At 32.9% G+C, this 284,834-nt stretch overlaps 18 protein-coding genes and 1 pseudogene across 30 annotated transcripts; 13 read left to right on the top strand and 6 right to left on the bottom strand.

Moving 5' to 3' along the window:
- Nucleotides 1-1,850: 1,850 nt before the first annotated feature.
- Nucleotides 1,851-2,548, bottom strand: LOC128160899 (uncharacterized; annotated as a pseudogene).
- Nucleotides 2,549-9,082: 6,534 nt separating this feature from the next.
- On the top strand, nt 9,083-13,450 carry LOC128161753 (uncharacterized). Its single transcript, XM_052825144.1, has 2 exons — nt 9,083-9,164; nt 9,529-13,450. The coding sequence occupies exon 2, from the start codon at nt 9,536-9,538 to the stop codon at nt 11,198-11,200; it is 1,665 nt and encodes a 554-aa protein (XP_052681104.1). The 5' UTR covers nt 9,083-9,164; nt 9,529-9,535; the 3' UTR covers nt 11,201-13,450.
- A 709-nt stretch (nt 13,451-14,159) lies between these two features.
- On the bottom strand, nt 14,160-23,389 carry LOC128160552 (uncharacterized). 2 transcript variants are annotated; one of them, XM_052823891.1, is made up of 2 exons: nt 23,231-23,389; nt 14,160-15,062 (listed from the first exon to the last, which is right to left on the bottom strand). In XM_052823891.1, exons 1-2 carry the CDS (start codon nt 23,241-23,243, stop codon nt 14,656-14,658), a joined length of 420 nt encoding a protein of 139 aa, XP_052679851.1. In that variant the 5' UTR covers nt 23,244-23,389; the 3' UTR covers nt 14,160-14,655. The 2 variants fall into 2 exon arrangements, with proteins under 2 accessions (XP_052679851.1, XP_052679849.1); XM_052823889.1 differs by lacking the exon at nt 23,231-23,389 and adding an exon at nt 21,356-21,622.
- Nucleotides 23,390-26,876: 3,487 nt separating this feature from the next.
- LOC128161261 (serine/threonine-protein kinase PRP4 homolog) lies at nt 26,877-31,225 on the top strand. The gene is made up of 9 exons (XM_052824514.1): nt 26,877-27,016; nt 27,273-27,468; nt 27,627-27,743; nt 27,842-27,895; nt 28,008-28,985; nt 29,107-29,276; nt 30,150-30,214; nt 30,343-30,437; nt 30,932-31,225. Exons 2-9 carry the CDS (start codon nt 27,273-27,275, stop codon nt 31,048-31,050), a joined length of 1,794 nt encoding a protein of 597 aa, XP_052680474.1. The 5' UTR covers nt 26,877-27,016; the 3' UTR covers nt 31,051-31,225.
- A 1,658-nt stretch (nt 31,226-32,883) lies between these two features.
- On the top strand, nt 32,884-48,812 carry LOC128160379 (acetoacetyl-CoA synthetase-like). Its single transcript, XM_052823689.1, has 19 exons — nt 32,884-32,997; nt 33,218-33,340; nt 34,185-34,288; nt 34,936-35,053; nt 35,950-36,069; nt 37,290-37,387; nt 37,850-37,964; nt 38,970-39,048; nt 39,137-39,278; nt 39,932-40,012; nt 40,568-40,692; nt 41,486-41,550; nt 41,900-42,022; nt 44,204-44,317; nt 44,897-45,022; nt 45,527-45,596; nt 46,053-46,111; nt 46,563-46,768; nt 47,534-48,812. Exons 2-19 carry the CDS (start codon nt 33,226-33,228, stop codon nt 47,669-47,671), a joined length of 1,998 nt encoding a protein of 665 aa, XP_052679649.1. The 5' UTR covers nt 32,884-32,997; nt 33,218-33,225; the 3' UTR covers nt 47,672-48,812.
- Nucleotides 48,813-56,159: 7,347 nt separating this feature from the next.
- Nucleotides 56,160-61,718, bottom strand: LOC128160898 (uncharacterized). Its single transcript, XM_052824195.1, has 5 exons — nt 61,702-61,718; nt 61,086-61,199; nt 60,881-60,959; nt 60,284-60,547; nt 56,160-57,585 (listed from the first exon to the last, which is right to left on the bottom strand). Exons 1-5 carry the CDS (start codon nt 61,716-61,718, stop codon nt 57,298-57,300), a joined length of 762 nt encoding a protein of 253 aa, XP_052680155.1. The 3' UTR covers nt 56,160-57,297.
- A 2,487-nt stretch (nt 61,719-64,205) lies between these two features.
- LOC128160208 (uncharacterized) lies at nt 64,206-108,864 on the bottom strand. Of its 2 annotated transcripts, none has more exons than XM_052823494.1 (4): nt 108,783-108,864; nt 105,161-106,278; nt 104,830-104,991; nt 64,206-66,111 (listed from the first exon to the last, which is right to left on the bottom strand). In XM_052823494.1, the coding sequence occupies exons 2-4, from the start codon at nt 106,272-106,274 to the stop codon at nt 64,754-64,756; spliced, it is 2,634 nt and encodes an 877-aa protein (XP_052679454.1). In that variant the 5' UTR covers nt 106,275-106,278; nt 108,783-108,864; the 3' UTR covers nt 64,206-64,753. The 2 variants fall into 2 exon arrangements, with proteins under 2 accessions (XP_052679454.1, XP_052679453.1); XM_052823493.1 differs by having other exon boundaries at nt 108,803-108,847.
- LOC128160211 (nucleolar protein dao-5-like) lies at nt 86,304-234,758 on the bottom strand. The gene is made up of 8 exons (XM_052823500.1): nt 234,754-234,758; nt 88,692-88,839; nt 88,383-88,484; nt 88,130-88,216; nt 87,867-87,947; nt 87,614-87,700; nt 87,352-87,432; nt 86,304-87,185 (listed from the first exon to the last, which is right to left on the bottom strand). Exons 2-8 carry the CDS (start codon nt 88,824-88,826, stop codon nt 86,853-86,855), a joined length of 906 nt encoding a protein of 301 aa, XP_052679460.1. The 5' UTR covers nt 88,827-88,839; nt 234,754-234,758; the 3' UTR covers nt 86,304-86,852.
- On the top strand, nt 117,405-123,383 carry LOC128160218 (uncharacterized). Of its 4 annotated transcripts, none has more exons than XM_052823513.1 (9): nt 117,405-117,473; nt 117,876-117,930; nt 118,132-118,200; nt 118,409-118,531; nt 119,388-119,459; nt 120,321-120,392; nt 120,524-120,632; nt 120,961-121,045; nt 122,468-123,383. In XM_052823513.1, the coding sequence occupies exons 2-9, from the start codon at nt 117,924-117,926 to the stop codon at nt 122,591-122,593; spliced, it is 663 nt and encodes a 220-aa protein (XP_052679473.1). In that variant the 5' UTR covers nt 117,405-117,473; nt 117,876-117,923; the 3' UTR covers nt 122,594-123,383. The 4 variants fall into 4 exon arrangements, with proteins under 4 accessions (XP_052679473.1, XP_052679471.1, XP_052679474.1 ...); XM_052823511.1 differs by having other exon boundaries at nt 118,409-118,546; nt 122,468-123,298; XM_052823512.1 differs by having other exon boundaries at nt 117,447-117,469; nt 118,409-118,546; nt 122,468-123,298.
- Nucleotides 124,978-128,413, top strand: LOC128160220 (uncharacterized). Its single transcript, XM_052823517.1, has 4 exons — nt 124,978-125,257; nt 126,654-126,756; nt 127,053-127,215; nt 127,556-128,413. Exons 1-4 carry the CDS (start codon nt 125,209-125,211, stop codon nt 127,748-127,750), a joined length of 510 nt encoding a protein of 169 aa, XP_052679477.1. The 5' UTR covers nt 124,978-125,208; the 3' UTR covers nt 127,751-128,413.
- Nucleotides 131,476-137,982, top strand: LOC128160219 (uncharacterized). The gene is made up of 6 exons (XM_052823516.1): nt 131,476-131,607; nt 131,938-131,991; nt 132,084-132,197; nt 133,365-133,470; nt 133,955-134,042; nt 136,424-137,982. Exons 1-6 carry the CDS (start codon nt 131,586-131,588, stop codon nt 136,556-136,558), a joined length of 519 nt encoding a protein of 172 aa, XP_052679476.1. The 5' UTR covers nt 131,476-131,585; the 3' UTR covers nt 136,559-137,982.
- Nucleotides 139,083-147,322, top strand: LOC128160217 (uncharacterized). 2 transcript variants are annotated; one of them, XR_008240256.1, is made up of 8 exons: nt 139,083-139,559; nt 139,753-139,813; nt 140,332-140,388; nt 142,829-142,876; nt 143,142-143,250; nt 144,801-144,891; nt 144,995-145,520; nt 145,734-147,322. XR_008240256.1 is itself a non-coding variant. In XM_052823509.1 (7 exons), exons 2-7 carry the CDS (start codon nt 139,789-139,791, stop codon nt 145,466-145,468), a joined length of 804 nt encoding a protein of 267 aa, XP_052679469.1. In that variant the 5' UTR covers nt 139,088-139,559; nt 139,753-139,788; the 3' UTR covers nt 145,469-147,320. The 2 variants fall into 2 exon arrangements, 1 of the variants encoding a protein (XP_052679469.1); XM_052823509.1 differs by having other exon boundaries at nt 139,088-139,559; nt 144,995-147,320.
- On the top strand, nt 148,753-183,940 carry LOC128160209 (protein tyrosine phosphatase domain-containing protein 1-like). Of its 3 annotated transcripts, none has more exons than XM_052823496.1 (15): nt 148,753-148,909; nt 154,090-154,188; nt 168,114-168,279; nt 168,564-168,644; nt 169,844-169,959; nt 173,038-173,059; nt 174,073-174,179; nt 174,670-174,757; nt 175,317-175,406; nt 176,029-176,064; nt 177,688-177,787; nt 178,054-178,635; nt 180,767-180,868; nt 181,564-181,647; nt 182,248-183,940. In XM_052823496.1, the coding sequence occupies exons 2-15, from the start codon at nt 154,107-154,109 to the stop codon at nt 182,536-182,538; spliced, it is 1,947 nt and encodes a 648-aa protein (XP_052679456.1). In that variant the 5' UTR covers nt 148,753-148,909; nt 154,090-154,106; the 3' UTR covers nt 182,539-183,940. The 3 variants fall into 3 exon arrangements, with proteins under 3 accessions (XP_052679456.1, XP_052679455.1, XP_052679458.1); XM_052823495.1 differs by lacking the exon at nt 148,753-148,909 and adding an exon at nt 152,007-152,020; XM_052823498.1 differs by lacking the exons at nt 148,753-148,909; nt 176,029-176,064 and adding an exon at nt 152,007-152,020.
- On the bottom strand, nt 157,749-167,314 carry LOC128160210 (uncharacterized). Its single transcript, XM_052823499.1, has 8 exons — nt 167,194-167,314; nt 164,572-164,724; nt 163,614-163,745; nt 163,039-163,350; nt 162,064-162,240; nt 160,696-161,104; nt 160,036-160,199; nt 157,749-159,862 (listed from the first exon to the last, which is right to left on the bottom strand). Exons 1-8 carry the CDS (start codon nt 167,252-167,254, stop codon nt 159,480-159,482), a joined length of 1,791 nt encoding a protein of 596 aa, XP_052679459.1. The 5' UTR covers nt 167,255-167,314; the 3' UTR covers nt 157,749-159,479.
- On the top strand, nt 194,779-199,013 carry LOC128160213 (sulfotransferase 1B1-like). Its single transcript, XM_052823502.1, has 6 exons — nt 194,779-194,914; nt 196,386-196,593; nt 196,937-197,254; nt 197,659-197,762; nt 198,081-198,264; nt 198,649-199,013. Exons 2-6 carry the CDS (start codon nt 196,419-196,421, stop codon nt 198,750-198,752), a joined length of 885 nt encoding a protein of 294 aa, XP_052679462.1. The 5' UTR covers nt 194,779-194,914; nt 196,386-196,418; the 3' UTR covers nt 198,753-199,013.
- On the top strand, nt 202,995-207,252 carry LOC128160214 (sulfotransferase 1B1-like). Its single transcript, XM_052823503.1, has 6 exons — nt 202,995-203,072; nt 204,555-204,762; nt 205,198-205,515; nt 205,907-206,010; nt 206,312-206,495; nt 206,880-207,252. The coding sequence occupies exons 2-6, from the start codon at nt 204,588-204,590 to the stop codon at nt 206,981-206,983; spliced, it is 885 nt and encodes a 294-aa protein (XP_052679463.1). The 5' UTR covers nt 202,995-203,072; nt 204,555-204,587; the 3' UTR covers nt 206,984-207,252.
- Nucleotides 212,302-216,389, top strand: LOC128160212 (sulfotransferase 1B1-like). The gene is made up of 6 exons (XM_052823501.1): nt 212,302-212,434; nt 213,734-213,941; nt 214,341-214,658; nt 215,038-215,141; nt 215,461-215,644; nt 216,024-216,389. The coding sequence occupies exons 2-6, from the start codon at nt 213,767-213,769 to the stop codon at nt 216,125-216,127; spliced, it is 885 nt and encodes a 294-aa protein (XP_052679461.1). The 5' UTR covers nt 212,302-212,434; nt 213,734-213,766; the 3' UTR covers nt 216,128-216,389.
- On the top strand, nt 219,416-226,864 carry LOC128160215 (sulfotransferase 1B1-like). Of its 5 annotated transcripts, none has more exons than XM_052823506.1 (6): nt 219,416-219,714; nt 223,934-224,143; nt 224,477-224,794; nt 225,190-225,293; nt 225,497-225,680; nt 226,384-226,864. In XM_052823506.1, exons 2-6 carry the CDS (start codon nt 223,969-223,971, stop codon nt 226,485-226,487), a joined length of 885 nt encoding a protein of 294 aa, XP_052679466.1. In that variant the 5' UTR covers nt 219,416-219,714; nt 223,934-223,968; the 3' UTR covers nt 226,488-226,864. The 5 variants fall into 5 exon arrangements, with proteins under 5 accessions (XP_052679466.1, XP_052679464.1, XP_052679468.1 ...); XM_052823504.1 differs by lacking the exon at nt 219,416-219,714 and adding an exon at nt 219,773-219,925; XM_052823508.1 differs by lacking the exon at nt 219,416-219,714 and adding an exon at nt 220,295-220,356.
- A 12,791-nt stretch (nt 234,759-247,549) lies between the features above and the next one.
- Nucleotides 247,550-259,851, top strand: LOC128160478 (cysteine-rich venom protein VAR11-like). The gene is made up of 8 exons (XM_052823809.1): nt 247,550-247,685; nt 247,806-248,027; nt 248,132-248,232; nt 248,325-248,410; nt 256,429-256,461; nt 257,944-258,045; nt 259,156-259,278; nt 259,595-259,851. The coding sequence occupies exons 1-8, from the start codon at nt 247,596-247,598 to the stop codon at nt 259,642-259,644; spliced, it is 807 nt and encodes a 268-aa protein (XP_052679769.1). The 5' UTR covers nt 247,550-247,595; the 3' UTR covers nt 259,645-259,851.
- Nucleotides 259,852-284,834: the final 24,983 nt, after the last annotated feature.

The following is a 284,834-nucleotide window of genomic DNA, read 5'->3' as shown; positions in this document are numbered from 1 at the left end:
TTAACAAAATTTACACGATTATCTTAGTAAAGATCAGCAGAGTTTAGTCTATTATTACATGTATTTTAAGGTTTATTTCTGAATCATGTTTTAACAATATTCGTTGTTTTAATAAAGTCTCTGTGGTAGATCCTTCGAGTGTAAACGCGTTTAAAATAGATAACTCTTACAGATAGGGGGCTGTATGGTCAACAAATTTGAAACCGTCAAATCTTTCTACAATTTCAAGATATGAAACGTTAAGCTATATTCTAGAATTTACTGAAGAAAAAAATCCATATGCATGCATTATTATTTTTGGGGTATTTTCTTATATTTTGATATATAGCTCTTCTTTTAACCGAGATCAATTCAGCCTAAAAATGGACACGACCATCGGGCCCTCTTAATTTCTTTTAATCTCTTTTTTCGTTTGCTTGTCAAGAGTTTTTGGATCCCCCCAACTTTCAAAAACGATGAGCAGGAACTATGTGTATGGCAGCTTATACCCTTTAATGCATGGTGCTCGGTTTAAAACAAACTAAGTAATAAAAAAAAATACATAGCCATCCACAAAGGCAAGCGTCCTAGTATTTTTACAAAAATTGGAAAATCGGGCATTTAACAAGTTGGTTTTTATCTCATGAAAAAGTCAGTCCTTGTCGCGGGAGGAAATCCCCTCAAACATTGGGAAAATCATTCTTATATTTTCTTATATTTTGATATATAGCTCTTCTTTTAACCGAGATCAATTCAGCCAAAAAATGGACACGACCATCGGGCCCTCTTAATTTCTTTTAATCTCTTTTTTCGTTTGCTTGTCAAGAGTTTTTGGATCCCCCCAACTTTCAAAAACGATGAGCAGGAACTATGTGTATGGCAGCTTATACCCTTTAATGCATGGTGCTCGGTTTAAAACAAACTAAGTAATAAAAAAAAATACATAGCCATCCACAAAGGCAAGAGAGTCGTGTGCTTGAAAATCAAGCACGGGATCACTCTCCTCTCGAAACAACTCAAGCGTCCTAGTATTTTTACAAAAATTGGAAAATCGGGCATTTGACAAGTTGGTTTTTATCTCATGAAAAAGTCAGTCCTTGTCGCGGGAGGAAATCCCCTCAAACATTGGGAAAATCAGAAATTATTTTGCTTAATTCAGCTATGTTTTGGCGTAAAACTTCGGGGATATACTGAGTACTGATGCGACACCTTCATGTACTCAAATATTCACGACACTGTTTAACGGATTTTTGTAATGAAAATTAATTTTTAGACATTAAACATCAATTTTATTTAAAGATGTCAATTCAGAAAATTAAAAGTATTTAAATGAAATGGCCTTGATCCTTATGATTAGCTGCTGTTTGACATTTAACAGGAAAGAGTTCTTCTATACATGTAAAGATGCCCTTTTCCACCGGAGAGTAGTTCCAATACAACACAGTTCAAATGAATTACCATTTGTACAGAGATAGATTTAATTTATGCACTATGGAGAAAAAAAAAACAACAACTGGCTAGGCCATTGAACAATATTTGAAGAAGGTAGATTAATACGAATCATTATTTGTGAGATAATAAATTAACATAAGTATTATTTTTTAATATACACAGTAAGTGGATTTGTAAACAAAATTTTCATGTAAAGATACAAAAAGTATATTCGTTTTGAATTGAAGAAAAGTATGACCTTTCTTGACTTCGTAACGTTTCAAAGTACAACAGGTTAAAAAATCGCTACAATGTATCTTTATCAAAACCCTGCAGTCATTGTGTGGGAACTAAAGAGACAAAACATTCTTTGGCAATATATCTCACGGTTTGGTATATCATTTCAAAGTACGGTATTTATAGGGGGATATTGTGATCTTTCAGGATGAGTCGATATTCCTGATCATTCTGTTCTCTTCAAAAGCGTCTGCCGTCAGTCCTGCGTTTTCGCCATGTTTTTTTCGGTAATCACAGAAGCCATTTCAGATTTCACCATTTCCGTGACTGCGCACGCAGGCTCTTTTACTTTTTCGCGCTCTTTGATCTTGGGGTGCATGTCTTTTCAAGAATCCTTCCACGTGAGTAGAATTTTCTGTGTGGTGTCAATCCGGGTTCTGTCGCTGACGTCACTGTATCCGTCTTCTGATACGGTATTTGCAATGTTGACAATGGTGGTGTTTGGAACATTGAGGTATATTCCAAGCATCAACACTATGTTTGTCCAGAGCGCCCAACTCTCGTGAGAGAACCGCAAGACTGGTGTCTTTGAGCACTGCAGCCTCCTTTTTCAAAGCCGAGGTTGATGATGTTGTAAAAGTGAAAGCAAACTTTAAATAATTAAAAATATTAAAACTAACTTTAAAAGAGTATAATATAAAAAAAAGTATTTCACTTGCAGCTAGGACAACTCTGGTTAAAAACTTAAACAACGTTTAATTGTATGTTGACATTAATTCCTACATGCACCAATAAATGATTGGGTCAAAGTGCTTATTAATAACTAATTCTTGAAAAGCTTACACTGTTGTGATGTCGAATTTTGCGCTTTGTCTAGCTTTTGTGGTGATTTTTTCCCCATTTCCAAATTGTTTCTGTACTTTCCACACAAATTTTTAATACACGCTCCAAAAAAAATTAAATTAATTTTCCACAAAGATATAGAGAAATGGTATTTGTAGCTACACGTCTTCCACGTATGGTTTCAAGTCCCATGCAAATTTAACATAACAGGAATAAAATCGAAGCAGACCCCAAATATCCCAACGATAAGATCATGCATTTCAGTGCACAGTTAAAAGATAATATTTCACCCTTCCACGTCTTTGTTCCATGGCCGTTATCGATTATTGATTGGGTTTTGCCTACTGTTGGTTTACAACCTATTGATGACACTTGTCTTCTGGGTATCATGTACAGAAATAAAGGATATATCTATTAAAGTACAGCTCATGTCTTCAAAGAGGACAACGCAAAATTTTCATTTAACTGCTGGTAATCTAGATTTTCTTAGAAAACACGTACGATTCCAATTTAAATTATTTTATCGTGTACTTATTTAATTACTCAAAACACTTATTTTAATCAATTGTAATCCTAAAAAAAATAAAATCAAATGTTAAAAAGTACGTGATCAAGATTTGATGATTGGGGGGGGGGGAGAACGGGGGTAAACGGACAGATAATTATTTCTCCGGATCATTTTCGCACGATACGATGTGGTTCATATGTGGACAGGATATTATTTCAGGTTCCTTCCTTCGATTTCCCCTTTCCTTTGACTAGGGATTTGAAATACAACAAATTTTGTATTTTTCTGTATTTGCACGCTCATACATGTATAAGCAAGGTAAAAGTTGAACGTACATATACACACAGACCATGACGTGATGATTGTAGTGTTTTCTACTATATTTACATTTTCCAGTGTCTTGTTCTGTGATAACACGACGTATTGATTTTGTACTATATTAAACCCCTAACTTCAAACTGGGGCACCAGCAGGGTGTGCTTATTTATATTTAAATATGTAATTGTACAATGGCTTTAAATTATATAAATTTAAGTAATAAGGAATCTATGAATATTATGAGGTGATGATTTTGGTAGGGGTGTGAACAAATCTATCGCCTCATAATACTCAAAGAATGATTCCTTATTCCTTATTTATTGGCTGTGACCGTGCTAATGACTGTTTAATACTGATTGTCCCTGTTCGCAGAGGACGTAACTCCGCAAGGTGCTGGGTGTGTCGAAGTCGGTGGTGTGTGTTTGTTACACCTGAGTTATTGATTTTAGCTGTATACTTTACCATACCTTTATCAAATTTATAAAAATCATTGTTGTTAAATTTTTGAATATTACGTGTCCAGAGAGAGAGAGAGAGAGAGAGAGAGAGAGAGAGAGAGAGAGAGAGAGAGAGAGAGAGGGGAGGGGTTGTCTCCCTTTCTTTACCCTTCATCGATTGAGAGTAGTGAAATGTTGTTTTAATATAAACATATGTTTTTTTAATGCATGTGTATTTAATTAATCTATATAAAAGGGCAATTTCATTCTTAACTGTAATCTTATAAGAAAGTATGAATACTTTCAGAAAAGACAGAGTTAAAAAAGTTTGGCTATGTGAGTTGAGAACCATAATGTATTTTTTTGTAAAACATGATGTAGCAATAATTTCTAAAGAAAATATTAAAAGCTTAAGAAAAAAAGGATTGATTTATTTTACTTTTTATCAAATTAACTTTCAAACAGTTTGTAGATTGTCACTGGTTTTGCAAATAAAGAATAACAAAAAGAACACATATTTTAACTGCTACTTTTTCGATAAAATTCAAACTGTATACACGAAAATAGACTGGTCGAATTCCAATGTCTTACAAACAGCTGTGTCTTGGCGATTTCAAGACGGGACGAAATTGTTTGCCATTGCAAGTGTAAAAGACTGGTGAAAATAACCTTGCATACTGTAGTGCATATGGCCATCAAGCAATAATGAATTTGGCTTGATATTGCAGACTGTTTTTTTAGCTCAATTGTGTGCATGTTTCTTTATCTCAATTGTGTGCAAGACGCACTAACAGCAAGCAGCTTTGGACAGTTCTCTTCATATTCATTCTTTATTCAGAACCTCTGAGACAATTTTGCTTTACAAAACTTGACCCAATGATTGAGTGTAGAATTGTTTTTTTTTTTCAAACGGAGAGATTACGTCCTCAGGAGATCGTTTGTCAGAGAAAATGTTGGTTTCTTGAAAATGTTATATCCAGAGCTATACATACATGTACACACTTAAATTCAAACAATGACATCCTGCTTTAGTTTTCTATAAAAGATCGCAAATAAAAATTTGTGTGAGCATGTTGAGTATGAGAAGATAAGAAGATAGAGATGATATGAATTATATTTACATAATCCAGTGTCTTTGCCTGTGATAACACTACATATCGCTTTTGTACTATATAACACATAATACAAATGACGCCAAATCGAGGCGTCAGCGGGATGTGCTGATTTATATTTAAATATTTAACCGTACGATGGCTTAAAATTGTATAAATATAAGTAATAAGGAATCATTCTTTGAATATTATGAGATGATAATTTCGGTCGGGGTATGATAAAATCTATCATAAAGCCCTTCGGGCTTTATTGGATTGGATCACACCCCGACCGAAATTATCACCTCATAATACTCAAAGAATGATTCCTTATTCCTTATATAGAACCCATCTGCTGTTTAATAAACAAAGACTGAATTATCTATGAAATCGACGTACCTTTTTATTTATCGACACATAATTTCATGGATCAACGATTACCCATAACAAATGCGTTCAAATACTGGATATCAGAAATGTAATCTATCAATGTTCAGAAGTTGACAATATTTTGAAATCATGCATGCATAAAGTAACTGTTCTTTATATTTATAAAGTGACTAGACATGTAGGTCCAACAGGCCGGGTGCAAATTATTTAATTCTCATATATTTTGTGTTACAAATGTCATATGCACAATGTCACACTATAAAAAAAAACAATTACCTAGTACTTACTTACGTATTGAATTTTTTATTCGATATAGCTGGATTTATAAAGATACCGTTTGGTTTGGGTTTTATATTGGTTTGTGTGTCATAGGTGAGCATTATGTACCTTGGATTCCTTGATTTTACGTGTCTAAACTTTTGTCTTATCACAGAAACATGGTTCCTGTAAGATTGATTTGCAAACATGGTTTTTATCATGTAGTAAATGTTTACTGTAAATTCCTAATTTAACGCGAGGAATTTATATCTGCGTGAAATCGCGAGAAGCACCGATCGCAGATATAAAAATCTCGCCCTTATTTTCTGAGAGTTGGAAACTATAAAAACTATGGATAAACGTTCCGCGTTCGCAATTTCATATTATCGCGTTTTGATACAAAACAGCAGAATCGCTGAATTAACTACTCACGTAATATAAGGAATTTACAGTATATCTTTTTGCTAATTCAAATCAATATGTTTTCATGTCTTAATAATTAAAACAACTACACAGAAGGGTTTCTTATTCTGTTTAACCCCCCCCCCCCCCTCCGTTATAATATATGATAACACATATACATATAGTTTGAATTCTTAGATGTCTTGAAAGCCTTTTTTTCTTTGTTTTCTTTTTCAAATATTCAGTAAGGAAAGCAAAGTATTCCCATTTTGTTGAGGGAAAGGGAAACTGGTAGCAAGAAGAGAGGGACAAAAGGAAGGTTCATTAATATATCAAAATAACACTTTTAAATTACCCTTTACCCGTAACTCACCCCATTTCAGTTTATTCATGATTTTCGATAAAGTGTATCCCAAGAATGAACACCTATCTTCAATGTGTATTTAAACTCATCTTCCCAAGTCAAGTGTTTCTGATCTGCACCGCTCTACATAAACTAGTTTATGTAAAACGGTGTGGATTATAAACTCAAAACTTGATAAGATGGTTTAAACTTTGGTTTGAATCTCTGAATGTGTCATGTATTGTGAATCAATAAATGGTTCCATGTTATATGGTGTTCCGATGGGGCCACTTCGACCTTCGCACTTTCGCCTTTAGGTCGAGGTACGAGAGTGCGAAGTTGCGACGGCGAAAGTGCGAGAGTGCGACGGCGAAGGAGCGAAAGTGCGAAGATGCGACGGCGAAGCGCGAAGTTGCGACGGCGAGAGTGCGAAGTTGCGACGGCGAAGAAGCAATACTAATATCGCACTCTCGCCTTCGCAACTTCGCATTCTCGCCTTCGCATCTTCGCGCTTTCGCCTTCGCCTTTTTATAATTATGGAGCTCTCTATCGTTTAAAGACAATTTTAGCTGTAAAAAAGGACATCTGACATATTTTGGAGATTTTATTATATATAATTAATAAAATTAAATTTTCCGGGGGGATGAGATCCGGACCTTCTCTCTTCCTTTACTGCATGTGTGAAGTTATTAGTATTGAATTTTCCGGGGGGGGGGGGGGGGGGGACCCCCTCTCCACCTCTAGATCCATACACCAGCAAGGAGTGTCGCATAATGAAATTAGAGTGTTACTGTGTTTGATCTACGGTAAACAGACAACTGGTAAGTGACAGGAGTCTGGAAGTGCATATGTATACATTATGGCGGACCTTACATTTTATATGGAGTATATAACGATTAGGCATAGCCAGCACTGGTAAACATAAATGTCACATATACACATTAAAATATTCATAAACATTCATAGTAAGCACAATGGCTTAGCGCATGCGTACCAATGATATCATGGATTAATCGGAAAACCTTTGCGAGTACGGTGCCTGCATCAAATTCTATGTAATAGACCGAGACTTTCTGAATGCTATCAAAAAAGGCGAAGGCGAAAGTGCGAAAGTGCGAAGGCGAGAGTGCGAAGTTGCGAAGGCGAGGGAGCGATAGTAGTATCGCTCCTTCGCCTTCGCACCTTCGCGCTTTCGCCTTCGCATCTTCGCGCTTCGCCGTCGCATCTTCGCACTTTCGCTCCTTCGCCGTCGCACTCTCGCACTTTCGCCTTCGCAACTTCGCACTCTCGCATCTTCGACCTAAAGGCGAAAGTGCGAAGGTCGAAGTGGCCCCATCGGAACACCATAATGTCATCATGTTAATCTCTTACGAAGTTAATATCGTGGAACATCGCATCAAATATTAAGTTAAAAGACATGATAAACCGTATATCATCTATGCCAATGCCCAAATGCCTTTTGAATATGTTTATTCATGATAGTTAAATGTTATTAATGTAAAATAAAGAAGACAATCCTGCAAAGCATTATTTTTTATTCTTATTTCATATGATCTTAAATATTTTAAAATTTGTTATTTCGAAGAGAAAAGGTGCTGAGTTGTGTTTTTTTAAATCATTGTGATCATGCGATTGATGACAGACTTGCTCATTTACATTGTGATACCAGCATTTGAACAGAATGCAACAGTATTGAACCATTTTTTCCAGTTGTACACGTGTATTTGGATTTGGTTTGGTGTGTTTTATTTTTAGAAAAATCAGACAAACTATTGATTTAAGGCGTGTAGTAATGAAAATACCCGTAATAATTTAAGCCAAGATACTCCGAAATATATGACATGTTCTTGGCTTTGTTAACGTTTTTGATATATTACTTGTCAGGAAAAACATTAGAATCATTAAAAATGACAGGAAAACGTCAGATTTTTCGGACTAGAACCAAGACTGTCCCACTATCGTTAAATTGGATATACTTAAAAAGAATAACATTTAATGAAAATTAATGAATTAATGTGTTGATGGCTTATATGAATGAAACTTTTTTGTTAATCTTATTTAAAAAATACATGTACATGTATTATCTAATACTTTAATATGGTATTGAATTTTACAAAATTTACAAAATGTAACTTGTTAAAAAAAACTGATTAATGAAGAATGTGTGAGTTGTATAAAAATCATAATGTGTCATTAAGCTGTCCCTTTATGAATTGCAATTAATAGATATGTTTTACTTTACGTAAGCTGTATCTGTTTACCTCTTATCACTCCACATATTCATTACAGATATAGGATTAAAGGGGCATGGTCAAAATTTTGGTCAAAAATATATTTTCCGATTTAAATGTGTATGATGCTGGCTGAAATCCGAGACAATGAATTTACTCTTGTTATTTTCCTCTTTTAATTTTAATTCGAATGGATATTGAATTCCTTCTGGCCGAAAAACTTAAGCATTAAACGATAAAAAATATCCAATCTGGTTGCAACTGGGGGGAGGGGGTTCAAACAAACTGCCATTCTCACAATGTGAGGGGCCTTATGTCCCACGGTCACAGTCCTTGTGGACACAGGACCCCTGGCGTTGTGAGGGTACATGCGCGGATCTAGAGTTGGATTCATGGGGGTCCGAACCCCCTGTAAAATTCAAACTTCTCTAAATAACATTATAATATTACCAAAAATATGCCTTGGACCCCCCCCCCCCCCCCAGCAAACTCAAATAACCCCCCCCCCCCCCGAAAAAAAATTCTGGATCCGCGCATAGGGTGACTACAAACTGCTAGCGATGAACGGGAAGTAACTCTGACAATTTTGTTTTCATTTTTGATCAGGTGGTCGCATTCAGAACAGGATCAGTCATGTTTCGGGCACGCTTACCAGACAGTTAGATCTATATTGCCTACTTTTTTTGTTTAAGCAAGGTTTGTAATCTAACTATTATTGCATATTCACTTAATCAACTCGTAAGCTGCTAGCTATGATGATTAAGACATAACTTTACATTACATTAGAAATTAATGTATTTTCGTTTTGAAAAACTAGCTACATGTATATCATTTTGATTTATTATATTATAAACTTATATAAATTTATAAAGGCAGTCAGTTTTAAAACGTGTCCGGATAAAAAAGAAAAATAAGCTGAAGGTGGTGTTTTAGGTTAATTAAAAAATATTATTTTACATACATTTTACAAACTACATCTTTACTCTGACTATAGAATTATGTATAAAATCTATCTTTATCATTGAACCAACAATCATGTCTTAATTATTTTCTATCATAGAACAACCATGGATCCTCATTCTTCTGCCCAGGATGTGCACCGATGTGACCTTTGTGAAACCGCCATAGTACACAGCTACTGTGATTTTTGCCATGTCAACCTCTGCAAGCCCTGTGTAGTAGATCACATCTCAGATGGGTATGACAAACATAAAATTGTTTCTTTCCAGGAACGAAGATCAACCCTCATTTATCCAAAATGCAAAACGCACCCACACAAAATTTGTGAATTTCATTGCAAGGATTGTAACAACATTTTTGTTTGTTCTTCCTGCATGGCATCTGAACAACACAAAGGACATAACTTTGTAGAAGTTACAGAAATTTACAAGACAATGAAAGACAATATAAAAAAAGACACAAAAGAGTTAGAAAATCATATTTCTCCTACATATGAAGAAATTGCACTTGACTTAGAAAATGAACTGGCCAACCTGGATGGAGGATATGAAAAACATACTACAACAATTTCAAAACAAGGAGAGCAATGGCACAGAGAAATCGACATTGTCATCAACAAAATGAAAACCGAAATTAACGAGATAAAAGTGAAGCACAGATACATTTTAAAGAAACACTTGAATGAAATCAAACAGACACAGTCTCTCATAAAACAAACAATACAAGCCCTACGGAAAATCGAGAAATCCACTGAAGTATCTTCAACTATTGAATACAGGTCTAAGGTCAGAGAGTTCAGCAAGCTTCCACCCAAGGTTAAGGTTACAATGCCAAAATTCATTCCAAAACCAATAGACCATGAGAAGCTGTTTATTTTGTTTGGACAGATTACCCCATTACCAACTGCAACAGAGGAAAATATCATGTCACCGAACCAACCTAACACTTCAGTCAGAGAACTACTGGATGAACCAGAGATTGTTGCCACAATACAGACTGGGTATGAAAAATTACGCAGTGTTACCTGTCTAAATGATGGTAGTATATGGACGAGTGGAAGGACCAATGATATCAAATGCTTCAACAGTAAAGGTTCACTCCTCCAGACAATCAAAACAAGATCAGAAGAATGGCCTAATGATATAGCTGTAGACAGTGATGGGGATCTACTGTACTGTGATTGGACAGATCGGACAGTGAACATAGTAAAGAATGGACAGACAGAAGAGTTGATCACATTATTAGAGTGGACGCCTATTAATCTCTGTGTCACCTCTACAGGTGATCTCCTGGTTACCATGTACAGTAATGATAAAACTCAATCCAAAGTTGTCCGTTATTTGAGATCTACAGAGAAACAAACAATTCAATTCGATGGTGATGGTAAACCTCTGTACTCAGGGAATGGTAGAATTAAATACATCACTGAGAACAGAAACCATGACGTCTGTGTAGCTGACTTTGGAGTTGGTGCAGTAGTGGTGGTTAATCAGGACGGGAAACTCAGATGGAGGTACACTGGTTATCCCTCAGTTACTAAGAACAAACTATTTAAACCCATTGGTATCACAACAGACAGCCAGAGTCATATCCTGACAACAGACAGTGACAACCATTGTATCCACATTCTTGATCAGAATGGACAGTTTCTCCGTTACATTGATAACTGTGATCTGAAGAATCTTACTGGTTTATGTGTGGACAATAATGACAAGCTGTTTGTGTGTGAGTACTACAAAGGCAATGTAAAGAAAATCAAATCTCTAAAGTAGACATCATCAATGTGATGTACATCAAACTCTCTGTACAATTTCATCCTTGGAATTTTATATAAAATATATTTGAACTATAGTTTTCTTATACTGGTGAATTCATTAATTCTATTAATTTAACAGATAAATAAATAATAACTTGATTTTTTATAAAAAAACACCTCTAATTTTCAACCAAGATTTGAAGAGGGGGCTTTTAAATTTTGTTTGCATGCACAATACAGCTACACATGTATTGTATCTTATCAAATAAACTGATAAGTGGCATGTCAATTATCAGGATAGAAAAGATTTCAGACAAAAAAAAAGTAAGGGCTTAAACTGACATGGACCATCTACCAGCTATTGTGTTAATAGAACATATATAAAACATGTGAATTTGTTTTATGTACCAGAAAATCATTGCTGTGTATATTACCAGCAGATGCTATCTTAATATGTAATTTACAACATTTGTCTAAATGTGTCAACTGGTTGTAGGAAGACTCTTTGCTGTATTTTAACTCTTATTTGTCTTTACAGAATATTTGAGACAAAATGAACATGTGTTTTTGTTTAATATTGCAGTAGGTATCATACATGTAATAAAATAATTTTGAAAAGAAAAACCAATATGCCTATATAGTCACCTGGGTATCATAAATCCTTTAGACTGACCTGTCAAAGGGGCTCATATTTGCATTTAATCTGCATTTTAGAATCTTAGACCTAATCTAAATATAATGTTTGAAAATCACATACAGAATTTGTGAGGAGCGGCAAGGATCATAAACCCTTAATTTGCTAGCGAAGATGGGGCCAAGATCACATCCCAGTAACTAAGTATTAATATTTTGATTTTCTAAATTGAATGGTACTATCCTCGGCTTGAATAATGTTTTATGAGTTTATATCATTAATTAAAAAAATTTGTCCTTGACCTTTCTGGCCTTAAAAAATACTCAAGATCAAAGGCCATTGCTTTTTAGATGACAATTGGAGTTATGTCTTTAAGACAAAGGGTTAACAAAATTTACACGATTATCTTAGTAAAGATCAGCAGAGTTTAGTCTATTATAACATGTATTTTGAGGATTATTTCTGAATCATGTTTTAACAATATTCGTAGTTTTAATAAATTCCCTTTGGAAGATCCTTCGAGTGTAAACGCGCTAAATCTCGATAATTCTTACAAGTATCATAACGGAAATTCTATAGAAATTGGTTAAAGTACATGCGTTGAATAGATAACGTATGTTTATTTATGTTCATGGAGAAATGTGTTAATAAGTCCAGTGATGAGCCTGTCGACGCCGGGTCAGAAATCTAAATAAAACGCTAATACTGACCACGGTGCGTCAAATCATTAGTATGCACTTGATCGCATTTACTTATTAGGAGGAGAATGTTGTAGCGCAGTGTTCGTGCGTATAAAATGGGGATGCGGGAAACACAGTTCTTCAGTAGTCATCTAGAAGCTGTCTTTCTGCCTCCTCTTTTTATACAGGTATAAGATAAATTATAACGCTTGCGCGCATTCTCAAAAGTAAATTAATACATATAGATTCAGATGGTTCAAATAGTATTTTATTTTCAGAGATTTTTTTGTGATGAATATTAATGTTGATAAATTTAATTGTAATTAATAGTGATATTTATTGTTAAAATGTCATATTAAATTAATAAAAGTGTAGTCATCTGGAAGCTGTCTTTCTGCCTCCTCTTTTATACAGACTGGGACACGGGCTACTCCCCATGTAGAGGAGGAGACATTCCGGAAACATCTTGGCTAGGGCACACGCCAGGTGTTGGCATGTTGGAACACAGATCTCGAGGATCTAAAAAAATTAAATATTATATCACTCCATATAATCCCTATGAAATAGTGCTGGAGGCGTTATGATATAGTGGTGGAATCCGGGTTCCAACTTGTCCTAGCGACACCACGGAAGAGCCATCAACGACCTAACGAACACAATTGGGCCAAAAACGTAAAGCAACACCGCCTCCACAGCATTGTCTGATCATTAACAACTTTGATACCATCAAATCTTTCTACAATTTCAAGATATGAATCGTTAAGCTATATTCTAGAATTTACTGAAGAAAACAATCCATATGCATGTACTCTTATTTAAATTCGGGTATTTTCTTATATTTTGATATAGAGCTCTTCTTTTAAACGAAATCAATTCAGCCTAAAAATGGACACGACCATCGGGCCCTCTTAATTTCTTTTCATCTCTTTTTTGTTTTGCTTGTCAAGAGATTTGGTCGTGCCCCCCCCCCCCCCCCCCCCCACTTTGAAAAACGATGAGCACGCACAATGTGCATGGCAGCTAATATCTTTTAATGAATGGTGCTCGGTTTAAAACAATCTTCTGGGAATTCCCTCTTAACAATTAAGTAACAAAAAAAGATACATAGCCATCCACAAAGGCAAGAGAGTTATTTGCTTGAAAATCAAGCACAGGCTTTTTCACTCTCTTAGCCATCCACAAAGGCAAGAGAGTTGTGTGCTTAAAAATCAAGCACGGGCTTTTTCACTCTTCCCCTGAAACAACTCAAGCGTCCTTGTATTTTTTTTTTACAAAAATTGGAAAATCAGGCATTTATCTCATAAAAAAGTCAGTCCTTGTCGCGGGAGGAAATCCCCTAAAACATTGGGAAAATCGGAAATTATTTTGCTTAATTCAACTGTTTTGGCGTAAAACTTCGGGGATATACTGATTACTGGTGCAAGCGCCATGTACTCTATATAGTCACAACATTGCTTAATGGATTTTTGTAATGAAAATTAATTTTTTGACCTTTAACATCAATTTCTTTTTAAAAGATGTCAATTTAGAAAATTAAAAGTATTTAAATGAAATGACCTTGATCCTTATGATTAGCTGCTGTTTGACATTCAACAGGCAAGAGTTCTTCCACACATGAAATGATGTCCTTTTCCTCCAGATTAAGTTCCAATACAACATAATTCATGTGAATTACCCTCTGTACAGAGGTAGATTTAATATACTAGTATGCACTATGGAGAAAAAAACAACTGGCTAAGCCATTGAACAATATTTGAAGAAAGTAGATTAATACAAATCATTATTTGTGAGATATAATAAATCAACATAAGTATTATCATCAAATATATACAAAAAGGGGATTTGTATGCAAAACTCTCATGTAAAGATACGTAATTATTTTTTAATTGAAAAAAGTATGATCTTTCTTGACTTCGTAACGTTTTCAAAGTACATCAGGTTAAAAAATCGCTATCTTTATCAAAACCTGCGGTCATTGTGTCGGAACTATAAAGAGACGAAACATTCTTTGGCTATATATCACACGGTTTTGGTATATCATTTCAAAGCACGGTATTTAAAGGGGGATATTGTGATCTTTCAGGATGAGTCGATATTCCTGAGAATTCTGTTCTCTTCAAAATTGTTTTCAAAGATCTATGTATAAGTTAATGAAATTCACGAGGTAAGGCCGGTAAAAGCGTCTGCCGTCAGTTCTGCGTTTTCGCCATGTTTTTCGGTAATCACAGAAGCCATTTCCGATTTCCCCATTTCCGTGACTGCGCGCGCAAGCTCTTTTACTTTTTCGCGCTCTTTAATCTTGGGGCGCATGTCTTTCCAAGAATCCTTCCACGTGAGTAGAATTTTCTGTGTGGTGTCAATCCTGGTTCTGTCGCTGACGTCACTGTATCCGTCATCTGATGCGGCATTTGCGATGTTGACAATGGTGGTGTTTGGAACATTGAGGTACATTCCAAGCATCAGACCACTATGTTTGTCCAGAGCGCCCAACTCTCGCGAGAGAACCGCAAGACTGGTGTCTTTGAGCACTGCAGCCTCCTTTTTCAAAGCTGAGGTTGATGATGCTGTAAAAGTAAAAGTAAACTTTAAATAATTGAATAAAACTAACTTTAAAAGTGTTTCCCCCAGAAACCCACATTGGCGTTCAATAGGCCGGAAGAGCACATGGTTACCATCTAATGTTAATCAATTTACGAAATTTCAAAGCTAGCCCAAAGTATGCACATTTTTATTCAAAATGCGAAAGAGTACAATATGAAAAAGTCATCCACTTTCAGCTTGGACAGCTCTGATAAAATACTTAAAACAGCTTTTAACTGTATGTTGACTTTCCTATAACATGCACCAATGAACGGTTGGGTCACATGTTGCAGAAATTACAAGTATAACTAGAGCAGAGCTCGTGGCAAAGCCACGAGTAGGTCTTCCGTTGTTGCTGCGGGTTGAAAATATATGTGATATGGTGTCAAACGATTATAATGACTAAACTTTCAGTTCTGCTTTTGTTATAAAAACGTGTTTTAATTGAAAGCCTGTATATAAAACGTGTTTTAAAAAAGAAAGGAAGAAACTGTTTTAGGAAAACTATTTGTCGAACACAGTTTGTGTAATCGTTTCAAAAATTCTTTAAAACATGAGATGTTTAATGGCGAGTTAAATTTTCAAAGGGTAGCAAGCATTGTTTTTATATATATGATACGAGTAGACTTGGACATTCAAAATAATATATAATCAGCGAGAAAAAAAAGATCAGCGGGAGAATTTATGCAAAAGCGACCATCTAAATTTTACACGTGCTGTTTCATAGAGACACCGCTATGTAACGTGAATTAAATAACCTTATTAACAGAAATGAATATTACTTCTCTTGACGATGTAATAATGTGCAAAATCCTTATTTTTATGTCAGTGGGTTGACTAATTTAATTGAAAAAAACTTCAATTGCGCTTGCGTAAATTGGAATTCTGGGAAGGAATTAGACAGCCCGTGTTAGATAAATTCGAAGAAGTTATGAAACTGGTCAGTTTCTAGATCAAACTGTGCATTGATGTATTAATAGACTATCATGAGTATCGTCAGTAGCCACGGTCCGGAATCCGTATATGCAGTCATACACTGTATGTACATCGATACACCTTTACCTCCTCACCTACAGCCATACAAATGAGGGTGCAACCTTCATATACACATGCATAGTATTATAGTTCTGGAAACTATTTATCTTGTATTCTAATATATTGGGTATTCATTGTTCACCTAAAATTAGTATTCCACTGGCTGTAGCTAACCTTGTAAGTAAATGAAGTTGCATTACAACTTCATAGTACACAACTTCAATTAAAAGGGTTTTTTTTTTTATCAATTTTCATACAATAAGCAATAAATAAAATCCCCAATAACGCACTTAAGTGTAACTTTGTGAAGCGCATATATTTTTGGGAGGCAAATATGTCGCTATATTATAGTCTGCAAGTCAAGTGAACTATCATGGTCTTTTAAAGAAATAAGAAGTCTGCTGCATTTGCAGTACTTTGATGATTTCTATGGCGATCGACTGCATTGCATAATGTAGTCGTATTTCCCAAGAACAAAATTTCCTGTGACTTCGAACTTTTAATTATTATATATTATGAATTGTTCTGTTCATAACTATAGAAGTTTAGCGTGTTCAACAGGTTAATTTATTAGCCACATTCCAGGCACGTAGCATCAGGGGGGGGGGGCGAGGCCCCCACCCAATTTTTTCTTGCTTCAACAAATTTTTTAAACTTTACATATAAAAAAATGAATTATAATGGAGTTGGCGCCCCCCCCCCCCCCTGTTTTGGAAGTAAGTAAAAAGTTGATATGAAAATAAGGAAATGAAGAGTCAAATTGAAGTTATCTGTCCCCCCCCCCCCCTCCCAGGGATTAGGAATTTCATGATTTGGAGGGTAAAAAATTTTGGTAGAGAAGAATTTTTTTTTTTGGAAGTATATCCCCCCCTCCCCCACGGATTAGGATTTTGAAGATTTTTGGAAACTTTAAATTCCCTTTTTTTTTTTTTTTTTTTTTTAAATTTTGCTTGTCAAGATTTTTTGGATGGGTCTGGCCCCCCACCACTTTCAAAAACGATGCTACGTGCCTGCATTCTCAGGTTACGATTTCACATCTTCAATGTGAAGATGATTGACTTCAAATAAAAGTCTAATTGTTTATAAAAGCACCCTTCCAACTGTTACTCAATTACATATGTTCTGAGTTGTGTGCACTAAAGCGACACAAGATTGTCGGTCGCACGTGGCGTTTGAATTAACACAGACTGACCGAATAAACAAACGGGTGGGAAAGTAAAAACACGTTGAATAGAAAATGTTACACATAAGAAGAAGTCACCAAAAATGATTTTCGACAGATCTGGATATCTTTTCGCCAATTTAAAAAAAATCCAGCGCGAGTACTTGTCAGCGGGGCGGGAGGAGGGGGGGGGGGCGCAGCAATGAGTTCGCTTCCACACTGAAACGAACAACCATGTATAAGAAAAACTACAGAGTGATTAATATGTGACCGATAGAATCTAATCTTAAGTTGTTTAAAACTCATGTGAATATTCTTTAAAATAATCAAATGCCTCAATTCAGGAAAATTGAGGACATTCTTTTATCGTGCTAGCACCTACCGCAAACATGTAACATAGAACTTTGATATAATTTGATTTGATTTTTAAACTACTTTGTACGCTATCGTATAATTAAATCAATGCTTAATCAACTGTTCAAGTAAAATAAATTTATCTTTTCATCTTAAACCTATATAACAGTTGAAAACATAATTAAATATAGTTCTGTCCGTGCAAAATATGAAACATGAACGCGTGATAAGGTACATGTAGAAGAACACGAGCCGACCACGGATCACTTGTTCACTAGCGCTGGATCTCCTCGGTCATGTGCGAGGGATAATCATCATTAAATATTTGTGGGGGGGGGGGATTTAAATTTTTTTAGATATACAAACCAACCATTAATTTATGTCTGACGATGTTTCCGATTTGGAGTAATATCGTTCATTAATATTCATTTACAGTCAAATGTTTAATTAAATAAATACAAGATGGACAAACTTTTATAACATAAAATTAAAACAGTTCTTGTATTTACGGCTATATAAACTCAAACACGTTCATATTCATCTAAGTGTGCGTCGCGGTGTGCGAATCTTGTGTATTAGATAACCGCTTACCGCTAGGTAGTGCAGCCGTGGCTGATCTCCTCGGCCGTGGACGAAGGATAGATTACGTTAAGGTACAACGCACAGACACGCACAGCTAAGAACCAAGGAAGATTTGAAAAGTTTGCAGTATAATGACCATATTCTATCAAATAGAAGTTCTTTTTTTTTAACTTAAAACCCACAATTGATCTATGTCTGATATTGCTTTAGATTGAGAATGACATTGTTTTTATTAATTAACTGAACAATTTCTTAATTGATACCCAATCGTTTAGTCCACAAACTTTTATATGTAATCAAAACTAAAACAATTCTTGAGTTCGCGGCTAAATAAACTCATATATGAGAGACACAACTCTCGTGTATTAGATAACCGCTGACCGCTAGGTAGCCCAGCCGCAACCATGGTGACCGATTTTCTCGGCCGCGGGCGAGGGAGAGTTTCGTTAACTTGGCCAAATTGCCGCGAGTACTGGTCAATGCGTATTACTATTTACCCTCATATTATGCAATACCCGAACACAAAAACAGTTTTATGAGCTCAATAAAGTCACAAACAACATTTTTTGCAGCGACGGCCATATCGAAAAATTTACCGTTTTAGAGTTATTAAGCAAAGACTTCTAAGGGATCTAGACCCCTCATTTTAGGGGCTAGCCCCTTTTTGATGGTATCAAATGAAAGCTCGTAATATTCTGCACAACTTTTGTTCTATATGTGTCTAGAAAAAAATTACAACTAAAAAGTTATTGAGCAAAGATATAAGCAAAATTTTACATTTTTTGAAACACAAATTTCGATGTAAGTTTTTAAGAAGTATACGTGGGTTAATCAAACATGTAAAACTAGGAGGACAACGTTCAAGGTGTCTACATTAAAGATTTATAAATTAAAAGTACTTGCTATGGATCAACTCGGAGCCTTTGCAGGTACACGAGACCCACTAAAAAAATATTCAAAGGGGAATAACTCAAAACCGGAAGAAGCGATTTCACAATATTTTGTGCTATAGTAAGCTATTGTCATTTCCAATAAACCCTGAAAATTTGAATAAAATCTGATGACAAACAAGCGAGATATTACAGTTTAAAGAAACGTCTAGAAGAAAAAGAAGAAGAACTAGAGCAAAGCTCGTTGCAAAGCAACGAGTGGGTCTTCCGGTAATGTCGAAAGTAAAGCTAGAAGTTCCTGTAAAAAGCAGAGTTCTTAAACTAACATAAGAAACTAAGACGAAAAAAAATCGAATTATTCTTGGTACGAATTAACAAAATCAGAATGATTCCAAGTACGAATTAACAAAGCTTATCGATTTCAAGAACGACTTAGCAAATACAAATCCGAATGTGTAAAAGTACGATTCAACAATTATCGAATAATTTTAGGTACGAATTAATTTAAGTCTGAACATAAAACTATTTTCTTAACCAAGTATGTGGAATCAAAATGTCCGGGAAAATCAATTTTTAAACCCCTATATCTCTGTATTGCATCGTCCGATTTTAGAACGGATTTCAGTTTTGAATTATGAATAATAAGCTCTTATTTTCTGTTATTATGATTAATAACATATTATCGCAAAAAAAGTTATTATGAAAAGTCATCGTAGCCCCTTTGGCCCCTTATTTGAGGGGTCACTCATTTTTTCCTGATATCAAATGAAAGGTCTTGTAAATATAAACATATTTTGTTCTACATGTATTTACGAATTGTTGACCGTTCTAGAGATATCCGAACAATTGTGTTTTAGGGGCCGACCCTTAAACTCCTTACCAGGGCCACCAACATAAATGTTTTAGATACCATGTCGTTAAGAACATTATTTTAAGCATTTTTTGTTCTATAATGCTTATCAAAATATTTCCCCTTTTCTAGATATTAATGATCAAACTTTTGGACATATGGCCCCTTGAAAACCCTAACTACGTATCATATGACATATGTATGGTACCGTATAGATAAACAGATGTACAATGAACATTTTTGGTTCTATAATTGATAACAAATTATTTTTCAGTTAAGAGTTATTATAAAAAGAATTTACAGTCCTCTTGGCCCCTTATTTGAGGGGCCAGCCCCTTTTTCTTGATATCAAATAAAAGGTCTTGTAAATATACACGCATTTTGTTCAACAAGTGTTCAGAAATTGTTGACCGTTCTAAAGATATCTGAACAAATGTGTTTTAGGGGCCGACCCTTAAAATCCTTACTGGGACCACCAACAAAAATTTTTTAGGAAGCATATTGTTAAGAACATTATTTTAAGCATTTTTTGTTCTATAATGCTTATCAAAACATTTCTCCTTTTCTAGATATTTAAGATCAAAATTTCGGACTTTTGGCCCCTTAAAGCCCCTAATGACGTAACATATGACTTAGACATGGTACTGTTTAGATAAACAGATGTACAATGAACATTTTTGGTTCTATAATTGATAACAAATTATTTTTCAGTAAAGAGTTATTGCAAAAATACTTTAGAGCCCTTTTGGCCCCTAATTTGAGGGGCCAGCCCCTTTTTTCTGAAATCAAACGAAAGATCTAATTAATCTAAACAACTTTTGTATTACATGTCTTAACAAAATATTTACACATTAAAAGCTAGGGCCGAAAATGTGCGAAAATTTCATGAAAAAAATTGGTGCCAATTTTCGAGCTAGGGCGAGCTTCGCCGCCTTGCGCATTTTTCAAAATATAAAATAAATAGGATCATCTACAAACATTCATCTACTATCCCTGAAAGTTTCATATTTCTATCGCAATTAGTTTTTGAGAAGTTACGTGGACAAAATGGTCCTTAAAATTTTACTAAATCCTCAAAATCTCAAACCGGAAGTGACGTCATCAGCCAGAAATTTTGTAATATCAAGTACGTTTGATGCTTAATATGTCCTGTAAATTGCATGCAAATCGGTTGAGTAGTTCACGAGAAATAGCGTTCGAAAAAAGTCAGAAAAAAAATAAAAAATAAAATAATAATAAGGAAAAGAAACAATAGAATAACAAGAGGGTCTTCCGTCGGAAACGGAAGACCCTAAAAATAATAATGAAGAATTTCCAACAGAATCAGTACAAGGTCTTCCGTTGGAAACGGAAGACCTTAATAACTAATTCTTGTTAGCCAGTATTGTACTTCGAAAAACTTACACTGTTGCGATGCCGAATTTTGCGCTTTGTCTAGCTTTTGTGGCGATTTTTTCCCCATTTCCAAATTGTTTCAGTACTTTCCACACAAATTTTAAATACACGTTCCGAAATAAAAACTTAAATAAATTTTCCAAAAGATATAGAGAAATTGCCGTTTGTAGCTACACGTCTTCCACGTATGGTTTCAAATCACAGACAAACTTAGCTAGAACATAACAAGAATAAAATCGAAGCAGACCCCAAATATCCCCACGACTAGATCTGTATGCTTTCAGTGCACAATTAATAGATAATATTTCACCCCTTCCACGTCTTTGTTCACCATGGACATTATCGATTGGTTGATTGGCTTTTGCCTACTGTCGGGGTACAGCCCATTAATGACACTTGTCTGCTGGGTGTCATGCACAGAAATAAAGGATATATATCAATTAAAGTACAGCCCATGTCTTCAAAAGAGGGACACACAAAAATTTCATTTAACTGCTGATAATCTAGATTTTCTGAAAAGAGACACGTACGATTCCAATTTAAATTATTTTATCGTGTATTTATTCGATCAGCCAAAGCACTTTCTCTAATCAATTGTAATCCTACAAAACCAAAAAAAAAAAAATGTTGGAAAAAAGAACGCGATCATGGTTTGGTGGATGGGGGAAAAGGGGGTAAACGGACAGGTAATTATTTCTTCAAAGTTATTACCATATTATAGGATAACACATTGCAAATAACTAGTACATGTAACTATATTTTTGTATCATTGCTTCTTTGATACCGTGTTTTTGATAATTAAAGATTAACCCTTAAACCTTTATAGTATACAATACTGACAGGGATCTATTCTCTCATTTGGTAAAGACGTAAATTTCAGAAACGATCAACAATGATCACAATCAATTTGCAAAGCATTTATGTCCCTTTGTAATATAAGGTACCCGGTATCTTGAAAGTCCTACATCTTTGACCATGTGTCAACGCCTCTCTCTCTCTCTCTCTCTCTCTCTCTCTCTCTCTCTCTCTCGTTTATTTTTATGTTGTAAACCCACAATGTTCTGGTCTTAAAAACCTTGTATCAATTAACGCTACCCTCCACCACGCCATATATCCGACTGATTCGTATGTCATGCCCCTTCCTCCTTCATCCCGCTTTTCCTTTATTAACCAACTTATTCAAATTTAAAATTGTTACATATCTTTAGACTTATCACTTTACAAATACAGTCACATCTGTCCTTCTCCCCATTAAGACCCCTCCCCCCCCGTCAAGAATCCGTCCTGTCCCTCATCACGATCACAACCCCCCACCCTCCCAAAAAAGACCACAATATGGGTGTACCATATATTCGTACATACACTGTATATACATGCATGCTTGTATTAAAACTGAAACGACGAGGTTATATTTTGCCAGATAATCGTTTGGTTTAGCAAGATTAAAAGGTAATTCCATTGAATAATTCATTGATTTCTTAGCACAACAAGATTTAACGCTGGCGCATGCATCGATTGTAGACCTAAATATAGCCTGGGGTATTGAATACAGCGCTATAGCGTTGAACCCGAAACTGTTCTTGAAAGTACATTGTATATTTTATAAATATGACAACAGTATAGAGATACTTAAATATGCATCACCTCTGTTCCCTATCTACTGAAAACTTGTGATATGGAGTAGAATCGTCAGTATTTGGTAATGAATTCAATGAAATACACAGTGTTATCGATAGGGATCTTGAATTTAAGATTATTGTAAACAAATTCAGACACGTACGTATAATCGACCATCTGTTTGAATCAGATAGCGTTCAAAACACCGGTAAATTAATTAGTTGATTTATTAATTAATAAAGCATAATCGATGAGTGTTTGACTTACCGTCATCCGACATATTGTCTTGACTATTCGTGCCCTTTTATTGTGTTTTTTAAAATCCCGAGAGAATTATAACGCTCGGCGGAACTCTCCAATGTAAACAAATCTCATAGCAACCAACTGACACCTCGTACCTTTAATACCCAGCCGTCAAAACTCAAGGCTAAGACACGAATGCTTCCGTTTTTAAATCTCTCTCTCTCTCTCTCTCTCTCTCTCTCTCTCTCTCTCTCCGTTTTTTAAGAATTGAATTATAATTTTAAAATTTTAATGATAAATACTTTCGATCGATGTTTTATGGATTTATGCTTTCATGATATAATTATGATATATATTGATATCAATACCCAGCAGGCATACGACGTTGTACCAACGTTGAAAATACGTTGATCATGGTTGACGACGTTGATCAACCAAAATACAACGTTGTGCGACGTTGAAGAAAAAGACGTTATCAACATGACAAATTTTCAACGTTAGTTAGACGTCAGATATTCTGACCAATATCGACCAAATTTCTCATACATATATTTATAAAATTGTATTTTTCATAATTTCGTGTAATTATTGAATTCTGTAATTTGTGGGCATAAAAAGTGAAAAAACATCATCAGTGATGGCAAAAAATCGCACATGTAAAGAATTTACATGTATGCGGAAAGCGCGCGATAGGCATTGATCTTGTAACCCCCCCCCCCCAAATATCTACACAGCTTGAAATGATTTAAGTTACTTTATGAATCATTTATATATATAGTGTTAATGAATAAAACTGTTGATAGTGAAATAAATTCAGTTATGGCGAAAGTTAGCGCATGTAAACAAATTATGCGGCAAGGTGCGCGATAGCCATTGATCTATTGCACATCCTCCATATCTGCTCAGCTTGAAAGCGCATGCTGGCCAGACAAGTATTAATTACTGGCGCGAACAAATTACCGCGCCAACTGAAACAAAGAACCAGTGTCCAGCTGGGGATAAGATATCCTAGCTGGGAAGCCATTTTGAACGCCATTCCAAACTTGAGACCGTGAGGAGCAGCATTTATAAATTCTACATCGACCTTTAATACAAGGACATTTTGGATTTCATCCTCTAAAATAGTAAAGTAAGTGTTTCTTTCAATTATATAATGCATGTTGTATAATGTTTTTATTTTTTTCCAAGCTAGAAAAAAATGCTTAACCGCATGGCGCGTGTTTTTGAATTCACCACTAACGAACAGAGAATGCATGTAAAAATTGATCGATCTCTAACTTACATTAGTCTAATAATATCAAAGTATTGTTAGCCTTGAAAATGTCTTTAAGTTTTTGGTGTTTTTTGTGGTGTTTTTATTTTTATTTTTCACCACTAACGTTAGTAATGTTATGTACGATAGTTCACACGTATCACGAATGACTCTTTGGACGAGTTAACTAAGAGAATTTCCGATTTACGTACAAGTTAACAGAAGAGTGAAACTATAAATAGAATTGGGATTTTATTGTTGTCGTTGATCTTTGGTCTCCAACATAACGATGCAAGTTTTAATACTCAATAAGTGTACCCAGGCAACTGATCGAAGCCGTTTTGTAATACAGTATATAGAAAGTAATAATCTTATCTTTTACCTTCGATGGTCTTTAAAGGAAAACAATAAATCCTTTAACACTAACAGTCCATATTCAATTCACAGTATTGAAGACAGTACTTTAGGCCTAGTATATAAGTATTTATATTTGTAATGATTATGATGTTAATATTAACTCAAAGTGATGATATTATTTATAATGGTTAATCAATACAAACAATAGAAACAAAAACTAGCTGCACGTGCATGTATTTTTTTGTTCTATTTAAGACATGGCCTATCTCAGAAACTGGAGACGGTACAATACATTTGTTCATGCGCTTGCACAATCAAGCAGCAGTGAAAATGATGTTGAAAATCAACTGCAGGCAGTTGGGGGCCAGCAGACAACTCCTGAAAGGTACACCTCCTCTGTGCAGTCAGATTCTGGGGAAGATCAGCAACAGCAGCACATTAATGAACCAGCAGATTATGACAGTGATTCTTCCATGTCCGTTGTTTTAACAAGTGATGAAGATAATGAAAATGAGCCTGAGGAATGTTTACCATCACAAATTGCAGAATGGGCTACAAAGTTTAAATGCACTAGATCATGCATTAATCATATACTTGAAATTTTTAGAAAGCAAGGCCACAGAGTACCAAAAGATGCACGTACTTTACTTCAGACACCTCAAAGTATTGATATCATTAGAAAATGTGGTGGCAATTATTATTATTTTGGGCTGCTATCAGGACTTACAAAAACTGTGTCATTACATCCAAATCATTTTGAAGATGAAAACTCAATTAAACTTTCATTTAACATCGATGGAGTACCATTATTTAAGTCTTCCTCGGTACAATTTTGGCCAATCCTATGCAGTGTCAATAGTTTTGAACCATTTATTGTTGCTTTGTTCTGTGGAACAAAGAAACCAGACTCAGTTGAGGAGTATTTGCTGGACTTTGTTGAAGAACTTTGTAATGTTGAAAATACTGGGTTTCAATTGAATGATAAACATTTTGCTGTGATCATTGACTCATTTATTTGTGATGCTCCTGCAAGGTCATTTTTGAAATGTACTAAAGGACACAATGCATACTTTGGATGCGATAGATGCACAATTAAAGGTGTATGGCGTGGACGTGTTGTTTTTGAACAACCAGACGGCATGAATATGCCGGAAAAGAGAACTAAAGAAGATTTCAATGAATTGCAGTATACTGATTATCAATTAAAGAGGTCACCTTTAGTTGATATTGGTATCGATTGTATCAAATCGTTTCCGCTTGATTATATGCATCTTGTGTGTCTTGGTGTGATGAAAAGAATTTTGATGTTTTTAAAATCAGGACCACGAGAGTGCAAGCTATCCCATCTGCAAATAGAATTACTTTCGGACAAACTTGTTGCTCTGAATGGGAAAATGCCTCGAGAATTCGCAAGACAGCCACGTTCGCTTGAGGTTCTCGATCGATGGAAGGCAACAGAGTACAGGCAATGCATTCTATACACTGGCCCACTTATTTTCCGCAACATAATGCATGACCAAATGTATCAACATTTCCTAGCTCTAACGGTTGCCATGTCAATATTACTTGACTCCAGAGATGCTTCTAGGAATCACTACCTGAATTATGCAAAAGAATTGCTTGAATACTTTGTCAAGAAAGCACCCCAGATATACGGAGAGACATTTACTACCTACAACATTCACTCTCTTGTACACATAAGTGATGATGTTAAAAATTATGGTGTTTCACTAAATGAACTAAGTGCCTTTAGATTTGAAAACTATCTTCAAAAGTTAAAGAAATTTGTGAAGAAAGCACAAAATCCTATTGCTCAAGTTGCTAAACGGTTGTTTGAACTGGAAAGAACTACTGTCAAACCATGGATGAATGTTTCAACAACCTATCTTTCCACAAAAAGAAAAGACAGTTGTTTACTTTTAAAAGATCAGTCGTTTGCATTTTTGCAAGAAAAAAGAGAAAATGGAGAATTGATATGCAAAGTTGTTTCACAACAGAGACTGGAAAATTTATTTATTAATCCATGTGAATCGAAATTAATAAATGTTGCCGTTGTGAAAAACACAACATTGCAGAGGCATGGACGGGAAAAAATAATCAGAAAGCATGACATAGATAGAAAAGTTGCATGTTTGCCTTATGATGGGAAATATGTGCTGTTTCCTTTGCTGCATGGAATTGAAAGGCAATATTAGGATAAGGTTGGTTTTTAGCACTATCAAGTATTGTAAAGAGAGATATATATTGCTAAATTAGTTCTACCGGTAATTGTAATTTCTTTAATACTGAATTGGTGACTTTATAATAAAATATATGTCAGATAATAATTTTTTTTTAAACATTACAACTCAAAGAACTCTTTTCTTGTGACATTGATGACAAAAAACAAACTATGTTATTTATTGAAAAACATAATATGTTTAAGCATTTTGCTTAATTTTGATTTTTTAAATTAAGATGGACAAGAAGTGGGTAAGAGCTGTGTGGAGAGAGGATGAAAAAGAGATGGAGCTTGCCATACCCAGTGTATGGGTTGAAGGAAATCGCATAAGATGGCCAAATACATCAAATGCAAAATCTGCACTCAAAGAATGCAAGAAACCTGCTGACAAATGGCTTTCATTTGATCTGATAAAGATCAAGTTTTCATCAGGTAACTTCTTAATTTATTGATAAGAAACCGAGTAATTTATGTTTGAAGATGTAAAAAATGTAGGGAAGTCAACAAAGTTAACAAAGAATTTTTTGTATACATTTCTCATCAAGTCAATTGTACCTTCTCTTCATGCATTGTTTTTCTTTTAAATAAAGACGACTATCGAGAATGTGAGGACTATGATGAGACGACAGCGGTGGAATCTGAGTGTGACTCAGAACCAGTAATGAAAAGGAAACCAAAAAAGAAGGTCATGAGTGACTTTATTATGGGTGAGCTTGCAATTTATCTACAAACTTGAAGATTCTTTTATTTGTTATTTACTTTGATATTTTGATTAATGAAATATATATAAATTTTGTTTAATTAGATTCTGCTGAAGACAATTCATCAATAAAAACGCAGAAGAAGTTACCTGTAGCAGGTTAGATATTGTTATGCAAATATATATCCAGATATAAAAGAGGACAATTTATTATGGTAATTCCTTATTTTTTTTGGAGCATTTTCCAACAATTTGATATATTATACTTCAGCACCAGTTATGCCGCCAAAACCACCCCAAAAAATCTCTTCTAAAAAAAACCAAGACCAGTCATCACTTCAGTCGTCCAGGTCTCGATCACCTTCATCTTCTACTAGAGATGAAATGGAAACCAGACGTAGCAGGTCTATTACACCAAGCAAGTCCTGGGCTAGTTCAAACAGTCGGGAGAGCTCGATGAATAGGTCGATGTCACCAAGAAGTCCCATTCGCTCAACACAAAGGTCCAGAATTTCAACATCCAGAAGTCCAATTCGCTCAACACAGAGGTCCAGAATTTCAACATCCAGAAGTCCAATTCGCTCAACACAAAGGTCCAGAATTTCAACATCCAGAAGTCCAATTCGCTCAACACAAAGGCCCAGAATTTCAACATCCAGAAGTCCAATTCGCTCAACACAAAGGCCCAGAATTTCAACATCCAGAAGTCCAATTCGCTCAACACAAAGGCCCAGAATTTCAACATCCAGAAGTCCAATTCGCTCAACACAAAGGTCCAGAATTTCAACATCCAGAAGTCCAATTCGCTCAACACAAAGGCCCAGAATTTCAACATCCAGAAGTCCAATTCGCTCAACACAAAGGCCCAGAATTTCAACACCCAGAAGTCCAATTCGCTCAACACAAAGGCCAAGAATTTCAACATCCAGAAGTCCAATTCGCTCAACACAAAGGTCACGAATCTCAAGGTCCAGGAGTCCTGTTCACTCTTTGAACAGCTCAAGATTTTCAAGATCAAAAAGCAGAGACAGGCATCACAATAGGTCAAGGCACTCTATGTCACAAAGCAGTGAAAGGTCAACCCTGAGAAGAGAAAGCCCAAAAAGACTTAACAAAGGATCTGAACATTCCAGGAGCTATGATAGGCCTTGTAGCAGGTTAAGTGTAGAGAGCACCCCAACACTTCCATCTCTTTCTAAGCGAAAGCAGCATCAGTCCTCAACAGACTCCTTTCCCATGACCGAAGAAAGTGAGTACAGTTAGATGCGTTACAAATTTTCAATTCAAGGGACCTTTTATGAGACTAGAATTTTTGCTTATGATGCCTTGGGTGTTAAATGTTTAATACTTAGTTATATTCTGTTTCACAGGATTTCAGAGAAGAGTCCTCTACCTTCTTGTTGAAATAAGAGACCGTCTTAAGAGTCCAGTAACAACAGCTTCAAATACAGAAGACGTTGATCTTGTTACCATAGACTCAGAAGAAGGATTTGAAGCCTTAGACAGAAGACTTGAAAACAAAGACTTTAAAGCCAGCTTTGTAAGTAATTGAAAATAGATGTAAATTGTCATGTTTCGTGTAGAATTATGTTGTATTTTTATATACATACTATACATAATGGGCCTGCCTTATGTGCCACCGGGCAAGAAGAGGTTAGGTGAGGTGAGGTGAATATACATAAACTCTAAATTCTTGATCAAATGAGGGGAATTATTCTTCAAGTTAAATCACAAGAAGTAACCCTCAAAGATTTTCTCTAACAGTCAGGAATTATTACAAAAAAAATTAAACCTTTGGTGCTGGACTCAGGTTTTTTATTCTCTTGATATGACACAAAATGACTGAAATGCAGAATTAAAATTAGAAATTGTGTATAGAATGAATATAATGTTCTCCTTTATTATACATTTGAGCATTGAATCATTATTTTATGAAAGATATTGTATCATAACAATAGCGGTGTGTGCATACAAATTTTCATAAATAACTAATGCGCATTATAAAATTTGTATGCACACACCGCTGCAGTTATGAGACTATATCTTTCAAAAAATAATGATTTAAAGCTTATATTTACATTTTTCTAACTTCTTGCTTTGTCTGCAAATGTGATTTATATGTCAAAATTTCTATTTTATTCTAAGGATAAATTCAAATTAATGGAATGGCCATTGTAACAGCCACAAGCGTGAACTTTGATTCTCGCTTGTGACGTTGCATTTTACAGCGTTCAAAGTTTGCTATGTCACGGTTAAACTCGTCATTTTAACCTTTGAGTTCCGTTTGTGTGTTACGGTCTTATTACTTCAGTATCTTTTCACACACTTTACATGCAAAAAATATTTGGAATGTAAATTTATATATTGCAGTAACACTACAAAGTATGAATGAAAATGAACAATTGCATTTCAGAAATTCTTGCTTCAAAAGATTGGAGGTACAGATGGTACTGACCACATGAAGAAAGCAATGTTAAGGTAAATAAAGAATGATGTTACTGAATAATTAAAGATCATTTATTGAAAAAATCAATGTATGACATTGTATTCAGAGTGATATGAAATACTAAGTATTTGAAGTATGACATATTTCAATTTATTTTCAGAACTATGACAAACTCGTACATGGCTGGTCTAAACATGAAGGGAAAACGGGGAAAGAAAGCTTTTGGTTCCTCCCAACTCTACCTCCTTATAAAAGGTAAAATGTTTTCTGATTTTTACTACTGTCAAATTTCTCATTTGTAGTACATGTAGATTGAAACAATTAAAACATAATTTGATTAGTTGGTGCAGACGCAGAGTACTGTAGATTCCTCATTTTTCATGATTACTTCATTTTGCGATTCAATTATTTAATGCATCAAATTGCTAGAACACATAATTTTTATCATATATATTCATTTACACCTGCCAAAAATTAATAGGGAGATCATAAAATCCGCGAGATGTGCTTTTGGCAATTTTACATGGATATTAATTCCTTGTGTTTAATTAGGAATCTACAGTATACATCTATTTAAAAATGGTGTGTTATCTTTATGGCAATCTTATTGAAATTAGATCCCGTGATCTGCAAGGAAAAAGCCACTGGAGCAGATCAAAGGATCCAATTTTGGTTGAATTGTCTTTATGTAAAGAAAAAAATATATACAGAGGAACATATATTATAAAGCACCTTTATGTCTGTTTCAGAAACTGTATTGACATCTCATACACAGTATACAGAATCAAAATTCAATGAAGATTTGGCTAAATTCCTAAAATATGCCCCGGAGCGTGTGGGAGGAGGTGGAAGAAGGAGAAGAGATTGACTGTTTTTCACGTTCACTTGACCAGAACTAATGATTTTACTCTTTTTCATCTTCTTAAACTAATGTTTTTGTGAAAAGCTGGCTACAGATGTGAGCTAGGTTATCCATCAGTGATTTTAAGTGATACTTTCAATTTATTTAACTGTTTCTCTCTTGAATAAATTGATTAATGATATTTATTCTGGTGTCATGTTGTTCATAAAATAATTTGAGGCAAAATGATTCACTGCAATTAGCGAAAAAAAATCAGTGTTCAAGGTCAAACAGTTGTAGCATTTCAACCAAATATCAACTAAATTTAAACGTTGTAACAACGTCAGAAGACGTTAAATCAACGTTGAAACAACGTCAGATATCAACGTTGAATCAACGTCAAAATTTCAACGTCCATTCAACTTTCATATTCAACCAAAATTCAACGTCATTTCAACGTTGAGGCATGACGTTGTTTCAACGTTGAATCAACGTTGAAATGCCTGCTGGGTACATGTATATGAACGCCAATGATGTAGAAGGCTAGAAAAGTTGAAAAATCATGTTGTGTAAGAAAAAGAGAATAAATGGCAGATGCATATTTATTTTTTTCCATAATATTTCCTTCATATTTGTGCGTAAGGAGGGTGTTTGAAAGAAAGACGAAAATACAACAAAAGAAACAGCAAGGGCGATTCTCTGCCTGCAACGTGATTTCTTGGATAGTGTTCGACCCCCCCCCCCCTCCCGAAAATTATCAAACTATATTCAAACTAACTGATTTACCAAAACTAGTATTGGACCCCCCCCCCCCCCACACCCCCCCCCCCCCCCCCCCAAAAAAAAAACACAACCCAAAACAAAACAAAAACATATGGCCACAATATTTGCTTTAAAATATTTTTTATTGTTTATGGCCGTCTAAAATATGAATGTCGAGTTATATGAAAGTTCTGACATAGCTCACAATTCGATTCATATTCTAGCTCTATTTTAAAAAAACCCAACCTCACATCTGTACAAAATTATTATTCATTTATTTAATTATGCATACTGTATATTCTTTTACTGTTAGTTTAAGTTAGAAAAGTATTAAAAGTACCTCTACCTACCTAAAAGTTCACATACCCACCACTTTATAAAGTTTACTAAAATGGGCTTCTCCTCCTGAAACACCTACATAATTAATATTTTTTCGGAGCTGTATGTATGTTACACAGAACAGATTAAAAAATACATGTACATCTTTTCTCATAAAACCCCCCCAGACAAATACATAAACAAAACAATTATATTAACACTTGTAAACAACCCCTTGGGGTGTAATTAGGCGAGGGTTAATTAATACTCTAGCTGCTCTTTTGAAAAAATGAAAAATTATACCGCGCAAAAATAATTATTAATAAGAACAACCCAGAAGAACATGTTCTGGAACAAAAAAAAATTCAGTCTTCGTGCCTTATTTTTTTCATGGATAAGTTAAACAAATATGGCGAGAGAGATTGAAAAGATGTATTCGTACTTTAATTTTGTATTTTACATTACAATGCAAAAAGATGAATTGCTGTTTTGAAGTAAACTTATAATTAAGAATATTTTTAGGCCTACTGTAAACTTATATGGAGCCATTTAATTAAAATGTTCTTTTTGTTTCAAAGATATCGCACTATTGTACATTTAGACAACACCTTTAATTTTTTTTTTCATATACATGTGTGTTGTGTATGAGAACCAGTTTTGAAAGTTTACATCAAAACAAACAAACATCAAAAAAAAACCCCAAAAAACTTATTCATTTTCTGATATCAGATATTCGAATTATTGATATCAAAAAATCATTTTCTGCTATCAGAAAATACCGATGTTGCTAAAAAGTGGAAAGTCGGATCATTTTTGTTTCCTGGTTTTACCGCCTGCCGCAGGTGTGTCTCAAACCACGTAGTTTTGGCCAATCAGAAGACACCAGTGTATAAGGTGAGTCTTTCATGTCAGATACCAAAGTTAAACACAGATTAAAGACGGCATTTTAGGTCAATTTTTGTTTAATGTATATTATATTTATCACACCGTTGTTTCAAATAGACCGTCTTTGTTAAAATTCTACTGGTTTTATGTATTTTTTTCAAAGTGAAAGTAGCGTTTGTTATATACCGGAAGTAGCATAAATTGTCACGTTGATTGTTTTGATAAACAGAGGAAGTTATGGACGCTGCTGTAGATGGAATTCCTCCGATTATGTGGGAACCCGATAGGTCGATGTCCACTAAAATGGACGAACTCAGGGTTAGGATCAACGAGAAATACAACGTAGATCTACGTAAGTGCAATTTATTTCGAATTTCCTCTGCGTTTTACCGGCTTTTTACTGCACTTGTGTTACATGTACATACAATGTACGTTTACCTACGTTCGTTATGAACGCAGAAGCTGCTGCTGACTGCTCATGTACTGTAAAATTGCCATCGTGTATATATGTATCTTTATATATACAGTGGCATTTTCAATTTAGTTATACTTTAATAATGCTCCTCAAATTTCCTCTAAATTATCTATTGACAGCTAAATTTACTCTGTCCCAAGTATATATGTTGTAGAGGAGCAGAGTTAATCGTAAACCCTTGGCTAGCGAAGATGTTATGCAGCAGATTTCTTACATTATTTGTTATTCATAAATATCTCATAACACCTTAGGGTTTAAATGATGGTCATTCAATACAATTCCTTTGAAATGTCCCCTATAGCTTGTCAGATTTCAATATAACATGGCTAAAAATAAAAAGTCTATGGAAATTTAGCATTGCAACGGACAGTTTTCTGAGTGAAAAATGATATTGTGTCAATGAAAAAACCTTGATATATTCCCTTTCATCAATTTCAAATCTACTTCTTTCAAAAGTTTGTGTATTTTTATTAGTCCAAATGTACTGCATAAATAACTTGGGAACAACAATATAGTATGTTTTTAGCTCACCTGAGCTGAAGGTCAATTGTATTCGATTTTCAATTAACAATAGAAAACCAAAAGCAACAGACAATAGTAAAAAAAAACCCAATTAACTTTATGACTTGCTTTTGTCAAAATAATTAGAGATAATTTCAACATTAGACATAATCTTGACAAGAATGATAGTAAATGACATGCTACGTGTATATGTTGACAGAGACCTACAGACAGTTTCACCAATGGTCCTGTGAGAACTACGATCAGTTTTGGGAGGAAGTGTGGCATTTCACTGATGTTATTCACTCACAGCCCTTCTCAGAGGTATGTTATGGGGAACCTATATATTAAAACATTAAAAAAATTTTGCAGGTGTCACTAGTACTGAGTCACTACAGCATTAAATTTTGCTATATGTATTCTTACCAAAAATACACAGCTTTAGATACAGTCAGATAACACATTTTTCGTATCATAAAAAAAATAAATTTTACCCCAGGCCAGTAACATGCAGAAATGTCTCAAATTCAAAGGGGAATAGGGGAATTATTTTGCATCAGCCATGTTTTGACATGAGAAATACTAGTACTGTTGTGACACCTGAAATTGCTTTGATGCAAAGGTATGTTGACCAAAGTTCCCAAGAGTCATCATTCGGATTACATTAAATTCATTCAACAGACCAAATAGCAAATCTTCATGGAAAAAATTCATCACTTTTATCTATGATTTGAAGATGGATTAGTTTGGAAAAAAAATTTCTGTTTTGAATTTAATGATATGTATGCATATATATTAGATATTTTAAATTAATTCTAAGAGAAGAATATTAATCAAATATTTGTTTTTCTCTGAAATCTTACTGGTATATATATATTGATAAACAGAGATAAAGTCCATAGACATTTTAAATGTGCTTTAATAAAGTTATAATCTTTAAATCAGCATTCTATTCTTTATTGTTTATTTAGGTGATTGATAAATCCAAAGGAATTTCTGAAATTCCAACATGGTTTAGAGGGAGTCGGTTAAACTTTGCCGAAAACCTCCTGCGTTACAACGATGATAGAGTGGCAGTGTACTCTACCGGTGGGCATTTTAAATTTTAATTCCATGCATTGAAAAATGTTTTGAAAAATGTCTGACATGTGGATAAGATATATATGTGTGTAACATTTATTACATACAGTTATACATGTACTACTGTAGATATAGGGAAACTTACGTGAAATTTATAAAACTTTATAAAAAAAAAATGTAAAACTGTCACATTTTAGAAAATTATGCTCAGCTGCGCCCATCTGTCCAGCTTGTAATCACTTTTTTGGGGAATATTTTCTTTCTCCTTAATTTGCTCATACTTCCCCTACAAAGTACCTTTGGGTAAAGGGTGCGCAGTGACCTTGAACCATGTCTCTAGGTCAAAGGTTAAGGTCATAGCAGACCCATGTGTAACATTCTTGAAATGCCTGTATCATATACTCTCTCCGTTTGGCCCAATACTGCTCATACCTCATACTCCAGCTACAGAATTAACTTTGGTTAGGAAAATGCAGTGTATACCTGGAGTTTGACAATATTTTCCCAGGTTTGTGGGGGGCAAACGATTTTTAATGAGTGGTGGTTGTTATTAATACATATTCATTGACTTGTCCCTTAGAAGGAGGAATGAACCATTTAGATTGTCTGTTAGATAAATTTGTCATTGGGTACATGTATTTGACAAGGTCTATATTTAAAGATACATCAGATTTTACCGATGGGGTATTATGTTTTATTTGATCACTTTTCAACCTGATGGCATATGTAAAAAATTTAATCACTGAAACTCTCAAATGATATTTAACAATGTGCCAATTCGAATAGATGCATATATACTTATAACAAGTTGCATGGGAACTTCATTTTTTGTATTGCTAATCATCATATTTTTCTGAGTTGTATAAAAAGAGATGTCATTTTATGCTTTCTTTCTCTCTGAATAGGTGAGGGACTTGGGATCAAAGGCATACAAAAGAAAACGTTCAAGGAACTCAGATCTGCCGTGGCTCGATATGCAGCGGCCATGAGGAAGATGGGAATTAAATCTGGAGACAGAGTCGTAGGTACGCAGCATCAGTTGTACAGGAGTTATAGTTTGTTAAAATCATAACGTCCATTTTCCTACATTTAATTTATGATTGTATATTTTAGAATGATATATATTGATTATGCATAAAAAATTATTCACAATTCAATTAGAATTCCAATAATTAGGTCTAATTAAATTTATAAAAGGCCTAGGCTTATTACCGGTAGTACAGAAAACTAAAAACAGATCTAGATAGACAACAATTTTTAATGGCGAATACACTGGCGATATTTAAACTTGTTTGATGCAAGAAATAGTGTTAAGAGAGGATAAATATTTCAATACATGGGGGGGGGGGGATTAAGAATAAGGTATTTCTGATGCAGTAAATTTAGTATACACTCATTCAATTTGCATAACACGCTATATCGACAGTCACTACTCCCGTGGTATCAAGAATCACGGCTTGAAAAAATGTGGTACAATTTTGGTCCTATGTATAACACGCACCCCCCACTTTTGATCAAATTTTGGCTGAAAAAAAGTGCGTGTTATACACGCGACATTACGGTATATATATATGGTTTGAGCCTAAAATGGCCCCCTGAAATCAACATTGTCATTTTACTGTAATTCTTTGTTTTATTTGTAAAAATATACATTTGAAGTTTTTTTTTTAATTTTTATTTTTATTTTAGTGCCCACAATTTAAAAATATGACATCATAAAGTTTACTTTTTCCCGCCATTTTCGCATTTTTAGCATAAAACAGCTTGTTTTGAAGCAGTTTCTCTTTAAGGAAACATTGAGCGACTGCTTGAACAAACAAAATATTTTCAACAATTCTTGTTCAAAAAGTCGCTCTATATCTCCCATTCGAAAAAGATGAGAAAAAATGTCAATTTTTACTGATTTTCATTGAGTTATAAAAATATCGTCACTTCACAGTGAGTGCATACAAATCAAATAAATAGGTGAAAAACATACTTTATATCAACTCTTTTATAAAATAACACAACAAATTAATGTATCCGAATCACTTAAATAAAAGCGAATTATGGGGGCCAAATTTGACTAATATCATATATAGTTCTTTGTTAAGTTCTTCAATATATGTAATGTAATTTGTAATTTTGCTATTGATTCCATTTTTTAAACATAAATTCTCTTGATATTTTTTGAAAAAAAAAAAAAATTATGACTGGAGGATGTGCACTACTTTCAGGTTTTTAATTGTTTTTTTTAATCTTTCAGGGTACATACCGAACTGCTGTGAGGCATTGGAGGCCATGTTAGCTGCATCCTCTATAGGGGCCGTGTGGAGCTCCACCTCCCCAGACTTTGGGGTGCAGGTTTGTGGGTGACTTTGACAATTTTTGGTTTTTATTGGGCTTGCATGATCTTGTATAAAAGAAAAACTCTAGTCAAAATCTTTAACATCTTCTACTAGAATGTAAATTTATAAATGTGAGCCAGACAACGAATGCAAATAAGAGAGAAATATGATGAAAGAAAAATTTTCAAATAATATTTTTATTGCATTTTCAGCCTACATCTGAAATAAAACCCTTTTAAAACTAACATTTTATTGCCTTCTTCTTCATGTTAATTCATAAAAGTACCTCTGACAATGAAGAAGTAATGGAAAAGAGTTAAAATAGAGGCAAAAATTATTAAGTATATTATTAACAAATTATGATATATTTTTTGCATGTCTTACGAGTATCTTTATAAATATTTTTTAGACATAAAAATCTATGCATAACTTGTAAATTTATGGTCATTAATAAAATACACATATTAATTCTTGACAGGGTGTACTAGACAGATTCTCTCAGATAAAACCAAAGCTGATATTCAGTATTAATGCAGTGTGGTACAATGGCAAAGTTCATTCTCATCTAGAGAAACTGGAGCAGGTGGTGCGAGGTATGTTGACGATCTGGAACAGGTAGTTATTGGTATGTAGATTACCTGGTATAATAACTGGTAGGCACAGGTATAATAATGATTATCTGGAATCTGTAATTTGGATGTGTTGATTATCTTGAACACCTGTGCTACAGTACTGTTATAGCGAACACGCTTATAATGAATTGATGCTTACATCAAAGTGATTTTCATTCCCTGTGACTGTATTACATGTTGTAAACTTGACGGATATAACAAATTAAATTACGCTTATAACGAAGCAAAATCGCCAGTCCCTGGCATTTGATTATAAGCATGTTTTACTGTACTAGGTATCTAAAGGTTAATATATGTTGACTATCAGGAACAGATAATTTAGGTGTGAAAATTTTCTGGAACAGATAGTTCTGTTTTGTTGATTATCTGGAACAGGTTGGTTGGATGTATTGATTATCGTGAACCTTAAGATGGGGTGTGTTGATTATCTAAGACAGTATGTTAAGTTAGTTGACCAAGGGTATTGGGTAGGCAGAAGTGATTAGATGTCCACAACAGGTAGACTGTTATGTGTTGATTATTTGGATCAGGTGCAGAAAGTTAGAGATGTTGATCATATCTGATCATTAGATACATGTATTGGCCTCATTTGAGTGTTCATTTTGTTTGGCAGCAACTAAAATTCAGTAACTTGTTGATAGCAAATATCTTCAAAATAGGATATATATATATTATCCTGAACTCAGACAATAGCCACTGTTAGATGTGTAAGAAATATGGGTATAGTTATATTGACTGTCTTTAGCCATGTTTTGTTTGATAGTGGAATATGTTTCAAGAATTAATGGAATTGTAACACTTTCAGCTGAAATGTGTGAATGCTAGAATGAAGTAACAAAATGCAAAATGAAATGGAAATATAGATATTTTTTACCACAGTATGTTAAATATTTTTACCTGGTATGTCGTTGTAAAAACTTTGTAAAAATGATACCTAATTTGAATGTTTGCAATATTTTGTTCCAGGTTTACCTGATATTGAGAAGGTGGTTGTCTTACGGTTTGTCCCTGATGCTTCATGTGATATCTCATCCATTTCTAACAGGTTTGACATAAACTATTTGTTTCATTGTAATACATTAATTTTATGTACGGGTCCACAATTGTTTTACCCTTCATTCTTTAATTTGTAGCTGTATGCTTGAAGACTTCCTGCCCCCTACTGAGCAGGAGGCGGAGCTGTATTTTGAACAAGTCCCATTCAATCATCCCCTGTTCATCATGTACTCCTCTGGCACCACAGGCGCCCCCAAATGTATGGTCCATTCTGTGGGGGTAAGTATTAACTGTAGTTGCTGGTTAAAAAAAGCCCTTTATACTGAATTTGAAGCTCGGCCTCTTCTAGAGTGAGGCTTGAAAATTTGCTTTGGTGCTATAAAATGAAGAGAAACTTCACTTTTGAAATTCAAAAGAGTGATACAGAATGTATAATCAATGTACAAACACAGTAGCACTCATGCTATTTTGATGGAAGGTCAAGTTTACATGTACATTTGATCTCATTACACTTGGAGTTTGTAAAAAAGACTCCATTGTGATCATATTAAAGTTATAACCATAGTAAAAAGATTCTTTAATATTTTATTCAAGTTTTCATGTTTTTATATAGTTGTCAAAGTGCTAGAAGCTCTTCAACAGAATAAATGCCTAAAACCAATATATTGGAGACTGTACACCTTCTGAACTATATCAGATTTCATCATATCAATTTTACAGCTATTTCTTGAATACACAGCCCTAATCAAAGGGAAAAAAAGTTTTTTTGATAGGATTGGAAAAATGGATCAAATTTAAAGCTTTTATGATATTAAAGTGATGATTATGAGGAATTGATGATCATGATTGTCATGATCATGATTATCAATGATGATCATGATTTCAACCTGATCATGCAAACTATAAACCTTATTTATGTAAATCATTTGTAGGGTACCCTGCTGAAGCACTTAGAAGAACATGTCATCCAAAGTAACATGGGACGAGAAGATGTTTTCTTCTACTACACTACAGTAAGTAGCAGTTCTTGTAAGCAATTTTGGGGAATGGATTTAACGTACAGTCAAACTTCGTTATCTCAAACTAGACAGGAATGGTTGAAAACTTCAAGATATCCAAGTATTCGAGATATCAAGAGTAAAATACTTAAAGTTTAAGTGTTTTGGACTAAAAAATCACTTCGACATATCCATTGTATTTGAGATATCGGTGTTCAAGATACCAAAGTTCAACTGTATATTTCATAATTAAATATTCTCAATTTCTTTAGTTTATGTTATGCTTGTCATGGATATTGGATGCATTTTGTAAATAAAAGATTTGATTTGTTTCGTAAATGGATATTTTATAAATAAAATTTCTCTGAGCCTGTATATTTGATGCTAGTCATCATGAAAATTCTATGTGTTACAGGGTCTTTCTTGTAATTGAAAGATTGATTTGATGTTTTGGCAAAGAAGGGTTAAGTAGATTTTCTTCAAAAGAAAATTATGCATAGTATTTCTAGAGGATTAAGTACTGCAAGTTTGAAAACAACAACAAAACCTTACTAAATTGTACTTTGACAGGTTGGTTGGATGATGTGGAACTGGCTAGTCTCAGGGCTGGCCGTTGGAGCAGCCATTGTTCTGTACGATGGATCCCCTCTGATCCCCCATGCTAACCATCTGTGGGACCTGGTGGATGAACTCGGGTAAACTCTTTATTTCTCTTCAAGTTTTGTCTTAAATATTCTCCACCCTTTAAATTGAAACACAATTTTAATTATGTGTAAAAAGGTATTTAATTTTTTTATGCAGTTTAACATTTTTTTTTGAAGAGGGATGAACATTTTTGGGATGTTGTTATGGATGAGGGCACAGCTTTTTAAAGATATGCACTAATTAGTATATGATTATTTTGAAGCATGAATTGGTCATAGGTTCATTTTGCATTGAATGGTACATTTATAAAATTCTAAATAACAAATAATAAAATCCTAGAAAGACTTGGTCTCAGGACTTGCAGATCAAAATCTAATGCATCGACTGAGCGATCATGCCATATCCAGACCCGTTTTGTTATACAACCAGACGACATTGCCGCAAGTAATATTTGCGATGACAAGGCCCCCGTAAAAATTTCTCGCACGCTAATAAAAGTTGGATTACAGTATATAAGAGTTACTTTTAAAAAAAATTATTTAGAAATAAGATGCATGTTTATGATAAAATGTAGGTGTACCATGCCTTTTTTGCAGGTTTTGAAATTTCATCACTTGAAACTTAATTACTAACACTCACAGAAATTTTAAATATTTCTTTTAAATTGTGCAAAATAAGGCAAAAAAAGGTTAAGTACATTTTAAGAAAGATTTTAAGAATTTTTTGTTTTTGTATTTTTCAAAAATGCTATTTAAATACTAATTGGAATTATTTTTTTTATAATTAATATAAGTCCTCTTTCCTTGTAATATGGTGTTAAATGTATTAAATCTTTATATTCAGGATCACTTTGTTTGGGACCAGTGCCAAATGGCTGGCTGTGATGGAGGATAGAGGACTCAAACCAGGTAAGTTTTCTACAGGTTGTCAAACAAACTGATGTAGGGTACATATTTGTTTATTCCATTATAGGGTTGTTTTGTTTAGATCAATGAATGTGTACTGTAGATTCCTTTTTTTATGCGAGTGCTTAATTCAGCGATACAACCGTTTAACATTAAATCACGAAAAGATAAAATTGCAAATGCTGAACTATTATCCTAGTTTAATGTAGTTTACATTTGTCCGGAAAAAAAAGTGAGATATTAAAATTCATCAGACGTGTTTCTCGCGATTTTACTCAGATATTAATTCCTTGCCTTTAATTAGGAATCTACAGTATGCAGTTTTTGATAAAGAAACTATAATATCTCGTAGGAAAGACCCACAAGCTGAAGACCCTGAAGATGATCATGTCCACCGGATCCCCGCTGAAGCCGCAGAGTTACGACTACGTCTACAGGGATATCAAGAAAGACCTCCTGCTCGCCTCCATATCTGGTACGGATCACTTCCCTTTCTCTCTCTCCAAAATCTCTTTTCGTACCCTTTTCTGACAAGATAGGACTATAATATTACTATTGCCATCCAAAATTCAAAATATCTTTTGGATGGTAATAGAGGTATTGTTAAAAAAATTATATAAGGAATAAGGAATCATTCTGAGTATTATGAGGTGATAATTTCAGTCGGGGCGTGATCAAATCCAATAAAGCTCGAAGGATTTTATGAGTGATTTGATCACGCCACGACCTAAATTATCACCTCATAATATTCAAAGAATGATTCCTTATTACTTATATTTATATAATTTTAAGCCATCGTCTGATTAAATATTTAAATATGAATAAGCAAACCCTGCTAACGCCTCAATTTGGCCACAGGGGCATCGTATCCGCGCTACACTCTATGACATATATATAATAATACACAAGGGAAGAATCGAAAGTAGGACACGATTTGTAAACAATGTCAAAAACAACTTACTTCACAAAAGTTACGCAAATCCTCGCACACAATGTTGCAAATGTTGTCAAAAAACACGTTCACACTCAAATATTCCTAATAAACTCGGTAAAAAGCGTTTTTATCCCATTAAAACCGCTGTCTGCTGCAGAAACCCAATCTCTTCGCCCAAGAAAAGATAACTCTGTACTTTCTCTCTCTATATGTTCAGTAATGATAGTAGAAATTTCGGCAGTAAACTGTGTAAAATGTCTGGGGAAATTTTCGTCGTATATGTTACTACCGTAAGCATAATAAGTTAACATGCGTTCCAATATATTTGGCATGTACTTTAATTAGCGTAATTTAAAAAACAAATTAATATATTTCCTATCATTTAATCTTTTGTAGAAACGTAAATATACTAGGCTAGTAATTTGATATTGACAATTAAAACAATGCTGAAATTCTTAGGCAACGACAATTAATTTTGAAGGTTTAAATTGGAATAATTGCAAAGACAAAAAATGAATTATGAGTATTTTAATTATTGAATAAAAAAATAATATAATTTTTTTTTTATGTGAACACCAACGTAGTTTTCCATTAACATTTTAGAGAAGAAAAAAATATTTAAAATTTCCCCAGACATTTTACAGTTTACCGCCGAAATTTCTACTATCATTACTGAACATATAGATAATAGAGAGAGAAAGTACAGAGTTATCTTTTCTTGGGCGAAGAGATTGGGTTTCTGCAGCAGACAGCGGTTTTAATGGGATAAAAACGCTTTTTACCGAGTTTATTAGGAATATTTGAGTGTGAACGTGTTTTTTGACAACATTTGCAACAATGTGTGCGAGGATTTGCGTAACTTTTGTGAAGTAAGTTGTTTTTTGACATTGTTTACAATTCGTGTCCTACTTTCGATTCTTCCCTTGTGTATTATTATATATATGTCATAGAGTGTAGAGCGGATACGATGCCCCTGTGATTTGGCGTCATTTGTATTATGAGTTATATAGTACAAAATCGATACGTAGTGTTATCACAGGCAAAGACACTGGATAATGTAAATATATCAAAATAACTACAAACTTTCATAAAAAAGAAACATACACATGAAGGATGGCAATGATATGTTTTTGGTTTGTCATTATAATCTATAAACAACAACTGTTAAAATTCAATAGTTGCTAGTAAGTTAAAAAAACCTAAGTTTACTTATTAGTTTAAATATGCTTAGAGATTTTGTCAATTGTCTTTTTTATTTTGATTTCTCCAAGATTTCTGGCATGATGTTTGCATCTTGTCCTCTCTTTGTTTTCTTCAACAGTCCAAGTTTTTTAAGCATACAAGATATAGTCTTCAAAAGCCACAGGTCAAGTGTATATAGGTCATGAAAGTTCAAGGTCATTAATTAACGTTCAGGTCAAATTGATGGCAAGAGTTAGACTGGCTACAATTGAAAGGGACACTACTCTCTATCATTGTATTTATCAAACTTATCATGTTTGTTTTGTTTTGTAAATTCTGAATATGTTTTAGATTATTAGCTGTTTATATAGTAGCTCAGTTGCTATATAGACAATGATTTGCATGGTTATATATTTTGTACCTGTACAGGTGTCACTGCCATCGTTCTTAACATTTTTTTTTATAGCTGTTGATAGAATTTCTGATGCTATATTTATATAAACAGTGAATTGTGTGTTAACCTTTTTTGTACCTGTACAGGTGGCACTGACATCATTGCCTGCTTCATGGGACAGAACTGGACGGTCCCAGTACACCGGGGGGAGGTTCAAGGCTTCACCCTGGGCTGTGACATGCAAAGCTGGAACGAGGAGGGTCAGTAGTCAGTACTTGTCTTTGTGTGAAATACATGTATAAAATGCAAGTACATGTAAAGAGTTGCTGAAAATTTTTTTTACATAATGTATATATATGATAGTGAAGAATGATGGTATGTAACATTATAACAATCTATGTACATGGAGGGAATAATGACTGGTATTTTATCGAAATACATCTACATGCAAGTGAAATATGGCATTATCAAATAATAATGCAAACGCACTACATTTGGCTGTGTATTCTATTTCGCACTTTTGGCAGAATGTACTGGCTTTTGCTAAATCAAGTACATCGCTAAATACCATACTTATATGTATGGCAATAGTCACTTCAGGAATACACTAATTAAAATTCTAGTCAACTTGTTCAAAAACTAATTTCCACCAGATATCGTATATGCCAAATTCAATACATTTACAGTATATATACATGTTCACGCATGCAAGTGCCAATAAAGAAGTCTTTTTAAGTCTACTTTTCTGCAACAGGTTTTCCTCAGATATTTTTTCACTGGATTTTCCATGTAAGTGTGTTGAGAATTCACCTGTATAAGTTTACCTTTTTCTACAACAGGTAAACCCGTGTATGGGGAGCCAGGTGAACTAGTCTGCCTGAAACCCTTCCCCTCCATGCCTGTCAACTTCTGGAACGACCCCCAGGGTGAAAAATACACCAATGCTTACTTCTCCATGTACCCAGGCAAGTCTCTGATTAGTCTATGCATGTAGGTCACCAAGTCTCTGATTAGTCTAGGTCACCAAGTTGACTGCTATGTGATCGGTGAACATATCATATGTGAACAAATGTTAAAATGATCTAGATTGTATTCTCTGCTACTGTGGTTTCATCAATATTCGTTGAAAACCAATTTTTGTGTATTTTGTTGTTTAGTTAACGTTGATCCACGAAATTAAATGTTCACTGAAGTGCAATTTCTATTAACATTTTGTATTGATAGGGTCATTGGCCACGAATTTACGTATCCTTGAAACTGTTAATTTCACTCTATCCACGAAAATTGATGCCCTTGAATACTAATGAAACCACAGTAATCAATTAAACTGTACCACAAAGAGGAGAAATGTAATCTTGATAAATGTAAATTCTGTCGGAAAAATTATGTTGAATCGCAGAATTATGTAGTCACGTAAAATAAGGAATTTACAGTAATCCCATTTTTGTGATCTTCAATTTATTCTGTAGGTGTGTGGGCCCATGGCGATTACTGCTCTATTAATCCAAGGACTGGAGGGATCACAATGCTGGGAAGAAGGTAAGAAACCCTCCCCCCCCCCAAAAAAAAAAACCAAGTGTTCTCCTGTAATTTCTAGATCATCATAACTTTTATGAGTACTAAGAAGGTGAAAAAGTTGCGGAATTAAATTTATTTTTTTACTTTAGTTTTATTATTTTTACACATACATGTATAGTAGTTGGGTTTTATTTCATGGCTCACCCACCAGTATAAGTTAATCAGATATAAGACTAACATTTGTTTAGTAGATTAGTTTATGAAAGGTAGACACCCAATGAGATCAATGAATATTAATTCCCAACTGAAGAAGATATAATTCTATGCAATATTTTCAACCTTGAAAGAATTTTAGAAGCCAATGATAACCATTTTAAAGACATGCAATATTAAAGATCTAATTCTTCATTATAATAACCAGTGTGTTTTGCATATTCAGATTTAAAGAACTTATTTGTCATGTAATTTTCATTTTAGTGATGGTGTTTTAAATCCAAATGGAGTACGATTTGGGAGTGCAGAAATATATAATGTTGGTAAGAACATTATGATTAGCTTCATTTTCCAATTGCTTTTGGTTATTGAGCTCTGAAAAATTGATATTTTACTCAAGTCATATACTGAAAACTCAACAATATTTGAATAATGAATTGATGCATACAAGTACATTCTGTTTTGTCAGACAAATGACAGTCAAGACATTATTACCTTTTAAAATGTCTTCTCTAGAGTTCAGAACATACTTACCTAAATCTGAAAATAAAAATTCAGTAAATCGATTAGTTTCTTTTCCTGCTTTGCTAACAAAAGTCTCTGCATAAAAATCGTCAGCAAAAATTTTGTCTTATAGTATTAAAGTGTGAAGAGTTTGAGAGTTTTTTTAAATATTCCAATAAAATATTATCTTGTTCACACCTTAATTAAAGCCACGATCCTTCAAAAAATTATCATGGTTTGTCATTCAACCCTTACCCCTATTCTTTCCAGTGGAATCGTATAAGGAAATCCAGGATAGTGTGTGTGTGGCTCAGAGGAAGGCAGATAACTCCGAGGAGAGAGTCATCCTGTTCCTGAAGATGGCGCCAGGGGCAGAGTTCACCCAGGAACTGGTCAAAAACTTAAAGGTCGCCATCAGGAGTCTTCTGTCGGCCAGACACGTGCCTGAGGTCATCCTCCCCATCAAAGACATTCCAGTAAGTGTGCTCACTCCCCCTCTTTAAACTGTCACAGTTTACTGAACAGTCAGCCAACCATGATAAAAAGAAATTAATAAACCTTGATGGTTGGTTGGGTCCCTGTTTCCCAGATTTCCAGTTGGTGTTGTGTTTATTTTCATGAGTAACTTTTTTTGCTCATAGTTCCAAGACAGCCCTTAATTGTTTTAAAGAAATGAACATTGAAATTTTAAACAAAGGTAAATATGTGAAGTTAATTGCCATCACTTGTTGCATTTTGTACTGAGATGAAGATATTCAGATCGGGTGTAAAACAGCAAATGGACAGTCAGTATCTAAAGCTGAATTTGACTCAATATTACCGGTATATTGAAATTATGTATCTAACAACACAAGCCTCTGATGATCTCAGTGTCTGTCTGTCTGTCTGTCTGTCTGTGTCTCTCTCTCTCACACATTTGATTTCATGCAATTGTACATGTAAAGTTTTGTCTACATGGACAGTCTAGCTTGTCTATGACACCTTAATCAGTTCGAATCATATACTAATGGAAAACAGTGTTGAAAAATGATATCATTATTAAATGCATGTGCATGTATGAACTGTGATAGTAAATCAATCTATATGCTTAGAAAATAAATCACAAAAAAATTGCATTAATGTGAAGAAAATCACCCAAAAGACCAAACATTTTGATTAGGTAAGTATGTAACTATTCTTGCATGTAACTTCATGTTATTATTCAAATTAAAAAAAGAATTTTTCCAATCAATTTATTTCAGTACACTATAAGTGGCAAGAAAGTTGAGGTGGCAGTAAGGCGAGCCATCCAGGGGCAGAAAGTAGTCCAGCTAGGGGCCCTAGCCAATCCAGCCAGCCTTGACCTTTACTACAACATTCCCGAACTGAAGCAGTATTAGAGCATCTGATTGGATACCATGCAAGAGCAATTACCATTGGATGGTCATTATGTCATCTACTAATTCTTCATTTGCATGAAGATTTACATAAACTGGGGGGATTTTTATTTCACTGTGATGTGATATTTTTCTTATGGTTATCATGTATTAGTATTTATGATTTATTAGTTCATGATTTTAATCATGTAAATTTATTATTTTGGAGTCTATTTATTTCGATCATTATGGAAATTTTAAATTTCCAAAATGATCAAAATAAATTAAAAGTGTTCTAATTATAAGACTGTAGGTTTATATATATATGAGGCTGTGTTGGAACAAGTTCCTGAATATTACTCTGTGCACCATTAATAGTTGGTATTATTCTTTGTATACATGTACTAACAACATTCTCCTGTGTTTTAATGATAATCAACTATAACATCGTTACATACATAAGAATTTGTATATGTATATACATTAACTAATTTACATGGAATTACTTACATGTTATAAATTGTAGAAGAAAATACTCCTGTGAAATGTCATGTGCAACATAACTAACTTAAGTAGGCTAACATGTCTGGTATATTTACATATACAGTATATTATATGGATTTTATTCTCATTTATGTATGTACGTGTGCATGCATGTGAATGTTACACACCTACATGACTCAGCAAAAGACTGATATTAACTGATACTCCTATCTCTGAAAACAACAACAATTTTGATGAAATCAATACATATCAATTAATTATTATTGCATTTATATTTATGTTTTTGTTATATGTCAGTATTTTTTTTTTTTTAATTTTCATTTTTATTTGTTTTTATTTGTTCTTTATTTGACTTTTGACTTCGGTAGAGAAACTACAAAGAAGGTCATAATTGTGTGTTTATAGAAATATAGTCCACCAGCCATTATACTTATAATATAATGGAAAAATGTCTCCCTTGGTAACAGTGTATGCTACATGTACATGTATATTGATTGATAAGCTATATATATTGATGCTTATATAGCAACACTAAAAAAATTATTCCGTTTGAAATTCAAAGCTATAATTGTTAGACATTTTACATATGACATTTTCATGACATTGTATTAAAATGCATGGATGCATAATAAAACAAAATCCTAAGGCTTATATCCTATAATTTTCGTTCGTGAATTTATTAGTAAGAAAGGATGACTGCAGTTAGCGCCGGGTTTTGGGTCTTTTTTGGTTGCTTCTGTTGCGTTTATTTCTTAAACTACATGTAATATCACTTTTGTTTATTTTATTAAAGAGTCTTGTCAATTTCCAACAGAAATTAAGATTTTAGACTGTGATACATTAACCTCTTCTAAATTTCGAAAAAAAAGCGAATTTTTGCTTGTCTGCCCTTGATCGAACATAAGATTGATATTAATATGCATGAGAGGTGGAGCTGACTATCAGAAATTCAGAATCATACTAAAATAAGACTAGCATGAATAACAATGCCATGTACAAATACTATGTGATCACTCGTTCACATTAGCCCTTTTTATTCTTTAAGGTACAATTATACTATTTACTATGGTTTCAACAAAAAGACCACGACTCATATAAGTACAGAATACTTTAAATCAATGATTGACAACTGAACGTGTTGGAAAACATTGTCCTAGTTAGCACATAACATGATACCTTATACGTCACGTGACAGAAATTTGTATTCACCAGATGTGAGAAATCACGTGGTGAATTATGATATTCAACATGTATCAATCCTTGGTTACAGAGAAAGCGAAAGTAAGAAAAAGCAGATTACTGTCAAACGGAGAACAATAGACAAAATATGCGCTGATTATGTACGAGTGAAGTCAGTATAAAAGTGGGCGTCCTCATTATCGTATTGAGATTCAAGAAATCGTGATGACCCCAGCCTATAAAAACAAATGCGTACTTGGCACAAGTAACAGCATACTTTTATTTAACGCAATTACGCAAAGTTGCAGTATGGATGTTGACCATTTCTGCAATTAAAAGAAAAAAATCTTTTAGTTGTTTATTTTCTCGTAAATATCGCATTTCCTGAAGTGCAGTAATCCTTTAAAATTTCCAGAAGAGGTCCACCCCCTCCTCTTCTTCAGATCCGCTCAAAATTGTTAGGTGGAGTTGTTCAAAGTTCAAGTTTTCCTTATTGACTATACCTTTCACATCAGAATGAACAAAATCATGAAAAATTTTAATAAATGATCAGTGCTCAAACATGCACAACTTCCTTTCTTCTCGAGGAAGGAAATGGATTGAAAACTCTGCTGTAATGTATGCAAATGACTCTTGGTTTTGGAGATTAAATTTGATCAATGGCTAATGTAAACCTGAAAGAAAATTCATCGCTAATAAAATGCAAAATGAATTTTGTTTGGGGATATTTTTAAATGATTCTAATTTGTTGTATGCTTAAAAAGAAAGATTAAAATCAGAATCTTTAATGAGCATGCATTACACGTAGACTAACTTAGTACATGTGTGTAGAATTTAAAACACTGATGTACTAGCTCAATGTTGTTTTTGATATCAAATTTTGACACATAAATCATGAACTTGACACAACTTGAGACGAAATTAACGCTCACTTTTTTTTCAACAAAAAAAATTCTCCAATTTAAGTACCATATAGAGCATTGCATTACATCCTCTTAAAATTAGAGCATTGCATTACATCCTCTTAAAATTGAAAACATTGAAATTCGCAAGGAAGCATGTACTGGTAAATGACATAGCTTCAACAGGGCTCCATGCTCTATTGCATTGCACCGTTAATGTGTACATAGACTACTCGGCGATGTATTTATACATAATTTCCGCAAATTATTACCTGTTTGTTGTAATTAGTATGACAATAAGGGGAGAGTTCTAGCTTACTCTCAAGAGACAAGGAAATCAAATCCAATATTACTTAATATACGCAGATATTTGAACGTGTTTTGATAATTATCTCTCGCAGTAAAATGACCTAGAGTGCCCATCAAAGACTATTTTTTTTAAAACTAATTTTATAGCCCTTATTATAAGGCGGAACTTCCTTTTGATACGTCGGGTATCTCTGGGATAGATTATCATGTCCTCGAGTTTGATGTTCCGGTCTGATCCGGGTTTTGTCTGTCAATTTTCAAACTATCTCCCTACTACATGTGTATAAGAAAAACCCACTTGCCGTATGTATATAAGATCTTTCTTAATATATGGTCAGGTGGAATGGCAAGGTCAGCAGGAAGGGTCAAGGTCATTAATAGAGGTCCAAGTTCAAATTTTCTTTAATCGGACTGGCGACCTAGTGTTTCTCATACACATTTCCCAAAAAAGTTTAACAAAATTTTTTTGATCCACATACAAATTGACATTGCAACTTTATATAAGCATCTTTTATTGCTCACAATTTTGAGTAAAAGACAGCGGTGATTGATAAATATTATACTACAAATTTGAGGATTTTTTGTGAAATATTTTTGAAAAATCTGTTTGCTTAAGTGTTTTATAGTCAAACATTTTACTGTCATGAAAGTGGTATCCGTTTTTCGAGCAGATGATGGAGAACCCGGAAAGTTGACATACTGGCTGGCGTTCACGATAAGGAAAAACTACAATTTCGAAGCAATTTTAAGAAAATTTAAACTAGATAGGTTTAAGGAAATTAAAAAATAAATATCAAAAATAGTATTTCCTATCCATTATTATTTGAATTCTTTTTTATCAAAATAATAATTTTTTTTGGGGGGGGGGTTGGGGTTGGGGGGTTGGACAGAGATATTTGTCCATCAAAATGGAATATATAAAACAATCAACGGGCACCTAAATCAGCAAAGATTACCAGATTTCTACGTTATTAGTGGTGTATGTGATTTTAATATATATATATATATATATATATATATATATATATATATATATATATATATATATATATATATATATATATATATATATATATATTTATATATATATATATATATATATATATATATATATATATATATATATATATATATATATATATATATATATATCTTCTGGTGACATTATCAGCAAGTCTGTGAAGATTTTTAATTATTTTTATCTCTGATGCGGAATTTCCGTATTTAAAATGATATTTCCTTTTCCTCGCGAAAATGTCCATTTCTCACGGAAATCTGTGGTTCCCTTAAAATAAAACACCAGAAAACAACATCAAATTATATTTAAAAAAAACCCCAATAAATCTGAAAAACCTTGAGTAAATAAAATGTATCCTTGATATTTCTATCTTCGCAATTATTTATGAAAAAAGTATTTTTACAATGATTATATTTTCAAGTTACACTTTTACCCATGGTTGAATTGAAAGAAGAAGTTTAGTTGAAAATGGTCTAATGAGATGGCAACGTCGATAGAGAGAGAGAGAGAGAGAGAGAGAGAGAGAGAGAGAGAGAGAGAGAGAGAGGTTTTTCCTAACGCAATAAAAGGACTTCAAAATTTTAAAAACATTTCTCTATATGATGCAATATATTCTACATGTATAATATAAATTGATTTGATTGTACATTGTAAATTGAGTGGCAAGATTACTAGTAATTTTGATGTGGGAGAATGCATTGAGTGCTATAAGTAATTTTGAATCGTTTTATAGCCTTATTATTAAATTAAAAAAAAAAACCCTCCACCTGTTATGCCTTATAACGTATTAAGAATTTTCAAATTTTAATTTTTGTTTCGTGTGTGCTTATGCATGCAGCGTATACTTAATGGTTCTATTTTTGGATTTCACAATTTTATGTGCTGACCTAGAATAGGTCGAAGAATAACTCTTAGAACCATTTTAACAAGGCATTGGACTTTCGGTAGGACTATCTATTTCTTGCGTCAAAACAAGTTAAAAATGAGAGTGGCTTCAAGCGAAATACACAACGATTGCGTAGTCTTAGCTCAAAAGCCAGATAAATCTTGTTGATTTCAAAGAGCTAAGGCTGAATGGCCAGCAATGAAATAGACAGACCTACGTCACATTGCTGTTTGACACCACTACCCAAAGTTCAATCTCTTGTTAAAATGGTTCTATAAGGTATAGGAAGAAATGTTCATTGAATTTTGACGATGAAAATATTATTTTGATTTAAGCACTGGACAAACTTATTAAAAGATCATGTCATTAAATATAATGTTACAAAATAAAAAATGGATCGATCTTGCACTCTTTTTTATTCAAATTTGTTTAGAAACGAAATAAGTTATAAATCTAATCAACAATATTGAAGATACAAAAATATTATAAACCCTTACTTGACTTGACTGAAACATATTCCTGTTCGCTCTTCAGGGAGCATTGACCCGCAAATTTCAACCTTTAGTTTAATCCTAAATATAGATTTCTATTTGTATATAACTAAACATGATAGAAAACATCTAAATTAAAAAGGAATACTGTAAACGTACTACATTTGGCTGTGTATTCTATATATTTAGCGCTTTCGGCGGAATTCGGCTTCTGCTAAATCAAGTACATCGCTAAATGTCATCATGCATACATGTATAAGAATGGTCACATTCAGGAAAACACTAATTCAAATCCACGCCAACTTGTTCAAAAACTAATTTCTGCCAAATACTAGTATCGTACACGCCAATTATAATACATTTACAGTTCATTGATAAATTTTCGTAAAATCGCAGGTAACATTACTGTTGAAAAAAAATCTACAACAATTAAGTAAACAGACGTTTAAAAGACATGTTGAATATCGAAATAGGTAAACACGATGAGACATGTTGAATATCGAAATAGGTAAACACGATGAGATTTGCAATGATAAATAGATTAGAACCATTTTAACAAGAGCTTGGACTTTTGGTAGTTGTGTCAAACAGCACTGTGACGTAGGTCTGTCTATTTCATTGTCAGCCACTCAGCCATGGCTCTCTGAAATCAACAAGATTTGTCTGGCTTTTGAGATAAGACTACGCAATCGGTGCATATTTTGCTTGAAACTGCGTCATTTTCAACTTGTTTTGACGCAAGAAATAGATAGCTACGTCCTACTGAAATTCAAGGTCTTGTTAAAATGGTTCTATCATTATGCATGCATGCCCTACAGCTAGCGCTGGTATTATGCTATAACTTTCATGAAATTGTAAACGAATGCTCATTGGAAAAGAAATTAAATGAAATGGTACTTTTTTCACATTTTTTTTCCCTCAAATTAATTCATTTTTTTTAGGCATTAATGATGTTGTCTTGCTGTAATTGTTGAATTTACTGGGTGGGAGTAAATACAGTTGTAAATTTTGTGTTTACTGCTACCGTGTAAATTCCACATTAATTTTACAATACGACCATCTGAACGATTAGGAGTTACCACAGTTTTATGTTAAAAACATATTGATGTTTGATAATCTGTTTAACGAGGCCGAGTACAGAACGAGTACGCACGCTTTCGCGCAGCGTTTCATTTGTATTGTGACGTCATCTTTTTGCTTGTTTGACGCCATGGCGTGATAGTTTTATCTGCAGATATTCATCGAAATTTATTGAAAATGGCTCGTTTAATGCGTAAAATTAATGTTATATTGTGGAATAAACATCACTGTTTCGAAGTATAAGCTATATTTGGGCTCGGGTCGAAAACGTGAAGAGGGTTCAGCAGGCCAAACCCTCTGTCACGTTTTCTTAACCCGCCTAAATATAGCTTAATTCATATATTTCAAGACAGTAACCATGTATTTTATATTAATGACCCTTAATATGTGATGTTATATATTTTTTTATTACTTAAATATGTCTGAAGGCTTTAATAATACTATAAAGATCACCTTTTCCGCCTTTGTCAAATAAAAAATAGCCATTATCTGACAAATCTGGGAAATTGGGCATACAAAAATCAACTTTGATAAGACCCCTGGAACAAACCAGGAGGTAAAAGGTTTTTTTTATTTGACCATTTGATGCCTTTTAGCAATAGCTTTAATATGTAGAACAGAAAAAGAAATCCCTAGGGCAGAAGTTTAAAAAAATGTGCAAAATTGATACATTTAAAGCGAAATCCCATAGGGTCCTATGTTAAAGATTAACAAACTTTGAGATGACCCCCTACACAAACGGTGTGGTAAATGTCTTATTTTTTAATCTTAAAACAATAATTATATCAGTAGAAATTCAGGTAAAAAATTTCATTAAAAAATCTAGGGCAGAACTAATTAGACCCGGCCTCGTTAATTTAGTCTTTTTCAATCGATGTGCACCAGAAAATAAAGAAATATTGTACTCATTGAAAGAATATCTGCGTTGTTAATTCCTGTTAATTAAATCGATTAGATCGATTTCTCTTAATTAATTAAATAAGAGTATTTACGCGAAAGTAAAGATTATATCTAAATGTGAATCTGATTAAGGCGATGCTTTGGTGCAAAGTGCTTATCGATGAACACGCAACAACTCATTAACAAAAACTCTTACAAATCTGGACAAGTACTTCGTTGATTTTGAGCATTTTTGTGAATATAAAGATTAAATATACTTTGATCAAAGAAAACATTTTACTCTTTCTATTTACACCTGTCTTTTAATTATTTTATCAATTTTCCAAAAAAATTACGTAAATTATTATTATTGTTGGGCTTAAATGTTGCACATAAAAAACCCCCAAATTTTCCATAAATGTGAAGGTTACTATGGTAACGTCAGTTCCTTTGAGGGCTTGGGTCAGTCCATATAAGTCCGTGAGGTCTAATTTCAAAATAATAATTCACTAAAAGTTAACAGAAAAAGTACAAAGAAACATCAAAGTACGATGAAAAATTACTATATCCACGTTTGGGAGAAGTATATAGGAATCACCTTGTCCGTCCGTCTGTCCTTATGTCAGTGCAATCGATCGTGTTTGGTTCATGTCTTTCTTCAAGAGGAACACTGGAATTTGTTACATGTTTTACTTCATACAAAGATTGGGCAAGTTCAAGGTTACTGAAAGGAAAAGTGCGTAATTCGTGTCCGGTTCACATCTTTCTGTATTAGAAACATTGATATTGACTCGAGGATGCGTCATGAAATTGGCCTAGAGTTAGTAGCTGTGCCAATTTAAGGCCATTGTTAAAAAAATTTCCTATATAAGCCATACTAGTACATTGTACATGTATATTGTCATGGAAATGATTAGAAGCTAAAAGGTTGCTTTTGAACTATAAATATGTCCTGACCTTATCATTCATTTCTGTAAGTTCAAGATTTCTATAAGAAAAAAAGGTACATCCATCTCTAATAGAGAAATACTTGATTTATTTTCTTACCGGGGGGGGGGGGGGGGGGGGGGTATCATTTGTGAGCTTGCTCACAGTACAACTAGTATGATTTTAAATTAGTTGTCATTTATAAAGCTAACATTTCAGCTATCGATTTTGTTATGGAACAGAGGGAAAAATTACTAGTGGATATAAATAGAAAACTATAACAGCAAACACTTTATGGGTGAAACGTTTTATAATAGATATCATTAGAAACTGCAATTTCAATTTCAACCCTTCTTAACAAAATCAAAACAAACATTATATTAAGGTTTGTTTAAACCAACAAATAAAAAAACTGAATTTATATGATTTTTTTTTTAGTTCTAGTGAAAAGTTCTATTTATAATTTTAGACTTCATGTGTTATTACCAGGCATAAATGTCAAAGTTCCGTGTAGAGATAAGAGCAAATTAAAATAATTCTGCATGTAAATTAAGTTTTGTTGCACGCTGACATAAAAAGGTCAAACAAACGCCCATGCAGTGTTCTGTTGTGATTTATTGATAACATATGATTATTAAACAAATTATGCATGTACTCTGTGACTTTTTGTTTTAATAAGAAAGACAACATTGACTAAGCTGACTAGAGTAAAGTAGTAAAAATCAATACTGCACATACATGATTCAAAAAAAACATAAAAAGGAGGAAATAACAATGAAATACAATAATTTAATGTAAAACCATTTCAGATTATTTATATTTTTAGCATTAGTTAATTATATACAGTGGATAGCTTTTATAGCTGGGTCAAATGTAGTATTAGATTATATTCAGTACACAATTACACGATAACTTAACACAAATCTTCCGTATCTCGTCACATTTTTTCAACTTTCCTCTTATTACTCATCAACAAGCTCGAAACTTCCACTCTGACCAATAACTGGTGCGATGGAAATTATTTTCAACATTTTCGTCAAATTGAACATAAAACTACAGAACAACTTTTACACTCTTGTTTATACACCACTGACACCAAATAAGAGACCAACTTCTTCAAACACTCTCTGTTTTCTTTGTTTCATTATACAAGAAGCTAAGTGTTGTTGTTTTTTTTCAAGAAAGAAAAAAATATAAGCAACCATTATCTTGCTATATAAATGATAATATTTCTCCGTGGCTTATATTTTCATGCATATTTTGCCTCTCAAAATCAAAACTTTTGCCTCTTATATATTGTGGCTTATATTTTCATGCATATTTTACCTCTCAAAATCAAAACTTTTGCTTCTTATATATTGTGGCTTATATTTTCATGCATATTTTGCCTCTCAAAATGTCTCCATTAAATCAATGGTATTTCGGTGTTGTTCCATGTCAATAACAAATTGAATTTAATCTCATGGCGTTCGTATCTAACAGAAAGTTTTGTCCAGCACGAAGTACTCCCCATTGGCTGATGCCTCGGTCATTACGTAGGACGTATTGCTTGATACCACTTCAATGGCATCACTTTGTTGTTGTGACTGATCTGGGTCACTATTTTTGCTCGATATGCTAGCATTTTTGCTTGTTTTCTTTTTCAATCCCTTTTTGCTGTTTGACTTCTTCTGGTCATTTTCTTTATCAGATGCCTTGGCTTTCGTTGTGTCTTTCGAAGTTGGTAGAGTTGCTGATCGGGAAATCTCGTGGTCTTCAGTTTTCTTTTAGAATAACAATAAAATCTTGTTAACAATCTAATTTCACATTAAAATACATGTTATACATAGAATTCTTTTTTTAGAAGATACGATAGCAGTAGCATTATGGTAGAAATAGTAGTAACAGTATGAGAAGTTGCTGTTGTCAGAAATGTCGAAATCATGATTGTTGTTTTTTTTTTAGGTCGCTTTTGCTTGAATTGTAAGAGCAATTGTGATAATAACCGAGATAATTGTTGATGTTATTAAAGGGGCATGGTCACGATTTTGGTCCAAAATTATTTTTCGATTTTTATGTTTACAATGCTTCAGTAAGGCATTTTTAATAGGCAACCAAAATTTGAGTGTAATTTGTTTAGTTATAAACGAGTTACAGAGCTTACAATTATTCGCTATGTAAAAAAGCTTTTGAATCCATTTTGAATGTTGAAGTGAAAATTCCAGTTTTAGTCCTCAAATGAATCGGTTTATTGTTAGGAACTGTTTATTTATGCTTAAAATGAATAAAAAGATAAACAAATCAGCTTGAAAAAGATTTTTTTATTGGTACATTGAATCTATGTAAACAAAAACAGGGCACGAGCCTTGTTTACATGAAGAAGAATTGTGAGCCCTGTATCTTGCTTAAAACTCATCGACTGGCACCCAAATTTTATTTGATCATCAGATATGCAATCTTAAAGCATTGTAAATAATGAAAAAATAAAAATAAAATTTGACAAAAATCATGACCATGCCCCTTTAATGTGTTAGTAATAGAATTCAGCTGTAGGATCAATTTTTGACGTTATATAAGTATAATAGTTGATGTTGTACATGTTAGAGCTTGTGAAGTAGGTGAATTACATGTAGTGATGGTTGTTGTAGTGATTCATGGAGTACTGGTTGTTTTTGTATTTGTGGTATAGTAGTTATTGTAGTTGAATATGTAAAAGTGGCTGGTGTAAAGGCATATACATTTATAATTAGTACTGGTACATGTATACATGTATGTGGCTGATGTAGTACTATGAGTAGTAGTGGTTGGTGAACATATATTGTTGTAATCGTTTTTGTGGAGGTATGTGGGGTAGTGGTTGCTATAGTGGTATATGTTGTAGTGATGAAGGTGTAGTATATGAAGTAGTGGTTGTTGCATTGGTAAATGTTGTAGTGGTAGTGGTTGTATTGGTAAATGTTGTAGTGGTAGTGGTTGTATTGGTAAATGTTGAAGTGGTTTTTGTATTGGTAAATGTTGAAGTGATTGTTGTACTGAAAATGTTGTAGTGGTTGTTGTATTGGTAAATGTTGTAGTGGTAGTGGTTGTATTGGTAAATGTTGTAGTGGTAGTGGTTGTATTGGTAAATGTTTAGTGGTAGTGGTTGTATTGGTAAATGTTGTAGTGGTTGTATTGGTAAATGTTGTAGTGGTAGTGGTTGTATTGGTAAATGTTGTAGTGGTAGTGGTTGTATTGGTAAATGTTTAGTGGTAGTGGTTGTATTGGTAAATGTTGTAGTGGTAGTGGTTGTATTGGTAAATGTTGTAGTGGTAGTGGTTGTTGTATTGGTAAATGTTGTAGTGGTTGTTGTAGTGATGAAGGTGTAGTATATATGTATGTAGTAGTGGTTTTTCTATTGGTAAATGTTGTAGTGATTATTGTAGTGATATATGGAGTAGTGATTGCATATAAAGGTATCTTTAGAAGTGGTATGTAGTGTTTACATGTAGCAGTATTTGAATATGTATATGTATCTATGGTAGTTGTAGTGGTATACAATGTATGTATTAGTGCCTATTTTAGTGATGCATGTTGAAGTGGTTGTTGTAGTGGTATATATAGTAGTGGTTGTGTATATATAGGTATTTGTAGTGGTATGTAATGTCGTACATGCAGTAGTGGTTAGTGTATAGGTACACATATCTATGGTAGTGGTACATGTATATGTATTAGTGGTTATTTTGGTGGTAAATGTTGTAGTGGTTGTAATGGTACATGATGTAGTTGTTTTTAATGTGAAAGTAACATGTACTTGTGGATCTTGTGGATGTTGTAGTGTTAAACGTAGTATTGGTTGGTGTATTGATAGATTTAAAGTTAAATGTTTCTTTAGTTCACGTTGCAATGATTTCTTTTATTCTTCATTTTGTACACGTTGTATTAATGTTGTTGTAATAAATTGAGAAGAGGTCGAATAAAGTCCTGTTTATAATAAAATCGTTGCCAAAAGAAACTATCGTGCAATTCCATGTTAATGTAATGTAAATGTAATTTGATGAGTGCTAGCAACAACGGTATATATACACACAATGCATCTTTTGTGTTGATCGAGTGAATTTAAACAGTAATTTGATTTGACATGGTACATTTGTAACAGATAAAAGACTGACATAGTAAGTAACTTGTGGATTTGTAAAGAAATAAAGCTAACAAAGATAATTTGCTTCCTTTATAAAAGTTAAACTTTCATTTGGATGGTATCGCACTAGTTACACCATGTTTACATGACCGTGAAAAAAAGTTTCAGATAACAGGGAAAGTGAAAAAAAATAGCTGATTGTATTGTAAAGATCAAAATGTACTTTATATCTAGACATTTTGTAACGCATTGTACTATATAATTTGATGAATCCAAATGGTGGACATATCTTGAAGGGGAAATTAAGCAACAAATAAATTAACTGAAAAATTTGTTAATGCAAGCAGTGTACATTAACTAGGTACCTTTTCAATGTCTACAAAGTCTTCGAACTCTTGCGATCTTCTGGCCACTATTTTGGACGAATTTTCGTGCAGACTGGCGATTTTCTGGATCATCTCCGTGGGAAGTCCCGGTTTCTTGGTAACTTTCTTCAAACTGACTGCGTAGACAGCGTCACCGCCCGGGATTTCGTCGCTCACCGGCCTGTCCACAATCCCCCCACTTTTATCCTCGGATATGACAACATTCTGGTAATTTTCATCCTCTTGCAATGATTCCACTGCGTTCTAAAAATAAATTTTGTTTGTTTATAAATAACTTAAATAATAGTTTGAGGATGGTTACAGTTTTCAATATTAGTACCCGATAATCCCAATTTTACACTATTTAGCCCCATCTTTATGTAATTTACAAGAGCGGCTATCTGTAATTTTTTTTTAGATTCTATCATTAACGAGTATAATTTACAAAAATACCGAAAAACTAGCAGAGCACTGCTTTTTGAGTACTTTGGTTGTCAGGTTATATAAAATTTTAAAATGTTGGCAACTTTGAAATTCCTTGAGATACCGGAAGTAGATAATATTGGCCTTGGACTTTTTTGAGTATAGTAATCTTACCGGATCAATATAAAAGTCGGCTTCGTAGCTTTGATTTGAAACAGCTCTAGTCTTTTTAAAGGATCGCATTTTTTTAAGGCTGAAAAAAAAATCATACGTTCAGATATTCATGTACAAGTGTGATCATATACATGTAATACCTAGATTTATACCAACCGAATTAAATAAGTAAATTTAGAAATTTGAAGAAATATGAATCACCAACATGAATATTTTGATCCGCTCCCATTTTCCGTGGAGAATCAGCAATGTGAGGAGTATTCCAACGATTATACCGGCGAACACGGAGCCAACGGTACAGTCTGCAACACAAGGACAACTCAACTCATATATATAAGTGGTCACACACAACAAACACTCACTCCTCTGACCCAATTGTTATCACGAGGGAGGGGCAAAGGTGGTGGGTATGCAATTGCGGGTGTAATTGCATATTCTGAAACAACACCGGCGAATTGCTTCAAATACAATTTTTTTTTGAGAGGCAAAGTTAAGATAACCTTTTTTTTTTTTACCCCTCCCCCCAATCTTACATGTACACGTACGAAGGTTGTGAAGGATTTTAGTGAAAATTGACATACATATACATTTAACAGATCCAGACAAATAATTGTACAAAGTATTATTTACAAATATTGGATATTTTGTTTCCGAATGTATATTAACAAAAAACTGGTCGGAGTACTCGGCGCAGACATAAACTCGGAGATGATAAGAAAACTAATAGACTTCTATATACTTTCAAAGTGTTGATAGATCTACAATAAAAGATAAAAGAAATTGAATTACATATGCTCATTTTCCTTTTTATTGTAACTTGCCCAGCTGCAAGATTCATTTGTGTTACAATAGAAATATATGTACAGAGATAGTGCAAGTACATATATATCTACTAAGCCAACGAAATCCGATTACGATGGCAAATTGAATTTTCATGATGTCAAGGCTGCGCAGCAAATCTGTGACAAATAGGTTAAAGCCTCGGGAAAAAACAGACTATACAACAAATTCGGATCAAAGCTTAATTTTTTTGGGGAGGGGAGGGGGTTGACGGATTTTTGTAACTAGAATGAAAACATAGGGATTAGATACATGTAGCCGTTTGTAATATATATATATATAAACACTTGATCCTCAGTTTCCCGAATAACAAAATTCATTGCAAAATGTAACATTTAAGTTTGACCCGTTTTTGTGCCTTTTACTGACTTGAACAAATTAAAATATACACTTTGTAAGGAAACATTTATTGACATTTCTAGTGGTATGATATTAAGACGAACTTTTTTACCCAGCCTAGCATATCCTCTTTTCTTGGTCTTCAAATAAACAAAACTAAACACTTATACCAATGTATATTAATAATTTGGCTGAGTGGTTATGAAGAGAAGTATGTGAAAGTAAAAAGTTTTCAGTGATGACACTGACTTCAGATAACGCACAATGTTTTTTTTTTTTTGAGATAGATAAGCATCAAATGACCGAAACACAAAAGATAGATACTAGTAACTGGTTCTAAAAGTAACTTGTTTGTTAATAACTACATTGTTTATAAAATGCAATTGAGAGAGAGAGAGAGAGAGAGAGGGAGGTAGGTTACAGTCTTGTATTACCACTATGATTATGATACTCGTCTACTAATCTACACGCACGCAAAAGATTTAGCCCCACCCCACAACAATCATACGAAAAGCAACCAGCTAACAATTCAAAAAAACAAAACATTTGCATGAATCAGATTATAAAATATTTTAAAAAGATTACCTTTTGATCCACACTCCGTATTGTTCATTGTCATTTTAAAAAAAAATTGACTTTTGTTTTGGTAAATTTAGAAAACGCGTTATTTTATAAAAAAATGATAAAACATCACAATCGTAGCACTACACGAGTTTATGAATTTCAAACAAGAAACGCAAACCACGAGGAAATATTGTTGATAAAACAAGGAAATGCAGTTGTAAATGTCACTGAGGACGTGTGTACATGTAGTGCCTCATGATGCGTTGTTACGTGTACGACACTTCAGTATCATTATGATAATTTTAATTATTGTGTACACAGCTGTTTTTTTCCCATTTTGTACTAATTATTTCAATTTCAAAACAAATATATACAACTTTGTTTATTTTTCTTCTTTTTTAATTTGAAGGAAGGGGTATATATGAAACCAGGGTACTTACTCTTCTTTGCTATGTACATGTAAAACTTCAATGAAATAAGAGAGATTTTTGGTTCTCTGTAGGGAAATTAATGTATTATTTTTAATTTGTCCATTTACTCCTCCGTTTGTCTGTCTGTCCGTTCGACCACTTCTTTTAATTTATACATGAAGCAAAAATATGTGTTCTTGTAAATCGAAGTCAAGGTCTGGTGTTAATTAAGACTATGCCAGATTATCAGTTTTTGATAAAGATTGAAAATTAAATAGCTTTTTAAAAAGAAATTTTTATACAAACACAGCGTTTATATCGAATTAAATTCAACTGACTGTAACACTTACTTGATATGTTATGTTCGTCGAGAAGGAAAAGAACCACTACTCGTAAAGCATTTAAAACACATACGTTCCCAGTCGTATGAATTTCATTTTTCACATCTTCTACGTTGGTGTTTTTAAAATAAAGTTTAAATAAAGAATGATTCTGAATTGGTGCTATATCTTGTGGTGCGTTATCCATTAAAAAAAAGACTTTGTTGCTTGTTTGCGAACTGATTTTATTTAGACTTGTTTGTTTTAGTTAAGTCATACCTCTAACTTTCCGTTTACTTAAAAATGTATATAATGCATATAAAAAGAAGACAAGGTTTTTGAATGATGACGAAGAAAGGAAACTTACTCCTAGTGTGATATATACGTATATCCTGTACATCTGTTAACTGCTACGAACCGTGTAGGCAATGGTTAATTACTAGTATATACAAATAATTATTTATGCAGTCTTTTGGAAACTTTTGCCAATGTAAATAATTGTCATCATAAGTTGGACTTATACGTAGACGTAGTCACTTGTAGTATTTGGGGGCAAAACATTTTTAACTCAGTCACATTTAAACCTTCATTAGTGCCTCTTTATTTGATTGTCAGGCGACAGATAAATATTAAAAATGTGTTAGTTATGGGTACATGTGAAAAAAAAAATAAGTGGGTTTTGAAAATAAAACCAACTATTTATTTCAAGGGCATGGATATTGGGAACGTTGTGAAATGTCAATTATTAATATGGACATTTTTAAACACTACTTGTATAACATTTATCTTTCTTAAGTATTACATGATTGGATTAATTACCTGTTCTACTTTGGAACCGATCACGGCTTTAGTTTTTATTTGAACTATATATATCAGAGTACAGTAAATTTGTGAGATTTTGAAGAGAAAAATATCAATTTGTTATTACTATTCCTCACTTAATCTGTATCATAATTTATATTTTTTTAGTACGGTATTCATGTGTTTGAATGTTAATCCCAGTAAATAAATTTGTTTATTTATTTAATCTTCGTACTTGTAAAAATGACTGCTCTTTGACATTTACTATTTGTTAAAAATCATTTATCTTTGATTAGCATCATATAGAAGTAAACTGTAGGAATTAACATTCCATATCTGACTATACCATGCACACTGTCTTATGTACAAATATCAATTTTCCAAAGAAATATCAATACAGTTGTAATAAATCTCAATCTACAAGACATGACGTTAATAACATTTTAAAAACACGTAAATCGATGACATTTTTTGTATCGAGTCTTCAAAATGAAACAGCTTTATATCCGTCAACCAATCTGATTTTTAACGTGATCACTGTGCAATTCAGATCAAACAGAAGTCCCGAATCAAAAAAATCACCGTGAAACCACAAACAGTTATTGTCCTCGTCGTGCAAAAAGTCTACGACCAATAAAGTTACATATTTTTGAAAAAGCATCAGGTTCCATTTGAGGGTCGGTCTCACGACAGTACCAGAGGTAAATGATGATACAAAACACTATTCCTAGAATAGAGAAATACTTTCGACGAATTGGAATAAATGACATCACTTGGTTTACATAACGGAAAATGTTGTAGAGGAACCACGTGAGAATATCGAATTCGTCCCTGTCTGCCAAACGTACCTTCACACTGTCCTCCGATGACAACATCACCCATCGTAAAATTGGGGTGCCGCGTTCAAAAATGTAACCGTTTTCTACCACTATCTCGCACAATCCGAATAAAAAAGATGCTGATTTCTTTTTCCGATTTACTATGATTGTTATTGAATGCCAAGAGTTGGGTTCCATAGGTGCAACATAAAAATCTGCATTATGTACCATTATACAAAATGACGTGTATGTTCTAAATCCGAGAACTCTACAGACCGAATAGGTAAATAATGTGACGTTGTAATGAGCCGAGGGGAGAAACTGGGAATTGGTCAGGACTACTGAAAAGACTTCAGCAGTAGTTGGTGAATCGACTCGAAAATTTAAAACATAGACACACTTCGTCTCGCAGTTCAACATCATAATGTCTTGAACGAGATTGTTCTCAACCCCCTTCTTGGAGGATAATGAAATGTTTTGGTTTGAAATTGTTTTGTTATTAGTGGTTATATACAAATTTGGATATAAGGTTGATTTATTAAATGCCACATTGCCACTTATTGACTTGACCGTTACGTTAGCTTCGTTTGCGCTACATATCTTTACAAACCCTCGTTTAGTATTTCCTTTAATTGCTCCTGTCTCATCCAACCTTTCGCCATTCTTTATTTCTGTTTTCAAGGCAATTGTTCTATTGGAATGTAGTTTGATATAAAACATGTATGATTCTTGACCATCAGCAGCTATAGTTTTAGAGTGTACAAGTTTACCATCTGAATTAACTAACGCAATTTCTCTTTCTGCGTTCAAAACTTTCAAACTCCATCCATAAAAAGCAGAAGTAAGGGGTCCCTCTAAGTTTTGTCTTTCTATTGCGCCATTGGAAATTCCAAACTCAAATAAAATCAATCCAGGAGAATATCGTCTGATTCCAGATACATCTATCTGAATAGAATACGAATCCCCTTGCCGATACAAGAAAGTTGAATTTGTGAAAACTCCCCTAAATATATATGGACTGATTAAGTTCCCACAAGTCTGCCTTGTGTTTTTAATTGGTATATTAGAAACGATTCGTTCATCTGCAGAATAGCATGTGTAAAAAGACCATTGGTTTTTACGAAGTGTAAGATAAGTACCTACAAAAGACAAAATGAAATTAAATACTGTAGATCCCTTATTTTACGCGAGTACTTAAATCCGCGATCTAACTGTTTTTCATCAAATCGCGAGAATATTAAATCGCGAGCGCCGAGATTTCATCATTATTTATTATGGTTTACATGCATCCGGAAGATAAAGGCGAGGTTTTAAAATCCGCGAGATGTAACAGTGCGACATTTAAGTCCGGACATGACAAAGTCCGGGCTTTTAGCTACCATTTCCGTTGGACATAGCTTACTTTTGTTTATATATCTTGGTGGGACATTTTACTTTGATCCTATCATGTCAGCATGAATGTACACATTGCTCTAGTTTTCTTGTAATTGTCTCTCAAATATCAAAATCCCATGGGATTTTGGTGGGATTTTTCATCCCATCTCAAACCCCACCAAAATCCCATGGGAGAAAAAGTATTGTGGGATAAATTGTCCCATGTGGGAGAAAAAATCCCATCGTTCATAAAAGATGGGATTAATTCTCCCATATAGGACAAAAAATCCCACATAATAAAGAAAATAGGATATATCCCATGATTTTTCACATAGGATAAATTTTCCCATATATCACAGATATCTTTCTCATGATTTCTCATAATAAATTATTTTCTTTTGTTATTTCACCTTAATTTGCACATAACATTAAACTCTGTCTCATGGCAATTGATTGGATCAACAACTGTACAGACATTTCATATTTTCATCTGATATTAATCTTTTAAAGACATGTGAGATTGTATTGTGTTGATTTTTCAAAATACTGTAGGTGCATGTTTGCTATAAAATGCAGATTCTAATCCTAAATAAATAGTTATTTGGTTCTTCATTTTTAATCCATCTAATTAGACTTTCTTGTTATCTATTTCTTAGGAACTGTCTTCCCACAAATGTTTATTTAAAAATAAAATTTGGTGTTATGACTAGTCATAACACCAAATTTTATTTTTAAAGAAACATTTGTGGGAAGACAGAACTAATAATTTCATTACATATTATATAGCTCTTTCTGGTAATTACCATAGGCGCTTCCCACCTAAAATCAGTGTATTAAAAATCCATCCGAAAAGAGATGAAGATTTCGCACAATGATGTATAGATAGTGAGCGTCTAACAGGTGCAGTTCTTTACCTCAGCAGATAAGAATGACCATTGTAAATGTTGCTGTGCAGTACTAATGCAACGCTAAAAAAATACCTTATGCAGATTGTAAACAACGAAATTTTTACCCAATGATGACGTTTTTTTCATATCTAATGCTCATAAACTTCTCATATTTCTCATGTAAGCTAGCACGCACTAACTTCAACGCACTAACTCCGTTCTAAATATGCTTATCGACTAGTTTTTCGATCCCGACGGGAAAATATCCCTCGGTAAATAGGCGCAAGGCGCCTAAACTAGGACTTGTGACAATTAGGTGACCCCGGATTCCTGAGGGTGGGGGTCCTGCCCGGGGGTGACCGGTCTCAGAACCTTCAATAATTATGCCGTTCTTGGCGCCACGGCCCCCTGAATAATCGTTATAATAACTATATTATCATATTATATAGGGACATAAACAAGGCGCAGGGCGCCTAAACTAGGACTTGTGACAATTAGGTGACCCCGGATTCCTGAGGGTGGGGGTCCTGCCCGGGGGTGACCGGTCTCAGAACCTTCAATAATTATGCCGTTCTTGGCGCCACGGCCCCCTGAATAATCGTTATAATAACTATATTATCATATTATATAGGGACATAAACAAGGCGCAGGGCGCCTAAACTAGGACTTGTGACAATTAGGTGACCCCGGATTCCTGAGGGTGGGGGTCCTGCCCGGGGGTGACCGGTCTCAGAACCTTCAATAATTATGCCGTTCTTGGCGCCACGGCCCCCTGAATAATCGTTATAATAACTATATTATCATATTATATAGGGACATAAACAAGGCGCAGGGCGCCTAAACTAGGACTTGTGACAATTAGGTGACCCCGGATTCCTGAGGGTGGGGGTCCTGCCCGGGGGTGACCGGTCTCAGAACCTTCAATAATTATGCCGTTCTTGGCGCCACGGCCCCCTGAATAATCGTTATAATAACTATATTATCATATTATATAGGGACATAAACAAGGCGCAGGGCGCCTAAACTAGGACTTGTGACAATTAGGTGACCCCGGATTCCTGAGGGTGGGGGTCCTGCCCGGGGGTGACCGGTCTCAGAACCTTCAATAATTATGCCGTTCTTGGCGCCACGGCCCCCTGAATAATCGTTATAATAACTATATTATCATATTATATAGGGACATAAACAAGGCGCAGGGCGCCTAAACTAGGACTTGTGACAATTAGGTGACCCCGGATTCCTGAGGGTGGGGGTCCTGCCCGGGGGTGACCGGTCTCAGAACCTTCAATAATTATGCCGTTCTTGGCGCCACGGCCCCCTGAATAATCGTTATAATAACTATATTATCATATTATATAGGGACATAAACAAGGCGCAGGGCGCCTAAACTAGGACTTGTGACAATTAGGTGACCCCGGATTCCTGAGGGTGGGGGTCCTGCCCGGGGGTGACCGCTCTCAGAACCTTCAATAATTATGCCGTTCTTGGCGCCACGGCCCCCTGAATAATCGTTATAATTACTATATTATCATATTATATAGGGACATAAACAAGGCGCAGGGCGCCTAAACTAGGACTTGTGACAATTAGGTGACCCCGGATTCCTGAGGGTGGGGGTCCTGCCCGGGGGTGACCGCTCTCAGAACCTTCAATAATTATGCCGTTCTTGGCGCCACGGCCCCCTGAATAATCGTTATAATAACTATATTATCATATTATATAGGGACATAAACAAGGCGCAGGGCGCCTAAACTAGGACTTGTGACAATTAGGTGACCCCGGATTCCTGAGGGTGGGGGTCCTGCCCGGGGGTGACCGCTCTCAGAACCTTCAATAATTATGCCGTTCTTGGCGCCACGGCCCCCTGAATAATCGTTATAATTACTATATTATCATATTATATAGGGACATAAACAAGGCGCAGGGCGCCTAAACTAGGACTTGTGACAATTAGGTGACCCCGGATTCCTGAGGGTGGGGGTCCTGCCCGGGGGTGACCGCTCTCAGAACCTTCAATAATTATGCCGTTCTTGGCGCCACGGCCCCCTGAATAATCGTTATAATTACTATATTATCATATTATATAGGGACATAAACAAGGCGCAGGGCGCCTAAACTAGGACTTGTGACAATTAGGTGACCCCGGATTCCTGAGGGTGGGGGTCCTGCCCGGGGGTGACCGCTCTCAGAACCTTCAATAATTATGCCGTTCTTGGCGCCACGGCCCCCTGAATAATCGTTATAATTACTATATTATCATATTATATAGGGACATAAACAAGGCGCAGGGCGCCTAAACTAGGACTTGTGACAATTAGGTGACCCCGGATTCCTGAGGGTGGGGGTCCTGCCCGGGGGTGACCGCTCTCAGAACCTTCAATAATTATGCCGTTCTTGGCGCCACGGCCCCCTGAATAATCGTTATAATTACTATATTATCATATTATATAGGGACATAAACAAGGCGCAGGGCGCCTAAACTAGGACTTGTGACAATTAGGTGACCCCGGATTCCTGAGGGTGGGGGTCCTGCCCGGGGGTGACCGGTCTCAGAACCTTCAATAATTATGCCGTTCTTGGCGCCACGGCCCCCTGAATAATCGTTATAATAACTATGTTATCATATTATATAGGGACATAAACAAGGCGCAGGGCGCCTAAACTAGGACTTGTGACAATTAGGTGACCCCGGATTCCTGAGGGTGGGGGTCCTGCCCGGGGGTGACCGCTCTCAGAACCTTCAATAATTATGCCGTTCTTGGCGCCACGGCCCCCTGAATAATCGTTATAATAACTATATTATCATATTATATAGGGACATAAACAAGGCGCAGGGCGCCTAAACTAGGACTTGTGACAATTAGGTGACCCCGGATTCCTGAGGGTGGGGGTCCTGCCCGGGGGTGACCGCTCTCAGAACCTTCAATAATTATGCCGTTCTTGGCGCCACGGCCCCCTGAATAATCGTTATAATTACTATATTATCATATTATATAGGGACATAAACAAGGCGCAGGGCGCCTAAACTAGGACTTGTGACAATTAGGTGACCCCGGATTCCTGAGGGTGGGGGTCCTGCCCGGGGGTGACCGCTCTCAGAACCTTCAATAATTATGCCGTTCTTGGCGCCACGGCCCCCTGAATAATCGTTATAATTACTATATTATCATATTATATAGGGACATAAACAAGGCGCAGGGCGCCTAAACTAGGACTTGTGACAATTAGGTGACCCCGGATTCCTGAGGGTGGGGGTCCTGCCCGGGGGTGACCGCTCTCAGAACCTTCAATAATTATGCCGTTCTTGGCGCCACGGCCCCCTGAATAATCGTTATAATTACTATATTATCATATTATATAGGGACATAAACAAGGCGCAGGGCGCCTAAACTAGGACTTGTGACAATTAGGTGACCCCGGATTCCTGAGGGTGGGGGTCCTGCCCGGGGGTGACCGCTCTCAGAACCTTCAATAATTATGCCGTTCTTGGCGCCACGGCCCCCTGAATAATCGTTATAATTACTATATTATCATATTATATAGGGACATAAACAAGGCGCAGGGCGCCTAAACTAGGACTTGTGACAATTAGGTGACCCCGGATTCCTGAGGGTGGGGGTCCTGCCCGGGGGTGACCGCTCTCAGAACCTTCAATAATTATGCCGTTCTTGGCGCCACGGCCCCCTGAATAATCGTTATAATTACTATATTATCATATTATATAGGGACATAAACAAGGCGCAGGGCGCCTAAACTAGGACTTGTGACAATTAGGTGACCCCGGATTCCTGAGGGTGGGGGTCCTGCCCGGGGGTGACCGCTCTCAGAACCTTCAATAATTATGCCGTTCTTGGCGCCACGGCCCCCTGAATAATCGTTATAATTACTATATTATCATATTATATAGGGACATAAACAAGGCGCAGGGCGCCTAAACTAGGACTTGTGACAATTAGGTGACCCCGGATTCCTGAGGGTGGGGGTCCTGCCCGGGGGTGACCGCTCTCAGAACCTTCAATAATTATGCCGTTCTTGGCGCCACGGCCCCCTGAATAATCGTTATAATTACTATATTATCATATTATATAGGGACATAAACAAGGCGCAGGGCGCCTAAACTAGGACTTGTGACAATTAGGTGACCCCGGATTCCTGAGGGTGGGGGTCCTGCCCGGGGGTGACCGCTCTCAGAACCTTCAATAATTATGCCGTTCTTGGCGCCACGGCCCCCTGAATAATCGTTATAATTACTATATTATCATATTATATAGGGACATAAACAAGGCGCAGGGCGCCTAAACTAGGACTTGTGACAATTAGGTGACCCCGGATTCCTGAGGGTGGGGGTCCTGCCCGGGGGTGACCGCTCTCAGAACCTTCAATAATTATGCCGTTCTTGGCGCCACGGCCCCCTGAATAATCGTTATAATTACTATATTATCATATTATATAGGGACATAAACAAGGCGCAGGGCGCCTAAACTAGGACTTGTGACAATTAGGTGACCCCGGATTCCTGAGGGTGGGGGTCCTGCCCGGGGGTGACCGCTCTCAGAACCTTCAATAATTATGCCGTTCTTGGCGCCACGGCCCCCTGAATAATCGTTATAATTACTATATTATCATATTATATAGGGACATAAACAAGGCGCAGGGCGCCTAAACTAGGACTTGTGACAATTAGGTGACCCCGGATTCCTGAGGGTGGGGGTCCTGCCCGGGGGTGACCGCTCTCAGAACCTTCAATAATTATGCCGTTCTTGGCGCCACGGCCCCCTGAATAATCGTTATAATAACTATATTATCATATTATATAGGGACATAAACAAGGCGCAGGGCGCCTAAACTAGGACTTGTGACAATTAGGTGACCCCGGATTCCTGAGGGTGGGGGTCCTGCCCGGGGGTGACCGGTCTCAGAACCTTCAATAATTATGCCGTTCTTGGCGCCACGGCCCCCTGAATAATCGTTATAATTACTATATTATCATATTATATAGGGACATAAACAAGGCGCAGGGCGCCTAAACTAGGACTTGTGACAATTAGGTGACCCCGGATTCCTGAGGGTGGGGGTCCTGCCCGGGGGTGACCGCTCTCAGAACCTTCAATAATTATGCCGTTCTTGGCGCCACGGCCCCCTGAATAATCGTTATAATTACTATATTATCATATTATATAGGGACATAAACAAGGCGCAGGGCGCCTAAACTAGGACTTGTGACAATTAGGTGACCCCGGATTCCTGAGGGTGGGGGTCCTGCCCGGGGGTGACCGCTCTCAGAACCTTCAATAATTATGCCGTTCTTGGCGCCACGGCCCCCTGAATAATCGTTATAATTACTATATTATCATATTATATAGGGACATAAACAAGGCGCAGGGCGCCTAAACTAGGACTTGTGACAATTAGGTGACCCCGGATTCCTGAGGGTGGGGGTCCTGCCCGGGGGTGACCGCTCTCAGAACCTTCAATAATTATGCCGTTCTTGGCGCCACGGCCCCCTGAATAATCGTTATAATAACTATATTATCATATTATATAGGGACATAAACAAGGCGCAGGGCGCCTAAACTAGGACTTGTGACAATTAGGTGACCCCGGATTCCTGAGGGTGGGGGTCCTGCCCGGGGGTGACCGGTCTCAGAACCTTCAATAATTATGCCGTTCTTGGCGCCACGGCCCCCTGAATAATCGTTATAATAACTATATTATCATATTATATAGGGACATAAACAAGGCGCAGGGCGCCTAAACTAGGACTTGTGACAATTAGGTGACCCCGGATTCCTGAGGGTGGGGGTCCTGCCCGGGGGTGACCGCTCTCAGAACCTTCAATAATTATGCCGTTCTTGGCGCCACGGCCCCCTGAATAATCGTTATAATTACTATATTATCATATTATATAGGGACATAAACAAGGCGCAGGGCGCCTAAACTAGGACTTGTGACAATTAGGTGACCCCGGATTCCTGAGGGTGGGGGTCCTGCCCGGGGGTGACCGCTCTCAGAACCTTCAATAATTATGCCGTTCTTGGCGCCACGGCCCCCTGAATAATCGTTATAATTACTATATTATCATATTATATAGGGACATAAACAAGGCGCAGGGCGCCTAAACTAGGACTTGTGACAATTAGGTGACCCCGGATTCCTGAGGGTGGGGGTCCTGCCCGGGGGTGACCGCTCTCAGAACCTTCAATAATTATGCCGTTCTTGGCGCCACGGCCCCCTGAATAATCGTTATAATTACTATATTATCATATTATATAGGGACATAAACAAGGCGCAGGGCGCCTAAACTAGGACTTGTGACAATTAGGTGACCCCGGATTCCTGAGGGTGGGGGTCCTGCCCGGGGGTGACCGCTCTCAGAACCTTCAATAATTATGCCGTTCTTGGCGCCACGGCCCCCTGAATAATCGTTATAATTACTATATTATCATATTATATAGGGACATAAACAAGGCGCAGGGCGCCTAAACTAGGACTTGTGACAATTAGGTGACCCCGGATTCCTGAGGGTGGGGGTCCTGCCCGGGGGTGACCGCTCTCAGAACCTTCAATAATTATGCCGTTCTTGGCGCCACGGCCCCCTGAATAATCGTTATAATTACTATATTATCATATTATATAGGGACATAAACAAGGCGCAGGGCGCCTAAACTAGGACTTGTGACAATTAGGTGACCCCGGATTCCTGAGGGTGGGGGTCCTGCCCGGGGGTGACCGGTCTCAGAACCTTCAATAATTATGCCGTTCTTGGCGCCACGGCCCCCTGAATAATCGTTATAATTACTATATTATCATATTATATAGGGACATAAACAAGGCGCAGGGCGCCTAAACTAGGACTTGTGACAATTAGGTGACCCCGGATTCCTGAGGGTGGGGGTCCTGCCCGGGGGTGACCGGTCTCAGAACCTTCAATAATTATGCCGTTCTTGGCGCCACGGCCCCCTGAATAATCGTTATAATTACTATATTATCATATTATATAGGGACATAAACAAGGCGCAGGGCGCCTAAACTAGAACTTGTGACAATTAGGTGATCCCGGATTCCTGAGGGTGGGGGTCCTGCCCGGGGGTGACCGGTCTCAGAACCTTCAATAATTATGCCGTTCTTGGCGCCACGGCCCCCTGAATAATCGTTATAATAACTATATTATCATATTATATAGGGACATAAACAAGGCGCAGGGCGCCTAAACTAGGACTTGTGACAATTAGGTGACCCCGGATTCCTGAGGGTGGGGGTCCTGCCCGGGGGTGACCGCTCTCAGAACCTTCAATAATTATGCCGTTCTTGGCGCCACGGCCCCCTGAATAATCGTTATAATTACTATATTATCATATTATATAGGGACATAAACAAGGCGCAGGGCGCCTAAACTAGGACTTGTGACAATTAGGTGACCCCGGATTCCTGAGGGTGGGGGTCCTGCCCGGGGGTGACCGCTCTCAGAACCTTCAATAATTATGCCGTTCTTGGCGCCACGGCCCCCTGAATAATCGTTATAATTACTATATTATCATATTATATAGGGACATAAACAAGGCGCAGGGCGCCTAAACTAGGACTTGTGACAATTAGGTGACCCCGGATTCCTGAGGGTGGGGGTCCTGCCCGGGGGTGACCGGTCTCAGAACCTTCAATAATTATGCCGTTCTTGGCGCCACGGCCCCCTGAATAATCGTTATAATTACTATATTATCATATTATATAGGGACATAAACAAGGCGCAGGGCGCCTAAACTAGGACTTGTGACAATTAGGTGACCCCGGATTCCTGAGGGTGGGGGTCCTGCCCGGGGGTGACCGGTCTCAGAACCTTCAATAATTATGCCGTTCTTGGCGCCACGGCCCCCTGAATAATCGTTATAATTACTATATTATCATATTATATAGGGACATAAACAAGGCGCAGGGCGCCTAAACTAGGACTTGTGACAATTAGGTGACCCCGGATTCCTGAGGGTGGGGGTCCTGCCCGGGGGTGACCGCTCTCAGAACCTTCAATAATTATGCCGTTCTTGGCGCCACGGCCCCCTGAATAATCGTTATAATAACTATATTATCATATTATATAGGGACATAAACAAGGCGCAGGGCGCCTAAACTAAGACTTGTGACAATTAGGTGACCCCGGATTCCTGAGGGTGGGGGTCCTGCCCGGGGGTGACCGCTCTCAGAACCTTCAATAATTATGCCGTTCTTGGCGCCACGGCCCCCTGAATAATCGTTATAATTACTATATTATCATATTATATAGGGACATAAACAAGGCGCAGGGCGCCTAAACTAGGACTTGTGACAATTAGGTGACCCCGGATTCCTGAGGGTGGGGGTCCTGCCCGGGGGTGACCGCTCTCAGAACCTTCAATAATTATGCCGTTCTTGGCGCCACGGCCCCCTGAATAATCGTTATAATTACTATATTATCATATTATATAGGGACATAAACAAGGCGCAGGGCGCCTAAACTAGGACTTGTGACAATTAGGTGACCCCGGATTCCTGAGGGTGGGGGTCCTGCCCGGGGGTGACCGCTCTCAGAACCTTCAATAATTATGCCGTTCTTGGCGCCACGGCCCCCTGAATAATCGTTATAATTACTATATTATCATATTATATAGGGACATAAACAAGGCGCAGGGCGCCTAAACTAGGACTTGTGACAATTAGGTGACCCCGGATTCCTGAGGGTGGGGGTCCTGCCCGGGGGTGACCGCTCTCAGAACCTTCAATAATTATGCCGTTCTTGGCGCCACGGCCCCCTGAATAATCGTTATAATTACTATATTATCATATTATATAGGGACATAAACAAGGCGCAGGGCGCCTAAACTAGGACTTGTGACAATTAGGTGACCCCGGATTCCTGAGGGTGGGGGTCCTGCCCGGGGGTGACCGCTCTCAGAACCTTCAATAATTATGCCGTTCTTGGCGCCACGGCCCCCTGAATAATCGTTATAATTACTATATTATCATATTATATAGGGACATAAACAAGGCGCAGGGCGCCTAAACTAGAACTTGTGACAATTAGGTGATCCCGGATTCCTGAGGGTGGGGGTCCTGCCCGGGGGTGACCGGTCTCAGAACCTTCAATAATTATGCCGTTCTTGGCGCCACGGCCCCCTGAATAATCGTTATAATAACTATGTTATCATATTATATAGGGACATAAACAAGGCGCAGGGCGCCTAAACTAGGACTTGTGACAATTAGGTGACCCCGGATTCCTGAGGGTGGGGGTCCTGCCCGGGGGTGACCGCTCTCAGAACCTTCAATAATTATGCCGTTCTTGGCGCCACGGCCCCCTGAATAATCGTTATAATTACTATATTATCATATTATATAGGGACATAAACAAGGCGCAGGGCGCCTAAACTAGGACTTGTGACAATTAGGTGACCCCGGATTCCTGAGGGTGGGGGTCCTGCCCGGGGGTGACCGCTCTCAGAACCTTCAATAATTATGCCGTTCTTGGCGCCACGGCCCCCTGAATAATCGTTATAATTACTATATTATCATATTATATAGGGACATAAACAAGGCGCAGGGCGCCTAAACTAGGACTTGTGACAATTAGGTGACCCCGGATTCCTGAGGGTGGGGGTCCTGCCCGGGGGTGACCGGTCTCAGAACCTTCAATAATTATGCCGTTCTTGGCGCCACGGCCCCCTGAATAATCGTTATAATTACTATATTATCATATTATATAGGGACATAAACAAGGCGCAGGGCGCCTAAACTAGGACTTGTGACAATTAGGTGACCCCGGATTCCTGAGGGTGGGGGTCCTGCCCGGGGGTGACCGGTCTCAGAACCTTCAATAATTATGCCGTTCTTGGCGCCACGGCCCCCTGAATAATCGTTATAATTACTATATTATCATATTATATAGGGACATAAACAAGGCGCAGGGCGCCTAAACTAGAACTTGTGACAATTAGGTGATCCCGGATTCCTGAGGGTGGGGGTCCTGCCCGGGGGTGACCGGTCTCAGAACCTTCAATAATTATGCCGTTCTTGGCGCCACGGCCCCCTGAATAATCGTTATAATAACTATATTATCATATTATATAGGGACATAAACAAGGCGCAGGGCGCCTAAACTAGGACTTGTGACAATTAGGTGACCCCGGATTCCTGAGGGTGGGGGTCCTGCCCGGGGGTGACCGCTCTCAGAACCTTCAATAATTATGCCGTTCTTGGCGCCACGGCCCCCTGAATAATCGTTATAATTACTATATTATCATATTATATAGGGACATAAACAAGGCGCAGGGCGCCTAAACTAGGACTTGTGACAATTAGGTGACCCCGGATTCCTGAGGGTGGGGGTCCTGCCCGGGGGTGACCGCTCTCAGAACCTTCAATAATTATGCCGTTCTTGGCGCCACGGCCCCCTGAATAATCGTTATAATTACTATATTATCATATTATATAGGGACATAAACAAGGCGCAGGGCGCCTAAACTAGGACTTGTGACAATTAGGTGACCCCGGATTCCTGAGGGTGGGGGTCCTGCCCGGGGGTGACCGGTCTCAGAACCTTCAATAATTATGCCGTTCTTGGCGCCACGGCCCCCTGAATAATCGTTATAATTACTATATTATCATATTATATAGGGACATAAACAAGGCGCAGGGCGCCTAAACTAGGACTTGTGACAATTAGGTGACCCCGGATTCCTGAGGGTGGGGGTCCTGCCCGGGGGTGACCGGTCTCAGAACCTTCAATAATTATGCCGTTCTTGGCGCCACGGCCCCCTGAATAATCGTTATAATTACTATATTATCATATTATATAGGGACATAAACAAGGCGCAGGGCGCCTAAACTAGGACTTGTGACAATTAGGTGACCCCGGATTCCTGAGGGTGGGGGTCCTGCCCGGGGGTGACCGCTCTCAGAACCTTCAATAATTATGCCGTTCTTGGCGCCACGGCCCCCTGAATAATCGTTATAATAACTATATTATCATATTATATAGGGACATAAACAAGGCGCAGGGCGCCTAAACTAAGACTTGTGACAATTAGGTGACCCCGGATTCCTGAGGGTGGGGGTCCTGCCCGGGGGTGACCGCTCTCAGAACCTTCAATAATTATGCCGTTCTTGGCGCCACGGCCCCCTGAATAATCGTTATAATTACTATATTATCATATTATATAGGGACATAAACAAGGCGCAGGGCGCCTAAACTAGGACTTGTGACAATTAGGTGACCCCGGATTCCTGAGGGTGGGGGTCCTGCCCGGGGGTGACCGCTCTCAGAACCTTCAATAATTATGCCGTTCTTGGCGCCACGGCCCCCTGAATAATCGTTATAATTACTATATTATCATATTATATAGGGACATAAACAAGGCGCAGGGCGCCTAAACTAGGACTTGTGACAATTAGGTGACCCCGGATTCCTGAGGGTGGGGGTCCTGCCCGGGGGTGACCGCTCTCAGAACCTTCAATAATTATGCCGTTCTTGGCGCCACGGCCCCTGAATAATCGTTATAATTACTATATTATCATATTATATAGGGACATAAACAAGGCGCAGGGCGCCTAAACTAGGACTTGTGACAATTAGGTGACCCCGGATTCCTGAGGGTGGGGGTCCTGCCCGGGGGTGACCGCTCTCAGAACCTTCAATAATTATGCCGTTCTTGGCGCCACGGCCCCCTGAATAATCGTTATAATTACTATATTATCATATTATATAGGGACATAAACAAGGCGCAGGGCGCCTAAACTAGGACTTGTGACAATTAGGTGACCCCGGATTCCTGAGGGTGGGGGTCCTGCCCGGGGGTGACCGCTCTCAGAACCTTCAATAATTATGCCGTTCTTGGCGCCACGGCCCCCTGAATAATCGTTATAATTACTATATTATCATATTATATAGGGACATAAACAAGGCGCAGGGCGCCTAAACTAGGACTTGTGACAATTAGGTGACCCCGGATTCCTGAGGGTGGGGGTCCTGCCCGGGGGTGACCGCTCTCAGAACCTTCAATAATTATGCCGTTCTTGGCGCCACGGCCCCTGAATAATCGTTATAATTACTATATTATCATATTATATAGGGACATAAACAAGGCGCAGGGCGCCTAAACTAGGACTTGTGACAATTAGGTGACCCCGGATTCCTGAGGGTGGGGGTCCTGCCCGGGGGTGACCGCTCTCAGAACCTTCAATAATTATGCCGTTCTTGGCGCCACGGCCCCCTGAATAATCGTTATAATTACTATATTATCATATTATATAGGGACATAAACAAGGCGCAGGGCGCCTAAACTAGGACTTGTGACAATTAGGTGACCCCGGATTCCTGAGGGTGGGGGTCCTGCCCGGGGGTGACCGCTCTCAGAACCTTCAATAATTATGCCGTTCTTGGCGCCACGGCCCCTGAATAATCGTTATAATTACTATATTATCATATTATATAGGGACATAAACAAGGCGCAGGGCGCCTAAACTAGGACTTGTGACAATTAGGTGACCCCGGATTCCTGAGGGTGGGGGTCCTGCCCGGGGGTGACCGCTCTCAGAACCTTCAATAATTATGCCGTTCTTGGCGCCACGGCCCCCTGAATAATCGTTATAATAACTATATCATTTATAAATACCAGGGTTCACGTCAAAACATGGCTGACGAAAAATAATCCCAGAGTTATTCCATTTACATCGGGTTATTTGCCGATGGCAGGGACTGAATTTTTTATGAGATAAAACTCAACACGTTAGAAGTCTGAGAGTCTGATACATTCTTAGTTTTTAGAAAAAAAAATCAAGATCACTAGAGGACGGTGTGGGGGAGGGGGTGGTAGTGAAAAGGCCCTGACTTGATTTCAAATTTGAAGGTGTGTGTGTTTCTTGCTACCAATGTTTTATTTATACAATGTAATTTTATTTGATAAACTGTTTACGGGAATATTTCAAAAACTTTGTTTTGATTTTACATGCAAATAAAGTTTTAAATATTTGGTAAAATTTTATATTTCATGCACTACAATATTTAATATTGTAGTGCTACCTCCAATCAAACTGTTTTATCCTTAACACTTATGATGTCTGTATATGAGATCATAACTTAAGTTATTTTTCATCTTTATGACAGAATCGTTTGTTAATTAGATGGTCATTTTATTTTTGGAAAGATTGTAAGCGCATATATATTTTCCTTTTGTGTGGTGTGAAATGGCTCGTTATCAAACACTGGTTGTAGGGTCATTCGAGTAGTCAGAAGGATCAATTCCATTCAATTCTTTATGTCTTTAAGCATTACAGCTTATCAGAGCAATACATGTGTGTATATATATATATATATATATATATATATATATATATATATATATATATATATATATATATATATATATATATATATATATATATATATATATATATATGTCCAAATAAAATAAAGGACATACAGATTTTGTCAATGCATAAACATGATGACCTTTGCTCATCTCATTCCTCTCATTCACTTACACGCACACGTACACCCTCTCATGCATTAAAAATAAATGGTTAAGGTAAGGTTGTATATTAGAAAATAAAGGAAGACACATTAAAGAACATGTAGAACTGAGGGGGGGGGGGGGGGGGGGTGTTATTAGTATACTCACAAAACAGACATCTTTGAATTGCATAACTTTTTTGTGGAGCTGTGTTAAAAATGCTTCCTTTTTTTTTTACTAATAAAGAGACGTTAAATGTTAATCAATTTCTGGTATATTTAACTTGTTGTAAGAGCTACAAATTCACAGAAGAAAACAAATTGGCTTGTTGTAATGCATTGCTCTTCTACATGTAAGCTTTCAACAAGTTAAATCATACGGCAATCAGTTGCTTAAAATAGAAATATCCCTTTCAAAGTTTATATAAATTATTACGATTGAATCAGAATCCATTCGTTTATACATACAGTTGCAACTCCATACACCTAGGAAAAGTTCCTTTTTTTCCCCCAAATAATTTGCGTATGAAATACATTTATAAAAAACACGTGAAAAAGAGTTCATGGGAAATATAAAGAACATGTATGCACGTACATAAGTTTATACGTAAATCCGGCAATAACATCCGAGTATAAATCTGCAGGCAAAACTCATCAATGGCACTTAGCGGGATTCAAACCAGGGATGCACTCGGTCTGTTCAAAAGTCAAAACATGACCCACTCGGCCATTGAGAGAGATAACTGACGTTGCAAATTTTCGATATTGTTTCCTTTTGATAAAAATATTAACGAACTATAGCTTATGAAATACACGGAAAACCTGTAACACTTAATTTGTATCTTTAAAAAAAATATTTTTTTCTTTTCCAAATAGGCCCAAATAGGCCCCGTGGCACTGAACGTAGATATTCAAATAGGCCCAAATAGGCCCTGTGGCACATAAGTGGTTAAAATAAAAGAAATTAACAACACGATATATAAAACGTAAGCGCTTTCATTACATATACATATATATATATCCAAAATGTGCAGTCCTTGGTATAGGTAAATATAATTTAAATGAAAGTCGATGAAAACACGTTTTCAATCACTCTTTAACCACTTCTGTGCCACAGGGCCGATTTTGGGCCTATCACACAGTTGTCCAGAGTGCCACGGGGCCGATTTTAGGCCGATTTTAACTTTACACTTTTTCCATATGATTTATTAAATATACGTCAATAAATATAAAAGCATCGTATGTTATTATGAACAATAAAGTATCCAATTGTAATTTATTGACATATTAATTTATTATTTTGATTTTTAAAAGAGATTTATTGCGCTAGAATTAACGGATTTCTTGATACATAGTTACACAAACTAAGATCTTTTTATCTGCCATCAAAATTTGCATAATTATTATATCAATTGTTGAAATAAAAGTTAATGTGTTTTTTTTTATTGCTAAACATTACACTAAAACAGCATATGTTCATGTGCATTAATTTTATTAATTCATCGTAATTAACATATTGTTGCATAATTTTGTTCCGATTGTTTGTTTCTCAATAACTTCAAAAATTCAAGCAACAGATAATATTATTGCCCTAAATTATTTTTAAAATGTTTACGCAATGCATGCATGTATATTATTTTCGAAACATATAATTCTTAAAAATAATATCAACACTGAAAAGAATGACATAAATGACTTCCATAACGCGGTATTTTGTTATAACGTCATTTTACGTAAATGACGTCATAATAACACGTGCGTTCTGCCTTGCGCCGTACAAGATGGCTGGAGTGTGGTTCCGTGTATTGCCGCCTGAACCGGTGCAAAATAAGCCATTCACTGGGAACCCAGGGCCAAAGAACATGCCGGCGAGAAATGCATCTCCGTTGGAATATTTTCTTTTATTCTTCAACCTAAACCTAATACGAGAAGCTGTGCGTCAAACTGATAGGTATCGTATCCCATAATTTTTATAAATGATTTGGTATTGCATGATGTAAGACTGTACAGGTCATATACTTCGTGTACAAAATTGTATAGGGCGTATACTTTGTGTGCATAATTTCGTGTATACATTGGACCATATATAACCGATGATACATTGTGTATACTTAGTGTAAACGGTCTATACGCTTTGTACATTGGGTATACGTCGTGCAAACGGCCTGTACAGGGCGTATACTTTGTGTACAAAATTGTCTAGGGCGTATACTTTGTATACCCAATGTACAAAGCGTATAGACCGTTTACACTAAGTATACACAATGTATCATCGGTTATATATGGTCCAATGTATACACCAAATTGTGCACACAAAGTATACGCCCTGTACAGGCCGTTTACACCACGTATACCCAATGTACAAAGCGTATAGACCGTTTACACCAAGTGTACACAATGTAAAAAGCGTATAGACCATTTACACCAAGTATACACAATGTGTACATATATAACCGATGATACATTGTGTATACTTGGTGTACACGACCTATACGCTTGGTACATTAGGCATACGCCCTGTACAGGACGTATACTTAATGTAAAAAGCGTATAGACCATTTACACCAAGTATACACAATGTACAAAGCGTATAGACCGTTTACACCAAGTATACACAATGTATCATCGGTTATACATGGTCCAATGTATACACCAAATTGTGCACACAAAGTATACGCCCTGTACAGGCAGTTTACACCACGTATACCCAATGTACAAAGCGTATAGACCATTTACACCAAGTGTACACAATGTACAAAGCGTATAGACCGTTTACACCAAGTATACACAATGTACAAAGCGTATAGACAGTTTACACCAAGTATACACAATGTATCATCGGTTATATATGGTCCAATGTATACACCAAATTTGTGCACGAAGTATACGTCCTATACAGGGCGTATGCCCAACGTACCAAGCGTACAGGCCGTGTACATCAAGTATACACAATGTATCATCGGTTATATATGGTCCAATGTATACACGAAATTGTGCACACAAAGTATACGCCCTGTACAGGCCGTTTGCACGACGTATACCCAATGTACAAAGCGTATAGACCGTTTACACTAAGTATTCACAATATATCATCGGAAAAATTTACAGTAGCTTGTCAGCTTTTATGTCAGATTTAAACAAAATGTATCAATTTGAATTTTGCTAGAATGTTAAATGTTGACACCAACTTGAAAATAACTGGCTTGCCATGAACATCTATGGAAAACCCTGACCATTGTTGTTTGTCAATCTTCTCATGTGAGAGCAAAGATGATCAAAGATACATCCAGCTTCAACAACTATATTGCTGTAGGATATATGGCATTCAGATAATATTCAGAATATTGTTCCGTCAGTCCTGTTGTGACAATCAATGAAAACATTCGATTTCAAATTTTGTGTAAATATTGAAGCTTGTAGAATTTTGCTAGATTTCAGTACTCATCTGCTTTTCGGATGAGGTGGGTAATACAATACACCATCTTGTTACAATTGTAATGACCAGATCATTGGGTATATTTGACCAAAATTTTCTGCATGAGTGGCTTTGTCTCTGCTGTATATTTGGATATTAGAAAGAGAACTTTGTAATACAAGGTTTAAATTGTATTTTGGTCACATTGACCTAGATTTACCTAGGTGGTCATTTCATCTATGCTTCAAAACTAAAAGAGGTAATTTTAGTTCACCTGATGTCTGCATGCAGTTAAGAAGAGAGCAAGCTTCAGATGTTGGCTGTGACCTACATTTCATAGTTTAGCGAATTATTAAGGGAGAATGGGTCAAGGCAATTTCTCAATTAACTGAACAAGTTGAACACCGAGTATTGGTGCCTCTAGGGATGCTGAGCAGGATGCAGGCTTTAGATACTGACTCTTGACCTACTTTTCACAGTTGATCAACTTTGATAGGAGGAATGGTTAAAGTCTATTTCTGGTATATAACTATATTGTTACATGAGATATGAACTACATGTATAAGATAAACTTGGATACAAGTTGTTTAAGCGAAAAGCGTAGTTCAAAGTGATCTAGTTTGACCTAGATGCTGATATACCACCCCTGATACATTCATATAACAATTTAACCATGTTTGATGATCCTACAATGTAAAGTTGTTAAGATATTAACTTGTAACATGAAAGTGGACACAGATGATGGGGGACGCTAATAGTTCTGGTGAACTAAAATTGTTAATAAGCTAGGCGACTCTGAACAACAAGGTGAAATCTGTAATCTTTAGATTATCTATGTTTTAATGGCAAGTTCACTTTGTTACCACTAAAGTCACCAACTTGATACAAATATTACTCAGTGGTACATAATTTTAGATGTATCCTATATTTTTACGGTTCGCTGACTTTGGGACTTTGTCAGAGCTAACAGATGACAGAGATTGAAATTGGCATGCTTCATATCACATCCACATGCAATTAGGAAGAATGCATGCTTCAGAGTTTGGCTGTGACCTACATTTCACATTTGAGGGACTCATTTAGGAAGAATGGTTTAAGTCCATTTCAATTACTGACAACTATATTGGTACCACCAGAAACATATAATAAAGAAATGGAGCTGTCGTCCACGACTGCAAACCCCCTCGCCCATTAACCTAAAATTTAACCTAAGTAGTAAGTAGCTCAGCGTAAAATGTAGGTCAAGTGGACCTAATTTTGGTACCAACATTTTTTTTTTCAAAGTATAAAAACTCATAAGATTATAATTGATCAGTATCTTAACTTTTTAATGTGGATACTTGTATATAGTTTGTAGCAGTAACTTACAAAATCTCAAATCAGTGGACCTACATTTTGGTACCGATATTAGTTACTACCCAAGATGTATCCACTGACCAAATATCATCCTGTAGTTACTGGAATATGCACCTTAACCGAAACTTTAAGTCGCTCAAGCGCAAATTGTAGGTCAAGGTGATCTAATTTGGGTTTGGATGTTGGTTACTGCTCAAGATGTATCCACTGACCAAATCCCTCTACCACTTGTAGTTGCCGAGATATGCACCTTAACCGAAACTTTAACCTAAGTTGCTCAAGCATAAAATGTAAGTCAAAGTGACCTAATTTCAGTACAGATGTTGGTTACTACCCAAGATGTATCGACTGACCAAATATCATCCCTCTACCACTTGTAGTTGCCGAGATATGCACCTTAACCAAAACTTTAATCTGACTATTACTTAAGTACGCATGTACGTACTAACGAACGAACCAAACGCTATATACCCTCTCTAACTCCGTTGGGCTCGTTGATAATAACCAATACCTAAGTTTTAATGGCAAGTTCACCTTGTTACTACAAAAGTCACCAACTGATACAATTATATGTAACGACCTCCCAAAGTTTCATAAAGATTCATTAAGGCATATAAAAGTTATGGACCAGACAGGAAAACTGCACAGACGGACAGACGGACAGACAAAGTGATTCCTATATACCCCCCCCCCCCAAACGTTTTGGGTGAATTTCCAAAGTTGATTCAACAACTTATTTAAACTTTGGGGGGGAGGGGGAGATGAGCTAAAACTGTGGTGGTGTGATTTCCAGGTCCTCCTCACCAAATGATACTACATTATTGATATAGTCATTTCTCTCTATGTGTTTTATTAAGGCTTGTGCGCTAGCTAAAGGTCGAGGATTACAAGTGCACTTGGTATATCTTACAAAGTATTGGCCTAAAAACAATATTTGATTGAGTGCACACTTTTATTCTTCAACCCACATAGTTCTACAGTTTGACTCTCATACAAAATATACAGTAGTAAGAGATATTCTTCAACCCACATAGTTCTACAGTTTGACTCTCATACAAAATATACAGTAGTAAGAGATATTATTGCCAAGATACTTGCGAAACAGTAGAAACAAAGTAACTGGATATATCAAAATATAAGGACAAACAGCATTTACAAATAACATAGAATGCCAAAACATGTATTTATATGAAGTGCAATTGCAGCGTCAACAAGTTTCTGGGAAATCAAGATATATGGTTACTATAGGTAGAGCATACAAAATATAGTTGAACCCACTAGACAAGGGTGAATTTCCAAATTTGAATTTGGGGTGAATTTCCAAAGTTGATTCAACAACTTATTTAAACTTGGGGGGGGGGGGGGGGAGGTGAGCTAAAACTGTGGTGGTGTGAATTCCAGGTCCTCCTCACCAAATGATACCACATTATTGATATAGTGATTTCTCTCTATGTGTTTTATTAAGGCTTGTGCGCTAGTCAAAGGTCGATGATTACAAGAGCACTTGCACAGCACACCTGGATATTCTGTAAACATGCTTTTCAACCAGGTCCTCCAGGAACAGTCCAATAAATTTTTATTGCCAAATTTGCCGTCAGCACCTCTCCTCTGGTCCTTATTCCCTTTTGTTTTGTTCCCTTCTTCAATTTTTGCAGCAAGCAAGTCGATGTACCCGTCGAAACTCAATTTGTGGCTTTTCTGGGCTGCCTGCAAAAAAACATCTCCATTAGTCGAATGTTCAATAATCAAATATCCAAACACACTACTGATGATACACTGCGTTCTGGGCCGGTAAGGCCAACAAAAATAAATGTTGGTGTTATTAAAGGTTTCATAGCAACAAACAACCAAACAAATTAGGTTGGGTTTTTACCTTTCGTTTCTTCCTGGCCGAGTCCTTGGAGGAGGAGGCTGCGGGGGATTCCTTGGAGGCTGCGGCGGCTGCCTTGGCTGCCTGCAAAAAAACATCTCCATTAGTCGAATGTTCTAACATTACAAGAATTATACATGAACATTACAAAAATTATACAAGTGTATAGGCCGTGTACACCAAGTATACACAATGTATCATCGGTTATATATTGTCCAATGTATACACGAAATTGTGCACACAACAAATTAGGTTGGGTTCTTACCGTTCCTTTCTCAGAGGGTTGCCTGCCTGCCGAGTCCTCGGAGGAGGAGGATGCTGCGGGGGGTTCGAGTTCAGGGCTATTGGCCACCTGCAAAAAAACATCTCCATTAGTCGAATGTTCAATAATCAAATATCCAAACACACTACTGATGATACACTGCGTTCTGGGCCGGTAAGGCCAACAAAAATAAATGTTGGTGTTATTAAAGGTTTCATAGCAACAAACAACCAAACAAATTAGGTTGGGTTCTTACCTTTCGTTTCTTCCTGGCCGGTTCCTTGGAGGAGGAGGATGCGGGGGATTCCTTGGAGGCTGCGGCGGCTGCCTTGGCTGCCTGCAAAAAAAACATCTCCATTAGTCGAATGTTCTAACATTACAAGAATTATACATGAACATTACAAAAATTATACAAGTGTATAGGCCGTGTACACCAAGTATACACAATGTATCATCGGTTATATATTGTCCAATGTATACACGAAATTGCGCACACAACAAATTAGGTTGGGTTCTTACCGTTCCTTTCTCAGAGGGTTGCCTGCCTGCCGAGTCCTCGGAGGAGGAGGATGCTGCGGGGGGTTCGAGTTCAGGGCTATTGGCCACCTGCAAAAAAACATCTCCATTAGTCGAATGTTCAATAATCAAATATCCAAACACACTACTGATGATACACTGCGTTCTGGGCCGGTAAGGCCAACAAAAATAAATGTTGGTGTTATTAAAGGTTTCATAGCAACAAACAACCAAACAAATTAGGTTGAGTTCTTACCTTTCGTTTCTTCCTGGCCGAGTCCTTGGAGGAGGAGGCTGCGGGGGATTCCTTGGAGGCTGCGGGGGATTCCTTGGAGGCTGCGGCGGCTGCCTTGGCTGCCTGCAAAAAAACACCTCCATTAGTCGAATGTTCTAACATTACAAGAATTATACATGAACATTACAAAAATTATACATGACCGAAGCTTGAAAAAATAGGACCAAGGGCCCAGCGCTTACCGGCAACCGGGCAAAGAATTTTTTTCCAAAACAGACATTTTAGACATACATTCTAAAACATTTCACCAATATATAGGTTTTGACGTACCCGAAAGGCGGTCTTCTTCCCACTTTTCCAAGACTTTGTTGCTGTACGGGGGAGTTCAGCCACAGTGCCCAGCTGGCACACTATTGTTTCTGATAGTGTCGGAAATAACCCCACCCGTACATGGCCATCAGGCATAATGGCGACGACCTGCAAATGAAATGAAAAATTTAACCAACGTACATCACCGGTGTAGATCTATTCATTTCCACATGTATCAGGGCTGTTTTACAGTATTTGCACACAAGGTGTCTCACAGAGCCTCGAAAATGAAGTTATTTTTATGTCCATTTTGCATGTTGATATCATTACATCGACTATTACGCATCACAAAATCCGTTTCAATTTGGAAAAAGCCTTCATTTACCTAAAAATGGCACCTATCAAAGCAAGTGATATTGAAAATATATATAAAATATATGTAAAAATGTCAATACCATGAAAACTCTAATAAAAGTTTAATTGTTGGTGTATAATACCACTCAACATGCTCAAATTACTATACCCACGCATATCATAGAAGAAAAAACCTAAAATTCAGCATTATATTTAAAATTATGCAATTTTTTTTTTTGTCTTTATACTGACATTTTTTTTTTTCTGTTCAGCTGAAACTACATGTCTAAAATACCTAGCTATATAGATAAATGATCAGTTCTTTCAAGTCACAGAACCACATGTATGTCCTGTTTGCCATGCAGACTATTTTGTTCACTATTCATTCTACATAGGGGCTGTTTCAAAAAAAATGACCCCAACATTATTACCATACCCTATTACAAATCATGATGATAAATACTAAGTATTAGATAATTAAAAAATGTATCCCACCTGTGACTATAATCGTACAAATTTTCGTGATGATATCTTTGATAATAAAAAAATGCCGGCAAAAAATAGGGCCAAAAATGTCAGGAGTGTAACACTTTTAGTGTGACATTTTGAAAGAAGCAAGTGCTTCAAAGAGCTGTCTTTAAAAAAAAATAATGATGTCTAATATAAAATGATGGGTTTGTTGAAAACCTGTGTATATGCACTAAATTTTCTCATATGAAGTAATACATATTTTGTAATTACAATGGTAAAATAAGGTCTGTCAAATTTCCTAATGAGGGAAAAAAATGAAAAGGAAAAAACTTAATTCTTAATTTTAAATGATGATAATTCAAAGTTCCGAAAGATTTTGGACATTTTAATATTTCTTATACTTTACCACAATATTCTAGATCAAATTAAAAGTATTTGTAGATATCTGTGACATGTTTCTGGTGCACTTGATCTCATAGAACCACACCTGCTGATGTAGGTCAGGAGTGTAACATTTAAGTTTGCAATGTCATATTTTTGAAACACTGTTAGTAATTGTCATAATTATTGTTTTAAATTGACCAGCAGGTGCAGCAGTTACTATGAGATGCAAACATGACTGCCTAAATTTGATTAGTCCTTTTTTATGGCCTTGAAATAGGTGTCAGGAGTGTAACACTAAAATTCTGTGAAATGCTAGGTTTTCCACTTTTAGTTTCTGTCAACTTACAGGATAGGATCTGATCATTAGTGTTTATTTGAGGCATTGTAACACAATTCTGATACTTTCACAACAGTTTTATATAGTGTAATTGTTTTAAATGTCCTTTTAGTATTTATCGCACTTATTTTTAATATTCAAACACTGTATCAAAAGCAAATAATATATTCCAATCTTTAAATTTGACCTTATTGAAAATTGTTGAGCAAATTAAGTGTAAAAAATCTCTTCCAGTTAAGTTTAGAATTTTTTTAAACTAAATAAAAACTTTATCATTAAAGAATGGATAAATGTTACACTCCTGACATAATTTTCATTCATTATGCCATCACATGCCATCCTCCGCGTCAAAGTCTTCTATCACTTCAGATAAGGTCAGATTAATGGTTAAAGTTATTTTCATACAGAAAATTTTTATTTTGCCAATTTATCGTAATATATAGGGGGTTCTAATCCCGTATCACGTTAAGTTCTTTTGACAATTCCCATGTTAGGTGTACCAGTTCATGATTTCCCGCTTCCCAAATTTTGGTTCATTTTCTGTACATAAAAATTGCATGAGACATGTAACAATATGCACAAAGTTGATAATCTAAAAAAATACAAGTTTTTGAGACAATAATGATTGTTACATACGAAAGCCTGCTATCAAAATTTTAAGGAAAAAATATTTTTCAATTTCTTGCTTAAGAACATTAATATTTTCCCAAATTCCCAAATCAATTTTGAGTTATTCCCAAATCCTTGTCTAATAAATTTTTGTTTTCTCGACAAACAATTAGCGACATCCCAGATAAAAAAAACCCCACTCAATCCCATGTCCTGCTTAGATCCCATTGAGACCTACTATATATGTAATCACACCCCCCTTTTTCCCTTTTTTTTTAATAAGCAATTTACTCTGAGTGTGGTCATATTTCAATAGCTAATCCTTTATTGGATTGAAAAATAGCTGATACCAATCTTTAGTGAACCTCAAATCAATCCTTAACTCAGGTGATGAAAAGAAGTAGCTGGACATTTAAATCTAAGGGCTATCAGTTTTTTTTACCTATAGACAAATCTCAAGTAAAAAATAAAAGGCTACGCTGAGCGCAGCAGATACGACCGCAGCATGTCGACCACTGAAATTCGAACAAGTGTAATATGAAGTGAATGTGGACACAGTAAAGAGGTTGACACAATAATTAGATGGACACGATAAAGAACTTGACACAGAGGCACACAGAATCTGCTGACTCCCAACTAAAAGCTTGCATCTAGAGGAATACATAAGATGAATGTAAAGATACAAATCATGAATACTACTGAAGCGCAATTATATAAGCAACAAAATAAAAGAAACCCCATTAAAATTCAATAAAAAATAAACATTTGGCAACTATATTTGCGAAAAACACCCAAAGTGGCCCTTTTTGGTATTTTTTTCTGAAATGGGTGAGGCCATAAATTCCTTATTTCTTATACAGCTTCGTTTTATGCCATGGTACATTGTGTGAAAATTTCATGTTGATCCCTCCACTAAAACAAAAGTTATTCCACAAAAACGAATGTGCACGGACGACGACGACTGCGCCATACCATAATTTTTGCGGTCGTATAAAAATCAGTAGTCACCTGTACAGCTGGAGATTTAAATGTCCAAGTACTAATGAAGTTAGAGTTGACAACAGCTTTTATTAGGATAGATTCAGGCAACTTTTAAATTTGATAGTGGAAAAGGTTTTAAATCATAATGACCACAGTAGATCCACCTTAAGGTTCCTCCACACCCCGTGACTTTTCCAATTTCCTTTACAATTTTAACGAAAACCGGAAGTTTCGTTTTGGCTGCGAACTAAATAATATAGGGCTGAAAATATGGTACCAATTTATGCAAAATACGATTATCTATAAATGCATATCAAGGACGACCAAATAGACGTCCTAATTTTTTTGGAAAAAAATATTTATGAAAATGAAAAATAAAGAATTATAACGATTATAAAAAAATATTTATGAAAATGAAAAATAAAGAATTATAACGATTATTCAGGGCGCCGTGGCGCCAAGAACGGCATAATTATTTAAGGTTCTGAGACCAGTCACCCCCGGACAGGACCCCCACCCTCAGGAATCCGGGGTCACCTAATTGTCACAAGTCCTAGTTTAGGCGCCCTGCGCCTTGTTTATGTCCCTATATAATATGATAATATAGTTATTATAACGATTATTCAGGGGGCCGTGGCGCCAAGAACGGCATAATTATTGAAGGTTCTGAGAGCGGTCACCCCCGGGCAGGACCCCCACCCTCAGGAATCCGGGGTCACCTAATTGTCACAAGTCCTAGTTTAGGCGCCCTGCGCCTTGTTTATGTCCCTATATAATATGATAATATAGTTATTATAACGATTATTCAGGGGGCCGTGGCGCCAAGAACGGCATAATTATTGAAGGTTCTGAGACCGGTCATCCCCGGGCAGGACCCCCACCCTCAGGAATCCGGGGTCACCTAATTGTCACAAGTCCTAGTTTAGGCGCCCTGCGCCTTGTTTATGTCCCTATATAATATGATAATATAGTAATTATAACGATTATTCAGGGGGCCGTGGCGCCAAGAACGGCATAATTATTGAAGGTTCTGAGAGCGGTCACCCCCGGGCAGGACCCCCACCCTCAGGAATCCGGGGTCACCTAATTGTCACAAGTCCTAGTTTAGGCGCCCTGCGCCTTGTTTATGTCCCTATATAATATGATAATATAGTAATTATAACGATTATTCAGGGGGCCGTGGCGCCAAGAACGGCATAATTATTGAAGGTTCTGAGACCGGTCACCCCCGGGCAGGACCCCCACCCTCAGGAATCCGGGGTCACCTAATTGTCACAAGTCCTAGTTTAGGCGCCCTGCGCCTTGTTTATGTCCCTATATAATATGATAATATAGTTATTATAACGATTATTCAGGGGGCCGTGGCGCCAAGAACGGCATAATTATTGAAGGTTCTGAGACCGGTCACCCCCGGGCAGGACCCCCACCCTCAGGAATCCGGGGTCACCTAATTGTCACAAGTCCTAGTTTAGGCGCCCTGCGCCTTGTTTATGTCCCTATATAATATGATAATATAGTTATTATAACGATTATTCAGGGGGCCGTGGCGCCAAGAACGGCATAATTATTGAAGGTTCTGAGACCGGTCACCCCCGGGCAGGACCCCCACCCTCAGGAATCCGGGGTCACCTAATTGTCACAAGTCCTAGTTTAGGCGCCCTGCGCCTTGTTTATGTCCCTATATAATATGATAATATAGTTATTATAACGATTATTCAGGGGGCCGTGGCGCCAAGAACGGCATAATTATTGAAGGTTCTGAGACCGGTCACCCCCGGGCAGGACCCCCACCCTCAGGAATCCGGGGTCACCTAATTGTCACAAGTCTTAGTTTAGGCGCCCTGCGCCTTGTTTATGTCCCTATATAATATGTTAATATAGTTATTATAACGATTATTCAGGGGGCCGTGGCGCCAAGAACGGCATAATTATTGAAGGTTCTGAGAGCGGTCACCCCCGGGCAGGACCCCCACCCTCAGGAATCCGGGGTCACCTAATTGTCACAAGTCCTAGTTTAGGCGCCCTGCGCCTTGTTTATGTCCCTATATAATATGATAATATAGTTATTATAACGATTATTCAGGGGGCCGTGGCGCCAAGAACGGCATAATTATTGAAGGTTCTGAGAGCGGTCACCCCCGGGCAGGACCCCCACCCTCAGGAATCCGGGGTCACCTAATTGTCACAAGTCCTAGTTTAGGCGCCTTGCGCCTATTTACCGAGGGATATTTTCCCGTCGGGATCGAAAAACTAGTCGATAAGCATATTTAGAACGGAGTTAGTGCGTTGAAGTTAGTGCGTGCTAGCTTGACTTTGGTCATTTCTCAATGTTCCCAGTTTCCATCTTGGAGTGTAATAATTATGTTGAATTGCGAACCCGATTGTTAAATACACCCCCCCCCCCTCCCTCCCCCTTTTAAAAGAATTCGGAATACTAGGACAATCTCATATCATGTTTCATGGAGTCAGGTGCACAGAACAAGAACCACATCGTCAATAACGGCGATTGTCTACGCCGCATTGTTACCCATTGTACGGATTTGTTTTGATACATGTAAGAAGGTAACAAGACTTCAAACTGTCGCTAAGTTTAATCAATTTCACAAACGCTATTTCTATTGGTTGGTTGCACCGAGCTCAGCTTGAGCGAGTTTCTGTACTTGTGTACATTACCTGCATACGTGTAAGTAACAGTATATCAAATAAGTGTATTTTAAAAATACATGCACATACATAGTACAGAAGATCAAAGGTGGCAATGTTGCATACATCAACCCGTTAATTGCCAGACTGTCACCTTGATTAAAATTCTTATTCCTCGGTGGTTCGTTTTATATATACATGTAATTATATCCCCGACTGTTTAAGACTTGTTACCTGTAATTAAATCCGAGATGTACGGTTCTAGGATAACACAAAAGTGAAATTTTTGTTTCAAATTCAATTAACGGGTTACAATATTATTTCCCTATAAAAGAAATTATATATGAATTAACCATTAACCATTTACCAAATGTTTCATTTTATTTTTTGAAATCTCTCTCTCTCTCTCTCTCTCTCTCTCTCTCTCTCTCTCTCTCTCTCTCCTCATTATTTGCTTGCTTAAGTACTGCTTTAAAGTACACCAGGGACAAACGGTATCTAGACTACCTACATGTAAAGTGCGGTCAATTTTTGATATGATGGAGATCTATATGTGAAAACATCCTGAAAATTTAACTGCGGTCGCATGAGTACTTTTCGAGATATTTGGGGGAAACCCGATTTCACACCTTCAGAACGATTTTTAATCAAGCCGATTTGGCGCGGGATGAACTGTGGCGTCACTGGGTCAACTACTAATATGAGAAACAAGAATATCGTATGAAAACTGTTTGTTTTCTTGCATTGCATTTTCTATATATGAACATTTTTTTTTTTTATCGACCCTGAATGACTAAATATACTGTTGTTTGAGTTTAAACCCATATTTTATTGAACAAAAATGCCGAATTTGGAAACTTGTTAACGTTTGCTTCATGAATTTAGTCAAATGTGTGGCACATTTTGCAGCACATGTGTATCCTATGTAGCAAATTGACAATCAATCAAGGCACTGTTGTTATAAGAAATATTTTTTGAAATATTTTTTTGTAAAAGGTAACGTGGGGGGGGGGGTCTATTCCTCGTATGAGACATAAAATTCAGGCATGTAGCATCGGGGGGGGGGGGGGAGCTTGCATTTACCATGTTTACATATAAAAAATTGAATTATCATGGAGCCTCCCCCCCCCCCCCCCCCACACTTTTTGGGGGAGTATGTAAGTATGAATTAAGGAAATTTAGAGTGAAATCGAAGTTACAGATATATACCGTGCCAGCTCCCCCCCCCCCCCCCCCCCCCCCCCCCACGAATAAGGATATTTAAGATTTCAATTTCCCCTTTATTTTTTATTTTTTTGCTTGCTTGTCAAGATTTTTTGGATGAGTCTGAGATGTAATTTCAGGCAGGTAGCTTCCTTTTTGAATTGTGGGGGGGGGGGGGGGGCAATCAAAAACGATGCTACCTGCCCGATATTACATCAATATTGCCCGATTATTCATTTTAATATTGATTTCGGACTATTAACAATCAAAATAGCATGCACATTTTAACAAACAATCGAGGGATTATTAATGGATCAAGGCGAAATTTAAGTCCAAGATGGCCGCATGATGAAGTTTGTCTCGTAACTTCTTTGAAAATACGATAATGGAATTTTATTTAACACTTATTTACATCCTTTGTCAAGATATGTTAAAGTTTCTTTCAGTTTTAATAATGATTCGGTGTTAGTATAACAATTTAATTTAAGCTATTTGGAGTTAAATTGCTGACTATAGCGCTCGGAAGAAAGGTGTTCTTTATTGGACAAGAAATTAAGACCAGGGACGTAATTACTTCCGAAATTATTACTTCATTATTACTTGATTGCATTTTTTAAACAAGGTTTAAATTGCTGAATTGTGAGTTTTGTCATTTTTTAAATGATAAGATAAGTAACAATTAAGGCATATTTTGAACATTAGTTTCTTTTTGATAGTCTCATGCATGATTCTTTAACCACTGATTGACGGACTATACCCGTGTATTAGCTAATGAATGCTTATTTTACACAGTCTAATTTAATTTATGTTTTAGCTGATAATAATTGAGTAGCTAATTATACACAAATCAATTTACCAGTCTAGAGGTGTGAAACCTCCTCTTTGTTCTCCAGACTCGTGTACCATGTGTATACATACCCCAGACACACACGTGTCTGGAGCAGTAGCTTCGTTAGTTTACCGGTGACATCGTCTCGGGTCATTCGTGTTGGAAGGGAGATTATGTAAACAGCAACTGAATAATGAACATCAATCTGTCCATGCAAGCATTTAAGATATCGTAATCATCGGTAAAAAAGGCGACGAGAATATCCAAAATCCCTAAAAAGAAACTTGATTGTGCCAAAATAATTACGGATACAAATTTCTAAATCTACAATACTTAAAATAACTAGATACGTCAAAACATCAGAGCTCTATCAATTTTTTGTAATTTTTTACTGCAAAATGGTATTTATTTTGTAAAGCTTTTTAAGGTAATTCCCTTCCTGTTGATCTCGTAACCTCTTTTCCGCATGTTGAATAAGCAAATTAATCAAATAATGTTAAATATGTCGCCTTAACTATAATTATATTATGTAAGTAGAACAAATAATTTTCAATAACATCAAACTGATAGCATTCATGCCGTAAATACTCCATTCTTTATTTGTGATGCTGAATTAGTAAATATATTATTCACCAATTCCTATATATTTGCTTTGTATATCTGTTTGTATTTTTTGTATTCATGTCGTTTTGTATGTACATGTATATCGAGAAGGTCATTGTGTACACATCACAAGTCAATCAAAAGTCAGTGGATTTTGTCTAGATTTTTGTTTTCTCTCAACTTGATTAGCTAGTGATTAATTTTGCTCTAAATTATAAAGTATTAATTATGAAGAAATTTTGGGGAAAAATCAGCGCCGCGAACGTGATTTGATCCCACGCTGGTACAATAGTGATATTTACACCGCCCTCCGCGCAGCCACTGCGCCACTCCCGCTTTTGTTGTGAAGGCTTTTATTTTAAATATATGGTAAGGCTATCTTATTAAAAAGGAAATAAACTGAAATTCGAAGCTAATTTTTTCTTCGGAATAATATATTCTTAAAAATATAGAGTATTTCACCCCTTGTTATGATTCTTTATTCAAAACTTGAATAATTACATTTCGATGTTTTATAGTACATGTACTACCAGGGACATTTATGTATATATATGTATCACCGGTGCTATGGACACGGAATGCACCGATCCAGCTTTTTTTCCTTAGGGAGGGGGGGGGGGGGTTCGGAGTGACAATTTAGTTTGCCAGGGGGTCAGAGGCATATTTTCGATATTTCTTTATGTATATTTAAATTTTCAAGGGGGTCCGTCCTGTCAATGATACGCGTTTTGTCACTGCCGGTTTAGATTTACTTTTGATACTCAGCTTAGCATTAGCTTTGAAATTCATGATCATTTATACGTTCTAATTAGAAACCAATGATATTTTTTCATTATAGCCGAAGCACTTGTTCATGTCTTGAAAATGATGCTCAAAATCACGCATGTATTGCATTTAACTTGGATTTACACGAAATAATTTAATTGAATGATCAGCCCAAGTTTGTGGGATCCCGTTTAATACAGGTTAAGAAGCCCGATAATTAACAGTGTTTTAAAACTTACGCACACTTGTATTGATTGGCAAAATGTGAATATAATAATCTTCGTTTCGGGATAGCATTGTAACGGGATTAGCAAAACCAGGCACGTTGGTGTCTCAATGGCAAAACAACTACCATTTACTTAAAATGATATATGTCGCATTGATCCACGTAAATATCTTATGCCAAAAACTATCTGATTAATTAATTAAATAATTCATTAATATTGCTAGTAACGATTAAAGTTAACAAAATTGGTTAATAATGTTTACATTCACTTAATAAAAACTGTGTTTGTTTCGTGGAGACGGAAGACCTTAATGATAAGACAGTGTTCGGTGAAAACTTTCTCGCTTCTGAACTTCCAGTAAAAAAAAAATAAGAACCTTAAAAATGGATGAAAAACACTCCAAAATTAATCTAAAGATTCACAATTCACTCCTTGTATGTGCCAAATTTCCATTTTATCATGCAACTTGATAAACTGGTTCACAGTTTCCAAAACTCGGAAGTGGAGTGAAGACAAACGAGGGGAATAATTTTGTTATCATGAGCAGTAAGTACATGTTTGTTCTTATTTATTTTCTTCACCCAATTTTAGCCCCAAGCGAGTTCACCTGTGTCACGTGTTTCTGTTCAATCTGGTTTCTGCTCGCACGTGTCTTACACGTGTATATCTCCATTCTTTGTAGAACAATAGGGTGCTAATTAATATACACAGACTGACACCTGTAGATACTGCCATGTAAATTGGTAGATGCTTTAGGACAATAGGATAGTAATTAGGTATACACAGAATGTGTCTCCTTGGTCAGTTGACTTATCTATAAGGAATTCATAATGAACACACAAAGACTTTTGATGCTACATGTAAAGCTTATTTGTAATTGACATCAACACAATATTTAAAAGTTATTAAAAAGATATTATAAATGAAATGAATGTGCAAGTAATAAAATGTTGAAAAAGTATATTATCATATATAGTCAATGTAATACAAATCATTGCATTCCTAAAACTATATGCATTGATCTAAATTGATAACGTTTAAATACAGTTTTGTTACTATACTTGTATTGTTTTCATTTTAAGGAAATATTTATAAGTAATATGAACAGAACCATATTTTAATTTTGTCATTAGTACAATTGGCAACATTTTAAAAAACATTATATAGTCTGGCATCATGTCTATTATAGACTGTGCACTGTTGTATTCTCTCATGGGGGGGGGGGGGGGAGTGAAGACTTTTGTTAGGAACCGTTTCTATTGTTATAGTCAAATTATTTTACTACTCCTATTACAAAGTAAACTCATATATCAACTTAGGAGTGAAGACTTTTGTCAGGAACCGTTTCTATTGTTATAGTCAAATTATTTTACTACTCCTATTACAAAGTAAACTCATATATCAACTTATATTCTTCGAATAATATTAATTATACATGTGTATAAAATTTTTCTTTTTCTTTTTAAAATAAAAGTTTTCTTCTGAGACTGTAATCTAAGTTCATTTCAGAAGAAATTGGAATGTGTCCTCTACATGTATTTCATCTACAGAGTTTTCATGTGCACTCAGTCTAGACAAGTTCACCCTGAAATGGTGCAGTCTCTATTTTCAGGGGTAGTACCCCACATCGAAACTGTGCTATTGTTGATCTACCTAACAATATGTTTAGGAATGTTCATTGAGATGTATAATTTTCTAGGCAAGAATTTTCCTTTGATAGTTTTTATGTTCTTAATTTAGGAGTATTTAATGGGGATATCCATTTGCCATCTTAGTTCATGTTCTAACTGCTGTTTACTGATATGAGTTAATATATACATGAAGTACATGGGGGCATATTTCCATAGGCTGCCAGTATATCTACATCATCTAGAATAGACATTGTGGTTTTATGAATAGTCCTTGTTACACTACTACATGTACATTTTAATAAGTGTATTGTCAAACAACAATATTCATGTACATGATATACCATATGACTGCCCAGAAAGACAACAACTTCAGTAAATAATGAGTAACATAAATACAAGGCTTTTAGTTACTAAAACATCTTGTCAATGAATAGAAGAAGTCGATCAGAAATAATTAAGTACTACATGTAGGTAACTGCAAGTTAAAAATCAGAATTAATCCTTTAAAACCTATGGCCAAAAATTTTCAGAGAATCGAGAGAAAGAAAACAAACCCGGTATATATAATCATGTTCATATTAATTAACTTTGAAACAAACCGAAATCATTCATTAGGGGAGAGAGAGAGAGTTGTTGAACATTAGGGTTCACTGGTTAAAAATACATGTATGTATTCAGAGCTTTATTTAAGCTCATTGAGCAGAGTATTAGGACTAATATTCTATGTCTGTCTGTCGGTATGAATGAATGAGGTGATGGGTTTATAAATGTAGGAATGAATGTGTTCATGTATATGCTAAACAACAAGTTAATTTATCATCATATGACAAAAGTCAAGCTTATTATTTATTATCCAATTATCCTTTGTTTTGTATACAAATATATCAATAACATATCACTCTGTAAACTGGTAAATTATACTACATACTATATTTAATATTATACTATATTCTATGATTATTTTATAACACCACTTCTTGACTTTTTATTTTGGAGAGGGTTTATATAGGCTTTGCCTGTTGCCTAATCCATTTGATTACTCAATAAAATATGCTTAAATTAGGGTATTAGGAAAAATTTAATATGAAACATAACTATTGAATAAACATTTAAGTGTTTATAGTATAACCTCACAATATCCATAAAAGTACCACTGAGACCAACATAATACAACTGCATAATAAATAAATGTTATTTAAGAAATTAATGGGTTCCAGCTTCTGATCCGCCATTCAGTAGATATTTTAAAACAATCTTGACTAATAAATGTCAGTCATATAATAATGATTCCAATATAAGTCGATCAGATGAGCAAATCTAATGTTTTGAGGCTGTATGATCGAGCTATAATTTTTGAGAACCTTAAATTTATCACTATTATGGGACCCAGTTCATTTAACAGGCATGGGACAATTACTTTTTCATAAAGGAAAAGCATGGGACAAAAACTTCCTTAGGTACCCGTGGGATGAACACTTCTTTAAAAATGAGTTACAATTCTCAACTCAAGAGGAACAATTAATATCTTTAAACATATTTCATTTTAAAAAAAATAATCATTTAGGAGGGAGTTACTCTCATTATTATCCAAAACTGTGTGACTTGCTCTCTTTAACTTACACTAAAATTCTATGAAAAGATGAAATTAGAAAGCTTATGCAATTCTGAGAAAAAATATGCATCATATTGCCAATTCCATTGAGGTCTAAGAAAAATATAGCCATTTAAGTGAACCTACCATTTCCCCACTCCTCTATTTAACACAGATTCATGGGGCTCTCCTTTAGTAAAACATATTAACTTAATCTTTTAGACATCAATTGTTGTTCAACCTCCTTGAATAAGAAACCTTATTCAGTACTACATACATCTACATAATATTACCATGATAAAAGCATCAAATCACTTAGAAATACTCTTACATGTATTACACTCCCCCTATTTTGATTGTCATAAAAAGCATTTATAGTTTGAAATATTTTACCTAATATTATGAAATTTGTGGCAATTTTCTAGGGTCATTTCTTACACATATTTGAAATAATCATCACTGATGCTCAGAAATTGCTCTTTTTTTGGTAAATGGATGATTTGTAGCATTTTTATTCACAACTAGACATGCCATCCTGCATGTGTTTTTTTTTTTTTTCATGAAAATGGAAGTTTAACAATCATATTTAGTGAATATCTTATCTATTCTGGTTTCTAGTCTCCTTTTGATAAACCATATGCATGCTAAAACAGTAGGACCTGCAAGTATGATATGCCTACCTTTAATTTAAATAAAATTCAAACACACCAGGGTAGCTGGAGATGGATAAGAATTTCATGAAAAATGTTCAATTTTTACATGTATTTCTACATTTTTGACGCATATATACAATAAAAGGGTAAAAATATGTTGATTCTTGTTCGATTCAATAGAAGTACCATAAATATAGTAGCTAGATATGTTATTTGAAGGTCAAGTGTACCTTTACATATCATACATGTATATGCGTAATAAAAGAAGAGAGATGATTTTTTAACTAATGTAAAAACATCTTAAATATCACTTTTGCACAGGATACATACACTTGGGTTTTTAAGGTTGATACTATGATAACTACATTTGTTTACATGTAATTACTACATTTGAAAGAGACATATTCTTATAAAAAAAAAAATGGGTATTTATAATTAGTCAGGTTTCTTAATGTTATTTCATAAAACCAGAGAGCAACTTCACTGCAGATTTATAAATTTAATGATTAAATTGATAAAAACTGTTTTTATCGCTTATCTCAGTAATTAACTTAAGCCTATAAATTGTCATCAGGATAGGAAATTCCAACTTTCTGGGTAGGCCAAATTTTACTCAAGTGGTGGCCATTCTACACATGTAACCGAAGAGGGAGTATTTATGAACTCTCCTTCTGTATGCATATAAAAATAATTGTTTACATTGTACCTTTTGTAATTAAGTCTCCCAAAAGAAGTTTGGAGACATTGTTTTTGAAAGCGGTTTCTTCTTTTTCTTCTTTCTTGCCTTTGAACTTGTCCATCGCGTTTCTCAGAGATGGTTGAACAGAGTTGTACACAACTCAAGGATATGATAGGCCTGCATACCCTGTTTTAAATTTTGAATTTATTGTTTTTAAATTGGGGTTGGGCAACCATAGTTTTGGGGGGTCAAATAGGGGTGGGGTCTAACATTGAATCCTTAGGGAAAATTATACACTATATTGTAAATGGTTATAACTTGAAAACCGTTAAAGATATTGACATGGATTTTTCAAATGCTAAATATATTGAGTGTTAATTATGGTCAATACATGGTACATTATAGATATGATCTCTGGGGACTATATATATTCCCCAACCCCCAGGTTAATGGGAAATTACTTAATATTTGAAAAACCGTGACTCCTCACCCTTAAACCATAAATATTCTTGTTCCCTGTGTAATGGGGCATCATATGGTATATACCGGTAGGTTATGGCCATATGGGGGTGGTTCCGTCTACCCCTGACACAGGAAGTGCCCTAATTCAAATATCTCATTAAATTCCTATGAGATCCCCAACCCCAGACTACTTATATTCTTGTCATTTGTGTTAAGGGGCATCAAATGGTATGTAGGTTATGGGCCCTGGGGGTTTTCCTGACCCCCATTGAACAGGAAGTGCCCAAATATCTCAAAAATGGTTGAGATCCCCACCCCTAAACTAAATATATTCTTGTTCCTTGTGTCAAGGAGCATCAAATAGTATATAGGTCATGGGCCCCAAGGGTGGTCATGACCCCCCTCCCCCCCCCCTTTGAACAGGAAGTGCCCAAATATCTTGAAAATAGTCGAGATCCCCGCCCATTAATCATATATTTTCTTGTTCCTTGGGTCATGCCGGTTCACCTGATGTACAGTATCAAATCAAATCATATCAATCAATCAAAATTTTAAACAAAAATGAGTCTCCTTGCAGCAGTGAAAAGTAAGAGTTTATGGGTTTACATAAACAGAAATATTTTCATTAATATTCAATAGAATTGGTAATTTTTGGTATTTATTTTCTCAGAATTTGTTAAATCTTATTGTTATAAGCTCTATTAAGTCATTTCAAGAAGAATATGTTATCGATAGTACATATAATTTAGCACATGTAATTCATTAGATGGATATAATGACATTATCTAATAAATTAATACATTGGTTTTTTGAATACTAGTATTGCTTTTACTAGACTATATGATCAGACAATTGAATCATAAGAGTTCGTGGGTTTACATAAACAGAAATACTTTTATTAATATTCAATAGAATTGGTAATTCTTGGTATTTATTTTCTCAGAATTTGTTAGATCTTATTGTTATAAGCTCTATTAAGTCATTTCAAGAAGAATATGTTATTGATGGTACATATAATTTAGCATGTGTAATTCATTAGATGGATATAATGACATTATCTAATAAATTGATACATTGATTGTTTGAATATTGCTTTTACTAGACTATATGATCAGACAATTGAATCATAAGTGTTTAGTTAACCCTAACATACAATCAATCAAGATGATATATTTAGAGGACTTTTTATCCTCTGGGATAAAATATCCCAACATGGTGATTCATAGGATTTTAAATCCAATAAAAGCCTTTTAGAGGATTATTTATCCTATAAACACCAATGATGGGAGAAAAAATCCCACGGGAGTTTATATCCCACAAAGATTTTTTTCTCCCATGGGATTTTAGTGGGGTTTGAGATGGGATGAAAAATCCCACCAAAATCCCATGGGATTTTGATATTTGAGAGACAATTACAAGAAAACTAGAGCAATGTGTACATTCATGCTGACATGATAGGATCAAAGGAAAATGTCCCACCAAGATATATAAACAAAAGTAAGCTATGTCCAATGGAAATGGTAGCTAAAAGCCCGGACTTTGTCATGTCCGGACTTAAATGTCGCACTGTTATGTGATTCTCGCGATTTTAAGCGAATATTCATTCCTCGCTTAACCTTTATAAGACTGTTTGCGTGCTTGCGCGGTTCCTGTCAAATGTAATAAAATATTCAAATTTTTCAATATATTTTCATTTAAATTAGTAATGTTAATAATGGAAAAATATAGTTTACTCACTATCAACTTCAAACACATGTGAATACGGTACTGGTAAAAGCCATAAGATTATAATAGCATACAGTAATATGGTCATTGAAAATGAAGTAAAAAGATCCATGATGGAAGGTTTTTCCCTGTCATTTGTCGTCGTTCCACTTCCCAAAAAGTTGTTGAAAAATTCTAAATGAAAAAAACACAAACATTAGCTGAACTAACAGAACTGTGAAAATGTCTTTTTTTTTTAATTCAGGCAAATAAAAGTATATAACCGTGTGAAAGTCGGTAATGTTTTTAAGAATATGATTGAATGTGATTATGAATCGAATTATGACTCTTAATTGCATATTACCTATAATATTTGATTTATTGATATTCCAAGGATTTTTATTCGTCATTCTATCTATTTTTTCTTTAAGCTCTAAAGTTTCTGCTTGCAAATCAAACTGTTCAGCTTGTGACACTGTATCTAATGGCTTATCAATGTCGGATTTCTCAAAATCTGTTAGTTTATCAGTCAGAGTTTTCTCCACTGACAGAAAGACAACAAAACTTCTTCCTGTTAGAGCTTCCTCTGAAATGGAACAACATTCGGAGGCATTGTCGATGAAAGATTTGACCTGATCTTCCATTTTCTTTAGCATATTCAAGTATTTTAACAACTTCTCATCGGCTTTCGTTTTTGATTTGTTTTCAAAATCAGTTATGTAGTTTATTCCTCTTATTGCCTGTTCCCTAAGACTGGTTTTGCCGTTTGCATCAGTCTGTGTAATGAACGCAATTTTTTCACGCAATTTTTCTAAAATATTTTTTGCTTTTATGATTTTGTTTTTAGCTGCCTGACAATGACTCTCCATTATTTTCTTGCGAGTTTCATATTCATCTTTGACTGGTTTGATAGTGTGATTTTTGTGGAATTCTACAACGCAATGAGCGCAAACAGCATTGCAACAGGATTTTTCACAACAGAAATATTTTAGCTCGTTATGTTCATGACCAGTTGTCATACAAATGCTCTTGGAATTAATTTCCTTCGGTGTGTCTGAAAAATCCTTTATGATCTCAATTGTATGCAAATTACAAGTACTGCGTTTTTTATCATCACAACAGATAGGGCACATTCGAACATCACATGTTGTGCAAACAAATTTAACATGGTTTTGGCTCTGGCACTCTTTGCAAAAAGATTTTGAAAGCGTTTCCAAAAGAGCTTTTAGATTGCACCTGGTGTAATCCTTTGGCAATTTATCTACACTTTCATTTTTGATGTTGTGATCTTGATTGCATAACGGACATTTCAATCTCCGCCTTCTACAATGTTTAGTTAAACATTCAGTGCAAAATGTGTGTTGACATGGCAGGACCCTGGGAACATGGCATTCGTCGTCGTATGTATGACAGCAGATACTACACTCACACATTGTTTCTATTTCGGATAGAACTTCTTTTACTTCGGCCGCAGCCATTTGTCTAAAAAAAACAATAGTATTTGATTAATTGTCAAATCTTGGAACTTTATTGTACTTATGTATTTACATAACCAAGTAGTGCCAATATAAATACCATATCTTGACGGCATGTGCATTTATGCATTGATATCGGCGTGCTAAACTAATAATTATAAACTGATTCATTCTAATGACACAGTTTGACCAGTAAACAATAATAACATGAACAATGTGTATTTGTTACATTTAAGGTAGCTCGCGGGTTTACCTGCTTGTGAGAAAACCTATCTTGAAAATTTGTCCACGTGATCCATAGGTTTTATAGTTTTATTTCTAAAATTTATTTAAGATTCGTCTGCGCGGTAATAATGTTATTGTGTTTCAAATACAGTGTCATCAATAAAATCAAGCAACGCCATTTCAATGAAATATATAGTAAAATGCACATTTTAACCGAGAAACGCATTACAAAACTATGCTCCAAACTTTTAAACGATTCAGACGAAATTAATCATACTCAACACAAAAACAAAGGAGATAATTATGAATCAATTCATAAAAAAATATCAGTATGTGTTCTCGGCCAATTTTTGGCAAAAAAACTTTAAAGATTTAAAAGATTTCTCAAAACCTTGTATTTTCATTACGACGTTAGCCTGACGTCATCATTTCCTTACTTCTTAGAACACCAAAATTGAAATGCATTTATTGACAAGACTAGCTGTTTAACACATTTTAGAACATGTAAATGCTTATTAAACATTATTGTGAATGTTATCAAATGCAATTAATGTAAGGCTGTAAAGATACATAAAATTGCTATTTTTATTTTTATGAAACGAAACTCTGAGTCAATCAATGCAAAAATAAAATGCCAGGCAACTACTGACATTATAAGTAAGTAATCGAATAAAACAGTTATTTCAAGCCAAAAGAAATTTAAGAATTTAATCGGTAGTACAGATTACGGAAGTTATAATTGTAAAAAAAAAAGCGAAGTTAATGAATACATTCTATTTTAAAACATGACTTTAAATGGAAGAGTTCTAACGCACACTCATTCTTTATCTTTATAGAACAAAATGTGACAATGTATGTGACATCTTTAAATTTTCAGCACTTGATATTATAAATCTTTGTATAAACAGTCATAAACCGCATATAAGCTTTTAAAAATATTTTCTTTTATACTTCTAAATATCTCATTTGTCATTTTAAAAAAAAATTATGAGTTTAATATGACGGTCAACTCTTTACGTCGATTCCTATTGTGACGTCAGCAAACCCACGAGCTACGTTAAATACTGATTATGAGCAAAGTAATCCTTTATTTGAGCAACAATACCAAAAACCTGTATCCATTTGATGCAGCAAATATCGCACATTATAAAGACCGAATAAAATGACAGTTTTACACACAAACAAAATCAATAATTAGACACTCAAATTTTGGATCCTCATCAGAGCATTATAACATTAAAAATAAATAAAACAAAAAATAAAGTTTGACCAATATTGTGACCTTGCCCCTTTTGATTACATGTTTGTACAATGTGCTGAGATAAGACGAAAAAATACCTGCTTTTAAAAAAGTTGGCACCTGAAATACTGGTAATGTCAATCGCCCAAAAACACTTGGATAAAAAGATGAGGACCTAACATGTCACATTCATTTTATTTGTGACCTATGTCACATGCTGTTTTTGGAAATATGGGGCCCTAAACGGAAATGGTAATTTTCCTGAAATTTTTGCTTAAATTTGGAATGGAAATTGATTTATTGATGACATCAAATATTCATAGTTTGAACTATTATTTAATTACGATTTTAATACAGTAAGAAGTTGAAAACATGTAGTGACTTTAAAAGTAATATCAAGGCAGATATTTAAAAAACCTTCCCTGACTGATGGCTTCAAATGCCATTACATAATGAGTTCAACAGGAAATTTTAAGATTGTTACAAAATTTGTGAGTAATCAAATTATAACACAAATAAAAACAAATAAAAGTAATATAATTTTCCCAAAAGTTTGCATACAAATAGACATACCTTTAATGTCTCATAGAAAAGTAAAAAAAATAATAGGGGTCACAACACAAAAAATTGAGATAATGACATGAAATAAGCTTATTTTAGGCAAAATTTCGAATTAATTTTTTCTTGACTTCTATTTGATATATATTAGATATGCCAAATATCGATATAAATATCAAATTATTGTTCAAATATGTTTTTTAGAAGAACTTGAATGTACCACATACACAAACTCTCTGGAAGTTTGGTCTGGGATGAAAATTAGAATGCAAAATCAACAGTACTCTAAAACTACTGAGTTATTGTTCATTTTCTCCTTAAAAACCTTCCGCCACAAAAATAATCCCTTACTAAACTCTGTAATTATGAAATTTTCTTTTAAGAATTTCATTCAATATTGTTTATTTGGCCTTGTAAAATAAAAATATACATATAGAACTGATATTTTATGCAGAAGGTTTAGACTATAGGTGACATAAAAAAGTTACCCAGAAAGAGAGGCGCAAACCTCTTTAAAGAATTCTTTTATCTGTCTGGCACAATTTTTCTGTTAGAAAAGCGGCACCATCTGGAACAAGAAATGTTAAGTATTCAATATTGTACCTTGACCTAATATAAACTGTGTATTATATATAGTAAATATCTCGGAAACGAAAACAAATAGCAATAGTATTTTCTTAAATTAAAAATACTCAAAAGTTTTCTCCTGCTGAAACATTGGTATTTAGATATGTCGAGTTGTCTCCCGCTGTTAAAACCGATGATTCTTCAACACAGTAATGACATTCATAACCTATAATTAGTGTTTACCTGTAATTTTGTGGTGCATGACCTTTTTTTTTCTTTCTGGATGCAATTTTCTTAAAAGTTTAATAATCAGAGGGATGGATAATGATACCTATTATGCAGAAGAATAAACTCTAATGACTTCTTCAATTTATTCAATATAGTTTCATGGTTGGTAGGTCAGGTATCAAGTTTCAAATTCAAGCAGCTCGGACTTTGCAAATGATTGTTAACATTCAAACCCTTAAAATATTTGATATTCTTTAACAAAATACGAAATTTAATTTCATATTTAATATTGCACGATATGGTCAAATTTTGAAATATTCAAACAAACTGATCATGAATTGCAAATTGTTTGGTTAACAACAGGACCTACCTTGTGTTCATGTCCTGCATGACGACATTTAAATAAAGAATGCTACAGTACGTACACAATCGACGAACATAAAGGGGCAACCAAAATCAATTGCACCTTCTCGGGCCTTGTCAAGATATCTCCAAGATACTTTGGAAAAACACACCTAATATATTTGATCAAATTATGTGCTCTTTTGTACAATATCAAGTAGACTTCAATCTGTTTACATTATTACCTGAAGAATGTTTCAAGCTTTTTTCATAGTAGATATTGAATGAATCGTTTGGTCTTTAGATAACTAATATGGTTTTGCTACAATTTCATCAAATAATATTTTCAATGTGATGTTTAAAATCAAAGTTTAGGAGAATGGGATTATCATAATTATTTATAAGAATTTATTATGATTCTTTATAGGAATTTTTGATTTTAAATTATCATTTTACTATCAAATGTAGAAGCAATTAAACTAGGTACATGTACTGTTGCTATGCCACTAAAGTCCTAATATATCAGAAGTTGAACAGCTGACAGTAAGGCACAAAAAATGAAAAGACGTTGCAATTACAAACTTGTCGGGTTATTTTCTTTATTTCGTTATATTTTTTTAACCTAAGACGGCTATTATGCTCATTGCGTCTTTTGTTTAATAAACGTAATATTCAATTGGTGTATTAAAATGTTTTTTTTAAAAGATACTTGGTATTTAAATCATTTTTGCCTTTCCGTGTTCTCAGTATCATAAATGAATCCAATGCACTGTAAGCGCATAATATCTAATTCATGCAAATGTTTTTGTAATTAAATGTTTGTGTCAACAGCGTTTTGTTTGCTAGCTGTGGGATTGGGCTAAATATATAGGATCTTTTGCATCTCTCTCTCTCATTCTCCCTCCCTCTCATTCTCTCTCTCTCTCTCTCTCTCTCTCTCTCTCTCTCTCTCTCTCTCTCTCTCTCATGGTATCGTAAAACACTATAGTTTATTTACAAGAGAATTACTTTTAGAAACAGTATTCTACCTTCTGTGTCTCGTATCCATTTTTTCCTTTTTCAGATAACTGCACCCATTTTCTTTATCCATATCACCACTCTCAAAAATTAGTGATGTTGTTCACAGTTAATAAGGTTAGTTTTAAACGCCTTTTAATGAGTTCGCTTAAAGATGGTTTAGTTAAAAAGGTAAACAATACAGAATTAATTTAACAAAGATAGAATTGTTATCTTTACCTTTAAATGGAAGGGGATATAATTAAGTCATCAAAATAGTATTCAGATCTGAAGAGGCCGACAATGCCTCGTTGCCAGGTGCGGATCGTCAGATTGAACACGACACTTGCCGGAGACGTGATCCAAATTTTTTGACCAAATTATCATTATGGTGATATATGCACTGAAGATAATGAACCACTGCATAGTATGTAAACAAAATAATGTCAATGATTCATATTCATCAAATAAGTTCGTCCTCAAGAAAATAAATATGCTGACAAAAAACACAATAAAAGGTTTTTTAAATGCTTGCTTATAATAATAGCAGTTACTGATTCACTGTCTTCTCCGTCATGTAAAAATTCATACGTAATCTGAATGAGTCTACGACTTGTAGAAACCCCTTTTCGAAAACCTATTTAATATAATTATAACTAATATTCCTTAATTGTTCTTAAATCTAAACATTCAGACTGAAACATTTCAAAAAAGAGATTCTCTTTAGCCAATGATTCAAACAGCTGAGAGTCAACTCCATTTAATGATATTTAATTAAACTAAAAACATTCGTGGTGTTTTCTCCGTGAGATAATTCAGAAACGTCCGAAAAAATACAGTTGCATTTAATTTGTCATATTTGTTTGTCGAATTATTTTCTGTATAGTGTATTTCATCATTCTTTATCTAAACGTCGTCGTAATACAAGGCATGAGATTAAGGTAGACCCTGTTGTCGATCAAACACTTTGCTATACAGTTTGCCATTGGTCTGCAGTTTTTTCAAATCAAGCAAAGTACATGGCAAGTTTTAAATTGATGTATTGCTCGAACGCTTTTCAAAACTATATAAGTATTAATTACTTTAAATTTTAGTTTGAATGTTAAAAGCAAATGCCTATCCGCATAAAACCTATCCCCCAGCCATTGAATATAAAATTATATTATAAATGAAGTCTTCACAGGTATTTTTTCCATACAGTACATGAACTATTAAATGAAATGAAATTGACACCCGTTTAAGGAGAGATCACGGTTTAATTGAACAATTATAACGACTATAACGATTCAAACGTCAGAGTATATAAAGGTATGATTGTTAACTCTATGTACACACTGACAAATGAACATTAGCATCTCTATTGTAAACATTAATCTAAACAACGAAAGGAAACTTGCCAAATGATGCGAGACGTTTCCCGCATGACTAGTACTACAAGATATCAGCCTTTTAAAAGTAAGTAAACGTGTTCGATACTTAAAATTATTGACTACGATTGAATGTATTTTTAACACAATCAGGAAAACGAGAGTGGTTAAAAGGAAAAAGAAACAATAGATAACATCCCTTGTTGGTTATCATATAATACGTTTGAGATAAAATTTTCAAATTTTACTTTGGCAATGCAGATATATTAGACACAGTGCTGTTTTGATAAACTTAAATTAGTGACTAAACAAGTCATGGTAAAAAGAAAAGACGTTAATGCAAATAATGTATTATATGTCCGAATTATCTGTTCCATCAATGAAAATAAGTTCAATTTTTTGCTCAGAAAAATAAAAATTATTTCATTATTACGCGTTATAGCGACTAAGTATCCCAGGATAACGAGCTTTTTCAACGTTATTACGAGTTTTTCATCCCAAAACATAAGGTTATTTGTATTGTGGGATTGTGTAAGAAATCTAGCTGATCTAGCTAAATCGAGTACATTGATCAACTTTAAAACGAGTTCATTATAACTTTATTACAAATTCACTTACTTGATATAACTACAATGTAATTGACATTCTTGTATTTAGGCGATAAGTTATTATCAATCCCATTTTACTAGATACTTATTTCATTTTAAACAGCTATAGCCTCATTGTCACATTTGTTAAGCCGAGAACAAATAAAATACGTATTGATATTTTCTTACCTTTTCAAAAAAGGAACACTTGTTTTTGTATTCCATATACATTCTGAACAATCATGATAAAATCTATTTGCTTCTTAGATGTTTCATTAGTGTAAAGGCCTATGCATATAAACAGTCATGGTTTTTCTGATTTCATTTTGCACAAAAGAAGTTAATGTTACTTCTGAAAGAAACCTTAAATCTGAAGCCTTTTGTCTCCACAAATTATGTGTAAATTTTAAGACTTGTCAAATTTTTTTCTGGCAAATTTGGTATTTTCTTTTGGCGGGGGGGGGGGGGGGGGGGGGGGGGTTCTTATGGCAAAAATGTAGTGGACATTTTTTCATGCAGTTGACCCTCTCGAATAATAACGCGTACTCTGTTTAAATAAACTTTCGAGGCATACGTCAAGACAGTATCAAGCAAGATTATTGTGTAGGGTTATTGTGTAGGTGTATTAATACAAAAATACTACCAATCCGTATTAAGTGGACTTAATGTTTTCCCTGTTTCTTCAGCTGAGTCCGTTTAAGAAATTTTGAGTAGATTCTAATTTGACCAACATGTTTTTTTGTTTTTAATTTGGGTGAACATATTATTCCTCCCTGGAACAAAGTCGTTGGAATTCCATTTCACTTCAGATAAGTATGACTTGAGCAGATTTTTATGCACATGTTGTTGGGGTAAACAAACATCAGTATCAGTACTAGCTGATGCGTGCATCAATTAACATAAGCACATTAGGAAGCTAGAACAAATATTTATACCTTCAAAAATGTAGATAATTCATTAAATGATAATTATTAGTTTCAAAGAAATGACTGCGGTCAAAGTAAAAGGAGTTTTATCTGAAAAGAAACAATGTGCGAGTGTAGTATCTGCTGTCATACATACGACAACAAATGCCATGTTCCCAGGGTCCTGCCATGTTAACACATATTTTACACTGAATGTTTAATTAAATATTGTAAAAAGCGGAAATTAGAATGTCCGTTGTGTAATCAAGATCACAACATAAAGAATGAAGGTGAGGATAAATTGCTAAAAGATTTCACCATTTGTGATCTGCGAGAACTTTTGGAAAAGTTTACTAATCTTTCTGCAAAGAATGCCAAAATCAAAATCAAGTGAAATTCATATGAAAACATGCGATATTAGAATGTGCCATAACTGTTGTGATAATAAAAAATGAGATACATGTAAATTTCATACTTTTGAGATCAGAAAAGATATTTGAGGCACATCAGAAATTGATTCCAAGAGCATTTGTATGGCACCTGGTCATGAAAACAACAACCTAAAATATATTTGTTGCAAACATTTTGTTGCAAAGCTGTTTGTGCTCATTACGTTGTGGAATTCCACAGGAATCACACTATCAAAACCGTCATTAATGAATATGAAACTCGCAAGAATAAAATGCAGAGTGATTATCATGCAGCTAAAAGCAAATTCAAGACGGCAAAAAGAGCATTAGAAAATTTGCATGACAAAATTGCTCTTATTACCCAGATTGGTGGAAACGGCAAAACTAGTCTTGAGGAGCAAGCAAAACAGGGGACAAACTACATAACTGATTTTGAAAAAAAAATCAAAGAAGAAAGCGGATGAGATCTTGTTAAAATTTTTTAACCGCTAGGGAAAAGAATACAGCAGGTCGAATGTTTTATTGATAATGCCTCGAAATGTTGTTCCATTTCAGAAGAAGCACTAGCAGGAAAAACGTCGTTGCCTTTCTGTCAGTGGAGAAGACTCTTACATATAAAATAACAAGTTTTGAGATATCAGACATTGATAATCCTTTGGATACAGTGACACAAGCTGAAGAGTTTGATTTGAGAAGTTTTAAAAAATCAAACAGTGATGAGCCATATAATACATTACCACATGCTCAACAGTTTGATTTGCAAGCAGAAACTTTGGAGCTTAAAAAATAAATAGAATGACGAATAATAACACTTCTGGGGTTATTAACGATAAGTTTATTTTTGGTGACCATTGTATTTTTTGCCATAATGACGTTAAAGCCTTATCCAGTACCGTATTCACTTGTGTTTGAAGTTGATGGTAAGTTGACTATAACATTATAGATTCAAACGAATTAATTGAAAGTGAACACAAACTGAGAAATTTCTAAATGCGTCCATAACAAGTTTACAAATTGTAAAAAGAACCTAAAACACACCGAATACTTGCACATAATCTTAAACAGTGCGTAAATAAGTCTCAGTTTATTCTTATACTTAACCCGCAAGGAGATTATAGCTTAGGTATGACATTCCATCACAAAACATTTGGAAGTACCCTTTATATCACGAGGCTATTATATCATATAAACTTCATCTTGTAAAATTTCGAAATGCATATCTATATCTCATTGAAAACAACCGCTCTATCACGTGCACGATCATTTGAAGACCAAGTATCACAATTGGCGCGTTATCCAAATTCATTTTGTATATTTTAGATACACATCTTGCTCTTCGTAAAGGTCAATGGTCGTCGAACACACGCTACTCGGCAGACGGGCGAATCTTTTCTAATATACCGATTGAAAACACAAGGCAGACTTGCTGGAACCTAATCAGCCCATACATATTTAGGGGTATTTTCACAAATTCAACATTACATATAGGCATGGAGATTCGAATTCTATACAGATAGATGTGTCAGCAATCAAACAATATTCTCCTGGTTCAATATTATTCGAGTTTGGAATTTCCAAAGGCGCAACATCGTTTCCGACGATGATGGCGAAATATAAAGACAAAATTTGAAAGGGCTCATTTAATCTGATTTTTATGGATTGTCTAATGGTACATAGAAATGATGCAAAATTTTCTGATGAACGTATGGTACCTAACAATTGGCATTCAATTACAATCCTGGTAGATCGAAAAAAGAAATCGGCATCCTTAGTATTCAGAGTTCGTCTTGCAGACAGGGACGAATTCGATATTCTCACGTGGCTATTTTACAATATTTTACCACACATGTATATACTCCACTTTTTGATTTTTGACTTGTGTACACTGTATGTTCTTATATTTTAACATTAGTAATACTTACCGGTATTAATGTTTTCAAATTAGCATTCAAATGGAAAATGTTATGTTGCTTTTGCAAAATGTGAATACTATAATTGGTATATGTGTTTTCTGGTGATTTCAGTGTCTTATTTCATCGCAAACGTTTGTTTATTCTGATTGACACAAGTGATCATGTTAACAGTCATTTTTAACATAAAAATTAACGAAACTTTATATTGCAAGTACTGGGTTCCTAAAAAAAACATTGGTTATTGAAATGCGCTTACAATGTACATGTATTTAATTTTGAAATATCTTATGGATTTAGAATCTTTTAATCTGTGATACTTTAAAAAATAAGGAATGATAATTTCCTTAGCAGAACCTCATTTTTCTGCTGTCGAGGATTATCAGATTGTGTGAAGATGTTTAAGGAGGCTCGGTTGTCAACAAAGTAGCCATCCGATCTCTCTTAAATTTTCAGATACGACCTTTTTGCTATAAACAACTATTAAGAAAAGAAAGACGTTTTATCTGCCCGATTCATGATCAACTCATCCTACACTGTTCGCCATGCAATCTAATCAAATTCATACCTTTCATATATATCTTTGTTATGTATGGTAATCACTCCTTTCATGAGCGATAACCATATATAACAGAGAGCGAGATGAAGGGTATAATTTTAATTAGATTGTTTGTCAAGACGTTAAATATATTTAACCCGCGCTCTTGTTTGGTTACCCCTTTTATCCTATTTTCTCACCAGACCAGAGGTTGTGCTTCGCAAGCGTTCTATCCATCAATACTAAAATTGCACGTTCAAGAAATTGGCTCATTTTATATGTTCTACATTTGTTAAATCTAAACTTCTATGTACACTCTAAAAAGGTATTGATAGATATATTCCTTCTTTACGTAATAAATCAATATTATTTTATTACAAGCATATAATTTGACGCAAACTACTACTGACTTAGATCAGCCAAAGCATGTCCACCACCTTATTCTCATTTTCGCTATTTCGGACTCGTTTATCGGAAATGAAAGTAGCATTTTGATTAATTTTACAATAATTATCTATCAATTAAAAATCAAATGTTGATAGCTTACGGATATCATCTCACATGTGTTAAAATACCAAAGGTGTAAGCAGGCATTTTGCAATTTATTTGCAAGATGTCTTAATTTATAAGTATAGATTCCAATGTACTTTCTATTGTTAAAGTACTTAATGGTTACCGTGGTCGTATAATATTTAGAATAAACAGTATGTTTTTCCAAACAGCGTGGATTTGAATAAACCTAATTTGTACTTTACCTTGTTACATTATGCCTTTACTGTATTTATTGCAGATCTCGATTTACCCGTCTTCATGTCTGACATATATATTATTTGTACTGTTTGAAGGAAGAATGACAACTCTTAATTAGGTACCAAACAAAAACATAGCATTCTAATAGTTTGCAGTTCAAGCATATCAATAATGAATGTAATATATTTTCATAAATTCCAAATTGTATTTTGCTCTATTTGGTTTAATCATTCTCGGTGTTCATTTGAATAAGAAAATGCTGAAAATGCAAACAGTTTTGAAGTTTTTATTTGTTACCTGTATTGATAGGAAGTGGAGAAACTATCTATGCCTACAATATTGAATTGAAAATTGACTGAAAGAATACGTCAAGCTGAAAATCTAATAAAGAATATCATTATTTCAATATAGTGCTTAAAACAAAGGACAAATTATTACGCGATGTGGTTTATTGTCTAGTAGATACGGAACAAGGAAATTATAATATGAACTAGATCATTATTGCGATGATTTACCCACTCCTCTATATACAAACAACACACATACACGCTTTGGAGTTCACTTGATCTGCCCATGTATGTAAGTACACTGATCTACAACGATTCGTTTTAGCATAAAATAACGTATTTTTTTTTTTAACACAGTAAAACTTTCCCTGAATTGTGCAAACGTGTTTGAAAGGATTGATGATTGATCATTTTGAAGTATATCAACACGAAATTGTCATTCATAGTGATTCATTGTGTATATTTTTAAGAATCAACAATTTTATTTTGCATTTTAAAACGATGATACATTGATATTAATTAGAGTTTATATAGTGTTATGCATAAGATTTCATATCTTGGTTAGTAATTTAATAAAACTTTTTCATTAATATATGTTTTGAAATAAACTTATTTATCTTTATTGAGTTATGTGTTTAAATGCACGTTTATTTTAGTAATAAGGTGTACAGGTAATTCTATATTTTTCTTGCAGGTTATATTCAATAATTGAAGGAAAGGCAATGAAGATTATTTTTACAAAATGAAAAGTATATGCATTTAACAATTATAATCTACATTTTAAAAATGTTTTTTCTTAGTTATTCAAACACATGTCAAAGTAATTCATATTGAATATCCATATTTTTTCAACATATAAAATTTATGATTACTATTCTGATTTAAATTACCAATGTATATAAACCAACTCAATATAGCCAATTTAATTGAAATATCACTTTGTTCTACAGACAAGTGCAAAGAAAGAATGGAAAAGTGTAAGGATTGGCAGTCAAGATTGCCCCATTGCCACTTAAATTGTACGCATAATCGCATAATGCGAACTTCTTTTTCTGTAACGATGTGGGTGCGCGCGCGTAAGAGAGAGAGAGAGAGAGAGAGAGAGAGAGAGAGAGAGAGAGAGGGAGTTAGGTAAATACGTAATATTCATATATATATATATAGAGAGAGAGAGAGAGAGAGAGAGAGAGAGAATTTTGAGGATTAACAGGACTTTATTAATTCCAGTTGGTCCGATATACAAGTTGGAAGATGATAAGCAGAAAATACTGTATACTTTCCCAGCGATCGAGAAATATACGTCTCAACCTCTGACAGCATTGACAACATTGACCATCGACGAGAATAGAAGTGATGCAACCTCAGGTTCATTAACAATCTGTCTAATCGCTTTACTTAGATTAATAATAAGAAATAAGTTAATAGTATTAACTTAATTCAGCGATTCAACGATTTTCGATCAAATCGCGAGAAAACCGAAATTTTATCATATTACATGTGTCCGAAAATTAAAAGCGAGATTTTAGAATTCACGAGACGGGCTTTTCGCGATTTTACGCAGATGTTAATTCCTCGCGTTTAATTAGGAATTTACAGTATTCAAGATTGATATATAATTTTTATTTGATTGGAAAAAAGTCTGTGAAATTTTATAAAATACATTTTTTTCTTCGTTTTTTATCGCGCACAATTTTAAAGGAAAAAAAACAAAAGTTTAAATTTCTTTTTAAACAGCAAAATATACCACAGTATGTGTATAATAGATTTGTATAATAAGTTTTATATAGATTTCTAAATAACATTCTTATACAATAGCGTCATTTAGTTTGAGACAACAAGGTTAACTTTATCGGAGTGCAGTTCATTTTGTTGACGGTTTTATATAAGATTAGATTCGGGCTTATATTTAAAGACTCAAAAGGTCTTCTGAATGTGAAAAATAATTTTTAGTGGTTCAGTAAAATGCAATGCATTTTATACCATTTTGAGGCAAGGAATAAATGATACAAAATCTTTAAAAAAAGATGCTGTATACAATGAACAAAATTCATAACTTATTTTGGAATGAACGACATTGACTAGAAGTATTTGTTTCTTTTAAAAATAAAAAAAGAGGCTGTGAATAAATGATTTAATAAACAACTTACTTTTATGCTAGTTAGTTTTTAATTTTTATTTAATGCAAGTTTTCAATTTTTGATTGTAGATGAAATCACAACAGAGATACCTGTCAAAAGATCAATGATACTTTATCCTACACCCAATACATTTGGACTAGGTTTGTTTTTTGTATCAAAACAAAAAGACCGCGCCAATATCTTTTTTAAAACTATATATTTTTTAACAATCTTACAAATTTACACTCACAACTATATACAAACTGTCATCTGATAAAAACAACTTTGTACAAAAAACTATTAAAGTTGATTCATTTTACAAAAATTGAATTTAGTAAAACTTTTGAAGTCAAACATAACAAAAAAGTTAAGCCATCAACCATTGTGTTTATAATAAGAAGAGTGTCCGATTTTAATTTTTTTTTCATATTGCTGATATAGGGTTTTCATGACATAATAGCACGGCTCGTTTTGGCAATTTATTGTTGTACAGACATCGGAAAATGTACAATTTTCTATAAAGGATAAAAAATGAGAGCTGAAATTGAATAAGAAAAGAAATCCTCTTAAATAATGTATTTCTTAATGTCAATATGCAATAGCGTCTTTCAGTTTACAACGAGACTTTATTCATGCGCAATTCATTTTTTGGCAGTTTAATTTAATATGCTTTTGTATTTTTTCTCAAACTTTAATGTCTTCTGATGTAAAAAAAAATATTTTCTTTGCCCTGACATTTATAAAATATTTAACATGCGCAAATCATGTTATAGGAGTTAAAGGTGCAGGCTAATTATAAGACGTCTTAAAAAAGATAGGTTTTTATATTAAGTACATTTAACAGAATTATTTACTTTACAATTAATAACTTAATATGCAAGGAATAATCTACATTGATTGTTGGTACACTGTGTTTGTTTCCTAATAGAGAATATGAAGAGGCGATGAATTAATGATAAAAAAATGCCTTTTATATTGTAAGTCTATGTTATTATGCAAATACTTTTTAATTAAAATTGTAGATGACATCACTTCAGATATACCTGTCAAAAGATCAATGGTGCTTAATACTGCAACCAATGCATTTGGACTAGGTTAGTTCTATCTTTTTATCAGAAGTAAAAGAACCGCGCTGAGTTTATCGATATTTGAAATAAGCGAACTTTTTAAAAGAAAAAAAAACAACATATCTTTACAACATGTTTCTCATTCCCTGCAAATATAGAACAGCTTGTTGCAACGTCGGTTGGAGTGGGCACATTAAGTTTCTTTATCGGAATGGCTATCATGTATCTAATGTTCAGAGGCCATGAAGCAAGAAGGACTATTTTGCAGTATGTATGAGTACCGTTTGAAATCATTGATATTGATTGCACTTTTGCAACAACAAATATTAACAATTTCAAACGGTAGTTTAATGATAGTGTTGAAAGCACTAGAAAATACAATGTCGAATATTTGATGAATGATATACGAGTTATACAATTTTGACTTTTGTTGCAATATATCTATCTTTAAGCAATATTATCTGTAAAGTTTTATCAATTTTGTTTGTGAAATGTAAATATAGAACTGTTGGAAAGGGGGGGGGGTGCGATTTTGCATACACTATTCTATAAAAAAAATCCAGCGTTAGAACTTAGTGCTGAATGTCTTTTTCAGAGCAAGAGAAGTACAAGGCGAAAATATCCTACTGTTACCAGTTCAAGAAAATAAGGGTGGAACAAATGAGGAACACACTCAGAAAGTAGACATGATACTCTCTCTTTTTCTCTTTCTCTCTTTCTCTCTGTCTCTGTCTCTCTCTCTCTCTCTCTCTCTCTCTCTCTCTCTCTCATTAATGTTACATACAGATTGTACAATTTCTTGGATTTTTCCCGAAAAAAATTCCTTGCTTTATGTTAGATAAACGGTTGTATTCTAATATAAGTGTGATAATACATGTATTTATCCCCAAATATGCCCATTAACATTTTGAAAGTTCAACCTAAACAAATATAATTCAATGCTATGACTTTTCTCAAGGAAACAATCAATTAATATAAGCAATGGTTAGATTTCACTTATTCACGTTGATCGTAAGTTTAATAAAGCTTCTCTCTATCAAATAATATAGTGCTAATTCTAATTGAAATAAGACTTGTATAACCACCTTATATCCTTCAAGGTACACTATGTAAAGGGAGCAGATATTCAAGTCTAACTTAAATCAAGTTGACATGCAATGTTTAAAAATGAAAAGCCAAATAACTGCAATGCAAATGATTTCTTTCATAATCATTAGAAATAACAAAATTTTTAGTTTTTTTTGAATGGTTTCCAGATATGATGTTTTCATTTATGTTAGGCTTTATACAATGTTTTGAATTCCACCTTCACGCTGTATTTTTTACTTTCATGTCATGAAAAAAAATGAAGCAATGCAGAACCCCTTTGCAAAGCTTTATTGAGACTTAAAGTTGTTATTTATGTTAAAATCATAAGTTAATGATATATTACAAAACACGCTGAGATAGGCATAAAATTTTTAATGCAAAAAGTAAAGAAAATCTTAAGACATCGTTCGGAAATGAAATCGTTTCCTAAACTTTGATCTTTTGAACCCCAAATTAAAAGACATCTTGGCCAGATTTTCTGAAATTGTAAAATAAAATTCAATTAAAAACTAACAAAAAATCCTGTTGTCATTTGGAAATGAATACGGCTTTTTAAAGATATCACTGGAAACTAACAGGTTGATGCACCAAAAGACAAACGGACAGAGTTAAATGATAGCCCGTTGTAAAGTACTTGATTTCATTTCTAATTTAAAACTAGAATTTTCGTCAATGTTTTGATAGAATTATTTTTTTGTGCATTTTCTGAGCTTGTAGCTTGATGCCTTAAGCTTGTTCTTGTTTAATAATGAAAAAAAAACCATACATGCTTGTAACAATTACTCTATGTTATGAACAATGATTCATAAAATTTTGACAAACAATTTTTTTAATAGGAATTTGTTTCAAGTACTTGTGTTGTTATCATTCTTTCTGTTTTTAGATCTGTGACATATATAGTGAAACATATTGTATTTTAAAAGCATCTGTATTTTGATTAGCATGTCAGTCCCGCAACAGATAAGTTAAATTGAATTTTTATGTATAATTTTTGAATTTTGTTTGTTTGATAGATGAACCAACCAGAGGAGAAGGAGGTCACAACAACTTTGTTTGAACGTTGTTACTTATCTGGTGATCTAGATGGTGAACATGTTCGAAAATCCTATGGCATCAGTAACGGACAGAGTTTATTGTAAATAAAACAGATATTCATGACAAACTAAACATTTTAAATGTGTACCATGGTTTTAGCTAAATATATTTTGAAAACAATTTCAACTGTACAATTAATACGTTGCAATGAATGAAAGACGTTGAAAACATTTGGAGTCACTTACATGTAATTTACTTAACAATCGATATTTCTGTTTATCCTTCGTAAGGTGTCGACTGTCTGCCAATACCTTTATTGTCTTTTTTTTCGGCTTATTTTCTGAAACAGTAAGAGTAATTTTTGTCTATATAAAAATTGTATAAAAACTGAAATCAGCTTTTAAATTATCCCGACACCCAAGTGTAAACAAATGTACATTTTCCTAGATACTGTTACTTAGTATATTGAATGAGGCTGTATTATACTTACATAACCTTTAAAGTGAATGCTTTTTTAAAAAAATGTCTAGTAACAAGACATCAAGATTATCTTATATTAATCGTAAAACTGCAAATATATACTGTAGAAGCACATATCTTCGATGGGTAAAAATTTCTTTGTTTTTAACCAAATAAAATTTCGTTGACATTTGATTTCGTCGTATCGTAATCTCTTTGTACTCAATAATACTTTGTTTAAAAAAATCGTCATGGATTTAATTTCTTTGATTTATACTGCCAAGATACAAATTACGAAATTAAATCCTCAACGGATATTTTTGTTTCTACAGTACACAGGTGACACTCGATGGCTCGAACTTCGATCTCTCGAAGTTCTTGATCTCTCGAAGTGAACTCACGGTCCCAATTTTTTTCTCTATATAACTAAGCAAATTTACTCTTGATATCTCGAACTCCGATCTCTCGAAGTTCTTGATCTCTCGAAATAAAACCTGGGTCCCGTTATACATATTTCATTGTTTTTCACTCTTGATAACTCGGAAGTGGTTGCTGTGTACACACGCGGCCGATCAAGCGTATAATTTAAGCTCCGTGTGGACCTTACCTGGATGGTTGAGTGAACTCCTGGGGGCTAGCATGGTAGTGTTAATTAGTTGATTACGTAAGTGACACTACCCATTGCTTTCTTCAAAGGGTAGATAAGTAATTTGTAAGTGATCTATTAATTTCAACAACTTGTGAATGTTACGGTAAATGCTCTTTATTTAAGATATTCTAACGTAATGATTAAGAAAACATAATATGCTTTAAAGTTTTTTAACGTGAAAAAATACACTTAATAACCACACAATATTGTTTAAATTGAAGTAATGTAGCAGAAAATACGACTGAAATCATGTCAGACTATCCTTCTATGTTATAAATATAAATTTCCGGCTACTATAATTTTAGAACCAAAATGACCGGAACAAAAATTTCCGGATTTTTTTAAACTTTCGATCTCTCGAACTCTTGATCTCTCGAAGTTTAATCATGGTCCCCCAAAGTTCGAGTTATCGAGATTCACCTGTAATTGTTTTACAAATTACGGTCATTACAGACATGAAAGTTCATTATGGAGGTTAAATAGAAAAAATAAAGGGAAAAAACTAGCGGAAAAATGGGTGAAAAAACAATTAGAAACATTTTGAGTGTAAAATCCGACCCTTAATGGTATCGAGTGTTTTGTTATAGTTAGTCTTTTATAAAATTCATATTTTTAACAGTTCGTTGGAAGGTACATGTACACTGCTGACGTTGTTTTTATATGTACTTTAATAAAATTCTAAACAATGTTGAATGATTTTTTTTAATTTGTCACCCAATTCTTCACTCTCTCTCTCTCTCTCTCTCTCTCTCTCTCTCTCTCTCTCTCGCTCTCTCTCTCTCTCTCTCTCTCTCTCTCTCTCTCTCTCTCTCTCTCTCTCTCTCTCTCTCTCTGCATTATCTGGTATCTTGAAGTAAGAGAGAGTTTACTTTAATAATTTCATTTTTTTTATGAAGAAGGCTAACAATTACAGCTCTAAGTGATCTGGGATTAACTCATACATTAAAAATATCAGTGTGATCATAAGTTGGGGGCAAATTCATCAATTCCCCTGGGAATGTTGTCCCTTTTATAACCTAGGGCTTATTATCACTCAGTTGCATGAAAATAAACAAAAGTAGATAAAAGAACATGGTGTGTAAATATCCATATTTACAGGAAATTTTGTTTCCAATACGTTTATGAGATTTTGGTCATAAGTAAAGATATATAACTGAAATAGGTTTTGAGTATAACTCCTCTGAAACAGCTGTGTAAAATATCATTAAACTTTTTTGTTGATTAAGATAATTTCATATGAAAAGTAAAACATTAATGACAATAATGACTAATAAAAATAATCATTACAAAAAACTTTAAAAAACATACTTAAAGGGAAATTGAATCTGTTAAGTATGCATCTACATATGTGGAATTTTTTTCATCGGTGCCATTTCCCGGTAGGCGGCGTTGGTTATTATATTTAGAGGAAGAAGATGAAGTTGAATGGAACGGGAAGTGAAAGTTGAATACACAATATCTAAATAATCGAATAGATACATTCAGTTTAAACGGAGATTCAACAACGAAACCGTAATTCATAGAATCCTTTAATTGACTTCGATATATATTTCGTCACATCAGTAATGTGTTCTGCCAATGTTTGGATTTTTGCAAAAGGTTAACATGTGAATGAAAATGGATTCGAACCACACCTGGTTGATGAACCACATTTGCAAAGGTAAATAAGCCAAGATGATAAATCGTGTTATAAAAGCATTTTCTGGAAAATTGCAGTTATATACTTGTTTCTGAACTTAAAAAAACACTGTTAAGACTGTAAAAAACACTGTAAAGAATTACTTCATAAAAGTTAATTGACCGAATATAGTGTTGGTGATAAAATGTATCAATTTTTATATATTGAAGCATGTGCCTCTCTATTAATGAAAGTATTCATTGCTGACTTGTTCTTTACCATGTCTTTCCTTAAATTTCTCGGAATTGCTTGTGTTTTGTATGCGTTAGTCTTTCGTTTAGCCACAATGTTGTATTCTGTATTTTCCTTTATAAAAACTGTTTAAGGTTTGATTTATTCACACCAATCGATAACCAAAGATATTTGATGAAAAAAATCGAATTGAAAAAGAAAAAATGTCCAAAAAGCAACGATGTACTGCCTTCAGAAATTTTGCAGACAAAAAACGCATGGAAACATTATGACTAACACGACCAAATTGAATATTTACAAATAGCATGGGAAAACACTATTTCTTTATGTTTCACCATAAAAGATAAGGTGCAAGAATGTAGAGATTAAAATTGGATTTCATTGCCAAAAAGAGAACCCCAATGCAATCGAATGAATTTAGAAAGTCTGTTATATGAGGAAGTCATTAGATTTATGTTTGAAATAAAGTTATAAAAACTGGGCTTTAGCTTGCACCATAATAATTTTTTGCCAAACCTCAATCATTGTAAACTGGTTAAGCCAATCCTCATCATCTTTTGAAAACGTACTCAAAATGACATGAACATGTATAAATATTACGCATGTCACCATATCAATAACATTGAATATATTCTATTAACCCTTTCAAGGAAACTGCGGGACTGTTCTTTTGCAGGTCAAAATGACATAATTTGGTGAAATATGACGTAACGTCAATTGTTTAAATTATGTCATTTAACTATCTACCTACTAAAATTTCGACAAAGTATATCAATTTGCCCCGGAAGCGAACAGTACCGCATTTATCGTGAAGGGATCTATTTGTGCATTAAGATCTGCCGTAATATATCAAAATTTTAATATCAATATTCTTACGTGAATGTTCAATTTTTCTATTCACATCATAAAGACTAATATCGAATCAGAATTCATTTCTACATAATATCCAATGATAAGATTTCTCAACAAGTTTATTTTATTCATTTTACTTCATTTTAAATCTTTTTAACACCTACACAACATAACATATTCTATATTTTAAAATCAGAAATATTTCAATTCTTGAATTTGTATAATTTATTACGTCGCGGTGTTTCCCTTATGCTGTATATAATAAAGGATGTCATTTAGTCAATCAAGTTTCCCTTATGCTTTATATAATTAAGTATGTCATTGTACACAAAAGGGAACGACTACGCCTTTTGGCTGGTTGCCTCTGGGTGCCTTGTTGTTGGCGTTCTGATTGGATTATTAGCAATGGGAATCACTTGCAGGATTAAATCCAAAAGGTATGAGAAAACGTTGATATGCTGATAGCTTTGCATAATAAATGTTTGGGTTTTGTAAACATCAGTGAGGAACACTGGCTTCCTTTTGGATTCTTATTATTAAATCTAGTTTCCTTTAGTTTTTGGATTCTAATGAAGAATATATTGAGATTTGACTGCGTTTATTATCGTAAAACACTATTTTGGGTCAATATACAAAGACAAAAAGAGAAGAATTGAAAACAGCATGCCATATAATTACACTTTGAATGTGTCCCTTGACAAAATTACATCTTTTTTCTCTTCATGCAATATAGGAGCGGAACAGGCAACTGTCAACTGAGGTCATCAAAGGGGACGTTTTATTTTGATGATAATATCGACTTGTCTAGGAAACCCACTGAATTCAACGCCACTTCTAACTTTTACATCCAAGATATCACCAATGATTCATCTACAAGTTCTCAACCAGGTTATGAGGTAAATGTTTTTGTAACTATAGCGCTTATTGCATTTAATTGTTTTGTTTCAAGCGTCAGAATGAACATGTTCAAAAACGTACTCGGGATCTAGTCCAACTCTAATTTTTCGTTTCCTTCATTGAAATATGTTAAACAGCAAAGAAAAGATACAACTAACATATTGGTCTGCTTTGTATAAAAATATTGTTCAAAAATTACTACGATCAATTTAATATTATGTTTTTGTAAGATATTCTTCATATATAGCTATTAAATTATATATAGCTCATCAATTCAACAAAATCACTAGGCAACTCTCATATGATTTTTAAATGTATCATGAATAATTTTTTTTTTAGAACCAAAGACATAGAAAACTTAAACCTCCACCAGAAGTGCCAAAACCGGAAATTGAAGAATCGGATGATGATCAAGCAGAAGCAGACGATTACATTAAAATGGTGCAGCCCAAGGGAAGCTTACATCGAGGAAATTCGAAACAACGGTCTGCATCTACGCAGCCCGGTGGAACAGCAATGTATATATCTATGTAGTGAAAACAATTACGTAAATATTGATGTAATGTGGAGAGAGAGAGAAAGAGAGAGAGAGAGAGAGAGATAGAGAGAGAGATAATGTGTATTTTTTATGACTGTCTTTCATTATAATGATTAAAAAAAATAATTTTCATCGAACATTTTGAAAATTTGTCCCTGCTGATGTGGATTTCTCGATATAAACATGTTTCAAAAATATCTTTATTTATTTGTGTTAATGTTTAGAAAACATAAGGACATTGTACATTGTATTTAACAGTTGTTGTCTCAATATACCGTTTTTGGATAATTGACTTTCAAAATTTCTAAACCAGGATGCAAATGTTGAATACTTTGAATTGCAAAAGTTTGAATGAAAACGGGAAATTATATGTTAGATTTTAACCAAGGAAATAAAAATACGGAAAAAATATAATAGAAATACTTGAAAAATTGAGATTGTGTTTCATGTTACATGTACACATTGAAACACAACTAATTATAATGAATGGTAATCTCTATAGCCTTTTATATATTGTAATGTAGTTCTGAAAAAAATTTAAATCCTTCGTTCTATTCTAATGGAAATGATGATGCTTTACTTTCATACTGTATGATATTTGAAAAAATTATTTTCACTAACTCTTAATAGATAAGAATGTACATGTTGGGTTAGCCTGACACCTACTGTGGTTTCATTAATTTTCGTGGGTATCAATTTTCGTGGATAAAATGAAAATCACAGTTTCAAGGATACGTAAATTCGTGGCCAATGATCCTTTCAATACAAAATGTTAATAGAAATTGCATTTCAATGAACATTTAATTTCATGGATCAACTCAACAACGAAATCCACGAAAATTGGTATTCAACGAATATTGATGAAACCACAGTATCAGTTTATTGCAGTATCCATACCAAGAGTGTTGTATTTATATATATATATATATTTTTTGAAAACGCTTCAGGCGTGCATGATGCATTGCATGCACATGACTATACTTGGTCTTCTGTGTTTGATATGACGGTGTATAACGTTTGATTAATGATTTGATGTTTTACATTTTACACTCTATAAAGCTAGTACCTATAACACATGTATTCTGTAAACCTGGTGACTTTAACGAATTATAAAGGCTATATCAAAAGCTTTTCAACCGTCTAATTCCATACCGGTATTGTATAGTTGATAACAAAAGAAATCAAATCTTGATTTTTATCACAGTGATTACTATTTTTGGATTCTCAAGCTTTTCCCGCTATGAATTAAACGCAAAATTAACTAGATAAAATGCTCTCGATTTGTTTTAATTGTTGTTATAATCAGTTGTATATGTATATTAGTATCATGTTTATGTTGTAAATATGTTGTGTTGTCAAGAATTATACATCTGTTATATAAAGAACTAAAAAACATTATATGTGAATTTATACTTGATAAGATTGATTACATAAGAAATAAACGGGTTGGTATAGAAGAATATCGAGAAAAAATCAGATTTCAATGTGAAAATTAATTATGAAACTCTGTTTGCTCGGTGATATGTAATATTGCAATATGTCATCAGTACTGTAAATTAACAGAACTTGAAGTTTAATAAAAGAAAAATTTGCTCAATCCTTAATGTTTTGGACAATACTTTGATTTCTTGCAAGTTTAAGGAAAAGTTGATTTTAAAATGCGAGTGCAAATATATCTATACTACTATATTAATTTTTTTTAGCTTTAATACCGATATAATCGGAAGAGTAGTGCCTTTTGTTTTACATTTTTAAAACATCATTGGTACTTGAAAATTACCAATTTTTTTTTCATTTTTTCTCAATAAAGCTTCGTTAATTATTAATCAGTTACAATTCCTAAAAACAAATCCCGAGAATCATCTGGATTTTTTGAATTTTACAATCTAGCGCGTGCGCAATACATTCACTCTAACGGACCTTTAGTTCATGTTTCCACAATATCATATCTCAGAAACAATATCACAAACACGTGTAAATTTTCATTGGAAATTAACATGTAATTGCTTTATATATTCTGTTCATATATATTTATGAATTCTTATGAGAGAAATTATAAAATAACAAATACTGTATACATATCTACTTACTTACTTTTGTGATGGTAAAACATAATTAATTTCATGCATAAAATTCACAATATATTTCTTAGGAGAGTGAAGATATAATATATAGAATGTTTTATCGTTAAAATGATAAAAATGTATTTATGTCCTACGGACCCGGTTTTACGATAGAATGCGTTCCGTTATTGTCTCTGTAGCAAAGAAAATACGTGTACGTTGTTGAAAAATTGCTGAATTGTTTCATGATATGGATTAAATTTTTAGATGAAAGGTATTCACAGTCAGTCTCAAAATGGTTTATTATAATTAATTTGATTGTTATTTTCAATGCAACTTCATTAATTTTCTCCAAAATCGTTTCGGGGCGATTTCTGCAATTTTCTGTTACATTACAGGTATATGGGAGGCATTCGATCTAACTGTCCATGGTGAGGGCCTTTCCTAAGACACAGTTAGATTAGATATATTCTAACTAAGGAAAGTGTAGTGAAATTAATAGCATTGTTTTGTTTTGTAAATGTCAAAAATACGGTGTGTCGATGTATCTATTTCGTAAATGTCCGATATGCAATGTCAACCCGTGCACGCACGGCTCAAAGTTTAGTGTATGTTTAATTTAAAAAAAGCTTGAAAACCTATCAAATTTTATGTATATATATTTCCTAATTATTGTATAAATCCCAATAGACACATTTGAAAAATACACATGTAGATATTGCATCGATGTATATGAATATTAATAACAAAATAAATAAATAAAAAAAACCTGCACCCCTTCCCCCCCCGCCCCAAAAAAAAAGGAAAAAATAACAAAAAATAACAAATAAATCATTTCATGTCAAAACACAAACAAAACTTCATTTTATCGCTTAATATTATTTTATTTATATCATTGCTTCCTTGGCGCATAGAGTGGTTGCTTTTTGAGATGTAGAAGAAACCAATTTTGTTTTATACCTGATGAGAGATAAGAAAATAAAACAAAAACCAAACAGAACGCAAATATTGTGATTTTTCGAAGATTTTAAACATGATGTGTTCTGTATATCGGGGTTGCTAAGAAATCAACAACAAAAATTCAATGAGGATGAGGTTTTAGATATCTTGGAACCATTTTCAAAGATATAGGAGAAAAGCCGTCTTTATAATAGATCGAAGGCTTAAAAAAATCATCTGCATTAAAGATGTGATCGTAAAGCGTGGGTATTTTGCTTTGACCAGTGCACACGATGCCAAGCAGTTATATCACTATTAAGAGAGTAATTCAATTATTATAGTGGCATGTGCATAATATGTACAAACTTTGATCAATCAGTTATACATTAATATTAGACTCCCGGCCCATTTGACATTTAGGTTACCTTTGATGATTTATTTCATTTTTTTCATTGCTCAAATCACATCATTGTAAAAATGAATGTACGTGTATAATATTACATATAAAAATCCCACATTTGAGCATTTATTTATGAGATTTGTAACAAGGCATGATACTTTTGTTTCCACTACATTTCAATTAGATAAAACAACCATGATAATAATAAATTAAGGACTAATTTTTGAATAACTAGAGTGAGAACGGAATTGAGCACTCTTAATAATGTACTCACAGAGTCAGTGCATGTTCATGCCTGTCTCCGAGTATATGTTTTGGTTAATATTAGATATTGTCACATGTTGCTCCATCATTTTTTCCTGTATCACTCAGTGCCTTTGTATTTAAGTTTGCTTTCTATTCTAAGAGACCGTGTATCACATAATTTGAATGGCTGCAAGTCAGGAGGCAAGTAAGTTCATGTGTATGTATGGATGGATGGATGGAAGGATGGATGGATGGATGGATGGAAGGATAAATGGATGTGTATTAATTCTCTCAATGTAAGACAAGAAACATTACATTTGTGTTTTTATAAATCATTGATGATATCTTTTCTTGTATTTTGTCAATAACTGCTTTGTATAAGAATATAACATTAACGAATTTTTATATATTTATGTATTTCCTTTGTGTTTCCTTTGAAAAACTTCATAAGTAAAATCGGTTTCAAGGAATTAGGCAATATTAACACCATTAACACTCCATTACAAAACAAAATCTAACTATTATGAGCTTCCAGGATGTTTGAAAAAAGCTGCCAAATGCCTAGAATGGATAGCCGCCTGTCATCAAGGTACTTTCTGCTTAGCTGTAAAAAAAATATGTTTTGAAATATCCAATTAATGTTAATGAATGTGTTTCAGTAGAAAATTATTTATCATTCAGGATCTGAACATACCGAGCACATTGCAAAGCGAGATGTGCATGTATCTAATGTTTCTCAATTAGCTGTCCAAGATATGTCCTCAACATATCCTATCCCATCTCTAAAACAGGAAGGTATGAATTTCGGTATCATGAAATAAGCTTTCCTAAGCTTGATTTTATGTTTATTCGTTTGAAATTAAAGACCCTTGTCTCATAAGCATCTTTTTTTCTCTGCTTTCGTGAGGTTTTGTGTTAAAGGGACATGGTCACGATTTTGGTTAAAAATTATTTTTCCGGTTTTAATTTTTACAATGCTTCAGAAAGGCATTTTTAATAGCCAACCAAAATTTGAGTGTCATTTGTTGAGTAATAAGCGAGTTACAGAGCTGGAAATTCTTCGCTATGTAAACAAAGCGTTTGTTTACATTTTGAACGTTGAAGTAAAAATTCCAGTTTTTAACTTAGAACAAATGTGTTTACCGTTAGGAAATGCTAATCTATGCTTGAAATAGATAAAAAGATAAACAAATAAGCTGGAATAAGGTTATTTTCTGGTATATTGAACCTATGTAAACAAAAACAGGGCACGAGCCTTGTTTACATGACAGAGAATTGTGAGCCCCGTATCTTGCTTATAACTCTACGAATGACTCTCAAATTTTATTTGATCATTAGAAATGCATTTCTAAAGCATTGTAAATAATAAAAAACATAAAAATAGAATTTGACCAAAATCGTGACCATGCCCCTTTAAACGCTATTATCGTTTTAGCTACATTTATTACCCGAATTATAATAATTATGTAAATGGCATTTTTGAACGGAACAAATCATTTGTATATTAACAATCAGATTAAAATAAACCTTAAGCTAAAATGTTTCCATTTTGTATCAAATTGTAACATTTAACATTTCATCTTTATTCGAACTCTCAGTGTCCACAGAATATGAGTTTATGAACAGTTATCGTCCTTGATTACTGAATTGGATGTTTTAAATTTTTGAAACTTTTACAATAGTTTGCATTTTCTTAATGCACTTATTTTACATTTTGTATCACATTCATTTAACTCACAAAACTATTTTTGTATAATGATTTAACTCACAAAACTATTTTTGTATAATGATAAAAAGACCTAGAATGGCTACCTCTCTTCATCTCTTTAAAACAAAATGCTTTGGCTGCAAGTTACCACTCATCATAAAATAAAACTATTAGATTCATCTTTATGAAGAATTTTTATCATTCTTATTGATTGCTATCACTGTTGATTCACCTATTACTTTACTATGTTACAGTCCATGCTGTCACCTTGACAATAAGTGGATCTGCAGCTGTGGGCTTACTCCTGGGAATGGCCACCATGTTCTTCATACTTTGGCAAAGTAAAAGAAGAAATGGATGGTATGATTTATTGTAAATAAAACCCCTACAGTGTTTTAATTTGATTTGCTTTTATTTTCTCATCTTGATACATTACAAGACTTAATTAAGGAAATAATACATTAAATGCATATAGTTTAATGTTTCGACATCTGGATTTTGTTTGCCAGGGAACAAACATTGGAAATATATGTCATTATTTTATTTTCTTTAGTATTGCTTATGGAGGGTTAGAAAGATAAGGTGGACTTTTTTGTTTATGATGAATTGTATTCTGTCGGATTTTTTTTTAACTTTAATTTTATTGTGTTTTGTTTCTCTTAAAAAAATCAATCTTCAAAAGAAAATGTGTCACTCATTCATAATATTAAGAATTATATAAATTTTGGGCAATGCTTAATTTGATAGGTTTAAAACACATTCTTTTACACTATTAAATGTGTTCAGACTTCGATAATATATTCAATTTTAAAATATTTTTAAAATCTTTCGATCTTTTGACAAGGAAAGCATCAAATAATGTGATTAGAAGTCAAGAAAATCCATTATATGATGAAAACGTCGTACTCATGAACAACGAACCAGACAGAAATGTGAGTAGTTTGTATATATTCAAATCTAAGACCTCCCCCGCCAAATAAAACTTAAAAAGTTTTGTATATCAGAAATGGCATTTTTACCCTTTACTTAAAAAGGTAACGACGAAAGGTCCACTTAACTGTAAAGTTACAGTTGACATAAATTCATAAAAGTATTTGGTCGCCATAATGATATTATTTTCGATCGTTCCTCAACTGTTACAGGGGTATAACCTTATAAATACCGGTCGAGAAAAGTGCGATCAGTTGCATTTTTATAGAGGCATTTATTTTAAATGGTCTCTTAATGAAGGGAAAATACTGTATGGAAATAATAACGTATGGAAAATATTTTTTTCTGCTGTTGCAACAAATAACGTAATTACTATGTATAACTTTCTCTATGAAAAAAATCACAACATCGAAATAAACTAAAACAAAAATTAATAACATTTTGTTTACATATCTTAACACAAACGATAACATACCGGTATTCGCAGAATTCAATGGAAAAAAACGACAATTTGTATTCTATGCAAATAAACACCAGAAACACAAGATAAGTTTTATACATTTAATCATAAACGTTACTAGATAACAAAAATTAAACAATTTCAAAATTATCAAAAATTTTAAAGTTCAAGTTTGTTTACAGTTCTTCGGCGAGCATAACATTACAATGGACTTGGTAATCGTTTAATCCCAATAAAATCTAGAATACTATTTCAGCATCACAAATTCATAAAAACAAACATCTGACATTGAATATTAAATGTTGAATTGTGTTACAAAAAGACGCATGCTTGAAACAGAAGGACCATGTATTTGTGCAAAAATACAAACAAACAAACGTGATTAGCACCATGGAGCACACGCATTATTTCAAATCATTGCTAAATAATCAAAACAATCTGTATAGAAATCTTTATTTCTATAATATCGTACTTTGTACAAAGAACCGATGTAAAAATCACTGCACAATTTTCTATCAAGAGATCACAACAGTATAGGCTTGTGAATAACATAAAAATATCTAGCCATGTTCAACGCTAACGCTGTCATAAGGCTTAATTGAAGCACAGTAACCCAATAATGAGCTTTGACAATAAAATAAAAAAAATTTGAACATTTGCCACAAGTCTCGTTCTTGTCGGTTACACTAAAAAATCGCTTCAAAAGATTGTTAACTGGTTAAAACAGAAACCGAATTTTTGTCATTGCCATTCTAAAATATATTTGAAAACTTCATTTTTAAAATGTAGATTTTTCGTGTGCAAATAACATATATGTTAAGTAGCTTATATTCTTAAAAAGGAGTCATCTCGACAGAGTAACAATTACAATAATATTAAGTTTATCATTATTACAGAAATAAATAATCATTCACTTTTTATTAAAATTACATTTCACATAATAGTGTACTTAGCCTTAACCAATTTATTCTTGATGACCCTTGTAATATATATTTTGAGAATATTATCCAAACACTTATACTTCCGCTCGAAATTTCACAGGCAGGCATTGAACAGATCTTGGTCAAGTCTTCATTCGAGCATTTCTAGATTTATGCCATACTTAGGAGCAATAAAGAAAACATTCCAAACACATTCGTAGGGGTGTGACCGTTCACGCGAGACTTTATGGAATTCACGCTAAGCTACATGTATATATGTGTATATATTTTTTATTGGCTTGATTTCGTAAATATCAGTGTTAACATTATTAAAAAGTATATTTTTATCAAAGTCATTATTTGGGTTTACAATATAGGGAAGTTCCTATACCGGTAGTTTAAGACCACCGGTCCTGAATTCTCGCTAACTGTTCCAAAATAAAATTAATCATGGTCAGTAAACATGGCGGACAAATGCAATCTGTGTTGTTGACATACACGAAAAATAACGATACATGGACTATATGCTTGATATTTTTTGTATTAATTTTGCCCTTTACAACTTCAATTTTTGAGTTGATGTAAGAAACATAAAATTGTTTTGTTTTTTTGTATTTATTTATGATTTGAGTAAATTACTTCTCCTCTGGAGTTGTAGCCCTCTCTCCCCCTCAACACGTATTTAATGTTAACCATGCCTTGCAATCAGGAAGTGTTATGTTTATAAAGTGTCAATAAATTATAGTAAAATTTTAGTATGTAGGGTCCAGATAGCACCATATATTTCAAAGTGCCTTCTTAAAATAAAATGATTCAGCTTAAAAACCCTCGACAAAACATATATCAACACCTTATGTCAAAGTATCATTGATCTTATTAAAGAAAAGAAACATTTAATAAAACTAAGTGACAACAACATCGATCAAGTATCAGCATATGACGACTGTTATTTGTAGAAAAGAGTATTAATATTTCATAAAACATGTCTTTACTTTCTGAAAAGGCGCCAAGACACTTGGGAAATTTCAGCACACTTGAGAAACAGGTTTCTGGAGACACATCAAATGAAAATAGAGCTCATAGCAAAGAATATTCCGACCCAATGACGGAAGGAAGCGCTTATGAGGCCCTTGGCTGAACTAGAAGGAAATCGAAACCATTACAGTACATGACCGGAAACCAATCTTTAAAAAAAAAAAGAACAGTTTTTCCTGCACGTTTGAAATGCTTATGTTCAGGGATTCAATAATTAGGTACTACTATATTATAATAGCATTAAGTATAGTGTAAGACTATTTCAAAATCATAATTCCATCTACATATAGTTTGTCTACTTTTATTTGTGTTCTTTACGGTAATATTCGGATCAAGAACAAAGACAATGTTGATTGAGTAATGTAAGAATTATGCAATGTTACATTATGAAATTCTGGTAATGTTGGCACCACTATAAATAATGAATAATTAAGTTACACAATTAGTTATGACAACAAAAGCCTACTTTTTAACAATAATAAACCTCATTTATTCCTGTCATAGTCATGCTTCCTATTCGGAAATGAACTGATAAAATATATCAAATATTGACGTGAAAGTGAAATTGCTGCAAAACCCATACCAAACTCCTCTTTTTTATTAGCAACAGTGTCAATATTTTGACCCTGTCGGTTTCATGTGAACAACTAATGAAATTCAAGTGGTATTTAGGTATAATTTGATTTTTGGCTTTTCATCGCTATATCCCTATTTATCGCTATATCCCTATTATATTGGTTGCTCTTATTCCCTAGTGTGTTTTGAAAGGAGACACAAAATGGAATTAAAAATTGGTTCTTTTCCACATGTTTGATGACAAAGATATACTTCTCATGTCAATACCTTAACTATCGAATAGATCATTTTCTATATGTTATGTTAATGGAGCATCAAGTAAACATTTCACCATATTTGGTAACGTACGAGCTTCCTGATTTTGCCTTAATGTAACTATGTATATACAGTAAATTATTCGTATTCATTGCTGGATGAATACATAAAAATTTTCGAAAGGAAATTGGGAATAAAATTCCTTACACAAATATACAATGTATTATCAAGAACAATACTCATTAGCGTTTTGCATATTAGACTGTACTGTCTATGCGGAACAAAAGTAAAGCTTTATAGATCACTTCTTCTTGTATTTGTTGCGTGGATAAGGATCGGAAATGTTTAATTAGCAACAATTTAAAAATTCTATAATATGTTTCTACAAATGCAACAACTTATTATGTCATGTGTGTACATATATTGTGAAAATTAAAAACTCAATAAAAAAACAATAACAGATCGTTTATAATTTAAAATGTATTTTTACATTGTAAAAAATAAAAAATTAAAAAAAAAATTGACTAAAAACATGACCATGCCCCTTCAAAAAGTGCATTATTATACTTTGATTTCCCAACCGAATATATTATCTATCATAATATAACTCTAGAAAAATTTTCCTGTTATGCTCATGTTTATCACAAAATGGATAGTTACCAATAACACACATCGTAAACTTCTTTAAATTTGTAATTTTTTAGTAAAATATCAATGAATGCTGGTAAGAGAGAAAAAAAAGGCTAATCTATATATTAGTTACCATTGTTATTTGAATAAATGACTATCTTTAATCCAAGTATAGTATTCTTGGGTGTAGTTTCCCCCCCCCCCCCCCATAAATTTCCAGAATGACTTTTTACACTATATTTATTCATAAAGCTAAAAATCGAATTTTTTGCACTCCGAATCGGACCATACAGATTAAATAAACACTTTCATTCCGCTTTGTTTAGTGTTTGATAAAACGAGAAAAAAAGTTTAAGCTTTTAGTTTAAAGATTATCAAGATATCAGTAAGTAGTCCCGAACTAAGACCTTTTTTAAAAAAGAACCAGTTATTTTCTTCCAGTTTTAATGACATAATTATCAACATTTTCGGAAAAAAATAATGAGCTTTGACAATAAAATAAAAAAATTGGAATATTTGCCACAAATCTCATAGTTGTTGGTTACACTCAAAAATCGCTTCAAAAGATTGTTAACTGGTTAAAACAGAAATCCAATTTTTGTCATTGCCATTCTAAAATATATTTGAAAACTTCATTTTTAAAATGTATATTTTCGTGTGCAAATAACATATATGTTAAGTGGCTTATATTCTTAAAAAGGAGTCATCTCGACACAGTAACAATTACAATAATATTAAGTTTATTATTATTACAGAAATAAATAATCATTCATTTTTTATTAAAATTACATTTCACATAATAGTGTACTTGGCCTTAACCATTCTATTCTTGATGACCCTTGTTATTTTCCTTGTTTAACAAACAGTTCCCGTATGTTGTATTTTTAGAATGTTAAGGTTCCTGCTACACGGATTTGCATATCAATCTGAATCAATTACAGTACTAGTTTTTTTGCGTGCTGACATTAATAACATCATAATTTCATTCCAATATTAAAATGCGCATATTCATACGCGGACAGGTCAGTTAACTAGGAAGCGTAGGTTAAGGTATTGTCATCAACCTTAATCACAATCCATTAAGAAATAGGGCATTCTAACTATATCTTAATAAATCGAACTACTTAGTACTTAGGCATACATGCATAATAGAGAGTGAGCTAAATTCACCTCTGATGATTTGTTTTTGGTAGAAACCGATGAAATGGTTTACAAATTCGGACCTTTCAAGTACATAAAATGCCTTTGATTTTGGGCATTTATCAAAAACAGAAAGAGAGAGTTTATGCACAACGTGAATTTGTCGTTAAATATTTCCTCAATTCATCTGAATAATAAAAACAAGGAAGAACTTAACAAGTTCTCCATTTGAAGCACGATTCATGAAATGAATGGTACATCCATTTCAAGGAAAAATAAAATTCAGTGCAATCAAGTTGTTGTTGTGAGAACTTTCGGATCTATGTAATCAGAGATATTTTGCTGTGCCAGTATTGTACCAGCCGTAAACAACAGGAAGTAGTTCTATAATCCTTCGCCAAAACGTTTCTACGTACGGTTCTCTAACACGTTGGAATAAAGTTCATATAATAAGAAGATACGGCAGGTTTACGTTTGCGAATTCCTCTGTCAGTTAATCCCAGGTAAGATAAGTTGATGAGAATTATTTTATGATTTGGACATCCTTATTTGATTCTGTCAAAAATATTTTTTTTTTTTTTGATAATGTTGAAATGTTTTCAATCGTATCTAAAAAAGTTTTCAATTGATATTGTTTTGTCGGGTGTTCTATCTTTTTCTTGAGGATGATTTTAAAACAACATAAATTGTTTTCAGGCTGACTCTTCCTTGACATTGGCCAATTGTATAAATATGTCAGTGAACACCAACACCACTGGTAAAACTGTTTCAGTTTTCTCAATTTTTTTCAATCAATGATACATATTTACATCCAGTGTATGTTTCCCTATATGTGTGCATTAGAAATCTGCGACGTTTAATTTTTTTTGAAAAACTATTATTCATATATATATCTACTCATTAATTAAAAAGATTTTTTTCCAGAAAATTTCTGGCACTATATTTTTCTTTTGTCGAGGAAGCTAACTAGATAACATGCTAATATGGCTGTTCCATGTATGTTTCATATCCCTGACTAAGAGCGTAAAAATGGCTTTATAGCGGCGATACATAATATTTCATACAAATAGACATCAGTATGAAAATATAAATATAGGCATTGAATGCTTATTTTTGGATGTAATGGTATTTCAATGTTCATATTTCGAAAATGTTCTTCGACATGAGGTAAACAAATTTTGCTTGATTCAAATTGTTTTGTTTTATCAGAATGAATTAAATGATTGATTTTCAACACAAGTACGAATTATAAATTATTTTTGTGATTTATTTTAGTTTCAACCCACGCCAATGGTTTGGTTTCTTTATCAACGTCTAGTGCTTCTACATCGGGTAAGAATCAATTCAGTTCAAGCAAAGTGAAACACTCTCTACCCAAAGAGGAACATAAACAACCATATCTCTCAAACTCACATAATTTATAAGTAGAATATTAAAATCATTAATTGGTTTATTAAAAATTCACTTGACTTGTTTCTTTTTCCAATCATTTTATTCTACGTCATTCACACGGAATTTTTCGTTAACTAAAGATTCTTCTCTGTTCTAAATGTATTATCAAATAATCCTCCCTATATAGCTGGATGCCTGTAGCTCCTGGTCTGAAAAAAAAGAAGTTCGGATGGACGACCTGGGAAGCTCCATGGTTCGTCTATCCGATTTTTGTTCAGACCGGGAGCTACAGACCTGCAGTTACTCCCTATATAGTCCTTAATTCAGCGCATATCATACTTTTTAATTCACAGAGTATAAAGTGTTGCTTTCGTTGCATGAATGTTCAAAGAATACTGAAATTAAAGAGAGTTAGATGGTCGTGACGATTTTAAGACTTTTTTAATCTCCAATAGAAGAAGAGCTCTGTAAAAAATATGTTTAAAAAAATACACAACTTTAAAATCTAAAATTTATGGAATGTTTCGTTATTTATTAAAAAGGGTATATAGCTTTACCAATCATATATGAAACACTAGGCTAGATCTGGTAGTGAAAAGTGAGCTCGTCTAACTTTTATGGCCCCGGGGTCTGGTAGTCCATTTGCTGGCCACCCAGCATCCTTGAAATTATTTTCTGATTTTGTGTGTAGAAATTAATAACTTTGGAATATTTGTTTTGTGAAATGTGAAATATGATCCACTAAAGGGCTAACACTTTATACGCTTTGCTGTATAACTGCCGTGTACATGTACATATACATGTATAATGACATAGGGAGTATAGACGCCATCAATTTAAGGGACGGAAATAAAATCATTCAATCCAGAGTCAAGCAAATATTTTTAGATGAGCAATTTATATGTTTGCTTAAGGAAGGAGTCTTTTCTGGTTTTCGACTTGTCAAACGTAAATTTAATTAATTGTTCATTAAATCAAGACGAAAGGAAATTAAAATAGTATATTTTTCTTTCTTTTTTACTATCATACAACTTGGCATAGAAAAAGTAATCAATGTTTAGAATCTAACAAGGACTATATTTTTGACGTAATATTGGCGTAGGAAAATATCACATGCTTCGCAATTCAGAATTGCTGCAGATTAATGAGTCTGTTTTAGCATATTAAAAACAATAACATTAATGTTGGATTTTTTTTACTAATGTGAGCTAATGATATGATACTTGTGTTTCAGAATATGTTTTTAAAATATGATTTGCCTATCAAATTACATTTTTACAAGCTTTTTAAAGCCCCCATTCTATACATTGATTTTTGTGAAAAAATCACTAAAATCAGTTTTTCTCCTTTATTAAACGGTCAATATATTAACTTTTCTGTCAGTTTATATCTTCATATAAAGTCTTCATAATACATAAAAATCAGAAATATTTTATAATTGGAAATATAGAAAAATAATCAAAATTTCTTCAAAATTTAGGAAAAATAGAGGAAATGCAGGCTAAGCAATTTTAGTATAAATATGTATCCCCATTTATTAGTATAAGCTGATAGACATTCTGATATTCTATCATTTTATTGAAGAATAGAATCTTCAAATCTTAATCAAATATCTACAGAGCAACAAAAAGCTACCCTTATTTTTATTGTCCTTTACGTTGATGAAAAAGGTATTGACCTTGACCTGACCTTTGTGCGAAAACAAAAAGTAAACTGATAGAATCATTTGGTAATATGATCCATTTGACTGTGTCAAAATTTCATGAATTTCTTATTATAAGAAGTATGTTTGATAATGAGAAGACTCCTTCCTTAAATCTAGTATACTAATTGACTACCAACACACGTATCACACTATTTTAAGGGATATATAGAACTATTTTAACAAGATCTTGGACTTTCAGTAGGAAGTTACTATCTATTTCTTGCCTCAAAACAAGGTAAAAATGACGCTGGTTTCGAGCGAAATATACACCGATTGCATAGCCTTAGCTCAAAAGCCAGACAAATCTTGGTGATTTCAATAAGCAATGTCTGAGTGGCCTACAATGAAATAGACAGGTCTACATGTACGTCACAATGCTGTTTGACATCAACTACCCAAATTAAGTCCAAGCTCTTGTTAAAATAGTTCTATCTTAAGAGGGTTGATCTACCTCGAAATGTAAGATATAGTTTGTTGAGTTATAAACTATTATTTACATGTAGTTAAAAAAAAATCAGTTTTAAAATTTTGAATATTTTCTTATATCTTATACAGAGCTTTCTTTTTGAGGAAATTAATACAGTCTTTTTTTTTAAAGCATGTTAAACAAATCAAAATTTGCTATTTTTGAGACTTTGCATTCGAAAACAATATGATTATCTTCTCTATATCTAGGTCCTCCACCAAATAGTGTTTGGGATCAAATCTTAGAAATCTTAGAAGGTAGATATATCATCATCTTTTACTGGTTATAGATATGCAATAGAATAAAAATATTTATCAAACAATTCTGAATAACATTTACAACCAATTTTATAAAGTAAAGTACTGAATGTTAACCATAATGCATCGAGGCGCAAAACTATTCATAGTGTCTGGAATTCATGCAGTATAAATTCACGCTAAAAACATGATATATTTGTACATCCATTGATACAAATAATTGATTCATATTTTAAATAAGTAATATTTGTACTTATCTTTGAAGAAAATAAGGAAGTCTGGATTAAATCAGGCATCGGGATCGGCGGGTTTCTCCTTGGAATCATTCTGACAATACTCATATTTAGATGTAAAAGGAAAGGAGATACAAAGGAGTGAGTCACTTTCTAGTTAGTATAGATTGAGTTCAGCCAAAGTATGGTTACACTTTTATGTTGATTTAACTTGCTTACGAAAAATAACGGTTCTCAAAAGATATATGATTGGAAGCTTTTATTATAAAGAATTGCAAGATTTTTGCTATATTTTACCAAAAAGTTAAGTTTTCGGAGTTTAAAATAACTAGGTTTGATTTACATGTGCTGTTAAGATTATGGCTGTGTATTTTTTCTGTATTCTTTACAAATTATAATTCTTGTTCAACTGTTGGGGCATAAACATTTAATTTAGTCTGTCAATTCTCATGTTTCGAACAAAACTTTAAGGTACTTCACTACACCGAGACATATACTTTTTAAGACACTACATCACAAGATGACGATTTAAATGTTTTGTTAATCTTTTTGTATCAATCGATTCAGATGTGTATCGTATCGTCATAGTTCAGTGGTTAAAGTATTAGGCTTATAAACCGCCTTGGGCTTTTGTTCATGTTTTTGAAAATATCTTTTTTTTATCTAAAATTGCATATTTTTTTTTTGCCTACTTGACATAAATACTTCTTATCCATCATGCTTTCTATCATTATCAAGTAATTTTCTGCCGAGTTGAGAAACTAATTCAAGGTGGAGTGAGGCACGTTAAAAAACCTAACTCTTCTTGCCCCTTGTGAAAGACAGTATAAACGTAGTGCAATTTGAAAGTGAATTTCAAGTATCGCGTAACGAATTGAATCGGATGTTATTTGGACATCCATGTATGGTATAGTTATAAGATAGTGATTTCTTGGATTGTTCATTCGGGTATGAAAGGTGGCATGCGGTGCCTGAAAAACAACCTAAACAAAACTAAAAGTTAATCGCGTAGGCATGCATGAACCACAAAAGAAAGCAAATTCCCTACGATAAAGTTCTCTGAATCCCTCGTCGATTATCCCTATACTCTGAGTAAGAGTACTTTATAAATAGTTTTTAGTCGATATGTACGTTACATAGGAAGAACAGCCGATTTCTCCCATATGAGGAAGGTTGCTTTAATTAAGTATTTTAAAGCCTGACGTCTGTACTATGTGGTCTCAGTTGAAACTTATCATTTCGTAACATAACAATTTGGTACCATCTGTTTTGTACCATGGAGACAATTAACTATTTCGTGCAATGACTATCAATAGAAGATGCTCAGTAGAGATAAAGTTTCAATTGATCGCAAGATATCATCCACGCTTAGTAAATGAGTCTTTAAGTTAAAATGACTAACACAAGACACTACTGAACATGCTAATATTATAATTATATGATACTAATGGTAATATATGAACGATGTCGCTCAATGAATTGAACACTGATAAGTTAAGCTGTTAGAGGAAGTTTTAAGAAGTTATGTCATTGAATGGGTAAACCAATATGCAAAGAAACTGATTCGAATTTATCAGATTGTGATTTTGTTTTATCAGTTCATGTCTGCATGAACGAAAAATCGGATTTCCGAAGAAAAGGAGGAGATAATACTCATTAGATATTATATATAAGTTTGTATCTCTTCAAAGGGTCATCAACACTACCAGTAACGGAAAGGTCACTAATGGCCGCACTCCAGAGGAAATGGATGATATTATTCGTCATTACATAAGCGGCGCAGTAAGAGTTTTTTTTTTCCTTTATGAAAATACAAAACTAATACTTTATTCTGCCAACATTTATTCTTGATATCTATAAAATTATAATATGCATTATATTAAAGAATACTATAAAGAAGCAATGGGGAGATACTGAAGACCATCATATATCACAACCTGTTGATGACGTCATAGGGGTGTCACGCAATCCTGACGCACACGTCGCCGGCCAGAACCAGTACATAGACCCAGTATATCCCGGACCAGACGTCCCAAACTCGGAGTACACCAACAGTGGCTTAGTACAGGACTACAGGGGCGACGAGGGTGAGCACCTGGTTGGAGACCCTGGTCTTGGCGAAAACTACTTCTACCTACAAAAAGACTTCGTCGAAGTTAACGGTCATGACGTAGGAGTGACGTATGGCACCGAAAATGGCGAACAGTATTCCGGTTTAATGCATGATCAGTATCAATACGACCCACAGGATGTGGGAACCCAGGGAGTTCATCCTGACAATTACTTCCTTTTACAAAAGGACTTTATTCCGGCCTTGGATATAGATTCGCAGGATCAAAGCCAGGTTACAGTACTGTAGATTATTAAAGGGATGTTACGCGTAATTTACCTTTAATTACTGTAGAATGAAGGTATTATATATTATATGTTACACGTACAATGTACATGTACTTTTATGACAATGTTTCATGCAGGAATTGACGGTTTTTTTAAGATCTGTAATTATATACCTAGTTGTGCAATGACTAGCAAATCTTTATTAAGAACAGCTATTTTAGTCCAATGTGTTATGTTTGTTTATTAGCCTTTCATGGCAAAAACGTATCTTTAGCTGTTGTTTCCAGATCGAGTCAAAGCCACCCGTTACAATATAAGCAGAGGAAAATGAATTACAAACTTTTTCATGTTATTGAAATACTCAGCTAATAATGTAACATCAGAATGTCCAGTGCTATTGACAGAAGACAACACTACAATGTGGACTATGTAACTGGAGTCGGGGCCGGAGACATCATAGCGATTACTTGGTCTCTAATGCAAAATAGTCTACTTCTACACATGCAATAATTATTACATGAAACTGGCCACCATGTGTTTACAGCCTCTACACAGTATATATTCAACATTCTTGACGTTTTAATTTGAAATTGAATCTCGTTTTATCAAACGCGGAAGCAGCCAAATTTGGAGGCCAAAAACATCTCCAACTCTTGTTCCCTCTCCAGACAACAAGTCTTTCAGAGGATCCGGAGGAAGTGATTTTAAAGCATTCATATGGTTCCGTCTACACAGTACATGTACATGTACGTGTACGTGAACAAATAGCTAACGAGGAGGAAACTAGAGATTTGAACGCGTTGTTATACATACTAAATGTATCGGTAATAGCTAGGAAGTTTTTACTCCTATTAATATTTGTTTTTGCAACGTAAGTCCGTGTGCTTTCTTATAAAGCAATGACGTATATCAAATGTTTCAAAATATACTGAAAAATGTTAACTGCACTAATATTGTAAGATGAAATATGTAGTCACCGTGGTGTATTTTTACATGTTTATTTTACATCACATCATATATCATATATGCATAATATGCAACTGATAGACATCAATACCATGTTTGCAAATATATGGAAGCAGAATCTACTTCAATTTTTAGTTTATTAAAAGAGTCAAAATGTTGTGTAAATCTGTGAAAAATTCTTTGAATATACATGTTAGAAAGTGAGGAATATGTATGTGTCCAATTTTTTTTCTTCAGAATACTGTGTAGACATTGAATTAATTTATATTCATAACTCCAAATTAAAATAAAATGTATAGTTTTAATTCCATGTGATGTTTACATGAACTGAACAAGGTCCCATTTTGGCACTGTTCCTAACGAGACAGGTATCAGTACATGGACCTCGATTTTGTTTTGAAACTTGTGTTGTTTTATTCTTATTTCTTACTGCCTTAATTATACTCTGTTCCGAGTTTTTGCTTCCACCACTTTTTGCTTGATATTTCGATAATCATATATACCTTTGTGCTCAAACTACGTTCATCCACTAATATGAAAAATGACCAGGTTATCTGTTTTGAAACGCCCCCCCCCCCCCCCCACCACTTCAGGTTTCAATACACATCTAAAAATAGAAAGTCTACGGGGATCATTGACTTGAATTTGTTTATTTTCCGAAAAATGTTGTCACCAACAATAAAAAGAAGATAAAACAGGGTTTGTGATGATTAGAGACACCATTGATGTAATCAGTTTTCTGATAACTCAGGAGAGAGAGAGAGAGAGAGAGAGAGAGAGAGAGAGAGAGAGAGAGAGAGCATTTGAATATTTCTAGATTGGTTTGCGGCGTTTTCATTTTCAATATTTCATTATTTATATAACACTTCCGTACGAGGTATTAGAATAAATGTAGTTTGGTGATGGACACATGATTTATTATATTAATTATTATTACATTTTAATTCATTTATTACATTTTTAGAAAAAAAGTGAAGTCAAAAATAAAATTTTGTTAGGGCAGTGAATATTATAACACAGTCATGCTGTGTAATTATAAACTAGGGTAAAATAAAGTTATAGGGATTGGCAGTATACACTGCATGTATATGTAGCCAGGCACGTAGCATCGTTTTTGAAAGGTGGGACATACTCATCCAAAAAATCTTGACAAGCAAAAAAAAAAAACCAAAAAAAAAAAAAAAAACACCGAAAAACCAAAAAAGGTTACTTTACCAAAATCCAAAAGCCCCCCCCCCCCCCCCCCCCCCCGATGCTACGTGCCTATATGTAGCACCCAATAGAAGATGATATACACGTGTTCGATTGATCTACAAAAGATCTAAATAGAAAACTATCGAAAGAAGAGAAACTATATAACTATATGCAGAAGTTATTTATTTTCCCCCTAAAAAGTGGTTTCATACTTCGTCTAATATTTAGGTGCAAAAAGTTAAGAATATAAATAAAATGTTACTTTGGATTTTATCAGCTGATTATACAATAGCAACAAACAGCTAGTCTAAGAGAAACTTATGGATTCAAGCATTGTCGAAAGAAGGGGTATCTGAGGGATAATTTTGTTTGCCGCAGTGATGGAGATAGTGTCCGAAACCTACATTATTTTTTGGTAATTTTTAATTTTCCGGGGGGGGGGGGGCAATTCCCCTCTCGCCTCCTCAAATTGCATGGATTAATGTGATACTGTTTCATGTTTCATTCTACATGTTATAAAAAAACTGAAAAAGAAACTAGGCATGTAAATGAAACTAAGCGTGTAAAATTGCTCTCTTATATGCCATATACAAGTATAGAGCACATTGTAGAGGTATCATATCGATAGTATCAATATATAGGTGCATGAAATACCGAATGAATTACATCTTATTTATTTTTTTTCAGCAGTAAATCAAATTTCTTTACAAAAAGTACTGATTCATTATTTTTTATTTTTCCACTTAAAACGAAATATTTTATTCTTGAATTTGTACCATAATTAAATAAAAGAAGTTCCAAAACTGATCACAACTTTTTCTACAATAAACTCAGTATGCACAGGTATATAGCCAGAGACATATATAACATTAGTATATAAGTATATATATATATATATATATATGTATACGTCTCTGATATAGCTGTGTATAAATTCCAACGTGAAGCATATCATGTTCATTTTTTTTCTATTTTACCTATATATCAAGAACCATGTGCACGTATATGTGCCAAAAGAATTTTATATTTAATAATTAATATTTGCGACAATTCGAAGTACACGTAAATATTAGCTGACGAACCACTTTAAAATCTCCTCTCGAAACTTCAACGTACAACTTAGCCGAATATTTCGTTAGATGGACGTTCGGAACTTCTCTAACTTTTTCCTAGCTTAGGAATGGAATGTTTTCGATGACAACAAAAATGGCTACAAAGAATGAGAGATCATAGATTTTATCCTTGATTGTAGGCCTTATGGAACACAGAAACAGCACTTAGGCAGATCAAATATAAAGAAACGGTAATTATGATATTTGTCCACACAAAAATTGATTTTGCATCTTTGAAAGTATATTCGGGCTAATTTAGAGATCGTGTAACGTTTACGTTAGATCTTGTATAACGTCAGTATGGTGAGTATCTGTGTTACTACATACATGTACACGTTTGAAAATTTAGTTGCTAATTACTGAAAGATATGACATGTTAAGTAACTCTCGATTGAATACTAGTTCGGGACCATGATATGTTCATTTGTATCTGTACATGTATGTATAGCTCTGAACATTATAGATAAGTGTATCCTTGGATGAAGGCCATGCCTGTCCACTTCTCAAAAGAGAATATAGATTAGTGTTACATTTTTTGTCCTAATATGCAAATATTAATTTTTTTTTCATTGCCAGCATGATTCCTTCACTTTTTACTTTATTTAAAGAAAAAAAAAACTACATGTATAACATGAATTGATGTTTAAAATTCTTCCCCACTTCCCACTTATACGTAGGCTGCATGGATAGCGGTCAACAACGTATAGCTTAACACTACTGGTAAAAGGCACTGTTTGCCATATTTTTTCTTCATCGCTGATATCCGTACAATCCTTATATTTGCTACAGACCTCTTAACAGTTAAAATAATTTCAATTTTGAAGTCTCACCTGCATACATCTTGCTACGTATGCCGTGTGCTAGGTTGTGATGAAATCATCAAATTTTTTTAATAAAAACAACAAATAAACAGGTCAACACATTACTAACAAACGAAATGTGCACATAAAACAAAAAATGCACAAAATGTAAAGACCATGTAACGAATTAATACTGCAGATCGACTTCGACTTCAGGTATGCAGTTGGGTGTTACGAAATTGAAGGGTTTTAATACCTGTGTGACGGTGCCTATTTACTAGTGGTGTTCATGCAGCTTTAACCAACATATCTTGAAATTCTTTGAAATTAAAGATATTATTTTTGAATTATAAACTATTGTCTCTTAGTAGTTTAAAACTATGTACTTTAATAATATATGCGGCAGGTTTGATGGTTGTTTATTCTAAAAATGTTTCGAAAATAATGCCACTCTTTAACTCATGATTCACTCTGATTTAATTCTAATGAATTATTTGAAAATAGAATAAAATGCTACCCTAGTCAAAATCTTTTAAATAAATACCTATTGTAAACAAAACAACTTTATTGAAACCTTTTCAAGATCCTCCATTTCATTTCATAAACTGTTCATAGTATATGTGCAATCTGGTATTGCTAAAAAGCTATTTAAAACCACATGTTGCTTTTTAAGGAAATTGATAAAATGCTTGTGTCCTGTTATTCTTTTACAGCTAGCTAGCGCGTAGACTACAAAATTGCATGAAATAAATAATTGCAGTCATTTATTCATATTAATATTGACATCATATCTGAAAAAAAAACCAGTGAAATTAAAGGGTTGCTGGAGTTGTGTCACAATGAAATTGTGAAAGTTATCTTCTTGTAACTGCAAACCTGGCCATATATTTGATCCTACATCACTAAAACTCTGAAAAGAGCTCTCTCTCTCTCTCTCTCTCTCTCTCTCTCTCTCTCTCTCTCTCTCTCTCTCTCTCTCTCTTTTCCCCTCCATCTCCAGCCCTCTTAATATTGCAATGCTTTCTTTATGTCCTCTTTCTCTCTTGTTTTCTCTCTCTTGCTCTCTCTCTCCTCTTTCTTTCTCTCTTCTTCTCTCTCTTTTTCCTTCCCTCTCTCTCTCTCTGCAAAAAATGCCACAAAGAATGTCATGCAGAAGCATGAACTGCAAATAAAATAATGCATGTTGATTATCAGATAAGAAGAATTCTTCTTATCCCTATTGATTTATTTTGATTGATTATTCAATACAAATTCCTGAAATAGACTGCCCCAGCTAGAGTATTTTGAATAATGCATTGTTTATGCCTCCCAGAATCCAGGCTTAGATAAAAAATGCAAAAGCCTCCAACAATCATGATTTGTTTTTCAGTGACTTATCATGGAATTCTCTTTATATCTTCATTGATTTTCATTAATGCCAGGTATTGTAATTGGAGGTAATATTGATGAGTCTTTTAGAATAATAATACGCTTTCTTCCCCACCCCCCTCCCCCACCCCAAAATTCAATAAGCAAATTTTTTTAGCATTAAATTAGTTAAGTTTAAAACTTTGATTTAAAAAAATTAATAAATGTATTTTTAATTATGTATAGAAATTTTAGTCACATAATATTCTTTTTCACAGTACCATCTGCTTCTCAAAAAAGTGCTTCTCATATGCCCAGATGAGGATTTCATTTGAACAGACTCGATCTGAGGAAATAATTGATAAAGTTGACACGCAATTGTAGCTCTTCGTTTTGAAATGTTCTGAATAAGACATCAATCTCATCACTATCAACAATGGTCCCAGAATTCCACAAAAATCTGTAAAAACAATTTTATTGATAGAGATATTGCCATAGCTAATGGGGTGGACAGTTACCTACTAATAAGGTAACTTCCTCCTCTCTCTGATGACTCTTCATCGCAAAATTAGTGTTTAATATTTCTGTACTAATCAATCTTCATGCAGGCAGCCTGACACAGTGCATCAAGTTCAGTAAATAACTTTGGGCTTAATTCTCATCGTTTTTTTTATTATGTCGTCCGCAGTCTCTTTCCTTTCCTGTAGAGTACCCAACAGATTAATCATGGTCTAATTTTTTTTCATCACTGAAACGTGAGGTAAAAACTTGAAAGTAAGATGCGCACTTCTCTCTTTGGTCTTCCAGCCTTTCTCCGTCTTAGACCCTGCTCGAGTTGTCATGTCATGCATTTTGCAGGCCTACTCGTATTGATTTCAGCTTTATCAGCCTGTAAATTGCCATTCGCCCGTTTCTTCATTGCGTTGATTGACTTTCTAGAATGAATAATTATCTGCAACACAACTGCTAGAAAAATTAACATTCAGACACCTTCAGAGGAATTTGTTTTTCTCTACTCCTCTCTTCACAATTTTTTTTTTCTTGGAACTTTATTTCAAGGTGCATGGTTTAAGGTGAATTGATGTGAAACAATAAGCCCTGATTGTTTTTCGCCTTTTTCGTTAGGTCCTTTAGAATCATTAACAACCATGAAAAGTGAGTATAAATTTTGTCGGAGAATCTTTGTACCGGTACTATGATAGATAGTCTGTGCATGAATCGACAGACACGTTGGCTTGGATCAAAGAATATGTCATGTTTTGTATGCACGAAGTATTTATAAATGTAAAAAGCATGATCCGATCTATGGTTATATAATTCACTGACAATACTGTAATAGCATGTTGAACACATACCAGTACTCTGTTATATAAATATGTAGTTATTGAGTTATAAATGATATATTAATAATTATATTTTTATCAAATATTAGGGATGGAGCCATTTTGATTCAGATTATTTTTTTCGTAAATTAAGACATTTAATTATATTTTGATTTAAACAAAAAAAAAAGCTCCAGAAGATTCTAGCTGTAATTGAATAATGAAATAAATCAGTTGTAAAATTACTAGTCTTAAATTAGCTAGGGTCTGAGGTAAGCACTTAAATTAACAAAAGACTTCAAAAAAAAGAATTGAATTTTAATTGGGAGCATGAAAATGTACATGTACATGTGTTCGTGAGTAGGATCCATTTGGATTTGCAACTATAACTGTCATAAAGACAGACTTTAGCTCTTAAGAAACATGAGTTTGTTTGTTTGCTTTAAAAAAAAAATACCAATAGCTATCTAATTAGTGTTTTCATTTTCAAATAATTGTATCAAATATTATACATATCTGCAAAATTACCAATACATGCATGCAATGACATACTGGTATACAACATTAATAGATCATTAAAAGTTTTAAGGTGGAATAACACATCATCACAAAATGGCTGACAGCTGATCGAAATGACATTTTGTTTTAATAAGAGGATTTTATCGACTGCAACATATGTAACTTAAAATTACTCAATAGCCGAGTGGATAAAGTGTCGGACTTGTGATCTGTACATCCCAAGTTCGAATCACGCAGCCTGGGCTTTTGTTGGTACTTACTGAAATAATTATTTTAGATATTCATTTTTTATCCCCAAACAGCAAATTTTTCGCTCATTTGACATATGTACAGTTTATTTATCATTTTATCTTTAATTATCAAATAATGTCCTGTTAATTTGTGTGACTTTTTCCAGGTGTGTTATTCCACCTTAAGGTTACCAGCTAGTACTTCATCTACTGGTGTGCTTTTATATCCGATATATATACATGTATATATAAGGGTAAACAACCCTAAGGCTTATGTTATTGATCTTTGCAATTTAGGAAATGCTAATTAAGCCATGAAGCTATAGTTTTTAAGGATTTAAAGCTTGTCTTCAGTTAGATTGGCATGGATGTCAGGATACAATAAATTGTTTATTTTTGACTCATCCTGAAGCTTTAAGATAAAAGTGGATAATTAAATTAAATTTGTAATACTTTTATATGAATATATAGCTGTAGTCTAATTTTTGCCTCAATTTTCTGAAGTGCCTTAAGTTCTTCCTGCATGAATTTCTCTACAGGACGTACCATCCAGTTGACTTTGAAAACAAAATTGAATTAGGTTATATAGAAGGACATTGAAAGATTGTCTATTTTTACTATGTAATTTTTATATAGTCTTTCCTTATCATATATATATATATATTATATATATATATATATATAAATCATGTACCAGTTTAAGGGTTTTTATAAACTATGATGATGGGGATCTTCCTGCATGAGCCTCTCTAAAGGACAAGCCAATTGACTTTGAATACAAAATTGAATTAGGTTATAGAAGGACATTAAAAGTTTGTTTATTTTATAATAGATTAATATAGTCTTTCCTTTTTATAATATATTACATGTAGTAGGGTTTTCATAAACTATGGAGATGTTCATGACACAAAACTTTACAGAGTTCTGTTGAGTAAAAGATAATTAAGCTAGCTACTGGACCAGGTATTAATATAATTATATAAATAAAACAACCTCATTATGATATATTTATTATTATATTATTTATTATATTTCAAAAGAATTAATATTAGTTTTGATCTGTATATTTATTTTTTTCTTCTTCAAATTTAGTTCCAAAATTTGAATTTATATCACCACTATAAAATATAATTTTCTTTTTAAACTCTTGTAGAATTCAAGAAGACCAACATGGAGCCTGACCCTGATGAGGTTATAAACCCAGGGTCGGAGTCACTGGCCTGGAGCAAAGAGCATGAGGAGAGGGCCAAAGGTGGGTGCATAATATTATTTCTATAAGGTTTCTATTGTTACTGACTGTCCACAGAAATATGTCAGGCTGATAAGTCCATACTAGAAGGCAAGGCAAGGTATTTTATCGTTCTTGTCTAGCAAAACAAGGTGTTTTTTAAAAGGCCGAAAAAAAAATATAGCTTGTTCCATATAAGGTCAAATGCTGCTGCATTAATTGATCAATTGTATTGCCATATTGAAAAGAGAAATAACTCAATTTTTTAATTTTTGAGTTAAAAAATGAAACTGAATTATTACCCTTTTTAAAATCATGTACTGGTATATTAGATATCAATTGATAGAATGTTCTTTGAATTTCTTTTTTTCCCCAAAAAATCACCCAACTAAATTTTGTTCTTTTGAGGAGGCTCCAGGGGGGTCAACAAATGCACCACCATCAGATCTGCGTTAAACTTTTAAAATCAAATTAAAATTTGATATGTTTTTGGCAATTAATTAAAATAATTTAAAATTAAAAAAATTATTATGATATTTTTGGCAATTAATTATTATTTTGTGAAAAAATCAAAATATTTAAGCTTTTAAGTTTGAACATTTTTCTATATCTGCATACAAAGCTGTGCATTTAAAGGAGATATGATAATAGCTTTAAAATGGCCACGGCCATCGTGTGAGCCATCTTAATTGGCAAGTATGCCAATACTTCATGTGATATGTACTAAAACATTTACAGTACATTTTGAGCACATTTTTTGAAACACAACAGCAGTGAACAAAACAAAATGAAGAATAGAAATTTATTATAAAAAAAACCAAAAAGCAAAGAAACAATAAAACCAAGAACACATAATGGATTGAGACTATAGAATCTTAATTTGAACATATGCAGAACAAGATAAAGATAAAAATCGTAAAAACAATGTACAGCAATATATTACTTGAGATCAAAATCCTCTGACAACAATGATGTATTTGACTAAATATGACCCAAATGTTGTATTTATATGCATATCAAAGAAAAGTTGATGTAAATTGCACAAACATGATTGCAGAAAAATATAATTAAAAATAACACGAGGTAATTGTATACCTGCAACATTGTACAAAGATTTGATTAGGTAAAAATAAACAAGAGGCCCAAGGGCCACATCGCTCACCTGAACAGCAGTTCCTTGTAACATTACATTTCGTAGCATATGCTTTTTCTATTTTAAACATTGAACCCCTTTCTGGGGACCCAGTTATGGTCCGAGGTTTATGGTTTGCTTGAACAACATAAACAGTAACATAGGAATGAAAATGTGTAGCACTGCAGTAGGACCGCACGTACACAACCTGAAAAACTGAACGTAGCAGAGTTCCACTTCAAGAGAAATAACTCTCAGACTGTACAGAACATCAAGAAAGATAACTCTTGGTTCCACTACATTAGAGTTTACACAATTTGAGGATCCTTGCATAATAATCTCACAAACTGTAGCATTATAGTTCTCGAGAAAAACTTTTTAAAAACATTTTCAATATATCTTTCTATGTTAAACTTTGAACCCCTCTTGGGGCCACAGTATTAGTCCAGGGCTAAAGTTTTAATTATTTGGAATCTACATTATTTAAGGATGCTTGCATAGTTATCTCACAAGCTGAAGCATTATAGTTCCCTAGAAAAAGATTTTTCAACATTTCCCTCTTTATTTCTATGCTAAACTTTGAACACCTCTTGGGGCCCCAGTATTAGATTGAGGTCACAGCTTTTATAATTTCGAATCTACACTATTTGAGGGTGCTTACGTAGTTATCTGACAAATTGATGCATTGTAGTTCTCGAAAAGAAGATTTTTAAACATTTTCCATATATACTGGTACTTCTACATTTAACTTTAAACCCATCTTGGGTCCCTAGTATTAGTCCAGGGGTCACTATTTTAAAACTGTCGAACCTTCATTATCCAAGGTTGTATGCATGATAGTAATCTCACAAATTGAGGCATTGTAGTTCTCAAGAAGAAGATATTTTAACGTTACCTTTATATTTCTATAATAAACTTTGACCCCATCTTGGGGCCCCAGTATTGGTCCGGGGGTCACGATTTTACCAATTAGGAATCTACATGAGCGAAGGCATAGAAATTCCACAAACTAAAACATTGTAGTTCTTGAGAAGAAAATTTTTAAACTTTTCCTTTATGTTTTTTAAAATGTTTAAATTTTGAACCCCTCTTGGTGCCCATCAATTGTCCGGGAGTTACAATTTTTTGAATCTACATTATTTAAGGATGTACATGTATGCATAGTAATATCCCAAACAGTTGCACTATTGTTCTTGAGAAGAAGATTTTAAAACATTTTCCTATATATGTTAAAATCTAAACCCCTACTGGGGCCCCACTTTTTATTCAGGGGTCACGATTTTTACAATCTTCACTATATATACAACCGTTTGTGTATGCATTGGCATTTTTGGTGAAGTGGTTTTTGAGAAGAAAATTTTTAAACATTTTTCATATGTAGTTCTATGTTAAACTTTGAACCCTGCCTGGGGCTGCAGTTTTGATTTGAGGGTCATGATTTCTACAATTTAGAATCTTCATTATACATACAAGCTTTTGTGTAAATATTGGCATTTCTGGTGCAGTGGTTCTTGAGAAGAAGATTTTTTAAACATTTTCCTAAGGTATATCTATGTTAAACTTTGAACCCCGCCTGGGGCCCCAGTTTTGGTCCGAGGGTAACGATTGTTACAATTTAGAATCTTCACTATATATACAAGCTTCTGTGTAAATATTGGCATTTCTGGTGCAGTGGTTCTTGAGAAGAAGATTTTTTAAACATTTTCCTCAGGTATATCTATGTTAAATTTGAACCCCGCCTGGGGCCCCAGTTTTGGTCCGAGGGTCACGATTTTTACAATTTAGAATCTTCACTATGTATACAAGCTTATGTGTAAATATTGGCATTTCTGGTGCAGTGGTTCTTGAGAAGAAGATTTTTAAAAAATTTTCCTATGTATTTCTATGTTAAACTTTGAACCCCGCCTGGGGCCCCAGTTTTGGTCCGAGGGTCACGATTTTTACAATTTAGAATCTTCACTATATATACAAGTTTTTGTGTAAATATTGGCATTTCTGGTGCAGTGGTTCTTGAGAAGAAGATTTTTAAAACATTTTCCTATGTATTTCTATGTTAAACTTTGAACCCCGCCTGGGGCCCCAGTTTTGGTCCGAGGGTCACGATTTTTACAATTTAGAATCTTCACTATATATACAAGTTTTTGTGTAAATATTGGCATTTCTGGTGCAGTGGTTCTTGAGAAGAAGATTTTTAAAGACATGCACCCTATACTTACTGTTTCGCAATTATCTCCCTTTTGAAAAGGGCTGTGCCCTTTATTTTTACAATTTATAACCCCCTTTCCATAAGGATGCTTTGTACTAAATTTGGTTAAATTTGGCCCAGTGGTTTTTGAGAAGAAGTTGAAAATGTGAAAAGTTTACAGACGGACGGACAGATGGACGGACGGACGGACGACGGACAACGGGTGATCAGAAAAGCTCACTTGAACCTTCGGTTCAGGTGAGCTAAAAATAAAATATGTTTTTTCATGAAAATTTAAGTGCAGCAAGGTCATTATCAGTATTACACGTTAAAAAAAAAATGAACACCGGTTGACATAAATGGTTGAAACTTAATCTCCCTGATGTATGCATGAAAAATGACAATAACAAACTGTCAACCATCTCAAAAATACATATTAACACGAAATACAAATTCAAAGCAGATCGCAACACAGACCTCTAAAAAGATAGAGGTAGGATCAAGTACCTATAAGAGGAGTGAGCATCCTCTGCTGACCAGTCACACTCGTCATGTGCTCTTTGTCGTAATAGGAAAAAATGGAAAAGTCCGTAGACAATAAGGTGATTAATTATGGTCTAACAATTATATGAAACAAACATGAGACAGCTGCTTTAACTGTTTGGACTTAAAGATTGACTTAAAGACCGATAATTCTTGTAGAAGATTTCAGGAATTAAAACTTTATAAAAAATGTATTAAAGGTATTTAATTTTAACTGCTTGAAATTTTCATTTAAAAATAGTATCGGGGATTTTCGAATTCATGATCGAATTTTACGTCATCTTAAACTGGAGCTGATAACGTTGAAGTGACATTTAGGGATAAAGAGACACTCCTTGGGTATTTAGAGGCCTGTCTTGAAAACAATTTAAAACATCCTGGATAAGGTAGATAATGAAATACATGTAATGGAGAGCTGATATGTTTTTACATAATCACATTATGAATAAATGTTAATTACAATGCCAAAACTTTTAACAAAAATAAACACATTATTATTTTTTTTTCTATGGGACAAAATCCAAAAGATATTGTCTGACAAATAGCTCATTAAAACCTCCTAACACACCCCCCCCCCCCAATTAATTTGTTTTACATTGTCACGCTTTGTTAAATTATTCTGTCGTCCAGCAAAATTTAACATAATTCATGGTGTTCAATGTTCAATACTGAATTTAGTTTTTATCTGACACATTGATCATTTATTCTTTCCCCATTTTCAAATGTATATTATTAAATAAATATTAAAAATGAGCAATGAATATTCACAGTGCTATCAAATGCGAAGTTAAAAACAAAAATTAATATTTGGTTATTTTTTTATAATTAAAAAAAAAACTCAATGTCTAGTTTCCAAGACACACATGAATAATACAAAATCAAATAAGGTTTGGACAAAATAAAACAAGAAAAAAAAGGTGAAATGATTCTATACATACCTATAATACATGTACTCTATTTTACTCTATTTTATAGAGTAAAAACAATTTAAAGCCATTTCAATACCATCTATTGGACAGTGATGGAATAAAGATTAAATTTGAGGAACTTTGTTCTTATTTCTCATACTCATATCAAATTAATTTAATTGATAAAAACTATGTACACTCATCATTGACTGAGCTCTGACTGAGCAAGTCTTAGTGAAAAACTTTGATGAACTACTTGGATTCTGCTTATTATATTTCACAAGAAAAAAAAAGTGTTGAGATTTCACTTTCAAATAAGCTCAAAGAATTCTGCAAGTTGGAACTGAATATCTTCATTTTTAATTAGTCACAAACTAGCGCATTGAGTTTTTGTGCGCAATAAATATACAATTTTTTTAATGGGTAGCACTGTACCTCCCAGGTTGTCCATCTGAATTTTTTCAGACCAGGAGCAACAGACCTGCAGCTAATTGATGCCCTGTTGCGTATTTGACACGTTTTTGGTGCGTCAGTTGACTCGTAGTCGTCACTTACCTTTCCGTGACTCAGTGGGCGAGATCTGCAGTAGGGAATAGATATTCTTCACTACATTGTTAGGACAGACTTTCGAGAGCGTTTGTACACGATTCATCAGATTTTTTCGTAAGGGCAAAATCAGGTCTCCGTCTCCAAGGAATATTCTCTGGGTGTTGAAATTTATGTTGGTTAGCAGTAATGCTGGCCTACCCCTCATACTGTCCAGCCTGTCGCACCTGCAGGGCAAGAAGAGGTTGAATGATTGTTTCCCGGGGGTGGTGGTCTTGCCATCCCTCTTGTAGATGTTTTTTCTGTATGAAACGTTCAGCCAAGTCCACGGAAACAGTAAGGTGGTGGTGTTGGGTGAGACAGAAATGACTTGCAGTTTTATTGCTGAAAAATGAAGTGCTTATGTGAAATTAAAGAGAACAAATTGTACTGTATAAAAGTCCTCAAAACTTAAATGTATATTCTTCTTAAAATCATATTATTAAAAATCCCTTTATTTTTTACTATGTACTTCTTGAAAAGAGACATCAAGAGAATATGTTTTTTAACTCAATTACCTTTTTTAGTGCAAATGTCAATAGTTTGGGATTTGATGTGAGATTCGACCATTTGTGGTTGTTTCCATTCGGGGGAACAAATTTTACAGATGCCGCTAGTCCGAGGCGATCCAGGAAGGGTTATAGATGTTTTGTCTTTGGAACTGGGCAGCTTTCCAGAGCATCTGCATATAATTGAAAAAAAAAATCTCTGTTATGCTTCAAAAATTGGCTTGGCATATTCTTTATCATTTTTAATTTGGAAAAATACTTTGTGTTCATTACGTAGCCGTAACTATTGAGTTTAGCTTAAGAATTTGTTCGTATGAATTCAGTTGTGCAAAAAATTTGTAATGACAATTTGTCGTCTTGCTATATAATTACCGGTAAATCAAAATCACAAATTATTAACTGTGTATAACATCATGCCAATAGATAGTTTTTAGTTGTAGACTTTTTTTTTTTACAAGGGTGAACAATATTTTTTATCTTATTAGATCCCGGCTTATAACAATTCGCAAAATTGAACTTTATTTTAGAATTTTTTGTATTACATGTACTTTATTTGAAAGGGTAGATGTAATTTTCATATGTCATATTTATATTATCGCAGAATACCTGGGTGAGGAAATGGTTCTTATATCTAGAACAGATTTACATTTAAAAAAATTGTTCTCTCACCCTAAAGCTTTAGGTTTCGCTTCATTAAAGCAACAAGTTTCATTGTTAGGAAAATAGGCCCAAGTCGATGAACCACAGCATTTTTTTCCAATGGCCGTCCCGTCTCTGTGGACTTCATTGTTACAGCAGAGGTCCCTGGTTTGGTTGTAGGGTGCTTTGCCACACATGCTGGACCCCTCTGTTGGCACTGGTTCGCCCTTCTTACAGGAGTTGTATTGTTGCCCTGTGGGGCCATATTGTTGCCCTGTGGGGCCATTAGGACAGCACTGATCATGATCTAAGGCAGTTTTGTTGAGGACGATTTTAGTCTCGTGGCCGCAGCACAGTTCCTGTCTCGGAGAATATGATTGGTTCCCACAACAAGAGAGCTGGTTCCCGGTGACACTAGTCTGGACAGAGTGAACTGCCCCTGATAAAAAGAGTCAATGTGTACTAATTAATGCTTTTATTATTTATTGCCTTTACGTTTGGTGGTAGTATCTGAAAGACTGAGACTTTTATTTTGCACATATCTCAAAAAGTATAAAATACAGTTGTAGCATGAATTCTTTGAAAGTTCATGCAGTTTTTTCATTACATTTTTAAAAGTGTTAATAATTATTAAGTATACTTTTATTAATTAAAGTAGAATATAATTGGCCTGCAGTCCAGGGATCCAGAAAATTTTCCCAAAGGCAGAGGGGGAAGGAGAAGGGGGGGGGGGGGTCCAAGGGAAGAGGGCCGGGGGAATGTTAGCTGGGATGAGGGTGGAAGTCTTGTATAATCCTATCTTTGATACCTTTACCATATGAATTTAAGAAGGGTTAATTTTCCAGGGGGAGGGGGTGGACCCCCAAACAGCAGACTCCGATCTGTGCATTACTTGTGAATTCCCTGATGTTCCCAGGGTAAGGTGGTCCCTTAAAAAGTATAGGATTTTACTCCAAATATATTGTAACTGGATTTTAGTGTGTACATTTTTTAATATCTAGTGATTTTATATGAGCAGATGAATTAATTGTGCCTCTCTCTTATGAAATATTTAGATAGTGAAGTTTCATTTAATGAGATGGGTGCAACAATTAAAGTGCCATCATCAAATCGCAGGTTCAAGTTGTAAGAACAATATAGAGTACCATGATCAATGGGTTATAATTTTCGTTGATTTAGTGAAAATCAGTTTTCATTGAGGATATGTAAATTCATGGATTCAATGATTATACTTTTCAATACAATACATGTATGCATATATTATTAGATATTGCACTTCAAATCAATGAATAAACTCAATTTCATGGATCAACTCAACATCAAAATCCATGAAAATTGGTATTCAACAAATATTAAAGAACCCACAGTATTGTAAAAGTATAGTTTTATAGTTCATACCATCACAGCAAATCTCTTTGTCTTTTCTGTAAGCTTTCCATGTCTTGGGCCCCTTCGAACAACAGCCAGCTTGTGGGTCAGTGATGTTATAGGCTCCTCCCCCACAGCAACCAAGTACACCAAATGATGTAATTGTGTTTCCTTGGCAGCAGATTTCCGTTTTTGTATTGTACAGTCCTGCAAAATAAATGTACCAAATTTAGCTTTATATATAGCTACATGTATTGAGACACTAGGAATCATTCGTTGAGTATGAATTATGAGGTGATAATTTCGGTTGGGGAATGATCAAATCCAATAAAGCCCAAATGGCTTTATGATAGATTTGATCACGCCCTGATCAAAATTTTTACTTAATTATATTCAAAGAATGATTTCTTATTACTTATATTTATATAATTTTAAGCCATTGTGTGATTTAATATTTAAATATAAATAAGCAATTTCCGCTCATCGGGCGCCTCAATTTGGCGTCATTTGAAGTTATCTATGGGTTTTATAGTACAAAATCGATGCGAAGTGTTATCACAGGCAAATTAAGACACTGGAAAATGTAAATATTTCATATTATATACAAATGTTATGAAAGCAAGTGAATTAATAAAATGTATTTTTGAGATCATGCTGTAAAAAAATGGATGGAAATAAAAAAGTTTAAAATTTTGAAAAAAAAAAAAATAGTTGAATTTTTAAATTATTATCTCATGTGGAATTTTTAGTCGGTCAGAAGGATTTATGGTTTAATTTTCTTTATTATGTACACATGCATGTACATTATACTTACTTTTTAAACTTTCAAAAATCTTAATGATTTAAAAATATTCAAAATAACAGATTTCTGGCTGACATTACAGTTGTAAGAACATGATTTCCAGATAAGGTATTACAGTGTCCTCTTCATGATTTCATAATGAGACCAAAATTATAAAGTAGAAAACATAATAATTTCTGGATTGACTTATAATATATAATCACCTTTTCCACAACATTGGCCAGTCAAGTTTTGTACGATATTTTGGGGCCTACAGCACTGACTAGTCTTTTTGTTGTATAGCTCGCTGCCACAACACCGATATTGTTTGTCCACCTCCGAGACGTTGTGGAGAGTGGAAAAACTGCAACACCTTTGGTGGCTCCGATTATAAATTTGTGAGCCACAAATACCTTCTCCGACGGCCAAAACGGTACCGGTATTTCTCTTGCAATAGGACCTTGACCTATTGTAAGGTTTTTCAGCACAGCATCCCAGATTTTTGGAGATGTAGTTTTCTCCACAGCAGTAGTGGTCTGTCACTGCATGCAGAAGAAAAGTAAAGATCTTTTAAAATAGGGAAGCTTAGCTGGGTCTATAAGATGTTTAAGCTGATCTTCTAGAATTTTCAGAAATAATTTGATTCATACAAGGATTTATATAGCAAAAATCTATGACTATGGCTAGGCACAATCCAGTCTTTCCTAGCTGTTTCAGCCATTTTTTTAAGATCAAATTATATGTTACAATATTATTTGAATTTGAACTGCTAGAGTTTATTTAGTATTACTTTACTTACAATTGGCATGCTGAATGTGAGGGGTGCTACCACAGCAGATTCTGTGCTTTCCAGCATCGTTTCCTTGTGTGATGGGACTGTCATAAGTTTGATTCACACAGCAGACCTGGGATTCGGTGTCTATCGTGGTTTCTGTTTGTTATCAATACAAAACAGTTATACTCTTATCACAGTATGAGAGAAATCATGTTTTGGATGATTGGGGATATCACTGTTGGATTTAGGGGGTGTTGGGGTTGGGGCCCCGAATTGGATTTGGGGTACGTGGTTTAAAAATAGCAGTGATGTAATTTTTCTGATGTAAACAAAAAATGAAGGGTAAAATACAATTTTTATGCATCAGGCCTGCTAACTAATATTTCTACGTGCAGACAGTTCACATGGGTGAATAAAATGTGCACAAATTATATATATATCCTTATGAATAATTCTCCCCTGGTGAGAGTGAACTGAGTAAATGTCATGTCATACCCTCATTTAAATTAAGAGCACTGCAGTATCTAGCCCTTATGAAATATTTATAAGCTTCCTCTTAACATTTGACACAATTTGACCCCCCCCCACCCCTCCAATACCTAAAAGTGAAAGTGCATTGTATGATTGTGTGTACATACATGTATATATACAATCACATCAATATTTTTTGCCAACCAACGTTTATTTGCTTGTGAGATATTTTAGCGAGGTTTCCGAAAGCCTTGTTATCGCGAATTCAATATAAATTCTTGCCGCAGACCAGTCTTCATCTGTGTCAGGTATTAATTAAAGTTTCTAGATTAAAATCGACATTTTGATCTTGAAAAATTAGTCACTGCGAACAAATATATCTCTAGTAAATTGTGAAATAAAGTTGGTTTATTTACAGTATGTATTTAGCAGACATGTTACACTGATTGTTATTTTTTAACAGAAAAAAATAAACAATGAAAAATCAGAGTGAAACGGAAAAACAACTTACCCCCGCAGCAATCAATTTTATGTCCTTGGTGATTTATTTTTGTGTGTTTCCCTGACTTTTCACAACAAATTTCTGATGCTTCATCATAAGGCTCATCAGTGATTTTTCCATTTTTGTCAGACCATAGACAAGGTTTGTGGGTTGCTGCAGCTCCTGTGAAATTTAATTTATTAATTAGAATCGTAATAAAACTTAAATAATTTAATTCTGGTTGTAACACGCATTCTGGTTGGCAAATATTATTTTATATTGTATCAAGAATGTTGCCCATGTCATATTTATTAAGAATAACATCAAAAATATATCAATCCACCTGACGTTACGTTTGATTTTGTACAATTTGATGTAATTTTAAAAGGTCAAATGAATGTTTTATGAACAATTAATAGCAAAAAATTAAATCATAAGCAATGAATTCAATATTTATTACTTTAATACGATAGAAAATGGTTTGGGACAGTTTTTGCTTTTTTATAAACCGCTTCGCGATTTATTAACTGAAACTGCTCCAAACCATTTTATATCATATATATAGAACTATAAAAAATTAAATTCATTCCTTAAATAATAATTTTTTGTTTAAATTTAAAATGCTGTGAAACTAATTTCTTTGCAACAATACCCCCCCCCCCAAAAAAAAAAAAAAACCCCTGTAAAACCAAAGCACAAATTTAACCTGTGAAACAAACAAATGAATAACAAAAAATTAAACTACAGTTTTATATTTACATCTACCAAGCATAATTTCCTCTATTTCTTACAGTAATTTAGTGAGTTTTACTAACTTTTCATAATCAGTTTATTAATTAGTTAAAGAAAGATGTTAATATAAACAATGAAATGCTTTCTTTGACAATTCATGCGGGTTATGTGTTAGCGGGTTATGTATTTTTCCTGCAAAGTCGCTACCTTCATATCCCGAATGAATCACCAAAGAAAGCATTTTATTGTTTAAATAAACATTAAGGTATCCCACTCCTCCCTGTTGTTGTATAAGAATTTTTTGAGAGGTATATCACTGAAATTTGTACACAAAAGATACTTAAAGATATACAATGGTAATGGGGGGGGGGGGGGGGAGTATTCATCCCTCTGAGTTTTGGCCCAGATAATTTGATCTTTTTGCACTTAAAATACAATTTCAGCTTGATTCAGCATTTGTTGTCAGTATTTTTGACTAAGTAAACTCATTTCTTCCAATATTGTTTTTTTATTGTGCACAATGGTCACACTCAGAGTATGACGCCCGGATTACAAAAACATTTTGTACGAAGTTGCATGAACTTTTTTGTGACCTTTTTGCACTTAAAATAGACGAGTTCTATAATACCGGTAGTTACAATTTAATTTAATTTTGAATAAAAACTTTTTGAATATCAAGAATTTTATAAGATTTTATCCAGTTTGCCTAGATATGTAGTCAGTATCATTTTGTCATAATTAAGTAAATAAAATTGTTTTTATTTTAACGAGGCCGGGTCTAATTAGTTCTGCCCTAGATTTTTTAATGAAATTTTTTACCTGAATTTCTACTGATATAATTATTATTTTAAGCCACACCGTTTGTTTAGGGGGTCATCTCAAAGTTTGTAAATCTTTAACATAGAACCCTATGGGATTTCGCTTGAAATGTATCAATTTTGCACATTTTTAAAAACTTTTGCCCTAGGAATTTCTTTTTCTGTTCTACATATCAAAGTTATTGCTAAAAGGCATCAAATGGTCAAATAAAAAACCCCTTTTACCTCCTGGTTTGTTCCAGGGGTCTTATCAAAGTTGATTTTTGTATGCCCAATATCCAAGTTTTGTCAGATAATGGCTATTTTTATTTGACAAAGGCGGAAAAGGTGATCTTTATAGTATTATCAAAGCATTCAGACATATATAAGTAATAAAATAATATATAACATCACATATTAAGGGTCATTAATATAAAATACATGGTTACTGTCTTGAAATATATGAATTAAGCTATATTTAGTCGGGTTAAGAAAACGTGACAGAGGGTTAGACCTGCTGAACCCTCTTCACGTTTTCGACCAGAGCCCACATATAGCTTCTACTTCGAGACAGTTATGTTTATTCCACAATATAACATTAATTTTACGCATTAACGAGCCATTTTCAACACATTTCGCTGAATGTCTGCAGTTGAAACTATCACGCCTGATGGCGTCATTGACCAAGCAAAAAGATGACGTCACAATACAAATTAAACGCTGCGCGAAAGCGTGCGTACTCTTTCTGTACATGTATAATGTTATGATCATCTGCACAATGAAATCAAAACGTGAGGAGTGAGATAGCTAGTTCCTAAGTAAAATTAAACCAGATTATTCTGGTGTGTGATCTGAAATAATTATAAAAAAAAGTACATCTATATCGTTAAGTTATTTTTATGAATGCATTTTAAATTCTTTCTTAAGTATTTTTAATTAGTAAAGTTAAATTCTTTCTAGTATAAATGCAGTTGTTGATGATGCTTCAGTATTATTAGATGGATCAATATTTTATTAAAAATTTAAAAGTTTATTAAAGATCAATTTCATGTTTAAATGTTATAGGTTAAAAACTGTTATAATTTAATTATAATGATGCAAAGAAACAATTAAAAGCTCTTACCATGAGTACTGGAAATCAAAGTGAGGGCAATGGCTATTATAAATGCAATCAGTCTCTCCATTATAATTCATGGGCTTCAATATCAGATAATTGGTGAACAAAATTTTAAATTTGAATTTTTCTAAGCTCTGCACGCAATTTATAACTTTGCATTAATTGCAAAGTCATTTCTATATTAATATTAAGAACCTCACCAAAGTATATTTAAGGTGCTATTTTTTTGTGTTATTTATTGATATTGGAATTTTCATAAATATTATTGGTACATGTGTATTACAGAACTTCAGTAGACTGTTTATTTCAAAAAACAGCTAATGTTGTTATTGAGCAGTATATATAAGTTGTCGTTTATAAATAGATCTGGAAAAACCCTTGAGATATTGTTTACCTCATGTTTGCTCTTGAAAGCAGTAGTACGTATTCATGTGTTTCTGTTGAATTTTATTTTAATGTCCATGAATACAAATACATTAAGGAAAAGAACAATAAAGAATTTTTTTAAAAAGAGGAAAAAAGAATTAAATATCATTAACATTTATAAAAAGAATTGTACAAGTACGATAGTAATTAAACATGCATTGTACTGCATGATTGAAAAACATAAACACTATACAACGTATGTGCATGTATGTATGCAAATCAACTCATACCCTCTTTAACCCCCCCCCCCCCCCCCAAAAAAAAAAAAAAAAAAAAAAAAAAAAGAAGGAAAACTTGTAAAAAAAATTTTAATTCTTTCATAATAAATAGACTACTGTAAATTCCTAATTAAAATCCTAGTTTAATTAGGAATTTACAGTAGTCTATTTATTATGAAAGAATTAAAAAAAAATTTTAAGTACTCGCGTAAAATAAGGAATCTACAGTATCTTATAATAATTCATATGTTAATTTTATTTTTTTAAATTTCCTTTTAACAGGCAGACACCCCTCAGCTAAGTATACCAAGTTTTCAGAGCATGCCCGGTCCTTGATTTCGGGCGAGAGGCAGTGTGCTTTGTTCTGTGGGGGCAAAAAATGCAAATATTGCACCTCAGAAAACTGGACAATCGACCAGATGGCGATAGAGGGACTCTATTCCAACTGGTAGGATTTTAAAATTTTTATGAAAAAATAATTTTGATGAAAATAATGAAACCATTAAAAAATGGAGAGAGAGAGAGAGAGAGAGAGAGACTGAAAGACTCAGAAAGAGAGAGAGGTGAGAGAGAGAGAGAGAAAGAAAGAGAAAGAGAGAGAGAGAGAGAAACAGAATAAGATCCATATACCCTGTATTGCAAAAAGTTAAAAATTGAGAGCAAGGAACAGGGGGGGGGGGGGTTATACACATGTAATAATAGTTTGAGAGATATCGTTATTGGATATTTCAGGGTGACAGACAACATACTAGCCATGGCTAGACCATCCACCAAACAAATGAAGGAACACAAGATCCTGGAGCAGTTTCACAAGTAAACGCTATGAACTGACTAAATTTAACCCACCCCCTTCTTGTATCATTGCATGGTTTTAACCTAACATTGAAGTTTTAAGAGTATCTGATGTGAAAAATTTATGCAGTCAGTTTACAATTACATGTTTTGTGTAATTTATACCTTAACATTCTTCATATGCAGTACGTATTTTGAAAATCTCAGAATTTCGATAGATGTTAGAGCGATTTGAAAGTCCTTAGGACTTATATGTACTAGGAATAAATAAAACGACTGTTTTTTTTTTTTTTTAGCGTACCATATTTTAAACTAAATTGGTATAACGATAATTTTTTGAATGTCTCTTTTTTCCCCTCTATCCCTTAATTACCCATATCGATACAGGTTCTAAAATAGCTGGTGATAACATTATTTTGATTATTAATTTTTAACACTCATGTGATATGTATTAAGATTTTAAGTTTCCTTAAAATTTAGAGTATTTTGAATTCCCATTTGATTTATTTAATCGCTCTTTACGATTATCGTTAACTGATAAGGAAGTCGACATGACATGAGGAAATACAGTGAGTACATGGTGTCTCTGTGTGTTAAAGACCTAATATTTCCTTATATTGTGAAAATAGCCTGATTATAATGCTATTATTGAGAGTTGAAAAAACCGGTAATACTTTAATTGAGGATCTGTTCAATTTCTAACCATATTTTCAAAAGATATGTATTTTTAGATCAAATAGGGAAATTTCCTTGCACCTTTTAAATTGCACTTTTTTTGTGCATAAATATTTTTGATATCTGTATTTACTTTGAATATGTTACCAAATGCATTTTGTCTTTGATATAAATAGATTATATATAAGTACATGTTTACATCATATTCCATAGATAAGCTTTAGATTATATATCTAAAAGAGGTACATGCATGTACCATCTTTCCTGTCAGTTATTGATAAAATTTTTAGGGTGTTTTTGTTTTAAGATTTTTAAGAATGATACAATCCCACATAATAATAATGATACCGCAGTACTATAGGAATAATTGAAGCATTTAAGAGTCTGTTATTGTTGATTAAATGCTGTAATTAATTCATTAATATCAAATGGCTTTTAATTCTAATGATATTTTTCAATACTTTGTGAGAATTGAGTGCTTAGCTGCAAACATAAAAGAAATACAATTTTAAAAGTTGTTACAGATTCTGTTCATCTATTTTTAGAAATGACATCAAGAGTGTGCTGAATCTCCAGAAGCCAGGGGAGCACGCAGACTGTGGGGAGGGGCTAGAGAAGGCAGGCTTCTCATATGACCCCCAGCTATTGATGGATAATAACAGTAATTTTCTTTTCATTTTTTTTTCTTTTAACCTAGAAAATATTTTCATCAGATATTGATGGAGAGTAACAGTGTTGCAAAAACAGTTACAAATTTCCCCTTAATTTCCTGACTTTTTTTCGTATTATACATGTATTTTCTCCTGTTAATACTCCCAGATATTGACCATGATTAATACATATATATGGCACAGTATTTTATTTTTTGTTTTTCTTTGAATCCTTAAGCTATAAATAGAAATTATTTTTTTTTGGTTCTTTTCTTTTGCCCTTATAGTTATTGCTGGTAAATTGAAGTTAATTTTTTTTCTTTTTCCAAAATAATTTAACTACATGTACCGTAACTATTATAAGTAATTACATGTGTAAAAGTATATTTTTACCTTTCAATTTTTTTTTTTCTTAAAAATATTTTTCATTTTGAATGGAAATTTACAGTATTTTCTCTTTGTTTTAATTTTCTCCCTTCTCTAAGATAATATATTCATTAAAAATAGAATTTATTTTATCCCCCCCCCCCCAAAAAAAAAAAGATATATTTTGGCTCAATTTAAACTTAAGTTTTATTTTTACAATATGTAAAACTTGTTACTATATTTATTGAAAAATATATATAGTAACATATTTTACATAAAGTAAAAATAAGTTCCTTTCAAAATCATTGTGTATGTCTATCCTCAAAAAAACTTAGCTTGGCCGCATTGTATTTATAATTTTTTGCACACACACACACACACATATATATATAATTTTTTTTTTTTTTTATCTTAAGCATTTTCCCCCCTCCAAATTACAAAGCCTTACAAATTAAGATAATAACTATATATATTATAAGCCTGTTTTGATATTAAACAGGATTTGAAAATAAGCCCCTAAATCTTGCCATAAAAACATGCACCTGAATATAAGCTGGCTTAAAACATATGCCAGCTTAGGGTTTTGAAATACAGGTACCGGCGGCCATTATCATTGTTAACATGAGCATAGATAGTCAAATGAAAGTATAAACATTTTAAAATACAAAAGGTATTCACTGTGGATTCCTAATTAAACGGGAGGAATGTATAATCGCATAAAGTCAGGAGTATCACATCTCTTGAAACTTTGATAAGAATTTGGCGTTCCTGATTTTATATTCTCGTGATTTGATGCAAAACGGTTGAATCGTGGAATTAGGTACTTGCGTAAAATACGGAATCTACAGTTAGATTATAATCTCCATCTCACTGTTCAGGCCATCTCACTATTTAGGAGGGTTTGGACGCGTCAGTTGAGATGTTAATTTGCACTATAAAATTGTTACATGGTACTTATTTTAAGGTGGCTCTATACACCCACAGTTTATTCCAAATATCAATAGAAGAGCACAAAACATAAACTTATCAAATATTAAAATGATAATTTATATAGGGATACTATAGGTATTTTTAAAGAATTTTTTACTGTTTTTTCGTGTTTTTGTAAAATATTTTTTAAAAAGACAGCTATTAACAAATTGAGAGAAATTTGTTTGTCATATGATGGATATTTCCTTCGGACACATAAAAAAAAATTATTACACTTCTTAACATTCAAAAATGTTATTACATGTATTGCAATTTTTTTTAGTATTTCCCCAAAACATAATTTTTCATATTTTCTTACTCTGTTGACAAATCATCTGATAAAGTTGCTTGATGTTATAAGAAAATGTATTTTAATAAATGTGACGTAAAAAATTGAATGAAAACCATTGCAAATAAACCCAAAAAATATTTTAAATTTTATTTGGTATGAAAGTTCCTCAGGTAAGGGTTATCGTTCCTAAGTCCCAAGGCCCAAACACCTTGGGGACTTTTCATTTCTGAGTTCTGAGAAAATTTCCTAAATATAATGTTGGAATGATAAATACATACATATTTCATTATAGGCTTTGCCCTGTATAAGTGAATATATTGGCTTTAATACAAAACTAAGTCAAATAAATAAAGGGGAACATTGACTAGGCTAATAGGATTAAATTTTTATATATCCCAACCTGAGAGAATTCAAAGCAACCCTCTCATCCCCGTTAGATGTCGAGATCAATGTGCATTAAAGTATATTATAATTGAAATATTTTCACCGGTTTAGAAATTTCTTTCACGGTATTAAATAAAAAAATACGTTTTAGAAATTTTTGGAAAGTAAAAAAATTTATTGTTCTCAGCGGGAATCGAACTAATGACCTACTGGTTTTTAGTGAACCCACTGCGCTACGTTGCAACATTTCGATGTTGGTAAAGAAACTCTTAAAAGAATTATACATGATTTTATTGTTTATTTCGATAAATAATACCACACAACGTGTAGGTGTCAAATACCACATTACTTGTAAGTAATGAATATTCCAATTATCAAATTAAATATATTCATTTAACAAATTTTTCAAAAGAGCGGTTCCCATACAATTCGCCTCAGTTTAAATCAGACAGTACCGGAATTGCATGCTTCCAGATTTACTTTTTTGCGTACTGCGGCATCAAAAAGTGGTGTAAAGAGCCACCTTAAATGACACTGACCGTTTCTCAGCTACAGATATTTTCTGCTCAAAATTTCCCTTATATTTCTTACCATAAATATATACATGCATAAATCTTTATATATTTTTTTTTTTTGCAAAGACAAGAAATCCAACTGAAGTTAGAATCAAAATTCAAATAAAATTTGTTGACTAATGTTTGTGACCAAATCTATTAAACTAGTCTTATACTTAATTTTTAAAACCAGTTTTTCTTTTTATTACTATTTGAAAGGATTATTGGTACATGTAAAAATATCAACCAAAGTGAAAGAAGATAATTTTTAAAATTTTCATAATCTTGAAATTTTATGTTAAAATGAAACAAATGACCTCTCTCTCTCTCTCTCTCTCTCTCTCTCTCTCTCTCTCATAATGAATGTATTATGATATCATATGCAATTGTAATAATTTGCTGTAAAGATTTCATTGCCTGAGTATTACATGTATTTATGTATACCGGTATACAGTAATCTGTTTTAAGGGAGATAACTCTTAAGTAATCACAATTGTTTAATATTGAATTATTTTTATTTCCAGTTTTCTTCTACAATTTTGGATGGTAAGAGGATTTTGTTAACTTCTCAGTCACATTCTTTTTTATCAAAAGAAAAGCAGGTCTTGAAATTTGGTAGATGTTTTGATATATTAACAATTATTGTGGAGGTTAAATTTTTAACAAAATTCATTGCACGCATATTTTTAACTGCCCTTAAATTGTTGAAATTCTACAGTTTCTGAAGTTTTAGACGACTGATTTTTTTTTTAGTAATCGTTGTGAAAAATCTAAAGAAAAAAAGTGAGAAAACTTTCAAAAAATGTTTTGATATGGCTAATTTTGAGCTAGCTGTTTTTCCTTTGCAAATTTTGTCAGTTTTTTTTACATCAAATAATTTGACATTTCAAATATCATGTGATTTATAAATGCCTTGATACATATACAGTATTTTATTATTATTTGAGGGTTTTGTACAGCTTTTTTGTGTTCTTTTGTTGACTGTAAAATCTATAAAAAAAATATTTTATACAACAAATGATAACAAAATGAATCCAAAACAATTATTTTCAACATTTTATAAATATATCCAGGGCTTAAAATTCATTTTCTTTGCACTTTTATAAGCATCAATAAGTGAGGTTTCAAAGTTACTTGAGATTGTATACCCATGCACTCAGAACCATTTTAACAAGACCTTGGATTTTCAGTAGGACGTACTTTGCTCTCTATTTCTTGCGTCAAAACAAATTAAAAATGATGCGGTTTAAGCGAAATATGCACCAATTGCACAGTCTTAGCTCAAACGCCAGACATATCTTGTAGATTTCAGAGAACCTTGGCTGAGTGGCTTGCAATGAAATAGACAGGCCTACGTCATAATGCTGTTTAACACAACTACCCAAAGTCCAAGCTCTTGTTAAAATGGTTCTATTTAGATAATAAAATCATGCAGCAAAAAAAAAAAAATTAACATTCACAACATGAAGAATTAGTTTCAGATTTCAAATATATATGTATATAAAATTTCTATCAATGGAAGTCAACAACAAAATATTTCTTTTTTCCTTGCTTTCTAGGCCAGACTATGGTGTAGCTGCCCTCAGTACTATCCTTGATATGGTCAAGGTCATTCAGTTTGGAGTGTCAGAGGGCAAGGTCGCTGTCCACTGCCATGCTGGTCTTGGTAAGTTTCAGTTTCTGTGGATGTAATCATGTAAGTGGTGTGTGGTGTATGTGTAATCATTACAAATACACCACACACCACTTACATGGTTACATCCATTACATTGTAATGTTCTTGGACTTTGTTGGTACCCTCAATACCCAAGCGCTTTATTACATAATAATCATTGTAGTGTGTTTAATTTAGCTATAAAGAGAAGGAAAAAAAATGCTTTGATATCAGTAATTGGCCATAAATGTTTAAATATAAAAGGTATACCAACAAAGCTGTTGCCCCAATTTTTTTTTACTCTTAAAACTGTGAATTTTTGTGCATTATTTTTGTGAATTCAAAATATAAATGTGATGTAGATCTTAAACATGTTGCAGATCAAGATAATAAAAGACTTATTTACCCCGAAAGATTTATTTGTGATGACAAGATTTCCGTGAACCTTGCAAAATAATGTCTGTCCATTCTTTATAAATCAGTAACTCTGTTTCATTTACAGGTCGGACTGGCGTGATCATTGCCTGTTACTTAGTGTACACCAACAGAATGTCCGGCTCTGAAGCCATTCATTATGTCAGATCTCAAAGGTAAACTTTCTGTCTGTTGTCTGTCCGTCTGTCTGTCTGTCTGCCTGTCTGTCTCTTTCTTTACTTCTACCCTTTATCCGTCTTCACTTTTCCATGGACGCAGAAATCAGAAGTCTGATTTCATTTTACCCACATTTCTCAAAATTTGAATTAGACCCCATAATCTCTCTCTCTCTCTCTCTCTCTCTCTCTCTCTCTCTCTCTCTCTCTCTCTCCCTCAGAGCCAAATATGGTAATAAGAAAGAAAGCATTAAGTTTAACAAAGATTTCTGAACACAACATTATTCATCTTAGAGCCCTCTTCTTCTTATAGTCAATGGGTTTTTCACATTGACCTAATATTTTTTTTTGGGTGATTTGTTTTCAACCATTCTCATATCATAAAAAAAAACCTTATTATTGATTAATATTTAAATGATTTAAAAATATTCTTAAGTAAAAAAAAAAGGACTAACGCAAATACAAATATTTACAAGTTTACTTTTTTCGCAAAATTTGCAACATGCAAAGAAATGAGCACATGTACAGTAAGCTCTGATTAATTGATGATATGTTGTAGGAAAGGGGCCATACAAACCAGAGGACAGATGCAATGTGTACAAGAATTTGAACAGTATCTCAAGCCTTTCAGAGTGGTGTTTGCCTCAAGGTAATTAGTAAACAAATCCCATCTACAAATTATCATTCAGCAAAATCAATAAAGGTATATAGATTTTGGAATAATCATGATTATTTGATTTGATATTTAATTTTCTTGAAATCTAGTCTTAATCATATATGCACAGCATGCTGATGTGTGTGTATATTAAAATTCATTTGTTTTGTGTTATGATTAATTTATATCAGCTATATTTACAATATTGATTTTTTTTTGGTCTGAATTGCTTTGATTTTAAATCTTCAGGGGGCTGGGTGGTCAATAAATTAACCATCAGATGTACCAGTCCTTAAAATTTTATAAATTTATTTAGTTAGCCATAAATTATCATTTTGTTAAAAAGAATTCTTAGATTTGAGAGTTAAAATTTGCATATTTTAAGCATCTTTATACAGAGCTCTTCTTTTAAAGGAGATAAACATAGTAAAAAAAAAATGGCCACAACCATCCAGCCCCCTTAAAAATCAAGTGTGATTAAAAAAAATTGTTTTTGACTGATTCAATAATCTTAGAAATCAAAGTTTCCTCTAATTTTTGGCTTTGATTTGTAATCAAGATCAAGAGTTATCGTTTTTTGTTTGTTTCTTATTTTCTTTAATTTTAAATCTTAAAGATCTAGGGTGATGAAGAAGACTGGAATAACTAATTGGTATGCACACAGCATGTAAATTATGCCCAGCATTCATACATTTTCTTCTTTTTTCATAGTCAACTTTTAAAAAGAATTACTCAAATAATCTCCCCCCCAACAAAAAACAACCAATACTCCCCTCCAATCCTGAACCATTAAACTTTAAGCAAACCTCCCCCCCCCCCTCCCATCTTTCTCTCCCTTTTTTAATCAGCCTGTATATATACGATATACTTCAATATATATGATATACTGTTAGTTAAAATAGCATAGCCAGTACCATTACATGTATATGTTTTAGCAAATGCCAGCTACATTGTAGGGTTTAGAGATTCACAAAGGGGAATCAAAATAATCATCTTGCATGTAATACCAACTCTTTTCTGCTCAAGATTTGTACATTAAAGAAGCATTTGTTACAATATATGTCAACTTTTTTAATGGTACTGTAAAAACATTTTTAAAACTAAATGATGAACCTTATCATGGGTTATACTTCCCCAAACTTTTTTTCTTTGCATATAATCTCTGTTTTGTTGTTTTAAAATAATTCTTTTTATTTAAGTTTCTCTTTTTTTCTCTTCATTTTATATAATACAATATTCTTGTAGAGAATATAATTGTTAGTCTATAAAAGCATTTTTTTGAGAATTTATTTTTCTATTATTTAAATATTTGTTTTACTTATTAATGTTTTTAATGTATTAATACATGCACATGTACAATTACTGTAATTCAAACGTAATGATATCAGACTTGAGAGCAGAAGTCGGACCCCTTCATTTATTAACAAATCAAAAAATGTAATAAAACAAATATTATCATTCAAGCTCTCCTTGTTTTAAGGTAGTTTGGGACACCTTCCTATTGTGACATACAAATGTACTTTTTATTGAAACAAACAATAAAGTATAATATAATTAAATTTTTCTTTCCAAAATGTTGTTACCTAACAGTGTAGCGCAGTGGGTAAGAGCATTAACTAAGGAACTGTATGTCCTGAGTTAATTCTGCTGGGACCTTTATATGTGGTTAGGACTTTCAAATCACTTTGACATATCCATTGTATGGAGATATCAGTGTTCGAGGTATGGAAGTTCAACTGTACCTTTGTACTCTCCTCCCCAATGAGAAAAGTCATAACATAATGGTTGTTACAATAAAACAAATCATACAAAGCACTAGCTTTCATACAATTTAGTCTAATTTTAGATATGATATAATCCTATATATCATTTAGGATTGCTATGTATTTCGTACTGTGCTGTAGATTTTATTTATAAGTAAAATTAGTTGCTCATGCAATTGAAAAATAAATGTTGAATCTTCGGCCCCATTAAAAGGTTGATGGGTTCGTGTTGTTTGCTTGGGAAAGGGGGAGGGGATGTAGTCATTGTTTGATTGAAAGGTACGTCATTCGGAAATTGATGAATTATTAACAACTTGCATACTTGATCAAGCTAGCTTAATCAACCTGATATCCTGTTAGTGGAATAATTATATTAGTACATGTATATCATATTACCTATGCATGATAACATTACATCTACTAGCTGAAAAAGGGTAAGAAAATTATATATAGGATATTTATATATTGGATATTTATGTAAAATACAAAATGTTGCTTGTTTTTATTTTCAGGTCAGCTGGTTCACATGAATTCACACTACAGCAGTATCTGAATCGTCAGAAACACATACTTCATGGTTACGAGGCCAGGAAATTGAAACATGTGCCAAAGGTTTGTTTTATGTCTGATGATCATGCAGTCAAATCTTTTATGCTATTTCAAACTTAATTGGGCTTAGAGACAACACTTTTGGGATAGACAAATTTTTTTCCAATATTGATTTTTATTAATTGCACCCTAAATGAGAATTTCGGATGACTTACTAAGCAACTGTACAGAGAATCCTTAACAGCAGTGCTATTTTTTTCTGTCTAAAAAACTTCATAACATGTTTTAGGAATATGAGTTGAGACTTTTGTACTTATTGTTTTGTATAGGTAATATATGTAGTTTGTGAAAAGCTCCTACAGTTGGCTAGCCTAGGACAGTCCTTAAATAAGTTCAGCTCGAGCAGCAGGCGCTTGACTCAAAGTAGCATGATGTCTGTACAGCTAGAGGAAGCAACAACCGAGTCTACTCAACGCAGTGGATCAGACATTTCTCTGAAAACCTCCACACAGAATGGCAAGTCTTCTCAAAGGTTGAACTTCAGTATAAGCGTCCCAGAGGGCCAAACCACGGGCGGTGGCAAAATACCAAGAAATGACTCGAACAATTCGCTGCAGACTCATAAGATATCAAGACCACCACTGATGAAAAATGGTAGTGTGAGTATGGAGGACCTCAGTGATGAAAAGTTAAAAGCAGTTTTAAAAATCAGTGAAAATAATGATTCGGACAGTAATTCCTCTCGCGAACCATCTATAGCCTCGAGACAGAATAGTGAGATGGCCGAGATCACCTCCACAGATGAGCTGCTGGGCTCCACCTGCGTGGTGCTGTCAGTTAAACAAGTGGTGGAGGCACTGTCTGCAACGGAGATCAGCGACGAACAGTTCGCTCAGGCGGAACATTTAGAGGTGACTATAATGAAGATTATTGTTATTAGTTAACTTCAGGTAGAAAATGATGGCCTGGCTTATTACCAACAAAAATAAAACCTGTGGGGTTAATAATCTACTATTGAAAGATTAGCTTTCCTCAAAATACAAGCTTGATGGTTTTTTCCACTAATTCATTAATCATCAGTTTTTCAGATTTTCAATATACAGACCCTGAAACGTACTACTACACCACACGCTCGCTGTACGCTCGCTACACGCTCGCTAAACGGTTCACACGAAACGCTGAACGGTTTACACGAAACGCTGCACGCTTTGCCCGAAACGCTAAACGATTTACACGAAACGCTGAACGGTTTACACGAAACGATTCTCGCACGAAACGATTTGCTCGCTTTTCACACGCTTTGGACACGCTTTTATCCTGATCGATTCGGGTTCTCTCGGATTTTTACCCTGACTCTGTTAGTAAGATTTAATTATAAGAAAACACGAAATAAAAGAAATACTGATATTAGAGACATATATGAACATAAGTATTGAATTGATTTATTAAATTAATTTGGTACTTATATTTAAAGCAAAATATTATTAATTCACAGAATTAGCCAAAAATATTACTTCTATAAATATATTTATTGCTCAAAAGAAATATCCATGATTCTTATTAGTGCCGTAAATAATAAAAATTCCAGAGAAAAAAAAGTTACCGTAACACAATATACAATACCAAATTAAAAATAAAATCCACATGATTACAAACTGAAATCGGTTTTTCAGTATTCGGCGGGATTTGTTTTTTCTTCTCACATTAATATTTTTATTGGTTTCAGAGAATACGATGTAAAAATACTAACTGTGAATAAACCTGTAATTATTTACATTGTTAATTTTGAAGGTTATGTAAAATAAAATTAGTCACATAAGTTTGGAAAATGCTATAAACAACCGATTAATTTTTTTCTTATGTGGAATCATTCGCGTAAATAAATGTTCTGTACAAAATGTCACAGAAAAAAATCAATCGATTAAACAATAAAGAAAGTTGTCATTACTATTTCGGATTTCGGAAAGAACAAAAAATAAAAAATGATTTAAATTTTTGTCTCAATATTCGTATACATAACCGGCGCCCCGCATAACGGCGTACAATATATCTATCATAATCTATTTGAATTAAGTACCATGCATATAGATTCCCATAATAGTTAATTGCATGTGTACATTTTAGGAAAATTTCAGTGTGTTAATTACTTGTTGTTTTCCGTTGTCAGTGTATAAATAATTAAAATAATAACTTGTAGAAATATTTTTATTAAATCGGGATTCAGAAGAATTTACTTCCCGCAGTTCATAGAAATGAACAGTACATTTTCTTTCTCTGTTTAAATTTAATTTTGTTTAAATTAATGTTAAATAATCTATCATTGAAATTGTGTGCATCATCAAATACTGATTCCGACTACCTTGAAGTCATTAAATTTCTATTGGCTATTGACAAAAAAAGAGACGCGTGGCCATCCAATGAAAACGAATACACAGAGTTTGATTGACAGGTTCAGCCAGGTGCAGGTCTAACCCGATGTCCAAGGTTATGTGTACTGGTTGTACACAGCCGAATAGTCTCAGTAACCAGTCTTCTTTCAATACGCGTACTTTTCTTTTGTTTGTTGAAAATTTAATTCAATTTTGTAAAAAGATAAGTATATCATTTCTCATAGATTTTTTTCACAAGAATATCTCAAAGGATTTTTGCCAATCACAAACAGTTTAGAGTAATGTTTAACACGAGCGCTATTTTGAAACAATTAAATTGTCAGAGAGTTCCGAATGAAATCTGATGAACATTTCACACGGTTCTCGCACGCTTTGTCCGAAACGATTTACACGCTTTGCCCGAAACGCTGCACGCTTTGCCCGAAACGCTAAACGGTTTACACGAAACGCTTCACGATTCATACGAAACGCTAAACGGTTTACACGAAACGCTAAACGGTTTACACGAAACGTTTCTCGCACGAAAGTCGCACGCTTTTTTGGTGTAGTAGTACGTTTCAGGGTCTGTAATTGAAATTTAAACCAGGTAGCTTTGAGCTTATTAATGCATCTGTTTTGTTATGTTTCGGTATTGACATTCATTTATTTACAGACAAAGCTGAATGAGAATGAGGATGCTTGGCATGACCTAGTTCTGGAAAATGACCCAGTTGTGCTGGCACAGGTCATGTGGGATTGGCTGGATCACCTCAAGGTTAGAGTTGTAAATGGCATCATTGTACTTCAAGAGTCTTGCATTCTTGAGGTGGTATGGGACACCTGTCAATATTAACGTGGATAAAAGTAAATTGGGAAAGAAACAATTATGAAATTTTACTTGATTTTATTGTTTATTTCAATCGGAAGTACGTCACAATATGGAGGTGTCCCATACATTCTTAAATTTGCGATTTTAATTTGGGATTCATTTTTCAACATTTTTGTCAATATTTATATACGTGCATTGTGATTTTAGAAAATATGTATCAAATAAATCCCACCTAATTAGCAACATGTAGGCATTATTGAACTTTCTTTTAAGTTAACTTTGGAAAAAAAAATAAAATGTACTGTGGATTCATTAGAATTTGTGGTGGCTCAATTTTCGTCGTATTCTTGGGTAGCCCTTGCCCACGAATTTACATCCTCAACGAAAACTAATTATAAAAGATTTAGGTTACCTACTATGAAACTGAAAACTGACGCATCCATGGAATTACATCCCCACGAATCAGCAAAAAACCCAAAATCCACGAAAATGGGCCCCCATGAAATTAAAGGATTCCACAGTATATATACATGACATTTATATGTCATATCTTAAGGTATTTAAAGTGTAAAACTGAAATTATGAGAAAAACGGAGCTGACACTTTAAATGCTTTCTTAACAATTTGGTATTGATTCACAGGTTCCTGTCTTAAGAGCCCAAGATCTGACATTGATGGCACAATTCTCAGATGATCCCGATACAGGTCTCCAAAAACTAGAAAAGGTAACTTAAACTTGATTACAATGTAGTGTGTATACTTTTAACTTAATATGAAGAGAATTTAATATGATTGCCTGAAATATGAAAAAAAAAGTTAAGGAAGGGTGTTAAAACTAATATCATGTAAAATAAGATAAAGGATTGTGTTAAAACCATTGTTTAACTTACCGGTAATATCAGAGAAATTTTAGAATTTAAATGTTTTGGAAATTCAAAATTTGTGGAAAAAGCAAAAGATAATGATGTTTTGTTGTTCTTTTTTTGATTAAGATTGATTGTGGCATATTCAGAGAGAGCTTTAGTCTTGGAAAAAAAAAACCAAAAATAGTGCCAGTCTTCTTACCAATCCTCTAAACATTTGTGAAGAAATATAATTTTTTAAAAATTTTTCTATCATTTGATTTTTGATTGTATTAGATTTAATAAATGTGTGTTAATGATATCTTTAAACAAACAAGAATATAGATATAGATAAGTCTACATACTTAGGTTTACTGTTACAGTATGTATTTCATTAGAATGCACACAATTTTGCACACTGAAGACCACACTCAAATCTCTCAGAATTCCAAAGTTTAAGTATGACAATTTCTTATTTGTAAGGGTACGAGATTTACTTTGGAATATCTGATCAAGATAGTGGAAAAACTAAAACCAATGGACAAGAGCACTGAGAACAGGGTGTTGGAGAAACTTCTGTCTTTTCTCACACATCAGTGGGTGACCATATCAGACTCGATGGCCAACAGTACGGACAGCTGGTCCATGTCCACGCGGAGCAGCGACGTCGATGAGGATCACCATTGGGGCACCATGAAGCTGGGCATGTCCGCAAAGTTGTATGCATTTGTCAGAAATATCCAGCAAAAATTAGCTAGCAGCTCCACAAGTTAACCATGTAACAAGTCATAATAATGGTTTTCTTTTTTTTTTAAATGGCTTTTTGATTTTAGAATTTGTTATATGAATTGCATTTTTTAATTGATTTCTTTTTTGGGGCTATGAAGAGATATGGTGCACACTGCAATATGATATTATTGTGAATCAATAAGAATGTTAATGTACTTCAAATGTTTTTTTTTTTTTGGTTTTTAGTTTCCTTATTCTTATTTCCTACTTAGTACACCTACTTTTATTCAAGCATCCCCAGGACATTAATTAATAATTATTTAAGGGTACTAGACCACTGAATAATCTCTCCATAAACTTCTGGGATATCTTTAAAGTTAAGTTTTTGATAATAGTTACAATTATTTTTACATAGCCAATAATTATACTACTGTGCAGAGAAATTGTGACTTAGAAATTAGAACCAAAGGCCTTATGTGCTTGAAATCTGAAGGCCTTGGGAACCAGGCTGCCAGGCTAATGAAGTAAAGGAAACCAAGTTAAGTTCTTTTTTCAGAGACCACTGAATAGAGAGATTCATGTTTGTGCATAATAAGTTCATTAATATAGTATTCATATATTAATTTCGGGTTCTGAAGCCTTCTCTAACTGCATTGAAATTCATTTCCCACTAATTTTGTCTCTTTCTTACGATTATGGTTTTACCACAATGGCATGCAAAATTCTTTTTTTTTATCAGTAGTTTATTTAGAGACTCCCTCTATTACTATTCACTTTTTTGCTAAAGCACTGGTATATGGGGTCTTTAATTTCAAAACCAGGGTATGGACATAGAACATGGAAGTGTGCAGCTCATTTTATGTTTGGGTCTAACTGCTAAGAACTTGCAGGCATTAATAACAATCTTTAATTGCCATTTTATTTAAGCATATATTGCATGCAATACTATCAATTTATACACTTGAAGGGGCGTGGTAGCATGCAGTTTGTGTTTAAATGTACACATTTTATATTTTCAAATTTAAGTAGTTTAGATGCTTGACTAAAATATTTTCAACAGTTAACCAAAAACTTGAAAGTCATAATTCAAGGGAGGCACGAAACTCAAAATTCTTTGTTATGTAAACATGCCTTGTTTTGTGTACTACTTAATGGTAGCTGAATAGAAGAAAGAAAGTGTTTAAAACTCGAATTTAAAAAAAAATGATAGAAGACAAACACTTTATTCTGTTTATATATGTTTTTATAAGCAACATGCAAATGAAAAAAAAAGATAAATAATGGTTTCTTTACAATATACAAGCAACAAAGGAAAACGTGGCAACCATCTTTAAGTTAACATAACGAAGAATTGTGAGTGTGTACATCACATATATCTCAACACAGGACATTCACATTTTAGTTATTTTTGAAAATATCTGAGCAAAGCGTTGTTAACTATAAGAATAGAAAATGTTCAGCTCAAATCGTGACACTGCCACTTAAATGTGGTATGGGACATCTCCATGTCATGACGTACTATTTATCAAAAAAACCCAATAAAAGCAAGTTAAATTTCATAAATAGTTTCTTTCCCGTAATTGTCACCGCAGTGGATTAGCGGTTTCACTACGAAGCTGTAAGTCATGAGTTCGAATCCCGCTGGAGATTTTCAAGTTTTTACCTTTCCAGAAATTTTTTTAAAAAATTCTAAATTGGTTAAAGTGTTTTAATTATTATAATATTGCACTTTAATCATCCTTACTAATATTGACAGATGTCCCATGCCACCTTAAAATGCTTCTCAATCTGTTTAATTGCTTTTCAATTTTTCTGAAGAATCTATTGGGTGTATCAGATAGAAGAGTTGTTCCTCGTGTAGTCAAAGTGCGTCTGAATTCTTCATTCATTTTTTCAGTTGTCTTTTAGAGAGAGTTGAATTTCCCCTGTCAAGCGGTTTTTTTCGGGTAAAAATACATGTAGCAACAGAAAGCTTTACATTGTATATTGTCGTAACGATATGATATCATACTGTTTAATGGAGAGTGAAAATCAAACTGAGTAAAATCAAATCTTGTAGCTAGATTCAGTGGATTAGTACAAGTTAGAGATCGTCAGTAAGGAATTAATGTAACTTATTTTTCCTCGAAGGACATTTAGATTAATAAATTAGATGTACTGCATGCATTTCTTACATTTATGTATTAGCAAATTACTTTGTCGTATACATGTATTATTAAGTTTGAGAAAGCAACATTAGAGTTTTGTCTTGTTCCTTAATCTTACAATTGTTTATTTTTTTATTTATTCCTTTTTATATTTTAAAAAAATATCATCTATTAATTCTCATTAAAAACTGTCTAAGCATAACTATGCTTAATTTCAAATTACCATAGAGATCAATGAAGAATCTTGGAATTTTAGAAAACTATGTTCCAGTCTATTGCAAGCACAACATTTCTGACTTTACTAAACACTTCCAATAAAGAACAAAAAAATCAGGACTGCATCAGTTCAATAAATGGTGATGACCATCTCTTTTTGAAAAACTTATCTGTTTGTTAGTAATATATTACTTTGCTTTAAGCGCATGAAATTTTTTTTTAATACAGTCGCCACAGTATAACAAAATATTAGATTTTTTAATTACTTATTAACAAGATTTTTTGTGTAGGGAGTTTCAATTCACGTTTTAATACAGTCGGCACAGTGTATAAAAATATTAGTTTTTTAATTAATTATTAACAACAAAAGAAACTATTTTTAAGGTTTGTTTAGTAGAGAATGTGGAGAATTGAAGGGGGATGTAGTGAAGAATTGTTTTCGAATGCAAAGTATCAGACATTTATATCACGGAATTGATAACAAAATAACTAATGAAAATTGTTCAGTGTACCAATATTATGATTAAATATATAAAGAAAACCGATATCAGTATAAAAGTGGAATATAGTAATAAAGATCTGAATTAAATTGAAAATGTCAATATTTTAATGAATTTTAATTCATACTTTTATCGTTAAGTGAAAGACATGCTCAGGGGATCGCTGTACATTGTTTATTTGTCCGTCCTGGACCCCTAAAATATTATATGAAATATCTATTATGATTTTAGCCTTTTTCTGCACAGCAGATAGTCATTGTCCTTTGTTCATCATTATTATTTATTAATTTATTTTACGTATATCATATGCAAACGTTTAACTAAATTCGTAATTTCCAGTTTTATTCAGTTACAATATTAAATATGACTGTTCAGATTTTACAGAAGGCTTTAGTACGTGTGATTAATATAGTATAGCTACGCGTCACATATATTTTCCTTGTAGAAACGAAACTGAAAAAAGAACATGTACGAAATTTGTTTTCCAAAATGTAGCCATCTATATTTTTATCATTGAAAGTAGAAAGACGATGTCAAAATTGATATCAATCTGTTTAAATAATTTGCATACTATTTTGAATTTGATTATAAACATATCTTTTCATTCCATAAATGTTAAGAATCTTTTATTTTTGTATTGTTTTGAGTAAATGTAAGTTACTTTTAAATTGAGAAGAGTTCCCTCTTTATTCCTTTTTTTTCCCTGTTTATGTTTACTAAAAAAAAGGTACTTTCTTATGTAGAAGTAATACATTTACCATCTGTTACCTGAGTTCTTTCTTAGCATTACTGAAACATTTTGCTCTGAAATAAAACAATGACATCAAAATACTTGTATTAAGAATAAACAAATACTAGAGCTTTCTTAATCTGATTTGGATTAAATAATTAGATCTGGTATATTTGAAAAAAAAATATCATTTTACAAAAAGATCTTACATTTATAATAATATGTGATTATTTTTTCAAAAGGGAGATTAAAACTGACATTGCTGACTGGGAATGACAGTTTAAAATGTGATCTGACTTGCTTTGTTTATTTTATTCATGTATTACGTGTGAAAATGTTGTTATTTAGATGAATGGAATATAGCCTCTTTGGTATTGCTTGATTTTATGTTTACATCGGAGTTTGTCGAATGTCTAGATCTTGTACTGTTGGCACGTATATGGTCCGTCCATTATATAAATGTTTGTATTCTGAGACTTTGTTTTGAAGTTTTTAAAAAGAATCAGCTGATCTGTTATTTTTGAAAAATCAAAATAAAACATAAAAATAAACAAATGTTGTTTTTTTTCTGTTTACAATTATAAAAGTTCTAATGATGCACTAAACTGACAAATTTTGACATTGAAAGCTTTCAGTGGAAGATATCACAATACTCCATTTCTCTCAAATTTAATCCAGAGCGCTAATCCAGAGCGCTTCCACCTGATCGGCTCTTCAGTGAATTTCAAATTGTAACCAGGTTACAATTTGAAATCTACTGAAGAGCCGATCAGGCGAAAGTGCTCTGGATTAAATTTGAGGGAAATGGATTATTGTGTTATCTCCTACTGAAAACTTTTTTTTCTATATTGTTACCTAAACCAAGAACTTATTTGTTTATATATATAATCGAAATATGTGAGCTGTATTCTTTCCTTATTATTAATTAATTGATATTTTCTTAAATGTATTTGTTTTGCAAAAGAGGGTATTCTGAAACATTTGCAATAATATCAATGATTCTAGGTATATATTCTCTTATGTCAGAATGACAAATTAATAATAGTAAACACTTCAGTAAAGTGTTTTATTGATTTTTCCATTAAGCGTTAAAATGCCTCACTTTGCTCTTTCGAATCCTGAGCTGTACCATTTTATATTTTTTACTTAGTTTTTTTTCAATTTTTGCAAAAGAGAATACTAGTATATTGACTGATATTTTGCTTTTGACATATTCTCTTAAATTAGACAGACAATTTCAAAATTGATAAAAGAGTAAAGTTGAATACAGGGTATTTTTTACTTTTAATATCAAATGAAAAAAATGAATACCTAATCAAAGCACATAAACTATATACCTTTCAACATTTTCAAAAAGGCTTTTGCAATATATGTCAGGATTTATGGCAAGAAATTAATAACTCGTCGATTGTTCCTCCAGAATAATATGTCAAAAGGATATGATCAGGTTTCAACTAATCAAAAAGCAATTCTTTATCCCTTTGTTGTTTGTTTTTATAAAAAAAAAAATAATAATCTTCATTCATAGAAACTTCAAGAATTTAATAGAGTAGACTTATTAAAATTACATAAGATTTTCATTCCCTGGGTATTTAATTCAATATGCTTTCTGAAGATTTTTTATATATATATATCAAAAAGTTTGTATCTAAATGTTATTCTAAAAAATAACTACAATAGAATTTGTAACGAACGCGAGTGCCACAAAACCCTTTAGTTGTGTTGGAGAATAATTTATTTTTCTAATTTCCTTGTCCATGAATATTTCAATGAAATAAGATATGTAAATCTTTTATATGAAAATATGGCTTTATTTCATTATAATATCAAAGTAAAAAGAGCAACAAACAACATACCAATGTAATTCTGATCAAAAAGATAACTCACATGGAAAAATATCCTTATTTTGTAATATGACATGCCACTTTCATAGATTTCTGGTTGGTTCTATAAAGTGTTTTTAATATATGATTTCAACATCAAACGAATAATATATGTGTGCTGATTTTTTTTTCAGTTTAAATTTCGTATTAAGAAAAAGCGTATCAACAGGAAATAATGAATTATTTCGAAACGAAATTGGCAAACTTCAGAACAAAAGTATTTTGAATCTGCTTATTGATATGGACTTTTTGTACCTTCAGGCGGACTGAGTTCTTGGTATTGAATGCTTAGTTATACCTTTTGTGGTTTCTAAGGTTTTCCTTGATTATTTCGTTAGTTGTTTCGATTATCCGTAAACAAAACTCAGAAAATGGCAACATATCGTAAAGAAATTTGACATTAAGAACCTATTTTAAAAAAAAGACCTTAATTTTTTTCACAGTGTATTTATATGCAAATGAAATGACCTCGAAAAAAAAATTTATCACCATTAATTTGATTTATAAAAAATATGTTATGTAGCATGTTCATAATAAATTGGAGCAGGTTTCGTAATATTTCTATGAAGTTAAGTCTTTTATTAAAAATATCGCAGCAGATCTAAAAAAAAGTTCTTAAATTAATGAAAACTGATAAAAAGTAATTTACCAGAGAATTTCTCGCTAATTTTAATCTCTGATGCAAAAATACACGAACAATATAGTACAAAGTGCAAGCATTTTACCTCAACCGGAAATCGGTAATAAGCTTGCGTCGGGATGCCTAAGATAAAAATCAAAATTGACCTTGGATGTGAGAGCTATATTTTGTCGACTAGTGGGTGGGAAATCTTATTTCAAGGGTCGTCTGATCAAATTGCCTAAGCCAGATGAAAAATAAAAAAACATCTATGGCTTTTTTTTTTTACATCTGTTAATGAAAGCCTGATGACAAATATGCAACTTACAGGCGGTGTCGCACAGATGAAACGAACTATTCGTGTTTGATTTTCGTTTAATGTAACATAGCGAACCTAGTAACTTCTGATTTTTCTATACGCACACGGTTTCTGGCATGTGCCTCTATTAAAATCTGATACAGTCATGAATGATCTTCAATCATATTTTTTTTCACTTCATTTAAAAATAAACGATCAAAAAAATTGGTTTCCTCCTATCATTTTCCTTTCATAATAAAAACATCAACTCTAAATTCAATCAGGTTGATATTGTAAAATATTGATTTATATAGAGAAGTTTCATGATATATAAGATGTACTTTTGGTTAAATGTTATTATAGCAGATGTACTTATCATATTATTTACATGCTATTTAAATTGCATAACTATATGTATATACAAATTATGTTTACGATGTATATACTTTCGTGTTAATCATTTTTGCTTGTCTAAAATCCTGATATGTTCTTCTTACAATGCATTTACCCCAACACCAAAGGTTTTAGAAAAGACAATAACATAACTTCAATCTGCGAGTTTGGTCATAAAATGGCTTGTTTTTTGAATTTGAACATGCATTTTGACAACCAACCTGTCACCCACTTTGTCAGAAAATAGATGGCTGTACAATATATATCAAACTATCAACCATCATATGAACATTAAGTTGTACAAACAATATAAATCGATCATGTTGGCAATAAGATTGTTCAGTTTATTAATCCATAATTAATCTATTATCAATCAAATCAATCAATCAATCAATCAATGCCATTCAATCAATTGATTCAATAAATAATCAGTAGATCAAATAATGGACAAATAGCACTTTGTTTAAAGCATGTAATTTGTTAGGTTAGATAGACCCTAGGAGCAGTTGACCATCTATTTCCAAGCTTTGAGCAGTCCCTGTGAACAGTTGCCTACATCAAAGAGCTGAGAAACACTGTAATAGCGCAATTTCTTCCAATAAATCAGCGTAGCTAGCATGAATGTTCGCCATACAATTTGCAAACCAAAGAAAATCTTTGTAGTAGAGGGCATGGAGTCAAGGATATGTTTAAGTAATATAACCATTAACGGGGAGGAAGCTTAAGTACAAAGGATACCTGGGAGCGCGGTTAAAGGATGCGTTTTGTTACAAGTTTTACTACATTTGAAAACCAGTTAAAGTTAAAGAAACCTGCAATGCATATAAAAGAAACAAAATTGCTGTATTGACATATATAACTTATTGTAAATTGAGCATGTATAATAATAATTAAAGCGGTTGGCAATATTGTAGCTAGTTCCATTACTTTGACGTTCTAATTAATTTGTTCAGGTTAGATAGATAGATAGATAGATAGATAGATAGATAGATAGATAGATAGATAGATAGATAGATAGATAGATAGATAGATAGATAGACAGATGCTTGTCATGTCAAATTAATTAACAATTTTCTATGCTTCTAATTCTTAAAAAAAAACCACTGTGTAATTATGTGTTTTTACGTCTCTATATGTATTACATATAATTCTGTTACACATATACTTAATGCACTAAAATTGCACTTTTAGTGAAATGAATTTTGTCTTTTCTCATTTTACCAAAATGACTTAAATTCCAGACTCTTGAATATTGTATTACATAGGACCGACGACAGCAATTTTGTTGAAAAAAACATTTGATTTAAGGGAGAAAAACAGGTGCATTTTTGTATTAATTAAAAAAAATATAATTCTTTCACTTTGGAATTAACTTAAAAGAACTTAGAACTCCTGGAAGAAATGCATTTATTTCAAATTAATCTTAGAAAAAGAGCATGTTTTTGTATCGAAACCCCCACATTATTTTTTAAACGAAGTGACAGTGATGAAAATAGTGTTTCTTTAAATAAGAGAAAACCTTATCAGTAAGACTGGGTACACTGTCAATTGTACACCTTAGGCATTTATTTATTTATTTATTATTTATTTATTTTTTGGAATTTTCAACTTTTCAAAAAAATGTAAAATGTGGAAATAAATGATTTATTTATACCAGCCAGCTCATTAAATTATACGTTATAAGATTGTATTTATGACTTTTATAACCATTGAATGAAAGTTATTAAATTTTTGTCTCTGAGGTAATTCGATACGCAAGGGCATGCCCTACGTATTAACAGTTTCTAAGGCGAGGCAAGATTCTGACCAACAAATCAATAAAACAGGACTATCAACAGTCTCAACTGAAGTCCTCTTTTTGTAAGTTCTATGGTCTATACAACGACTTGTCAGCAAATTCAATCTTCGAATGGGTTGCATGCTGACTGACGTTTTTCTCATTTACTGTTTGACCATAAATAATCACCCAATTGTCAATGAATTTTCCTATTTTTCCCATTTCGACAAAGAAGATGTTCACTTCTTAATGACATCTGATCCTACCTCTAATTTGTTTTGTAGGTCCGTGTTTGCTGTGCTCCTGTTTTGTATTTTCATTTTGGATTCATGATTTTGAACACTGTTCGTTTTTACCACATGTCATTCATTTCTGATCATTTTTAAAACAGATTCACGTACATATATATATAATCAAGAGCACCTTTAAAATTGGACTGAAACCTACCAACTTGTCACAGATTGAAGTTAACATATTGAAGTGAATAACATCATTGCGTAGTGACAAATTCTACCAGAATTAGCAACAAAATCACACATAGAGAATAACGTGATCGTTTTTTCCCTCAAAACAAACAAAAACACTTTTACTCCTCTTGTCAACAATTAACGCAAAAGATATCATAGTATTATAAAGCCAATGGTCATCTAGACAATTGCAAATTATTTGAGAGCCATGAAAAGGTGACAAAATGGTTAAATAATGCAATGCAGTCACCTTTAAGTTATCTTTTAGTCACCTTTCCACTGACTGAATGGTATAGCTTCATCATGTTTTATTCATAATACTGATGCATAGTGACTAGAAGCCATCTTATCAATTTAATTAAGCAGGTTGTGAGATGTGTAAAGAAGATGGGGGAACAAGATAGCGCAAATGCCCATTTGGTTTTGTCGGGAAAAAAATTTCAAATTAATTTGTTTCCAACCAAATATACTAGATAATGTTATATTATAAGTTTACAAAAGCACAACATATAACTACACTCAGTTTTTAATATTTTAACAAAGGATAAGAAAAAAAAAATAAAAGAAAAGAAAAAAAAATTTGGTGGTATCGAACCCACAACCTAAAAACCCTGGCTCTATAATGTTACCTAAAGTCTGGTGCTCTAACCACTGAGCCATTTCATTCACAACAAACTTCATTGTTAAATGCTAAATGCAACTTCAACCACGAATTTACGGACTTGTAGTATTTCTCTAAAACGTTCAATTGTTGGGATACAAAATGAATTTTTTAAAGTATAGTGGGTCATCTCTCCACGTTTTTGTTGATTGAAATCGGTTTGATATCCTTTAAACCTTATACAGACTATGAGAAAAATATGGAGCCCAGACCCACTCTATAAAAGAAAAGGCATTGAAGTTCTAAAAATGACACTATTTGGAGGGTTTTACTCGCATTCGCCAGTTTAGATCAACCTATTCCAAATATTTAACATATTTAAAGATTATAAATCGATGTTATGGTAAATATACATTGCTTTCAATAATTTAGAAAGAAATTTTGAGATTTGTTCACAGTTTACACGTCTTATTCACCCAACTTCTTTATATCTGTACAGTAAAGTGTCTAACACATACGCAGTTGAGAAGCACCGACAGATCAGTTAAGTTCTAGAACCTAAAATACGTGCATAGACACTAGTAGCTGGCATTGTACATTGTTTTGCTGTTGTAGAATCGATTAAGTGTTTAACAAGTAAAAGGTGAAAAACCAGACCATTTTGTGTATGGAATAAGTTTGACATTGAACAAAAGAGGAATGACAATACGTCATGTGTTGTAAAAAGAATACATGCCTCACTTATTAAATTAACCGGATAATCGTCGTTCATTTGCTGAGATCTTCATGATTTTGAACATATATATATTTAAATTAAGCTAGACACATTTTTACTTAAATTGAATAAATTCATTCTTTAAATCAAATACCCCCTTTTTTAACAGAAGTTTTCCAATTCAAACGCAAACACCGAGAACAGATATGGTTAGGGATCAAACGCTAAATGTTTTCTTTAAGTTTATCAAACATACATGTATCTTAAAACTCTACATGTATATATGCCCCGCGTATTTTTTTAAATGCAAATTCTCTCCTATGATCAACAAAATATAAAGCCTCGCATTCATATTGCTACTTTTATACCATTAATACGACATGGCATAAAATGATAATGATAAGATGAAGCGAAATAGATTGACGTTAATATTCAGCGTCATCTTTTAAAAACGAATCAATTTTGTCCTCTCCTAACTTACCGATTTACAATTACATGTACAGGTAATTGCGTACAGGGTAATTGTCACCCTTCTTCACTTGGATACAGTTTCGCCCCATCTTGAATTCGCACAGACATAGCTGTGTTTAAAGAGAGATATTATGAGAAACTGAAATTCGCCCGGTCTTAAATTTGCCAGCTGACAACGAGGGCGAAAAGAGCAAAAAATAATACAGTATCAGTACCAATGCATTTTACTTTTAAGTATTGTTTGCTGTTAGTATTATAGTAAGTTCAAATAGGTACACTATCTTGACTACATTAACAGTGTTAGGAATATACTTACAAACATGCTACTTTATCAATTAAACACGCGCTGAAACGTAAATAATCTAACAAAAAATATATAAAGTACATTTACGGTTTTTTTTCCAATCTGTAACACCAAATGACTTTCTAGAAGTCATTTGTCATTTTCCAGGAAGTACAGGATTTCTTTTGATATTTTCTATGCAGATTCAATGAGATTTTGATTCAATGATTCCAAAGACTCACGGAGTTTAAAAAATTTTGAAGTTTATTTGAATTTGTAAATATGATATTTTACAATATTATAATCGTTTAAATTGGGAGACAATTATATAAAAAAAAGTCCCGAATTTTTATAATCCAGTCGATTACAACGTTTTCTTGGTACAAAATAAAACAGGTAGACTACACTCATTCAAAGTTTTCATTAACTCTCACAACTTTTTTTTTCATTCTCTCCGATGGATTTTGTAACTTTGCTGAAAGTCTGAATATTTTGTTTAGAAACAAGTTTACTTCAAAAATCAAATTTAAGGACTCTGCATAATGAACATCTATGAAGTTCAATAGGTGTGACAACTATGATTAACCTGTCTAGCTTGCAATCGACATATTCATATTTTACCTCTGGCAATTTTGATATGAAAAGATAGCATGAGGGTTTTTTCCACTTAGTTCTTTCACAGTCTGTATTTTAAGGTATCAACAATTTAGACATACTGATGAGTGCATTAAATGTTTATTTTGCACTTTGTATTGCCCAAAATAATTTTGAAAAAAACAACATTTAGGTTGAGTTGAATATCATTATAGAATTCAGATAATATTATTCTATAATTCGAATATAAAAGTACCAAAAAGTTTACAATTCAAATTATTTTTCTTGATTGATACAACAGTGATACCAATTCTTTTGCTTAATTTGTTCGTAACCATTTTTAAAGCAAAGACAACACTTTTCAGCTTATACAACACACGATTAAACTTTATACTACGTCGTCCAAAATAAAATTAATATTTAACTGAATATGGTTAGAAGTTGAAAAACTAGATCGTTTTGTTTTTTTTTTCTTTATGTAAGTATCACAATTAACATAAGAAATATTCGACACAGATTGCACGAGAAAAATAAACGCCACATTAACCTCGTTATTTTTCTGTATACACAGAGTAGTATGTTTGCATAGGCCACGTGAATGCCCTGAAGTGATTCATCCATAGAGTTGAGAATATAGAACGAATTTCAACTATATTTAGGACCTGTGAGGACGGATCCACTGTCAAAAAAAAAATACACCAACGTGTTATCTCGCCAACTACACGCGGTAAGTACCTCTTTACATTAACTGTAAATCTATATTGCTGAATATTGCCTATTAACATGCATAAGAATATTAAAAATATAATATTTAAATAGAACAAATTGATGAACAAGGGAAAATCAAATAAGTACAAGGTACTAGAGAAAAAATAAAATATGTCGTTTACATATTTGATCAAAGTAAAATTTTTACAGACTGATCAATTTTCTCCAAGAGTAAAGAACAATTTTTAAGGGGGAGCAAGTCAGCCTATGTATATATTAAGATCTTTCTGCGTTCGCCCAAACGGTAGCACCGTAAAACATATTTTAGTGATTGTATACATTTTCTGATTTGCCTTAGTTTGAGTGCGTTGACCTTTCATAATTATATGCGTGGTTATTCGGACATGTATAGTTAATGTAGTGTGTTGAATCGGGTCAGTTGATATATCTAGTAATATACATTGTACATGTAAAACAAACATCTCTGCGTCCAGCAATCGATAGATTTTCCGAACCGAGACTTAAAGATAAATTTATCTTAATCAAATACTTGAAAATGTTAAAAGGAGTGCTTGACATAGTAAAAATGCAGTTAATGTCTTTATTAAAGTTGAAGGTTATACACATCTGGCGAAGAACGTTCTTGCTCCAGTATATTAAATGCATGCGCGGATCAATGTGAGGCGGGGTTGTTTTCTAGATGTTCTAAATTGTATGTAGCAAAGCAAATGTCACACTAATATTTTCACTGCTTACATGTCATAACATATTGTCACCAAGTTTCATAAAAAGCTTTGGTTTCAATATTTCAAATAAACATACTGATGCCATTAAAACTCTAAAATTTCTTTAATTTTAGAAAGCAGTTTGAAAGTGTGTACAATAAGATCTTATGTTTTTCATTCTGTTTGTTTCAAAATTAATGTTTTTGAAAAGTGTCTTTAAGCATTTTTAATGGCCAAGACCCAAGTACTAAGCTTATTCTCTTAATGTGACATTTGGCATTGTTCATTTGTTGTAAGTAGTTCTGCGACTTCTTACACTTATTTTCCTTTGTCGCCAACAAACCGTGGTCGACTCAACGAACGACCCCCCAACGCATTCCTTTCATTTTCAAAATCATATAATCTGTCTCCCCTAAAAACTGTTCCTCTTTCCCCTTTAAAGATGCATATTTTTTTATCAAATGTTTTCGAATCAATTTTCTTTTAGAGAAGGGGATAGAGGGGAATTACACACCCATTGAATGAGTAAATTATGTTCGCACTAGAAATCCATGAGATACTTTTGTATTCTGATCTGATGGATGTGGGATGCTTCTTCAATTAATAGATTACAGCAAACTTTTTGTCGACCCGTTAGAGGTAACATATGTAACGACTGGGTTCTTTTATCACTTCACTTAGGTTAGAAAGACGTCAGTAGTAATGAGAAAGTTAAGATGGAGTAAATATTGCCTTCCTTGACACACAATTTAATTTTGTTTTCAGTATATAACATACGGTCAGGACGATTCTGTGACAATGACTGAGAAAGAAGTTAAAGATCCCAATGGAAAAGTCGTATTTAAAGTTGTGGACCACGAAGGCGCTCGCTTTCCAGTAGGAGTCTTTGGCAACGTATTGGATCGCCTGAAAGCACTTTCTGAAGCAACTTTTAAGGACACTGATGTTTTTGTTATATCATATCCGAAATCTGGTTAGTGTGGGACGTCCCCTGTCTTCACGTGATCGATGTAGTAAAATTCATGGGAATTTTTTTAATTGCACGTTAAGTTAGAAACATCTCTGAAATATCTATCTATCTATCTATCTATGCGCGCAAAATCACATTTTTCATTTGCGCTACATAGCTAACACGAAATCAAAATTTCCAAAATCATTGGCAAAACAAAAGGTTTAATATTTGAAGTCTTATCCAACGTTTTTTAAGTTTAAAATTGGCAACAATCATTGAGCAATTGTTCTCAATTTATGTTTTTTTTTATATTACAAAGCCATTTAATAACAATTATTTTAGCTTTTGATTTCTATATTTCTAGGAACTCACTGGTGCTATGAAATAGTGGACATGCTGAGAAACAATAGCTCAGAATTTACTAAACACATGCCTCCCCTGATTGACATGCTACCTGTTGAAAAACTCATGCAGGTGCCCGATGGTGTTCTCGTATCTCATCTTTTGCCCCAACACATGCCAAAAGATGCTATCCAAAAGCGCTGTAAACTGGTTCACATTTACAGGAATCCCAAAGACGTGATCGTCTCATTTTTTAACTTCCTCAAGAAAACCAAAGAAGGAGCCATGATGCAGGACATGGAATTTGATGTGTTTTTCGACTTGTATATCACAGACCAGTGTAAGCTTTTCTATTCATTTATCTACTGATCAAATGAGAAAGAGAGAGAGAGAGAGAGAGAGAGAGAGAGAGAGAGAGAGAGATTCATGAAAGAAAGACTAAACAGTTGAAGCTACTCCTTTAGTAAAGTCGGTTTTGACTATGAATTACAGAAAATAAGCTGCTATTCCAGCTGCTACAATAATGTAAAACAACAATAAAAACAAAATTTTTCTCTTTTGTACGATTCAGTTTTATTGATTTCATTTTTTAAGCAATAGCGTGTCAGCAGTCAAATACTATAATCGATGAAGCAGTTTCCAAACAAAGAAAAAACCGATTTTTTTATCGTATATATAAATGTCCAAAATCAAGTACTCAAATACTTTTACAGCAGATAATTCATTGATCTTTTTGCCATTTAGTGCCAGGTGGTCTGTGGACAAATTACATCAAGGCTTGGACAGATTTTAAAAAAGAAAATCCCACGTACCCCATTTTGAATATTTGTTACGAGAAGATGAAGACAGTAAGTGCAATCACCGCTCATTGTTACAGAAAGAACGACTGTTTTTCTATACTAACATACCTTTATCAATGCAATCAAAAAGTGTACTTGTATAAGATAAATAATGTATTTTGAGGCCCAATTACTCTGTAGGATGTAAACATTTTTAAGAAAATGATTACAATTTTAACAACACATGCTGTGAGTCTGTATTTGAAGGAGCAAGACATTTTGATTTTGAAATAAAACTTTAAAAACCTGCAAAAGAATTACCTATTCATGCAAGCTACAGTATGAAGCACAAGTCACTGAAGTCTTCTACGAAATATTATTTTTCAGGACCTCAAAGGCCACGTTAAAATGATTGCTGACTTCCTGGAACTGAAGCCTAGTGAAGAACTGATCGAGGAAATAGCAAACAAATGCGAATTTCAAACAATGTCCAAATTTAAAAACAGCAACATCCCAGAGGGCATGCGCATGGTGACAGATGTTAGGGACAAACATATTATGTACAGAAAAGGTAAGAACATTTCCACTTGTACGTGAAGTTCAGCAGATATAAGACTACTATCATCGATTTGAAGTGGACTGACAAGAATATCCGTCCCCGTTGTTTTTATACTTATACCTTCTAAAGAATGTTCGCATTTTATTGTTATTTGGCTTTTGATATTCTTATACTCAGGAGAGGATGGGTTGGGTTGGGGTAATAGTGAGTTTATCAATAAATATATCATTATTCAAAATCATTACATTAAATGAATCGATTTTGAAATGAGCTAAACTGAATGTTAATTAAATGTAACGTAGTTATTAATTTAAGAAAAAGGTAAAACAAATTGAAAGTCATCATTTGTCTTTCTGATCTTTCAACAGTTAACAGTTACTCCTTACGTAATTGCAGGTGAAGCTGGTGACTGGAAAAACTGGTTCAAAGTTGCCCAGAGTGAGGCTGTAGACGCTGAAGTCGAGGCCGCAAACATTCCTTTAGAAATACAGTATACATAACGATTTAGACGATGACTAGAAACAGATGTGTTTCTGAGAAATACTTCTCTACAATTCATCAAGAAAAAAGTCAATTTGATAAAACATTTATATATATATATATATTCGAAACTAATCAAATTTAGTATATGCCATTTTTCCTCATAATGACAAGATGCATGCTACATGACTGTAAACATATATACATGTATATGAAACGGTACAAATCTGTATTATGTACCATGTATTGTGAGCTAAACAAATAAAGTACTGGTAACACCATTAGAAAATTATGTTGTATTTCATTGATTTCCAATAAATTTTACGTCAACGCTGTGAATGAATTCAGAAAAGAAAAAAGGAATCAAACAATTAACTGAACATTTAACTTTAAAAACAAGCTGAATTCTCACTTCAATACTTTTTCCGAAAATCATATTAAATTTAGACATTTAAATTTTGTATTGCAAGACCTGACAAAAACATTTTTTTTTTCAAAAAAGCTGCTTTACTTATGCCTTAATATGTGAAAAAAAGTTACATTTTTTGTATCAATTCATAGAAAATTATTTAAAACAAATTATCGTTATTTTTCTATTGATTCGGAAGAAAAAGAATGCGTTTAATTCAATTACATGGTTTTCTTTATCGGTAATCCCTAATTTTCAAAAACAAAAGGGCTGTGATGAATGAAATGTTTCTTAATATAAGATGAAACTTATTAATCACAATGTGAATATCATCAAATGTTGACCTTTGTGAAAGCAAATGTAACATTTTAAATAATGTAAAAATGGCACGTCGAACTTGTTAAACTTACAGTCACTTTATCATTCTCGCCCTACGATCAGCCACGGCAGCGAGGACCGGAAAAATCCGCAGCGCACGCGTGATCACCAAACACACGCTCTCAGTTATGACTAAGGCTTTGAGCTTGTTGAATTGTACAAATTTCCTCGCATTTTCGCAATATATGTAGCTACATACATGAATTCATTGGAAATGTCACTAACTAACCTGTCAAATTTTCAGTAAAAAGATCACGTTGAACACAAATAATTCAATGTAACCGAGCATTACAACAGCTGTAGAACGTAATTTTAATCGGATTTCCTCGGATTAATATGGTTCAAATACTCAACTATCCACCTTTTTATTGAATACTGTTATCTTTTATGGTCCCTACAAAACCTGAAGATGTTCAGGAGTCGTGTAAAATAATAAGGAATTTTTGTTCTGATAACTTTATAATTTGTGTTTCTATAATTATATTTATTCTAAAATTTGTATGCTATTGAAACGTCCGATGTTTGCAAAACCGCTATTTTGTAGGCGAGATCGTATACTAACTGCGCTATACATCTTTGCCACCCTCATTTTGACTCTTAAATATTTAAACTATCTTGTCTTCGTTCTCATATTGGAATCATGTTTAATAGGTTTACACTGCACTTAAAAGTAATTACTTACCAGAAAGCTGCTTTTTCTAAAGATCAGTAAAACCATCTTAACAGTGAAGATGGATGAATGCTCAGATCATGATCCTCAGATTGCCATTTCCATAGATTGTAAAAGGACATACAATATGATGCTTCGTGTGAATGAACAATTTTTATTTACGTACATGTACAATGCTAGAGAGTGTAAAGTACCATGTAAGTAAATGTACGAGGGTTGATCTCAAAGTAATGTCACAGATGCGATAAATCGTCAAAAATCCGCGTAAAGTGACGAAAATACGTGCTTTGAGATATCTACATAATTCAATTCAGATCTGATAATTTTAATGCATTATTATAAATATCTGTGAAGATAATATATTTTGTAGAGCGTGAGGTAAGGACAGTCGCCGCACGCTAGTGACGTCAATTCTAGATTATTGGTTTTCTGGTAGAATTTCATAATTTAGTACTCTATCCAAATTGGCCACGATGCTCTACTTAAATTTTTATTTGCAATAATTTGTAAAAACTGATATGATATTAATTTCTCATAATAAAGGATAATTATTACATTTATTAATACATAGAATAAAATATATGGGGTTTTTTTTCTCCCCTGAACAAAGGCACGCACCTTCATAACATCTCTGTGTCATAACCATTTATTTCAACTTTTTGTTACACCTTTTAGGAACACCGTTCATACGAATTCGGAATACCTCGAAACTTTTTCATCTAATCGATGCTTATCTACAGGTTTGACTTCGACGTTATGACATTGACATTTTTCACAGAACACGTCAGAATACATCTGAGTGAAAATACGCCGGTTGGGAACTTTAATTTTGCCATGTATTATCATCCTTGTATAAGCTACTCCCAGGAAAGTAACTGACTAATCTTGTCTTAATTTTGTAGAGGAAGGGGATAAGAAGTGGAAATGTATTACTGCCGTCTTCCAAAAAGCTATCAATTTTAAATTAATTAATACCGTTAGAATTGACGATCTTAATTGATTGCGTCCATGAAAAAAGGGTCCTTAGGGCATTTTTTGCACAATTCCAAATTTTTATGGATTTATATTTATATATGTCAGAAGATTAAAGTTATGATGTTTCATGAAGATCCAATAACTATAAAATAATATCTTTATTTGGCATTGAAAGTGAAGGATTTATTTACCTATGATGTTCTTCACCTTGCGACGTTACATGTACGTTATGATTTTAATATATATATATATATATATATATATATATATATATATATATATATATATATATATATATATATATATATATATATATATATATATATATATATATATATATATTATAATATATTTCTACTTCCTAATATCAAACAAGAGTCGGGATGAAATGACATAACATAATAAAGTTATCTTTTCATCTTGTAGCAATTTCAGTTTTTCTAAAATACGTTACCGGTCCGATAGATCGCAGTCTATTGACCGGCGGTCCAATAGATCACAGTCTATTGACCGGCAGTCTAATAGATCGCAGTCTCTTGATCGGCAGTTCAATAGATCACTTTCAAATCTGAATACACATACAAAATAGACGAAAATATTTAAATTTTAATAAAACAACAAAATCCCTTTGATTAGGTAATAAAATCAATTAAACACGCGGTGAAGCGTGAATAATCTAACAACAACTATATAAAGTATATTTACGGTTTTTACAATCTGTAACACCAACTGACTTTCTAGAAGTAATTTGTCATTTTTCAGGAAGTACAGGAATTCTTTTAATATTTTCTATGCAGATATAATGAGATTTAGATTCAATGATAGTTTTAAAAATTTGAAGCTAATTTCTATTCGTAAATTTGATTTTTTACAATTTTATAATCGTTTAAATTGGGAGACAATTATATAAAAAAAAGAGTCCCGAATTTTTATAATCCAGTCGATTACAACGTTTTCCTGGTACAAAATGAAACAGGTAGACTACACTCATTCAAAGTTTTCATTAACTCTCACAACATTTTTTTTCATTCTCTCCGAGGGATTTTGTAACTTTGTTGAAAGTCTAAATATTTTGTTTAGAAACAAGTTTACTTCAAAAATCAAATTTAAGGACTCTGCATAATGAACATCTATGAAGTACAATAGGTGTGACAACTATGATTAACCTGTCTAGCTTGCAATCGACATATTCATATTTTACATCTGGCTATTTTGATATGAAAAGATAGCATGAGGGTTTTTTCCACTTAGTTCTTTCACAGTCTGTATTTTAAGGTATCAACAATTTAGACATACTGATAAGTGCTTTAAATGTTTATTTTGCACTTTGTATTGCCCAAAATAATTTTGAAAAAAAACAACATTTAGGTTGAGTTGAATATCATTATAGAATTCAGATAATATTATTCTATAATTCGAATATAAAAGTACCAAAAAGTTTACAATTCAAATTATTTTTCTTGATTGATACAACAGTGATACCAATTCTTTTGCTTAATTTGTTCGTAACCATTTTTAAAGCAAAGACAACACTTTTCAGCTTATACAACACACGATTAAACTTTATACTACGTCGTCCAAAATAAAATTAATATTTAACTGAATATGGTTAGAAGTTGAAAAACTAGATCGTTTTGTTTTGTTTTGTTTTTTCTTTATGTAAGTATCACAATTAACATAAGAAATATTCGACACAGATTGCACGAGAAAAATAAACGCCACATTAACCTCGTTATTTTTCTGTATACACAGAGTAGTATGTTTGTATAGGCCACGTGAATGCCCTGGAGTGATTCATCCATAGAGTTGAGAATATAGAACGAATTTCAACTATATTTAGGACCTGTGAGGACAGATCTACTGTCAAAAAAAAAATACACCAACGTGTTATCTCGCCAACTACACGCGGTAAGTACCTCTTTACATTAACTGTAAATATATATTGCTGAATATTGCCTATTAACATGCATAAGAATATTAAAAATATAATATTTAAATAAAACAAATTGATGAACAAGGGAAAAATCAAATAAGTACAAGGTACTAGAGAAAAAATAAAATATGTCGTTTACATATTTGATCAAAGTAAAATTTTTACAGACTGATCAATTTTCTCCAAGAGTAAAGAACAATTTTTTAGGGGGAGCAAGTCAGCCTATGTATTTATTAAGATCTCTCTGCGTTCGCCCAAACGGTAGCACCGTAAAACATATTTTAGTGATTGTATACATTTTCTGATTTACCTTAGTTTGAGTGCGTTGACCTTTCATAATTATATGTGTGGCTATTCGGACATGTATAGTTAATGTGGTGTGTTGAATTGGGTCAGTTGATATATCTAGTAATATACATTATACATGTAAAACAAACATTTCTGCGTCCAGCAATCGATAGATTTTCCGAACCGAGACTTTAAGATAAATTTATCTAAATCAAATACTTGAAAATGTTAAAAGGAATGCCTGACATAGTAAAAATGCAGTTAATGTCTTTATTAAAGTTGAAGGTTATACACATCTGGCGAAGAACGTTCTTGCTCCAGTATATTAAATGCATGCGCGGATCAATGTGAGGCGGGGTTGTTTTCTAGATGTTTTAAAGCTAAATTGTATATAGCAAAGCAAATGTCACACTAATATTTTCACTGCTTACATGTCATAACATATTGTCACCAAGTTTCATAAAAAGCTTTGGTTTCAATATTTCAAATAAACATACTGAAGCCATTAAAACTCTAAAATTTCTTTAATTTTAGAAAGTAGTTTGAAAGTGTGTACAATAAGATCTTATGTTTTTCATTCTGTTTGTTTCAAAATTAATGTTTTTGAAAAGTGTCTTTAACCATTTTTAATGGCCAAGACCCAAGTACTAAGCTTATTTTCTTAATGTGACATTTGGCATTGTTCATTTGTTGTAAGTAGTTCTGTGACTTCTTACACTTATTTTCCTTTGTCGCCAACAAACCGTGGTCGACTCAACGAACGACCCCCCAACGCATTCCTTTCATTTTCAAAATCATATAATCTGTCTCCCCCCTAAAAACTGTTCCTCTTTCCCCTTTAAAGATGCATATTTTGTTTATCAAATGTTTTCGGATCAATTTTCTTTTAGAGAAGGGGATAGAGGGGAATTACACACCCATTGAATGAGTAAATTATGTTCACACTAGAAATCCATGAGATACTTTTGTATTCTGATCTGATGGATGTGGGATGCTTCTTCAATTAATAGATTACAGCAAACTTTTTTGTTGACCCGTTACAGGTAACATATGTAACGACTGGGTTCTTTTATCACTTCACTTAGGTTAGAAAGACGTCAGTAGTAATGAGAAAGTTAAGATGGAGTAAATATGGCCTTCCTTGACACACAATTTATTTTTGTTTTCAGTATATAACATACAGTCAGGACGATTCTGTGACAATGACTGAGAAAGAAGTTAAAGATCCCAATGGAAAAGTCGTATTTAAAGTTGTGGACCACGAAGGCGCTCGCTTTCCAGTAGGAGTCTTTGGCAACGTATTGGATCGCCTGAAAGCACTTTCTGAAGCAACTTTTAAGGACACTGATGTTTTTGTTATATCATATCCGAAATCTGGTTAGTGTGGGACGTCCCCTGTCTTCACGCGATCGATGTAGTAAAATTCAAGGGAATTTTTTTTAATTGCACGTTAAGCTAGAAACATCTCTGAAATATATATATATATATATATATATATATATATATATATATATATATATATATATATATATATATATATATATATATATATATATATATATATATATGCGCGCGCAAAATCACATTTTTCATTTGCGCTACATAGCTAACACGAAATCAAAATTTCCAAAATCATTGGCAAAACAAAAGGTTTAATATTTAAAGTCTTATCCAACGTTTTTTAAGTTTAAAATTTGCAGCAATCATTGAGAAATTGTTCTCAATTTATGTTTTTAAACTTTTTTTTACATTACAACGATTACAACGAAATTTAATGACAATTATTTTAGATTTTAATTTCTATATTTATAGGAACTCACTGGTGCTATGAAATAGTGGACATGCTGAAAAACAATAGCTCAGAATTTACTAAACACATGCCTCCCCTGATTGACATGCTACCTGTTGAAAAACTGATGCAGGTGCCCGATGGTGTTCTCGTATCTCATCTTTTGCCCCAACACATGCCAAAAGATGCTATCCAAAAGCGCTGTAAACTGGTTCACATTTACAGGAATCCCAAAGACGTGATCGTCTCATTTTTTAACTTCCTCAAGAAAACCAAAGAAGGAGCCATGATGCAGGACATGGAATTTGATGTGTTTTTCGACTTGTATATCACAGACCAGTGTAAGCTTTTCTATTTATTTATCTACTGATCAAATGAGAGAGAGAGAGAGAGAGAGAGAGAGAGAGATATTCATGAAAGAAAGACTAAACAGTTGAAGCTACTCCTTTAGTAAAGTCGGTTTTGACTATGAATTACAGAAAATAAGCTGCTCTTCCAGCTGCTACAATAATGTAAAACAACAATAAAAACAAAAATTTTCTCTTTTGTACGATTCAGTTTTATTGATTTAATTTTTTAAGCAATAGCGTGTCAGCAGTCAAATACTATAATCGATGAAGCAGTTTCCAAACAAAGAAAAAACCGATTTTTTTTATCGTATATATAAATGTCCAAAATCAAGTACTCAAATACTTTTACAGCAGATAATTCATTGCTCTTTTTGCCATTTAGTGCCAGGTGGTCTGTGGACAAATTACATCAAGGCTTGGACAGATTTTAAAAAAGAAAATCCCACGTACCCCATTTTGAATATTTGTTACGAGAAGATGAAGACAGTAAGTGCAATCACCGCTCATTGTTACAGAAAGAACGACTGTTTTTCTATACTAACATACCTTTATCAATGCAATCAAAAAGTGTACTTGTATAAGATAAATAATGTATTTTGAGGCCCAATTACTCTGAAGGATGTAAACATTTTTAAGAAAATGATTACAATTTTAACAACACATGCTGTGAGTCTGTATTTTGATTTTGAAATAAAACTTTAAAAACCCGCAAAAGAATTACCTATTCATGCATGCTACAGTTTGAAGCACAAGTCACTGAAGTCTTCTACGAAATATTATTTTTCAGGACCTCAAAGGCCACGTTAAAATGATTGCTGACTTCCTGGAACTGAAGCCTAGTGAAGAACTGATCGAGGAAATAGCAAACAAATGCGAATTTCAAACAATGTCCAAATTTAAAAACAGCAACATCCCAGAGGGCATGCGCATGGTGACAGATGTTAGGGACAAACATATTATGTACAGAAAAGGTAAGAACATTTCCACCTGTACGTGAAGTTCAGCAGATATAAGACTACTATCATCGATTTGAAGTGGACTGACAAGAATATCCGTCCCCGTTGTTTTTATACTTACACCTTCTAAAGAAAGTTCGCATTTTATTGTTATTTGGCTTTTGATATTCTTATACTCAGGAGAGGATGGGTTGGGTTGGGGTAATAGCGAGTTTATCAATAAATATATCATTATTCAAAATCATTACATTAAATGAATCGATTTTGAAATGAGCTAAACTGAATGTTAATTAAATGTAACGTAGTTATTAATTTAAGAAAAAGGTAAAACAAATTGAAAGTCATCATTTGTCTTTCTGATCTTTCAACAGTTAACAGTTACTCCTTACGTAATTGCAGGTGAAGCTGGTGACTGGAAAAACTGGTTCAAAGTTGCCCAGAGTGAGGCTGTAGACGCTGAAGTCGAGGCCGCAAACATTCCTTTAGAAATACAGTATACATAACGATTTAGACGATGACTAGAAACAGATGTGTTTCTGAGAAATACTTCTCTACAATTCATCAAGAAAAAAGTCAATTTGATAAAACATTTATATATATATATATATATATATATTCGAAACTAATCAAATTTAGTATATGCCATTTTTCCTCATAATGACAAGATGCATGCTACATGACTGTAAACATATATACATGTATATGAAACGGTACAAATCTGTATTATGTACCATGTATTGTGAGCTAAACAAATAAAGTACTGGTAACACCATTAGAAAATTATGTTGTATTTCATTGATTTCCAATAAACTTTACGTCAACGCTGTGAATGAATTCAGAAAAGAAAAAAGGAATCAAACAATTAACTGAACATTTAACTTTTAAAACAAGCTGAATTCTCACTTCAATACTTTTTCCGAAAATCATATTAAATTTAGACATTTAAATTTGTATTGCAAGACCTGACAAAAACATTTTTTTTTTTCAAAAAAGCTGCTTTACTTATGCCTTAATATGTGAAAAAAAAGTTACATTTTTTGTATCAATTCATAGAAAATTATTTAAAAAAAATTATCGTTATTTTTCTTTTGATTCGGAAGAAAAAGAATGCGTTTAATTCAATTACATGGTTTTCTTTATCGGTAATCCCTAATTTTCAAAAACAAAAGGGCTGTGATGAATGAAATGTTTCTTAATATAAGATAAATCTTATTAATCACAATGTGAATATCATCAAATGTTGACCTTTGTGAAAGCAAATGTAACATTTTAAATAATGTAAAAATGGCATGTCGAACTTGTTAAACTTACAGTCACTTTATCATTCTCGCCCTACAATCAGCCACGGCAGCGAGGACCGGAAAAATCCGAAGCGCACGCGTGATCACCAAACACACGCTCTCAGTTATGACTAAGGCTTTGAGCTTGTTGAATTGTACAAATTTCCTCGCATTTTCGCAATATATGTAGCTACATACATGAATTCATTGGAAATGTCACTAACTAACCTGTCAAATTTTCAGTAAAAAGATCACGTTGAACACAAATAATTCAATGTAACCGAGCATTACAACAGCTGTAGAACGTAATTTTAATCGGATTTCCTCGGATTTATATGGTTCAAATACTCAACTATCCACCTTTTTATTGAATACTGTTATCTTTTATGGTCCCTACAAAACCTGAAGATGTTCAGGAGTCGTGTAAAATAATAAGGAATTTTTGTTTGGATAACTTTATAATTTGTGTTTCTATAATTATATTTATTCTAAAATTTGTATGCTATTGAAACGTCCGATGTTTGCAAAACCGCTATTTTGTAGGCGAGATCGTATATTAACTGCGCTATACATCTTTGCCACCCTCATTTTGACTCTTAAATATTTAAACTATCTTGTCTTCGTTCTCATATTGGAATCATGTTTAATAGGTTTACACTGCACTTAAAAGTAATTACTTACCAGAAAGCTGCTTTTTCTAAAGATCAGTAAAACCATCTTAACAGTGAAGATGGATGAATGCTCAGATCATGATCCTCAGATTGCCATTTCCATAGATTGTAAAAGGACATACAATATGATGCTTCGTGTGAATGAACAATTTTTATTTACGTACATGTACAATGCTAGAGAGTGTAAAGTACCATGTAAGTAAATGTACGAGGGTTGATCTCAAAGTAATGTCACAGATGCGATAAATCGTCAAAAATCCGCGTAAAGTGACGAAAATACGTGCTTTGAGATACCTACATAATTCAATTCAGATCTGATAATTTTAATGCATTATTATAAATATCTGTGAAGATAATATATTTTGTAGAGCGTGAGGTAAGGACAGTCGCCGCACGCTAGTGACGTCAATTCTAGATTATTGGTTTTCTGGTAGAATTTCATAATTTAGTACTCTATCCAAATTGGCCACGATGCTCTACTTAAATTTTTATTTGCAATAATTTGTAAAAACTGATATGATATTAATTTCTCATAATAAAGGATAATTATTACATTTATTAATACATAGAATAAAATATATGCGTTTTTTTTTCTCCCCTGAACAAAGGCACGCGCCTTCATAACATCTCTGTGTCATAACCATTTATTTCAACTTTTTGTTACACCTTTTAGGAACACCGTTCATACGAATTCGAAATACCTCGAAACTTTTTCATCTAATCGATACTTATCTACAGGTTTGACTTCGACGTTATGACATTGACATTTTTCACAGAACACGTCAGAATACATCTGAGTGAAAATACGCCGGTTGGGAACTTTAATTTTGCCATGTATTATCATCCTTGTATAAGCTACTCCCAGGAAAGTAACTGACTAATCTTGTCTTAATTTTGTAGAGGAAGGGGATAAGAAGTGGAAATGTATTACTGCCGTCTTCCAAAAAGCTATCAATTTTAAATTAATTAATACCGTTAGAATTGACGATCTTAATTGATTGCGTCCATGAGAAAAGGGTCCTTAGGGCATTTTTTGCACAATTCCAAATTTTTATGGATTTCTATTTATATATGTCAGAAGATTAAAGTTATGATGTTTCATGAAGATCCAATAACTATAAAATAATATCTTTATTTGGCATTGAAAGTGAAGGATTTATTTACCTATGATGTTCTTCACCTTGCGACGTTACATGTACGTTATGATATATATATATATATATATATATATATATATATATATATATATATATATATATATATATATATATATATATATATATATATATATATATATATATATTATAATATATTTCTACTTCCTAATATCAAACAAGAGTCGGGATGAAATGACATAACATAATTAAGTTATCTTTTCATCTTGTAGCAATTTCAGTTTTTCTAAAATACGTTACCGGTCCGATAGATCGCAGTCTATTGACCGGCGGTCCAATAGATCACAGTCTATTGACCGGCAGTCTAATAGATCGCAGTCTCTTGATCGGCAGTTCAATAGATCACTTTCAAATCTGAATACACATACAAAATAGACGAAAATATTTAAATTTTAATAAAACAACAAAATCCCTTTGATTAGGTAATAAAATCAATTAAACACGCGGTGAAGCGTGAATAATCTAACAACAACTATATAAAGTATATTTACGGTTTTTACAATCTGTAACACCAACTGACTTTCTAGAAGTAATTTGTCATTTTTCAGGAAGTACAGGAATTCTTTTAATATTTTCTATGCAGATATAATGAGATTTAGATTCAATGATAGTTTTAAAAATTTGAAGCTAATTTCTATTCGTAAATTTGATTTTTTACAATTTTATAATCGTTTAAATTGGGAGACAATTATATAAAAAAAAGTCCCCAATTTTTATAATCCACTCGATTACAACGTTTTCCTGGTACAAAATGAAACAGGTAGACTACACTCATTCAAAGTTTTCATTAACTCTCACAACATTTTTTTTCATTCTCTCCGAGGGATTTTGTAACTTTGTTGAAAGTCTCAATATTTTGTTTAGAAACAAGTTTACTTCAAAAATCAAATTTAAGGACTCTGCATAATGAACATCTATGAAGTTCAATAGGTGTGACAACTATGATTAACCTGTCTAGCTTGCAATCGACATATTCATATTTTACCTCTGGCAATTTTGATATGAAAAGATAGCTTGAGGGGTTTTCCATTTAGTTCTTTCACAGTCTGTATTTTAAGGTATCAACAATTTAGACATACTGATAAGTGCTTTAAATGTTTATTTTGCACTTTGTATTGCCCAAAATAATTTTGAAAAAAACAACATTTAGGTTGAGTTGAATATCATTTGATATTTATTCGTTTGATGAGATATCGGCGCTTCTGATTGGTCGAAAAATTTCTTTGAGGCCTGCATCAATAAAATTTTGCCGGATCTACTTTTCTCAACTGTTCTGATCTAACACTATATTTATAGAACGGGAATTTCCAAAATAAACACTGTCAACAAAGTGTAAAGTTGTGTCTGTTTTATTGTCAGCAAACAAAATACAACTTTATAAACATAAAAACTTGAAAGTCTAACCTTCAAAAATAAAAAAAACACAATATCTTATTCACGAAATAGAAAATTAAGCGTCTTCTCACGATTTCGTCTGCTTCAGATCAATCAACATTACTGCGAGGCTGGCTGTTCCTTTTCCAGAATAATCATAACGAACATATAGGCCCATACACTTTCACGGTAACACTGCTGTTCAAAGGTAACGATGATTTTTAAATTTACACAGTACCCTAGATGATCGGTCATCAGAAATTCAGAATAAGCATGGTTTTGAGTACAATGCATCAACTCCTTCGGCGCATTCCAAGCGGCAGATACTATAGTATACCATTTAAGTACATCACTGGCTATAAAGTTACCACAATGTTTACAAAAGTCGCTTATACATACTATTCTTTGTCGACATATCAACTATTTTCGTCCACGATCGCCTCTCCTTGGATGGTTACGTCCAGTTGCATTTTCCACCGATCTCACATGAAAACTAGTTTTATTACGAATTTTTCTGCACAGTGAATAATATAACAAGCTATCGAATGTATTTTCCTTTCGTTTTCCATTCAACCGGTTCAGATTTTAACTCACTATTTGTGTTTAATCCATTAAATTCAGTTCAATAGCTCTGCATCAGCTGAAGGCGCATCCATTTTGAATATTGTTGCTATTGTTATTTTGTATTCATACGCGCCGCTTCATTTGCATTATTTACATTTTTGATCAATGACACTTCACATTTCTTGATTTAAAAATGTTTTATTAAATGATAAGAAATGAAGATAATAATTGTTCTATTGATCGACGTATCAAAGAAAAAATTGACCGGAAAACTTTTTCATCGCGTAGCGCATTGATGAAAAAGTTTTCCGGTCAATTTTTTCTTTGATACGTCGATCAATAGAAAAATTATTATCTTCATTTCTTAAATCCTTATAGAATTTAGATAATATTATTCTATAATTAGAATATAAAAGTACCAAAAAGTTTACATTTCAAATTATTTTTCCTGATTGATACAACAGTGATATCAGTTTTTTTGCTTAATTTGTTCGTAACCATTATTAAAGCAAAGACAACACTTCTCAGCTTATACAACACACGATTTAACTTTATACTACGTCGTCCAAAATAAAATTAATATTTAACTGAATATGGTTAAAAGTTGAAAAACTAGATCGTTTTGTTTTGGGTTTTTTCTTATGTAATTATCACAATTAACACTAGAAATATTCGACACAGATTGCACGAGAAAAATAAACGCCACATTAACCTCGTTATTTTTCTGTATACACAGAGTACTATGTTTGTATAGGCCACGTGGATGCCTTGAAGCGATTCATTCATAGAGTTGATAATATAGAACGAATTTCAGCTATATTTAGGACCTGTGAGGACAGATCCACTGTCAAAAAAAATACACCAACGTGTTATCTCGCCAACTACACGCGGTAAGTACCTCTTTACATTAACTGTAAATATATATTGCTGAATATTGCCTATTAACATGCCTAAGAATATTAAAAATATTTTTAAAAAAAAACAAATTTATGAACAAGGGAAAAATCAAATAAGTACAAGGTACTAGAGAAAAAATAAAATATGTCGTTAACATATTTGATCAAAGTAAAATTTTTACAGACTGATCAATTTTCTCCCAGAGTAAAGAACAATTTTTAAGGGGGAGCAAGTCAGCCTATGTATTTATTATGATCTCTCTGTGTTCGCCCGAACAGTAGCACCGTAAAACATATTTTAGTGATTGTATACATTTTCTGATTTACCTTAGTTTGAGTGCGTTGACATTTAATAATTATATGCGTGGCTATTCGGACATGTATAGTTATGTGGTGTGTTGAATTGGGTCAGTTGATATATCTAGTAATATACATTGTACATGTAAAACAAACATCTCTGCGTCCAGCAATCGATAGATTTTCCGAACCGAGACATTAGGATAAATTTATCTTAATCAAATACTTGAAAATGTTAAAAGGAGTGCTTGACATAGTAAAAATGCAGTTAATGTCTTTATTAAAGTTGAAGGTTATACACAACTGGCGAAGAACGTTCTTGCTCCAGTATATTAAATGCATGCGCGGATCAATGTGAGGCGGGGTTGTTTCCTTGATGTTTTAAAGCTAAATTGTATATAGCAAAGCAAATGTCACACTAATATTTTCACTGTTTACATGTCATAACATATTGTCACCAAGTTTCCTGAAAAGCTTTAGTTTCAATTTTTCAAATAAACATACTGATGCCATTAAAACTCTAAATTTTCCTTTGACGCCAACAAACCGTGGTCGACTCAACGAACGACCCCCCCCACCCCACCCCCAACGCATTCCTTTTATTTTCAAAATCATATTTAATCTTTCCTCCTAAAAACTAGTAGGGTCGTTCCTCTCTCCCCTTTAAAGATGCATATTTTGTTTATCAAATGTTATTAGGTCAATTTTCTTTAAGTTGAGGGGGTAGAGGGGCAACTACACCAATTTAATGGGTAAATCTTGTTCATACACACTAGAAATCCATGAATTTCTTTTGTATTCTGTTCTGATGGATATGGGATGCTTTTTCAATTAATAGATTACAGCAAACTTTGTGTTGACCCGTTAGAGGTAACATATGTAACGACTAGGTTCTTTTAATACCTCACTTAGGTTAGAAAGACGTTAGAAGAAATGAGAAAGCTAAGATGGAGTAAATATTGCCTTCCTTTACACACAATTTAATTTTGTTTTCAGTTAATAACATACGGTTAGGACGATTCTGTGACAATGACTGAGAAAGAAGTTAAAGATCCCAATGGAAAAGTCGTATTTAAAGTTGTGGACTACGAAGGCGCTCGCTTTCCTGTAGGAGTCTTTGGCAACGTATTGGATCGCCTGAAAGCACTTTCTGAAGCAACTTTTAAGGACACTGATGTTTTTGTTATATCATATCCGAAATCTGGTTAGTGTGGGACGTCCCCTGTCTTCACGTGATCGATGTAGTAAAATTCATGGGAATTTTTTAAATTGCACGTTAAGCTAGAAACATCTCTGATATATATATATATATATATATATATATATATATATATATATATATATATATATATATATATATATATATATATGCGCGCAAAATAACATTTTTCATTTGCGCTACATAGCTAACACGAAATCAAAATTTCCAAAATCATTGGCAAAACAAAAGGTTTAATATTTAAAGTCTTATCCAACGTTTATTAAGTTTAAAATTGGCAGCAATCATTGAGAAATTGTTCTCAATTTATGTTTTTAAACTTTTTTTTACATTACAACGCAATTTAATGACAATTATTTTAGATTTTAATTTCTATATTTATAGGAACTCACTGGTGCTATGAAATAGTGGACATGCTGAAAAACAATAGCTCAGAATTTACTAAACACATGCCTCCCCTGATTGACATGCTACCTGTTGAAAAACTGATGCAGGTCCCCGATGGTGTTCTCGTATCTCATCTTTTGCCTCAACACATGCCAAAAGATGCTATCCAAAGGCGCTGTAAACTGGTTCACATTTACAGGAATCCCAAAGACGTGATCGTCTCATTTTTCAACTTCCTCAAGAAAACCAAAGAAGGAGCCATGATGCAGGACATGGAATTTGATGTGTTTTTGGACTTGTATATCACAGACCAGTGTAAGCTTTTCTATTCATTTATCTACTGATCAAATGAGAGAGAGAGAGAGAGAGAGATTCACGAAAGAAAGACTCAACAGTTGAAGCTACTCCTTTAGTAAAGTCGGTTTTGACTATGAATTACAGAAAATAAGCTGCTATTCCAGCTGCTACAATAATGTAAAACAACAATAAAAACAAAATTTTTCTCTTTTGTACGATTCAGTTTTATTGATTTAATTTTTCAAGCAATAGCGTGTCAGCAGTCAAATACTATAATCGATGAAGCAGTTTCCAAACAAAGAAAAAACCGATTTTTTTTATCGTATATATAAATGTCCAAAATCAAGTACTCAAATACTTTTACAGCAGATAATTCATTGCTCTTTTTGCCATTTAGTGCCAGGTGGTCTGTGGACAAATTACATCAAGGCTTGGACAGATTTTAAAAAAGAAAATCCCACGTACCCCATTTTGAATATTTGTTACGAGAAGATGAAGAAAGTAAGTGCAATCACCGCTCATTGTTACAGAAAGAACGACTGTTTTTCTCTACTAACATACCTATATCAGTGCAATCAAAAAGTGTACTTGTATAAGATAAATAATGTATTTTGAGGCTCAATTACTCTGTAAGATGTAAACATTTTTAAGAAAATGATTACAATTTTACAACACATGCTGTATGAGTCTGTATTTGAAGGAGCAAGACATTTTGATTTTGAAATAAAACTTTAAAACCCTGCAAAAGAATTACCTATTCATGCATGCTACAGTATGAAGCACAAGTCACTGAAGTCTTCTACGAAATATTATTTTTCAGGACCTCAAAGGCCACGTTAAAATGATTGCTGACTTCCTGGAACTGAAGCCTAGTGAAGAACTGATCGAGGAAATAGCAAACAAATGCGAATTTCAAACAATGTCCAAATTTAAAAACAGCAACATCCCAGAGGGCATGCGCATGGTGACAGATGTTAGGGACAAACATATTATGTACAGAAAAGGTAAGAACATTTCCACTTGTACGTGAAGTTCAGCAGATATAAAGCTACTATCATCGATTTGAAGTGGACTGAATATATATCCGTCTCTGTTGTTTTTATACCTGTACTTTTTAAAGAAAGTTCACATTTTATTGTTATTTGGTTTTTGATATTCTTATACTCAGGAGAGGATGGGTTGGGTTGGGGTAATAATGAGTTTATCAATAAATATATCATTATTTAAAATCATTACATTAAATGAATCGATTTTGAAATGAGCTTAACTGAATGTGAATTAAATGTAACATAGTTATTAATTTAGGAAACAGGTAAAACAAATTGGAAGTCATTGTCTTTCTGATCTTTCAACAGTTAACAGTTACTCCTTACGTAATTGCAGGTGAAGCTGGTGACTGGAAAAACTGGTTCAAAGTTGCCCAGAGTGAGGCTGTAGACGCTGAAGTCGAGGCCGCAAACATTCCTTTAGAAATACAGTATACATAACGAATTAGACGATGACCAGAAATAGATGTGTTTCTGAGAAATACTTCTCTACAATTCATCAAGAAAAAGTCAATTTGATAAAACATTTATATATATATTCGAAACCCATCAAATTTAGTATATGCCATTTTTCCTCATAATGACAAGATGCATGCTACATGACTGTAAACATATATACATGTATATGAAACGGTACAAATCTGTATTATGTACCATATATTGTGAGCTAAACAAATAAAGTACTGGTAACACCATTAGAAAATTATGTTGTATTTCATTGATTTTCAATAGATTTTACGTCAACGCTGTGAATGAATTCAGAAAAGAAAAAAGGAATCAAACAATTAACTGAACACTTAACTTTAAAAACAAGCTGAATTCGCCCTTCAATACTTTTTCCAAAAATCATTTTAAATTTAGACATTTAAATTTTGTATTACAAGACCTGACAAAAACATTTTTTTTTCAAAAAAGCGGCTTTACTTATGCCTTAATATGTGAAAAAAAGTTACATTTTTTGTATCAATTCATAGAAAATTATTTGAAAAAAATTATCATTATTTTTCTTTTGATTCGGAAGAAAAAGAATGCGTTTAATTCAATTACATGGTTTTCTTTATCGGTACTCCCTAATTTTCAAAAACAAAAGGGCTGTGATGAATGAAATGTTTCTTAATATAAGATAAGACTTATTAATCACAATGTGAATATCATCAAATGTTGACCTTTGTGAAAGCAAATGTAACATTTTAAATAATGTAAAAATGGCACGTCGAACTTGTTAAACTTACAGTCACTTTATCATTATCGCCCTACGATCAGCCACGGCAGCGAGGACCGGAAAAATCCGCAGCGCACGCGTGATCACGATGCACACGCTCTCAGTTATTATTAAGGCTTTGAACTTGTAAAATTGTGCAAATTTAATTTCGTCGCATCTTCGCAATATATGTAGCTACATACATGAATTCATTGGAAATGTCACTAACTAACCTGTCAAATGTTCAGTAAAAAGGCCACGTTGAACACAAATAATTCAATGTAACCGAGCATTACGGGCACCTATAGAACGTAATTTTAATCGGATTTCCTTGGTTTAATATGGTTCAAATACTCAACCATCCACCTTTTTATTGCATATTATTTTCTTTTATGGTCCCTACAAAACCTGAAGATGTTTATGAGTCGTATAAAATAATAAGGAATTATCTGATCTGATAACTATAATTTGTGTTTCTTTAATTACATTTATTCTAAAATTTGTATGCTATTGAAAAAGTTCGATGTTTGCAAAACCGCTATTTTGTATGCGAGATCGTATACTAACTGCGCTATACATCTTTGCCATCCTCATTTTGACTCTTAAATATTTAAACTATCCTGTCTTCGTTCTCATATAGGAATCATGTTTAATAGGTTTACACTGCACTTAAAAGCCATTACTTACCAGAAAACAGATTTTCTAAAGATCACTAAAACAATCTTAACAGTGAAGATGGATTAATGCTCAGATCATGATCCTCGGAATGCCATTTCCATAGATTGTAAAAGGACATACAATATGATGCTTCGTGTGAATGAAAAAAAATTATTTACTAACATGTACAATGCTAAAGAGTGTAAAGAACCATGTAAGTAAATGTACGAGGGTTGATCTCAAAGTAATGTCAAAGATGCGATAAATCGTCAAAAATCCGCGTAAAGTGAGAAAAATACGTGCTGAGATACCTACCTAATTCAATTCAGATCTGATAAGTTTAATGCATTATTATAAATATATGTGAAGATAATATATTTTGTAGAGCGTGAGGTAAAGATAGTCACCGCACGCTAGTGACGTCATTTCTAAATCTTGGGCCTTCTGGCAGAATTGCATAATTTAGTACTCTATACAAATTTGCCACGATGCTCTATTTACATTTTTTTAAAACATTTTTTTCATTATGTAACTAATTACTCGTTTTGTAATCAATGAAGTAGAATATTGGATTATTTAATGTGCGATCGGTTGGTCGAGGTACATGTATCTTCATAAAGTCATGAACGTAGCTTTAGAAAATAGCCATTGACGTAAGAACCCAGCTTTAACTTTCCTTCAGAGCGTGTATCTTCTGTCTATCTAATTTATTTATTAACATGACATATGCTTTTATTAGAGATTGGAACCACATTAAGGATATCCTGTGAATTCGCTCTTAATTTTAGGTTGATATATCAATTCCAGTACAATTTCTAGTGATTTCTATCCATCAAAGCAAAAATGCATCGTATCACTATACGCATGTCCAACCTTTTTATACTTGATCTAGAGACAAAAGGCATTGCTTAGATACCCGAAATGGACCGTAACGGTCCCTAGTTTTTTAAAACAGAAAAAGTTTATAATAAATTTTGTTTCAAAATATTGTGTTGTTTCGGGCTTTTTCAAATATTGAAGCATATAATTTATTCATAAATGCAAACCTTAAAAAAGACTTTCATGACGCGGCGATGTCACGTATATATCATGCTATAAACATCAATATCTTGATTTGTGTTCAACGAATTTTAATCAAAATTTTAATTTGAATTTGGATTTTGATAAGAAAAGGTTTGATGTATCATTTTATACAATACAGCGCCAATGAGAAGCGCGGTGCATACTGTGCCATTACTTTTGGACCAACCCTTGTATTATACATAACACATGGTTGTTTGCAATTGTACGTAAACACAGCAATCCCGTTTCAACACACCATTAAACCATTCAACCGGGTAAAACTTAGGAGGGATGGACATTGTAAAGTATGAGTAAACTGAGATAAAGTTTAGCGTCATGTTGTAATTTTTAAAATGTACATGTAATTATAGATTTATTAAACATTAACTTTAAATAAAAATAAGAAAACGTCTTTAAGTGTGATTGATAAACATTGAAAGATGTTTACATATTATCACTTTAGTCTTGAAGTTCTTTCTATACTGGTCGCTCAAAATTATTTCTGAAACCAACCGAGACGACGTACGTTTTGTTCCTTTCAGGTACCAAAACAAGGTACCTAAACTTTTTGTCTATTTATTTGAAAAAAAAATTAATTATCGAATAACAGAACGCATTTCAGAAAAAAAGAAGAAATGATTGTATAATTTTGAAGTTTTAGTTTTAAATAAGGAATAAGGAATCATTCTTTGAGTATTATGAGGTGAAAATTTTGGTCGGGGCGTGATCAAATCCAATAAAGCCCGAAGGGCTTTATGATAGATTTGATCACGCCCCGACCGAAATTATCACCTCATAATATTCAAAGAATGATTCCTTATTATTTATATTTATATAATTTTAGGCCATCGTACGATTAAATATTTAAATATAAATAAACAAACCCCGCTGGCGCCTCAATTTGGCGTCATTTGTATTATGAGTTATATAGTACAAAATCGAAACGTAGTGTTATCACAGGCAAAGACACTGGATAATGTAAATATATGGGGATGTTTAACAATAGCTGATATTGTAGGATAGAACCGTGTCGTTTCGTCAAAAATAATTATTACAAAGCTAGTACAAAGTTGAGTAATTAGACCGTTTTTGGTGTGGTTTTTCTGATGTAAGTATAATAAGTCAAAAAGAATATGTGAATATCAATAAGTTTACTGTCTCCTTTTCAAAATAAATGAGCCACATGAATGACCCAAATTGATACATCCTTAGAGTTGAGGAAATAGAACGAAAGTTAGTTATATATATTTATTAACTCTCGGACTCCTTCAGACGCTAAAAAATAAAACATCAACGTGTATCATTTCGCCAACTACAGGGTAAGCACTTCTTTACACTTCTTATTTTGCATTATTTGTACTGACATTCTTAGCATTGTATACAATCATGTAAAAAAAAAATAGACACACGCTCTATATATGATAACCTCAGCACTGAAGTTACGTGATTAAATGTTCATTTTTCTCTAGTTTCTATAAGTATGAGTTGGTAGGTTTGGCGTCAATAAAGTGTTTAAAAATTATAGGTGAATAATCAATAAATACTTATGTTAAATCTGATCAATCGATAAATGAAATAGACATGTATCCATTTGCGTCCAGCAATCGACAGGCCTGGCACACTGAATTTTAGATAAGATTACTTAAATCAAATACTTGAAAAATGTTGACACAGTAAAAAAAAATAATAGTTGGACGTTTAAAAGTACGACATGGATTTGGGTTATACACAGCTGGCGAGAGATTCGATGGTAAAGGAACGTTAGTTTAATACCGTCTTTTTGCTCCAGTTAATTCAGTTCATGCGCGGATCAAGAAGGGTGAGGTTGGAACCGAGATGTCTAAGGCTTTAAAATCTTATAGCGATGTAATGTAAACTTAACCCCAACTCTCTCTCTCTCTCTCTCTCTCTCTCTCTCTATCTCTCTCTCTCTCTCTTAAAGGGGGCAGTTTTATGAAATAGGGTGTTCTCTTTTCCTTTATTTTCTTTTTGCTTTTCAAAATGTACAGGAGTCAATTTTAGTGGTGTTGTGAAAGAAGGGAGGGGAAAAAACCACCCCAATATATAAGGATTAAAATATGTTTATACTTCCTATAATTATAAAGTATATGGGATGCTTCTTCAAATAATAGACAATTACAAAAACTAATATCTATCTGTTGTACACAGAGCAAGGTAATGACAAAATTGATTGTCACGTGACTACGTAAAAGTTGTTTGTTAGCAAATCATCCGAAATTCCCCGTGGCATTGAATGGTGTTAATATGTTTGGGCAATCGGTTTTTAGAGCGCAGTTTGCAGTTCGCAATTGAATAGCGAACTGCGTTCTAGAACGCAGTTCGCAATTCAAAATTTAGAATTCATATTTGGGGCCCGAAATTTTCAGGGGCACATACTAGTGGTATTTCACTACCACTGTGAAGATATGGTGATGCAGCTATCTCTAGTTTTTAAGAATCGGGCTTATATGCAAGTGAATAGTGAACTGCGTTCTATCTAGAACGCAGTTCGCAATTCAAAATTTAGAATTCAAATTTGGGGCCCGATTGCTTTACATGCAATTGAAAAGTGAACTGCGTTCTATCTAGAACGCAGTTCGCAATTCAAAATTTAGAATTCATATTTGAGGCCCGATTGCCTTATATGCAATTGAATAGTGAACTAGATGTGAAAAAGGAAATTGTACCTCAATGTGCTCAATTCCTCAAATTAAAAACATTCAAAAATTTAATTTGTCTTCTCCATTATAATTAAATGACTGCTATTTACCTCGCGTACAAACCAGGATAATTTTCCGATGCGATATTTTCTTAGGAATAGCAATAATTACTTTATCCCCGCAACAGAAATGTGTCGGAATTATGGAAACTGTTTTAAAGATGTCGTTTTTATTTACTCGTGTCTGAAAAACTATCAAAATTGATTTAGATTTCACATTATTTATTGTATAAAGAGGGGGTCCCATATAGTAGGTATATACAGAATATCATTCTTTTATTTTGTTTGTATAAGTATTTAACATACTCTAATTCATATATAATTTCTAATGTTCAACCAAAATTTCATAGTCAATCGTAGAATTATAAGCAAGATACAGAGCCTATAGTTCGCCTAGGTTTGAGTCATATTTTGTTCACATGAGTTTATTATATTCAGCTTAAGATTTTTAACTTGGTATTTCCTATTCAGCATTTCAAATGGAAAAAAAGAATGGCCTAAGTTTTCAATTCTTTTATTCACTCAAGACCAGTTCACTGGTATTTGAGCTTCAAAATCAGTTTATACAAATGTACACAAACACAGACAAGGATCACATGTAAGGTAGGAGTAATAATGACGAAAAAAAGTTAAGTTTATAATATAATAAGTTGTTAAAGTTGGTTTCTGGAAGAACAGACTTTGAAAATTTTCTAAAAAAATATTGACAAATTTTTGACTTTTTTAATCTTTAGTTTTTAAGATCTGTGTACAAAGAATTGTGAGCAAATCTCTGTATCTTACTTTTAATTCGAAGCTTAACACTCAAATATTGTTAGTAAATAGAAATGGTAAACAATTAAACACAAGAAACATGCACTATAACAAATAAAGAACACAATTTATTTTTTCGAAATGAATCATATATATACATGTATATATACCTACATATTTCCGTCAGCGGTATCAAACTCTATTTAAACTGAATAAACTCGAGAAAATGCCGAACATCTTAACAAAACCTATTGCATTAATTTACCATTACGCAAAAGATAATGCCGAATTACCGATAGAATGAATTGTATTGCAATACTTTTTTGATACATCAGATTTTGCTTAATTTGCGCAGGTAAACAGTTAACTGTTTGATTTACCGAGGTCTCTGTTTGATTTGATACGTAAAAATCACGAAATACAGACGATAGTTCCCAGGTTACAAAGCATAAATAATGAAAACGAAACGAAAATCAGAACAAGCTGACAACAACGTCATGTGTGAAAACTGTCAACGCATTGAAATATTTAGCCTCAATTTACTTCACAAAATCGGCAGCAATATATTTTGCATGTTTCAAAAATTTCCCTTCATACGCGAACTGTTGCACAACAAGCAAATTCATCATAGTCAGATCGACCATTTTTCGTATAATGTCATGGCTGCTTTAAACAAAGAACCTCGTTTTAGAAGTATGGAATACGAGTCTTGGTAAAATGGGTATGCAAACCCGGGCCGTGGCAAAATAAAAGCCGGGGCAGATCGGCAATCGTCAATTCCAAATACGCATTATTTTGCAGCAATATTTACAGCGAATACAAATATACTGGTCCATCAAATATCCTGAAATTTTAATAAGATTGGCAGATTAATAACTGCCAATCTTTGTTTTGCCCAGGCCAAGTCTTGCCTACCCATTTAACCGGATGCCGAACCCGAAGCTATTAAACCGATTGAAACATGCCTTTCCTTTATTATTATTTTCGTAATAACTCAGATTTGAAACAGAATTATCCCTTAATTTTTGCAATTTATATTTTCCTTCCCATAAGGATAATTTATGCTAAACTACATTGAATTGGACTCAGTAGTTCTTGAGAAGAAGATTTTTAAAAATGCACCCCCCTTTTCTACAGTTTCAAGGTTTTCTCCGCTTTGAATACAGATCGGACTTTTATTTCTGCTTTATGTTCACAGTGGTAGTGAAATACCACTAGTAGATGCCCCTGAAAATTTCGGGCCCCAAATATGAATTCTAAATTTTGAATTGCGAACTGCGTTCTAGATAGAACGCAGGTCGCTATTCAATTGCATATAAGTCCGATTCTTAAAAACTAGAGATAGTTGCATCACCATATGTTCACAGTGGTAGTGAAATACAACTTGTAGATGCCCCTGAAAATTTCGGGCCCCAAATATGAATTCTAAATTTTGAATTGCGAACTACGCTCTAAAACGCAGTTCACTATTCAATTGCGAACTGCGAACTGCGTTCTAAAAACCGATTGCCATTTGTACCTAACTTCTTATCGTGTCTTATTTATTGAATAAAAGATATTGTAAACGCTTGACACTAGTTAAACATAGACTTAGTTGAGAATTGTAGTAAAAAGCATTTAACCAAAAAGAACTGTTTTTGTGTAAGTTTTAGAAATGACATATTACATTGATATTATGTTAAATAAAAAATAATATCAAAGGGTCAATGAGACCTGATGATAGTAACACAATGGCTGGGAATTTTTTCCTTTCGTTGGAATTAAAATACATAATGATTTTGATTAAAGTTGTGATATAATGTGATATATTGTATCGCCGTTCTTGAGCTGATTACATAATTTATTTCGTTTTCAGCATAAATAACTTACAGTATCAATCATTTTATAACAATGACTGAGAAAGAAGTTAAAGATCCCGATGGAAAAGTTGTATTTCGAGTTGTTGAGTATGAAGGAGCCCGCTTTCCAGTAGAAGTCTTTGGCAACGTATTGAATAGCCTGAAAGCACTTAACGAAGCAACGTTTAAGGAAAGCGATGTTTTTGTTGTGTCATATCCAAAATCTGGTAAGTGGCTAAGTGACGTTTCGTTACATTGACGACTTGATTTTATTCATCAGATTTTGATAAGTTACCTGAAACAATATACGGTAACTCCCTCTGAGATAATTTCAAATTCATGCGAAAACTTAATTTATTTCCGTTATTTTTTTTTAAATATTTATAATCATTGACAAAAACTTTTCTTTTTTTGGCGTGTGACTATTTTTCACCGTATTAGAATTTTGATGTTCTAGCAATCGTTTAACAAAATGTTCTCAACATATCTATAAAAAATTTTCTTCTACATTTTCACGTCATTTAATAGCATTTTTTTTAGCGTATCATTTCTATTTATAGGGACCCACTGGTGCTATGAAATTGTGGACATGCTGAGAAACAATAGAGCTGAGTTTACTAAACACGTCCCACCTTTGGTTGGCATGTTGCCAGCAGAAAAACTCATGCAGGTGCCCGATGGTGTTCTAGTAGCGCATCTCCTGCCCCGACACATGCCCAAAAATGCTATTCAAAAGCGCTGTAAACTCGTTCACATATACAGGAATCCCAAAGACGTGATTGTCTCGTTTTTTAATTTCATCAAGAAAACCAAAGATGGGGCTATGATGCAAGACATGGAATTCGATGTGTTTTTCGAATTATATATCACAGACCAGTGTAAGCTAAACAACATATTTATTTACCGATCGATCGATCGATCGGTTGATCGATCGATCGATCGATCGATCGAGAGAGAGAGAGAGAGAGAGAGAGAGAGAGAGAGAGAGCATGGTTTAAAAATACATGCACTTGTTCTTTTAAAAGTAGAACCTATGACTATTGTTACCGGAAGTTCTCCTAACTGCTAAATGAATGTAAAACAAAAACTGTTTCCTCTTGTGCGTTTAAGTTTCATTGATTTTATTTATCTTAAAACAGAGCTTTATAAGGTCGAATGCAATAATTCATAAAGCATGTTTATCTTCAAAGAGTTATTGATTAGTTAAACGTATATGTCTTTCGACAAGACGTATTGTTCGAAAAATATCTAATTTTCATTTTCTGCCTTTCAGTGCCTGGTGGCCTATGGACAAAGTTTGTGAAGGCTTGGTCAGATTTCAAAGATGAGAATCCTGCATACCCCATTTTAAACATTTGCTACGAGAAGATGAAGAAAGTAGGTTGAAACAAGTCTGATCTGAAGGGTTGCATTATCATTACATGTTATTAGAGTTGTAACATCTATTTTAATGCAACCAGAAACATTTCAAAAGATACTGTCAATTTAAGCTATATATTTACTATTCAATGCTCTATTCTTGCACGCAATGAAGCCCTAATGACTACAAAACATTCTACAAAACATTGTTTTCTTTTCAGGACCTAAAAGCCCATGTTAAAATGATTGCTGACTTCCTAGAACTTAAGCCCTGTGCAGAATTGATAGAGGAAATAGCAAACAAATGTGAATTTCAAACTATGTCCAAATTTAAGAACAACAACATTCCAGAGGGCATGCGCATGGTGACAGATGTGAAAGACAAACATATTATGTACAGAAAAGGTAATACATTAGAAAATATCGACCATCTTCCCCAGGTACAAGCAGGATTGCAGATATTACATATACAGAGACCTATATAATTGATTTGAAGCGAAAGTAATGTGAATTTTTCTTGGCTTATTTTTTCTTTACGTTTGCTTTTGTTATTTGTAAGGAGCATTGGGGGTTTTGGGTCGAAGAGGCGATAGTGATTTTACCTTTGGGTTGTCAATGAGTGATTGTTGAAATAACCAAAGCGGAATGGAATGGAATATATAGACCAATCCACACTTTACAAAAGTTATGTCCCTTGGCCGCCATCTTTGGGGGAAAACCCATATATTTCTCACAGTAGCCTTTGTAGTTTAGAGGGGTGTAACTTCATCATTTGACATAAGAAATCCGTTTCCGCTTTGAATTGTATTGCCCCAAGTTGAGGCAACTCGCACATTGAAGGAATAAACTAAATTCCAAGAGATTTCTTCACAGGTCGCCCAAATATTTGGTTGCATAAAGAAGGGAAGAGTTGTTTTTTCCCTTTTGACCTTTGGGTTGACCCTAAAAGGGCACAACTTTTGCAAATAGTGGATTGGACTATGGTACATAGTTTTAAAATTATTGAAAAAGTAACGACAGATTGAAAATGGCCCTGTTTTATAGCTTTCGATAATCTAACTGAGTATTTTTAAAACTGCTGATGTGTCTTACATTAACGTAATTTTAGGTGAAGCTGGCGACTGGAAAAACTGGTTAAACGTAGCTCAGAGTGAGGCTGTAGATGCTGAGGTCGAGGCCGCGAACATTCCCTTGGAGATACAGTTTACATAATGAATCAGAAGATCATCAGGCGAAGAATTGTCTTTCTGAAAAATTATCTAATTATTCATCGTCTCCTCTGTTTTACTAGAAAAATGAAAGAGACAAGAAAGCAACCAAAGCCATAGCTATTTAACACAGTTCATATCATTTTTCAGCATGGTGATGTTATAAATATTTTAGAATCTGTATAATGTACCATGTACGTAAAAAATGAAAACAACACTACGTATTTTACCATTATGATTGTTTTTATTACAGATGGGATTTACAACACATTTTTTTTTTATTAACATACGAAATTACATGTAAAACAAATTAGATGAAATCAATTTACTAAAGCTAAGCAATAAATCAATATAGTGACTTACATTTACTTTACTTTGTGTTGATGTGAAATAACTTTACAATCTTCTCTACACGATGTCAGACATTTTGATTGGGAAAAACTTGAAGGTACCGACCGGACCCAACCTAACACCAGAACGGACCCCACCTACATGTAAACTTCAAGTTAACTTTTGCGGTGTACGTGGGGTTTACTCTCGGTCTGCTTTTTTTTTTTTAAAATTTGCGTTTACTATGGATTTTCTCTGTGTCCATTCGGGATTTGCTCTGATCTTTTCGGGATTTGCTCTAGGGATCAACTTTTCACACTGAAGTGTGAAGCAGACAAGTTCTTATACGACCATCTTACTGCCTTTAATTACTGCTCCTTGTACATTCTAAATACACATGTAGCATCTGCTTTCAGCAGGGTTGGCCGGGAAATACCATTGCTGGGAATTACCGGTGGTAAATACAGGTATTTCCCGTCCCGGTCAATACTACAGTAACTGTTTTTCACTAATGTGGGAAATACTGGGAAATACTGGGAAATACAAATTTATACTCTTTATTTCTTTAATTTTTTCAATGCAAAACGTATGTTTATGATAAAAGATATTAACAATAAGCATCAAAAACCAATTTATCCTACTTTCCCATTTCACTGCCAGTTTATGAATCTTAAATTCACCAATCACCTATTCCCAAAGACTTCTATAGCTGCTAAAGTACAAATTTTAGTCCAACTTTTTGAACTTCAAGTTTTCTGTTTTACAGATTTATAATTCAAAGCACAAAATAAACTGTTATAATTACTGTAACAATTAAATAATCACACATGTTGTTATAATAAATGACACTTGACAGTTTTGTGCTCCTGTTTAGGGGAGATATATACTATGAGTGGGGCTGATTGGCTTCTTCTTAGGTGTGTTGCATACTGAGGTAGTGACATAGTCACACTTTATTTTTCACAATTTTCTTGCACCATTTTCACATTCACCAAATAACCAGAAAATGGAACTTTTGATATCATGTTTATGATAACTGTATAGATTCACCTATACCTGACTAGTCTTAGAAACAAAATAACAATGTTGTCAATGAATGAACCATGTTTGGAATATTCATAAGAAGATAACCAATGCATTACTGGGCAGTCAAAACTTGTTAAAATCAAAGAACATTTATAAAATGTCAAAAAGCTGACAAGGTGTACTATTGTCTACATCCCTACAGATTTGATTAAGACTAATGTCTAAGTATGAAGTACTATAATATGTAGTTGTACTTTATTTCCCAGTATTTCCCGGGAATTACCAGTATTTCCCACCGTCCTGGGAAATATGAGTATTTCCCGCTTTTTTGCCAACCCTGGCTTTCAGGGGTGTATTATCAACCCCGAATGTAAAGCCAGGGTTTAGTTGGGGTTTACTTTCTGTTAGGTTGTGTCTGATTGGTACTGTAATTTACAGCTGTCGCGTAGTAACCGGTTAAAACAGGTAGTATTTGCTCTAAGAGAATGAGGAGTTTAGAAAAAATGATATCGTTCGAATAATGCTTTTCGGAAACCATTCGATAAGACTGACAAGGCTAATGAAATAGCCAAATCGAAAGCTGATGTTTTTAAAACACAACTATGGTTCTTGGTTCTGTCTAAAACGTGACTATTATAGTATTCAATTGTTTTAACTACACTAAAGTACGGCATTCAGTATTACAGTATTAGACAGTATAGTACTTTAATTAATTGTCAGTTATCTATATAATTCTGACTGAAGAAACAGTTGAAAATGATCCCATTACCCGTTGATTCATTTAAAACCCTGAAGCCAGTTTTAAAACTTATAATACACCGACCATGATAATTATTGCCTCTGATTCTTTAATGCATAGGTAAATTAAAAAAACCCACAACGAAGACTTCTGTCATTGCTGTTGTACTTAATGCCAAATAATCACCAAAGTTAGACATACCTTTGCAATAATTCTAATAAACTTTAAATCAATATACTAAATTTAATTCCGCTTATCCCGGAATATTCAAAATTTGAAACAGCAAAACTGAGGTCATGGCCCATGGCCAAATTGTGTTATGTAAACAACAGACCATATGATGTCGAAATGGTATTCAAACCTCATACATATATTGAACACATGTATTGTCATGGTATTCTCTGTACCAGATTATAACGGGATTTATTGGTTCGTTAAACGTATATCATTTACTATGGACAGATAGTCCTAATTCATGAAATCTAATATATATGACGTATGCGGAGCAGACAAAGGTGATAACTTTATATTCGACCTAGGGAAAACACAGAAATAAGCTGTGATAATGCTCGATGACTCAAGTAATAATTATGTCAAAAACATTCGCACATTTAGGCATTGAATGCTTATTTTTGGATACCGTCAGTCCTATACCACACCAGGTCGTGCAAACAAATTGAGTACAGCGCTTACAAATCTGAATGTGGTCTATACTTTAAGCCAATGCACTTGCTCTGCTGTCCAATAAAAAATAAACCAAAAACCAAAGCAAGATTACAATTAGATATAAACTATGCCATTTACACTACAGTTGACAAAGCCAAATTAAAATAAATCAACTACATGGATATCAAATGAGAAATACCAAATCATGTTATTTATTACAAATTATATTCAAGTCCATCTATTCGAAAGCTTAAATGCGAAATATTGGCTTGTCAAACCTTCCTTTTAAGCTGATAATTTTACAAAAACCGTATTTCTGTCTCTGCTAGTTTAAACAATTCATCAGTTTTAGATATGTCACATATCCTTTATGTCTGGCAGCTTAGCATTCATTTCCCCCTATTTTTATCTTTTTAAAAATAAAGATGATCATTTTAACATTCCAACCAAAGGTAAGATCGAAGTTACCCGGATGATGCATGCTTCCTCTGTAAATAACGCAAACTACTCTGGGTGCTCTCTGAAATGTATTTGTACGCTATTTCATTGATTTCTTTCAACACATAAAATAGCTTACTCTGCAATACTGAGATAATTAAATGATATTTACGAGGTACATGTTATATGTAGGGATGGATAAAGCAGATATTTCAGAAATTTCATTGCTCGTTTACGAATTATGTAATGGTGGTATGTAAAAATTGATGCAATTATGGTCTGTTTACTTTAGAGTTTTACATAACTGTGCTGGAAAAGATATCAGATTGTGTTTATACGTATAAAAATACAACGCTTAATCACGTTGTATGTAACCAGTTTCAATTGTCTCCTGATGAACAGACGTATTTCTTTTATATATATATATATATATATATATATATATATATATATATATATATATATATATATATATATATATATATATATATATATATATATATATATATATATATAATTTGAACACAAACTTTAATTTTAAAAAATGGCAAAACCACGAATCTCATTTCAGTCATATTAAAGCGGATAACAGAAAAATATTCCGGAATGCTCATGAAGACGTCGTGAGACAAGCAAAAGATGTATCGATTTTTTTTAATGTTTTAACACACTTTATTTGCTTTGAGAGAGAGAGAGAGAGAGAGAGAGAGAGAGAGAGAGAGAGAGATATTTTGGTACCAATTAGCTACTGTGCATATATGAGCTAAGACGGTGGCAATCTTATTACAGTTAATAAGGTGGCAAAATTATTTAACTGCTGTCGTTCGTTACTTTTTTTTGTTCTACAAAAAAGCTTCCCACTTTTTAAAGATATAATTTTTTTTTTACTCTCTTACATTTTTAGTTAAAGCAAGTACATTTTTATAGATCAATAATGGTATACAGCAAGGGAACTTTGAAAGCATCAGTTTTAATTTTACGATGTATTCTAAAAATAGTCTTTAAAGGTAATTGAATTAATGTTTTCACTTTCAGACGTTTTACTCAGGGAGATCTCAAATTCAGATTGTTATAAAGGTCTATGCAATGTGTAAAATTTGCTCTAAACTTGACACAAAATGAATTATTATTGACATAACATTCGACATTTTTATTATATTATTGAATGAGACTCAAACAGAATTGGGCTTTTAGCAAAACAGAAGAAATTCTAAACTAAATTTTTCAGATTTATTTTTCATGAAATATGTTTTTGTAGTATTATAATAATAAAAGTAAAAATTTTATTTGTAAGTCAACATATAATTTTGCATATTTATTGTTGCTTTTATTTCACCGTTTCTTTGAAATAAATGTATGGCACACATTGAAAAAATAATTTAAAATGTTTAAAAACGATAAAAAGACACAATATCTCAAACTTTTGATCATTGACCTCATATAAATTTTATGCCAGCAGTATAAGATCACTATATATCTTCATAGATAGGGATTTAAAAACCCATAAACAAAATTCGGACTGGAAAATATTTAAAAATTATCAACGAAATCTTAATGCTTTGTATCTATTAAGTCTTGCTGCCATTTATAGACTATAGTTCATTTTTTAAAAGAATTTAGCAATTTGTATTATTTTTACAATTAAGAAACTCCAATCATTGTGTAAAATGTTTAGGAGTTTTTCTTAATTTTTCCGAACTTATTTAATGGTCATTAAGTCAAAAAGAAAATCATTGACCTACATTTTTGAGAGTAGCAAAAAAGAAATACAATAAAAGACATTTAACACACTATAGATGGCTTTTATTATTATCAGTAGATCTTTTTTTCATTCTGAGTAAACATTATCCTTAAAGTACTGAACATGTTTAAATAATACATGGAAAAAAGTTGCAGAAATGTGTTCTATGCAAAAGGCTTTACGTTTGAGACAAACATAAAAAAACAACCAGAATTATAAATATATCTATCGTAATTGGTTATTTCATTAGTTCTGATTTCTCTGCTCTTAAAAAAAGTATAAAATAAAAAGTTTTTCCTCTATTCAATTCTTTAATGAACTACAACTATTGATTATAAGTTGTAATTCAACTAATTTCGAATTATCATATCTAAAAAAGCTTGAGCAAGAGGGTTTTTCAATTGTTCTTTTGGTTAAAAAAATATCTGCGAATTTCCCATTCTTTATGTTTTAAGTATTCATTAATTCTCTATCATTGAATGAGGACCCGACTTAATGCGATCGTCGAAAAAATGTTCAAGTCCCAAAGGAAAAAAAAAATGTGAAAAGTTAAAGGCAATGACGACAGCGACAGCGATCGGCAAAGGACAAATTTTGATAATCAAATAATCCAATCCACACTTTGCAAAAGTTGTTCCCCTTTGGGGGGTCAACCCAAAGGTCAAAAGGGAAAAACAAATTTTCCCTTCTTTATTAAACCAAATATTCGGGTGTCCTGTGAAAAAAATCTCTTGGAATTTAATTTCTTCCTTCAATTTGTGGGTTGCCCCAACTTGGGGCAATCAAAATTCACAGCGGAAACGGATTTCTATTGTCAAATGACAAAGTTACAACACTCTTAAGTTCAAAGGCTATTGTGAAAAATATATGATTTTTTCCTCAAAGATGGCGGCAATGGACATAGCTTTTGTAAAGTGTGGATTGGTCTATTGCACTTTTGTCTCAGTTGAGCTTAAACTATCTTCTTTTTTTCTCAACAAAACGGTACTCCTAAGCATATCAAGATTTTTAAAATCGTACACCCGTAAAGTAATTTAATATTTAACAATAATTATTTCAAGCAGTTTAAGTTTGTTTTTATCTTTTGAATTGCAAATTTGAGCAATTTGTGAATTTGTATTTTTTTTTAAAAAATCGTTTAACTTGATTTTGAAACAAATGTATTTTGTTAATAGTATCAGAAATCGCATAATCTGTTTTAATATGGTCTGATTTTTTCTGGTTTGCTTTAGTTTATAAAAAGTTATTTTCTCCTCATGTTATTTTCGCCCTTCTACACTTGCAGACACTTGTCCCCTCTTTAGAATTTGAAGACACGCTCGGGTACCAAAGAAATAACTTGTAACATTGATATTTGCCTAGTCTAAAATTTGCCCGCTGACAAAAAATTTGAAGAAAAAAATGAAGAAAAAACGGGGACGAATATTTCCCCGTATACAGTACTAGTATTTATCATTCTTCAAATCTATTAACATACATATACGTACATGCATGTGTTTGCGCAAACTACTGAAGGTGCTGTCTGTAACCAAAAATTAAAAAAAAAACCTACTAGTTGTACTATTGAGAAAATGAAGGCATTTTAGTTTCTTTGCTTTTAAACCTTGACAAAGAGGCTGAGCTTGATTTTTGGCCTAGCAGACATCAAACAGAACACATGTGTAAGGATGAAAAATGTAGATCATTTAGAAAAAAAATATATACAAAACAGGGGGCATTTATAAATAAGTTAGATTGTAATAAAACATGTGGTGCTGAATGCAATCATGACCCCTTTTCATACACACATATTGGAAATAAATACCTACACAAAACACAAGATATGGGGCAAAGGACTAGAAAATATTATGCAACAGTGTACAAACAAAATACCTGACAGACCCCCTACTGTAGACATAAGTAAAAACAAGCATAAAAAAATGCCTGCCCACAAAAAGGTGGGTAAACTCTAAAAAAAAACTAGGCCATCACTAATTTTAGACAAATTGAAAGTTATCATTGAGTTTGATACTTAAGTGTCCTAATCAAATGCGAGGAATTAATTTTCGCGTAAAATCACGAGATCAACCCTTAAGTTTGCAGATTTTGAAATCTAACAAAATATTTACTTAAAGTTAAGAACCATAAGAAATAAAGATAAATATTCCGCGTTCGCGATTTTATATTCTCGCGATTTGATATAAAACAGCGGGATCGTCTATTTAAATACTTGCGTAATATAAGGACTTTACAGTATCCTAATAAAAATCAAATCAAGGTTTTTTGAATTATAGGGGTTACGTTTATAACAATAGTCATACACATGGTTGAGAATCGTGAGAGATATGTATGTAGTAACGCAAAAGAGAACAATGTGTTTATTGATCAATTTGTTTAAATAGATCTTTCTGTCTGATGATTATGAACACTGTTGATTTAAAAATTATTTTTCAAGTACACAAATTAATATTGTGAAAATTAAACAACAATTATTGATTTATATTATAACAACATATCAATTTTTCTTTAATATACATAACTGAGGGACGGATATTTGCATATATCTATCAATTTATTATACTTTTTGTCGTCTTTCTCTTATTTTGAAAAATTTAATTTCCTTTGATTAATCTTCGGATTATCAGTAACATTAACATTACACAAGGAAAAAAAAAATACCCGTAGGAATTGTATTTTGATTTTTTCGATTTTACCAATATTTTGAAAAGATTATTTTAATTTTCCTACAGTTTTAAATCTAAAAGTCAAACTCAAATAATATATTTGTTAAACTCGCATGTATAAATAAATAGGTGTATATATACATGAAATCTGTAAAACAATTAGAATAGAATGGAATTAGAAAATAACCTATAGATTTTGATTCTTTTATTCATTAAAAAAAATAAATCACCCAAAACACAAAAAAAAAGTTCCACTTTACTTGCAGCTTCCTTTCTTAACTTATATGTATTCATGTATTCACTAAGTTGCTTATTTAATACTTTTTGCTAATTCACATTATATTCCCACTTATTTTTTGCAAACGTAGTTGCAATTTTATGAAATTATTTACTCATTTCTTAACTCAAACTTGGAATCACTTTTTGGTTAATAGACGCCTTCACTTACGTGCTTTTGAACACATTTAAAACCGTTGAACCGTTTAAAAAATCCATTTTCATAACAGATGACTATTTAACCCTGATCCCAAACTTTAATGCCTTGATTTAAATGCAATATATACATCCACATATCAGTAAGAGTATAAAGTATAGAGTGTCTCCTTTTGCAACCACTGTTGCAAACGTTTTTACTTATGCTTAATGTCAAGTTCCATCGACAATTGTTCAATATTTAAGAAAAAAAAATTGAAAATATGAAAGTACCAAGGCAAACAAGTTCTGATCAGAAAAACACACTTCGACTTCGAAAAAAAACTTCGACTTTCTGCTTAAAAAAACCTAGAAAGAATGACACAAAATGTGTCAGTCATAACCTTGATGTCTGATCGACAAAGGAACAAAGGACAATTGTCGCCATTGTCACGTTACTGATATCTTTTAAGACAACTCCACTCTAGCAGCTGTCAGACTTAACATAGTCGACATCCGGATTGTAACCTGAGAGCTTCATTCTTTATTTGTCACAGGAGAGAGATATTTCTTTATCTGATACGAACGTAAACCAAAAGTATGTGGGTTTAAAACGATGTTTCATCAAACTGTAGGCTTGAAGATTAACCATCCTTGTCGGATATTAGAGAGCCATCTAATCTCTTATATCAATATTTAATACACCATAAGGAAGCAAAAAGACGGACTTATAAAAGAAAATAAGGATATAAAATCATCTTTGAATTTATTCTTCCATCTTTCTTTACCAAATACGGCGCTTGTATTTGTATTGCTGATTGCAATTTATTTCTCATCATATTGAAAACAGGCACAGGTATACAGAAAGTACATGCTTATCAAATACATATATGGCTGGTCTGTCAACCGTCTATGATGGTCACTAGTGACGTCAGTGTAATCACAATATTCAGGTTCGTATGTCCGTCCTCCTGCTGTATTGAAAACAAACACTGTGTACATTCTCTCAGTGTAATTAACTGATCATTAAAGTGAACATCAGATCAGATATCAATTTTTTTTTATCAAATTACTAGATGACGCCATACAAATATATCACCTCTACATGTAACACACCTTTAGGATTTGTTAAGGCATGCTGATTTTAAAAAACCTAATGTCTCAATTATCATGTCTTGAATTAACATCAATTGTACTAAATTTATTATTCGGTTTTACTTAATCCATGTATGCCTTCAAAGTTTATAGTGAGTGTGTTATAGTTTTTTATTTATGATTTAAAACACATGATTAAAAAGGTCTTAGTAAACATCATTTTTCAGAAAAGATAAATTCAGACATAGCATTTAAGCAAAACATAAAAAGATATTTTGTAAATCACTTTTGATAAATTTTGAGTCAAATGAAAAAGTCTCTTCAGTCGATAAGAAATATTAAGGCACGCAATATAATCATTAATGCTGTAAATATATCAACCCTTCCAGGCATAATTTGTCAAATGATGTAAATCTATCTGTCAACTCTTGCTCTCGTTAAACGAGAGTTATAAATATATGTTTTCTCCAAATACCCTTTCCTCAAATTTGTGTATATCATTTTGACTTCTCATATGCATTTCAAATTATGATTAAGTATTTATCTAACCCTCGATTCGCCTTTATGAATACAAAATGGTTTTGAAAAAGTGACTTTATCTAAAACCAAGAAAAATGTGGGTTGGTTTTATATAAATGTTCTCCAGAACAAAAAGATACAATGAATTATTGTGATCGCTGATTATGATGTCTTTTCTTCTAAATAATTACATTTTAAACTAATTTTACTTTCCAATCTCATTTTTTTTTCTATTTTTTCCAGGATATTTACAAAAACGAATTGCTGCCAGTTGATATCATTACGTAGTTAAGTCATACGTGGAAAGTAATAGGTCTTACCTACGAGATGCGTAGTCTTTACAGCAATAAAATAAGTCTTTATAGCCTGATCATGAGTATGTCGTACAAAGGACATAATCTAAGTCATCGTACATAAAATAACAACTCGAAATAATAGGATACTATTTTATGCATTACATGTTTATATACATATAGGAAATCGTAGGAGTAATGTTGTATGTACATGTACAAGATACGAAGACGTAAAAATGAACGAACCACAGTGCAAGTCGCGGTGGCAGAACGAATTAATTAATCAATCGGTCAAAGTAGTAAAATTTTATTATGAGAAAAAGATGTACAAGTAACATTAGCTTTGTTGCATTTACGACACAATATACAAGTCATTAAATTGTAAGTAGAACAAAGTGCTGGGTATTAAGTCATTTATGTAAGATAGTAGATCGTAGTTACAAGACACAGTCGTTTAAACGGTATATACTAAGTCGTAAGTTTGGTATGGTAAAATTTATAACAAAAGTACAAGTCAGGGTATTATAAATGGAGTAAAATGTGATTTGTGCATGAATAAGTTATTTATGTGTTACTACACAAATCTGAGAGAAAAGGGATTATATACACGCAATTTTTGTTTATCTCAGTTATTCAAATAAGAGTCATTACGCATATCATAAAAATATATAAAACTGTTTTAAGTGAATTTACTGATGGATTTTAAAAACTATTTTAACAATTTTTTTCTTTGTGTAACTTAAAATAATTTCATTTTTTAATTCAATGCAATGAAATAAAAAAATAAAAAATGTTTAATGTCAGTGGGTTTGGTGTACACGAAGTTGATGCATGCAGTATACCTGGATCTCCTTAATGTTTTGTATGCTATCCAGAAAATGAAATATGATATAAACTTATCGATAAATATATCCTAACTCTATTCACGCTGGCATCAGTCATTGAAGTTCACGACAGAGAAACTCCCACCCGGATTGTCTCTCTCCTATAATAGACTAGGACGTCTTGTAGTATGAAGAAAAGCATCACATTTTTATACAAAAACACTGGAGGTATGATCATGAAAGAATTATTCGGTAAGTTTTTGTTTCTTTTACATATATTTAAAAAAAAACCAAAAAGGTGGAAGGATTAAATCTTATTTCAGTGTTTAAAAGAATATGTGATTTATAACGAAGAGTAACTACTTTAAAAATCTTATCAATTAGTAAAACTTGTATGTGAAAAAAATAAATTTAAAATTATATTGTATAACAAATAGTTAATGGCATTGGTAGATATTCATACATATATATTTGCATTTCCATTGTTCTTTCCCACTGTAAGCCCATACGGAGGAGCTGCAATTATTTCTCTATAATCGCAATTGCTCTGTCAGTATACTATGACGTCATAAAGGTGTAACGTTATATATACTTTTCCATGACGTTATAGATTTAAACCACTATACGATACATCATGTGTTTTTCTCCAACTCGATTAAAATTGACGTATTTACATGTAATATTAAAACATGTTTTTGATAACATTTTAAAGGAATTACTGTTATAACATCATTGATTCTCTTACAAATCTATGTGAATTAAAAAGATACATTACAGTCTGAATGTTTACTTTTGATGTAATAGCTAAATGTCAAGGTCTAGGCTAATACAGGGTATTTGCGAGTGGTAAAATGCAAATATAAGTAATAAACAACGATTATTTAGTGAACATGGCGTTATGAATAGCAACTGCTCTGCTGGCATATTTTCCATGATGCGCTAGCGCGCATAATGGAATATGCCAACAGAGCAATTGCTATTCATAACGCCATGTTCACTAAATAACGTTGTTTATTTCTTAAATATTACAAAAATCATACTTAAGGGCAATTTCATAGAAGTCATTATTTAGAGCAACAGACATAGTATTAGGCTTGCAAGCAGTTAGTTTGCTTACTACACATAATCTTAATTGGCCGTTTCATTATCTATCTTGTCTCTAGTAAAAATGTAAGTTAGATTTTAGCTTAATAATCTAATCGCCGAACAAATATGAATATAACTGTAGGCTGTACATGTATGAGAAAATAGTTTCAATTGTAAATAGGCGCCAATATAATGCGAATATTCAATATAAGTTCTATAACTCCTTCCATTTGTATTATTGAATTTTTGTAATCAAATATGATTTAATTGGATTTAAGTTGGGTTTTTTTTTTATAATTCTCAAGAAATACATTAAATAATGCAACCCAAATGGTTGATATATATCAGAGACTGTTAAATCATGGGAAATTCAAGGGTAAATTCACATACATAAAAACCTTTAGATGGGTATATACTAGTGGTTATGTTATACCTGACTCAGATATTCAGATAATTATGCACTGAGGTCATATGATATTCTGACCGTCTTGTTTCTCAACAATGATAGTCTAACTGGCGAAAAAATATGATATTACATACCAATTATATCTAAGAGTATCGTTAGAATTTCATCGTATACCAAGTTAGTTGCAAAATTATAAAATAAGAATTATCGACTGTGTACTATCAAATAAACGTACATGAGCCGCATCAATGTAGCTCCACGGGTTAGTGTTAAAGTGTTTAGGAAAATATTTGAGGCATGTAAACCGATGAACCAGTAGTAAAATGTCTCAGGAATGTTTTTGTTTTAAGATGTTCACCGAATGTATTCCTAAATCAGTTAAATAATTTTTTTTGCGCAATAAATATACTGATTTTTTGTATTGACGGAAGAGTATCTTCACGGTCCGTCAACTAAAATTCCTCGTGAAGCTACAGTTCCGCAGCTAACACATGCATATGTCGTTACTTCTGAACTATCAGATTCCTTAGTTCTGCACATCAAAACCAAAACATTCATGCTTACAAATAAACTAAATTCGCAAGACATTAGTTTCGTCAATTTATCTTAAACTGTTTATATTTTCAATAATTTTTGTCCCAAAGGTATCCTTTGTAAACCAGATTTTACTTTTATGTCAGAAATCACGAATTAAAACGAATAAAAATTCATTCTTAATAAGAATGATTCACAAAATTAAGCGAAGTACCAATCTTAGTAGTTTTTAAAAACCAACTGGCTTATTCAATTCTAATCCACAGATAAAAAAAGAAATATTTCTGTTGATGAAAGATTAAAAATGGACTGGACCCTTAAAATACATTTATCATTACCTTTGATTGAATAAAATTAACAATTGACAAACATTTTCATCTAATTTTTTAATCATAATAAATTACTGAAAAATCATTCAATTCGTTGCTTATAAAAAACATATATTAACGGGAAAGTGGGTTTGATTGTTCATTCTTTCGCAATATTTAACATGCATTTCATGTGCAACAACCAGAAAACGTGACATACACGAGAAATAAAATTTGCCAGTTACAAGAAAGGTACAAAACTACCTTTAGGCTTTCTTTTAAAAGTTTCAATTTGTTGTATAATACAACGCATTTTATATATTATTTTATTAACACGGAAAACTGCATGAGAGAGCACGTCAATGAATGGGTAGCGGGCATGAATATAAACAGATATATGGCGACTCTGTATTATGTAACATTAGGTTTCTTCATCATGATTGTAATGTTTAGGCACGATTCTTGTAGTGTCGCAAAGGCAATTATTGCTATTTTTCTTGGAGCTTTTGACGCTGTTAAAAAGAAAGGTTAATATAAAATGACACGTGAAGCCTTGCACGAAAACAAAACAGAAAAAGAAAAAGTGACATAGAGAGAGAGAGAGAGAGAGAGAGAGAGAGAGAGAGAGAGAGAGAGAGAGAGAGTGTATGAGTATGTGAGAGAGAGAAGGAGGGCGAGAGCGAGAGAGGGACAACAATTATATACGTTGGAAAGGTGCAAATGGTAAAGTTATGTTGTACTGATAAACCCGATTGCTGTAATTGGACGCTAACCTTGTGATAATATAATGAGCAAACACTCACTGTATAGGTCTCATTAAATAAAGAAGCCAATTTAGTATTGATAAGCATATATTTTTGACCAAATGTAAAAGGATATTTTGGATTTGTCGACGGATCCCTAATGATAATTGTAGGTTTTTCATACCATCGTAAAAAGCATAATAAGTGTCCATTTTAAAGTTGGTCTCTTGGTGTCCTCTGCAATTAAGAATAAAATAATGACCAATTTTTCCAAGTGTCTTTGAGATCTCTTACAAAGAGACAATAAAAAATGAAATATGGAAAAAAAACAATAGAATTTCGCTAAAGATTAAACTACCAACCATATCTACTAGATTATACTATATATTGACTCTCTAGACTAGGTAACACAATTATATTGCCTCTCTGACTTTATATTGTTGGCTTAGAGAAAAACCAGCAGATGACAGGTGTTGTTATAATCTATTCAACCAATCACATATCCCATGGCTTTGATGCACAATGACATCATTCCGTCTTTTGATTAAAACAATGACAGAGAATCTAGCAACATATTTTTCAATTTAGGTTAAAAATGCAAAACCTACTTCGAACATTGGGTGCTAAAAAAAACCCAGAAACTACACAAATTTCTTAACGTTGTCTTTACATCCCATAAACTCCCCTCATCTTAAAATAGTGTTTAATTCTTTAATAGAATTTGTAACCTTTTTTTTCTTTTAACTTTTCATTTTTGTTTGCTAAATATACATTGTAGACATTTCTTATATAAGTTCCTGGCTTAATTTTGTATCCCCTTAATTATTTTCTCAAAAATTCCAAAATTTATTATGCTGGCACATCTTTTTTTTCTGTGATCCAGTCTCATAGTTTAAGTTAAAATTGATTTTTTTTATTTGTTTTAGAACCTGCACAAAAGTCACTTAAAATTTTCTTATCCTGGTTTTTACGGGTTTTTTTTACCTGTTTTGTTTTTGAAGCCATTAAAAGTCAATGTTCATGAAATGTTAATATTTTCCAGTGTCTTCGCCTGTGATAACACTACATATCGATTTTGTAATATATAACCCATTACTTCAAATGACGCCAAATTGAGACGCCAGCGGAGTTTGCTTGTTTATACATGTATGTTAATATTTAAACGTACGATGGCTTAAAATTATATAAATATAAGTAATAAGGAATCATTCTTTGAATATTGTGAGGTGTTAATTTCGGTCGTGGCGTGATCAAATTTATCATTAAGCCCTTCAGGCTTTAATGGATTTGATTCCGTATTTCAAACTGACATTTTGATGAGGATTTTACAGGTTTGCCTAAATATGTGCAATCGTAGATTTGTTTGAGAATTATTATTTATTTTTTTTACAATGCTTAATTATAATGTTGCCTTTTATTTTGCTTCTCTACCGAATTAATATGAAACACTTTTAAATATGATATGATTCATGTCGTAGGCAAAACCCATAAAAAAAACATAATAAGCAAAAAAAAAATCTAGCTGCAAACCATTTTTTAATTAATTCAGTAAAACGACATTTAAATTCCCTGTGAATTCACTCATGTGTTTCTTGCAATAACCTTTGAGCTCACCAAGAAAAAGTCGGGAGAGGGGTATGCAATTAGGCAAAGGTGTGCGGATTCAGGTCTTATATTTAGTCGCATACATGTATGGTCCTTACCTTACTAAACTTGCATAATGTTGCATCTTGGAATATTGAAGGACCAATCAGATATAAATAATTAATCTAAACAATAATTTTTTAGATGCAGAAGGAAGCTAAAGTTGTCTTGTGATGACTGTTTTAAAGTAAATTGTGTCTTTATTTCATAAATGTTTGATAAATTATGAATCGTGTTATCCATACCATATGCACCTAAAGGAGTTAGGCGCTTAATCTTAGACACCATGTTATGGATCCCTGAAGAGGACATTTCTCTAAAAGCAGGCTATAATTTTCGACACAAAAAGAAAATTGATTGTAATTTCTAAGTCATTTTTAATTCTGGTTTTATATTTACCAAATTTGGGTGGAGGATGAATTTTGTGATGCACATGACAGATTGGATGCGGAATATGTGATGCAGATCTTTATTTCAATTTTTGAGTTTGGAGAATTCACAAGATTGACCCTAAAAACTTTTCAAGTACATACTTTTCCTACCCAATTAAGACTTTTCTTGATTTTTTTTAAATATATATATATATAACATTAGGCTCGCTTTAATCACAAAGACTGATCTTGATTATCAAGGGTGAGTCTTTGTAATTTTGATTTTAAATGAAAAAAAAAGGTATGAAATGAAATTAATACCAAAACTATAAATTTATCCATCAAGACTTTTATTCACAGAGATTTCACAGTCTCGTTTGTGTTCTGTTGATCCGTACGCGCCTGGCAACGAGACGGGTTCTGACCCTACTGACTAAGTTACTTTTACGATGACATATCTCATTAAAACCTGCATGTTCATTTATATATATGATATATCTTTGATAACTATCCAAAAGTACATCATCGAACTATATTATTCAAAGAAAGAGATGATCTAAAGACTAGAATGTTTTCACATATGTGATCCTTGATTACATTTTGATGGATTTTTATTGATATTTTTCTTTTTTCTCTCGAAGAGTTGAAGAAAATGAGTAAATCATTTCTGAACATTCATCTTACTGCTCGCGGGCCCCATTTATTTGTTCAGGGGTCGCGGTGCAAACCTTAATTTTGACTATATCAAGGCATATATCATAATATCAATGTTAATAAAGCTTATCTTGAATGTTCAAATTCAAAGGCTTTTCTCAAATTATTTTTTTTTATTACGAGTTCATGCCAACGATGCTATAAAACTATCTATTTTCTATCATTTCCTATCATGATGCTTTTATCAACCATATCAAAGATTTCAAATGTATTTCTTTATTGATGATAAATTTTATCATGGAAGCTCCTTAGTGCTAGAAGTAGAACAATATGTCGGAATCTTTTGTCCTTAAAAGGGAGTAAAGAATTCAGGTAGTATGAAATACTTTAAGATATCAATGTAGATAAAAGTACACATTTAAATCAATAATTCATTGCTGTAAAAAATTGCAACATTACACTTAACTGTTCGCTTTTTGTTCTAAGAGATCAAGACTGTGTGAATAGAAAATAATCTAAGCTTTAAATATTTTTCAAAGAATTGTGATTTCGATGAATAATTCAAAGATTTGTGATTTTGATTACTTATATCACTGTTATGAACTATTTTTTTTTTCAAATTCTCTTATAGAAGTATATTAAAATCACAAAGCTGTGTAACAAAACAACTGTTATTGATATGATGTTTGGAGATAACTTATTTAGGTTGTGCCCGCTATCCGATCCACTTAATATGTTATTCATTGAAAAATAACCTATCAATATTCCTTATCGCATTTCAAAAACTCAACCAGCGATACTTAAAGTCTGTTTGGCTATTAGGAATATTTACATGAAGCATTTAAAACATTAAAACTTAGACCTTTTTGTAATCATTCGTCTTACATCTAATGCCGACACCCCATCCCGGCTATATTAGTATCAAACGTTGATAATGAAATGACAAGACATGGTTCACTTCATTTCTTTAAAAACAATGGATAATAAACAATTGTTATTTTATACTGTTTGTTTTAATTGTAAGCATAATTGTCAATGTAATAAAACATCAAAGCAGCCTTTTTACGCAATTAGTAGGATAAATTGTTTTTTAAAGATATTGTACATAGAATGCATTAACATTATTGGGCATCATTAGAGGTAACAGTCTCAATCTAATCCTGTTACTTGTGTGCTTTGTAAATTCAACTGATATATTAATTAAAAATAAATCTTTAACTTTTATGATATTTTTGCTTTATAAAATTCTACTAAAACAAAAACATACAACAAATCACTTTGATAAAGATTTTCAGGAAATAATATGTCTTTTGATCTCATTGTAAATGTTAGAGTGGAAAGTACTATATATGATATATAAGTCAAATTTGGCCCCCATAATTCGCTATTTTTAAAATGAATCAGGTACATTAAATTGTTGTGTTATTTTATAAAAGAGTTGATAGAAAATATGTTTTTCACCTATTTGTTTTTATTTATATGCACTCAATGGCAGTATATGACGTCAGAAGTGACGTTATTTTTATAATTCAATGAAAATCAGTCAAAAATGGACATTTTTCTTATCTTTTTTCGAATGGGAAATATAGAGCGACTCTTTGAACAAGAGCGAACTTTTTGTCACTTATAAGTATTGGAGAGATACATCTTTGGTGAAAATATTTTGTTTGTTCAAGCAGTCGCTTAATGTTTCCTTAAAGAAAAACTGTTTCAAAACAAGCCGTTTTATGCTTAAAATGAGAAAATGGCGGGAAAAGGTTAACTTTATGATGTCATATTTTTAAATTGTGGGCACTAAAATCAAAATGAAAATTATGAAAAAAATTCAAATGTTTATTTGTACAAATAAAACAAAGAATTACAGTAAAATGACAATGTTCATTTTAGGGGGCTATTTTGGGCTCAAACCATATATAGTCCTTTCAAAAAAATTTATTGAATAACAAGGGTGGTTGTGGAATTTTAACATGTTCAACTTACATATTTAAAAATTACCCGCAAATTTCAACACAATATATATATGAAACAGATATAAATCAGATATGGTGGGAGTAATAGTCAACCGTTACAGAACTGACCTTGTATTGAAAACTAGATGAAAGCTCTCATTTAGTTTTTCATCCAATCTGTCATTATATAAGCTGTCACAACAGACATACCTATATTAGTATATATAAACTTACGGTGAATAAAGGTCTAGTTGTAGGAAATGTTACGAATAGGTGAGTTTTAATTCGTTCAGTTATAACACGGTTGAGGTTAATAACTTCAGATGTCTTAGCTCTTAAACAATTAATTGTAAAGAGAATGATTGTTAAATTGATTACTGCAATAACTGCTTGGTAACGTCTACATAACTATTTAAATAAGATAGATTGCTTCGGGGACATGTCTATTATATTCGTATAAAATGTGAACGCAATTTATGGATCGTATTTTTTCTCACTTGAGCGAAAGGCATTTACTATAAAACAATGAAGTAACATCAATATTTTTTTTTAATTTTCTTTTAAATATATATTTTAACAGTAATCATTTAGGCTTAACAAGTTAAGGTAAACGCCTTTTCTCGAATGCCCTTTCTTTCGATTCCTGCATATTTTACATTAAATCAATAGAAACAAAACGTTACACTATTAATTTTCATTAGATAATTTTATTTTCATGCAATTTAACAAATTTTAGAGTCAGAAAAAAGAAATTTAATGCTTTGCATTCATTAAAGATCAGAACTTTTCATTTAGTTTGTATACTTTTTATAATTAGTAAGATTGTTTGATAAATTAAATACTGCATAATAGTGTTTATTTATACGAGGAAAATATATATATACAAGCTGTTCAGTTTGGGATGTTTGGTTTTTACGATATAAAATGTCATAATGAAGAAATTAATTTCATACTCTGTACATGACGTTTGTTGACCTGAATTTGAATTTCAATACGTTCATTTTAACTATAAAATTGGAAGAAATAGAAAGTATGTATGAATAGTAATTTAAGTGCATTACATCCATGATTTCAATGCTAAAGACTGACTTGAGAGTTACTATATAACTATTACAAAAGTCTGCGATAACACTTGATAAAAGAATAAGATAATGTCTTATAATTTGAATTTTGTTGTTGTTGCTTTATTTACAGACTACATTGTTCGGGTATTTTTATTTTCTTTTTCTTCTTTTTTTTTTTTTACGGAGAATTTGTTTCGATATTATTACAACAAAGTTAATTTTCTTACTCGTGTTTACAGTCGCCTAGTTGTTGCCTAGTTCGTACCAAACATATATATTTTATTTTGCAAAACATTCTTATAATATGAATTATGAAGGTTTGTTAGGCATTCATGTACGTGAAACATGGTATTGGCTTTATTTGAAAGTCATTAGATAATGCAAATAAACGTCAATAGCATATATATCCCAATTATCCTACTTTTTTTGCCATTGCAAAATCCTACAAAAGGCCTTATTAAAGATATTAACACCAAATACCGCGGATGTGTGAATTTAGCTTAAACCATCCATCGGCTTGTAAACAGACCAATGTTAAGATATATGTGAAATACACAATTTATCATGTAAATAAAATGGGATGCTCAATTATAATTAATTATTTTTTGAAAATGAGATAGTTTAAATTTTGATTTTTTTTATTTTGAAATTTCTTCGTTTGTTTTAAATAGTTTATCAGGTTTTTTAATAAGTGTACCCTTACAATTGATTATACACTTTTTTAATTTTCAAACTAGATTTTGGATCTTAGACCATTAATATTGTTTCATCAAATGACATTTTTTTTATAGATCTAATGTGTAATTATTTCCCCGTTAACACTTAACATTACGTATTTAACAAGTGTCTCAACTCTTACCGACGTTGGGTGCTGCTTGGTGTTTTCATATGTAGATATAGTTGCCTTAAGAACTTGGAAAAATTTGATAATTGTTAATAAGAACATTTAAGGGTAAATTTTTTTTAAAAATCCATCGATCCTATTTGTTATTTCAAAAAAAAAAATTTCATAGTTTTCGAAGAAAAAACTCCATGATAAACCCTTAAGAAAGAAAAAAAAACTATTTCAAGATTTATAACGTTGTTGATTAGCGTTTATTTATTCAAATAGTATTTATACTGCTAAAGAAAACTCGTACGTAGTTTAATACAGGTATTGCTTTGTAGTTCAAAATGCAAAAAAAAATCATCATGTCAACTACTATTACCGAACCTAAAAATCAAGTTTCATTCAGTAGATAAAATATAGATAATTATTTGACACTTAACATCCAACATCCACCTATTCAAATAGTATATCTCACTAATCAATGCATCAATATAATCTAAAGCAGGATTTGCCTTTGTCGTAGCTAACGACAACATGCGGAAACAGGACGAGAAAAGAACATCAACATCCTTTACTTTTATATGTGTGGCCCCAATTACCCTGTTTTTTTTTTAATTGTGTTAATCGATCATTTCTCTGCACCAAATAACCTATATTACCATCATGCTTTGATACTAGTTAAGTTTAATTTTCCAAGTTCATTAAAATTGTTGTTTTTATACTTTTCAGTTCTTTCAGCATTATTGTTACAAAATGTTATTTGCATCCAGCAAGAGGAAATGCAAAAGATTTTACGAGTGCACAATTCATTTAGAAGAAACTATGCAAAACGGGGTTTACAGAATGAAATAGCTAATATGAAGATATTAGTAAGTAGTTAATGCACATTATGAAAATGAATTTATGTCTTTCAATTTGTAAACATTCTTCGCCATATCCCGTCAACTTTTTACATGTAAAATTATATAAATTTTCGTTTTCTTTTTCAGGTTTGGGACAACATTTTAAGCCTTGAGGCAAAAGAAAAAGTCTCCTGCAGACAAACTTTTGATGAAAATTTGCATCATTTATCAGTTAAGCAAACAAATGTTGGATTAACTTTTAATGGAAACATAACAAAAGTCATTGGACATTGGTTGAGGGAAGGACAAAATTTCATTCCAGAATTTGAAATGTGTCTTGATTTTCACGCCTGCAAAAACTTTCTCACGGTAAGTGAATAATAATAAAATTTGAAATTCATTCACTTACTATGTATTCCAAATCATATAATAATATGTGCGAAATTTTATCCATATAAATATTACGTTTGTAGATAATAAATGCACAATTACGAAGAATAGGATGTGCATTTAAAAGGAACTGCGGCGAGAGTCAATCTAGATACGATGTTTTTATGTGCATATATGAGGGAAAGTATGCATTTTTCATTTGATGAATTCTTTTCTTTATTCAAAATAACTTTGTTGTGGTCTTTATGACAATCTTTTTGAATTCCAATATTACAGTCATGAAAAACAAAGGCTTTTTAGCAAAGGCCCAGTCTGCACACAATGCGAAGACGAAACTCCATTTTGCAATGATGGCCTTTGTGGTAAGTTATATTTATTGGTATCTTTATAATAATATTTACATACAGGTTTATTATGTATGATATTTATAATATTAAAATTGCAATATTGATTTGATAACGTTTAAGGTTTAATCACCAACTCTCAAAGCATATTGAAAGAAAGACAACTTCTGGAAATAATTTACTGAATTTTCTGATTTTTGTTCTGATTTCAACTTTTACGATACTATAGGACTTTAATCATCTCGTGTATTAATAGTCTTACGTAAATTACTAAGGCTTATCAATAAAACACTCACCTGGTTTGTCCCATTTTAAAACATGTCCCTTGAATATTTTCTTTTTCACTACAACTGAACTTGATCATTTAAAAGAGACTTAGTTCGTTTGTTCTAACAAGTTTTCCCCCCAAAAAGTTTTTGTGTGCAAATAATTATACATTAGCTTTGTGATTTTTAATTGCAGAAACGATATCTTAACATGGAAGATTCTCTTGCATCTCTAATGACCTTTAATGTCAAGAAAATGTCGAACGTAATGCAAATTTTGGCATTGAACATGCCTGTTTTAACTATCGCCGTCGGATTTCTTAAATGTTAATCCACATTCTTCAATGTAAAGGTCATAATCTTCAAAAATATTCATTAACTAGAGCAAAGCTCGTTGCAAAGCAACGAGTGGGTCTTCCGTTAATGTCAGAAGTAAAGCTGGAAGTTCCTGTAAGAAGCAGAGCTCTTAAACCAATAACAAGAGTAATAAAAAGAAAAAGATGAAAAAAATCGAATTATTCCTGGTACGACTTAACAAAATACGAATGATTTTAAGTACGAATTAACAAAAACCTTTTTGATTTTAAGAACGACTTAACAAAAAAAATCCGAATGTGTTTAAGTACGACTTAACAATTATTTTTTGTACGAGTTAACTTTACGATTAACATTATGCTATTTTTTAAACCAAGGACGCGGAATCAAAATTTCCGGAAAAATCAATTTTTAAACCCCGATATCTCTGTAATGCATCGTCCGATTTTAAAACGGCTTTCAGTGTTAGATTCAGCTAAATAAGCTCTACAAAACAAATATTCATTTTTGATTTGATCAGAAAATTCATATTTTCGAAAAATTTGTTTCACTTCCGGTTTCGACCAGAAGTGACAGATTTTTATTTCGAGCCTTATTACAGAGGTAAATCGACCAAATCATAACCATTGAAAATTTCAAGCCTCTATCTAAAAGCATTTTTGAAAAACGCCGCGGACAAAATTACTTTTTGAAAATTTTAAAAATGACGTTACGTCAAAACGGAAGTGAAGCTGTCAAGAAAACTTTAACATCTTTGAGGGATTATAGTTACACATTATCTCTGAAAGTTTCATTAAAATCGGTTGGAAACTTTTTGAGTTATAAAGCCGAGAAGGAGTCAGAAAAAAAAAGAAAAAGTATAATAACTAGAGCAAAGCTCGTTGCAAAGCAACGAGTGGGTCTTCCGTTAATGTCGGAAGTAAAGCTGGAAGTTCCTGTAAGAAGCAGAGCTCTTAAACCAATAACAAGAGTAACTAAAATGAAAAGATAAAAAAATCGAATTATTCCTGGTACGACTTAACAAAATAAGAATGATTTTAAGTACGACTTAACAAACACCTTTCCGATTTCAAGAACAACTGAACAAAAAAAATCCGAATTGTTCAAGTACGACTTAACAATTATTTTTGGTACGAGTTACTATTACTTTGAACATTACGCTATTTTTTAAACCAAGGACGCGGAATCAAAATTTCCGGAAAAATCAAATTTCAAACCCCGATATCTCTGTAATGCATCGTCCGATTTTAAAACGGCTTTCAGTGTTTGATTCAGCTAATTAAGCTCTACAAACCACATATTCATTTTTCATTTGATCAGAAAATTCATTTTTTCGAAAAATTTGTTTCACTTCCGGTTTCGACCGGAAGTGACAGATTTTTATTTCCAGCCTTATTACAGAGGTAAATCGACCAAATCATCACCATTGAAATTTTCAAGCCTCTATCTTAAAGCGTTTATGAGAAAAGTCCGGGACAAAATGACTTTTTGAAATTTTTAAAAATGACGTCACGTCAAAACGGGGGTGACGTTCTTTTTAAAACTTTGACATTTTTGAGGGACGCCATTTTGCAAACATCTCTGAAAATTTCATCAAAATCGGTTAAAAACTTTTTGAGTTATGAAGCAAAAAAGGAGTCAGAAGAAAAGAAAAAGAATAATAATAATAATAATAAAAAGAAACAATAGAATAACAAGAGGGTCTTCCGTTGGAAACGGAAGACCCTAATAATAACTAGAGCAAAGCTCGTTGCAAAGCAACGAGTGGGTCTTCCGTTAATGTCGGAAGTAAAGCTGGAAGTTCCTGTAAGAAGCAGAGCTCTTAAACCAATAACAAGAGTACCTTAAATAAAAACATGAAAAAATCGAATTATTCCTGGTACGACTTAACAAAAACCGAATAATTTTACGTACGACTTAACAAAAACCTTTCCGATTTCAAGAACGACTTAACAAAAAAAAATCCGAATGTGTTACAGTACGACTTAACAATTAATTTTTAGGTACAAGTTAATTTAACCAAGAACTTGATACTAGTTTCTTAACCAAAAACGCGGAATCAAAATTTCCGGAAAAATCATTTTTTGAACTCGTATATCTCTGTAATGCATAGTCCGATTTTAAAACGACTTTCAGTGTTAGATTCAGCTTAATAAGCTCTATAAAACACATATTCATTTTTGATTTGATCAGAAAATTTATTTTTTCGAAAAATTTGATTCCCTTCCGGTTTCGACCGGAAGTGACAGATTTTCATTTCCAGCCTTATTACAGAGGTAAATCGATTAAATCATAACCATTGAAAATTTCAAGCCTCTATCTTAAAGCATTTTTGAGAAACGCCGCGGACAAAATGACTTTTTGAAAATTTTAAAAATGACGTAACGTAAAAACGGAAGTGATGTTTTCAAAGAAACTTCACAAACTTTGAGGTATTATAGTTGCACACAACCTCTGAAAATTTCATCAAAATCAGTTGTAAACTTTTTGAGTTATAAAGCCGAAAAGGAGTCAGAAAAAAAAATAAAAAGAATAATAATAATAATAGAAAGAAACCGAAGAATAACAAGAGGGTCTTCCGTTGAAAACGGAAGACCCTAAAAAGAAACCGAAGAATAACAAGAGGGTCTTCCGTTGAAAACGGAAGACCCTAATAAAGTAAGTTCTTAACTGTTAAAAGCATTAATACATATATAGCGACCTATTTATGTTAATAATGCCAAGGCCTTATTAGTTGATGGCTTGTTATAAAAACGGTGTTAATTCATTCACTTAAAGTGGGTTTGTATATATTTTTTACAAATAAAATTAATAGTCATGTCGGAAAAACCGAGTTAAAGAAAACTATGGCCCAATAAAATAATCAATAATGTTGTGTATTTTTCAAAATAGTTGAGCCTCAAGGAAAATTCCTAATTTTAAAAAACACCATATAATTCCGTTTAGTTATAATCTAATCATGTACGTTATACTGGATATATTTAGATACAAAATAAGTTCTTGTTACAAAAAAAATTGAACTTCCTTGGTGAATTAAATTATTTTTTAAACACGAACTGTCGTATCACTTTTGAATCTTACAAAAACTTACACCATGAACAGCATTTCTTTTCTTTATATGTTAAACAATTCCTTTGGGTTTGTGAACTTTCTTTAAGTCCCGAACCTAAAATATTACATCTTGTCAATTTGTGCGACGTCTTTGGTGGAGTAATATTGAACCGCAAATTCAAATAAACGTAATATTTTAACGCGTATTCTGAAAGAAATGTTATTTATGCAAACTCTAGTACTTTCAAACTGCATGAATATTTATTAATTAATTACGACGATTTATTCAAATTTTAGATAAAAATAAAGGAAAAAATAATAAGTTTGCTTTAGGTGCAGGAACATTATGACGTGAAACATATATTTTTATTTACTTTAAATCACGAGCATATCTATTTTCATAGTCATTTTTAAACCATTTTCAATTTGAATACATTTTATTTTTTCTCAAATCAAAATACGCCTGTCGATAAAAATTAGGGTTTGAAAACATATTATTATTGTGTTTACATACACATACGACTCATTCTCCTTTCATCATACGTATAGATATTTAGTTTAAACATATAATGCATTACATAGTTTGAAAAAAGTTTTTTTTTATTTCAATATTCTTGTGCAATGGAATAAACATCATAAACATCATTTATTTACCACGAACCATTAAGATTAAAGGAACACAGTTTGAATAAAAATGACACATGATTTTGAAACGGCATAAACGTTTAAATTGACCACAAAATGACAGAAGGTGTTGGCTTTATGGTTTAAAAATTTTTAATTGTTAAATGCACAGTATCTTCCAAGCTGAGTGGAAATTGTTAGAGTTAGGGTTCTTCGCACTGAGAATCTTGTTTCATATCACCGTGTGGAAACTAATCAATAGCAAAATCAGAAGTTCAAGCAGACGTTTTTTTTTTATTTAACCCGAATCTATTTGTACTCGTTTTGGTCTTTTTTAAATACTAAAAACTAAACACGTTACATATACTCTGTTACATATTGCATTGAATATTGAATAAAAGATTCAATACTGCTTGACAAAAATAGAAATAGACATGTAGATGACAAACTTAGAATTATTGATTGACCTGCAGCCTACATTCCAAACAAGGAAGATTAATCTTTTACTGTCTTTTAAAGCAGACATTGTCTTCATTTATTATCATTTTTATTTAGGAACAATATCCAGCATTGTGTGTGATGAAATCAAATTTTACTTGGCCTGCACAACACAAAATATTGTTAACATTGACATGACAGTGCATGTTGCACTAAGCTGTAATTTAACTTTAACAATTTGAACTCCTTGTGTTAAGGTATTTGCAATTCACATGTTGGTGTTGAATTACATGACTAGCGTTTTTATTTCAAAATAAGAATGGACGAAGATATCATGGCTCTTCTAATAGTTTTCAATTTAAGTCATTAATGATTTTACATATACTCATAATTACATTTAAATGTTTATTGTCCCCCGCCGCAACGCGGAGCGGGGACATAGAAATGCCGGGCGTCCGTCCGTGTGTCCGTGGGTCCGTGTGTCCGTGGGTCCGTGGGTCCGTGTGTCCGTGCGTCCGTGTCTCCGTGCGTCCGTCCGTCACACTGTTTTGTAAGAGCTCTCATGCCTACAAATTTTGACGGATTTTCATTAAATTTATACCAAATGTTTATACCACTATTACCTTGGTCAAGTTCGAAAATTAGCATTGGTCGATACTTTTTGTTGGAGTTATGGGACTTTGACCACAATAACGACTCCGTTTTATCCCAAAATTGACCTTGTAAGCGCTCTCATGCCTACAAATTTTGACGGATTTTCAATAGATTATACCAAATGTTTATACCACTAATACCTTGGTCAAATTTGAAAATCAGCATTGGTCTATCCTTTTTGTTGGAGTTATGGGACTTTGACCACAATAATGACTCTGTTTTATCCCAAAATTGACCTTGTAAGCGCTCTCATGCCTACAAATTTTGACGGATTTTCATTAGATTAATACCAAATGTTTATACCACTAATACCTTGGTCAAGTTCCTAAATCAGCCTTGGTCGATAGACTCGATACTAGTATACTGCTTGACCGGCGGGGGACCCAGGAATTCTATTCTTGTTTAATAGGTCGTTGTATTAATATCAGTACAGTAGTTAAATTTATATTAAGATTTAATGTCAGTTGTTAATTCATGTTTTTGTATCAATATACAAAGGCAGATTTAGCTAATGGATTTTAATGAGATTTAATGTTAAGATATTTGATTTTTATCTTCGTTTTAAAAGTCAAAGTTTTTTTTTGAATTTTGTTATTATTTAAACAGTTTTCTTTATTTGCAATCATTTGTTCTGAAAAGAAAGAAAAAAACATCTGATAAGTGTTAAGTGATTAAGTACCAATTACCCATCTATCAAAATAAACCAAAACAAAGTTTAACTTTAAGAGTGTGTTATTGACCACAACTTATATATTTGACTCATTTTATATTTTTCAAAAGTAAAACTGTGTTTTTACATGAACAATACTTTTCTATTGATTTTATTTGTCTGTGAACAAATTAAGAAACATGTTTGTTTTATCATAAAACTTTATGAAATCAATAAAACAAAGAAAAGGTTGTTCATTTCGATACATTTACGAATTTTATGAATATTTTATGGCAAAGCATTGACACATTTCGTTCATAAAGGGTTAAGGTTTAAAAAATGATATTGCTCTCTCTCATAGTCAAGACCATAAATCCTTTAACTGCAAAGGTTGCTAAAATGATAGAGTGCACCAAAGCACACTTATGAGATAGGGAATATTTATTTCGATTAAACTTAGTTTGTGCAATGTGATTCATTGGTTCAATACTGTAAGCTTTATAAACTCGTAGGATGGCACATCAAATAATGATTATATTTTTTATCCATATAATTCAGTGCACTTTAAAAGACTGAGAAAAAATGAAATAAAAAAATCTCTCCAATCTTCTTGTCGGCAACCAAATTATATTTTAGATGAATATAGGATTGTAATCCTTTAGACAAATTTTTCAGACTTCGCTTAAATCACAAAAAGAAATAAACCCTGCAGATGCAGACAGATAATCACATATATTTCGACGATTATGGAACCTTTGAGAAACAGTAATGTCGAAGGCGTGATTGAAATTCAAGAACTTGGATAAAGTTTATAATGTTCCAAAGAATTAACGAAACGGTGCAGAAAGGGTTCAGTTATCATAAAACCTACACTCCTTTTTTCTGTTCCAATGGAAACAGGGGCTTAATATATATATATATATATATATATATATATATATATATATATATATATATATATATATATATATATATATATATATATATATATATATATATATCGCTACTTTCATATATCATCCCCATATTAATGAGTTATTGTTTAATTTGATTTGTAATTCTATTTACGTTTATCGATTTGCAGCTGATGATAAAGGTGGTTCAATAGCGTTACCCTACCATTGCAGCTACTCTTGAACAGATCAAACTTCTTATGGAACTCCTCGCAGTGACAGAAAAATGTTGATTGTTACTAAACCTTGTCTGCCAATTTGTTAGGATAACGGTTTTATAGTTAATTTCCCTTAAAACAACAGCATATGCCTATCATTGAAAAGAACTTCAATATAATTTAAAACAATTCATAACAAATATTTATGGAACCATATTATTTTTTTCGTGCATTTTCGAAAATTTTTTTTTTGCTACAGTTGAATTCAGAAAATTAACTCCAAGGAAAAACAGCCTTGCATAATTGCAACACGCGTTCGTCCAATTTGACAGCTTGAAACATTAAATATTTACTCAAGTTCTGCGAGTTTCAATGATCAAGATTGCATCTTAAGATGAAATTAAAAATAATGATTTAATTTTGTCAAAGTATGCTTCTTCAATTAAGAAACTAATGAAACTCTTGATTTAAAACCCCAGAACTTATTATATAATGAATAGGGACAGAGGATCAATTATAATTTTTTTAGGGGGGGGGTGGGGGATTAGGTTTTAATATAAGTGACATATTTTAACTGTTGCTGTTTTTACTCTTGGAAGTGATCCAATTGATCTCTATGAAATTAGCATCTGCAACAATTTGTAAACAAGGGAAAAATACAAACCTTTGCATCACAAGAGTACTCTTACAAGAAATAAAGTCAATCCTTTAATGCCGACGATGGTTTTCAATTTAAATGAATTCTGTTTGAAATTGATTTCATTGAAATAAAGGGATACAATGTTTTTGTGCAGTGCTTTATACATTAAACGACACAAGACAATTATTCTGGTGATAAGGAGTCAAACGCCTTTGGTTTGATTCATTTGTGGTATATCGGGTTTATTGTCAACGGTTATGTAAAATGATTTTGTTTGATTTTTTACAGATTCGTGCAAAGAAGAAAATCCTGCCAATTGTGGTAAATTTATTTTACTTATTTAATGTTGAGTATCCGTAATGTTTCAGTGATTTTCACCGCCTCCATTATCAAGCACATCACAAGATCTAAATTCAAAATTTTGACCTGCTGTTCCAAAAATTTTTGAAATGTAGCTACATCAAGGTGACACAATTTTTCATTAAGATTTTTCGTTATACAGTTCCGATCAGACCCAACCTAACACCAGAGTTGACCTGCACTAAATCTCGGGTGTTACTTTAAGTGTTTTCTTAGGGTAAACTCAGGGTACGATTTTTAAAAAAATTGTGTCTAATCAGGGTTTCTTTGGGTCCACTCGGGGTTACTTTGTGTTTATTTGGGGTTTTCATTTGGGGTCCACTTTTGCACTTTAACCAGTTCCATCTTTTATCTAACTATCCTACTGCCTGTAACTCCTGTTCCTTGAACAATCCAAATACACATGTAGTGTCTTCCTTCACGGGTTTACTTCTGATCGGGGTTTACTCTGGGTCCATTCTAGTAAACCCAGAGAAAGTCCTAGACTATCCCAATTTTTTTTTTTTGAGGGGGGGGGGGGGTTACTTTCTGTTTAGTTTTGTCTGATCGGTACTGAACATACTGTAATTTATCAACTGCTAAATTGTAAGGAATTCATTTGTTAACAGTCAACATTTGGAGACCATTCATAACTATGTAGTTTTAGTTTGGAAATATTTTCTCTAAACAGAAAGCAGCAGAAAAAAAATTTATTACATAAACTTTCTGTAGAAAAAAATTGATTATCTTTTTTATTTTGTGTCCAGCTTTACGTTTTTTTCCGACATTATTTCAGTTTTTATTTAAACTAAGATTTCCTATAAAATTCTGTTAGTTTTAAACTTCAATGAATTTAAAAAAAATAATAGAAAAATTACCAAACGATATATCTCCTGAAAAGATCTTCAGCCAATAGAATTTATTATAGAAGCGATGTGCTAATGTGACAATTAACTATTTCTGTGAATCATTCTTTGAAAGAAACACACTATTACATGTACTTACATTCGTTACCAAGCACGGGTCGATATAACTATACTGTATTGTGATATACATTCATTGCGTACAATTCACCGATGTTGACAAGGCATTGCTTCCGCACAAAGATGACGATGGATCGATTGCTACTCAGCTGATCAAAGAAAACATCGGTATAGGAGATCTTGAATAAAATGAAACAAAAATTATACATTTACTGACTACTCAAGATTAAGGGTATCATTAGAAATATCAATTTAGTTGACACCAAAAATAAAAGCTCTACATTGCTTTTCTTTTATTAACTTATACATTGTGTTACTTTCATGTTTTGAAAACAATCGGTTTAGAGGCACATGTATATGACTAGGCATTCACGTATTACTCGTTATATAGCTTTACGGAATATGCCAACCAGGAAATGAGGTGTATGTAGTCTTTCCCAAAGAAATATGTTTGTTTACAAAGTGAACATTTTTTATTTAGACTGCAGGAAAACTTGCGAGAAGCCCGGAATTGGTACAGGGGTCCTTGATAATACAACCTGCACTTGCCAATGTTTGTATGGGAAAGGTCCAAATTGCGATGGTGAGATTTGATATTTTTTGTCACTATAGAACATTAAGATTTTGAATGTATATCTCCATTTCAATTTTTTTTATAACACTTTCTGTTATCTGAATCTCTGATTGTTTTCGATTTAATTGGGTTTTTTTTCTCAACCAGAGTCTTCTAATTCGACATGAAGTATCTTTTCGTTACTTATAGGGGGTTGTTATTGTTCATTTATTCATTTGTTGAATCTACAGTTATTTTAGTTCACAAAAGAAGGACTTTTGTACTTTTGAATGCTAATTGCAACATTAAAAAATCCCATTGACAATTATTTTCCGTCTGAAAAAAATATTCACCGTATTTTAAAACATAAATAGAACTGCATTTAACACGTTGATTATATCTTATTCCTCTTTTGTTTGCCCTAGGTGTACTGAATCTATAATGACAGTATTTAGAAAACCCACGTGGCTAATGAAGAGCTATTGACATTCTAAAAACTTTCCTGTTATTGAAGTTTCACAGCGTTCTTGGTGATAAATCAGCAATCTAATATCGCATTCTTTGTTTCATTACAGCTCCTTTATAATCAGTCTCATTTCATTTTTATTGTTTATATTCTTTCACTGTGTTGTACGGAATAATTAAATCATAGATTTTTATCACTTTTCTGCACGTAAAAAACATTTTTTCCATGATGTCATCCACTTGTTCTCTCTGATTTAGTTCCTGGCGCATAACACAAAATATCATATGTTTTTTTACAAGTTAAAGTATTTGCATGTCTGATTCATATCAACACAGAAGCCTTAGGAATTGTATGATATTAGTTTTTAGTCTATTTACTGAATTAAACATGATTTAAATACATATTATAAGAAACATTGTGGCAGTTATTTCCTTTGAAATGCCTTATGGGAATAAAATGTTTTTAAATGGAAAAATTCATGTAGAAAGAAGGGGGGAGATAATTGGTAAATCTAGCCCTGTCATGGTTAAAATACAAAAACTCAAAAAGGTGTCAAATATGCAGATAAAAGATAAGTTGACACTCAATTTTTTTTCTACCTAACCTTTACAAAATAATTAAGTTATTTAAATATTTTTCCTTATCATATCGGTGGGTTTTTCTATGATCTTCAGAGGACTGTGTGAACCCAAAGATGTACGAGAATTGGGACTTTTGTGAGTTGGTCACTCAAGAGGATTGCATGTCCGAGGACCAATTGATTCTCAAAGAGTACTGCCCGGCAACATGTGACTGTAGTAAGTATAAAAAATATCCATTTAAGTGAACACTTCATAAGCCTTCTGCATACAAGGATTATACATACGTGTCTTATATCGAGATAGTTTTAATTATTGATAATTATTGTATTTATGGAGCAATAGTATTCTATGGATTTGATATAATCGTGTTCTTTTCCACCCCTTATGAATACAAGAAACAAAAGCCTTTTGAAGTGAAAGATTACACCTACGCAGAACTTCCTTTGTCAATTAGCTTTTCAATTGCACCTTTAATTCATTTAGCTGATAAATCATAAGTGGCAAAATAAAATAATTTTTATTATTTTTTCAGCCCGTCATCCCCTTGCAGAAATGCAAAGTCACGAACAGCTTGAAAATTAAGGATAAGATTAGCATTGTACATAGCTTTGATTAAATTCATTGAACTATAAAACTACTAATGTCTTCTTTGGAATTCAAGAGACACCAAAAGGAATGCGTGGGATTTTTATTGTGCGGGCACATTGTGCGAGACTAACATTACGTGACACATACTCAGTATCGACGGTCTTTGTCTTTTTATGTAAACTTGTTCAATTAAATATTTTCTTGGAAATTTGTGTTTTGTTTTTATGACTGAGAGCGACAAAGCAAAGTTTAAAAATTGAAAACATTTAGGAGAGCATGAGTGTATTTTTAAAACAGACACTAATATGGTAAACCTTTAGTTTCGTATTAAAATGCTGATTAATTTTTTTGAAAAGATACGTCATCACAATACCACAATTTACATAACATATTAGATAAAAATACATATCTACTGGGATTAATATTGAACATTTCTTTTATTAAATGGATTTTGTGAACAAAATGTCTTCACAAATTACCACCCAAATGACATTGATAACCGAAGATTTACCTTAAATCGAATCGCATTGATCATTTTTTAAAAATTTGAACCAGTTTTATAATTTTCACTATATAAAACAGTTTTAGCGGATAAAAAATAATAATCTTAGGCCGACAATTTTCCACAGTATAGTACATGTATCGATGTATTCTTATTTGTCAACTTATTTATTGATCGTTAAATTTCTTTACAGTAAAAAAATCAATATATCATCCTTATATATAATATCTCTTCATTAAGTTGCCTTCAATTTGTGGGCATAGAAAACTATTTAAATCAACCAACTGAAATACTTAACAGAAAAATGTAGTCATCAAACTAAAACAAAAAAATGATAATTGTCTGAGATTTTACTAAAATGCAAGTATGTCCTTATATCCTAGTTAATATACCTCTCCTCCCAAACGCTTTTGACGAATTAGAAATAACACAACAATCTGTTTTGAAATTCTGACTCTCTGGGAAAAAAACCCAAATCACTCTGACTTATTTGGTGACATTTTATCCTTCTTGGGGAAAATAAAGGAAGATAACAATCATCTGATGACAAAAAAGAATTAAAGCGTTAATAGTCAGATATTTCAAATTTCTGTCAGTCATGATGTCAAACTACGGCGCCATTTTTTTTCCTGACGCACAAAAATAGAACACAAGGTATAGTGATTGTCTGCTTTGATTCCAATACACAATATATTCAAAGATTCTAACTTAACCTTTTTGTTCTTATTTATTCAAAACAAATGCATGAGGTCATCTTTATTTGTTGATCTTTCTGAACTTTTCGAGTGTTTAACATCAACTTCACAAAATTCATTTCTAATCGCCCTCTTATTTATCATTTTTATTTTGAGTTTCCTAAGCTATAGCTACTTTTCATTTACTAGACTTTGACCTTAAATTAGATCTCGTAAAGGATTCTAAAGTGTTGATGGTAAAACCAATATGACGTAATTATAGATTTTAGATTTTAAAGATTTAAAGTTATTATGCAGAAAAAATAATAAACTCTTGATATCTGATATAAAACCAGGGGGGGGGGGGGGGGAAGTAATGCTGATGCATATGTGCATTTGACGTTATTTCAAATCATTTTAAAGAGGTGATCAAAAGCATGTTTTTGAGAGAATGCAGGCATTATGGAACCTTTATATAGATATATATATATATATATATATATATATATATATATATATATATATATATATATATATATATATATATATATATATATATATATATATATATATATATAATTGGTCAGAAAAATAAACAAAACTTTGAGATTTGTTACTTATTTCCTTCAGATCTTATAGGAAATGACAATTTTTATTGTTTTTTTTCCAAAAAAATTAAGGTATGATACATCATATTAAAACAATTTTGAAGCATCGTTGAAAGAATTTTTATCTTGAATTTTATCAATATATTGGCACCTATTATTTACTAAATCTTTACCTTCAAGCATGGTAAAGATTTTGGTGAAATTTTATTTTTTATGTTCATTGTTTACAATGCTTTAAAAATGCATTAACATGGTAAACTTGATTTTAAGCGTCACTCGTAGAGTTTTAAGATACAGATCATACAATACTTTGTTATTTAAACATCACTCGTGCCATGTTGTTGGTAACATTAGTTCAATGCTTGAAAAATTCTTTTTAAAGCTTATTTTTCTGTCTGGCAGTTTGTTACGACCAGAGTTCCTGACGTTTGTCATTTTCAATGTTGGTCTAAACCTAGAATTTTCCTTTCAACATTCAAAATGCAAACAAAACAAAACCCAAGATTTCTTTGCATAACCAAAAAATTGTAGGTTCTACCTTTATAAATCGACGACTGACACTAAACTTTTGGCTGACTATTATAAATGTCTTACTAACGCATTGTAAAAACATTAAAAACGAAAACATACATCTAAATCACATTCGTAACTATGGTAAGACTTTGGTTCTTAAGATATACACCAGTACTTCGACGAAGATTATATATGAAACCATGAAGATAGATCTTAAGTTTTTCTTTGAAAAGATTAAAAGCAAAACGTTTAACATTAACCGATTTGACAAATTAAAGGGGGAGGGCTACATTTATTTGAAACCGATCTAGAAAATTCATCAGATATTTATTTCATTTATTTTTTGGAATAAACATGCACATGTAAATGAAAAACAAAATGAAACAATGCCAGAACAAAACTAATTCAACGTCTTATCCTTGTTTGGTATTTCAATTTTTTAATCAGATCAATTTTTTCTCCATTTTATTTCCCAGAAAGATAATGTACATGTATAAGATAGTATAATTTTTAACATTAGGGGAAATAATAAGGGAGTTGCAAGAGATGAGGCCCTCAGTAAATTCCTTCTAAAATACATTAAGACATTAAAACATTTGTAAAAGATACTAAGTCTATGAAAAGAACTGAGATAAATCATATGGTCTCTATAACATACATGTATTCCAGAATGTTAGTTTTGAGTCTATATATAAGAACTGAATGAAGCATATCTAGCAAGAAATACATTATCTACTTCACAGGATTTTAAATCTAATTTTAATGGGTATTTGAATGTTACAATGAACACAAGAATTAGGAAAGAACAAATAAAAAAGTTTTGCAAAATCCCAGAGAAGATCGTGTTTATTAAAAAAGAGGATAGGTTTTTTGTAGGTCAGATGAGTATTGTTCGTCTTTTATCCTTCGACACACCCGTTAAGCAACACTAGTGGTATAAATTATCATGATTGGTCTTGTATTTGTCAGGTAACACATTGTTCATTATATTAATCATGCTTATTGAAATTGATTTCCCATTGTACATGTATCCTGTGGTTGTATAAAATGCTGTATTGTTAGTCTCTATATAGCCTTGCAGGTGTCAAAAATCGAAAAGCAGTACATATGAGACTGCCCAAACAAGTGCAAAAACGAATAAATTATACCTGTAAGGGATGTGTTCAGGGCAAGTTCAATGTCACCACAGAACAGCTATAACCAAGTCCTTGAATTGCTGTCGTCTTGGTTAATGAGCGAATACGTCATTTATATAATGATTATTCCCACATTAACACGTCCTAGCCCAAGATTTAGGTGTACCCTCAAAGAAAAGTTGAAGGCAATTAATGTGAACTCAAGGTAATGATATACAGTTCATGTTCATTTTTATCCTTGTATGAAAAAAAGCAACCTCATATCATGTGTTGGCGACGTTAAGATTAAAAGGATTTTGGTTGAATTGAAATGATAGAGTCCGTGAAAAACATCAATAGTTTTAAATACAAATTTTTCATCTTACTTTTTTTTCATAGTATAACATCAATTACGAGGATAACTGATCATGGCTTTGGATTCACGTAAGATCACTTTTATGGGTCGACATCGTACAACAAATTGTCACTGAAAATTCTACAATCGCAATTAATCAAAGTAGAAAACACATGTACTTAATGTCTGACTTGTTCTTCGCATCCCGTTCAAATTCACAAACGCGATACCCCTGTTTACAATGCCAAATTCAATACCTTCTGTTTTTTATTTGTCTGGTTTTTTTTTTTTTTTTTTTTTTTTTTTTGTCTTTTTTGTCTAGTTTGCCTGTTTTGTTCTGTTAACAGCTTGTCAAAAATTTCGCGGCAAAACATTATTCTCTTAAATATAAATCTGCGATATGATTTCCTTTGTTTTCTATGTACCTCTATTTTAAAGCGCATTGTTTTCATTACAACCGCTCCGCGACCTAAACTTAAACAGACGCAGTAATAATTAGCCTAACTCCAATCGGTTTGTTCATTTAAGATGTCTTTCATATTTCACTTCATAATAATAAAAAAAAGTGTTGCCTTGTAAAAATAGTGTTATATTCTTTTTTATACTGTTTTAGTCAAATATTTGCAACTTTGTTAAACTATTTTTTTTTTGTTATGTCATGTTAATTGAAGAACTATTCTAGGTCAACGCAAGGGTGTTAAGGAAGCATATGGAATCTGAGTTGCATGTAATTCCTTGAAATCGCAAATTATTATTTACATATTCAAATATCTAAGCAACGAAACGTAGAACAAAAACAATTAAAATATACTTAATTTTTTCCCAGAAATTAGTTTGTATTACGTGGATTTACACATTGATGACGTCATAACTTAAAGTTGAATTTCGTGTGAATTTAATTGGAGAGCATTGTAAACATATTCAAAATATAACAAATCTAATAACTTTGATAAAGTATTGTGGTGTGATTTATTGAGAATTGAACATAAGAATACTGGGAGAGATGTTAGTTTTACCAATAATTCGCTAAAAGGTATGTAAATTTGATTTATTTCTCGGCCAGGCTTTCCTGTCGCTGTTTACGATATAAAACTCGACTAGAACAACACTACCCTGTATATATTGAACTTAAAATTTATACGTATCGTTAGTTTTATCAATGCTTAAATTGAAAACTGCTAGAATCCCATGTTGTGTGTTGTTTTGATGCAACATACTTTTTCCGTGCAAACTTTATAAAAGTTGGAAAGGTTTAACGAGACCCGGGTGAATAACTAATATTTAATTTACAAAAACAGAATTCTAGCAGCGGTTTTGATTAAACTGAGATGTTTTGCCTTCTACTGATTGTTTATTTTATTTTAGAAACACCGGGGTAGTGTTGTTCTATCTCATTTTATGTTAAGGAATATACGTAAACTATTTATAGTTGTCACGTGATAATGCACCAATGTGGCAGTAATGTACTACTTAATTTTATTGCGTTTCCATCTATTTTACAGGATAATACTAAGTTTTTGATCTTATTCAAAATAGTTATTTAATTTCACGATTTTTAATATAATAGTCAAAATAAGACGCTAAATTGCCCATACGCTCCCTTAACACCCTCGCGAACAAAAAAAAGTACGAAGCTCTAGCAATGTTATTGCAATTATTTGCAACAAATGTAAATTAAGAAATAATGTATCATTTTTTGAATGACTGTTGGGTTATACCGGTAAACACGGGTTGGTACGTGATCAGATTTTTTTTATCACATGACCACCCGTTTTTATATCCCCAATGCCATATACCTCCAAACATGACATTTTATTTCTTAAATGTTCTTGGAATGAAAATTGATAAGACCTCTTTCATTACGTTTTTAGATAACCCAAAAATTGAACTTGTGGAAAGCGTGAGACACAAGAACAACACAAATTGCCCGATTTAATGTTCTCTTACACCATAGTAATCTTTTGTACTGTGTTAAAAGAAATATATTTTCATCTAACAAGGTCACAACAGTGTTACTTATATATATATAGTTGTTCTTTAATTATGACATGAGACCTATTCAAAAGTATTGAACCATTTGTATATCTGCAAAATCATAACAAGAGGAACTGTCTTAAATGTTAAATCTCCAACTGCAAAATAATGAACTAGGCAATTGTTGAGGTATAATACAAAACCAATACAATCGTGACAAAATGTAAGAATATTTGAAGAATTCCTTTATCTTAAATCACTGCACATACTAAATTGTATATGTGATTGTGTTAATCATTGCATCCATTTATTTCAGGCCCTCGTTAATCAAGAGGCCATAATATAAATGAAACATTAAGGAACATCAAATTCATTGTACATCATAATCTAACATTCGTTCTGTCCACTGTAGATTGGCAGCAAATTACAGTATGAACTTGTGTCATTCAATCAACTGAATATTAACTTAAAGGATTAAAAAGTTGCCGAAATGGCATACTCCTGCCTTTCTGTCAACATACAATCTTCTTTAAGTCGTCTTTCAGTTTACTGAATGGTGGAGTTTCTTAGCTTAAATTTGTTTTAACCATCGCATGCACATACATTTGTATAGGACGTGTAAATTTGAATGACCCCACCCCACACCCCAAAAAATGCTTCATTGGAAACAATGGTTCTAACAACAAGACTTTCGTGAAAAAAACCTCATAGTTTGTTTTTTGTTGTTTTTATCAGAGACATCAGAGACACGAACTAGCTTTTCTGGAATTCGAAAAAAAGAACAAAGAATTAAGACTTTTAACATTATATTTTATAACTGAATGGTAGCGTTTCGTCTTGTGAATACTAGGTATATGCTCTTCTTTAGTTCCAACAGGTTTATAGTTTCTTTAATCCTAATGTGAAAGTGAACGCTTTGGACCATCTGTTGTCTGCGATCGTACAACTGAGTGTTTTTTCGTCATAAAAAATTCTTGAGTATTATACTATAAACTATAACGAAGAACTTTGTGTTGAGGTTAATACATTTTTTTTTATTAAGGGATCACAATTTTTAAAATATAAGGGAAAGTTATCAGGGGAAAAAATACAGGTGGGGAGGCAGGTCTTCTAAATAACCAAAAATGAAAATATTTACATTAGGCTTTAATGTAAGGAGTAGAGTCTTAAAAATGTAAATCACGAACCCCACAAAATTTTAAAGGAAAGGATTATATTTCAGAATAACATTTTTTTTTTAAATCTTCTCATAGAATTATTTTAAAAAACTATGCGTGTATTTCTTGCAATTGAAAGTGTCAATTATATGCTCAATATGATTGATACCAACTATGCTTATTGTTTTGATTACACAATCTTACCGAAACTAGCATACCTCCGAACGCAAATATGAAACCACCGATAGAAATGGCTTATAAAAAATGTGTAATAGATGAGTTCATACATGAAATGTAATTAACAAGAACAGACAGGTCTTCCTACATAAATCAATATGTAAAATTTGAAGCTGATAATTCCCCCATAATGAGGAAAAAATCCATCTAAAGTTCAACTATTTTATCAAAAGGTTTCGAATTTTTTCATCACGCGGATCACCCGTTTAACGCTTTTGCAAATTTTAATCACACTTTGCACCACGATTAAATAAATTTGAAATGATTGGATCTTTTAGAGGTAGCATATTATAAAGTGATGAAAAAATAGATGTTTTAAAAGGTCACAAATATTACCTATATACAAAGTATTAGTGAACGGTATATGTGAATCGTATTTAATGGAAACCAAATAAAAATAAACATAATGCCTTAAACAAGAAGAGGCTCTGAAACCCAAGTTTAAATGTATTAATCATGTAACTGTCAACCAAACGATACTTGAATCACAGGATACGTTCACACACCAGACCGGAAAAGCAGTCGAATAAGTGCCAAACTCGTTGTGAAATTCAAAATCAAAACCAAGAATGAAGTTTTCATAAGCAGCATTATTTAAAAGTAAATAATAATTGTACATGTATGTGCGAACCAAAACATTCCCCTTTTATGTAAAAAAAAAAAAACCCAGGTAATTAAGGTGACAAAATACATAATATAAATGTTTATAGAGAAGATATAATTCAAAGTAGAATATGACATGATAGCAATTGTGTAACCCTTTCTGAAAAAAATAAATGATACAGTCAAATCAAATATAAAACCAAAAGGTTAAGTGCGTGACAAACGCCACCAAACCACAATTGTATTGATATTGGTTATCTTTAAAGCAACTGAGCTTTGGGAAGTTCATGCCTCATTGCAACAACGGATGCATCAGACATGTTTCTCTTTCGTAAAACCCCTAGCGATTTTCAATATCCTCTGTTTACAACAAATCATTTAACATCGTATATATTTTTGTACTATATTTCACGCGTCTGTTTTGCAAGCGTACCTTATTCAAACACTTCACCTGTTGGCACTCACAGCAAATAATTAATACCATTTCATTTTAAAACACAATCTAAGGATCGACGCAGCAAATTCAAACAAAGGTTTCATCAAATAGCTAACTTCCATAATCTCTCTCCTCTTTGAACTTTCAATACGGTCCTTTTTATTTTATTACATAGTTCCTTTTTTCGGATTAAGATACAAGGGTTGATTTGCATATTGTCTGATTTATTTCACGGTAAAGAGCGATTAAAGATATATCGTGACGTGGAATTGTCATAGGAATTAGAGGATGTTATTGACAAATTACTCATGTTCATGTGTTTGGAGTACGATTAAATAAGCAACGGTTTTAAACTCAGATAATGATAGGATAAAAAATGCGTTCATTGATAATTGTGTTAGATTAAAGTGGCAGAAAATAAGTTTTTTTATCATTCTCTCGTAATTTTTTTCGTTAAAGGTACCTCACTACACCCAGACTTATACTTTTTAAGACACTACGTCACAAAATGGCGATTTAAATATTATGTTAAACTGTTCATATCGTTCGATTGGGTTGTATAGCGTCGTAGCTTAGTGGCTAAAGTATTGGGCTTCTGAATCGCAGATCATGAGTTCGAATACGCCTTCAGCTTTTGTTCATGTTTACTGAATAAAATTTTCAAAAATGTAATTTTTCATCCAAAATAACACAATGGTTGCCCATTTGACTTAAATACGTCTTATCCATTATGATATCCATCATAATCCAGTAATTTTCTGCTGATTTGAGAAAATATTTCAAGGTGTAGTGAGCCACCTTAACAGGATTTTCAAACATTGTTGTCAACCTCCATTAATCAATACAAACTGATTTAATCTTATAAAGAGTAATAAACTTTTTTTTGAATTGTACGTTTTATGAAAAAACAATATGGTTCACTAAAGTATCAATTTACTATCAATTTTAACAATCTTATCTGGAAAACGGCGTTCAGATATCAACATATAATTCGCAGATCGACGCTTTTTGGACACAATAAATTGACTGCCCATTTTGTTCTTTATTTTTAAAAGTTTTTAGTGAGCAATTATTGAATGATCTGCTAAGAGCTTGAACAAACCATAAATTGATCGTTAGATGTTTAGTTCTAGATCTAGGTCAAGAATTTTATATTCATTAAAAATTAATTGGTATTGATCATTTCTTGTAATGTAAAGTTATGCAAAACAGCATAGGCAAAAGAGCGATAATATAATGACAATAAAATAAAGAACAACTGAAAATGTAGGAGGGAAATTAACTTTTAATTGTTACCAACTAGAATCGCATTTATATTCACCATCAAGTTATCATTTCAAACATTAATGGCAGTAAAACAATAAATTAGAGTATATTGTTCAATTACTAGTTTAAGATATGAAACTTAAGTGACCTAATCTTTAAGGTTAAACATGAGGAATAATGAAGGTTCTTTGAATAATCTTTATAGTTGTTTCCCCTGTGCACTGTGCTATACCTTGTGCACTACAGAGCATCTAAAAGACTTGATTTTTACGATCACGTCTCTTACCACAGGAAAGTTTCAATTGACAATAGTACATTTCTTTCATCAGCACCTTTTCATGTGGACAACGAAGCAGCAGGTAGATCTACCAACCCTGCATTGAGTTGAAGTAAGCCATCTGCGCAGTCTAGACAAGTTCGAATGAAATTGATATGGAATATTGCCTACCTTAACCAAATGTTTGCTTTGATCACAAACATGTTTTATTCGCCGTATATAACGCCAGAAGGTATGCACTCTTCTCGTTAATGAATGTTAATCTTCACACAGATTGTTGATAAGCGTGCATATATGAATGTTTATAATCATAGATAGTCTTGCATTTTGCACAACATGGATCTTTAATCATTAATCTGGGGAAAATGAATTGAGTATTTTGAGATTTACATTATATAAAATACAAGAATGTGGTTTTACACGTTTCTTAAACTATCTTTATTTAGATTTATTAAAAACATCTAAACAGCAAAATATGAATTTGTAAAGGATCATTTTACAAGAACAATGTAACTTAAAATGAGCAATAAATACATTATAATAATAGCTTTCGAGTGTTTTTTTTTATGCATAATTCTTATCTAAGCAATTCTGTGTGTTTTCGACAAAAATCTGTACACTTATTTTAAAGCTGCACCTAAACTGATAAACAATAATGTCGATAAACAATATTAATTCTTTCAGATATTCACCTCTGTACGTGTATCCCTTCTGGCAATCGTTCATTTTCTCTTTGTAGACTTTGATTTGAAATTAAAATAAATGAATCCATGATCTGCAAATCCGGGGTTTTTTTCTTTGAATGTAATCATGAGGAATGGTATTCGGTTATTCGGAAATGCCCAGAGTTCTTTTGTATGAATACAATAATATTTACATAGATGAGTTTTATCACCCATGCTCACAATGAATAATATTGATCTTAAATTATCATGACGATGGACGTAGACATGTTGATGATGTTGATTAAAAAGGCTCTTTTTCACTGCAAGATTAATATCCTTAGGATACTAATAAAAGAAGTATAAGAACAACAGTTCATTAAAAAGGTTTAGTGTTAGGTTTTCTTCTTTTCTGTTTGGATTTGAAGTATGCCTCGCTTTACGTATCTTGATATTTCTCAAATTTGGCACTTGAATGATAGAATAATGAAAATGTGTATGTAACTGTCTCAATATAAAAAAAAAATATATAAATGTTTTTTGACAAAGTTTGATACTTTGATATTTTTATAGTTGGTTAAATCGATCAATGAGTTTTATTTAAATGAATTAAAATGCGAGACTTATGCATTAAAAATATTTAAATTGTGATTTTTCATTTACCGTATTCCTGATGCATATACATGTACCATGATAAAAATAAGCTGTCGTTTACATTTTTAAAAAATCTGAAAATCGCATCCTTCAAACACTGAAAAACAGCTTGTTGTAAACTATTTAATATGAACAAATCCTTTGGTTGCGACTTTGTAAAAATGTGTTCATTATTTTGAAGAAAATAATTTTCATTTTGGACAAAATACATGTTTTTAATATTTGAAAATTATGTATGTAACTAGACAACCCAATACAGATGAAAAAGAATGCTTTTATTATGTCAGTATTTTGTAATTCCCGGGTAAAGAAAAAACAAATATTTGCAATTTTAAAAAGAACACTTTTTCAGATATTCCAAACTTTACTGAAACTGCTTTAAAAAAAAAACCCTTATCGACACTACTTCGTTGTATATACAGAAAAAAGAGGAAAATACAGCGCCAGATGTCTTCAAACAAGTAATGTTTGATAAACATATAAGAAATGAATATTTTTATATCAATTTTAAATAATAATCTAAATTAAAACTGGCGTCATTATATCCAAAAATAACAAACTGAAATATATATGAACAACGCACTGTTAAAAAGAATATATATCAAACGAGATTGTCATGTCGATTTTTCTCTTGCAGATCTTTTAAATGTTTCGAATTTATCCGAAATCCGACGTTCTTAACATTCTGTGCTGACTTAGATCGTTTGATTCCTGCATGTTGAAATATGTGCTGTTCCGCTGGCACTATGGTATCGGGTAATACTGAGCAAGGTCTGCACATGCAGGATGTCGGAATCATAACAGATAGAGAAATATTCGTCAGTCCTCGCGTGGCTTCGTCTAAACAAATCATATTCACAGTTTCCTGGCGACTACTACTTTCTCTACAGCATTCACAAAAACGTTCGACTGACCCTGGGTTGTCCACTGATGGTTTTGTATATGATGTGCATGTTCCAAGACAGGCGACAGATAACAGTGCTCTTGGATAACAGTTTCTTTTCCGAATGACATGCGTGATAAATCTTTTGTTGCATCTAGCTTCAGATATTTCTGTTGTGGCTCCAAGAATGAACACAAATGCGACAAGCATACCGTAAATGGAGAATGCCATGGATTTATCTGTTGTGTCAATCTGAAAATTGAAAAATTAGAAATATTATCAAAAGTGCATAATCATATCTTACACAATGAAAAAGTATGTTCATCTTTATTGTTAATGAATGTTTGATGCTGTGGTTTCATTGCAGCAAATGTAAAATAAAAGTTGTTTGAAAAGCATGATACATTCTGAATTTCACTTGTGTAAGAATTCTTTCCTTTTTCTTAGACTAGTTATATTGACCAAGTTTCCATTTGCATGTATTGTAGATGTCTGAATTATTTGCAAAACATCAAATCAAATTGTTACTAGTTATGAAACTTTAGACTGATTGCAATATTATCAATAATTAAGATATCTTACTTAAACCTATTTTACTACAACCTATGGGGAAAACAAATACCTTCACCATATCGTTTTATAAGGCTTAAAAAGAAAAAAAATCCTTCAAATTTTGACATTATAATTATTATGACTTATCTTAATTAACAAGTAAAATGTTAAACGACGGATATTTTTGCGTACATATACAGAATAAGGCAAATGTTTAATTTAACAAATAACAGAAGACATAAAAGAAAAAGTGAAACGTACTGAACCTTTGTTAATAGTATCTGTAAGATAATATAGATAAATACACTTGCCTGTAGTTCCTTAATATGAATATTCCTGGTTTTCTCAGCTTAGTGAAACCTCGGTTACTTATTTATAGTATCTTTATCTCCATCGTGACCAATAGAAATCTGTTACCTGTTTGCACTCCTCCAAATGTTTCATAAAGATGTCTGTACATCCCATCAAATCGTTATATCGATTGCTTAGTCCATTCAGGGAAAAGTTGAATGAAATCTAAGAATAGTTATAGTCCTGAGCGTGTCCATTGACGTTTTTCATGTTAGAAGTATTCCCCAGTTATATACGAACGATATTTACAGGAGGTTTGACGCAGATTACCCTCCCCCTACCCCCCGAAAATACAAGCAGAGAGTAAAATGAAGGTTAAAATTGTATAGAATTATAATCATGATAATAATAATAAAACAAAAAAGGCAAATAATATCAAAACTTCCAAAATTGATAAAATCGAATATTTTCTTTATTGTGACTTAAGCTCTAATAGTGACCTATTGATGGTTTTTGATGACTGAGATTTCAACAACCTTGTATTGTTTTCACCTGAGAAACATTCATTTAACTTTATTTTACTCTTTAGTTTAAAGGTAGTGACTTCTTCTGTTTTTTACACATACATGTATTTGTTTTCATGCAAAGATGACTTTGAGTCTTTCTTGTGTTGAAATATTGAACTTTATGCTTTTAGTGAGAAAATTTGAATATATTTAATTTAGCATACAGTTTGGTGTCCTGACGAAATATACGAATAAAGCAAACTGTAACGACAAAGTTCTTGAAACGGAGGGTTTTTTTTTGCACCAGCGCCAAAAAAAAAATATCCTTTTTCTTTCTAAAAAATTTTAAAGCTTTTAGGTGTAATGTATAAAGAATTAATCATTCTTCTTTTATTATCATGTGGTGATGTTAAAGAATGTTGTGCAGGCATGCGTTTTGATCCTAAAATTTCTCTCTCTCTTTAAGCAAACGGTTTGTATTTATTAATAAGCAGTTTTTGTTACAACCGTTCTTCTCATGATTTTACGCTGGAAACGGAAGACCATCTTGATATTGCTTTGTTTCTTTTCCTCTATTATTTTTAAGGTCTTCCGTTTCTAACGGGAGACCTTCTTGTCATAGCTTTGTTTCTTTTCCTTTATCCTTATTTATTTTTTTCTGTCACGTTTTCTTAAAAATACTTCAGCCGATTTTAATGAAACTTTCGGATCTTATTCATTACAAAATTTGTAAGAAAATTACATGTCATTTTTTGGTTGTCACTTCCGGTCTCGAGATATTCACAATTTTTTTGAAAAATGTTTAAGATAGAACTTTCAAATTTTCAGGGATGGTAGAGAGTCGTCAACCGCAGTGTCCTTTGCATATCCTAACGTCCCTGTCACTACCAGTCGTCACCGGAAGGAAACAAAGAACATTGCTTTTTTGTTTTGATTTTTTTTCTCCAAAGTGCTCCAAAGTACTGAAACGAGAGTCTGCTAAGCTCAGTAATAAGAGTGGTGGACTTTTGCCCATGCGACCCGGGCTCAGTCACTGAGTGCTGAATATAATCTCTTTCTTAATTGTGTTTTGTTTAACGATTTATAGTTAGAATTATTGATTTTGATGTTTTAAGGTTTAGTTTTATCATAAATCAAAATAATAGCGGTTATTTTTCGGTACAAACATAGAGCTGCTTTCAAAACGCCGTCTATTTCCCTCTTTGTGATAGCCTTATTTCTGTCAGCAGCTCGTTAAATCCAGACGCTCGTGACATCGCTGGCATCAAAGACATGCCGTCGAAGTTGCCCCTTCAGTACGACCCATCAAAGAAATCTCGATGACTTTATGCACAAAGCATTTAGCAATGCGTCCAGGTTTCCGGTATTTTATATGGCTTAAAAAGGAGCACTGTTTAGTACTTATTCACTAGGATACATGAATGAATACATGCGTTTATTGAAATATGTTGGTTATCATATATATATTGATTTCCTGAACACTATAAAACATAGTAAAATCTCTCTCTCTCTCTCTCTCTCTCTCTCTCTCTCTCTCTCTCTCTCTCTCTCTCTCTCTCTCTTTCTCTCTCTCTGTTTATTCTTGAGTTCGATCCTTTTAGTTTTTGCTGAAATTAATTACTCCGCCTAATATTTCCCTGATTATGTTCAAAACACTGTAGGTGTTATTATGTAAAATTGAAACCCGACATTTAACAGTGTATTATTAAATATTTTAAACAAAATTAATCAACATGTGAGTTAGAAACTCGCCTGCTATCTACAAAAGGTACCCACGTAATCAAGCGTGCGGTCATAATTGGATATACATGGATTCTGTGTTAATTGGCCGGATTTCTTTCCAGTGGCTAAAGCACAGCCTACGAGATATAGAGAATTAACAGTCGGATTATTTAAACGAGGGATTGCTATCAACAATCAGTTATTTTTATGTTAACTTGCTGGCAAGGGAATGAATTTTCATATGCTTATCACCGGCAGTTTACAAAAGTAACATATTTATTATACGAAATTTATTTACTTTTAAAAATCAAAAAATGTAAAATTCAGAACTTTCATCTTCTAGTCAGGGAAATAATCTTTAAGAACATATCATTTTCCTGTGATCGCAACATTCAATAATGATAGTTATTAGTAAATAATATACATACTAAATAAATTAAATGAACTGTTGCATTCTTTTCTTTGTACTTAATGTTAATGCTATATACATCAAAATAGAAATGAATATCGAAAAAAAAAAATCATACTTAAGATTTTGAGAAAGATTTTTCAAATCAATGGCACAGTGGCGAACAGTGAGGCACTCTGCTAGCCAGTGCTCTGTACAGTGCCATACATATAAAATGTCACACTGAATGTCACAATGTCAAACCATTCGGGCTTGGACCAATACCAACCGCTCAGGCTGATACCAGGGCCGAGATCCAAGCAACAGTGTGATGTTTTTTATATCATATATATAAAATCAAAGACTTTTATTCAAATTTCAAATAAGGAATAAAATTTATCATTAATAAGCTATAGATTTTTATCGGATTTACAAACTTGTTCGTTTTTATTCCCTTTTATATTTGTTAGGAACTGTAAGAGTTGCAGGTCTTTGTTGACAAACCATCGTTATTTGAAATACAGTAGAAGGGAGTCTGTCGAATGAAATGAAGGACTATCTTCTAGAATTCAAATTATTGAGAGAGAAACTTCCATTCTACGCAGCTTCGCATGTGTAAAATTCTTTCACTGGGATTTCGTAAGTTTCCTGCCAGATTCCATTCATAAATATCCATAAGTTGGTATAGCAAGTTGTTTGAAAACGTTCATTAGTACGTCTGTTACTTTAACCACTTAATTTTTACAGTGTAATCTCTGGTTTTCTAAGATTAAGTCTCGTTCAATCCTTCTCTAAATCCTTCATAATTTATATGTTGATTGATATTAAATAAAGCGAGTTGTTGTTCAAAATACACAACCGTTGTGTAGGTTACCTCCCCTTAATTATATACATATAACTCTTTATCTTCGCTAGCCAAGGGTTTTCGGTCCACTTTGCTCCCCATAAACCCTTGGCGGATTTCATTACGAAAACTCGGTGATGTGGTGGCGCTATCTAGCGAGCAACTTGAGTTGCGCCACTTGCGTATTTACATTTTAATCGAATTAAACAACGGGTTTTATGCACGCTATGGCATTAATACAACTTGAAAACATGTTGACAACCAAAAACAGGAACATAATTAACGATGCTATTAAATACGAATTATATAACCTAGGGAAAGCACAGAATGTTTTATTCATAGTGTTTTGTAAGGTCCTGTACCGGGAGTGAAAAAGTCGCCGATTTATATGAAAGCTTTCATGCCATAAAACCAGGTATCGTTGTCGTGAATATTGCGAACCAAAGAAATTAAATAAAACAGAGCTTATTGAACCTTTAAAAGCAATAACTATAAGCAGGAACATATATATATACTAACGGGAAAGGCAACCTCTACATTCGCCCTGTTTACTTCCCATGCTATCACGCGAGCCTTGACAAGTTTGTAGAACTTTGTATAATCCCAGTAAAATTAATAGGTTTTAAAGCGATCTGGTTAGCCCATCGTTAGGGAAGCACTGTACTCGAGAACTTGTGCCTCAACTTGTTAAAAGCATCGAATGTTTAACCAAAGATCACACATGTGTTTTCTTTTAAAGTTTATATTTACAAGAACTGTGATTGGATCAGCTACTCGCGGCTGCAGCCAATCGTAAAACGGAGCTTGTCACCGAGTTTTCGTAATGAAATTCGCCAAGGGTTTATGGGGAGCAACGTGGACCGAAAACCCTTGGCTAGCGATTATGATTACTCTTTGGTGCTAATTTTGAATTATTATTTTTCAATTTTCGACAAAAAATATAATTATTTAGACGTGTAAAGCGATGCTTTGTATTATTTATTCGTTATTCTATCGTCATTTCTCAAACTAGTCTTAATTTAAAGCAGAGATATATGGAAATTACCGATTTCAAATTTTATGGCAATACACCCCCTTAACGACAGGCTAAGACAGAGAAATATCAGCCCCGAAGGCGATGCAGCCCTAGCTTCCGATTGCTATCTCACCTAGTCCAAAACACGTGTATCAGGGATGATACACACTAGGTATATGATACAATTGGGTACAGTGCTTCAGTACGACTGTACAGTGGCTTACAGTGCGGAGTGCTGGTCAATGAAAATGTGGGTTACAGTGGAAGTCAGTGAAAGGTACTGTGAAGTACAGTTTATGTACAGTAGATGTCAGACAGAGTTAGTCAATTTTTGGGAAAATCAGTGGACTTTGAATTCAGTAGTGTTACTTCGCTAATAAGCCTTGCTTAGCTCGCTCTCTCTCTCTCTCTCTCTCTCTCTCTCTCTCTCTCTCCGATCAGTGTAAGAAAATTATAAATCCTTTTTTGGCCCTCACTTCCGGTCCCAAATATATAAGATTTCATGGTATTGATGTACAAGATTTTTATTGACAAGTATCAAAGATAGAGATTTCAAATTTTCAGAATTATAGAGGGTCTATAGCCCAGCGTCTATTGAATATATGAACGCTCTCCGTAATTGCCGGTCGTCACCGGAAAGAAATATGAATATCATTTTTTTCAACTTTTTTGAATCTAAATATTTTTATTTTATTTTCTGGGGGTTTTTTTTCGACAGAGACGTAATAAATGCTGAATTTGTAATTCCTCCTTTTTTTTCTCTCGAGATTTGGGATCCAAGGTCCTGAAGCGAGAGTTTTATCGGCGTAATGCTTAGAGAGGTGACCTTGCCCCAAGGCGACCAATGTTCAGTTCCTAAGTGCTGAATGTGTCTCTGTGTATAATGGATTTTACTATTTTTCGTTTTAATTCTATCAGAAGTCAAAATAACAAAGCCTTTTTTTAGCATAGATACATGTCTATTTAAAACTTTGGAGAGAGTTAAATGGAATTTGAAGAAGTGTTGAGAAGTGACAGAAAAGAACAAGTATTCCGATAGTGTAAGGTGTTTTTAAATGAAGGACCTCTCGTTGCTCGCAAAGAGATCGCGTCTAGTTATCGTTTTTCTCGCTAAAACGCTTCATCCGATTTTAGTGAACTTTTCAGATCTTATTTATGAAAAAAAAATTAAGAAAATTACACGTAATTTTTTTGGTGGTCACTTCCGGTCTTGAGCTATTTAAGATTATATATATATATATTTTTTTTTTTGCTTGTTTAGAATTTTTCTAAGATAGAACTTTCAAATTTACAGGGATGGTAGAGAATCATCAACCGCAGTGCCCTTTTCATATCCGAACGTCCGCTGTCACTTCCGATCGTCATCGGAAGGAAATAAAAACACTATTTTTTCTGTTATTCTTTGATAAAGACGCATTGATAACATCAGAATATAAATTTTGTTTTAAAATCGATCAACACATTCTCGAGATTTTGGGCTTTAAAGTCCTGAAGCGAGAGTCCGCGTAGCTCAGTCGTTAGGGAGACCCGCGTTCAGTCCCCGAGTGCCGACTTTTTTGGTTTTTTATTTTTGTTCTTTCTTAATTGTGTCTTGATTCACGATTTTATCTTTGAAAAGATCGATTTTAAAACTAACGGTTTTATTTTTATCAGAAATTTGAATAATAATGCCTTTTGTGCAGCAGAAAAAAGAGCTCTTTTTAAAATACAGTTGATTTTCCCAAATAAAAACAAGTGAAAAGCTGTCAAGGTGACAGCAAACCGGGTTTTCCTTTATATGAAATGTTTTTATAGTTTATGTCAACCCTGAATTGATAAACACTAACTACCGTATCCAGTGAAATGGAGTATCCTATATGCAATATTTTGCCAAAGAAAGACTAAGTTCAAACGCTGGTATTTTTTCATAAATTATCAGAAATCAACATCCTAGCAATATGCACACCTCTGATATATGTACAATTAATCTGCAAAAGAACAACTTCCTATCTTGAAAACTGTAGGAGGAGTTATCCGTACAATGAGGGTGCCCTATATGTAACATTTTTACAAAAAAATGACTTAGTTCAAAAGCTGGTATTTTTTTCATAAATTATCAGAAATCAAAATACTAGCAATATGCACACCACTAAAATATGTACAACTGATCTGCAAAAGAACAACTTCCTATCTTGAAAACTGTAGGAGTTATCCATACAAAAAGGGTACCCTTTTGGCAGCCGCCCGCCCGCCCGCCAATTTAACATTTTAATAACCGGAATTTTCCGTTGGAAAACCCGGAAAACCCGGTTAAAAAAATCGTTTTTTAAACTTCTTTGTTTGTACATATTTTCTTTTAGGTTGTTATTGCCTTTTTAAAATGTGTACAGGTAATCAAACGAAAGACCCTTCGTTGCTCGCAACGAGTTTTTTTTTTTTAATTTGCTTTTGCTTTATAGACTTCCTTTAAATTGAAAACACACATAGAGATCAACATTAACGCCATGTATGTAATGAAATTAGAGAAACCTGATATCCCTTGAGACATTTCCGAATTCATAAGATAATAATTATGATGACAACTTTTAGGGTCATTTTCTTTTTCAATATAAAGTTACTAGCAGAGCAAAGTCTGCATGTTTTTGATGCTTTGAACTTCAGCTATATTATGTGTTATATTTTTTCTTTTTAAAATAAAACTCTTCACTTTTCTTTTTTTTAAAACAGACAAAAATGCAAAGACTTGTCTTTTAGTGTCATATTTTTACAATGAAGATTTGTCAGAATCGGGGGACGATTGGGGTTCAAACTACATGTCGTATTTTTCTTTAGCTTTTTATGGGCAACATTATATATGCAATATTCTAGAGAGGAAAAAAGAGGCATTAATTATGTTCTTCACGTCCAATTTGGCAATGATTTGATATTGTTTCATCTGTTTCACTACCATAAACCACTTTGTATATATCTATCAGTTGGCTAAAGTCCACTAATGTATTTTCCATTGGCGATAATGTTGATTTTCAGGTTCATATCTCTGCTCCTAATTTTTGTTCACCAGCGAGGAACCTTTTAAATGAAATCTCATCAAATTGTCACTCTCCTGTAAGAATTTCAAGGTGGGATGTCTGATACGTTTTACGGCAAAATGCATCTGCATTGAAAAATGAGGAAGTGAAGAAATTCACGAATTAAGAAATGGTGAACATCAAACAATTTCAATTACATGTATTTCCTTCAAATGATAATTCAAATTTTACACTTGCTTTGAAAATCGCAAATCATCTTTTCTAGCATTTGTTCAGCATTCTGATATGAAATGCCACAATGCAACTATAGAGTACACACTGCTAGTATAGGAACTATTTTGCAATAACGCACTACTTTGTAGTCCTACCGATTTTAAAAATATTTCTTAGGATAAACCAAATGTTAAAACTTACAAATTATGACTTGAATAAAAATCTTATGAGTTGCAAAGAAATTAAATTGTACTACAGTCGGAAAGGTGTGTTGAAAAAATGTCATAGATCTTATTGACAATCTGGTAATAAAATCACACCATACATCGTTGCGACGTTTTAATGATATAAGATATTATTTGCAATGATTATTCACGAAGGGTATTAAAAAGCCATTATCAAAATTCATACAGCATTTTTACCAAGATATCTCAAAAAATAAACTGACAGTCAAGAACAGATGAAATAATCCATATTTGTTGTACGTATGTATCATTCAGTTCCAGATAATTTTGAAAGATTAATTTCAGAATTATATATATGTATGTCCGGATAGATGGATGAATGCATGCATGTTTGTATATGAATATGATTCATATCAAGATATGTGTTCTTTTTATGACATTTTATTTAATGTTTTACCACCAACCATGGCAAACAATTTTTCTCATAGTGCAATATCGCGTGAATCGATTGAAGAAATAAGCTACAGATGAACATGTAATCAAATCTAAAGACTAAATGATTTGATATATATTACTGCTTTGACGTCAATGAGACTCTCTAAATTAAAAACGTACTGTATCAGACAGGATATTGTATTAACGTTATCGAAAGGTGGTTAAGATTCTTTTTTTCGCGTTGAAATGTTAATGTGATCTCTCCTTTCAGTATCCTCGAAATTGTATTATAAAGGATTCTAAGCAACAAAAGATGTAAAGCATGCGCTTAAATACTGTAAGTCGTTTTAATTCGACAATGTTAAAATATCACGATTTTTCAAAAAGAACAATCGTGGTTTTAATTTCACGCTGCAAGAAAATAAAGATAAAATCAGTTTACTTGATATTAAATAAACGAATTTGAAATCGTGAATTCACTTTGGGTTTTATTTAGCTTAAAATTGAGCAATCGCAAAAATATTAAAAATATTAAAATTAAAACCATTGTGATTATTTTCCAATTTACAGTAAGTTATACTTGTGTCACTTAGGTGTCACTCAGGTATGGTGCACATATTTAAGTCAAATAGAGACCATTTTGCAAATTGAAATTAAATAACTTGTCAATTTGTGCCTGTTGCTTTGCTTGAACAGTTTCAATAAACTTTAACAAGTTTGTATTAGACTAGCAAACTGTTAGATAAATTCGTGTATCAAGTATAAGAAAACCTTTTTTTAACAAAGAGTTAGGGACGAAAGCATGACACCCGTAAAAATGAATGAAAAACCGAGAAAACTTGAAACCATGCGTGTAATGAACATAAATTTTGTATTTATTTGATTTGCTTTTTTTCAAAGAATGTTTAAGATTGTATAATGTACTGACGCATTCAGTGATACAGATTTGTGGGCAATATATCATATTTAGAGAATACATTATATCATTTTTATGGTAACATTGTTGATAGAATAATGTATTATGTAACAAAACATAATAGCATTAGGCAACAGACCCTCTGCCTAGCCTATCTAAGTCCTCTCTCAAGTTATAATAATGTAATATAAAATATTTTGGAACGCCCTGTTAAGCCAGACTTAAATAGTGATCGCTATGGGGTTTGTTTTTTTAACATCATCTGTTTATTCCACAGAAACCTCAGACAATCAGCAGAAAAGCTCAGTTTTATATATGATGAACAAAATGGGTTCAGTATTCGTTTGTATCTTTTGAGTATTAATCTCCTTTATGTATAATGGAAAAAAGGTATTCTTGCCACTCCTGATTCTAACATAGAACATATGTTTAATATAAGGACATACTTGTGATCTGGATGTGTCAAAGATAGGGCCGAAATTCTATAAACAAAGAGAAGGCCTACATCAAAGTGCTGACCTTATATATATTTTAAAAAATCTTTAAATTTTTGTTGCGTTTCATGTTAGAATATTTAATATTTTTGTATTTTTAACGTTTCTGACTTATCGCTAATCCAAACCTATTGTCTTTCGATATATATATATATATATTAGCTATTTCCTTAATCGGTTTTGTTCTTTTGCTTTATTTCACTTCCATTAGTTTTTACATTCATGATTATTTATGTGGTCTTTTACAGGGCCAATCTTCCCGACAAACTTTCACTACGAATTATCTTGCTAGTACAACTTAATTAACAGCAACCCCCAATTAGCAAATTAATTCGTTCGCGTTATCTTTCAGCACTTCTTCACAGACCGTCCGCTGCGTCGGACGGGATTTTTCTTTCTCGGGCTCGAATTTTTAAATATAAAGATGTAGCTGCCACGTTTTGATCCGGTGTTTAAACATTATCTAGTTTTTATATATTATTTAGTTTAGTTTAGTGCTAGTTTTGTAGATGTTTTTCTTCTTTCTTATGTAGTTTTTATTTTGTTGTCCTGAAGAAGGGACGGGTTGTCCCGAAAATTTGACAATATTTTACTTTATTGTTCGTGTCGTTGGTTATTTTGAGTGCTTTTTTATATCTCATCTTATAACCGTGTATCTTTTGATCCGACACTTTAGATAACGAGTGTTGTTGGTTTGCTAGTGTTTCTTATATATATATATATATATATATATATATATATATATATATATATATATATATATATATATATATATATATATATAATTTTTTATTTAATTAAAATTCCATTAAAAATGAATGGAAGTACAACGTTGTAATCTTGGATGTAAAAAGAATTTATAAAAATATATTTATAGGTCATATTAATATATGATTGTGTACAATTTGAGTCAAGCAACTTTAGCGACTCGTGATTGCTCGTGCACTCAACAATAAACTATCTCTAAATTTGTCCTGTGTCACGCGTCTTGGGTATCAATATAACCAATTTATACCCGCGTATATTTATCAATAAGTAGGCAGACTGAAAACTACATCACTGCTTATACAATGAATTACTGTCTATCGGATTTCGGTTTTATTAAGGCGGCGTCATTCACTTAGATAATAAATCGCTTATATTCATTAGGCTTATAAGTACGTTCTTATTAAACATGTACGTGATAAAATTATTATTATTTTCAAATTTGATTTTTTTCATTTACTTTATTTTATGTTTTGCTTGTATTGATAAAATAAGCCAGTTTTGTTAATAAAAAAAAAATACGCTATGCTTTTGCATTCTTTGTGGGTTTTTTTTTATAATTTAAGCTTATTCTGAGGTTACGTTCGCAAACATGAAATTTATTTATTAATGCAAATCAGCTACAACACCCGAAAAAGGAAAAAAAAACTGCGAAGAAGAAGAGGGATTAAACAGATTAACCTTTAAAGCATTTCAAGGCACCTACATTTCCTCGTTTGAAGCAGACCAAAATCGGTAAACAGTTTCCAATCACACAATGTACCCAATAACGTGATTACCGTTGGTATGTATTATTTACACATGTACAAATACTTGTAGGCAAGTAAATGACTGAATGAAAGAGTTAATTTCTCTATGCGAACTAATTAACTAAGGGTCAAACAGGATAAAAAGTTCATGGCAAATGCGTAGGGTTACTACATGATAATCTGTTTGGTGGGGGGTTTTTCAGTTCAAATCCGTGACCACCAGATTACTGTAATCAAAGTTGTCCAAGCTGAAGTCAGTCATTGAAATATGCAAATTATATTTGAAGATATCTGTCTGCATTCTACCCCTTTCATTTGCCCTTTTCACATGAATATGCCAAGTTGACATGATGAGAAGGATTGACAACTAAGTTAAAACTGCTTTGAAAATATTGATTAACTTAAACAATGTTTCATTTTATAGTGTGTAATTATATATAATAAATAGGTAAGCACATGTCTTTCAATTTAGATTATCATTATGAGATAAATTATCACGAACTAATTAACTAAGGGTCATACAGGATAAAAAGATCATGGCAAATGCGTAGGGTTACTACATGATAATCTGTTTGGGTTTTTTTTTCAGTTCAAATCTGTGACCACTAGATTACTGTATAGATTATCATAACTAGATAAATTATCATGTTTTTGGTGTAATATTTCCTCATTAGAGGAGTATGTGTAGTATAACACTTTATGTCATCATTTTTTTTTTATTTCCATTAATCTGAAAATTTACAATATAGCAAGTTGTGTAGCATCGCATCTATTTGTTTATTCTGGAATAAGGTAAGGATAAATTAGTATAGTATCAATCGTCCTGATAAAGTATTAATATCAGCACAATATACATTATAAATAAGTGTTCAAAGTCCACTGAAAGGTCAACTGGTCCTCTAAGTCTTTTAAGCATTCATGTAAAAGTATGAGGCGCTAGTATTAAGTTTAAGGTAACAAACAGCTTCAAAATCAAAGTCTCAGCATTTTGACAGTGTATCTTTGTTCAACAAAAAACAGATTCACATTTCATTCCTAAATCAATAAATGTGGACATTTTTGCTAATCATGATCGTGATCCATTTAAGCTATGAAACGCACGCACAGAAGTGAGTTTTGTGTAAAAAGCTTGAAATATCATCACTTCATGCAGACTCGTGCGTCTAAAAACTACGAATTTACATT

The sequence above is a fragment of the Crassostrea angulata genome, chromosome 8 (genome assembly GCF_025612915.1).
Source record: "Crassostrea angulata isolate pt1a10 chromosome 8, ASM2561291v2, whole genome shotgun sequence".
NCBI lineage: Eukaryota > Metazoa > Mollusca > Bivalvia > Ostreida > Ostreidae > Magallana > Magallana angulata.
The sequence above is the reverse complement of the archived record's forward strand: the minus strand, read 5'-3'. Positions and strand labels throughout refer to the sequence as shown.

Bases quoted from the DNA above. Each gene is read 5' to 3' on its own strand.
- LOC128161753 (XM_052825144.1), top strand. From the start codon at position 9,536: ATGGATCCTCATTCTTCTGCCCAGGATGTGCACCGATGTGACCTTTGT.
- LOC128160552 (XM_052823889.1), bottom strand. From the start codon at position 21,413: ATGGGGAAAAAATCGCCACAAAAGCTAGACAAAGCGCAAAATTCGGCA. The intron at 15,063-21,355 runs GTAAGTTTTTCG...TTACTTTTACAG, and splicing joins AAATTCGGCATCGCAACAGT to CATCATCAACCTCAGCTTTG.
- LOC128161261 (XM_052824514.1), top strand. From the start codon at position 27,273: ATGGACAAGAAGTGGGTAAGAGCTGTGTGGAGAGAGGATGAAAAAGAG. The intron at 27,469-27,626 runs GTAACTTCTTAA...TTTTAAATAAAG, and splicing joins AAAGATCAAGTTTTCATCAG to ACGACTATCGAGAATGTGAG. The intron at 30,438-30,931 runs GTAAAATGTTTT...TGTCTGTTTCAG, and splicing joins ACTCTACCTCCTTATAAAAG to AAACTGTATTGACATCTCAT.
- LOC128160379 (XM_052823689.1), top strand. From the start codon at position 33,226: ATGGACGCTGCTGTAGATGGAATTCCTCCGATTATGTGGGAACCCGAT. The intron at 40,693-41,485 runs GTAAACTCTTTA...CTTTATATTCAG, and splicing joins GACCTGGTGGATGAACTCGG to GATCACTTTGTTTGGGACCA. The intron at 45,597-46,052 runs GTAAGAAACCCT...TTTTCATTTTAG, and splicing joins ATCACAATGCTGGGAAGAAG to TGATGGTGTTTTAAATCCAA.
- LOC128160898 (XM_052824195.1), bottom strand. The intron at 60,960-61,085 runs GTTGGTGATTCA...TTTTTTTTTCAG, and splicing joins GAGCGGATCAAAATATTCAT to CCTTAAAAAAATGCGATCCT. The intron at 57,586-60,283 runs GTACCTAGTTAA...TTATTCTAAAAG, and splicing joins ACTTTGTAGACATTGAAAAG to AAAACTGAAGACCACGAGAT.
- LOC128160211 (XM_052823500.1), bottom strand. From the start codon at position 88,826: ATGCCTGATGGCCATGTACGGGTGGGGTTATTTCCGACACTATCAGAA. The intron at 88,217-88,382 runs GTAAGAACTCAA...GTTTTTTTGCAG, and splicing joins CGGCCAGGAAGAAACGAAAG to GTGGCCAATAGCCCTGAACT. The intron at 87,433-87,613 runs GTAAGAACCCAA...GTTTTTTTGCAG, and splicing joins AACCCTCTGAGAAAGGAACG to GCAGCCAAGGCAGCCGCCGC.
- LOC128160208 (XM_052823494.1), bottom strand. From the start codon at position 106,274: ATGGCTGCGGCCGAAGTAAAAGAAGTTCTATCCGAAATAGAAACAATG. The intron at 104,992-105,160 runs GTAATATGCAAT...TTTTTCATTTAG, and splicing joins CAATAAATCAAATATTATAG to AATTTTTCAACAACTTTTTG. The intron at 66,112-104,829 runs GTGAGTAAACTA...TGTCTTTTGTAG, and splicing joins ACATGTGTTTGAAGTTGATA to GTACTTATCTTACACTTCGT.
- LOC128160218 (XM_052823511.1), top strand. The intron at 118,547-119,387 runs GTTCATTAACAA...TTTTGATTGTAG, and splicing joins TAGAAGTGATGCAACCTCAG to ATGAAATCACAACAGAGATA. The intron at 120,633-120,960 runs GTATGTATGAGT...TGTCTTTTTCAG, and splicing joins GCAAGAAGGACTATTTTGCA to AGCAAGAGAAGTACAAGGCG.
- LOC128160220 (XM_052823517.1), top strand. From the start codon at position 125,209: ATGAAAATGGATTCGAACCACACCTGGTTGATGAACCACATTTGCAAA. The intron at 125,258-126,653 runs GTAAATAAGCCA...TGTACACAAAAG, and splicing joins GATGAACCACATTTGCAAAG to GGAACGACTACGCCTTTTGG. The intron at 127,216-127,555 runs GTAAATGTTTTT...TTTTTTTTTTAG, and splicing joins GTTCTCAACCAGGTTATGAG to AACCAAAGACATAGAAAACT.
- LOC128160219 (XM_052823516.1), top strand. From the start codon at position 131,586: ATGGCTGCAAGTCAGGAGGCAA. The intron at 131,608-131,937 runs GTAAGTTCATGT...ATGAGCTTCCAG, and splicing joins GGCTGCAAGTCAGGAGGCAA to GATGTTTGAAAAAAGCTGCC. The intron at 131,992-132,083 runs GTACTTTCTGCT...TTTATCATTCAG, and splicing joins GATAGCCGCCTGTCATCAAG to GATCTGAACATACCGAGCAC.
- LOC128160217 (XM_052823509.1), top strand. From the start codon at position 139,789: ATGTCAGTGAACACCAACACCACTG. The intron at 139,814-140,331 runs GTAAAACTGTTT...GATTTATTTTAG, and splicing joins AGTGAACACCAACACCACTG to TTTCAACCCACGCCAATGGT. The intron at 143,251-144,800 runs GTGAGTCACTTT...ATCTCTTCAAAG, and splicing joins AGGAAAGGAGATACAAAGGA to GGTCATCAACACTACCAGTA.
- LOC128160209 (XM_052823495.1), top strand. The intron at 154,189-168,113 runs GTGGGTGCATAA...TCCTTTTAACAG, and splicing joins GCATGAGGAGAGGGCCAAAG to GCAGACACCCCTCAGCTAAG. The intron at 174,758-175,316 runs GTAAACTTTCTG...GATATGTTGTAG, and splicing joins CATTATGTCAGATCTCAAAG to GAAAGGGGCCATACAAACCA.
- LOC128160210 (XM_052823499.1), bottom strand. From the start codon at position 167,254: ATGGAGAGACTGATTGCATTTATAATAGCCATTGCCCTCACTTTGATT. The intron at 161,105-162,063 runs GTATGAACTATA...TCTTTTTATCAG, and splicing joins CAAAGAGATTTGCTGTGATG to GGGCAGTTCACTCTGTCCAG. The intron at 159,863-160,035 runs GTAATTGAGTTA...TTCATTTTTCAG, and splicing joins TGACATTTGCACTAAAAAAG to CAATAAAACTGCAAGTCATT.
- LOC128160213 (XM_052823502.1), top strand. From the start codon at position 196,419: ATGACTGAGAAAGAAGTTAAAGATCCCAATGGAAAAGTCGTATTTAAA. The intron at 196,594-196,936 runs GTTAGTGTGGGA...CTATATTTCTAG, and splicing joins TATATCATATCCGAAATCTG to GAACTCACTGGTGCTATGAA. The intron at 198,265-198,648 runs GTAAGAACATTT...ACGTAATTGCAG, and splicing joins ACATATTATGTACAGAAAAG to GTGAAGCTGGTGACTGGAAA.
- LOC128160214 (XM_052823503.1), top strand. From the start codon at position 204,588: ATGACTGAGAAAGAAGTTAAAGATCCCAATGGAAAAGTCGTATTTAAA. The intron at 205,516-205,906 runs GTAAGCTTTTCT...TTTGCCATTTAG, and splicing joins CTTGTATATCACAGACCAGT to TGCCAGGTGGTCTGTGGACA. The intron at 206,011-206,311 runs GTAAGTGCAATC...ATTATTTTTCAG, and splicing joins GTTACGAGAAGATGAAGACA to GACCTCAAAGGCCACGTTAA.
- LOC128160212 (XM_052823501.1), top strand. From the start codon at position 213,767: ATGACTGAGAAAGAAGTTAAAGATCCCAATGGAAAAGTCGTATTTAAA. The intron at 214,659-215,037 runs GTAAGCTTTTCT...TTTGCCATTTAG, and splicing joins CTTGTATATCACAGACCAGT to TGCCAGGTGGTCTGTGGACA. The intron at 215,142-215,460 runs GTAAGTGCAATC...ATTATTTTTCAG, and splicing joins GTTACGAGAAGATGAAGAAA to GACCTCAAAGGCCACGTTAA.
- LOC128160215 (XM_052823506.1), top strand. From the start codon at position 223,969: ATGACTGAGAAAGAAGTTAAAGATCCCGATGGAAAAGTTGTATTTCGA. The intron at 225,294-225,496 runs GTAGGTTGAAAC...TTTTCTTTTCAG, and splicing joins GCTACGAGAAGATGAAGAAA to GACCTAAAAGCCCATGTTAA. The intron at 225,681-226,383 runs GTAATACATTAG...ACGTAATTTTAG, and splicing joins ACATATTATGTACAGAAAAG to GTGAAGCTGGCGACTGGAAA.
- LOC128160478 (XM_052823809.1), top strand. From the start codon at position 247,596: ATGCAAAAGATTTTACGAGTGCACAATTCATTTAGAAGAAACTATGCA. The intron at 247,686-247,805 runs GTAAGTAGTTAA...TTTCTTTTTCAG, and splicing joins TAGCTAATATGAAGATATTA to GTTTGGGACAACATTTTAAG. The intron at 248,411-256,428 runs GTAAGTTATATT...GATTTTTTACAG, and splicing joins TTGCAATGATGGCCTTTGTG to ATTCGTGCAAAGAAGAAAAT.